This window comes from Babylonia areolata, chromosome 35 (genome assembly GCF_041734735.1).
Source record: "Babylonia areolata isolate BAREFJ2019XMU chromosome 35, ASM4173473v1, whole genome shotgun sequence".
In the NCBI taxonomy this organism is placed as follows: domain Eukaryota; kingdom Metazoa; phylum Mollusca; class Gastropoda; order Neogastropoda; family Buccinidae; genus Babylonia; species Babylonia areolata.
In genome coordinates this window covers 18,376,748-18,665,105 of record NC_134910.1, presented here as the reverse complement: position 1 = coordinate 18,665,105, position 288,358 = coordinate 18,376,748, and the positions used below count along the sequence as shown (strand labels likewise).

General features: G+C 42.1%; 4 protein-coding genes across 9 annotated transcripts in view; 3 read left to right on the top strand and 1 right to left on the bottom strand.

Annotated features, from left to right (window-relative positions):
* The window catches only part of LOC143277734 (protogenin A-like), a 208,257-nt gene extending 131,829 nt beyond the window's left edge, over positions 1–76,428 (top strand). Inside the window, exons 12-21 of one of the 2 annotated variants that reach the window (XR_013053779.1) lie at positions 6,633–6,818; positions 7,133–7,237; positions 28,419–28,647; positions 29,368–29,495; positions 36,429–36,620; positions 45,451–45,570; positions 61,061–61,172; positions 63,063–63,186; positions 69,160–75,668; positions 75,705–76,428. Coding sequence is in view for 1 of the 2 variants with exons in the window: in XM_076582632.1 (XP_076438747.1) it covers positions 6,633–6,818; positions 7,133–7,237; positions 28,419–28,647; positions 29,368–29,495; positions 36,429–36,620; positions 45,451–45,570; positions 61,061–61,172; positions 63,063–63,186; positions 69,160–69,435 (1,472 nt within the window). In the remaining variant the exon portion in view is untranslated. Of the gene's footprint in view, positions 1–6,632; positions 6,819–7,132; positions 7,238–28,418; positions 28,648–29,367; positions 29,496–36,428; positions 36,621–45,450; positions 45,571–61,060; positions 61,173–63,062; positions 63,187–69,159 lie in introns of both variants that reach the window. The other variant, XM_076582632.1, reaches the window with a different exon arrangement.
* Positions 76,429–94,648: 18,220 nt separating this feature from the next.
* On the bottom strand, positions 94,649–199,150 carry LOC143277735 (interleukin enhancer-binding factor 2 homolog). Of its 4 annotated transcripts, none has more exons than XM_076582636.1 (15): positions 199,088–199,150; positions 191,762–191,834; positions 188,535–188,577; positions 187,364–187,420; positions 186,682–186,810; positions 179,235–179,337; positions 174,697–174,762; positions 161,085–161,201; positions 144,465–144,543; positions 129,716–129,803; positions 124,983–125,044; positions 114,314–114,428; positions 104,726–104,813; positions 100,065–100,189; positions 94,649–95,046 (listed from the first exon to the last, which is right to left on the bottom strand). In XM_076582636.1, exons 2-14 carry the CDS (start codon positions 191,827–191,829, stop codon positions 100,068–100,070), a joined length of 1,137 nt encoding a protein of 378 aa, XP_076438751.1. In that variant the 5' UTR covers positions 191,830–191,834; positions 199,088–199,150; the 3' UTR covers positions 94,649–95,046; positions 100,065–100,067. The 4 variants fall into 4 exon arrangements, with proteins under 4 accessions (XP_076438751.1, XP_076438749.1, XP_076438748.1 ...); XM_076582634.1 differs by lacking the exon at positions 199,088–199,150 and adding an exon at positions 198,851–198,998 and having other exon boundaries at positions 100,021–100,189; XM_076582633.1 differs by lacking the exon at positions 199,088–199,150 and adding an exon at positions 198,851–198,997.
* Positions 199,151–215,223: 16,073 nt separating this feature from the next.
* LOC143278002 (glycoprotein 3-alpha-L-fucosyltransferase A-like) lies at positions 215,224–222,030 on the top strand. The gene is made up of 2 exons (XM_076583014.1): positions 215,224–215,326; positions 221,441–222,030. The coding sequence occupies exons 1-2, from the start codon at positions 215,230–215,232 to the stop codon at positions 222,028–222,030; spliced, it is 687 nt and encodes a 228-aa protein (XP_076439129.1). The 5' UTR covers positions 215,224–215,229.
* A 22,762-nt stretch (positions 222,031–244,792) lies between these two features.
* LOC143278058 (3-galactosyl-N-acetylglucosaminide 4-alpha-L-fucosyltransferase FUT3-like) lies at positions 244,793–270,071 on the top strand. Of its 2 annotated transcripts, none has more exons than XM_076583073.1 (3): positions 244,793–244,916; positions 247,068–247,739; positions 269,228–270,071. In XM_076583073.1, exons 2-3 carry the CDS (start codon positions 247,070–247,072, stop codon positions 269,860–269,862), a joined length of 1,305 nt encoding a protein of 434 aa, XP_076439188.1. In that variant the 5' UTR covers positions 244,793–244,916; positions 247,068–247,069; the 3' UTR covers positions 269,863–270,071. The 2 variants fall into 2 exon arrangements, with proteins under 2 accessions (XP_076439188.1, XP_076439189.1); XM_076583074.1 differs by having other exon boundaries at positions 244,826–244,912.
* Positions 270,072–288,358: the final 18,287 nt, after the last annotated feature.

Genomic DNA, 288,358 nt, shown 5'->3' with positions numbered 1-288,358 from the left:
ACAACATTACCCCACTTTTGATTGCGAGTTGCTGGCTATCTACAGTGCAATCCAACATTTTAGGTATATTTTGGAAGGCAGATCATTCTCTGTTTACACAGACCACAAGCCACTGACCCATGCTCTCACTAGTAAGACTGATAAATCCCCATGCCAAGAACGTCATCTTTCTTACATTGCTGAGTTTACAACAGATATCAGACACATCAGTGGGTCAGATAATATTGTACCCGATGCACTCTCCTAGGCCCCTGTTAAAAATTCAGAGCCATTAATTGTATGCACATCACCAGTTCCTGCAGTGGATCACGCACAACTGGCTACAGCTCAGCGCAATGATCCCAAGGTCATGGACTTGTGAGCCAAACCAGGGTCTCTACTTCTCCAGGATGTCTCTCTGGATGGCATTCAAATACTGTGATGCTTCTACAGGTCACCCTTGCCCAGTCGTCCCACCATCATGGACAAGAACTATCTTTGAGACATTACACAACCTTTGTCACCCTGGACCCAAACCTATACTCCATGCCATCTCAGCCTGTTACTTTCTGGCCTCAGCTCAAGAAGGACATGAAGAATATGGTCCAGACCTGCCGTTCATGCCAGGCAAGCAAAATTGGCTGCCACATCAAAACACCATTGTCCTCTTTTGAACCTCCAGACAGACGTTTTGGTGATCTACATGTAGATCTTGTCGTACCTCATCCTCTATCAGAAGGCTGCAACTATCTGCTTACCATAGTGGACAGATTTACAAGATGGCCTGAGGCCATTCCCCTCCCTAATGCAGAAGCTATCACCTGTGCCAAGGCCCTTTTACGCACTTGGATTGCATGTTTTGGGGTTCCAAATACTATTACCTCAGATCAAGGCTGCCAATTTGTCAGTGCATTGTGGCGTGAACTCCACATGGTACTTGGTGTCAGCCCCCAAAACACCACTGCCTACCATCCCCAGGTCAACGGAATGGTAGAAAGGTTCCACTGCAGTCTGAAAGCAGCTCTCAAAGCATGCCTCAATGGACGAGGCTGGATGGACGAACTGCCAGTTGTGTTACTCGGTATTCAGTCAACCTGGAAAGAGGACTTCGATGCAGCTCCTGCTCTTCTCACCTATGACACAAACATCAGAGTACCTGGTGATTTTCTCCCAACCCCATGCACAGACAAACTGGTTCCTACCAACGCCTTCATTCAGGAGCTCCAAGAGAACTTAAGGAAACTAGCTCCTTCCTCCTCCTGCACATCATGGCTCAACAATTCCATATGTTCCCCAACATTTGCAGTTTGCCACCCAAGTTTATGTTCGCCATGACCTTTGGTGAGGCCCTATGATGGACCCTTTTCTGTGCTTGTCCGCTCGGAGAAGGTATTTTGACATCTTGGAAAAATGGAAAGGTCAGTTTGAATTTCCAATGACAGACTCAAACCTGCCTACTCATCACATCTGAGACCCTCCCTTCAACCCCACCAGTTATGTCAGGACCACTCCTCAATGTTCTGGTATTCCCGAGCCAACAACAAAGCACAACGTTCCACAGACTGAGTGAAGCTCTCCAGCACAGACCAACAGGTACCAAAGACACCGCAAGAAATTTTTAGAAAGAAGTTTTGTGAAAAAGGGAGTTTTCCTTGCTGTCGCTTAAGGAAAACACCGATTAAAAACCCCCTCAGGAAGGATGGTGCAAAAACCCGAACCTAAATTTTAACAAAAAATTTACTGTTTTTTTTTTGGTTTTTGAATGCCGGTTTTAACCTTTTTTTTTTTTTTTTTTTTTTTTGGGAATCCCACATGAAACCTGATTTTGGTTTTTTTGGGGGTTTGCGGGGAAAAGGGGGTAATTAATCTAGAGGGGGTGTTTTGTCAGGGCTTCTTCTGGGACTTTGGTTCATCTCTTTTTGGTCCCCACCGGCCCCGGGGCTCTCACTTTGGGCCCGGAGGGCGTTGCTTTGCGGCAGCCCCCCAACCCCCGGGGCCAAGGTTTTTGCAGGCGGGCTAAAGTGGGGTGAGGGTAGGGGGACGGGTCTAAAATCCCTCGGTGAGTTAGGGTTTGGTCTCCCCCAAAAAATGTGAAGCGGGGAATTCCGGGGGTCTTTTGCGGAAAAAAACCCTTAAAGGGGTTCAACAAAAGAGGGAAGGGGGTGGTTGAAAGCAAGAGCATTTGTGGAGGGGCCGAGGGCCCGGAATGAGGGCCGGGGGGCTTTGGTCATCCACTGTTCCCCTTTTTCCTTTTTCCGTAATTCTTAAACCTCGTCTTGAACTGGTTTAAAATTTTCTCGGACAAGGGTGGGGGCGTTGGTGGGGCAAATCCCCCTCATTTTAAAAAACCCAAATTTCCATTGCCCCCAAGGGTTTTTCGTCTTTCCTTCATCCCTTTACCTTCTTTTCCCTAAAGGGCCCTTATGGGAAAGGGGGTGCGCCCAAATTGCCCGGTGTGGGTTCCCACTGGCGTCTTTGCCGCGGCCCTGCACACGGGGCGGCTCAGGGCCTTAGGGTCTTTTTTTTAAAGGGCTGGAGCAGGAGTGGAGATCGGCACCCCCCCGGGAACCCGGATGGAAAGGCCCTTTCTTCAGGGACAGCATGCCTCCTTTTTTGGGCATGGGGGGGAAAGGGGGTAGAAAAGGTTGCCCCTAAACTTTGGGTTTGTTTCCCCCCAAACCCTAGTAAGCATTACGCGGCGGAGGGGGGGCCCCTTCTCAACCCCGGTTTTAACCCCAAAGGAAAGAAGAAAAACCCAAGGGACCCCTTTGGGCCAAATTGCCACTTTGTTTTTTGGGCGTATTTTTTTGGGGAAGAGGAAAACCCCCAACACCCCCACAGAAAACAAAAACCCGGTTTTGGAACAAAAGGCCGGGGACAACATCAAAAATTCCTGCCGTTTTGGTGGACCAGGGGGCCCAAAAGAAGGCGAACTTTGTGAGCGGGGCCCAAGGCTACCCCTTCTTTTGGGGGGGTTTTGGGACCTGAAGAGAGACGTGAGGCTGGGGGGGGCTTTCCCAGGGGAAGGGCCCCCCCCTTTTCCTTTGGGCCCAAGCTGGCGGGCCCCCCCCAAACCCAAAAGGTTGGAAACAAATCCCCTAAAGGGACGATAAAAACTCCCGGTAGGGCAACGGGAAGGAAGTTTCCCCACCTTTGTCAGGGGGCCCTACGTTCCCAAATCCCCCAACCCCGGTTGGATCAAGGACAAGTTTACGGGGGGACCTAAATTTGTTAATTAACCACTTTTTCCAAAAACGAAGAAAACAAGCTTATCATTTTGGTGTTTTTAAAACGCGGGGGGAAGTTGGCTTTTGACAGCACCCCCCGGGGAAAGGGTCTGTAAAGGGGAAAGGGGGCATGGACGTTGGGCCCAAAACTGTAACCTTTGGGGCCCGGGTTTTTCTTCTCCAGCAGGTGCTGAGCCACAAACCTTTTTCTTATCCCCAAAAAACCCTTTCTTCTCCCTTTCCCTACCCGAAACAGGACGTCATGGATGCATCCCCTCTGGGCCTGGAATTCATGGGACTTTTTTTCAATGTAAACAAAGCTGGGTGGGCCCAAAAAAAGGGCAGTCCCTTTGTTTAAACCCCCTGGAGGGAACCCCTTGTGTCCACCTTTTCCCTGGGAACCTGGAATGTGGGGGGGCAGCTGGGGCCCCCAACTGCATGGACGGTGTCAAATTTGCCATGGAGGGGCGGGGGGGTTTCTCCCAGGAAGCAAAAAGGGAATGGTTTTTTTGGGAGAACTCCCAATGAGGATAAAGGGAAAGCTGCTGGAAAAACAAACACCAAAGGCCTACAAAAAAATTCAAATTGAAAACCCCCAAGCCCAAGTAAAAAGAAAATAAAATTTTAATGAAGCCCCGCCCGAAAGCCCCATCAGCTGAAGTTCGGCAGGTTGGGGGTTTCCCGGGTTTTGAGAAAACAAAGCTGGGGAGATCCGGGGTTTTGCAGCCGGGAAAACGACTTTAAAAAAAACTTTTTTAAAGGGCCCTTGAAAGAAGGTTCTACGGTCCCACAACCGCCAGATCTGCCCCCTTTCCTCAGTGCTGATGGTTATCCCCTTTTAAAGGGACAAGGACGGGATCCTTAAAGAGTTGGGCGGGAAAACACTTTGACAGCTTTACTAAAACCCCCCTTTTCCCCCATAAATGATAAAGGGCCATCGGACCGACCCCCCCAGGCGCCAGTCACTGATTTCATTGGAGCCATTCCAATTTTGGGGGGCCCCCGGGGAAGGCCCTATCCGCCCGGTATCCAAGGGAAAAAAGCCCCGGGGCTCGGACCCCCATTTCCGTGGGTTAAAAAAGAAGGTGGTTTGGGGGGGTCGAAAGCTTCTTACCCTTTTTCTGGCTCGGGGCGGGCTTTGAGGCATTTCCCAACAGGCCCTTAAAAAGGACGTTCCATATCCCACCTTTTAAAAAGCCCAAGGAATTTCGTCAGGCCTGTGCCCAACCCATTGGGGAAATTTTTCCCCTGTTTGTCCGTTGCAGGCAAAAATTGGCTAGGGTGCTACTAACCCGGGTCTCTTTAGTGCCCCCCTTGGGCAAGGTCTTCCTACCAGAGACCCAGTTTTTTTGGGGCTTGGGGAAAAGTTGGGGGGGAATTTTAAAACCAGGGGTGTTTGCGGGCCAAAGGCAGCCCCTGAAAAGTGGGGGGAAAACCAAAAACCCCCCGCCCTTTATTTCCCCCTATGTCGTTCTAAACCAAGGCCTTAAATTACTTTTTGCGGGGGAGGGCCCCTTTGGGGAATCTTTGGCGAAGTAGGGGTTTGCCCCGAAAGTTCTTCCCCTTCACGGAAAATTTACCAATGAGTTGGGGCCCCGGTTGTAAAAAGGACCAATGAGAGGACTTTAAAAAACCTTCCCGGGTCCCAGGGGAAAGTAAAGAAAGGGGTTGTTTCTTGCCCCCCCCCGGTTCAGTCTCATTTTTTCACCTTTGCTGACAGATGCTTCAGGGGCCGTTGAGGTAGGGGGGGAAATCGGGGTTCCCCCACAGATCGCTCACTTTTTCCCCCCCTCAGGAGGGTTTTTCATTTTAAAAAACCAAGGGGGACAAAACCCCCGTCAAAACTTCTGTTTGTGATAACTGGTTAAAAACCCGCTGCTCAAAAAGCTAAATTTGCCACTGGGGGCCCGGACAAGTTCTCGGCTCCCCTTGGTTGACAACTTTGGCCTCAAAACACCACCAAAAGGGGAATAGGGGTTTTTTTGGGGTTTTTGTTGGGGAAAGCCCAGGCCCCCGGGGAAAAAGGCCTTTACTTTAAAAAACCAAACATTTCATAAATTTTTTGGCAACGACTGAACGTGATGGACACAGTTCACATACCTGGGCAGTACACTCTCTCGCACAGTGTCATCGATGACGAGGTGAATGCCTAGACTCGCCAAAGCCAGCGCTGCCTTCGGCAGACTCCATAAGAACGTTTGGAACAGGAGAGGCATCACCCTGGAGATGAAGCTCAAAGTATATAAGGCCATAGTTCTCACCACACTGCTCTATGGATGTGAATCATGGACAGTCTACAAATGCCACGCCAAAAGCTGAACCACTCCACACCACTAGCCTCAGAAAACCTTCTCGGCATAAAGTGGCAAGAGAAGGTCCCTGACACAGAGGTGCTCACTCGTGCAAACTTGCCTAGCATCTACACCATCTTCATGCAGGCCCAGCTGTGCTGGGCAGGCCATGTAGTTCACTGCCACCCCAAGAAACTGCTGTACGGCGAACTCCAACATGGCAAGCGCTCCCATGGAGGCCAAAAGAAGCGCTTCAAAGACACTCTGAAAGCTCTCTGAAGGTCTTCAACATCAGCTACGACACATGGGAGCTGAATGCAATGGACAGACCAAAGTGGCGTTCAGCTGTCCACAAAGGCGCCATAATCCTGTGAGGTCAACAGAATCGCCTGCAGCAGAGAGCAATGCAACTAGGCCAGGAAAAGCAGTGCCAGCAAGTCCCCCGACAGCCGCCACCATCCCCTGTCCACACTGCGTCAGAACCTTCCGGGCGCGGATTGGCCTGACAGTCATCTGTGCACACACAGAGCCCAACCCACCCACCCCCAGGATGACTAGATGGTCCTCGTCGATCCCGACGGATGAACCACACCTGATGTGCTCATAGGCCTATTTTATTTTGACATTTCAGTGATTTTACCATTGCTCTTAGGCCTATTTTGATTTAAACAAACTGAACGTATTATAAGACATTGCTTAGAATTCTTGATCTTTCATTTTCTTCACACCACGACGTTCTGGGTGAGCCATGTAGCAATACAATTATTATGATATAACGTCGCATTCGTTTTGTTACTGTTTTCGATATTCAGTTTTGATGTTACTTTTGAACCGGAAGTTATTGATATAGATTTCAGTTGAGTTGACCCTGGACAATCAACAGTGGTTTGATTCTTAATAAAAGAATCTCAAATGTTACCTGTTTTCATGTGTTGCTTTACCCTGTTTCTGTCCCCAGTTACCCTGTTTCTGTCGTCAGGTTACCCCCGTCTCTGTCCCGAGGTTACCCGTCTCTGTCCCCAGGTTACCCCGTCTCTTCCCCAGGTTACCCCGTCTATGTCCTGAGGTTACCCCGTCTCTGTCCCCAGGTTACCCCGTCTCTGTCCCCCAGGTTTACCCCTGTCTCTGTCCCCAGGTTACCCCAGCCCTGTGCTGTCCTTTGCCAGCAACTCCTCCATCTTCCTCAACTGGTCAGACTTCCACACACGCCATCGCCGTAAGCTAGACATCTCGTCCTACCAGGTGTCTATGGTCTCAGTAAACTCCGGTCATGTGGATCAGATTGTACTGCATGCCAGTCAGGATACCCTGCTGCTCACAGGTGGGTCTGTCTGCTGTCTGTCTGTGTCATTCTTCTTCTTCAGAAAATGGAGTATGGCTGCCTAAATGATGGGGAAGCATGATCATGCATGTAAAAAGCCTCTTTGTAGATACTACACTAATAATGATACTGAAAATTTATTCAGCATTTTTCCCCCAAAAGAAATGAAAGTGCTTTACAAATCTTACTGTAAATGATGAAAATGATTTACACACAGTGAACATTTTGTGCCATGACATATTGGTGTCTGTTTATCAAAATGCAGTGTTACATTTCATGCTATGACATGTGGGCACCTGCTGTCCCTGTGACAGATCTTCAAGAGAACAGGGAGTACCGGGTACGAATGAAGGCCATATTCAAGGGAGATGATTCTGATGTTCATGACGAAAGCTGGCCCTGGGGATATGTTCGCACAGGTCAGTGTTTCACTGATTTTTTTTGGGGTGGGTGGGTGGGGTGGGGGGTGGGGGGGTTCTTTTAAATTTTTTATGTGTTTGATTTGAGATGTTTATTTGCATTTGATGATTGTTGTTACAGTGATGATTGATGCTGACACTAAGATGTATTAAGATGATGATAGTTACAGTGATTGTACAATATGATACAAGTAATAATAATAATATCATCAATAGTCAATAATAGTTACAGTGATTGTATGAAATGATGAAAGCAATAATGATATCCATAGACCATAAAAAAACATAAAAAACAGCCAAAAACAACAGTGAAAATAAGTCAGTCTGACAGTCCTTCCATTCTTTCCACATGCCATGTGGACATATCTGTAAAAAGGATAAATGGGCACGCATTTACACACATACATGCACATACATATGCTTGAGCGCGCGCGCGCACATGCACACACACACACACACACACACACACACACACACACACACACACATCTCACAACCCTATGAATATGTGTATATACAAAGACACAGGCACACCAATCCAGTGTTAATATACACCACACCACACCAAACTATACCACCTCCCTGGACACACTGAACCACACCACACAGCATTACACCACACCACACCATACAGCATCACACCACACCACACAGTATTACATCACACCACACAGCATCACAGCACACCACACAGCATCACACCACACCACACAGCATCACACCACACCACACAGCACCACACACCATAGCACCACACAGCATCACACCACACAGCATCACATCACTTCATACAGCATCACACCACACATAATCACACCACACCACACATAATCACACCACACCACACCACACATAATCACACCACACCACACAGTATGACACCACACCACACCACACATAATCACACCACACCACACAGTATGACACCACACCACACCACACATAATCACACCACACCACACAGTATGACACCACACCACACCACACAGTATGACACCACACCACACCACACATAATCACACCACACCACACAGTATGACACCACACCACACCACACAGTATGACACCACACCACACAGTATGACACCACACCACACCACACATAATCACACCACACCACACAGTATGACACCACACCACACCACACAGTATGACACCACACCACACCACACATAATCACACCACACCACACAGTATGACACCACACCACACCACACATAATCACACCACACCACACAGTATGACACCACACCACACCACACAGTATGACACCCACACAGTATGACACCACACCACACCACACAGCATCACACCACACCACACAGTATTACACCACACCACACCACACAGTATGACACCACACCACACCACACCACACAGCATCACACCACACCACACAGTATGACACCACACCACACCACACAGTATGACACCACACCACACAATATGACACCACACCACACCACACAGTATGACACCACACCACACCACACAGCATCACACCACACCACACAGTATTACACCACACCACACCACACAGCATCACACCACACCACACCACACAGCATCACACCACACCACACAGCATCACACCACACCACACACCACAGTATTACATCACACCACACCACACAGCATCACACCACCCACACAGCATCACACCACACGCACAGCATCACACCACATCACACAGCATCACACCACCCACACAGCATCACACCACCCACACAGCATCACACCACATCACACAGCATCACACCACACGCACAGCATCACACCACCCACACAGCATCACACCACCCACACAGCATCACACAGCATCACACCACATCACACAGCATCACACCACACGCACAGCATCACACCACCCACACAGCATCACACCACACCACACAGCATCACACCACACCACACACCACAGTATTACATCACACCACACCACACAGCATCACATCTCACACCACACAGCATCACACCACACAGCATCACACCACCCACACAGCATCACACCACACCACACACCACAGCATCACACCACACAGCATCACACCACACCACACACCGTCACACCACACAGCATCACACAACACCACACAACATCACACAACACCACACAGCATCACACCACACCACACAGCATCACACCACACAGCATCACACAACACCACACAATACCACACAGCATTACACCACACCGTCACACCACACAGCATCACACCACACCACACAGCATCACACCACTTCATGCAGCATCACACCACACCACACAGCATCACACCACACCACACCACACAGCATCACACCACACCACACCACACAGTCTTACACCACCACACCACACAGTATCACACCACACCACACCACACAGCATCACACCACATCACACCACACAACACAGCATCACACCACACAGTATTACACCACACCACACAGTATTACACCACACCGCACCACACAGCATCACTTCATACAGCATCACACCACACAGCATCACACCACACAGCATCACACCACACCACACAGCATCACACCACACAGCATCACACCATGCACCAGCACACCACACCATCACACCACACAGCATCACACCACACCACACCACACAGCATCACACCACCCACACAGCATCACACCACACCACACTACACAGCATCACACCACACCACACCACACAACACCACACAGCATCACACCACCCACACAGCATCACACCACACCACACTACACAGCATCACACCACACCACACTACACAGCATCACACCACACCACACAGCATCACACCACACCACACTCATACACCACACCACATCACACTCATACACCACACCACATCACACTCATACACCACACCACACTCATACACTGCACCACACTCATGCAGCACACCACACCATACTTACTCACCACACCACACCACACCATACTCATTCACCACACCACACCACATCACACCACACTCATGCAACACATCACACTCAAACACTACTCCACACCACCCGACACAACACCACACAAAACACACTCACACACCACACCACAGCTTGCAAATTGACACACCACACCATACTATAAAACCATCACAATAAATCAGCAATAGATTTTCCTCATCTTTTTATTCTTTTTCATTATTTTTAACTTGATTTCAATTTTACATGGACTGAAAGTTATAGGTGAATTTGTGTTATTTTCATTTTTTTTAGATTTTATATAGACTTAGCAAGACATGGGTGAAAAGTGGTCTTTTTGAATGTTATTTTTTAACTCATTGTACCCCTTGTGTGCACCTGGAGTTTCCTCCCCCTACCCAGCTGTGCAGCCAGGTGTGCATGTGAACACAAATAGTGATAACTGCTGGGGTGGGTTGCACGAGCGAACTTAAAGCACAGAGATTGGCTTAAATCTAAAAAGTTCATAACTATGAAATTTGGGTTGCACAAATGTGCTTATCCGCAAAATGATCATAAAAATCTGTCATAACTTTGAGACTGCTACCCCCTTGGCGTAAGTGTGATTGGAGCAACCAAAATGGCGAATCGTCTGGCGTTTCATCTTATGCTTCATCGGAATTCCAGGCGAGAACGTACATTCAGAGACGACACACGTCAGTTTGAAGTTTATGACGATGTTGGGTTGTACAGTCGCCTTCGTTTTTGCAGGGACAATATTTTGGAATTCTGTCATTCTATTGCAGACTATGTTGAGCAACTTTCAAGCCAACAGAGGTTAGGTTATTTTCATCTCTCTCTGTCTGAGTCTCTTACTCTCTTTTATATTTTTTGTTTTATTATTTTTTAATATATCTGAATGGAACTCAAGCAGTCACATAAACAATGTTGTCTTGGTGGTGCAGAGTTGTGTGTAGTGTGAGGTGTAGGCCTCAGTGCCACTTCTTTGTATAACAAAGTGGTTTACATATCTGTGTGTGTGTGTGTGTGTGTGCACTTGTTTTATGACCATCTGCAAATGTGATTTTAGATCTAGAACTAGATCTGTGTCTGTGTGTGAGCGCATACGCATGTGTGTTGTGTGTGTGCAGTTGTTTGAGGGGTATCAGCAAATGTGATTTTAGATTTAGATTGTGTGTGGTGTGTGTGTGCACACGCATGCACCTTATATCTGTCAGTCTATTTATCTGTCTACTTATATATATATATATATATATATATATATATATATTTCACACAGACAAATATGTTGCCACAGAAAGAGTTATACAATGTATTATGTCTCTCTCTATCTCTCTCTCTCTGTCTGTATGTATGTGTGTTTGTGTATGTGTACACACACACACACACACACACACACACACACACACACACTATTTCATCACTTCCAATGAAGCCATTGAATACATGATTTTAAGCATTCACTTTCTCTGTGTCAGCAGATACAAACCTGCTGAAGCCTGTAAAATCATGGTCATTATTCACAAGGACCGGGTCATTACCAGATCGTGACAATGAATGACTGATGACTCAGACTAGGATGGTGATGATGATGGTCTTGTACTTGGAGCTGGTAATGCCGGTGATATGCCAGGACAACTGGTTCATGACAGAATGGTTGAAAGTTATTTCCTTTGGTAAGTTGTTCCATGTTACTTGCTGTTCAACATGCCACAAGTACATATGACAAGCTCTTGTTCTGCATGTGTGAACCACAGGGTAATTGAGTATATGATTTCCAGAGTGTTATTCACAGTCAGGTGTGCATTTATGTGTTGTTAGGTGCACATAGATGCTGTGAGAGGGACAGGCATGACAGTGATGTGTAAAATGAGCTTGGAAATCAGCAGATGAACAGGTGCAACCAAGTGGTGTTAACCCCCACCCCCACACCCCCAACAGTTAATGTTTGATTTTATTATTCAGTTAGTGATGATAAATAAGTGTGATAACAAATACGATGTGACACATAAATGTGCCATGAGCGAGAAACAGAATCTGCATGAAACAATTTAAATTTCGAAGTAAATTTTAACAACTTTGACAGCAATTGTCAGATTATTTTTCAAAGTTGCTCCTAAGATTTTTTCTTTGTCATGAGCTTATGAAATTATTCCAGTTTTAATTCTGTAGTTCACTGGTATCCAACAAATGATAATCATCTTCTGTTTCTTCATGCCACATTTTCAGTTTTTTTGTTTTTGTCTTTGGGAATGCTTCCTACTTGCCTTTCTTTCAAAACAGAAACACACATATTATAGTTTATTTATTATCACTGTATACAAAATACCAGAGGTGAACATGCCACACACTGTCAAAAGACATTAAGTCACCATATTTTAAATGCATTACATACATGACATGTGTTTATATATAATGACACATGTAATAATTATGAGAATTTGGTAAAGGAAAGATAATGAATAGGAAAGGGAAGTGGACAGTATTTTTGAAGAAAAGGATTAGAGTGCATTGGATCATGTTAAAAAAAAAAAAAGGGAAAAAAGTGGGGGGGGGGGGGGGGATATACATATTTTTATAAAGTAAACTTGTAGTATACAAACCCATGTCTATATAACAGTCATACAAAGCGAAAGTAAAGTGTGTATTTTATTTCATTTATCAGTTCTCTCATCCATCCATTCCACAATTCCTGCATTTGTTCATGACATGTGAGAAAGAAAAATGAAAATTAAGTACTGTTTGTGTTTAAGAGGAAGGACATTATTGTCCAAAAAATGAGAATCTTTTATTTGTTCACAATTTCAGCAAAGTCTTTTATCTTGAGGGATGTTAGAATACCTAACCTTTTTAATTTCAGGTCATGACAAAAAATATATATCCTTAGTTTGTACATTGACTAGTTTTTATTGGAATTAAGATTTCTGCCAAGTAACATTCCTTTCACTATGCCCTTCAGACCTGCACGGATTCCTCTCCAGGAATTGACGAGATCCATTATAAACTTTTAAAACATCTTCCCGAAACCTGTCTGGACACCCTGCTCAAAGTTTACAACCACATCTGGATCACAGGCTTTTCTTCACCCTCCTGGTGTAAAGCCCTCATAATCCCGGTGCCAAAACCGGGATAAGACCCCTCGAACCCCTCCAACTACTGCCCAGTAGCACTGACCAGCTGCATCTGCAAACTGATGGAGAAGATGGTGAACGGTAGACTGATGTGGAAACTAGAGACCGACGGCCTTCTGGCGAAAGAACAGTGCGGTTTCCGCAAGCATCGATCTACCGTTGACCATCTGGTTCGTCTGGAAACCACTGTAAGGAATGCCTTTGTCAACAAACAGCATGTGGTGGCCATATTTTTTTACTCAGAGAAAGCTTACGATACCACCTGGAAATTTGGAATCCTCTCAGACCTGCTCAACCTTTAAAACACCTGAAGTCCGATTCGATCTGGCCTCGTACCGTAAAGACTCCACCAGTTCACTGGCCTACAGAACTTACTTTTCAGAACTCTGCCACAAATTTCCCACTTTCCAAAGAATCTTCACTGACGGTTCCAAGTCAGAGGACGGAGTCGCTGCATCTGCGTTCTGTCCTGCCTTTCCTGACAGGCCCTCAACAGAACACATCCTGTCTGACAGCTCAGTGTACACTGCGGAACTGACCGCACTGGTTCTGGCGGTAAAAATGGTTCTCTCTTCAAAACAAAAGAGATTCATGATCTTTTCTGACTCCTTGTCAGCCCTGGAGGTGATCGCCTGCAGGAATCTGACTCATCCCAAACTGCAGGAATTCTATGAAGCTTTTACTCTTGTAACGAAGAAAGGATACGAGGTTGTGTTGGCCTGGGTTTCTGGACATGTTGGCATTCGTGGTAACGAAAGGGCAGACCAGCTGGCCAAGAACGCTGTAAAGAAAGAATTATCAAGATCTTTCGTACCATGCACAGACATGAAGCAGAAGGTGAACACTTATGTTAAGGATCTTTGGCAAGAGGAGTGGAACACCCAGACGGACAACAAGCTGTTCCAAATCCGTCCAGACCTAAAAGAGACCCTCCCATCGGGGGTGAAGAACAGAAAGGAGGAGTCTGTGCTTTGCAGACAGCATGTGGGGCACACTTTTTTTTTTTTACTCATTCTTACTTGTTGAAGGGGGAAGAGGCCTCTCGATGTATTCCCTGTGATGAGCCTCTCACCGTGAAACACGTGCTCCTTGACTGTTGGGATCTACATGACGTTAGACACAGACGTTACATGGCGGTTTCTTTGAAGTCCTTGTTTCGTGATGTCCCTCCGTGGGCGCTGATGGACTTCTTGAAAGAAGTGAACATTTTTAATCAGATTTGAAGGTTTTAAACTATGGAAGGTTTTTTAAAACTTTGAGTGGAAAGCTTGAAGTGGTGACTTGTTTTTATTGTTTGTTCATTTACCCTTGTAGTAGGTATTAACGTGGTGATAGCCTTGAGATGGCCTTAGTGGTCGGCGAGGCTCTAAGCACCATAATTTCATTTCATTTCATTTCTGCCAAGTAAATTAGTGACTTTTTGATACTCTTTGCAAAAATTACATCTATAATGTAATTTGACAACTAAGCAGCGTTGGAAAGATTCATTTCCTGGCACTGTAAAATAGAAGAACACAATGCAGGAATACAATGCAATCTACAGGACTTTAAACCAAAGTTGCTGTCTTGCAACACGTCAGTTATAGATGTATGAATGTGGAATAGTAACAATATTAAATGTATGTCTCAAAGAGCTATTGATGCATGCTGTGTATTTAACCCTTTCGCTGCCAGGAAAATAAGATTTAAGTGAAATCTATTTGCCAGGGTTTTTTCACAAAAAACAGGTATAAATTTTCAAAAAATTCTGTGCTCTTTGTTATTGGAGAAAGACCCATAAAAGTATATATTTTCTGAAAGGTAAATGAATAAAGAATACAAAACACATGCTGTTTTCCCATTTTATATATTTTTAGTGACATGCTGTTGTTTTGAAATCAGTGTTTTGTTTTTTGTCACATTTTCAACTTGTTCATTACAAACATTAGTCAGGTAATTTGCACAAAAACATCATATTTTCTGGACAAATGGATATCTGCAAACACAAAATCATACTAGAACAACCACAATATATATATATATTTTTTTTTTAAGAGATAGATACACAATACATTGTGACTTCTCCAAGTGATAAGATGGATGTGAGGCCACGCCCCCTCAGTCTCCACCCCCCTCCTCCTCACCCCTCTCACACGGTAACTTGATTCAGTTCTCATCAGACCGCGTTGGCTGCGTGCCAAGACTATCGCTCTGCTGCTAATTCGGTCATCTGTCGTCTGCTAAGATCTGTACAGCCGGCATCACTCACTGACAGTCGCATCGTGGCCACTCTCTTCATTATTCATTTATTTTCTATCAGATCGTCCTATAAATGTTCATCTCTATCTTCTCCTTCGAATTTACGCTTCAATTCTTTCTGAGCATCAGCTAAAGAAAGAAATCATGGTTGATTTAGTTCGTCACGATCGCATGTCTTGAGCACGGCGTCAGTCCGACATTTTGTTGAGCGAGCGAGGAGAGAAGTCAGGCAAACACTTGGACAGTGACCCAACCAAAACGTTCAAATAAAGGACTGCTTCATGACGTAGATGGGGTTTCTAGCTATGAATAGAATCTAGAGAGATTCCCCAGGCTAAAGCTACCACTATTTTTGCCAAGGAAGTGAATGTAAACCAGGGAAAAGTCAGAATATTTCGATGACGAGTTATCTCGTCATGCAGGCAGCGAAGCATACATGCTTGCCATGACGAGTTATCTTGTCATGCAGGCAGCCTAGGGGTTAATCCATGCAAGTTTTGTTCTTTTCATGTTGAATAATCATAAAAGTAAAAACATTTATCTTTTTTTTGTGTGGTCTATTCATTTGTTTGGTTATTTCTTTCTTTATTTAGTTCATAATTGTTCATTGTTTCACTGGGGGTTTTTTTTCTTGATGTATTACAAAATAGAAATACTCTTGCAAGTCAGTTGTTGCTGTAGTACACTGCATTTGCTTGGCGTAATTCTCCTGATTGTCAGGCACAGGTGGCATACGCATTTGAAATCAGAAAATGAGTTCACACATTCCTAAATTAAGTGGCATATTTAAGTATCTTTGAAGCTCTGTGGCTTCATAAAACAGTTTTCATTTCCAGGCTCTTTTTTATTTTTATTTTTTAATTTAAAATTTTTTAATTTTATTTTATATATAGATGTGCCAGCAGTCCACAGCTCCATTCCTACAGCGTCTATGCCTTCAGTGGTGCTTGTGGTAGAAATTGGTCCAGTGGAACTGACAGCAGTCCGTCTTCCAAGACCAAGTGTTTACCCACAGATCTAAACAAGACAAGAAACACGTGATTTGTTAGTTTTCATCTCGTGTTTGGGCTTTAAAAAAAAATTTTTTTTAAATGTCAAATGGTTGTTATGTACTGTGAATGTATTCAAGACACTCTCTGCAACCAAGGAGTATTACATTAAACAGTGGAATGCTAGCAGAAGATCATATACATTCTAACATGACGAACTGTGTTGTTAAAACACACACATACACACACACTCACACACAAAGATAAAAATAAGGGATGGAGTGGTGGTTGTATGTTTTTTTAAATACCCATATTGTTCTATTGAAGCCAATATAATGTCAACTTGGAATGATGTGTGTGTGTGTGCGTGCGTGCACTGATGTGTATAGTGCGCGCATGCATGTTGTTAATTTGTTATATACCCACATGTTTTTTTATTTGTTCTGTTCACACTCTCACACACTGCACTCACAGTGTAGTACTGTAAGAATAGCAAAAATTTTTAACTAAATATGACAGAATTACCTTGACGGGGCACTTGATCTCCAAATGTCCCCCATCACCTTGGTATATCACCGTGGGACCAGAGCTGTTGGAGGCCAAGCAGGAGAGAAGGAGAGCTGAGAGGCACTGGCGTGCCACTAGTTTGACTGTCAATTAGGACAATTTTCAGACAGCCAGGAATAGTTACAAACATTGTTGACAGGACTAAGTCAAAAGTTCTACACTTCTAAAATCCTTGCATGCACCACAGCCAAACAGCTTTTCAACACTACGAACAATTTACTAGTTAATGAAAAACACTCCCTACAACATTTTCGGTGCAGGAACTGCCTGAAACGTTTTCTGACTTCTTCACCAGCAAAATAGCATGCATTCATGACAAACTTGACTCTGTTGTGTCTCCTTCTTCACCTGTTAAAGAACGCATGTACAGTGGTCCTGTTTTATATTGTTTCCAACTGGTTAATGAAGATTTTGTGAAGAAAGTCTGTCTGAGTGCTTGTCCGAAATCCTGTGAGCTTGACCCTGTCCGGTATTGATGTTCTGCTGCCCACATATTACACATGTCATCAATTCTTCCTTACTGTCTGGTTGTTGCCCAGAAAGTTTCAGATCTGCTGTTGTATGTCCACTCATCAAGAAACCATCTTTGGATCGTAATTGTTTGAAATATTATCAACCTGTCTCTGTCATTTTTATCAAAACTGCTAGAAAAGATCATATTGTCTCAGCTCTTAGCTCATCTGGAACAAAATGGTTTACTTAATTCTTATCAGTCAGCTTATAGATGTGGTCATAGTTGTGAAACGGCCCTTCTTAGAATAATGAATGATTTGCTTTCTGGATTTGATGAGGATAAGATTTCTTTGACAGTATCGACCACTCTATCCCCTTGAACAGACTTTGAACTTCCTTTGGTATTCGTGACACTGCACTAGGATGGATCATGTCTTACCTGTCAGATCGTACACAGAAAGTGTGTGTAAATGATAGATACTCCAGAGTATCTGCCTTAAAATATGGTGTCCCACAGGGGTCCGTCCTAGCTCCTGTTCTTTTCGTGTTGAATGCGGCTCCTGTGTCGGATGTCATCAGTCATCATGCGACATCGCATGAGAGCTTTGCTGATGACACTCAACTTTGTCAGTTGGCTTCCATAGCTGAAATTGATGCACAAGTGACTCAGACACAGGAGTGCATTGCTGGACCAAAGGACTGGATGACTCTCGACAAGCTGCAACTAAATGATGAAAAGACTGAATTTATGATAACCTTTCCAAAGAAGTTTCGTCAGCATCCTTCCATTTCTGACTCTGTTCTGATCAGTAGCACACCTGTTTCACTTTCTCCTTCTGTTCGCAGTCTTTGTGTAATCCAAAACCAGTCTCTTTCCTTCCAACAGCACATTTCAAATATCTGTAAAGTTGCCTATTTGGAACTGCGTAGAATCAGCTCTATCCGCCACTGTCTCTCAACCGATGCAACCAAGGCACTTGTATGCTCTCTGGTTCTCTCAAGATTGGATTACTGCAACTCTCTTTTGGCCGGCCTTCCCAAATATCTATTAGACAGACTCCAACGAATTCAGAATAATGCTGCCAGACTCATTTGCAGAGCTTCTAAATTTGATCGTGTTTCTCCTCTCATTCAGTCTCTCCACTGGTTTCCCGTTTCTGATCGAATGGACTATAAGCTATCCACTCTGACCTTTTCAGCAGTCAACGGATCTGGTTCCAAGTATCTTTCTGAACTCCTCCATATCTGTTCCCTGTCTCGCCAGCTCCATTCTTCCTCTGATACTCCACTTCTCAGGATACCTCACGTCAGAAGTAAGACCTATGGACACAGATTGTTTTCTTTTCAATTGCCAAAGACCCTGATAACCTCCGTCATTCTAATTCCCTTGCATCATTTAAATCTCGTCTCAGAACTCACCTTTTCCCTCAGCAATAAGTTCAATTGTGGCAGGTCCACTTCCTTTGCGTTAGTTGTGCTTGACTATGTGTGTATACATATGTATGTGTACATAATTACATGCGTGTATATGAATGTGTGTTGTCTGTGTGTATACATATATATGTGTACATAACTACTTGCATGTATATAAATGTGAATTGTCTGTGTGTATGTGTGCGTGCATGTGCGAGTGCACATGTGTTTATGTAAGTTTGTGCGTGCCTATGTGTGCATATGTGTTGAGGGTAGCTGTTAGGTACACATGTATGTGAAAATGTATGTATGCATTCTGTGTGTGTGTGTGTGTGTGTGTGTGTGTGTAGTCACATTTTGGTGTGATGTGTTATGTTAACAAAAGTGTTTTTGTAAAGCACCTTGAGCAGATTTTTGGATAGTGTGCTAATAAGTATCCATTATTATTATTATTATTATTATTATTATTACCTTCTGCAGAACTAATGTAGACATACCCATCTTATTCATTTGTTTCCAAACACAGAGGGCAAAATAACTGTCCATATAATCTTACAACCAGAGATAATAAAAATAAAATAAATCTCACTAACCAACACAAACTTATCCACAAACCCCTGAAACATTTAAGTTAAATAATTTATTCAACATCATGTATCAGTGTAATAATTATAAAAGAAACCTCACACAGCAGCACAAACACATGCATACACAAAGCCAAACCTATGTAAACTGAATCAGCATCGTGTTTCAGTGAATTAACAACTTCCAACCATTTTTTTCTTTTAAAACAAAACCAGTGTGTAGATGCAGTAGAATAATTAACAACAGCAATTGAAATCTGTGTAAAATAATACAATAAATGAAATAAATTTAATACAATATATACATATATGTATATATACATATATGTCTCCATATGTATATTTATATATGTAGATTTTTTTGTTTTGTTTTTGTTAATGCCAGTGACATTATTCACTGATCACTGCAGCTGGAATTTCTTGCTACTGCTTCTCTTTCTACTCTGCTGTCACTGTTAATTGATCTCATCATCACTCGTGCTTGCTGGAACTCGAACTCGAACGTTTTAATGTACATCGGCCTTGGGCCACAATACAAGGGGAGCCATATCAATGGGGTGGGGGCGGGGAGGGGGTGTCGCTGACAACATGGTAAAGTTGCAATTCACTTTTCAAAAGCATTTCAAGCAATATTGTTGTTACATTAATTGACATTATAATGTAATCCATATGCAAAAATTACTTAATTTAATACTTAGATTAATGCTGATTTTTGTCTTCCATACAAAAAAATGTTATATACAACACGTAAATTGTTTCACTTCTATAAAGTAGGTTGACCACATTTTATTATGCTTATAAATGGTTAGTTACATGAGACTTCATATGACTTATTCTTAGATAATGAGAGATCCATATTATAATTACACTGGGCTGAGATTTTTCTTTCTTCTGTTGATTGAATGGAATACATATCTGGACAACCTGCATCTGGTGGACATTTGCTACCTGGAGCAATGAACGTAAGGGAGTTCTGACTGTGTTCTTTAGAAATTTGGTTCTAAGGTCTCCATATATGGGGCAGTCAAATAGAAAATGGCTTTCGTCTTCAGTTGCCAATATGCAAAAAGGGCAATTTCTATCTCAATTAGAATCACTATATCGATGTATATTACTATTGAGTGGGAGTACATTAAATCTTATTTGCGAAACAGCAACTCAAAAGCAATATGTGTCTGTATCATTGATATATTTTTCTCTTTCGAAAGTTGTTTTGAATGATCTATAAATTTCATATCTGTCACGATTTCTAAGCGTATCAGACGATTCCTGGATAAAGAAATCAATAAGTCTCTGCTTAAATAAACTTAAGAAGATTTTAATATCTCCAACACCTTGTTGCAACCAAGCAAAATTAAATCCTGTTTCACATAACACTTCTCTAACTTTGGATGCCCAACACGTTTTCCCACTTCTAATTCAAGTAACATTTGATAGGTCTTATACGGTAGTCTTTCATTATCCATTTGTGACAGTTTTAACCAGTATCTTAAAACAGAAACATAAGCATTTACATAGAGTGGATACCTTCCCAAATCACCATAAACCATTTTGTTAGGGGTTCTGATTGGTACACCTAAAAATCTTTTGCATGCTAACATATGAACTTTTTCTAAATGATCTAACTTGTTAAATCGCCAAACTTCAGATGAATACAGTAAAATAGGTTGTATCTTAGCATCAAATATTTTGAAGAAAGAGTTGGCAGTCATTTCTTTGTATTTTTGAAAAACCCTGTTGTACAACGGCTTTCTTTCCCTTGGTTGCTAGACATTCAGTACCTCTTTTCATACTTAGCATAGTTGTAAAGTTGAAACCTAAATAGCAGTAACTGTTCACCACATCCAGTTTCTGGCCATCGAAGAACCACTGTTCATTCTTACCTAGATAGCCTCCTTTTCTGAAAACCATGATTTTAGTTTTTTCAGTGTTCACATTTAACTTCATGTCATTACAACACATCCGTAGAACATTCAATTGATTTTGTAACCCACTTACAGATGTTGAAAGTAAAGCCACATCCATCAGCAAAAAGCAAAATGAAAAGCTCCATAATACCTGGCATCAATTGTATACCGTGTTTTCCTTCAGCATCCATGTGGTCAGCTAGCTGGTTTATGAAGATAGAAAATAATGTGGGACTCAGAACACATCCTTGTCTTACTCCGACAGGACATTAGAAAAACTCTGTAAACTCACAATTTACATGCACACATGAAATTAATGACTGATACATTGATTTCAGAGATGCCAAAAATTTTCCCTTTATACCTTGATTTTTCAAACAATAAAGAAACCTGTCGTGACGAACAGAATCAAATGCTTTCCTGAAGTCGACAGAAGCAACATATAATTTTCTGCCTTTCTTTAGCATATATTTCTGGACAATTGCATACAAGTTAAATATCTGATCAACAGTGGAATACCCTCTACGGAATCCTGCCTGATTTTCAGAAATCATATTGTTATCTTCCAGCCAGTTATGTAGTCTAGTATTCAGTATTGTTGTATAGCATTTAGACGCAACATTCAACAGTGATACTCCTCTATAGTTATCTACATTTTCTGGATTCACCCTTTTGTGTATTGGAACAATAATTGCATTGAACCATTCTTTTGGATATATACCTGAGGTAAAGATAGTATTAAACAATGTAGTCAAGAAGGGCAGTATATCTTTAGCTACACTTTTTAACATTTCAGCTGACACATCATCTATTCCACTTGCCTTTCCTATTTTAAGTTTTGCTATTGCATCTGTAATTTCTCCTTCTGCTATATCTTTATTAAGTATGTGATCAACTTCTTCGAGCAAATCAACATTGATATCATAATGATCGTTAGCATCTCCGTTACCTTGGTAGACATTTTTGAAGTGGTTAAACCAGTCATCATTACTGATATTGTTAGTACATTTGTCACCCTTACCACAACACATTATTCTTACTTCCTTCCAAAACTGTGATGAATTAGTAGCTTTGGACTCAACTTTCTGTTTCCTATATCCTTGTAGCTTAATCTTTAGTATGTGTTTATAGATTTTCTTTTTCTCAGCATATACTAATCTGTCTTCTTCCTTTCTAGTTGCTCTAAAGTGATTTAATGCCATTCTGCTTTCTTATTTTGCTATCTTACATTCATCATCAAACCATCGGAATTTTTGTTTTCACGCAATGAACATGCAAGCACTGGAATCTTTTAAACAATTCACAAATAAATTCAATGCACTTTCCATGTTATCCTCTAATGCGTTTGTGGCAGTTGTAAGTCTGTTCTGCATGTCATGGCTTTTCAACATGTTAAGAAATTCATCTTCTTTATCCTCGTTCCATACAAATTTACAGGACCACGTTTCTTTCTTTTCATGTTCATCGTGACCAATATCAAGCAGATGTGTTTTGTTATCTGTCCTCATAGTGAGTGGCAAGTGTTATGCTCTTGACATTCAGTGAGACTTTGTCTGCAGATGTAAATAAATCTAATGATGTAATGAAATAGTCCACAGTACTTGATCCAGAATGTGATATTTATGTGCAGCTGTCGTCAAAGCCTGTCTTGGACATGCCATTTAAAATCATGCAGTCAAACATGTGGCATAATTCAATCAATTGGTTACCAATTGGGTACTGCAAAGGCGGCCGTCTATCATGAATGTGCAGCTTTCTATGGTGGAAATACGCGATTTTCCCTTGTCCACGGTGAAACTCTACCGTTACCCTCTGGTGGGTCGTAAGATCTGAGGACACTTTGATTCCACTCTCTCTGAGAGTATCCCTGAGCCTCTTGTCACCCAGCACAGCCATCTTGTCCGACCAGTGACAAAAGTAGACGATGATGGGGCGTGGTTTGCTTCTCCATGACCCTGGTTTTCCAACACGGTGGGCCCATGAAACATCTTCTGGTCACCAGTCAGGGGAGGGGGTGTGAGCGTTGAGAATGTCGATTATGTAGCTGGTAGTCATGAATTCATCTTCCCACTCCAGCTCTTCAACGTTCATGAACTTGACGTTGCAGGCCTTTGTGCTTTTTTCTGTGGAGAGAGAGAGTAAATTTTGAGAGCTGTACGTCGTGGGTGTGAAGCCACTCATACTTGCAAAGAACAAGGCTTTCGCGCCGTACGTTGTTTGTGTGACGTCACTCGTGCTTGCTGGAGAGAGAGAGGCATTGGTATGAAAATGCTTCATGCCCACCGTTCGGATTTGATGCCACCGAGATCAGGCCAGACTCAGTTCCGTCTGCTGCTACTATTTATTTTGTCTGTTGTGCTTCATATCCTGGTTCAAGTTTGCGGTTTTACTCTGAAGTTTAACTCATTTCAAAAATGGATATTTATTGTTCTGGATGAAAGAACTGGTTTAAATACAGTTTTGAACGAGTTGTTTTTCTTGTAAAAACAAAAAAAAAAAAGAAAGAAAGAAAATCCTCAGAACTGATTGGTACTGGCTATTTTTATCCAGTTGGAAAAAAATTTTTCTACTGAGATATTGTATGTCTGAAATCCATTGATCTGAATCAAGTTGATAAAGAATTTTTTTTCCTTATTCCTTTCAGTTCGAAACAAAGGTAGCCCACCTATGAAAAAAAAAGAAAAGAAAAAAGAAAAAGCGCCAGGAATGTCGACATTTCGGTCAAGGGAAAGGGGATTGGTATGGTACCAGTGCCACAGGCGTCTGTTGAACTCCATACAGTAAACACACTGTGCTCGTGTTTGTCATTGCAACATGCAATAAGGGAGGAGGGGAGGGGGGAAAGAAGGGGAAGGGCAAGAAAGAATCACTTACACTTGTGTCGGCACTTTCACAGTCCTTTCTGAAGGCATATGGAATGGATGCGTGTGTCTATCTGTGTGTGTGTGTGTGTGTGTGCGTAGAGGATGGGGTGTGTGTGTATACACATAAACACACACAAAAAGAAAGAAGTGTATCTTATAACCCTAAAAATCTGATAAAAAAAAACAAACAAACAAAGAAATGTTTCTGATCGTAATGGAGATGCATCTATTGTACTTCGTCTATAGATCCTTGATCTAAACAGTAGTAACATCTACAAGCTGCAGCCACTAAATGTATCACTGCATCGACACTTGAGGTAATTTCATCACTCACACACACACACACACACACACACAGCATTAGTCAAATGTTGCAGGTTTCGTTCCACAAAGTGTGGCTTGACAAGGGACAGAGATCGCGTGCGCCAGTTTGTGTGTGTGTGTGTGCATCAGTGTATGCGAGTGCGAGTGTGTGTGCACTGGCAGCGTGTGTCTGTGCCTGTGTGGGGTGGGGGTGTCTGTGTAGACACGTATATCAGTGTGTGTGTGTGTGTGTTGCCGGGCCATGAAAACATCGGTACGCTCCAAAGGGCGGGAGTGAATTATTATTTGTTTTTTCATTTTTGATATAAAGCTCATTTGCTTTGTTTGTTGTTTTTAATTCAAAGCGTGCTAGATTTTATCAAAACGACTCAGAATTGACTCTCAATCAGATCTAAGTAATACAAACTGTTTGGCACAAGAGAGCTGCCATCAACATGTACAGAACAGATTAGACCGAAACGGGCCTGTCATTGTTGTCAGTCGTGGGGACAGATGAAAATAGTGTGGCTTTTTTCTTACTCTCATTTTACCGTCAAATAAATTGGCAGTAGTGTTGCAACACCTTGGTGTCTGGGCGACATCATACGCCATACCCCCTCCCCCATTTTCTCTCCGGATTTGCACTTATCTCAGGTTTTCTGTGGCAGTCACACCAGACTAAATGGAAAAGCCCATTTATGCGAAGCTCTCACATCCCTGCACATGGTCAATCGCTTGAGTAAATGCATGCATGCAGTATCAATCCAGACTCACTAAAGAATTACAGACCCGTTTCTTATTTTCCCCTTTTCTCAAAAGTAACTGAGAAAGTTGTCCTTGCTCAACTTCTCGACCACCTCAGTACCAATAACATAAATTACCCATTTCAGTCTGCTTACTGCACCGGTCATAGGACTGAGACAGCCCTTCTCAGAATTGCGAACGATTTGTTAACTTCTCTTGTCAACAACGAAATCTCTATTCTCTCCCTCCTTGATGTTTCAGCCGCCTTTGATACTGTTTATCATCAGATTTTTCTCAACCATCTGAATCACATTTTGGAATCTGTGATCTTGCTCTCTTATGGTTCCGCTCTTATCTGTCTGACCAGTCCAATTCGTTCGTTTATTTATTTATAGTCTGTTCATCTAAGATGATGATATTAGACTGAAAATAAATGATATTATTATTTGGATTATTATCATTTCTATCATAATGACCAGTCCAATGTTGTTTCTGTTTGCAGTCTTTCATCCTCCCCGTCCGAAGTACAGTTTGGTGTGCCACAAGGCTCTGTGTTTGGGACCATTCTGTTTGTTCTTTATACGCAGCCAATTTCCACCATTATGAATCATTGTTGTCCCACCATAGCTTTTCTGATGACAACCAGCTGTATCTGTCGGGACCTCTGTCTCTCCTTCTCTCTCTCATTGACTCTACTCATGCCTGCATCTCCGATCTGAAGACATGGATAACTGAAAACAAGCTTAAATTAAATGAGGATAAAACTGAAATCATGATTATCACCCCACAAAGACTTTGCCACTCAATCTCTCTTCCTTCCTCAGTCTCCCTCAGTGGCACCGACATTCCTCTTTCCTCTTCTGTCCGCAATCTTCGTGTTATACTCTACCAGTCTCTTTCCTGTCACCAGCATGTTGCAAATATATGCAAACTGTTTAACTTTGAAATTCGCAGAATTGCATCCATTCATCATCTCCTGACTGAAGATGCAACCAAAACTCTTCTGTGTCTTTGTGCTGTCCTGCCTGGATTGTAGTAATTCCCTACTTGTTGGTTCACCCAGCTACTTTATTACTAGGCTTCAGAAAGTCCAGAACTATGCTGCTCATCTTGTCTTTTGTTCCTGTAAATTTGATCACGTCTCTCTTCTCCTTCATACTTTATACTGGCTCCCATTACACGAAAGAATTATTTACAAAGTCGTCTCTTTGTTTCAAGTCCATTGAGGCTTCTGGTCCACAATATCTTTCTGATCTCATTCATCCTTACGTACCCTCATGCCAACTCTGCTCTTCTTCTGACACCCGTATGCTTAGGATCCCCCCTGCTCGAACCAAAATGTATGGCCAACACAGTTTTTCATACCAAGCCCCATTTGGAATCAACTTCCTGAGCCTCTCTGTCACTCATTTTCGCTGCAATCTTTCAAATCGAGTCTGAAGACCCACCTTTTCCCCTCCTGATTAACTCTCAACAGCTCATCCGTTTCCAGTATGAACTAAAATGACTATTTGTGAGTGAGTGAGTTTTGATAGTTCCAGGATTTGTTGGTGGTATTTTTGAATGTGTACTATTTACAATTGTGTGCTATGACTTGTGTGTGTGCGTGCAACTGTCTTTGTGTGTATTGTGTGTGGGGTGGGGGGGGTTAGGTGGGGGAGGTGGGGTGGATGAATAGTTTTCAATGATGTTTGGTATCTTGTGTTCAATATTTCCTTATTGATATTTACATATGTGCTCTATTTGTAAACACCTAGGGCTTATTTTCAAGATTAGGCGTAAATGCTTATAATAATAATAATAATGCAACTGGAAACCAGACATGCATGTTTACTGAACTGAGGAAATGTCAAATTTGCTTTACAGACATGTGTGGGTTATTGACGGTACACCCACGATGTACTGCTTGGTCTTGTTTCTTCAAAGAAACCCTGGGTTACTGTACACCCATGACGTACGGCAACGGATTAGTTCTATACAGAAACCCTGGGTTACTGTACACCCATGACGTACAGCAACAGATTAGTTCTATACAGAAACCATGGGTTACTGTACACCCATGACGTACGGCAACGGATTAGTTCTATACAGAAACCATGGGTTACTGTACACCCATGACGTACGGCAACGGATTAGTTCTATACAGAAACCATGGGTTACTGTACACCCATGACGTACGGCGAGAAGTCTTTCCTTCATAGTGTCTGTACACCCACGAAGTACGGCGCGCAAAATTTTTGGCAACGTATGGGAAAGGTTAAGGAACGTTCGTGCAACCCACCCCTGAACTACTTATTGGATTGCTTTCAAATTTCAGAATGCTCATGTCATGTGCAGAAACTACTTGTCTGCTATTTTTTGTGATTATTGAAACCAAATAATTACACAATTTGCTAACAAACAACCCATGCAGCCGATGTTGACATAACAGCTTCATCTTCACTTCCACTATCACTCTGCTCGCTAATACTAGCATCAACAGAGATTTCTTTTCTGTCAGAGTTCATAACCCACTCATGAACCCTGTAGGATACTTGTTCAGCTGAGAGACATTGTGGGTGTTTATCCATGATGTTGGGAAGTTGATTGATTAGCTAGAAGCCAGAGGAAAATAGTGTCAAGGTGGCATGTAAGCAAACCATTTGAGAACGGGTTTAAGACACCAAACTGAATAAGTACTGGAAATACCCAAAGGAGAATGCTCTATTCTTGGTCGGTGCTCTGTTACGAGTATACTTGTAAACGGTTGGAAACGGATGGCTTGACATTACGAATATACTTGTAAACGGGCAGAATGAGTTTACACTATTTTGGGTTCTCTTCAAATGATTTTAAGAACTGACAGGTTTATCAGCCTTGAAATGGCCCTTTGTGGTGAGCTGGGTTGTTAACAACATAATTTTCCATTCTTAAGGCAATGCATCCCTCCACACCACACCGCATCACACCACACCACACCACACCACACTACAACACACTGCAACGCAATGCATTGCAACACATCACACCACACCACACCACAGCACAGCACAAGCCATCATCACAAATCACCATATAACCAGCAGACTTTCCATTCCCCAGGTAACGCATCCCTCCCTACCCTCCACACCCATCTTGCTGCCCCTTTCAACCTGCGAGGAATTCCTCTGGAGCCCAATGCCATCTCTCTGTCGTGGACCTACTCCAGTGAGAACCTGGAGGCGTCGCTGCCGGTGACGCACTACACTGTGCGCTGTCAGCGCCTGGAGACACACTTCCTGGGCATTGGCTGTCAGGACACTGCTGCTCAGTCCGTCATCATGAAGGTCAGGTCAGTTCTGGCTTTACAGCAACACAATCCGCTGTTCTGAAGGTCAGGTCAGTTCTGGCTTTACAGCAACACAATCCGCTGTTCTGAAGGTCAGGTCAGTTCTGGCTTTACAGCAACACAATCCGCTGTTCTGAAGGTCAGGTCAGTTCTGGCTTTACAGCAACACAATCCGCTGTTCTGAAGGTCAGGTCAGTTCTGGCTTTACAGCAACACAATCCGCTGTTCTTAAGGTCAGGTCAGTTCTGGCTTTACAGCAGCACAGTCCGCTATTCTGTAGGACAGGTCAGTTCTGGCCTGTCAGATTGTGTCAATAGAGATCTGTACAAACTACAATGTTTATTTTTAATCAGTAATTTTTTGTTGTTTGGGTGTGGTTTGAAGATGCCTTTATTTTGTATTGTTTTGTATCAGAGTGTGATCAGGGACGCATTTGGACTCCAGATCTAGTGCTCACCAAGGATCAGGATTCCATCCCCCATTTCTGCATGATGCTGTGTCCTTGGGGGAAAAACACTTTACTCTGGTTTTCCCTCACTTCACCCCAGTGTGAATGGGTACCTGACTTCTGTTGGGGTCAATCTTCCTATGCCAAGCCCTAGACCTAGGTGATATGAATTTATTGCCCGGGTAGCCATGAAATGCTATGGGACCTTTAACTTTGACATGATGAGTAGGTCAAAGGCTGTGGGTGATGGTGATGAGAGAGTGTTGTGTGTGCAGTCACAGCAACTTGGCTACATTGAACAACCTGAAGGCGTTCACACTGTACAACATTTCAGTGTCGGCACACAGTGACAACTTGCAGGGCCCCTACAGCCACTCCATCCTGGTGCAGACCAAGGAGGATGGTAGGAGCATAGTGTGTGTGTCTGTCTAAATCTATTCATCTATACATAGATAGATGACCTCAGTCCCACCGCATCTGTGTTTGTTTATGATTTTCAATTCATGTTTGTAATTTTTTTGTACTGTACCTCTCAATGTTCCTTGTGACCCCAGTACTTTTGGGAATAAAGACATGTTATATTTTATTCTGTTCAGTCGCATGTGGGACAGTTGGAGGGAGGTAGGGACAGACTATAGCTCACAGTGATCTCCTCCCTCCTGCCTTCACACTGCACCCTGCACCTGTGTTATCAGGTACACACACACATGCACACAATGACACACACATAGGCACAAACATACAGACACAGACACATACGAAGAAAGTACAGACACACACACACATGTATACACACACACACACACACACACACACACACACACACACACACACACACACTGTTACTTTCCGCCTATATATCAAAAGGTGGATACCAATGAGAAAATCTGCTATATACGTCCGAGAAGGGGTCAAGTACACTCCATGCCCCAGCTCTGTTTCACAAGATACACCAAATATTCCTTCTTGTGCTGTAAAAGTCCCGTTTAATTCTTCACTCTGAACGGTTTTGTCTGTATACCTACCTCAAGGTCCAAATGACTTTAATACTTTCAGCCCTTTAATGTCTTCTGCCTTTGCAGCCTTCCCAGCCTGGCATGTGTTGGCCTGGCTGCATCAACGGGAAGGGGTGCTTCACTTCATGCACATATTTATAGCAGCCACTCAACCAATGGCTACCGAACATCACATTACGAGTTAAATATGATTTTGACAGAAATTGAAGTCTCAAGACGAGGGATGCAATAGTTTACTTGTAACTTTGAATTAAAAACAGAAATAGTAAAATATCAACATCTGTCGATGTTGAAGGTTGTGGACTATCTTCTTGATTGAAATGCCCGCCACTTTGTCCAGACCAGTTGCTAATTTCATCTCCTTCACTTTCCCAAGAAATATCAAATGAATTATAAGACAAATGGTCATTATATGGGTCGAATTCCCAGAAAGAGTCCATCATAATTTCACTGAGCACATACTGCGCAGTAAATCTTTGACGTTTTACCATATCGGTGCAGAAAACCGGATGAAAAACACATTAATCGTTTGATTTTCGGAGCAAAACTTAGCTTGCAAGTGAGGAAGGAAGTTAAGTTGGAGTTACTTCCCTTGCATAGTACTTTAATACATAATAATAACCTGACGAACTGGTTTTTGATAAACGGGTTTCTTTGCTTGCCTGTCAGGCGGGTTCAGGCGGAGAACAGTGATCAACGGCACACATCTCTCAGGCAGGCGCAGGGTTGAATGAGTTAACACAGAGTGGATTCGAACCTTACAGACAGACCACGACAAAAAAGTTCTCATCACGGGAGACTTCAATGCACACTCGCCATTTTGGGAGAAAGACTGCCAGTTGTTCACTAACAATCACTTTATCGAAAACATTGTAGATGCTTCTGTCGACTTACTTAATGATGGTAGAATAACACGATTCCCGGACAGTCCAAGTTATAGAGCAACTGCCATAGATCTCACTCTCTAATCTCACCAGATCTCTCCCATTTGGAAAATTAATGTTCAAATTATCTAAAAATATACACGATGGATCTGTTCTTGAAAATGGTAACTCAGGAGCGGCTTTTGCAATTCCTTCATTTAAAACAGAAAAAATATACCCTATTTGTAGACAATATTCCATTTTCACAGCTGAACTTATAGCCATTCTTATGGCCTTAAATTATATTTCACACCTTCCAAAAACTGTATGTGAGGTTTTATTGTGTGTAGACTCGTACTACAAGCTATTAAATCTCCAAATTTAAATAAGCGAATTGAGGTGACAGTGGAAATAAAACATATTATTCATCAATTCACAAAACAGGCCATAAATATAACCTTCTGCTGGGTACCTTTGCACTGTGGAATATCTTCAAATGCATGGGTAGATCAAGCCGCTGTAAGAGCAGCACGTAATTTCGAAGGCGCAATAGAACTAGACGTCCAATTAGATATACATGAATGAATAGAAAATGTATCCAGAAATTGATTTAATAAACTGCTAATAGATTCAAATGATCATTACCAATATTGTGTAAACACAAAAAATGCGGCTAATCCCAATTATTTTCTTAATTTGATACCTACAGCACATTCGAGACAAATTACAAGTCTTATGTATAAAATTCGTTTAAATGCCTTTTGTTCAAAATTTTCTAAGAATATAAAATGTATATGCACTAATCAAATAACTGTAAGCCATTTACTCATCCATTGTCCAAGCATAAGACAGTTAACCCCTAGGCTGCCTATATGACGAGATAACTTGTCATGGAAAGCATGTACGCTTCGCTGCCGCAATGACGAGATAAACTCGTCATCGAAATATTCTGACTTTTCCCTGCTTTGCATTCAGTTCGGTGACAAAAATGCTGGTAGCTTTAGCTTGGGGAATCTTTCTAGATTCTATTCATATCTAGAAACACCATCTGCGTCATAAGGCAGTCCTTTATTTGAACGTTTTGGTTGGGTTACTGGCCGCAGTCTTTGCCTGGCTCCTCTCCTCGCTCAACAAAATGTCGGACTGACTCCGTGCTCAAGACATGCAATCGTGGCGAACTAAATCAACCAAGATTACTTTCTTTAGCTGATGCTCAGAAAGAATTGAAGCATAAATTCGAAGGAGAAGACAGTGGTGAACATTTATAGGACGATTTGATAGAAAATAAAGGGAGTAATCAAGAGAGTGGCCAAGATACGACTATCAGTGAGTGATGCCGGCTGTTCAGCTCCAGCAGACGACAGAAGTCACCAAATTTTTTAGCAGGACACAGTGTGAGCTATTTTCTTGGCACTCAGCCAGTGCGGTCTGATGAGAATTGGATAAAGTGACCGTGTGAGAGGGGTGAAGAGGAAGGGGGTGGAGACTGAGGGGGTGTGGCCTCACATCCATATTATCACTTGCAGAAGTCACAACTGATGCATTATGTATCTATTTCTTTTTCAGTTTTTTTTATATTGTGGTTGTTCTAGTATGATTTCGTGTGTGCAGATATCCATTTGTCCAGAAAATATGATATTTTAGTGCAAATTACCTGACTAATGTTTGCAATGAACAAGTTGAAAATGTGACAAAAACAAAACACTGATTTCAAAACAACAGCATGTCACTAAAAATATATAAAATGGGAAAACATCATGTGTTATGTATTCTTTATTCATTTCCCTTTCAGAAAATATATACTTTTATGGGTCTTTCTCCAATAACAAAGAGCACGGAATTTTTTTAAACTTTATACCCGTTTTTTGTGAAAAAACCCTGGCAAATAGATTTCACTTAAATCTTATTTTCCTGGCAGCGAAAGGGTTAATACCAAAAGGTGTAGTTGATCACTTTTCTACCAGTGTTCCACTTGCCACTGAAAAGATTTTGAATTATTATTCATTGCTTGGAATGTTTTCAGAAATTTTAAACTCCAGTCCAGTTGGTATCCTCCTTTGATGTATTTTAATTAATGTCATTATTTATATTTACATCTTGTAAGTTAATGCTTGTTGATGTTGTAAGTTGAACCTTGTTGATATGCATACACCTAATTTCCCTCTTATAACACCTCAATTGTTACACACCACACTCTTTTTAAACTTCTTATTTCTTATGATAGACTATTTTCATTTCCTTTAAAACATACATTAACACTTTCCTACACTAATATTCACAAGCATTCCCTCTCTTTCATCCTGCTTCTCTTCTTTCCATATGATAACACTTCTAGTTAATAGACATTAACCTGAAGATCTCACATGCACATATACACATGCACTGATGGACACACATACACACACACTGATGCGCACACACACACACACTCTCTCTCTCACATGTGCAGACACACATAAACGCAGATAGTCACACACACACACACACACACACACACACACACACACACACATGTTACTCATGCATGTTTTGGTAGTTTTCTACCTTTTCTGTTTTCCTCTTCCCTCCCCCCACCCCCACTTTTTTGACTCACTTGTGTAAACAAAGTGAGTCTATGTTTTAACCCGGTGTTCGGTTGTGTGTGTGTGTGTGTGTGTGTCTGTGGTAAACTTTAACATTGACATTTTCTCTGCAAATACTTTGTCAGTTGACACCAAATTAGGCATAAAAATAGGAAAAATTCAGTTCTTTCCAGTCATTTTGTTTAAAACAATATTGCACCCCTGGGATGGGCACCAAAAAAAAAAAAAAAAAAAAAAAAAAAAAAAAAAAAAAATGAAGCCTAATTATATGCAAACTGCATTTACTGTTATATTTATATTTTTTGTATTCTCTAAACTTGGCACTTTGATCTGATATTCTGACACAACAACAAGAGCAGTCATTATTATCATTTTTTGTTCAAACAGGAACTTCTTTTGCTAAGCGTGGAAGTTTTATTTATTTTGCAAATGTTTTGGTGCAGATAGTAAAAAAGGGAAATTACTCTGTAATTAATGCTAGGGGACTTAATTTGCTTTAAACTGATCTTTCTCATCTTAAACATTACATTTTTTCTTTTCTTTTCTTTTTTCTTCTCCCAAGCTTATCCATCATATTTAATACAGAGCACTTTTCAACCATTTTAAAAATCTCTTCTTTTTTTTCCTCCTAATGATTCCTTTACAGGATAAAGGGTGAAGCACAAGTAAGTCTTGAAGGCTTTGCCTCTTGTTTTTCTTTTTTTTTTGAAATTTTTTTCATAATCATCTAATATCACTGATAGTAAAAAGACGCTAAACTAAAGAACGAACGAACACACACACACACACACACACACACACACACACGCACACACATACACACAGATACACACACATGTAGGCAGGGAAAACTCGCACAGATACTCTGACACACAGACACAGTCTCACGCACACAGACAAATATACAGACATACCTTCACATACACAAGCAGACTTACTTGCACACACACACACACACACACACACACACACACACACAATTTTGCACTTTAATTCTGAGCACAGGCCAAGAGAGAGAGAGGGGGGGGGGCAGTTGGGTTTTTTGAGAGGTGTGTGTGAGTGAAAGAATGCAGCGAAAGATACCTGCTCTTTTTTTTTTCTTTCTTTTCTTTTTAACAATGTTTCTGCTTTAGCATACATGTATGGAAAGGTATTTTTGATAGTCTTTTGTCCTGTATGCAGAGATGCCAGCTGTTACGATTTCACCGTATTTTGTTATGATTGATTGCAGTTTGTTCTGACGTTATGCCGACATTAAAATTGTTCTGACAAGTTCATTTTCAACTAGATAGCACAGTCACATGCTTTCCTGTCTTAACATTACCCAGATGTTCTAGACCTATCGATCACGAGGCCAGGGCAGTCACTGCTAACCTTGTTCTCACATGATGATGCTCAGCTAATCGTGTGTGTTAACATTGAAACAGCATTGAGTTTTAGATAAGTCAGCTTAATCATTTGCCTGAACAAGAGAGAATGTGGCTAAATTAAGATGCATTTAGCTCACACAGCATTTGTGCCCGGTGGATTAAGCTGTGGAGTGCAAGGAAGGAACAAGCACCTCAAAACACAGAAAGTCAGCCATGGATTCCATTTGTGAGAAACAAGGCGAACAAAGACCAGGGAAGCGGCACAGTGCCACAGATGTGTCAGCTGTAAAGAAGCAGCAGAGGGAACAGCAGTTTCACCAAACATACACATAAAAATATCTGTGCGTCGTGCCCTCCAATTTGGGGAACTCCCATGCTTGTTGTATGCCTTGCAGATGTTTGCTGATGTGGTTTGGAGTCTGAATGTTCCTACTAAATTCAAAATGTTCCCACCAAATTTCCTGATTGTTCTTACAAACACTCGACAGGTGTTGGCATCACACTGTATGTATGGAAAGAATGATGTATCTGTATTGCTTGAATCTCTGTTTGTCTCCAGTACTATTTATTGTCTCAATTCTTGAATGAAATTTATCCTTCTATTGAGCAAGATAAATAAATATGCTCTGAACTTTTGGAAGAAAAGGACTTTCGTTGCAAGGGGGAAAGAAAAAGAGAGAGAGAAGATTTTACACTTTCCCCAGTACACTAAAAACCCACTGTGTATCTTTACAGTTCCTTCACTTTACACAACACACTGAAAACCCATGGGTTATCTTTTTAGTTCCATCACTTTCCACAACACGCTGAAAACCCTTGGACTATATTTACACTTCCTTCACTTTCCACAACACACTAAAAACTCTCAGTGTATATTTACAGTTCCTTCACTTTCCACAACACACTAAAAACTCTCAGTGTATATTTACAGTTCCTTCACTTTCCACAACACACTAAAAACTCTCAGTGTATCTTTACAGTTCCTTCACTTTCCACAATGCACTAAAAACTCCCAGTGTATATTTACAGTTTCTTCACTTTCCACAACACACTAAAAACACAATCTTTACAGTTCCTTCACTTTCCACAACACACTAAAAACTCTCAGTGTATCTTTACAGTTCCTTCACTTTCCACAACACACTAAAAACTCTCACTATCTTTACAGTTCCTTCACTTTCCACAACACACTAAAAACTCTCACTATCTTTACAGTTCCTTCACTTTCCACAACACACTAAAAACTCTCACTATTTTTACAGTTCCTTCACTTTCCACAACACACTAAAAACTCTCACTATCTTTACAGTTCCTTCACTTTCCACAGCACACTAAAAACTCTCAGTGTATCTTTACAGTTCCTTCACTTCCCACAACACAATAAAAACTCTCAGTGTATCTTTACAGTTCCTTCACTTCCCACAACACACTAAAAACTCTCAGTGTATCTTTACAGTTCCTTCACTTCCCACAACACACTAAAAACTCTCAGTGTATCTTTACAGTTCCTTCACGGCCAGAGGACTTGGAAGCCGAAGTGGTGTCAGAAGGTCAAGTTCATCTCCGATGGCAACCACCCACGTTACCCAATGGCCTGATTCAAGGTCACTACATTAAGTACGTGAACCAGAAGTACCATGTCATGGCCTCAACCAGCGACATCACCAACACCACATGGGAACAGATCTTTCAGCATGGTGAGTCCTGGCAGTGGGTTGGAAACATTGCATTGTCCTAGCTATTTATCTGATTTGTACTGCCATTGTTCCATTTCCTTTCACTGAAAGCAACATTAGGAGAAAACAGGATGAGATTGTATGTTCATGTGCTCTTGCTTGTTCATGTGTGTGTGTGTGATTTTGCTTGTTTATTTGCTTGTTTGTGTGCTCTTGCTTGTTCATGTGTGTGCGTGTGCAGTCGCTTGTTTATGTATGTTCTTGTTTGTGTGTTTGTGCGCTCTTGCTAGTTCATGTGTGTGTGTGCACTTATGTTTGTTCATGTGTATGTGTGTGTGCTATTGCTTGTTCATGTGTGTTTGCTTGTTCTTGTTATGTGCATGTGTGTTTGTGCGCTCTGGTTTGTTCATGTGTGTGTTTGTGCGCTCTTGTTTGTTCATGTGTGTGTTTGTGTGATCTTGCACGCTTATGTTTGTGTGTGCGTTTGTGCAATTTTGCACGTTAATACATGTGTGTTTGTGCGTTCTTGCTTGTTCTTTGTGTATGTGTGTGTGCGCTCTTGCTTTTTCATGTATGTGTTTGTGAACGCTTTCTTCTTCATGTGTGTGTGTGCACTCTTGCTTATTCATGTATGTGTGTGATCTTGAATCATCATGTGTGTTTGTTTGCTCTTATTTGTTCTCTTGTGTGTGTGTGTTCTTGTGTGCTCTTGCATGTTCCTGTGTGTGTGTGCTCTTGCTTAATCATGTGTGTTTGTGCTTTCTTGCTTGTTATATGTTCATGTGTTTGTGCACTCTTGCTTGTTATATGTGTTTCTTATCTTTAAAAAAGAACTTGTCACTCCCGATGTGAGCAACTGCATGCTGGTTTTTGTTTCTGGATATGTCGCTGGGCTTTTGTGAAAGGGGGATGGGGCTGGGGAGCATTGTATACTGTGAATTAGTGGGGCATTGTGTGCTGTGAGTTAGTGGGGCATTGTGTACTGTGAAGATGTCAGGTCAGGGGCATAGCCCTTGCTACTGGTACCATGTAACCCAGTACTACCTGCCGCATGTGAGGTCTCTCAACGACGGACCAGGCGGAGGAGGAAACCATTGCCAACGGCTGTGAATGTGGAAGAGGATGACCAAAGGTTAGGGGAAGGTCTTATCCTTGGCAGGAAGTCCTCCTAGGAGACAGAGCTCCGAAGAAAAAACCTGCACCTGCCGAGGCCATCCTATACGTGGCAGTATCTGCACCTGTGGGACTGTGAGTGTCGGTAGGCGAGAGAGTGGGGAAGGGACTGCACAACTCCTCCTCATTATAAAAAGTCACCTGTGCTGGTCAGGCAACCAGGCTAATGTCGGAACGACGAGCTAGCCCTTCAACACCCAGCTTTCCCAAGCTCTGCGGCGATGGAGAAGTGGTAACAGGGACAGGCAGAGGATACTGCTGGCAGTTCCTAGTCACGACTCTGCATGCAGTCAGCTGTGGGGTGATGGTCATCTGTCGTAGACTGGGGCAGATGCGGCGCCGTATCCTCCCACAGCGTCAGAGCAGCCCTTGTTAGGGACAACACTGCTCTCCCCACATGGGGAAGGGGAGATAAAAAGATCCCTAAACAAAGCCTGCCTTGTCTAGTACCTAGTAGGAAACCGCACCTACTTGGACATCCAACACTAGCGGTCGAAAACAACAGAAGAAAAGAGCCAGGAGTCATGCCCTGACTCTGGGTGCCTGGAATGTTCACACCCTTTTAGACAGAGACAACAGGCCAGAAAGGCACACAGCGCTCGTTGCTAGAATGCTTGATCGCTACCAGGTGGACATAGCAGCCCTGAGCGAAACCAGGTTTGCCAGTGAAACCCAGCTGGAGGAAGTTGGAGGGGGCTACACCTACTGCATTGGGAAGCCAGATGGCACCCCAAGAACCTCAGGCATGGGCCATACGAACCAAACTTGCACGACAGCTTGACAGCCTTCCACGTGGGATAAACGATAAGCTGATGACCCTGCGTCTGAAGCTGTCCAAGGATCGCTTCTCCACAGTCATTAGCTGCTATGCCCCGATGATGACCAATCCTGATGACATCAAAGAAGCTTTCTACGAGGAGCTCAGCCACACCATTTCAGCAGTAGACAGAAAGGACAGGCTGATCAACCTTGGGGATTTCAATGCCCGTGTCAACGTGGACTTCTACACATGGCCAAAAGTCCTAGGACAGCACGGCACTGGTAAGTGCAACTCCAATGGACTGCTTTTGCTCTCACTCTGCGTGCAGCATGGACTGACCATCACCAACACCCTCTTCCAACAAGCGGACAAGTACAAGAACGCATGGATGCACCCCCGCTCCAAGCAATGGACTATGTGATTGTCCAGCAGAGGGACAGAGGTGATGTTTCCATTATACACTGCATGAGAGGAACAGTCTGTTGGTCGGACCATCGCCTGGTACGCAGCAAGATGAACATCAGACTTGCATGCAAGCTCCAACCAGCCAGGCAGAAACCCCCTATGAAGCTGAATATCCACTGCCTCCTTATCACCAAGGATGTGCTGCAGCAGCAAATCCAGGCAGCTCTCCAAGAAATTCCTGCATCGACTGATGTAGAAGAGGTATGGAGCACCTTCAGAGATGCTGTGTACACAGCAGCAGCTGACACACTCAGCTTTGTACAGAGGAGCCACAAAGACTGGTTTGACGAGAATGACTCTGGAATCTCCAAGCTCCTGAACACACTGCATATACAGCATCAGGATCACATTTCCGATAAAGACTGCCAGGGGAAGGAGAACTAGTTCTTGCAAACCAAGCAACTCGTACAAAAGAGGCTGTGTGAGATGAAGAACACCTGGTGGGAGAGAAAGTCCGAAGAGCTTCAGTTCGCTGCTGATGCACATGACACGAAGACCTTCCATGATGGTCTCTGAGCTGTGTATGGGCCGAGAGTCACAGGATCAACCCCTGTCCAAGCCTTGGACCAGACCACCCTCCTGACAGACAAGAAAGACATCCTTGCCTGCTGGGAAGAGCACTTCAACACCCTCCTCAACAGGGACTCGTCCATATCTGACGAGGTAATTGCAGCCCTCCCACAGCTACCAGTTAATGACTGGCTAGCTGCCCCTCCCACCAAGGCTGAGACCTGGAAGGCCCTGAAGCTGACAATGTCCGGAAAAGCACCAGGAGCAGATGGAATCCAGGCTGACATCTACAAGTATGGAGGCGAGGTGCTGACAGACAAGCTGACTGCCCTGTTCCAGTCTATCTGGGAGAAAGGGAGGTCCCCCAGGATTTCAAGATGCTTCAATTGTCCACATTTACGAATGGAAGGGAGACAAAACATCCTGCGATAACCACCTTGGAATCTCTCTCCTCTGCGTCGCCGGCAAGATCTTTGCCCACATCATACTGAACAAACTGGTTGACCATGTCATCCCTGAAGCACAGTGTGAACATGTGACATGGTGTTTGCCGTATGCCAGATGCAAGAGAAGTGCAGTGAGCAGAACAAAGAGCTCCACATGGTCTTTGTAGACCTGAGTAAGGCCTTCGACACAGTGAACCGCCATGGTCTGTGGAAGATCCTCCTAAAGTTCAGCTGCCCAGAGAGCCTAATCCAGCTGATTGCGTCATTTCACGTTGGCATGCAGGCGAGAGTACAGGAAAATACTGACATGTCGGATCCATTCCCTGTGGTAAATAGATGAAGCAGGGCTGCGTCCTGGCACCCACACTGTTCTCCATTCTCTTCTCTGCCATGCTGATTGACACCTTCCAAGACTGTGACAAGGGCATCTACGTTCAGTTTCGCACAGATGGCAGACTTTTCAACTTGCGGCGACTCCATGCCAGGTCCAGGGTGTTTGAGGCACTGTTGAGAGAGTTCCTCTTCGCTGATGACTGCGCGCTTGCTGCACACACCCATGAGGACATGCAGTTCATTATGGACAGGTTCTCAACCTCCTGCAGGTGCTTTGGACTCACCATCAGCCTCAGCAAGACGGAGTCCATGTACCAACCAGCTAGCTCACAGAACGCCAGTGCCTCCCCCCCACCTGCAATCAAGATTGATGACACAGAGATCAAGTCAGTCGACAAGTTTTGCTACCTGGGCAGCACCCTATGCAGCAACAGAGCCCTTGATGCAGAAGTGACGCAGCATATCACCAAGGCCAGCTCCGCCTTTGGCAGACTCAACAACAGGCTGTGGAACAACAAAGGCATCAGGCTCAGCACCAAAATCAAAACCTACAGAGCTGTTGTGCTGACCACCTTGTTGTACTGCTGTGAAACATGGACGACGTATCGCCGTCACATTCAACAACTTGAGCAGTTTCACCAGAGATGCCTACAAAATATCCTCGGCATAAAGTGGCAAGACAGGGTCTCCAACCTCCTCCAGGTCCTAGAAAGGAGTGGCCTGCTCAGCATCAAAAGCCTGCTGATCCAGTGCCAGCTATGCTGGACAGGACACGTTGTCCACATGACAGACAGCAGGATCCCGAAGATGCTTTTGTATGGCCAGCTGAAGGAAGGTCACTGTGAACTTGGAAGACCCTGCAAGCGCTTCAAGGACACCTTGAAGACAAACCTCAAAGTCTGTGACATAGACATCGCTTCCTGGGAAACTGATGCCCTTGACCGCTCTCGCTGGAGGATGCTGTGCTCTTGTGGCATAAAGACATTTGAAAACAAGAGAACGCTGGCCATTAAGGAGAAGCGTGAGCTAAGGAAGCAGGGCTCAACTTCTGGAGACATTTTCCCTTGCAACAACTGTGGGAAGTGCTGCGCATCCAGAATCGGCCTCTTCTCCCATATGAGGACACACCGTCAGATAAGCCTGCCTGCCTACTCATCCGTCGGTCCAACGGGAGATTCCATCACAGTATACTGTGAATTAGTGGGGCATTGTGTACTGTAAATCTGTGGGGCATGGTGTACTGTAAATCAGTGTGGCATTGTGTACTGTGAATTAGTGGGTCATTGTGTACTGTGAATTAGTGGGGGCATTGTGTACTGTAAATCAGTGTGGCATTGTGTACTGTAAATCAGTGTGGCATTGTGTACTGTGAATTAGTGGGGCACTGTGTTCTGTAAATCAGTGGGGGCATTGTGTACTGTAAATCAGTGTGGCATTGTGTATTGTGAATCAGTGTGGCATTGTGTTCTGTAAATCAGTGTGGCATTGTGTACTGTGAATCAGTGTGGCATTGTGTACTGTAAATCAGTGGGACAGGACATTGTGTACTGTAAATCAGTGGGGCATTGTGTTCTGTAAATCAGTGTGGCATTGTGTTCTGATTTTGGCATTGTGTTCTGTAAATCAGTGGGGGCATTGTGTACTGTAAATCAGTGGGACGGGACATTGTGTTCTGTGAATCAGTGGGGCATTGTGTTCTGTAAATCAGTGTGGCATTGTGTACTGTGAATCAGTGGGGCATCGTGTTCTGTAAATCAGTGTGGCATTGTGTACTGTGAATTAGTGGGGGCATTGTGTACTGTAAATCAGTGGGACGGGACATTGTGTTCTGTGAATCAGTGGGGCATTGTGTTCTGTAAATCAGTGTGGCATTGTGTACTGTGAATCAGTGGGGCATCGTGTTCTGTAAATCAGTGTGGCATTGTGTACTGTGAATCAGTGGGGCATCGTGTTCTGTAAATCAGTGTGGCATTGTGTACTGTGAATTAGTGGGGCATTGTGTTCTGTAAATCAGTGGGGGCATTGTGTACTGTAAATCAGTGGGGCATTGTGATGTATGTGACTGGTTTTAAGTATTGTGGTTCTTTTAAAGTGCTGTGCTCGGTTTGAAGTGTCATGTGTATGTTGTTGAAGAAGTACTATCTGGTGAGGGGGTGGGAGGTGGGGGCAGATATGTTTTGAATATTTCTGATTTTTTATGTCATGTGATGTATGTGATCAGTTTTAATTAAATTGTGATTTGTTTTTCAGTATCGTGATATGGTTTTAAGCATTGTGGTAGTGTTCAGTATCATGATATGGAATGTGCATTATTCACAGATTATGTTATGTTGTATATAACAATTTTTGTATTTGCCTGTGCACATTTGAATGTTTTGTTGGATGCTTGTACAGGGTTATGGGTGTACATTTTTTTCATTTTAGTGTTTAAATGCATGTGCACATTTTAGCATGTTTTACATTGCAAGGTGCTCTATAAATTGGATTATTGCTAGCATTATTATACATTCATGTGTGTATGTTTGTGCTCTTGCTTGTTCATGTTTGTGTTTGTGCACTCTTCCTAGTTCACGAGTGTGTGTTTGTGTACTCTTGCTCGTTCGTATGTTTATGCTCTCTTAGTTGTTCATGTGTGTGTGCTCTCTTGCTTGTTTATGTGTGTGTGTGTGAACTCTTGCTTGTTCATATGTATGTGCGCTGTTGCTCATTCGTGTGTATGTGTGCTCATGTGTGTGTGTGTGCGCTCTTGCTCATTCATGTGTGTGCGCTCTTGCTTATTTGTGTGTGTGTGCTCTCGCTCATTTGTGTGTGTGTGCTCTTGCTCATTCATGTGTGTGTGCTCTTGCTCATTCATGTGTGTGCGCTCTTGCTCATTTGTGTGTGTGCGCTCTTGCTTATTCATGTGTGTCTGTGTCTGCTCTTGCTCATTCACGTGTGTGTGTGTGTGTGTGTGTGTGTGTGTGTGTGCTCTTGCTTATTCATGTGTGTGTGTGCTCTTGCTTATTCATGTGTGTGTGTGCTCTTGCTTATTCATGTGTGCGTGCTCTTGCTCATTCTTGTGTGTGTGTATATGTGCTCTTGCTTATTCATGTATGTGTGTGTGCTCTTGCTCATTTGTGTGTGTGTGTGTGTGTGTGTGTGCTTTTGCTCATTCATGTGTGTGTGTGTGCTCTTGCTTATTCATGTGTGTGTGTTCTTGCTCATTTGTGTGTGTGTGTGTGTGCTTTTGCTCATTCATGTTTGTGTATGTCTGCTCTTGCTCATTTATGTGTGTTTGTGCTCTTGCTCATTCATGTGTGTGTGTGTGCTGTTGCTTATTCATGTGTGTGCGTGTGCTGTTGCTCATTCATGTGTGTGTGTGTGCGTGCTCTTGCTCATTCATGTGTGTGTGTGTGTGTGTGTGTGTGTGTGTGTGTGTGTGTGTGCTGTTGCTCATTTATGTGTGTGTGTGTGTGTTTGTGTGTGTACTCTTGCTCATTCATGTGCATGTGTGTGTGTGTTCTTGCGCATTCATGTGTGTGTGTGCTCTTGCGCATTCATGTGTGTGTGTGTGTGTGTGCTCTTGCTCATTCATGTGTATGTGTGCTCTTGCTCATTTATGTGTGTGTGCACTCTTGCTCATTCATGTGTGTGTGTGTGTGTGTTTTCTCTTGCTCATTCATGTGTGTGTGTTCTTGCTTATTCATTCATTGTATGTGCGCTCTTGCCTATTCATGTGTGTGTGCGCTCTTGCTTATTCATGTGTGTGTACTTGCTCAATCATGTGTGTGTGTGTATGTGTGCTCTTGCTTATGTGTGTGTGTGTGTGCTCTTGCTCATTCATGTGTGTGTACGTGTGCTCTTGCTCATTGGTGTGTGTGTGTGCTCTTGCTTATTCATGTGTGTGTGTGTGCTCTTGCTCATTCATGTGCATGTGTTCTTGCTTATTCATGTGTGTGTGTATGCTCTCTTGCTTATTCATGTGTGTGTGTGCACTCTTGCTCATTCGTATGTGTGTGTGTTCTTGCTTTTTCATGTGTGTGTGTGTGCTCTTGCCTATTTATGTGTGTATGTGCGCTCTTGCTTATTTATGTGTGTGAGTGTGTGTGTGTGTGTGTGTGCTCTTGCCTATTCATGTGTGTATGTGCGCTCTTGCCTATTCATGTGTGTGTGTGTGCTCTTGCTTATTCATTCATGTGTGTGTGTGCTCTTGCTTATTCATTTGTGTATGTGCGCTCTTGCTTATTCATGTGTGTGTGTGTGTGTGCGTGCTCTTGCTTATTCATGTGTGTATGTGCGTTCTTGCTTATTCATGTGTGTGTGTGTGTGTGTGTGTGCTCTTGCTCAGTCGTGTGTGTGTGCTCTTGCTTATTCATGTGTGTGTGTGTGTGCTCTTGCTTATTCATGTGTGTGTGTGTGTGTGTGCTCTTGCTCAATCGTGTGTGTGTGCTCTTGCTTATTCATGTGTGTGTGTGTGTGCTCTTGCTTATTCATGTGTGTGTGTGTGTGCTCTTGCTCATTCATGTGTGTGTGTGTGCTCTTGTTCATTCATGTGTGTGCGTGTGTGTTTTTGCTTATGTGTGTGTGTACGTGCTCTTGCTCATTCATGTGTCTGTATGTGTGCTCTTGCTTATTCATGTGTGTATGCTCTTGCTGGTTCATATGTGTGCGCTCTTGCTTATTTGTGTGTGTGTGTGTGTGTGCTCTTGCTTATTTATGTGTGTGCCAGTTCATGCGCTTTTGCTCATTCACATGTGTGTGTGTGTGTGCACTCTTGCTCATTCATGTGTGTATGCGCTCTTAATCGTTATGTGTGTGCACTCTTGCTTGTTTATGTTGTGTGTGTGTGTGTGTGTGTGTGTGAGCTCTTGCTTGTTCATGTGTGTGTGTGTGTTTGTGTGTATGTGCACTCTTGCTCGTTGATGTTGGTTTGTGCTCTTGCGCATTCATATATGTGTGTGTGTGTGTGTGCTCTCTTGGTAGTTCGTGTGTGTGTGTGTGCCCTCTTCCTAGTTCATTCTACAATTTAATGTCTTAGTCAATATCTCCATGTGAATGTATGTGAATGTGTGGACATGTTTGAATAAACATATATGTAAGTGAAAATGTGTGTATTGTGAGAGCAGCGATGTGTGTATCTTTTGTGCAAACACCTGTGGACATACCTGTGAATGTGTGTTTGCAGGCAACAAGACTCAGGCAACAGTGAACAACCTGAAAAAACGGTTCTACATTTTCCAGGTGCAGGCCTGCACCAATGCTGGGCGAGGAGAGCCCTCAATGTTGGTCTTTGTGCACATGGGAGGTAAGCCGGGAACCAAGTAAAAAAACAAAACAAAAAACCCCATTATTGCAGTCATTAATCCATGAGCTAAAATTATGTGAGTGAGTAAAAGTGTGTGCCTGCCGTGTGTGTGTGTGTGTGTGTGCGCTTGCACTCCAAAATCTGTGAAAGTGGTTGTAAATCTGTACTGCGTGTAATCACACACACCAGTGTACAGTCATACTTGTGCACATACCTGCCTGTGTGTATGAATGTGCATTCATGTTTGTGTTTGTTCAGGTGTTTGTAATACAAATAATAATGAATACTTTTTCTTTTTTCTTTTCTTTTTTTTTTTTTTTGCTGCCCCATCATCTGCACCATTTCAGTGGCATTACTTCAATTACTCCGCTCATTTAGATTCCCCTATACACGGCCACACCCAGGTTTGTCCATCACAGGTCCAGCGTCGGCAGTCTGCAGAGAACCATCGATATTAGGTCGCCAGGAGGCTACACACCAGAGGAGACCCTGCACTGCTGCTGAGTCACTTCGGTGGTGTTCAGTGGTGCCTGTTCTGATTTAACATACTTAGGACACCATTTACTAAGCCCCCTACTAACAACAATAATGGCTTAGAGTCAGAATGAGTGAGCATCCTGCCCAGAGTGTAGACCACCACCATGTCCCTCCAACAACAGCCCCCCATGAATCTGCCAACACTGAAGACATTGACAGGACTCACCCCAAGCACAGAAGCCAAGGAGTATTGAAACAGATCACCATGAGAACAGGGGATGAAAGGCCACAGACTTTGAGACAGTCTTGTTTATATTGATGATGATGAAGGAGGAGGAAGATGACGATGTTGCTATGGAGGTCCATTTTGGTTTGAGACTGCGTGACAAGGCTGTACTCTACACTTCCTGTCATAATGATATCCTGGCGTTAACCAGGCCTGAGAGATACAGACACTTGCAGTGCTGGTCAGGTAATTAGAGCAACACACCCAAAGACGAAGTGAATGACACTCGACTGTGTGGTCCCAGTCTCCCCATTTAAGCCCACAGCACACTCAGCTGTGGGTAGGAGCTGGCCACGGGCCGAAAAACCCACCTCCGCTGGGATTCAAACCTTTGTCCTCCAAGCCGTCAGTCCACGACGCTAACCACTTCACCACAGTGGCTGGTAATAATAATGAATATTAATTCAACATTTTTATCAAAAAGAGCTAAAAGCGCTTTACATGTACAAAGTTTCACTTTCAGGAAGGTCAAATATAGTTAAAAGCGCTTTACTTGTACAAAGTTTCATTTTCAGGGAGGTCAAATAGAGTTAAAAGTGCTTTACATGTACAAAGTTTCACTTTCAGGGAGGTCAGATAGAGTTAAAAGTGCTTTACATGTACAAAGTTTCACTTTCAGGGAGGTCAAATATAGTTAAAAGTGCTTTACATGTACAAAGTTTCACTTTCAGGGAGGTCAAATAGAGTTAAAGTGCTTTACATGTACAAAGTTTCACTTTCAGGGAGGTCAAATAGAGTTAAAAGTGCTTTACATGTACAAGGTTTCACTTTCAGGAAGGTCAAATAGAGTTAAAAGTACTTTACATGTACAAAGTTTCACTTTGAGGGAGGTCAAATAGAGTTAAAAGTGCTTTTCATGTACAAAGTTTCACTTTCAGGAAGGTCAAATAGAGTTAAAAGTGCTTTACATGTACAAAGTTTCACTTTGAGGGAGGTCAAATAGAGTTAAAAGTGCTTTACATGTACAAAGTTTCACTTTCAGGGAGGTCAAATAGAGTTAAAAGTGCTTTACATGTACAAGGTTTCACTTTGAGGGAGGTCAAATAGAGTTAAAAGTGCTTTACATGTACAAGGTTTCACTTTGAGGGAGGTCAAATAGAGTTTAAAGTGTTTTACATGTACAAGGCTTCACTTTCAGGAAGGTCAAATAGAGTTAAAAGTGCTTTACATGTACAAAGTTTCACTTTGAGGGAGGTCAAATAGAGTTAAAAGTGCTTTACATGTACAAGGCTTCACTTTCAGGAAGGTCAAATAGAGTTAAAAGTGCTTTACATGTACAAAGTTTCACTTTGAGGGAGGTCAAATAGAGTTAAAAGTGCTTTACATGTACAAGGTTTCACTTTGAGGGAGGAGGGAGCTGTCAGAGCATACGGACAGACACGTACACACTACACCACATCTGCTGGAAAAAAAAAGAAGAAGAAAAAAAGATGCCTGATCTTTTGTATAATCCAATCAGGCCTTGAGACCCTATCCTAGTTCTTACAAAAGAAAAAAAAATGCAGATTCAAATATGGTGAAGGGAAAGACTGCAATAAAAACTTAGAGCAAATGGCCCAGGCTCAGACAACAACCTGTGTGCATGAACACACACATACCCACACAAACATGCAAATGCACAGGGGTGGGGGTGGGGGGGTTGGTCTTTTTTAACTCACTTGTGTAAACAAAGTCAATCTGTGTTTTAACTTGGTGTTCGGTTGTCTGTGTGTCCATGTTAAACTTTAACATTACCATTTTCTCTGCAAATACTTTGTCACTTGACACCAAATTTGGCATAAAAATAGGAAAAATTAAGTTCTTTCCAGTCATCTTGTTTAAAAAAAATATTGCACCTCTGGGATGGGCACAAACAAAATAAAAAAAGAAGCCAAATTATATGCAAACTGAACTTACTGTTATATTTATATATATATATTTTTTATTCTCTAAACTTGGTTAATTTGCTTTAAACTGATCTTGTCATCTTAAGATGTTTGGTGCAGATAGTAAAAAAAGGAAATTAGTCTGTAATTAATGCCGGGGGGGTTAATTTGCTTTAAACTGATCTTTCTCATCTTAAATATTACATTTTGAAATTATGCTCAGTACATAAAAAGCTTGTGTGTTTTACTCTCAGTGTACAGGGCTTTCACTACATTCATTCGCCCAAGTGGTCTTTTTCGGAAATACTAAAATCAATACTATGAGTGGACTTTATAGATCTATTGGCTGAGCCCTGAAGGTCATGGGCAAAAATCAATTGCGTACACATATTTATACATATTCAAAGCACGTGCTCATATTCCTCGCGAACGCGAAGAACGCCATTTTGTTTCAAGTTGTTGACCTGCCCATTCAGTCCTATATTCAATCGACAATTCACGATAACATGTGATGGAAAGTTGCAGAAGGAGACCGTTAAATATTTATTCAGAGAAAGATTTGTGAACGCCTCATCACTTACTGGATTGTGCCCCAAACTGCCATAAAAATATCAACTTCTTCTTCTTCTTCTTCTTTGCGTTCGACAGCTACGCAGTCAGGGTCGAAGTCCGAGGGATGCCACAAACTCGGACGTCCAGTGAAGATCGGCTGCCGTCCCCCAGAGCTTGGTGTTGAGGTCAGCACCCCCAGGCCAGGACTGCTGCCGCATCTTCTCATACAGGGGGCAGTCTTGGAGAATATGGGATGGGGTCTGGTCAGCCTGGCCGCAATCACATAGGGATGTGGCTGCCATTCCAATCCTCTTCGGTGTGCTCGGAGGCCACAGTGTCCTGTGCGAAGGCGGTAGATGGTAGTCTGGTGTCTTCTCTCCAGTGTCCTGATGGGATCTTGGTGTGCCTGGTAGCCTCTGTTCAGGGTGACCCAGCCTCTTCGGAATCTGCTGTGGAGTAGAGTTTTTGCTTCCTCATACGTGGCAGAAATGGTTGGCTGTGTGAGCTGGCTTCCTTCCTTAGCGAGGTGGTCTGCACGCTCGTTGCCTGGGAGGCCTACATGTGCAGGCACCCACTGGAGGGTCGTTGGGGCTGTTTGGGTAAGGGTTGTGAGGGAGGCCTTAAGGGACTGGATCAGTGGACCAGGATCAGGGGAGTCAAGGGCCTGGAGTGTGGACATGGAGTCAGTGAAGATGGAGATGCTGCCAAGGGGCTTTCCACAGGAGGAGAGGAATTCTGCTGCTGTTTTGATGGCCAGGACTTCAGCTCTGAAATTGGAACAGAGCTTTCCTCCAGGGAGTGCGATGCTGCTGTGCTCTCCATCGGGAAATCTGACGTAGACACCACTGCCTCCGTTGTGTGTGGCTTCCTCCGCTGATCCGTCCGTGTATACATGGGTCCAGGAGCTGGCTGGGTAGGACTCCTCTATCATGGCCAGAGTCAGGATCTTGAGAGTAGCTGGTTGCTGGTCTTTGGTGGTGATGCCAGGAACTCTGAGGCTGATGGTGGCCTCTACCTCTTGGTCAAGCCTCCAGTCAGGCAAGGCAAGGTCAGTGCAAGACTCCCCTTTTGCTGCCAGAACATCGCTGTGCTGTGCTCTAAGTGCTTTATACTGGTGGTTGAGGCTCTGACGTTTGAGACAGTTCTTGGTGGGCTGCTCCAGTCTGTGGTGTAGGTGATGTGAGGGCAGTCTTCTGAGCTTCTCTCCCTGCATCAGGACTTTCAGGTCGCGTCTTCTCTCCAGGGGCTCAACGTTAGCAGTTTTCTCCATGTCATGGATCGGCGTGGACCTCATGGCTCCAAGTATGAGGCGTAGTCCCATGTTCTGGACTTTGTCGAGCCAGCTCTTGTTGGTCTTGGAGGCTGTGCCCCACGAGGTTGAGGCGTACTCCATGGTGGGTCTGACCGCTCCCATGTAGACCCTGGCGAGAAGCCTGCTGTCTGCTCCCCAAGTCGTCCCGGCCAGCTTCTTCAGCAGGGCTACCTTGTGGATGCCTCTCCTCTCCATCTCCTCAATCTGGGGCCTCTAGGTCAGGCGGGTGTCCAACCTGACACCAAGGCATGTTGATATATTCGTCTGGGGTAAGACCTGTCCCTGGAGCTTCAGCTTGACTTGCTCGTTGGCGGTGGAGAGAGAGAAGAGTGTTGGGTTGGTTTTTGTGGTGTTGAGCTCAAGACCCCAGTCTTCTGTCCATGTAGCGATATTGCTGACGACTTCCTGAAGCCGGTAGGAGGCCGTGCTGGTGTGTTCAGCGGATGTCCATACTGCCAGGTCGTCTGCGTGCAGACTGTTGGAGACGTGCTTCGTGATGTTGTCTTTGATGTTGATATACAACAGAAACAATGTTGGGGAAAGCACTCCTCCCTGGGGGACACCCTCACGTAGCTTGACCTTTCTGCTGTGGAAGCCGTCTAGTTTGACCCTTGCGGTCCTGCCGAAGAGGTAGTGTTGGATCCACATGTACATCTTGCTACGTACGCCGGCTTGGAGAAGTTTCAGGATGAGGCCCTCCTTCCACACTTTGTCAAACGCTCTCGACAGGTCAAAAAACACGGCCAGTGTCTTCTTCTTCTCCTGAAAAGAGTTTTCGATGTCCTGGACAAGGAGGGCTAGCTGATCTGTGTTTCGGAATTTTCTGTAGCCGGTCTGGGTAGGTGAAAGGATGTTCTGTGTTTCCAGGAGGAAGGTGAGGCGGTGGTTGACCATCCTTTCCAGCAGCTTGCCGACACAGCTCAGAAGGCTGATTGGTCTGTAGCTGTGGGGGTCCTTCTTGTTCTTTCCCTTCTTTGGGATCGGGATGATCTCTGCCTCTTTCCAGATGGAAGGCACAACTCCTGCTGTCCAGCTGTAATTGAAGATCTGAAGCAGCATTGTTCTGGATGCTGGTCCCAGGTGCTTCAGCATGTCGCCAGTGACACCATCAGGCCCCGGAGCTTTCTTGGGCTTCAGCTTGCGGATGCCTTGTTTCAGCTCCTTCATGGTTAGTGGTTTGCTCGTACAGCTGTCATCTATGCCACGTGGGTCTGATGTCATAAGTTTTGTGGTTTCCTCTCGTACCTGCTTGATGCGCTGTCTGGACATGTGGATCGCACTCTCCTCTCGGTATAGTTCCGCAAAGGTGTTGGCTGCGGCCTTTTCTGTTTTCAGCTGGTTGTCCTGCTCGATGACGGTTTTGCCTCTGCTGGGGTTGTCATCATTCAGTCCTGCATGTCTGTCTCCATGTTCAGGGAGGATGTCTTGTCTTGCCAACTCTTGCATGTTGCTTGCAGCTTTTCCTTTATGAACGCAGCTTTCGCTCTGTTGTGTGTCTCTACATTTTCGTCAGTGGGGGAGCTCTCCATCGTGTCCCTGGCTTCACTGAGGGTCTTGTGCAGGGTGTCGAGCCCAAGTGTCCAGTAGGGACAGTAGTTCCTGCGTTTGCCTCGTGGAATAGCTGCCTGCGCCGCATCTAATACTGCCTTATTAAAATTCTTGGCATTTTCGTTGATGTCTTGGTGCGACAGTGTCAGCGCAGAAGTCCTCTTGTCTACCTCGTGCTTGAAAAGGTCCCAGTTTGCCTTCTTATAATTCCAGCTTGCTGGGAGCCTGGTGGGATGGGTTACAAAATGTCTCTGTACTGTAATGATCACTGGCCTGTGGTCGCTGCCTCCAAGCTGGGGCGACACCTCCCTTTGGGCAATGCTGTGGATGTCGTCTGTCGCGAAGGCCAGGTCAGGAGTGCTTGTGGTCCTCCATGCTCGTGAGTAGCACGTAGGTGGATCTTTTGGACTGTTGATGAGGATCAGCTGGTTACTGATTGCCCAGTTTTCCACATCTTCTCCCTTCTTATTAAGATCTTGGTAGCCCCAGCTGGGTGAGTGGCTGTTAAAGTCTCCTGTGATGATCCAGCTGTGGGAGTCAACGAGGTTAGAGTCAAGCTGTATTTGGTTTGTAGGTGAGTAGACGTTGAGGACTGTCACTGACGTGCCTGGCAACACCAACTTGACTCCCAGAAATTCTGTGTCGAAATCAGCTTGACCAGAACTCTGGGTCTCTGCCGCTGGGATGTTGTTTCTTACCAGGGTGATGAGGCCTCCCTTTGGTCTGTTCTCTCGGTCTTGTCTGAACAACTCGTAACCTCTTATGAAAAAGCGGTGAGTGTTCTTGAGGTGGGTCTCTTGGATGCAACATACATCGATCGCATTTTCACGCAGAAACCGTTGGAGCTCAACCTTCTTGCGCTGTACTCCTTCCGCATTCCAGTGGACGATACGAAGTGCTGCTTGCCCATGTGCTCCATTTTGTTCTCCCCAAAGAGTCTGGGAAGGATCGCGTCCATGGTCGGTAGTAGTGGATGGGCCCCTTTGAGGCTGAGGGCCCGGCACCGTCTCCCCCTGGCCATGGTCCACGAAGACGACACCACATCGGTCCAACGTCGTCTGCGTAGCCATGTGTCGTAGAGTGCGTGCACAGCCGGTTTTGACTAGATCACGCCCCTTAGAGAGGCCACTGTGGCACCGTCTTCGGTGATCTCCTGTTCTGGTAACGGTTTACAGTTGGCCGGGTTTTCTCTTGGGAGTTTTCCTTCTCTTGGAAGAACTGCCTGCTGAGGCTAACGGACTCCATCTGCCCGGATTTTTCCTCAGGGTTGACTCCCGAAGCCTTTCCTATGAGTGGGTATGGCCGCAAGGCAGCGGAGGTTTGAAATCAGAGTTTTCCTTCTCTTAGATGAGCTGTCTTCCCAGACTGCTGAGCCCCATCTACCCAAAGCACTGGTTTTCAGGCGCCAGGTGACCCGCCTTCGCCCCTTCTCCTATCAGTAGTAGCAGTTCCGCCGGGCTTATATCTAAGCCACACGAGCAGGCTAGGAGCTGGACTTAGTTGTCAGAGGCTGTTGGAGACGCGCGCCGTGAGGGGCATTTTATAGACAATGGGAGCTTGTCCCCATTGCCACCCCTTGGCTATGACAACCTTGGGACCAAAAATATCAACAAAATCAGTCACAATTCACAGTTGAAAATGATAAACCATGAGAGTTAATACCCTTGATGAAATGTAAAAATTTCCAGTCTTGATTTTTCTCAAAATGAAGTCCTTTTCACTTCATACGATGTTTAGAAGTACTTGTACTTGGCTCTACATGTTATTAGTTTAACAAAATACTCAATTTTCTTATCAACTTAGTTATAAAACTAGAATGAACATAAAAGAGAAATTGAATTGACCATGTTGTCATTTCCTGACGGGTGTAACTAAACTTGTACATTTATCTAGATCCAGAGAAAATGGCTAAATGTTGAGGTGTGATTGCCGTGATGGCCACATCTCCTTTACCATGGACTTAAAAGGAATTTTTTAATTGCCCTTAAAGATTTTTTGAATGCCCAAGATACGCCAGAATAATATGGTTTAAACAGCGTTCTCACTGCAAATACCGCAATCGATTTATCGCCCTTAAAAAAGCATGTTTAAATGGTAAATTTTTGAATGTCAGTTAAGGAGCCACGATAGTGTAATGGGTAAGACAGTTTCTTCTCACCTGAACATGTGGGGTTCGAATCTGCTGTCAGAACTTTTTTTTAATTTTTTTTTTTAACCCGAATCTTTATAATAACAAATACAGAACACATTTTTGTTTTAATTAGTTGTGGATGCTTTGCTGCCTTCTCACTCACTTCATAAAAGTGTACTTGTGTGTCTGAATATGTGTTATCTGTTTATGCACTTTGCTTTTCTTGTTTTTCTTTTTCACTGAGCTTGTCTCACAGTGGCTGATTAAAATGATTGTCACTCAATGATGGGATTTTATAACACATTATACTTTTCTGTCACAACCTGCCTCCAGAACTGGGGAGAGGCGATGACGAGCAAAAACAAGATGGGTGCTCACGCTGCACTTATGTCAAGAGAGAACTCGGCACACAAAATGAAGGATTAAAAACAAATTTTTATTTGAAAAAAACACAAAAAACATACACACCCATACAGATGACAAGCGGAATTTAACCCCCCTCACCCTTTCCCTTCTTAACCCACTAACAAAAATTAATTGTAAAATGTATTATCTCCCCCCTACTTAGATAGTAAATAAGATGGGGTTCATACTCATACACTCAATCTCACTCACTTTCAGATGGACAAAAGAATTTCAGTCTTAACTGGAGTCCATTTTAACTGTCCATTTGGGGTCTTGGGATGACACAGGGAGTTATCGGGCTGTAGGCTGTAGTGATGGTGTTGGAGGGTGAAGGGTTCAGAACTTGCACCAACAAGTCCCCTCCTTGGTCGTAGTCCAGAATGCTACCTTACGTCAGGAACGCTATAGCATTCCATCGTCCAGAGTGAGTTAATGACTGAAATATAATTTTGACACAAGTTGCTGGTCTCAAGGCAAGGGATGCACTAGTTTACTTGTTACTTAACATTAAAAACAGTAATAGTAAAATGTCAGCTTCTGTTGATGTTGACGGTTGTGGGCTATCTTCTTGATTTAAAAGTCCGCCACTTTGTGTAGACTGGTTGCTAATTTCATCTCCTTCACTTTCCCAAGAAATATCAGATGAATTATTAGACGAATTGTCATTATATATAAGTACTCTCAGCTTCCTTTTCTCCAACACCACCCATGTCAGCTCGCTTTGGATGTATGTGGAGTGGGAAAGGGAGAGTGTGAGTGGGGGGAGGGATTTTTTGAGAATGTTTTATGTTACTTGTAATATTTTTCTTTCATGTAAAGCGCCCTGAGCTCTTAGTGAGAAAGGGCGCTATATAAATGTACATTGTTATTATTATTATTTATTATTATATGGGGCGAATTCACTGCAAGAGTCCATCATAATTTCACTGAGCACTTACTGCGCAGTAAGCCTTTGACGTTTTACCATATCAATGCGAAAAACCGGATAAAAGAACACACTAATCGTTCGATTTTCGGAGCGAAACTTTGTGTGCTTGTGAGGAAGGAAGTTAAGTTGGAGTTACTTCCCATACATAATAGTTGTATGCATAGTAATCAGCTGACGAACCGTTTTAGATAAACAGGTTTTATTGCCCGCCTATCAGGTGGGCTCTGGCGGAGAACGGTGCAGGCCTCAAAGGTGGGCGCAGGGTTGAATGAGTTAACGAAGATTAGGTCAAGAACAATCTTACATGCCACAATGAAAATATGTAAGAGAAGGAACAACTGCTAGAAACCCAAGAAAGTTGGAATGTTGGAAGATTTCAAGAAAATGAAAAATCAGAAGAAAAGTCCAAACATGTAGACATTAGAAAAAAGAAAATGGGAGAAGTGCTCATGTTTTCAAGGGTCAGATGGATAGAAAAAGGAGAACAAGAGAGGCAAGGCCTTCAACACTCACTTGTGATACACTTAAAAAAACAAAACAAAAAAAACTAATCATTAAAATGTGTTCTGTATGTGTTATTATAAAGCTTCGGATTAAAAAAAAAAAGAAAAAAAGAAAAAAGAAAAAGCCCTGACGGCAGATTTGAACCCCGTGTGTTTGGGTGAGAAGAAACTGTCTTACCCAATACGCTATCGTGGCTCCTTAACCTACATTCAAAAATTTAACATTTAAACATGCTTTTTTAAAGGGTGATGAATCGATTGTGGTATTTGCAGTGAGAACGCTATTTAAATCATATTATTCTGGGGTATATTAGGCATTCAAAAAATCTTTAAGGGCAATTAAAACTGATTTTGTTGATATTTTTATGGCAATTTGGGGCATAATAAATATTTAACAGTCTCCTTCTCCAACTTTCCATCACATGTTATCGTGTATTGTCGATTGAATATAGGATTGAACAGGCAGGTCAACAACTTGAAACAAAATGGCACCCTTTGCGTTTGCGAGGAATATGAGCACGCGCTTTGAATATGTATAACTATGTGTATGCATTTGATTTTTGCCCATGACCTTCAGGGCTCAGCCAATAAATATATCAATAAAGTTCACTCGTAGTATTGATTTTAGTATTTTCCGAAAAAGACCACTTGGGCAAATGAACATAGTGAAAGCCCTGTACTCAGAGAGTAAAATGCACAAGCTTTTTATGTATTTAATATAATTTCAAAAAGTAATGTTTAAGATGAGAAAGATCAGTTTAAAGCAAATTAAGTCCCGTAGCATTAATTACAGATTAATTTCCCTTTTTTACTATCTGCAGCCGAGACATGCACCGGAAATTTTACTTCCATGCTTAGCAAAAGAAGTTCCTGTTTGAACAAAAAAAATGATAAAAATGACTGCTCTTGTTGTTGTGTCAGAATATCAGATCAAAGTGCCAAGTTTAGAGAATAAAAAAATATAAATATATCAGTAAGTTAAGTTTGCATATAATTTGGCTTTCTTTTTTTTATTTTTTCGTGTTCAGCCCATAGGTGCAATATTGTTTTAAACAAGAATACTGGAAAGAACTGAATTTTTCCTATTTTTATGCCAAATCCGGTGTCAAGTGACAAAGTATTTGCAGAGAAAATGGCAATGTTAAAGTTTACCATGGGCACACACACACACACACACACACACACACACACACACACACACACACACACACACACACACACACACACACACACACACACACAGAGAGAGAGAGAGAGAGAGAGAGAACCGAACACCGGGTTAAAACATAGACTCACTTTGTTTACACAAGTGAGTCAAAAAGTGGTGAAATACTATTGTGATCTTGAAAAAAGACACTTTGTAAATATGGGTATGAAGAAACTTGTTTCAGACAAAGGAGAAGAACTTAATGGGCATAGTGCAGAACTGCAGGAGGTAACTGATTTCTACAAACATTTATATGAAAAGAGGACTATCCAAAATATGAAATATCAGATGTTGAAAGGTAAATACCTTCACTTCACTTCACTACAGAAATAGAAAACCTTAAGGGTGAAATTACACATGAAGAAGCCACTCAGGCACTTAAATGCATACACAACAATAAGTGTCCAGGTACTAATGGCTTTTCCACCAAATTTTAAACATTTCATTTCAAAGGATCTTGGTTATCCAATTATCAGGTCATTAAATGAAGGTTTGAAGAAAGGTGAACTTTCACAAACACAGAAAGAAGACATAATAATTTGCAAACTGAAGGGTAACAAACCACGAGAATATAAATATTATAAAGAACTGGAGACCAATATCTGTATTGAACATTGTTCATAAAGTTGGATCTGTTTGATTAGCAAATAAGAGTTAAGTTTGTTCTCTCTAATTTTTTTTATAGCTAAACAGGCTTTATGTCCAATAGATTTATTGGTGATAACACTAAATTTCATGTATATGATTCACTATTTGAATTAAAAGCGGTTGCCTGATTTATTGATTTGTATAGATTTTGAAAAAGCATTTGACACTGTTGACTTTACCTTTAAGATCAAAGTGATAAAAGCATTTTGGTTTGGACCTGTCTTGTGCAGATGGAAAAGTGCCTTTTACCAAAATATTAAATCAACAATAGTTATAAACATAGCAATACCTTCTTGGTTTTCAGTAGAGAGAGGATGTTGCCAAGGTGGTGCTATTTTACCCTCCTTATTTCTTTTATGTGTTGAAATTCCTGGCTTAATGATAAGAGAAATGAACTGATTAAAGGAATTATTAGTAACTAGTTGAGTGCCTAAAAGATGTCAGCTGACATCCTACAAAAACTGTTGCCATAGTGCCTGTAAGGCATCTACTGATATCCTGCATATGTTCTGATTTTTCCTTCATTGGAGTGTGGTTCAGTGGACATAAACAGACTCTTAATGTTAGTTTGATGTGTCAGGATTATAAAAATACTATTTAAATGAGCATACATCAGGTAGAAGACCCTTATCTACTCAACAATGATTTTCTAACTGGACCACACAGAATGCGCCTGGAAAGGTGGTTGCATCATGTGTGTGTGTGTGTGTGTGTACGTACGTGCCTGCATGTGTGTGTGTATGTTCATGTGTTGTTGTTTTGTTTTTTTAAATTCTTGTGGATCAGATATTCATTTAATTATAACAAAAGATTTTTTTTTCTGTATTGTCCATTCATTCTCCTTTCATAAAATGTATACCTTTACCTGTGTCACATGAGAAATTAATCAATTTTTTTTTTTTTTTTTTACACCTACCTTTTTTGAGAAATCCCCACCAAATAGGATTCAGTTATTTGCCACATCCTTTGGCTTGCTAAGGGTTGTTAACTGGTTCTGTGTCTGGCCTGCATTAAAGGAAGGTCAAGCAGGTATTGCATGGTCTCAGTGGGAGTGTCTTTTGTTGTTCCGAAATTATTCTTTTAGCTTCATTTTGAATTATTTCTAACTTTATGAGGCTGCTTTGAAAGAGTAGTTACACTGAGAACAAGTGATTGATATAGCTGGAAGAGGTGGCGTTGTATGCCTTTGACAGCCTTTGCCTTTAAGATTGAAAGACCCTTTTTGCATTCCAGGACATTGCTTTCAGTATGTTTTCTGAAGGTCAGCATCCTGTTAAAATGCGATCATAGGTAGCATAGACTATCAGTTTTCTTGATTTGAATTCTATAAAATGAGATAGCTGGTGGTGATTTGCTCGTAGTGTTGTTGAGAGTACATAGCAATGTATGGGCTTTTGCTGGATTGATGGAAGATTATATGTCTTTGCACCACTGTGTGATATTGTTCAGTTGTTTCTGGACAGATGCAGTTCTTTCATGAGCATCTTACAAAGTTTTGAAGACATCATCCGCTGGAGGAAGCACATTAGCAACTCCATTGTTGTTCAGATCTGCAATCCCTTTGTGTAGAGATTGTGGGATACAGGAGAGAGTAGAGATCCTTGTGGTAGTCACATGGAAAGTTTATAAGGAGCAGACATCTGATCTCCAAGACAATGGTTCTTCCCTGAAGGGCTGCTATCCATCTTGTTAACATCAGACTTACTCCATACTTTAATTGAAGCTCCATGAGATGTGCAAAGTAGACTTTATTGTGTGCATCTTCGAAGTCAGTTGCTACTCCCTATGTTTATTCTTTTCTTTGAAATCCTCCGTATACCTCACATGCGAAAGCAGCCACATTTTTCCATGTACACTTGGCTGTTCTGTAACCACCTTGATTTGGAGGGAGAATGTGCCTCTGTTCAAGATCCCTTGTGATCCTGGCTGTTATGTGTTCCACGAGCTTTACAACAGTATTGTGCATAATTAGATGCAGTAGCCACTTACACCTGACAGTGATCCTTCCTTGGTCTTGTATGGGCATTAAAAAGCTGTGTGTGTCTAATCATCAGGCACATTTCCATTGTGGAAACTAACAGAGATTGAATAGTTTGCTTCTGTCTTCTTCTGATAGCTCCTTAATATTGGAGTAGCGAACTTTGGGTGAGGAGCAGTATCTTTTTGCATTTTCCTATTTTATTCAGATCTTTTATTGTGATGTCATTATCAGGTCCAGTCTTCTAAAACTTTTGGTTTAATTCATCCACATGTTTCTTCTTTTCATCTTTTGGTCACACTGTATGAACTATTTGAGCATAGCGGATCCTTTTTGACTCACTTGTGTAAACAAAGTGAGTCTATGTTTTAACCCGGTGTTTGGTTGGCTGTGTGTGTGTCTGTGTGTCCGTGGTAAACTTTAACATTGCCATTTTCTCTGCAAATACTTTGTCAGTTGACACCAAATTAGGCATAACAATAGGAAAAATACAGTTCTTTTTAGTCATCTTGTTTAAAACAATATTGCACCTCTGGGATGGGCACAAAAAAATAAAGAATGAAGCCTAATTATATGCAAACTGCATTACCTGTTATATTTATAATTTATATTTTTTGTATTCTCTAAACTTGGCACTTTGATCTGATATTCGACCCAACAACAAGAGCAGTCATTATTATCATTTTTTGTTCAAACAGGAACTTCTTTTGCTAAGCATGGAAGTTTTATTTATTTTGCAAACGTTTTGGTGCAGATAGTAAAAAAGGGAAATTACTCTAATTAATGCTAGGGGACTTAGTTTGCTTTAAACTGATCTTTCTCATCTTAAACATTACATTTTGAAACAAGAGAGGCAAGGCCTTCAAGACTCACTTGTGATGCACTTTTTTAAAAAAAATCCATGCTTTTTATGTATTGAGTATAATTTCAAAATGTAATGTTTAAGATGAGAAAGATCAGTTTAAAGCAAACTAAGTCCCCCAGCATTAATTACAGAGTAATTTCCCTTATTTTACTGTCTGCACCAAAACGTTTGCAATAAACAAAACTTCCATGCTTAGCAAAAGAAGTTCCTGTTTGAACAAAAAATGATAATAATGACAGATCTTTTGTTGGGTCGAATATCAGATCAAAGTGCCAAGTTTAGAGAATACAAAAAATATAAATATAACAGTAAATGCATTATACTCAATACATAAAAAGCTTGGATTTTTTTTTAAAGTGTATCACAAGTAAGTCTTGAAGGCCTTGCCTCTCTTGTTTTTTTTGCATTTGTCTTTGCTTAGTTCCATCAGTATCGGACATATCTAGGGTTGTGCTAGTTTTTCCTTGTGATGGTAGCATTGCCAGAATTATGTTAATGTTGTGTCATAGTTAAGTGCATTGCAGAATTGTTTCCACTTGTTTTTTGCTTTTTATGCTATGACATCTTACACAAACAAAACTCGCTGACTTTTAATGACTAGATAGTAGAATAAATCAGTTTACACACCCATTGCAAACAGACATTATGACACCAGTCTTCCAGCTCACATGAGTAGTGTTTGTGCGCTATAAAACATGCCATTTACCACAGTTTGTGAGTGAAGGTCTGTAGCTGCATGATAGCAAAGTGGTAACGTGGTGATGATACAATAAACCCATGGGCAGACAACCCCTCCAGGAGTGGCCTGAGTGATCAACACCTGGGGATCCTTGGTGGCTCTGTCATCGGTCTGACCAGCATTGTCATCACCGTCATCGTCATCATCTGCAAGCAGAGGTATGGCCACCGTCAGTGCCTTTGCCCTCCACACTCCTGTCATGAGCACACAGCCAAACACTGTACACCTTCACATTTTGTGATGCAAAAAGCAGCTGACCGACTTCCTGACCAAGATCCCTTCAGGTTTACAAGATGGGGTCTGGGGGGGATAGTCTCTGAAGATGATATTCTCAAACAGTTAAAAAGAGTAAAAAGTAAACAAAGCAGTTGGTCCAGATGGCATTAAAATGATCACCCCCAGTCACTGTGCAGAACAACTTCATAAAATTTTAACCATCATTTTTTATCAATCTCTGACCCAGTTAAAGATTCCCTCCCTTTGGAAAACCTCTTGTGTTGTCCCTGTCCCCAAGAAAACATCAGTGAAGTGCTTGAATGACCTCCACCCTGTGGTTCTAACATCTGTCATTGTGAACATATTTGAGAGAGTGGTACTGATTCACTTGCAGGGATTTATGAAGGATTTTTTTTTAGACCCATTATAGTTTGCTTACAGGAGAAACAGAAATGTTGATGATGTCTCGTTGTTTGTTCTGAATAAGGTGTATGAGCATTTAGACAAGCATGGCACATATAAACATTTGATGTTGGTTTTTTTTTTTCACTTTTCAGGTGCTTTTAATACTTTAGAGTCCCACCTTTTAGCTAAGAAACTTTTACAGATGAAAGTAAATTCTCTGTTTTATGGATTTTAGACGACTTTAAGTAACAGACCCTAATTTGTTAAAATCCGAGACTCAGTCTCCAGTATTTTATACACTAATACCGGTGCACCCCAGGGTACTGTGCTGTCACCCTTTCTTTTTACTCTGTATACAGCTTGATATACGTCATTTTATAAGCACTGTGTCTGTGTGTCTGTGTCAGTGTTTTAGATAAAATGGTGCATTTGTATAAAAGTGGAAATCTTAGTTATAGAATACCTCTTAAAATGTTTTTACTAGCAGTTGCGAGTCACCATTTTACAATACGGATGTTTTAGATAATTTGTTCAAGATCATGATTTAACTATCATGTTATTTTTTGTTAATGTATTTGCTATTTGAGAACTTTTTTGTGGATAATTAACCTGCCATTTGGCAAGTTATTATGTTTTTATAGAAGCATAACTATCTTATTCTGAAAATGTGCTTTTTCATATACAGGTTATTTTGTAAACACTCTGTGTGTGTGTGTGTGTGTGTGTGTGGAGGGGGGTTATGGGTAATGAAGCTGCTGTCATGTATTACTTGCTTTATATATGTAGTCTTTTGATTTTTCAGTCCAACCTTTTGTCATGTTGTGTGTGTTTGTGTGTGTGTGTGTGTGTGTGTGTGTGTGTGTGTGTGTGTGTGTGTGTGTGTGTGTGTGTGCCGGACTCAGCTATGGGCTGAGATATTGTGTTGTTTTAGTGACATATGGATGCACAATTAATTTCCAAATGGATAAAGATTTATTGAATAGATCTGTGAACATGTTTATATTGCTTTACATTTCTAATTTTTCTAATCTGATGTGAAAGTGTATGTTTATAGTTTGTGCCAATACAGTAGTGAACATTGATTTGGTATAATTGAAATATTTCGACACTTTTATGATGAAATATTTTTGGTGCCAAGAAAGTTGCCTGCTGGCAGTTTTCAGCTGTGTGAGCATTTTTATATGTATTTGCTGTACTTTGCAGTTTATGTATTTCTTTTCAATGTCTTGTTTCTTTATTCCTTGGTAAGAAATGCAGCGGAATTGAGCAAGCCACAGGCACATTGTAGGGAATATATTTTGACTGTATTGTACGTAGTTTCCTCTCTTTGAGCTGGGCTCAAAGCTGAAATGCTGACAGATAAAAGTAAGAGATAAATGAGATGACACAGGATGGATGTCAATCTCTATGGGGTGTCTGTTGTCCAGACAGCTGAAGAAGCAGCTGGAGAGCCAATACCTGATGGAGCAACGACGACACATGTCAGCTTTGGCTCACGACCTTCAGAGTCCCATGTCCTTGACCTTGCAGTTGACCCCTTCAACAATACATGTGAGTTGACTGTCCTTGTAGAGGTGTGTGTGTCATGTGTACATCGTTCTGCAAATGGCCATCAATGTGAAATTTGATTTCAGGCCAACTGATGAAGTATTAGCAATCAGTGATGAGAAATGGTGTTACTTGCCTTCTATATTTTGTATCATGTAAACCAGTGACAAAGAGGACACTGGTTTAACCTATAGCATTTGCATGTGTTACTGAGAAACTCTTCCCATTATTCAAAGCTTTTCACATATTTTAAAAGAAAATATGGTTCCCAAAGTAAACACAGCACCATAGACTTACTATCCATTGCCGAGCGGTCCTATTTGGCCAAAGTGTTCACAATTTAATGAGCTTTGTTCTGTACACTGAAATATGTTTCCTACCTACATGTGTCATGCTGTTGTTGTCTCTGTTGTCACCAAATAAAGGTAAAATCACAGTGACATCATGAAGTTATTGTACAACTACCCTCTACCATACGTAGTATGTATTTCTGAGTCAGAAGTACTTCCCGAACGTGTTCCCCACCAAACCACCATCATGGTAATCCAATCGAATATGTACACTTGTCACAAAATTATTGTCACCAAGTCTGTTGTTTTCAGAGTGTAAAATACCCAAACACACTGAATTAAACACTGACTGTTGTACTCAGTATACATTATTTACAAATATGCACACAGCCTACTGTTTACATGAACACTGGACGTCTCATTCACCAACAGTCAGCCAGATGACTGTCACAATGCAGGTGTCACAGCCCAGTGTCACAGTTGTGTCATTTGTCACCATACACCGTGTCACTGATTGGCGTATTTGTTGGTTTCATTTGCCGCATTTGAAAAAAAAATCTAATGGCTTTGCGTTCAGCGGAAGAGTATGAAGGGGACCAGTTGGCAGCACAGATTCTTTGACAGGTGTTTGTGCTGCTGCACTTCACCATGTGTTTTGCAGCAGTGCCAGTGGAATGGTACTTTCCGTTTCACTATCTCCTATTTCATCTTCATCTACATTTATTCCACAGTCATATGTGTTTTTTCTCTTTCAGACTCCTCCAGTTGATGCACAATAACCTTAACTTCTTCCTTTGTGTAATCCTCCTTCATTTCATTTTCAGTGCTGGCCACCATTTTCAGTGTTGCGAAAGTGTGTGAATGAAACGGCTAGCTGAGGGCCAAATTCTAATGAATGGGGGTCTGTTCAGTGCCAAAAGTAACACCATTCTTTCTTTCTTTCCTTAACCTGACTTTCACAGGAATCTTCAGTCATGGTGTGTGTGAACAAGGCCATTGCCAGTGTGTGATGGAAATTCCCCTTCATGCCTGACTTCCAGCTGGCGGGCTGCAGCAGCATTAAACAAATGGCAGGGGTTTCCAGTCAGGGGGCTGTGGTGCCATAAAATGTCAGGGTTAAAACCCATCAGAAGACCTTTTTGGGATTCTTTGGCCCATGGCTGGTTCCTAACATCACTTAACAGTGTGTAGAAAAAAATAGACAGGGACCACACAGTTGAGCATCATCCTATCAAAGTTGTGTCCTTAGGAAACTAATCAGATCAGATCAAATCAAATACAAAATACTTTATTAATCAACATGGAAATTGTGGATTGATAAAGTTTTTTTGATTTGATTAGTTTCCAGCAAAGAATGACCCTGGGGGTAAAATGCAACTGAAAGAGGGGAGATTAGGAAGGGGGGGGGGGCAGTTTGAGGCTGTTACACTGGGATTTGGTTTTGAAGGGAGCACAGAAAATGGTTCTTTAAAGAACCTGCAATCACTTCTTTTTACACTCTACAAAATTGATAAACAAGAGAGGCAAGGCCTTCAAGACTTACTTGTGATACACTTTTTAAAAAAATCCAAGCTTTTTATGTATTGAGTACAATGCATTTACTGTTATATTTATATTTTTTGTATTCTCTAAACTTGGCACTTTGATCTGATATTCGACCCAACAAAAGATCTGTCATTATTATCATTTTTTGTTCAAACAGGAACTTCTTTTGCTAAGCATGGAAGTTTTGTTTATTGCAAACGTTTTGGTGCAGACAGTAAAATAAGGGAAATTACTCTGTAATTAATGCTGGGGGACTTAGTTTGCTTTAAACTGATCTTTCTCATCTTAAACATTATATTTTGAAATTATACTCAATACATAAAAAGCTTGGATTTTTTTTTTAAGTGCATCACAAGTGAGTCTTGAAGGCCTTGCCTCTCTTGTTTCAAAATGTAATGTTTAAGATGAGAAAGATCAGTTTAAAGCAAACTAAGTCCCCTAGCATTAATTAGAGTAATTTCCCTTTTTTACTATCTGCACCAAAACGTTTGCAAAATAAATAAAAGTTCCATGCTTAGCAAAAGAATTTCCTGTTTGAACAAAAAATGATAATAATGACTGCTCTTGTTGTTGGGTCGAATATCAGATCAAAGTGCCAAGTTTAGAGAATACAAAAAATATAAATTATAAATATAACAGTAAATGCAGTTTGCATATAATTAGGCTTCATTCTTTATTTTTTTGTGCCCATCCCAGAGGTGCAATATTGTTTTAAACAAGATGACTAAAAAGAACTGAATTTTTCCTATTGTTATGCCTAATTTGGTGTCAACTGACCAATTATTTGTAGAGCAAATGGCAATGTTAAAGTTTACCACGGACACACAGACACACACACAGCCAACCAAACACCGGGTTAAAACATAGACTCACTTTGTTTACACAAGTGAGTCAAAAATGACATTGTGACTGCTGAAAGTTAAAGTGATAATTTGACTGTTCCTTTTCCCATGTGTGACCCAAATCTTGTGGTTTCTGTGTGTGTGTGTGCATGTGATTTTGTGTGTTTTATTTTATTTTATTCATTTATGTATTCATTTATTTTATTTTTTAGCTCACATGTGTGTTGACATAATTTGAGTCAATGTAATAACATGGTGTCTTTGCTGTGTGTGTGTGCAAGTGTGCGTGTACAAGTCTGTGGTTAACGTTAACTTTTTCAGTTTATCTGGAAATGCTTTTCTTTGTTGATACTAAATTTGGATACAACAGATAAATAAGAATTCTTTCCACTGATACCAGTTATATTTATCATTTTATGTCATCCAGGTTAATCAGTGTTTCTGGATTGTGAAACTTTAATTTTGTTTAGTGTCCACTTTATTTGATTTTGCATCTGGATCAATAAAATGTGATTAGGTCTCTATGCTTCATTGCCTGAATGTGTGCTGGAAAGATAGCTTGACATTCTATTTCTTGTCTGCAGTTACAAAAAAAAAGAAAAAAAAAAGAAAAAGAAATTTTGGACAAAATACACAGAATAGCGTTTACAGCTTATCAGTATTTTAAAGAAGGTACTGATTAAATTAGAATAGACAAAGTGAATTTTTCAGCTGCTGTTGAAGACAGACATGTTGGCTGACAGTCCATCACTGTTGTAATGTTCTGGATACATTAGGCCTTTGATATAGATCTACAGTGGGTCAGGCTTTCTTGTTCCTCTTGTGTGGATTGTTCAGTGTGTCTCTCTCTTGTGTTTGTATGGGGGCATGCACCAGTGAATGTGTGTGTGTCAGCATGCCTCCATGTGTGTTTAAGTGTGAGTGTGTGTGTGTATTCGTGTGTTTGAACAAGTGTGTGTGAATGTGTATGGGCATGTGGGTGTGATTGTGTGTTTGTGTGCATGTGTGTGCATCAGTGTCAGTATGACAGGTTTGTGTATAATTTCAGTACAATGAATGCAAATCATGATTATAGCATCCTTCTCATTTGTAATTTCCATTTAAAGAAAAACAAATTGTGTAACAAAGTGGTTCATTCAATTGGCAGTCAAAGGTGAGGGGAAGGGGTAAATCAAAGTGTTTCTGATTTATTTCTTCAGGCCTACATTTTTTGCTTCAGTACTTTCTTTTTCTCCTTCATTTTCCCCCATTACACTTGAGCCATTACTTAAGTGAATATTTTCTTTTCTTTTTATTTTTTCATCAGCTTGTTAGCAATTGATTTTGCAGGCTTTATTTTCTGTAGCTATAGAAGTCAGAGTGGGCTAGGTGTTGGACATCTGATCCAGTGTTCACCAGTGACCATGGTTCAATGCCCCATTTCCATATGGTGTTGTGTCCTTGGGAAAGGCACTTTACTCGGATTTTCCTCCACCCTCACTTCAGTTGGGGCAGGTGAGAGTGGGGGAAGGAAAGGATTGGGCCCTGATTTTATACGTCGAGCCCTAGACAGTGGATGTAACGTCACTACTCCCTAGACAGTGGATGTAACGTCACTACCCCCCAGACAGTGGATGTAACGTCACTACCCCCCAGACAGTGGATGTAACGTCACTACTCCCTAGACAGTGGATGTAAAGTCACTACCCCCTAGACAGTGGATGTAACGTCACTACCCACCAGACACAGGATATAAAGTCACTACCCCCTAGACAGTGGATGTAAAGTCACTACCCCCTAGAGAGTGGATGTAAAGTCACTACCCCCTAGACAGTGGATGTAAAGTCACTACTCCCCAGACAGTGGATGTAAAGTCACTACCCCAGTGAAAGTAAAGTCACTACCCCCCAGACAGTGGATGTAAAGTCACTACTCCCCAGACAGTGGATGTAAAGTCACTACCCCAGTGAAAGTAAAGTCACTACTCCCTAGACAGTGGATGTAAAGTCACTACCCCCCAGACAGTGGATGTAACGTCACTACTCCCCAGACAGTGGATGTAAAGTCACTACCCCCCAGACAGTGGATGTAAAGTCACTACCCCCTAGACAGTGGATGTAAAGTCACTACCCCAGTGGATGTAAAGTCACTACTCCCCAGACAGTGGATGTAAAGTCACTACCCCCCAGACAGTGGATGTAACGTCACTACTCCCTAGACAGTGGATGTAAAGTCACTACCCCAGTGGATGTAAAGTCACTACCCCAGTGGATGTAAAGTCACTACTCCCCAGACAGTGGATGTAAAGTCACTACCCCCCAGACAGTGGATGTAAAGTCACTACCCCCTAGACAGTGGATGTAAAGTCACTACCCCAGTGGATGTAAAGTCACTACTCCCCAGACAGTGGATATAAAGTCACTACCCCAGTGAAAGTAAAGTCACTACCCCCCAGACAGTGGATGTAAAGTCACTACTCCCCAGACAGTGGATGTAAAGTCACTACCCCAGTGAAAGTAAAGTCACTACTCCCTAGACAGTGGATGTAAAGTCACTACCCCAGTGGATGTAAAGTCACTACTCCCCAGACAGTGGATGTAAAGTCACTACCCCCCAGACAGTGGATGTAAAGTCACTACCCCCTAGACAGTGGATGTAAAGTCACTACCCCAGTGAAAGTAAAGTCACTACCCCCCAGACAGTGGATGTAAAGTCACTACCCCCCAGACAGTGGATGTAAAGTCACTACCCCCCAGACAGTGGATGTAAAGTCACTACCCCAGTGGATGTAAAGTCACTACCCCCCAGACAGTGGATGTAAAGTCATTACCCCAGTGGATGTAAAGTCACTACCCCCCAGACAGTGGATGTAAAGTCACTACCCCAGTGGATGTAAAGTCACTACCCCCTAGACAGTGGATATAAAGTCACTACCCCCCAGACAGTGGATATAAAGTCACTACCCCCTAGACAGTGGATATAAAGTCACTACCCCCTAGACAGTGGATATAAAGTCACTACCCCCCAGACAGTGGATATAAAGTCACTACCCCCTAGACAGTGGATATAAAGTCACTACCCCCCAGACAGTGGATATAAAGTCACTACCCCCTAGACAGTGGATATAAAGTCACTACCCCCCAGACAGTGGATATAAAGTCACTACCCCCTAGACAGTGGATATAAAGTCACTACCCCCCAGACAGTGGATATAAAGTCACTACCCTGATGGCTGTAAAAAGCTAAGGGACCTTTAACCTTTAACCTTTCTGTGGCAGTGTAACGTTTCAACAGCTGGCATTGGTGAATTATGATTTCAGAGTGAAGAGCTGGAGAAACTGCTGAGTGGCTCCACCCCCTTCACCACCTCCTCTTCCATCAACGCAGTGACAGCGGTGGCCGACACAGACAGCAGGGACAGCGGCTGTTCCTCAACACCCCCCAACCACACTGAGGAAAGTTCCAGTGACAACATCATCCAGGTTGCCGACGATGACGATGGTGTGATGGAGATGGACGGAAAGGTCACCATGATAACTGCCACAAGCAACAAGATGTTAGACAGTGTCATTGAGCAGAGAGAGACCACCTGCTGATTTACCCCCCTTTGATGGATTCATGCTTTCTCTCCACTTCTAGTGGGTGCTGTCTGTGCCCCTGCAGGAGGTTTTTGTTGCTTCAGGCACAGGGCACCCTCTGGCAGCAGCATAGAATCTTTATGCTGGTGGAATGGCTGTGACTGCTGGGCAAAACACTACAGACTGCCTTCTGCTTTTGTCATGTGATAAAATCAAGAAAGGAAAGAAAACATCACACAAAAAAGCATGGAAAAGAGTGAAAAAGTCCAGAAAAGTGAACAGTGTTGGGAGGACTTCGTTGTAAAATTATGATTTACACAGCGACAAACCAAAAAACAAAACAAAACATGAAAATTTTGCAGAATTTGAATGTTGACATATATGTGTATTGCTGTTGTTGCTCTTGCTTTTTTTCTTTTCCTGTCTTGTCATTGTGTTTGTAATATTAAACACACACACACATACACTCACACATGCACACGCACGCACACACACACACACACACTCTCTCTCTCTCTCTCTCTCTCTCTCTCTCACAATTTATTGTAGCGTTTAAATTATGCATATTTTCAGATTATGCTGAGTTTGAAAGAGGGTTTGTGGTGGGGGGTGGAGGATTGTGTGTGTGTGGACATGTATGTGTGTTTTTGGTCAAGGGAGAAAGAAGAGAGAAACAGTGGATGAAGCACCCCCTTTATGTTCTTTCTTCTTCTTCTTGCTCCCCTGCACTGTCTTGTGATCAAATTGTGGGCATTTCTCTCTACTGTGGAGCCTCTCAGTTTGCACAGTTTCAAACGTGTCTCTGGGATGGGGTCTTTTTCAAATCTTTACTATTTCAAAGATTGAAATAAGCATGATTTCTCCTTATGATGTTTTCAAACTTCATTATTGTGGTGATTAATTGATGTATGATAGATACAGGAGTACCTGTGTCAGGGTGTTGTGTATGGGCTTGTGTTTATGTTTTGGCCCCGTGTGGGGATGCTGGGGCTCTTTCAGTATAATCAGCATCCCCTCCTGGAAATTCTGTGCAAGAAGTTTCCTCTTTTCTATCACTCTCTCTGTTTCTGCCTTTTTTCTTTCTTCATTGTTGGCTCCTTTTTCTGCCTTCCCAGTCTATTCCCCTTTCTTTTTTCAAGCGAGCCTTGACATTTTTTCTTTTCTTTCTTTCCTACAGTCTATGATGTACTATTTGTACTGTTTTGCTCCGGTGATTAGGTAATGAGATATAAACATTGGGATGGGCACTAGCTGCCCATTCTGTGTGTTATTTGCCTATATGGCCTTTTTATGTTTTTTTGTGTGTTTGTTTGGCTTTGAAGTATTGTTTTTTCCTTTTTTACGATTTTTTGTTGTTGTAATCTGGGGATGGTAAATTAAGCAGAATGGCTGGCATCCTCAGCATGGCCTTGTCTTATTTGCCATGAGGAGCTAAATGGTTACGATACTGTATCATGAACTGTGTTTTGTGGGTTTGTCCTAGTGTTTTTTGGTAGATGTGACAGTTTTGTCTTGACGCGGTTGAACATTTGTATGGTTTGACAGTCCTGATATGGCCCTGTGCGGTCGGATGGATTATAAGCAAAAAGAATAAGAATTCAGCAGTCCCATAGTCAGAGAAGCTCATTGGCACTTGCAAGTGTAACAGCAACGGCCTTCTGCTCCTCAAGATGTGTGCCGGTCACATGACACACATTATAGACAACGTCATCACCAGGAAGAGGGACAGGCTGGACATCAGAGTGACGAGAGCCATGTGTTTTGCCGACTGCTAGACTGACCACCTCCTCATTGTGTCCAAGTTCAGGTTTCGCATTCTACCAATCAGAAGACCCCAAGATCAGAAGACTGCAAAGAGGCTGAATGTCTCCAAACTGAAAAGCAGCAAGGTTGCAGAAGAACTCACCGACGATCTTGAAAGCAGACTGCCAGACACACCACAGGAAGACGGGACCAGTGTTGAGGAACAGCGGATGGCCTTCAGAGACACTGTCTACACACTACTGCCCTTGAACATCTCGGACCAGCAACCCAAGAAACCAAGGCTGGTTCGATGAGAATGATGAAGAAATACATGCACTGATAACAGAGAAAAATCAGCTGTCCTGATATGGCCCTGTGAGGTCGGCTGGACTTTAAGCAACAAGAACAAGAACAAGTATGTTTTGGAGGCATAGGTGTTACATGCTTGTGTGTTTGTGGATGCATGCCTGGTTGTGAATGTTTGATGAATGATGTTCTGGTGACAAATTTGAGAGAGGATGATGCTAATATGAATGTTTAGTATTCATTTTCTTGCTTCTGAAAGTTTTCTTTTTTCTGTTTGAATGTTTTTTGTAAACATTATTAAAACATGCTGTCAGAAGTTTTTGATGTATGTAAAACATTATTGCAGTTACTTGATGGTTGCAATGAATAGGGACTGCAACATGGTTGCAGTTTTGAGTACTGTTAGGAAGAATTGTGATGAGGTCATTGTGAGTTGTTGATTGTTGCGATAACAATGCATGACAGCCATATGCCTGATGGTGGCTGTGTGAACTGTGAACCGCTGTATCCTCAAGTCTCCAGCTCTTCTACCTCCAGTCGCTTACTGTTACTACTCCCTGCAACCTCAGCACATGTTTTCACTGACACTTTTTCAGTCATGAGAAATGTAGAAAACATAAGGAACTCTTATAGTCACACTTTTTTCTTTTTTTTTTTGCTGTTGGTAGTGTTGACAGAGCTGATTGTATGGGTGTGTGCGCGCGCGTGTTTGTGTGTGTGTGTGTGTGTGTGTGTGTGCTAAAGTTATGTTTCAGTGAACTGGCATCCAATCTGGGAAAACACAATTACTGTTCTATTATTCTGTTAACCAAGCCCCCTTGAGTCATATTAACTCTTTCTCACAATTATGTAAAGGAGAAGACAGGCCACATGTACAAAATAGAATGGAAAAGAAAAGGCTTTGTATGAAAATAAGTACATAACCTGACCATGTTATGACAGAAAAAAACATCCCCACTACACACTTTGATGTCTACCTCACTGTACTGAATGTTGTTTCAGGAAAACACACACACACACACACACACACACACACTCACTCACATTAATCGCCTGTAGATACTTCGATATCTACCTCATGAACCCTACAGCCTCAGATGTGAATTGTTTCAAGAACTCCCAGGATAAAGCTGACACATTGTATAACATTGTGTCATGTTTTGCTGCAGTGTACTGTGCTGTATGATTTCCCTGTCACTGAAGACCATCATCCCTGTGTGAAACCACTGACCTAAGGGAGAGCATTGTTGCTAAAATGCACCTCCACCCATTTCATTTCTGTGTGTGTAGAAGGGGGCTTGTGTGTGTGAGTGGAGGGTGTGTGTGAATGTTAGTGGAAGGGATTGTTTGCCCATGCTTTCTCTCGCTTTACAAAAAAGCTTTCTCAGAAATTCAAAGGCTGGTTGGACTCTAAGACATGTTGTGTTTTCATGGAATAATGTGTAAACCTGTATGTATTCAGGAGGGCAGCTTGGCTGCAGTTGAGCATAGTGGTTGAGGTTACAAAGAGAGCAGCAACACTCATCATCCTGATGCCTGTAAAACTAGGGAGGCAAATAGTTCTGTCTTTGATAAGCTGAAGCTCCATTGGTGGGTCTTTTTTTACTGTCTTTTTCGTTCATGGACTGTAGCTGTGAATGGGTTTCTGTATTCATGACCATATTTACAGCACTATGTAGGCAGCCATTCTCCATTTTGGGGGGTACCTGGCATATTGCCAGTTCATGCTGTTCAGTTGTGTGGGTCAGCAGTTAGCATTCTGTGTTTCCTGGTCTTGTTCTTTGTCTGAGGATCACACCATATAGTCAGGTCAGGTGCCAGTTCATTTTGATAGATGATATTGAATAATAAATGTATTTATATAGCATTGAATGTTGTGCAGAAACAAATGAAAGCACTTTCACACCCAATGTTCACATGCATGCACAACTCTGAACCTAAAGCATGCGGACACAACGCCAGAGAGACCATGGACAGAAAAAAACGGTTTGTGGAGGAGCTGATTTGGAAAGGTGGCTTTCAAGGTTGGATGTGGCAGATCATAGTGCAGGGATTTGATAAAATTATTTTGAGCTAATCTGTCTGTCGTTCTGATGTGGTTATTTACAGAAGCTTTCTGTCATTAGTTGCCCCATGTTGTGTGCTGTGTCAGTGGCTTCACCACCCAACTCCCACCTCCCACACACACACACCCACCTCTGACTGCTTCCGTCTCAATCCAGTGCTAGCAGTTCACAGAGAGCAGTCTGTGAGGTGATGTACTCTGTGACCCATATTCTGTGTGGATGTATCTGCATCAGAATCTTATTCACATACATCCACTTTTGCCTGTTCACACCAGCCACTGGCTGCCTGAAAGTGAATTCCAGAGATTTTAGCACTACCCTCATAGAATGTTATCGGCATCAGACTACATCGTGAGGTTGTCTGGGTTCAGTTCATTTTGGATGTGTGGGGGTTGGAGGATAGGGTGAATGCATCAGTTCGCACAAGACTTGAACAGACCCGAATTATTTTTCCAAGTGCAGGTTGTCTCCATGTCAGGGGCTGATGAGCAGAGTCGGTGGTGGGATTTTCTGTCTACCTGACATTGTGCTTCACACCAGTGTTCCAAAATTGGCGTAGACTTGAATTTAACGACCCTTATGCCTGTAAGGTGAAGTTGCTCAGGGCTGTGGTCTTGGTTGGGTGATGATTGTGTTGTTTGAGGGGGTGAGTCCTGGATGTCCATTTGGGTGGGATGGTCCATCTGGCGTTCCAAGGGGGATTCCTGCCTGTCTGCAGAGGTGTGGAGTCTTGGACACCAAAGTTACCTTTTTCTGTTTCAAAGATGACTGTAAGATGGAGTTGATGAAGTGGGCGTGGCAAAGAGAAAGGTCCCAGCATCTTTCTGGAGATGTTCATATCCTCCATTTGGGAGGTGTGATGTGTCAACACATGTCAAAGATTGAGCAATAGTTGACCAGTGATGTAGTGAATGGCACACACATTGGCTGCCCTGTCATAGCACTCATCTAAAGACCAAACAGAGGAAATTAAAAGGAATAAAACCCAAAGCTTTCATGTGAAAACTTACACTGTCCAAATACTAGGTAGCCGCATGTATTATGTAAAATTATATGTAAAATAAATATATCTTAAATGTAAACTTGAGCTGTTTGTGAGAGAAGGACTGGAATATCTGAACTTTTAAATTGAATGCAGATACCTGTTTCCCTCAAAAAGGAATTTTAAAATCCTTTAATCTGTGTTTGTGGTACAGAACCTGTAAGGTGCAGTTAGCATTGATAGATTTTCAATGATCATGGATCTGCTTTTTTTTTTCTTTTCTTTTTTTTTTAAGCAACTTAAGGTATTCCAGTTGTAGTTTTCCTATTTATTTCATTGGTAAACATGTGCATCATTTGTATCGTTGTTTGCGTTTTATACCTTAAAAGGAAAATTGGCACAACAAGCAGTTGAGTTTGATGCATCACATTTTTATTTGTTTATTATTGGTTCATCTGTGTTTCTAACAGAAGATTAGTGAATAAGAGTTGTCGACATGTTTTTATTATTGCTGGGGTCTTCCCCACTCAGTTTTCAGATATATGCTTGGATAGTGTTGGGATGATGGGGAATGAACAGCATGAAAGATGTGACCACGTAGTGTTGGTGTCCATTCTGCTGTCTTTCTGCATTGTATAACTCAACAGAAAGCCAGCCTAGTGTTCCAGTATATTCACCCAACACCCCTCTTAGGATGTGATTGTAAACACTTGGATGTGAAACACTGGCTGGTGGAGTTTATGCTGTTTCATATTTGAAGGTTTCCAGCAGATTAGTTCTGCGTGCATGTTGTTTTCTTTGCTAAAAAAAAAAAAGAAAAAAAGATAGATAATATATATATAATGAATACTTGTTGAGCACTTTCCTTCCTTAAAGGGAGCTCAAAGCACTTTGCAAGAAACATTATTAAACACACACACACTCACGCAACAGCTTTCCCCAAAAAAGAAACAAACAAAATCTCTCTCTCACACACACACACACACACACACACACACACTAACACACATATAGAAACATTTAGGAAGGGGGATGTCCATGTGCTGTAGGTCACCATGTTGAGGTCTGTTGGTGACAGGTAGGTCATCATGTTGAGGAGGTCTGGTGGGGACAGGCAGGTCACCATGTTGAGGAGGTCTGGTGGGGACAGGCAGGTCACCATGTTGAGGAGGTCTGGTGGGGACAGGCAGGTCCATGTGCTGCAGGTCACCGGTGCTGAGGAAGTCAGTCTGGGGTTGGTTGCTGTGATGTCACAGGTTTTCCTCCTGTTCCTGTTTTCCTCTTGGCAGGATCTGTGTGTGTCCTAGTACACACACACATACACACACCTTTAACAGGTACATGGAAAAGCTGCATTGCAGTGTAGGGACAGTGCCTATATAGCAGCATTGTCATGTGATGTTTACATGTTTTTCATGTACTATTGCATTGCAGCATTGATTGTATTTAAGGTAGTTTGACCAGATGGTGGTTTTCTTAATGTCATAGCTTCTGTTTTATAGTAGCTTTTTATATTGTTGACATCACTGTAACACTGGTTGAGGGAGGTACTGTCATATGACCTGAAAGTTTTGACTGTCCAAATTGATATTTTTCTTGAAATTGTCATTTGTTCAGTTACATGTACTATATGTTAGATGCAGATCCGCAATAACATGTAGACACCCTTTTTTTTTTATTAAAAAAACCTCTGTCTTTGGAATGGTAATATTTATTGATTTACACCATGATCAAGAGAGGCAGAGTGCAGCTGTATCCATCCAGATAATTTAAGAGGAGTAAAACAAATTGGTTGTAAAATGTCAGGTATTTGTTGGCAGACACAAACTCTCTCTTGATTGCTGTCTCTGTGGACAGCCAGGTATGACTGTTGCTCCTCAGAAGAGAGTGGTGACACATTCCGCAAGGAAGGTAGTGAAAGGTGGAGGGGTGGGGTTTTGGGAGGTGGAGGGGAGGGGTGTAAGAGGGTGGTGGGGTGGGGAGTAAGCGGGTGGAGGGGTGGGGAGGTGATAAGAGGTTCTTACATGAGAGAAAACACTTTGAAAATCTGCAGTCTCTGTGGGAAAATCTGATAAAACAAAAGTTGAACATGTTTAATCAACAAAAACGGTCTTCACTTTTTTGGGTGCATGACCACCAAAACTCTCAAATAACTGAAACTTTATATGAATAGGGTTCATGTACTTTTCCCCTCAAACAAATGAAAGTAAATCAAAACCTGCTTCATGTACTTTTCCCTCAAACAGTTGAAGGATGGAGGTGTTGAGTTGCTCTGTTGTAAGTCAGCACCACCCATAAACATCACATGACCTGCTGTACATTGCTGTCATGAAGATAAGACCTATGTCTATCTTCACCTTGCGTCTTTCACAAGTCCACACTCCATAAACATGACATGACCTGCTGTACATTGCTGTCAGGAAGATAAGACCCATGTCTATCTTCACCTAGTGTCTTTCACAAGTCCACACTCCTTTTGCTGTTCTGATCTTTCTCTTTTTTGTTTGTTTGTTTTTGTTGTTTATTTGGTTTGTTTTTCTCCACCTGTCACTCAGTCAACTTCAGGGGCACCTGTGGCAGTGAGGGAGTGAAGCCATGAAGCTGTTCTCTCCTTCCACAGGGCTAACAGTGCAGCTATGACTATTGAGCCTTATTGTTTATTTATGGATGCAGCTTTTGGGGGCATTTCATCATCCGCTGGAAAGCGCAGGGAACTGTACTGTTTGACCTCTGTACACTGCCAGTATAAACTTTTACCTGTTGATGTTGACGTCTGCACACTGTCAGTATGAACTTTGACCTGTTGGTATCGACTTCTTTTCACCATCAGTAAGAACTTCGAGCTGTCAGTGCTGACCTCTGTTCACCATCAGTGTGAACTTTTGACCTGTTAGTGTTGACATCAGTTTGAACCATCATCCTGATGAATTCTGGGATTGTTCCTGGTCAGGTGAAAGTGTAGGGTGGTGAGGTAGGGGTGAGGGGGGCGTCAGGTGTTATACAACTTGTCTTTGTTGTGTTGTGAATGGCTGACTTTTTTTTATGTGTGTGCATATTTCTGCATCAGGGAGTGTGAGGAAAGAGAAAGTGGAGTCAAGGTGTGAATGTTCATTTCCATGCACTGTAACCGACACGTGTGCATGTGCAGGAGAGAGTTTAGCAATAGGATTTGTTGGGGTTTGTAGTTAAGTGACCTGTTGACCTCACTGTATCCTGTCTTCATGCCACCTGTCGTCATGGCAACTTGAGGATAAACACACTGACTGGAGGAGTGGTGATGAAGGAGGGGTGAGGATGGAGGGGGCATCACCACCACAAGGGACCAGAACTGGACCATGCTGCAGAGACAGTCAGGTCTGTCCTGTCAGCTTTGGTGCTTTGGTGTTTTTCTCAGGCATTTGTCTGTGTTGTTTAGTATTTTCCTTCTCAGTTTTCTCAGGTTTCTTTATATTCTAATCATCAAAAAACAAATGCACCTGTAAGCGGAAAAAAAAAAAAAAATTAATGGTGCTCTCATTTTAGCGACATGCTGTCCCTGGTAGAGCAGCGTAAATTTCAGACAGAGAAATCAATACAAGAACAATACAATACAATACAATACAGCACAATATAGATAGATAGTTGAAAATATATAGATTTTTGTTTTTGTGGGAGTGGTGAGTTCCTGGTGAGGTGTGGAAGGACATCCTACACCCTTCTTCCCACTCAGGTTATTTACACTCTATGCAAAAAGATGCACAGCAAATGCGTACACATGCATATGTTCACATACATGATCTCACACATTGTCATTGCAGAGATGTGCATAGGCATGCAGGACAACAGACACAGGACACACACACACACACACACACACACATACACATAGAGGCAGATACACATGCATATTAGGTCACAAACACAAACATTTACACAGTACAATAGAATCTTCTGTACACGCTTTTCTCTTTTTCCTTTTCAGTATTATTCTGAATTGTTAGTAGATTGCTGAGGACACATGACTCCTGCTGATAAGGTTGATTCAGGCATTATTCACAGTGTTGTAAGTGAAAAAGCACCTTACCATGTGGAGTACACACTGATTGTCACTGTGGGAACTGTACAGCTGTGGTGGTGCTCTCCTCACTTATCTCCTTTCTGACTGCCTCTGTGTGTGTGTGTGTGTGTGTGTGTGTGTGACCTGTGACATTGCAGTGAAATTGGCACATGAATGTTAATTTTTTTCCTTATCAGATCAGGGAATAGCTAGATAAAATTGGGAAATTTCAGAATAAAACATAGGGGATATTTGGATAGGGGTTGTCCAGATGAAATGTGCAGAATCTCAGGGAAAAACAGGGCATCAAAGAAAAGTAAGGGAATCTCAGGGCAGAAGATAAAAAACCTCATGGTAAGATAGAAAATAGAAAATCTCGTGGTAAGATAAAAAATCTCAGGATTTCACCCCTGTCTCCCGTTCGTTGACCACATAGGGAAGTGGCACAGCTTTTATCATGTCAGATAAACTGAGATCATACATCAAATTTTCTTCTGATTTTTGTTTTGACCACTCTTCTTTTGAACTTTCTCAGCTGTAACTTACTTTCTAACAATTCTGTCTCTGCATCTTTTGTTTGTACTGCCGCCCCCCCTCACCCCCCTCCCCTTCCCCCCAGCAGTTTCTCATTCTCTTAGAATATGCCAATAACCTGACAGGATCCTTGTTCATTGTGGGTGATTTCAGCTTTCACTGCAACTCTGACCAAAGTTCTTGTCATGCTCAACACTTTAAACCTTAGTCAGTCTGTCTCTGATTTGACCCATAGCATGACAATAGCATAGAATATAGGGACAAGGCAAAGACAGAGTATCTCAGGGTAAAATGCTGGGAATCTCAATAATGCAGAACACAGAAATCTCAGGACAGAAGGTGGAGGGGTTTATAGGTGGAGCGTGATATCATCAAGGAAAGGAAGGGACCTCCCTCCCTCCCCCACACACACACGGTTGGGAAGCTACTAGGGTGTGTTTCATTTTACCAGGTATGAAACTGTCAGTTTAATTTACTACGTATGATACAGTGTGGTAATTGTCCCTTGATTTTACTGTTCGTGTTTTGAATCTCTGTCACACACATGCACACACACACACACACACACACACAGAGTTCAGTGCAACACACAACCTACGTTTCCTCATGGGGATTCCAGGGGTTCTTTCAGTATAAATGGTATCCCCATCTTCTGGAAATTCTATTCTGCAATTTTCCTCTTTTCTATTGCTTTTTTTCTGCCGTTGTTTCCTTTTCTTTCTGTCATCTCTTCCCATCACATTTTCTGCCACCCACCTTTATTTCTTCATCAGTGTCCTGTGCTTTTTGTTTTCACACCTGGTTATATTTTTTAACATGGATTTTTTTTAATTTACTTAGGGTATGTGGATTGCCAGTTTATGATTTTTTAATTGTATGTGCCTGACATTATGTGTTTCTTTTCTGTCATTGATAATCATTTGTCGTATTTAGTACTGTGGAGTTTGTAGTGTTTTTGTTTATTTTATTTCTTTTTACTGGATATTTCTTTTTAGCTTTGATACAGTCTGTACAGTAGGCTGGGCTTTGAACTACATAAAACACACACCAGTGTGCTTACGCATGCACACACATACACACACACACACAACCTTTTTTTTTCTTTTTTTTTTTTTCTTTTTTTTTTTTTTACTGAAAACATGCATTGTGTTCCCTGTCTCATATGTTGTTAGAAAAAAAAATCATTTTCCAGCAAGTCGCAAAACATGATAGATGTACACAGGTGACCTGTTCTGGTTTGTGCTATGCCACTTAGATTGTGTCAGTGTGAATGACTGTGACAACATTTAGTATTTTCAGTTTTATTATTATTGTTGGTAGCAGGAGTCCCTGGTGAGCCATGAAGGCTTTGCCTCTTGTTGTTTTGCTTTTCTTTCTCTCTAATGTTCCTGGTTGAGAGGAGGGAATCACACCGCTCACATGGCCTGTTTCCAGACAGTGGTTTGATTCATGGCTGTGATTTCCTGTCATGTTTTATTTATTTCATATTTTATTTTTTGGGGTGTGGGGTAATAGAGGGGGAGGAAGGGTGAAAGAGGAAGGAGGGGTGGGGAACATGTCACACGTCATACCCCAAGTGCATGTAGCATCTCTGGAGCAGTTTGGACATCTGTCACTTGAGATAGGTGTTTTTATGACTCATTGCCTCAACAGATGACTGGATGTAAAGTGAAGAATTAAATCCATTTATCTTTGTGCTATGTTTTTGCATTTGTTGATGCTTTTAGCTTTGAGCAGCTGTGTAGATAAGTATTAGATATGGTAGATATGGGTTTCACTTTATATTGTGAGACTGTGACGATTGTGTGTGTGTGTTAACCAACAGCAGTATTTTGTAGTGTTGGGCAGTGTCCGTGACAAGTGTCAGTGAACAAATAGACAGTTTGTGTGACGCACACTGATGGTGATGCACTGTTGAAAACAAAACACCTCACAAAACTTGGCAAAATCTGATGGCACTATTCTCCTGTTAACAGCAGAACAAAGGCAAACTTTTTCTTCAAAATTGCCGGTCTTATGCAAACATACAAGGACTGTACAAGATGATTTACAGTGAGTTTGTTCAAGTGCACAAACATTTATCCAGCAGTTGTTAATGTTCGCTAATGTTGTGGACACTGTCATGGAATTGAAAACAGGTCAGATCAGCTTTTGGGTCCGGTGTAACTCTGTGATGCCATTGTGAGGCAGGCGACCAGAACTGATAGAGCAGCCGTCTGTGTTCTGTGCTGTTTGTTCTCATTAATCAGTTCATCAGTTCTCACATTTTTTATCTGAGTGTTTTGTTGCGAGACAGAGAGAGTGAAATGATCACATACACATAGGAAAGCTATGAAAACTTCAGGAAGCAGGTTTTCAAACAAATATAAATGATGCAATAAAGATACACACAGAGAAGAGATAGTGGATTTTTTTTGCACAGATTTCTTACAGATATTTATGCCATCCACTCCCCCCCCCCACCCCCCCACCCCCCCTCCCCCCTCTGTTTCTTAAATGTCTTCTTTGATTGTTTCTGTTTACAGTTCTGGTGTCTGCTCATGTACAACTCGGCTTTGAGCTTTTTGTTTCCTGTGCCATGCTGTTTACATTGTTTGCCTGCCATTTGGTTCTGTATGATGTAGCAGTGCCTGCCATTTGGTTCTGTATGATGTAGTAATGCCTGTCATTTGGTTCTGTATGATGTAGTAATGCCTGTCATTTGGTTCTGTATGATGTAGCAGTGCCTGCCATTTGGTTCTGTATGATGTAGCAGTGCCTGCCATTTGGTTCTGTATGATGTAGTAATGCCTGTCATTTGGTTCTGTATGATGTAGTAATGCCTGTCATTTGGTTCTGTATGATGTAGTAATGCCTGTCATTTGGTTCTGTATGATGTAGCAGTGCCTGCCATTTGGTTCTGTATGATGTAGTAATGCCTGTCATTTGGTTCTGTATGATGTAGCAATGCCTGCCATTTGGTTCTGTATGATGTAGCAGTGCCTGCCATTTGGTTCTGTATGATGTAGTAATGCCTGTCATTTGGTTCTGTATGATGTAGTAATGCCTGTCATTTGGTTCTGTATGATGTAGCAGTGCCTGCCATTTGGTTCTGTATGATGTAGCAGTGCCTGTCATTTGGTTCTGTATGATGTAGTAATGCCTGTCATTTGGTTCTGTATGATGTAGTAATGCCTGTCATTTGGTTCTGTATGATGTAGCAGTGCCTGCCATTTGGTTCTGTATGATGTAGTAATGCCTGTCATTTGGTTCTGTATGATGTAGCAATGCCTGCCATTTGGTTCTGTATGATGTAGCAGTGCCTGCCATTTGGTTCTGTATGATGTAGTAATGCCTGTCATTTGGTTCTGTATGATGTAGTAATGCCTGCCATTTGGTTCTGTATGATGTAGTAATGCCTGCCATTTGGTTCTGTATGATGTAGTAATGCCTGTCATTTGGTTCTGTATGATGTAGTAATGCCTGCCATTTGGTTCTGTATGATGTAGTAATGCCTGTCATTTGGTTCTGTATGATGTAGTAATGCCTGCCATTTGGTTCTGTATGATGTAGCAGTGCCTGCCATTTGATTCTGTATGATTTAGTATTAGGCACAAAAAGTGTGTGGAAGTATGATGTATGTGTGTATAAGTACATGACTTAGTGTGTTTATGTGCAAGTACATGACTTAGTGTGTTTATGTGCAAGTACATGACTTAGTGTGTCTTGTGTACAAGTACATGACTTAGTGTGTCTTGTGTGCAAGTACATGACTTAGTGTGTATGTATTGTGCAGTGCAGTGCATTAGCTTTTATTAACACATGTGTATGTGTGTGTGTGTGTGTGTGTGGTCTGTTGGTGTGCACTGAGTGGAGGGAAAGGCAGGAGGGGAGGGGGGCTCATGCTGTCTTCCATGCGTTTTTACATGTGTGTGTATGCAGGCTTCTGCTCAGTATCTGTGTATGCTTGAATTTATTTAGGAAATGTCCATACCTTTTTAACGAACTTCTAAATCTATACTGCATCTGAAAAGCTTTTAACAACAAAAAATGTTGAAAACATGTCAGTTTGTGTTTTCCAATAGTGATGTATGTAAACATGGTCCAGGGCTGTGGTAGTCAGAGGTCTGTGTTGAAACAGTGGTTGTGCCATTCATGGGCTGAGAAGGGTTTTGCTTCAAACCTGTTGTGCACACAGTGTGTGATGATGATATCAGGGTGCTGTGCTGGGCTGTACATGGTTAGAGGCTTGTTGCCTGCAGCACTGCACTGTGTGTTGGCTTTCACTCTGTGTTAGTGGGTGGTGGGAGTGTGGACATGATCTGTTTGGTGATGGTTGCCCTGTGCACAACTTTGTTGTATGTTCATGAGTGGAGGGAGGCAGGAATGTCTTTTTGGATGAAGGGGAGGGGGAGGGACCACTGGAATCATTAAGTGTTGTCCTATGAGTAGGTGTGAAAGATTTCTGGACTGTCATGATCAGAGCCTGTTGATTTATTCTGTAAGAGAGAGAGGAGTGGTAGAAGGGAGATTGATTGAACACAGAAAGCAAATGTGCTGCACCTCTTCCTTCCCTGCCCTTTCTGAAAACAGCCCTGAGTTTTGTCCTGGATGCTCTTGTCCACTGCTCAGCTGTGTTGAAGGTCTGTGCATGTTTCATCACTTGTTTTGCTTTCTGGTGTGTTACAATTCTTTGTAAGTCTTTGCCCCACCATTGTACAATTTCATTTGAAGCTTTTTATTTATTCATTTTTTCCCAGGGCAGTGCTTTTTTGTTCTGGAATATGTTGCCTTTTTATCCCATCTCATGTTGCATACATTATGTGTTTTTTGGGGGTTTTTTTTAATGTGTTCACTTTGGCATGTACCTTCTTGTGTACTTTTCCTTTATTGCAGTGTCACTGACTTTGGAATGTGTTGACTTGTTCATCCATTGCTGTCTGGCAGGTCGTGTTCCAAGCTTTTGTTGAATCACTGTCCTGCCAATATGTATTGCTTGTGCCCATGTGTGTGTGTGTGTGTGTGGGGGGGGGGGGTGTCTGTATGTGTGTATTTGTGAATTGGAGTGCACATGGGTGACTATATATGCATGCAGTCGCTTGAGAGAGAGAGAGAGAGAAGTGGTGTGTTCATCAGCATTCCCAAGCTGTGCCATCCTTGGCATGTGTACACTGTATTTATGTGGCCCAGTAGAGACAAGCTACATGTGTACACTGTATTTATGTGGCCCGGAAGAGACAAGCTACATGTGTACACTGTATTTATGTGGCCCAGAAGAGACAAGCTACATGTGTACACTGTATTTATGTGGCCCAGTAGAGACAAGCTACATGTGTACACTGTATTTATGTGGCCCAGAAGAGACAAGCTACATGTGTACACTGTATTTATGTGGCCCAGAAGAGACAAGCTACATGTGTACACTGTATTTATGTGGCCCAGAAGAGACAAGCTACATGTGTACACTGTATTTATGTGGCCCAGTAGAGACAAGCTACATGTGTACACTGTATTTATGTGGCCCAGAAGAGACAAGCTACATGTGTACACTGTATTTATGTGGCCCAGAAGAGACAAGCTACATGTGTACACTGTATTTATGTGGCTCAGTAGAGACAAGCTACATGTGTACACTGTATTTATGTGGCCCAGTAGAGACAAGCTACATGTGTACACTGTATTTATGTGGCCCAGTAGAGACAAGCTACATGTGTACACTGTATTTATGTGGCCCAGTAGAGACAAGCTACATGTGTACATTGTGCATTGTATGTTTGAGAGAGTGGAGAGAAAGATTTGTTCATTGTCTGTATGTTTGTGAGAGAGTGGAAAGAAAGATTTGTGCATTGTCAGTATGTTTGTGAGAGAGTGGAAAGAAAGATTTGTGCATTGTCAGTATGTTTGTGAGAGAGCTTTTTCCCGGTGTAGATTTTTTCATCCTCTTTTTGTTTTATTTTTCTAAGCACCTATGAGTGCAGGATATGTTCCATTAAGAGATGGGTGTGTGACGTTTGTGATGTTGGTGTGTGTGCGAAGCAGATGTGTGTGACAGGTGTGTGTAACAGATGTTTGTGATTATGACCTGTGTTCATGACAGGGTGTGTGTGACAGGTGTGTGTAACATTTGTAACAGGTGTATGTGACATGTGTGTGTGACAGGTGTGTGTGATATTTGTGAAAGGTGTTTGTGACATTTATGACAGGTGTGTGTGTCATTTGTGACATGCGGACAGGTATGTATGACATTTTTTTTTCATTGCAAGTGTATGTGACCTTTGTTTATGACAAGTGTGTGTAACATTTGTGGCAGGTGTTTGTGACAGGTGTGTTACAGATGTGTGTAATGTTTGTTACAGGGGTGTGTGACAAGTGTGTATGTGATGTTTTGACAGTGTATGTGGGACAGGTGTTTGACATTTGTGACAGGTGTTTGTGATGTTTGTGACAGGTTTGTGTAACAGGTATTTATGAGGTTTGTTACAGTTTTGTGACATGCGTTTGTGACAGGTATGTTTGACTCTTGTGACAGGTGTGGGTTACGTTTGTAACAGGTATTTGTGAGGCGGGTGAATGTAAAAACCGGTGACTTTAGTTTCCACCAGGCTGGTTGGAAACATGCTGTCACATGACATTGGTTCAGTCATCACCACATACTTGATATCCTCTTCCACCTCATACAATTGTGCGTTTACAGCATTAGTGCACACAGATTATATTGTATGTACCATCAAGCAGCATGCTTACACCCATTATCTTGTACATATACATCTCCAGTGACAGGTGCAATGTTGCATATTGAATACAGTGCCATGTAATTGCCCACCCCCTAATTTTTGCCATTTGCCTGCAGTAATTTCAACCTTTGTTGATTGAAAGAGACAGATAATGTTGATAGTAATATTGATGAATTTGTTTAATGAGGGAAGTTGAATCAACATCTATGCTTCTTTTCCTCCAGCCCTCAGGACAAAAGATGAATACAAAGTGATCAGAAAATTTATGGGAAAAGATCATACAAAAGAAAAAGATAGAGACAGAGAGGGAAAGAGTGCAGTGGATGGTTGTGAAGATGACCAGATGGGGGAGTGATTCCTGGGGATGTTCCTGGCCTGTGGCCACAAGCTGCTGCAGTGTCAGGGCTTGGCTTCACCAGCAGTCAGGAAGGGGGTTGTCCATGCCTGCTGCAGATTGGCTGGTGGCTGACGAGGCCAGTTCTGGACAGGTGGTGATGTAAAGAATCAGCAAGGAAAAGCTGAGGGAGCTGACGGTGAAGCAATCTGATTCAAATGACAGACACAAATCAACACTATCCCTTTCTTGGACAACAGTCATAGAGCCTGTACTTTCTCACTTGAAAACAGAATCTTTAACAGAGATGCTTCATTCTAATTTCATTCCAGACCATAGTTCTAAGGTATGGATAGACCAGATTATGAACCAGGTGATTTGGGTTGTTCCCCTTTTAAAATATCAAATACCCTCCATCCCCACTTTTACTTGAGCTTCATGTACCAAGGTATGGGTGTATACATGGCACTTTACAGCATGTATAGTCATGCTTATATAGAGAGAGATGTTTGGTTTTACCCTCCTTGGTCTCTATGGGTTGTTGTTTTTTTAAATGAAACATCATTTAAAGATTAGTGCACCTCATTAGTATTGATGTCTGTATTCCAACTCAGTTTGCAGATTCACAAATTATGCTGTGATTTCTTTTAGGGGTCGTTCACTTTAGTGATAAAGACTGTTACTTTCCCACACTGGGGGTCTGACCATTACACAGGTTACATTGTGTTTCATTGTGAGGAAGAAAATAAGATGAGCATTCTATAATTTCAAATAGAGAAAACTCATACATGTTTACTCAAATTGAAATGGACAGTTCCTGCCAAACAGTTGGACAAGAAAAAAATCCACAGGGAATTGATATGCTGGCTATGGATTATTTTCTCATCCACTTTTTGCAGCAAATGGAAATAAATAAAATAAAGGAGACCGCATGCCATGGGTCATTTCAGTTTTAGATAAATCACTACCAACATGCTTGTAGTGTCATACCTGCCTGATATTTTGATGTAATCTGGGTTTTGTAGATTTATTTTTCTTTTCCTTTCTTTTGTTTTTGTAATGATGACCTGCAGCATTCTCTTAGCTATTTTGAATTCTGGAAAATCAGTTTTCAGAAGTAGAGTTACATAATGTTTTTGGATACTGGAAAATCAGTTTTCTACAGTACAGTTACGTGATGTTCTTGGATCAACTTTTTGGGTGAATGTTGAAAACCTCTGGCAATCACAAATGAAATGACAGGTATATGATCTCCAATAGCCAGAATTAACAAAACACCAAAGTCTGCTTGCTATGGAGGAGCAGAATATTCTGTGGAAAACAAACACTTGAAAAAAAAGAAAAGCTTTTATTGAATTATTTATTGCAAACAACTATATTATTAGTGATAGTATTGAAAGCTTTTAATGAATTATTTATTGCTAACAACTATATTATTAGTATTGAAAGCTTTTAATGAATTATTTATTGCAAACAACTATATTATTAGTGATAGTATTGAAAGAAGAGCACCTTTTTCTGTATTAAAAAAAAAAAAAAATTACTCATCTCTGCCATATGAAATATGAGTGTTAAAATGTATGGATTGTATGCTTTTGTTTTACTTTATTGTTCTCACCGTTATCATTTTTACTATTATTATTACCATAATTATTGTATTGCCTTCATGTTATGAAGAAAAGGATAGAGTTGTCAGGTGTGGTTTGGATTTATTACTGTGTGTGTGTGTGTACTTAGGATCCATATCATGGATAGTATATGCTTTCTTAATTAACACCGTGATACAATTATGTTTGTGCATGATGAGCTGCAAGCAATTACTACATGTGAAATCATTTAAGAGAGCTGTTGTTTGTTTTGTTCTGTTCATTTATTTTACTATAATAATTGTCTTTGTTGTTAGTGGTGGTGTGTAGTTTTTAGTATTTCTTATTATTGGTATTTTATTATTGCCTTTCTGTCCTTAGCATTATATAAACAGGGATGAGTGCATTTGATCCGTGGTGGTCCTGCGATTCTGTTTTGTGGTAATTTTATGTGGAAGGTGTGTGAAGGTGGTGGTGCAAGGCAGAAGAGAGCATAAGTGAGCTGCCACTATTTTCTATGATTTTTTAGATGTTGAGTGGCAGATGACTGAATGTCATTTTAATACCCCCTGCACATTCAAAATATTCTTCTATTTTAACCAATAAAGAGTCTTGAAGTCCTGGAAAGGCTTTAAATTTCATCCTTTGTTGGGTTTAGTGCCAGTGAACTGTAACAGAGGGGGAAAAAACAGGTCATTTCTGCAGTTGCGTAGTGGTTAATGTATGGAGATTTTTCTATCTCCCAGGTCAATATGTGCAGACCTGCTTATGCCTGAACCCCCTTTGCGTGTATATGTATGTAGAAGATCAAGTATTCTGTAATCTATGTCAGCCTTTGGTGGGTTATGGTAACAAGAACATACCAGCGTGCACACCGCCGAACAGAGTATAGGTGCCTATATGGAGGGGTAAACAAACAAAACAGTCATATACGTAAAATATTATATGTTTGTCTGAGAGTGTATGTGTGCCTGAAATCTGATTGAATGACACAGGAAACAAATGAGTGCCTATGGCAGCCATCAGTTAGCTCTTGAGGTAGGCAGCCTGTTGTGCAAATGACTTGTGTTTGTAAATGGCTTAGAGCTTGGTCTCCAACAAGGACAGGCACTCTGTAAGTATCCATATCATTCATTCATGTGTGTGTGAAAGGGTACTGGAAACAGTGAATGTCATTAGAGATTGTAATTTTACAAGCAAGTCTGATTACTAAAGCACCAGATGGAATTCATCATTTCCCTCCCCTCTACCAAGGACATTTCTGACTGACCAACACAAGAAACTGGAAACTCTTCTCCCCATGGATACTTATACCTATCTTCAGTCAGAGACCAAGCTTTCAGCGCTTTACAAACGCAGAGTCATTTGCACAAGAGGCAGTATATCTGGGTAGAACCCACTGACAGCTGCCTTAGGAGCTCATCATTTGTTTTCTGTGTCATTCGTCAGGTTTCAGTCAAACACACACACACAGATTCTCACCACCTGTCAACCCTTTCAGTCTTAACAACCAGCTCAGAAGGAGGAGTGAAAGGGAACATGGTGGCAAGGTTTGATGTGAACAAAGTGAAGTGTAAAGAGGGCCAGCACAGCACAGAAATAACAGGTCAGCTGCCCACTGGGTCACAGGTTACCACAGGTCCCTGAGGTCACCATAACCACTTTGTCCCTTCATAGCATGGTACTGTGTGCTACCACTTCCACTTCAGCTTTTTAAACAATATATATATATAATATTTATCCTGCAAAGGCAAGGGAGGAATGAGACTGGGATGGGTTAGGGCTCATACCTCACTGACGGTTACTGCAGGAAGAGATTTCAATCTGTTTATCAAGATATATAAGTGGGGCAAAATCTATATCTGGGAATCAAGATTTTGATGTCAAAAGTTCAGATCTGGTAATCAAGATAAGATCATAGATCTGGTAATTGAGATTTAGATCAGAAAAGTGGACATATATTTGTGAATCAGCTGAAGATTATGGATCTCAGTTGGATAGAACAACATAGAGGGAAGGAAGGACAGGTAATTTCATGCAGGTTACATTCAACAAAACACACCAAGAAGACAGTGGAAATCTTATTGCTTCTTTGTGAACTGTTCACTAACGGTGATCAGATCAAACTATTACATTTCACCATCAACTGTTGTTAGGATGTTTGTGCAGGAATGACAGATGGAACAGTTTATTGCAGAGAAAATGGCAGCATGTGTAAAAAAAAAATGTAAAAAGAACAAAAAACATAAATAATTTTTAAAAACCAAAGAAACGGGGAGGGAGGGAGGGTAGTGCTGGTGAATCTATGACTTTGTTCATCACATGTGAGGTTATGTAATACAGTTTCATGAGGGAAAGGGGGATTGTCTGAAATGCTTCATGTGTTGAACATGTTTGTTGTGATCTGTGTGTGTGTAAAAGGAGGATGTCTCTAAAATGTTGCATTCTTACTTTGTGTGTGTGTGTGTGTGTGAAGTGTATTTATCAAACAGTATGTGTGCTGGTGGGGGTTGCTTTGTTTCATGTGAATGCACAAATAATGTGGTGTGAGGCAAGAGATAATTTGTCCCATGTACACATTTGTTTAACAAACAGTATGCATGTGTGTAGAAGAGAGTGACATTTTATCAAATGCTTGTTTCCCGAGACACATCTGCTTTCCATGCTGTGTACGGAAAGTGATCAAAGATCCAAACACAACACTTCACTGCGTTAAGTCATAAGTGTCTGCTTTCTTTCCACCTGCCTGACCCATACTTTCATTGGATTTCAAATTGGTGACACCTATGTTTGTATCTCTGCAATGCTGATGCTTTTTTTTCTCTACAGTTTAGTGGAAAATCAATTGGCATTATCTTGTGTATAGTTAATAAAGTCTGAAATGTTAATGCACACCTCAAACATCTTCCTGGAAGTGTAACCTGTGTTTGGTGTTTTTGTTTTGTTCCTTTTTTCTTTTCTTTTTTCTTTTTTTTTGGTATGCATTCATGAAAAATAGAATAAACAATGAGCATTTGGAAAATAATGTAAACCATTTTCCACTGTCAGAAACTGAATAAAGACACTTTTTCTCCTTTTTTTCCAGCTTTATCCTGTACAGTGCCAGAGAATTATGTGAAAGGGTGCTCCCCTTGCCAGGGAATTGAGGAATCAGGGATAATCATTTCTCAAAGAATTTGAGCACAAAAACTATGACATACTGAAATTAAGTCAGTGTATTTTGTATAGGAAAATGAAAGATGATTCTCATTCTGCACTTTTTTTTCTTTCCAAAATTACTTTGATTGCAGATAACCATTCAGGCATTCAAAAGTGAAGATTAAACATTTTTGTGCATGAAAAAGTCTATTTCCACTAACACAGGATGACATCCAAAGGGAAAACAATCAAAATACAGCTGGAAATAGCATGCTTGTTGCCTGTTTATACACTCATTTGAAAGTAAAACAGATGTTAAGATTGTGATAACAATTATAATTCTTCCAGACATATACATGAACAAGGACAGCAATGACAAACAATATAAAGGGTCAATCATATACTTAGTGATAAAAGTATCAGTTTCTCTAAGAGGCATCACTGCATTTGGACAGATCCATATACTCTACATCACATCTGCCAGGCAGATGCCTGACCAGCAGTATAACCCAATCAGGCCTGGAGTGCATGCATATATATTTCTGTACCAATCAGAGTGGATTTCTTCTACAAAATTTTACCAGAGGACAACACTCCTGTTGCCATGCGTTCTTTGTCAGTGCATCAAGTGCGTGTTGCACAAGGGACCTGGTTTATTGTCTCATCCAAAGGACTAGACGTTCAGATTTTCTGGTCAAACTTGGGAGAAATGGTGAGAGCGGGATTTGAACCCAGACCCTAATGTAGTCTGTGTTGGCAGATGAGTGTCTTAACCATTTTGCCTCCTTCCTCCTCAGTGGTAAAAAGTATAAGAAAATAAAGCACGCCTTTTCCCATCTGTTACGCTTTCAACCCAGGATTTCATGAATCTCATGGATTGTGACTGTTGTCCAAACCACAGCAGTAATCAGTGACACAAGTTTTCTGATGCCAACAGCCCATGCCCTCTGACGAGCCTGGGACCTGTCATCTTACACCACTCCTTTCCCTCACCTCCACCCACTCTGAAACTGCACCACATACCTGCCCCCCACCCCCACCCCTCCCCCCGTCACTGTCACATGCTTAAAAATGATGCTGCCACGACAGATGTAACTTGGCCAGTCATCAAATGTCAGTTTTGTCACTCTTGTCAAAACCTTCATGTTCATACGATTCATCATACAAGAGAGATCCATCTCTATTGTTATACCTATCCATTATCATTTGCACAGCCTGCATAACTGTGTTAATCCGCTGACTGGAACCACTGTCTTTGCAAGACAGCTTCTGGGTGTCTTTTTTGGTGTCCACGCTTGCCCCAGGTAGTCAAGTTAGCAAATCATTATTCCACTTCACAAATTTTTATTTCAACAGTATTCATATAATGAAGACACATCAAACTAACTGTTCAGTGTATTTTTATGTTCATTGAACAAAACTCAGATAAAGGAAAAACCAGAAAAATGCTGGTTGTCAGCTGACATCTTACAGGCACTGAATGGGTTAAATAGCCACTGAATATGCATTCATAATCTTTCCCGTTCGTCGCCTAAAATTTTGCATGCCATACGTCATGGGCGTACAAAAATCCAATGATTTGTTTGCATCAGAACTAATCCCTTGCTGTACATCATGGGTGTACAGTAACCCACACCTGTCTGGAAAGGATGCATGTGTGCAATGGCACTTGTGTGCATTTACTCAAACGCTTGACCAACTGCAGGGGTGTGTGAGCTACATGTAAATGTGATTTTCCATTTCATAAAAAACACAAAAAAAGCTGTCAACAGGGCATGACTGCCGCAGAAACCCCCAGTCAGAGGCCATTCCTGAGATATGTGCACATCTGGATGGAAAATGGGGGAGGGGGAAGGTGATGAAACTTAGGTATGTTGCCTACACTACGGCTGTTGCAACGCTACTGCGTTGTATTTGATGACAAGAAGAAAAAAAAGCCACACTCTTTTTGTCTGTCCCTGCAATAAAATGAACAGCCGGTTTTGGTCTAACCTGTTCTGTGTTGACGGAAGCACTCTTGTGCCAAACATTATGCATTACTTAGATCTGACTGAGAGTCAATTCTAAACTGTTTTGATGAGATCTAGTACGCTGTGAATTAAAAACAACAAACAAACAAATGTGCTTGAAATCGACAACGAACAAACAAATAATGATTAATTCCCACCCTTGGAAGTGTACAGATGGTCCCATGGCCCAGCAAAACACACACGTACACTGATACACATGTGTACATGGACACTCCCATCCCACACAGACACGGACGCACACACACGCATGCATGCATGCTCATGCATACACACACACACACTGACGCACACAAACGCGTGCATACGGTTTTTGTCCCTTTCGTGCCACAAGAGCCATTCCTCACTTCACTGAATAAAAACTGCAACATCTGATTTTTTGTGTGTGCGGGATCTATAGACGAAGTACAAAAGATTCATCTCTAATATGAACAGAATTTTTTGTTCCTTCTTTTGTGTGTCAAGTAATATGCAATTAAAAAAATAAAAAAAGAGTAATACTGACCCATACAGAACATTGTTGATTCCTGTACAACTAGATCTAGTTACTGGGGTTTGCAACTTTTTTTTTTTTTTTTTTTTGTGGTCAGCTTTTTTTGTGGTCAGCCTCTGCCCCCCAGACCCTTTCCATCACTCCAGGAGCTTTCGCAGATCACCCCCTCCCCCCTTCCCCCCAAAATCATCTGAATATCAAACAACACACACACAACATCCACAGATACACACACAAACATACATAAAAACATGCGTGCACACATGTCCATTCCATATTCTGTCAGAAAGGATTGTACAAGTGCCCGCACAAGTTTAATAAGTTCTGTCTAGCCCTTCCCCTTCTTTTCCCCCTCTCCTCATCCCTAATTGCATGATGCAATAACAGAAACAAGCACGGTGTGTTTACTGTAAGGAGTGCAACAGACCCCAGCACTGGTACCAGTCCCCTTTTCCTTGACTGAGATCTTGGCTTTTTTTTTTCTTTCTTTCTTCCTCATAGGCAGGTTTTCTTTGTTTAGAAGTGAATGGGTAAGAATAAATTTCTATATGAACTAGATATAGATCAATGGATTTCAGACATACAATACTATCTAGTTCTCAGAAAAGTCATTTCTAACTAGATGAAAATCACCGGTACCAAATAATTCTCCAGATGATTCTCTTTTCTGCATGAAAAACAAATCATTCAAAATTGTGCATAAGTCAGTTCTTTTATCTAGTGCAATAAATATAGATTTTTGAAGTAAGTTATACTGATTAAAACCACAGACTTAACCAGGATATGAAGCACAACAGACAGGTAGCGGCAGATGGAACCAAATCTGGTCTGGTCTGGTCTTGGTGGCACCAAATCCATATTGTGGGCAAGAAGCATTTTCGTACCAACGCCTCTCTCTCTCTCTCTAGCAGACACAGGTGACGTCAAATCCACAACGTATGGCGCGCAAGGCTTGTTCTTTCCAAGTATGGGTGGCCACACACCCACGACCTACGGCGCATAAGGTTTATTCTTTGAGAGTATGGGTGTGCTCACACCCATGACGTACTGGGATGTCCATTGTTTATCTATTTCTTTGTTTATGTATAAAACAATATAATTTTCAATTGATATGTAGCATGCTACATCATGGACAGAGTCGTGAAATGTAATGTAAGTGGCTTCAAAATTATTTGAGTTACTGGGCAAAAAACGTGTGTGGGTGATTTCACACCCAGGACATACAGGAAAGATTAAATTTGTAGAACACAGATAACATATACAGCCAATAATGTCCAACATTCAGTACTTTATTGTGACATTTGATTTCTTTCTTCTGACAATGGAACACACCAGGCTCTTTTTTCCCTAAAAGAAACTATCCAGAAAAATACACATAAAAAACAACAACCTAAAAAACAATGACATCAAAAACAACAACAAACAGTGACATCAAAAACAACAACAAACAGTGACATCAAAAACAACAACAAACAGTGACACTGAAACCCTGTTTGTTGCTGACCCCACCCTTTCCAAACACACTATCTGAAAACGATTTTTTTTAAAAGCTAAATAATAGCTAAATAATGCACAATTAGAATACTAAAAGCAAAGTGACAACAACACTGACAGCAAACTGAGTGATCTGACTCCTCCATGTGGCAGTGATGAACACCTCTGTATCATCCCCTGAAACACAAAACAGCAAGTTTGATTCTCACCTTCATGGTTTATTCGGACATTCAGCACACACACATACACACATCACAAATGATGAACATGCACACACACCTAAACATGCACAATATACACCACACATGAACATGCACACATATAACATGAACATGCAACCTTGGCAATAGTTGGCCTTTTGGGAACCACCCCAACGCCGACTGCCCTGAAAACCTCTTGGCTGTGAGAGTAGGGATGTAACTTGGGCAAGGCACTCTTTGCTGTTCTGATGGTAATAGTCGGACACGACTGACTATCATATATGAACATACACATGCATACCACACACATGAACATGCACACACCACATCTGAACATAAATACACTAAACATGAATATAACACATTGCACACAAAGACATACACCATATGAACATTCACACACACAAACATGCGCACACACACCACACAATAACACATACATGAACATGCACGAACAATGCACATAAACAAGCTTCAGACATGAACATGCACACACACCACAAATGTGCGTGCACACATACACACACATGAACACACCACATGAGCATGCACACACACACACAGACACATATGAATATGTATACACACATACACATGAACAAGCACACATGAATGCACACACCACTGTTGTCACATGGATGGTTAATGTATTTCTTTGCACAAGCTGATGCTTTCCTAATCTAAAATAATAAACCTACAATCTTCATCATACATACAACAAATATCACAGAAAAATCAAAATGTGAAAAAGAAAATGATAAAATTTAAAAACAAACCAACCCAAAAAAAGGAGAAAAAAAGCAACAGAACGATGTGCTCATGCTACAGAATAAAACAATCAGCCAGTTCCAAAACCACCAACATCCGACACCCAACAAAGCAGGTGCTGTTTTTCATTCCTACAATTGCTTCACTCTGATTATCTTATTTTGGCTGTGAAGACATCCATCACCCATCACATACTTAACCAGTTGAGTGCCTGGTGGAGTGTTGGCCTGCTGGTAACGCGTCCACCTAGGAAGCGAGAGAATCTGAGCACACTGGCTCGAATCACACCGGCAGTCGCCAGTATTTTCTCCCCCTCCACCTTGAGTGGTAATCTGGACACTTGTCATTCAGATGAGATGTTAAACGGAGGTCCTGTGTGCAGCATGCACTCAGCGCATGTAAAAGAACCCACGGCAACAAAAGGGTTGTCTCTGGTAAAATTCTGCAGAAAAATCAACTTCGATAGGAAATAAATAAAATTGCAGGCAGAAAAATTGTTTTTAAATGGGTGGTGCTGTTAGCGTAGCAATGCACTCTCCCTGGGGAGAGCAGCCTGGATTTCACACAGAGAAATCTGTTGTGACAAAAACAGTAATACAAATACAAAATACAAATATAAGACATCAGCTGACATCCTACAAAAAGTGTAGCCACAGTGCCTGTAAGAAGTCCACTGAAATCCTGCAAGTATTACAAATTTTCCTTCATCGGAGTGTGGTACAATGAGCATAAACAGATTCTGAATGCTTACTTTAATGTGTCTGGATTACAGACATACTGTTTAAGTAAGTATTCATGAGGTGGAAGACCCATTTTTTCTCAATAATGATGAGCAAATTGGACAACTTGGAGTGCATGTATATAGAGGGTATGCCTCACATGCCAAAAAGGCATCTGACACTTCCTCAAGGAAGACGTGGTCCCAGTCAGCAGATTTACATAATTTTGCAAGCTGTGCTGATGATTATGTATGAATATAATGATGAGAGATGGACCTGTCTTGTCTAATGATTGGTTTCAACTCTGAAGTTACAATGGCAGTGGCAAAACTGACAACATCCTATTCTTTCTTCAGTCCATCTATCCAATCAGACATTATTTCTGAGCGAGTGATCATGACTGACAGTGAAGGCAAGTACGAGGGTCATTCAATAAATAAGGTGAATTTTTCGGTATAAGGACTTCTAATACAGATAGAAGCTTACTTTTTTTTTTCTTTTTTTTTTTTGTTTTACTTCTTTTTCACATGGATTTAATTTGTTTTGCAGATTAAAAAAAACTTTGAGAGTTTTGGCGATTAACAAAGATGGCCGACCAAGAAGCATGCTCCAGGATTGAACAGCGGTCAGTTATCAAGTTTTTGGTTGCTGAAGGGTGCAAACCAGCTGAAATTCATAGGAGAATGTCAACTGTGTATGGTGCCACATGTTTCAGCCGAAAAAATGTCTACAAGTGGGCTAAATTGTTTAAAGAAGGACGGAGCAGTGTTGAGGATGAAGACAGGCCTGGAAGGCCTACAGAAGTGAGGTCTCCTGAGGTGATCGAATCAGTCAATGACCTCATTCAGTCTGACAGAAGGGTGACAGTGGATGACATTGCAAGGACTTTGAGCTTATCTGTTGGGACAGCACACAAAATTGTCCATGATGACCTTGGCTACTCGAAGGTCAGCTGCCGGTGGGTGCCAAAGATGCTTACTCCAGAGCACAAACAGAGGAGGGTCGAGTTGTCCCAGCAGTGTCTCTGCCGCTATGAGAAGGATGGTGATGAGTTTCTGAAGAAGGTGGTCACATGTGACGAGACATGGGTTTGGCACTATGAGCCTGAGTCCAAACGGCAGTCCATGGAGTGGAAGCACGTAGGCTCTCCAGTGAAGAAGAAGTTCAAGTCCCAGCGGTCCACGAGGAACGTGATGCTCACCGTTTTTGGGGATATGCAAGGCCCAATCACCATTTCATTCCTTGAGAAAGGAAGCACTGTGAACAGTGCCAACTACTGTGAACTGCTGAGGCAGGTCAAGAAAGACATAAAGAACAAACGCAGGGGTCATCAGTCAGAAGGAGTCATCTTGCATCATGACAACGCAAGGCCTCACACAGCAGCCCGAACGGTGCAGACCATCAACGAGCTGGGCTGGGAACTGCTCCCTCATCCCCCATACAGCCCAGACCTTGCCCCTTCAGACTTTCACCTGTTTGGTCCCTTGAAAGCGTTCACGAGAGGCACGAAGTTTGAAAATGACGATGAAGTCAAAAGTGTTGTCAGCGACTGGCTGAGACATCAGTCCAAAGATTTTTTACGCTGAGGGAATATGGAAGCTTGTGCACAGATGGGAAAAGTGTGTGACAGTGCTGGGAGACTACGTTGAAAAAAAAAAAAAGTAAGCTTCTATCTGTATTAGAAGTCCTTATACCGAAAAATTCACCTTATTTATTGAATGACCCTCGTACTTTCACATAATTTGAGAAAGGGGGAGGGGGGGGGGGGGACGGAGGAGTGGTGTAAGACATTAGGTTGAGGGCCAGACAAAGTAAGTGGGCGTTGCCCAGCTGTCATTTTACTGTCTTTTCACAGTGATAACTGCCGGGAATGGCAACAGCCAATCATCCAAGATTTTCTTGAAATATTGGGCTGACTGACTATAGACAGGAATCATGTGCTTTTTACTTTTTCACGCTTTTTGTCACTGATCAGTTGACTGATATATCTATACAGGAGACAAATCAGATGCACAGCAGACACTGTCGGATCAGTCAGAACCAAGTGGAAAGAAATATCATCTCTCTCCTCTAAAGGAGGTGGAAGAAAAGCTTGAAGGCTCACTCTCTTAGAACATGTTTGACTTTTTATCTTGACTGTACCCACTGATGTTGATGCTGGGACAGTTATTCACTTACATGACTACAAGTGTGACTGTTTATCTTGACTGTACCCACTCATGTCGATGCTGGGACAGTTATTCACTTACATGACTACAAGTGTTCTTATTGTTCTCATGAACTTGTCAGCCATTTTATTTTCATTTCCAGGTATAATCTGACACTAAGCATGCTATTTCTAGCTGTATTTTGTTTGCTTTCTTTCTGGGTTTCATTCTATGAAGATGCAATAAAAGACTTTTTTAATGCATAAAAATCATTGTCTTCACTTTGAAATGCCTGAAAAGTTAACTAGATTCAAAATAATTGGGAAAAATGCTGGGATTATGAATCCACAATCGTTTTCCTTCCCAGAAACATTTACTTTTGTTCTGTATCTCTTATAGCTTTTGTGTTAGATTTTTGTTATATAATTCATTACCCTCAAATCCTTAAAATCCCCTGGCAAGGGGAGAGCACTTTTTTTTTCCAAACAAAATTCTCTGGCACTTAACTGATTAAGATGTACTTATATCATGACTGGACTTTATATCAGATTTTCTTTTTGTCCTGTAAACTATAAGTGTGTTCTGACATGTCTGAAATAAAACTCTTTAAAATCAACACAGTAGATGACAATGACATCGATCTCCCACCCCACACCATCTCCCTCTCCTCACCCTCTAGTTATCATCACCGTCCTCCTCCATCTCCCTCTCCTCACTAGTTATCATCACCGTCCTCCTCCATCTCCCTCTCCTCACCCTCTAGTTATCGTCACCATCCTTCTCCATCTCCCTCTCCTCACCCTCTAGTTATCATCACCGTCCTCCTCCATCTCCCTCTCCTCACTAGTTATCATCACCGTCCTCCTCTATCTCCCTCTCCTCACTAGTTATCATCACCATCCTCCTCCATCTCCCTCTCCTCACCCTCTAGTTATCATCACCGTCCTCCTCCATCTCCCTCTCCTCACCCTCTAGTTATCGTCACCGTCCTCCTCCATCTCCCTCTCCTCACCCTCTAGTTATCATCACCGTCCTCCTCCATCTCCCTCTCCTCACCCTCTAGTTATCACCGTCCTCCTCCATCTCCCTCTCCTCACCCTCTAGTTATCATCACCGTCCTCCTCCATCTCCCTCTCCTCACCCTCTAGTTATCATCACCGTCCTCCTCCATCTCCCTCTCCTCACCCTCTAGTTATCGTCACCGTCCTCCTCCATCTCCTCCTCCTCACCCTCTAGTTATCGTCACCATCCTCCTCCTTCTCCCTCTCCTCACCCTCTAGTTATCGTCACCGTCCTCCTCCATCTCCTCCTCCTCACCCTCTAGTTATCATCACCGTCCTCCTCCATCTCCTCCTCCTCACCCTCTAGTTATCATCACCGTCGTCCTCCATCTCCTCCTCCTCCTCCTTCTTCTCCACCTTTTCAAAGGCCTTGTCTGAAGGAGTCACCACCACCCCTTCCCACACACTCATCTCCGTAGCAATGCCTGCAGTCAGACACACAGTGGATGGGTGTCAGTTGGCTTGGTGGCATACAGTGGAAAGAAAAACAAGATTTTGTAATAGCAATACATGTGTGTGCATGTATGTGGTGTGGTGTGGTGTGTGTGTGTGTGTGTTACATGTGTGTATGTGTGTGTGTGAGTGTGTGTGTGTGTGTGTGTGTGTGTGTGTGTGTGTGTTGTGTGCTTATCTGTATACATACAACAAAAACAAAACATAAATCAAATCTTAATAATTTTTTTTAAAGAGGCAAAGCCTTCACTGCTCATGTGTGGTTTCTGCTGAACAACAGCAAAACACAAAATGCTGGAGCTCACCATCAGGAACAAAGGTCTGTCAAACCCAAAGTTGTTTTCTGGAAACCATATGTTAAACAGCCCAAATCAATTTACATAAAAATTTTCACTATTTCATGATCAAAATATAGGTGCATCAAAGTTCTAAAACTTTCCCTGTCTACAACATGATGTTCTGATTTCAAAAGATCGTAAAAAAAAAAAATAATAATAATAATAATCGCCAAACACACCTTCAGCGTAATTTCCATGATAATCACTCCGGCCCAGATGTTTCCTTTCATCAAATAATGTTGGGCAGATCAGACATAAATTTCAATCAGGAAGTCTTTTCTGTGACTGAAGTCAGAGTGACCTGAGGTCTGTACACTGCTAAAGTTACCGACAAATATCAAAGCTTATTCAAATCTTCAGGTAATGTTGTATTTTAGTATCCTAAAATTTGGGACCTATTCAAATGAAAAATATGGTGAATTTTGCAACGCAAGCATATTAAAAATGGCATGTTGTATGTAATCGACACTTCCAATCATGAATCACACATGATACAACAAAAAATGATCCATATATATATATATATTCAAGATGGTGCCGACCAATGGCGACACGGGGATGGCTGTCCTGTTTATTTTGTGTTTAATTCTGTTTATGTGTGTTCGGGAAACAGCTGCGATCTTACAATATGATCATGACACGCTGCTGCGTGTTAGGGAACAGGTAGGTGAGTCCAGTGTGCTGAGATCTCACTTCAACTCACTCCATCATGATTTACAACCGTCAACAATGAACACTGACCGGTCAGCACACAAGGCTCAGTCTGCGAGGAAACACGGAAAGCAAGGTGGGGCCCTTTCAAGGTTACCCCAATGAAGTTTTCGCCCACCTGTACCAAGTATGTTCCTGTCCAACGTTAGATCTCTACCCGACAAAATTGACGAACATGTAATGTTCAGACGAGGAGAGACTACAAAGAGTGCTCTGTGTTTTGTTTTACTGAAACATGGCTCAACCTGGACACCCCTGACAGCGCCGTTCAACCACCAGACTTCACTGTACACAGAGCTGACCACACTGCTGACTCAGGCAAGCAAAGGGGCAGCGGTGTGTGTTTCTTCGTCAAGACATGCTGGTGCTCCATGTCAAAGTGCTATCACGTGCCTGTTTCCCTGACGTGGAGTTCCTAACCATCGGTGCTGACCCTTCTACCTCCCACGCGAAATTCCCTCAGTGACGCTAATCGCTGTGTACATCCATCCCACAGCGAACCTCTCCGCTGCACTTGGTCTGCCAGCAGATGAAATTAGTAAGTGCGAAAACAGTTGGCCTGACTCCACCGTCATCGTTGCTTGTGATTTTAACAAAGCCAGCCTCAAGCAAGAAATGCTGAAGCTGTACCAGCAAGTGGACTGTCCAACACGTGGTGACAAGACCCTCGACCACTGCTACACCTCCATCAAGAAGGCGTACCACTCGATCCACCGTGCACCTTTGGGACAGTCCAATCACAGCATGATGTATCTGGTGCCGGTCTACAAACAACAACTGAAAGCTGAAAAACCAGTCGTGAAAACTGTGAAACAATGGTTGGCCCCTGCCTTAGAGACATTGTAGGACTGTTTCGAATGTACAGACTGGAATGTTTTTAAAGACTGTGCCAGGGACTTAAATGAATATACCGACACAGTGTGTGATTATATTTCTTTCTGTGAAAGAGTGTGCATTCCATCCAAAAATATCAAAATATTTTCAAATGACAAAATTTGGTTAACGGGGCTGTTAAGCAAAAACTAAAGGAAAAACAGAGAGCTTTTCGTGAAACTGATGATAGAATAGTCCACAATAAGGCAAAAAGAAGTGCTGAAAAATGCATTAAGAAGGCAAAGTTTTTATATAGGAAAAAAATAGAAGAAAACCTGTCTGCAAAGAACTCTAGGAATGTATGGACCGGACTGCAGAACATCACTGATTATAAAATGACCCACCAGACAGTCGACAGCACTGACAGAACTCTTCCAGACAAACTTAACACATTCTACTACAGATTCAACAAACCACTGTCTGCTTTTGACGTGGCTGCACCCAAAATCACCCCCACTCCCCCTTTCATAGTCCAAGAGAATGAAGTCAGATGCCACTTCAGTCGTCTGAAAAGGAGAAAAGCCTCTGGCCCTGACATCTCACAAGGCCTTTTGAGGAAGTGTGCAGTCCAACTATCTAGTGTCTTCACTGACATATTTAACATGTCCCTTCAGTCTTGTGTGGTGCCAAACTGCTTTAACCCTTCGAGCCCTGACCACCGCTTTACTGGTGGTGGGGAGGGGTTGCATAATGCCTGGCCACCGGTTGAGCAGTGCGTAAATACTTGTGTCGTGTTTTGCTATTGGTTGACTTATATTGAAGAGCCAATCAGAAAAACCATAATATTCTGACGTCAGCGAACGTAGTACCAACATTGCCACGCCTTTTCACTGTGGTTTGTGCATGTGCTTTGGATAAAAAAGATCGATTTCTACCATGAAGCGCGCAGAGTCAACCTGACATGCCTCCTTTGATCAACTGATTCTGCATGCTCAGATTCATTTTCAACATCACTATCAGTAACAAAATTATCCGATTCGAATTCCACCTCACTATCAGAGTAATCATTGTCATACTCTACTTCCAATAAATCATCAAGCATATCAATTACTTGCTGCGTTGTGTACAGTTGTTTTCTCGCACGTTTTGTCCCTGATTTCTGCCCTGACGGGCCAGGTTGAGACTCTGCACGCTTCAAGTGTTTACGCACCGCTCAACCCGTGGCTGGACATTATGTCATTTTTCTCTGCCACCTGTAAAGCGGTGGTCAGGGCTCAAAGGGTTTAATACCAATTATTTGCACATTTTGGCTCAGGAGCAGAAGGGCTCAGGAACTCAGGGCTCAAAGGGTTAAGAAATCAAAAATCATTCCTGTTAAAAAAAAAAAGAAAAAAAAAAGCACAGCCTAGTTGTCTTAATGATTATCGTCCCATAGCCTTAACATCAGTCATCATGAAAATATTTGAACGCTTGATTCTACAATTCTTAAAAACCTGCATTCCTCCATCTTTTGATCCCTTTCAGTTCGCCTATAGAGCTAACAGATCAGTTGAAGATGCCATTAGCATAGGTCTCTACCATGTCCTCAGACATCTCGAAAATCCTAACAGCTATGCCAAAATCCTTTTCATTGACTACAGATCTGCGTTCAACACAATAGTACCATCAAAACTATATTTTAAACTTAAAGACCTCTCGCTGCCTGAATCTATTTGTGCACGGATCCTAAATTTTCTAAAATGCAAACCACAAGTTGTTACAGTTGGTGACCTCACCTCCTCCACTGTATTCTCAACATAGGCACCCTACAGGGATGTATTCTATCCCCACTGTTGTACTCACTATTCACACATGACTGTGCAACTCAAAATGAATGTAATGCCATGGTCAAGTTTGCCGACGATACTACTCTAGAAGGGCTGATTACGAACAGTATGATAAATAGAATTGTGCAATCAACAACCATCTACCTGAAGATCTAGTCATCAGCCCCATCTACATGTAATATGCGGCTTCTGTTCAAACATGTGTGTGTGTGTGTGTGTGTGTGTGTGTGTTGCATTTCTCAAAAAGACCACTTCAGTGAATGTAGATTGTGTGAAACCTCACTGCGGGTAAAACAACAGAAGCCTTTCTGTCTTGAGTCATAATGCTTTAAATGAGAGAGTTGTTTTCAGAAAAACATTAATCATTTCCCCTAGTATATTGAGATTAATGTCCCATTACATGGCACAATTTTGCTCAGCAATGCAAATGAATGCATCTATGTAACTTCCAAACTAAGCAGATGTTTCTTTTGAACAAAAATGATGAAAACAACTGCTATTAATCAGTGTCAGTATATCAGATAAAAGTGCCAAGTTTTGTGAATATTAAATAAGAATGTAATACTGTCTGTGGAAATATTTTGGCTTCTTTACATAAAATCTTTTATGCCCTTACCAGAAGTGCACTGTCATAAAAACGATTGAAAGAACTGATTTTTTTGCCTTTCTTAAGCCAAACTTGGTATTTCCAGAGAGAATTAATAAGTTTACCACACACACACACAAGCACCACATGGATACACAGACACTGAAACGCTGTGTTATTACATAAACACACTGTGTGTAAACAGACACATAAGCCAAAAAGAGAGCTACTGACTGGCGTTTCCTTCCAGTCCCAGGATCTGTTTGAATCCCCCATGACTCAGCACTCGTAGCAACGTCTGGGCCGTAAAACACACCTGGTCCTGAAAGACAGAAAAACACCACACCACATCAGCCAGATGACAGGAAAACTCTTTATTTTCCTACGGCATTTCACAGACTAAGCAAGCAAGCTTTCAAATTCAGATGTCTAAATTTTACAAGAGAAAGGGAAAATGGTTGCCTTTGTACATTTGTACAATTTCCTAAGCTTCTTGGATTTTTCCCAGTGTGTTTGAAGATTTCCACACATCTGAGGTCCAGTTCATGGGGACTGACTTGCATATACTGGCTGTACAGCAAAACATCTGGACTTTGAACTCCAATACTTTTGCTGCTGCAAAATCAGGTGGGAAGATTTGACAACAAATGACTGGACTTCCTGCAAACAGTTCTTGACAAAACCTTAATTCTTATGTTCCTATTTAAGAAATATATTTTCCTGATTAAGTTTCTCTGTGCTCATGCAGACTTTTGTCAGCTGCTGTAGAGAGTGAGATGTGCTCTTGGTTTGTTCAGCCTGATGCTATGTCGCCATGAAGATCCACTGGTCAAATGTGTCAGGCACGCATCACCAACATGTGCAATTGTGTGACATGCGCTTGGTTGACAAATGCCAAACAAGTCATAATGTTTTAAAAAGCATCAGTGGCAAACTATTGTAATGTCAGCAGAAGTTTGTCACACAAGGGGCAAAGCACCTCATCTGTCCTGCACATACTCAAGTTAACCTCTGACTGAATCTCTCTGATCAAGAATGGCCTGTCGAGTGAAAATTGGGTTTTGGTTAAGTTTTGCCAAAGTTTTCAATTTTTGATGGTGCAAGATGAGTTTCATGACTGAAGAAAGCTTTAGGGTATGCTGAACAATGATTCTATGACAACTGTTTGAATGAGTCCTGCATGAGAAGCTTGTAGAAGTTGATCATAATCAGTGACATACTGACTTCATGCCAGACACTCGGGTGAAAAACCTAACAAAATTTTTTTTTCATGATTTATGGTTTTTGGCAGAAAATGACTTGGGAAGATGTGTTCTTTAACTCTTTCATTCCTAGTTTTCTATGAACCATTACTTCCCCTTGTTCCTAGATTCCTTTTACGCATGTATACCCTTCATTCCTGGATTTAGAGAAGAGAAAGAAAGTACGAAGCAGGGTACTTATTTCGGAGACTTACGGCAACGCGGTTCATAACAGTATACTAAGATTGTTATATACCGTTGTGTACAGAATTGATGTGAGAAGGTGTCTGTGACCGTGTTGACTCTATACGGTGACATCTCTGGTGACACTCAGGTGCAAAACAGGTGAGTTTAGGGTAAAACACAACGCATGCAAGTACGTACCATACGCAGGACAGTGTTTTGCTTGCACAGTGTTCACATCATGCAGGTACTCACCGAGTATGCCTCACATGTATCCCAGTGCCACACTGCTGGTCATATCCACAGAAAACTCACAATTGTCACTGCAGTTGTCCCAACCACATCATTGATTTGAAGTTTGTTTGCTGTCTAGAAGGGGATGTCTTTCACTACAAAAGCAGCTGATGAGCCAGAATAAGAGCATTATTTACACAGTTATATGCACATACACTATTCACAAACAAAACGTTCTCTGTATACATGTGTCATTGTCACAATCACCATGTCACATGTCACACAAAGGTGACACGCGTGTGGTACACCTTGAAGCAGTCGCGCTGGTTGCTGCATAAATACACACCACACTTTTCACATTTGATTGTTGTCTTGCATTTTTTGAATGGGTTGTTGGCATAGCTGACACCAGGGTGTGTGTGGTTGTATTTGTTGTGTCGTGCTGTGCACACCACACAGGTGTGGTTGTCACCTTCTCCGCGAACAGGCCAGTGATCTGTGCGGTCAAGACGGGGGTCTGCTGCACTGGTTTCCGTTCTGGGTCGGCCAGGATGGGATTTTTCGACAAAATAATTGCCGATCAGTTGGTGGGCCAGGTCCAGCTTGAAGGAGAGCAGGTCTCGCTTGCTTTGTCCCTGAGGTCTGTGGTCTGTCACCTCCCCCTCAATGACAAAAGCGTTGTATATTGCTGTTTCCATCAGCTTTGTTTCCACCCGTCGATACCACTTCATGGACTTTTTTGACTTGTTTTGACGGGTGTTCTGGTCCAGTCTGTCCACACCATTCATGTTGACGGCGTAGGCAGCCACTGATGGGGGGCAAGTAAACTCAGCGACGGTCCCGTCTTTCTGGCGTCGTCTGGCAGTGGCACCTGAGTTGTCATGAGGTGGGTGTGCTGTGGAAAGGTAGTACACCATTCTGTTGTCTTTCCATGATGTTGCTATCATGTCACCACACTGTCGCCATTCAGAAGTGCCACGGGGAATCCGACGTGTTTCCGCCTTGGTCTTGACCAGATCACTTGGGTAGCCAAGACGGTTGGGTCGCATTGTGCCGCACAGGTACGTCCCCTTGCCCAACAGGTACTTTGCCAGCACAGGTGAGGTGTAAAAATTGTCTGTGAAGACAACGTGACCAAAGTCTTGAACTGGTTTGGTCAGACCAATCACAACACGGGCACTGAGCCCCATCAGTTTGTTCACTTGTTGTCCGTGTTTTCCTGTATACACCTCCATATTGTAGCAGTATGCTGTCTTGGCGTCAGCAAGTACCCACAGCTTGATACCAAACTTCACAGGTTTGTCCCTCATATACTGTTTGAAGCTTAAACGGCCCTTGAATGGTACCATCGCTTCATCAACTGTCACATTTTGGTAAGGAACAAACTCATTTCTGAAACTGTCCCTGACTTTGTCCAGAATGAAACGAAGTTTGTGGAGTTTGTCACTTCGATCAACAGGTGAAGTAGGATCCACAAAATACACGTATCTCCGAATCTGAAAGAATCGGTCACGACTCATCACACTGCCAAACGGAGTACGGAGAAGAAAGTTTTTTGCACTTGTGCTCCAATAGTGTGTGTCTCTGTCAAGTCGCATAATGTCCTTCATTATCAGCAGCCCATAATATACCTTCATTTCTTCCAGTGTAATGGGTTTCCACTCACCTTTGTTTTTTTCTGGCTCCTCAGTCCGTTTCTTTGTGGCATTGTTGTTCGTGAAGTTGACAATAGAACGAAACACTTCATCGGAATAAAACAGCTGAAAGTAATCCAGTGCTGTCATCGATGTATCCAGCACGCGAACAGGTCCTGATCGGCGATTGAACGACGTTCTGGTGCTAGGGTCAGGTGCAACGTAATTACCGCTCACCCACTCAAACCGTGGCCGCGTGTAAAACAAAGGCAGGTTTTCATCATCCAGCTCCTCTCCACTTTCATCACCCGCTATTTGTGCTTCTATTGCAGCAGCTAACTGTGCTCTCTCCTCTTCATTTAGTTGCAACAGATCGAAATCATCATCTGGTAAAGCATTGTAAAATTCATCATCAGAAAACTGGTCTGAATCCTAATTTTCTACACCTTCCATCTTCCGTGTTCGTGTGTTCACTCAGAAATGCCACGTCTGCAGTTGCACACTGGCAGGAATGAAGCAGTGGCCACTTTCCCACGGCCCAGGGAGGGAGAGGGGGGTGTCTGGCATCCATTCCATTCATAAACACTGCCCCACAAGTGCCCCGGTCAAGGATAGATGACGCGCGCTGATGACGCGACTCGCGCGAAGTTCAAAGCGCTTACCGCGAGAACCGATTTTCCGGGCGGCAGGAAGGAAAGGAGGAATTTTCTGCTGCACGGTTTACCGGCCTCCAGGAATGAAGGGTATGATTCTAGCAAACCGGAAAACCGTGCTGCCGGAATGAAAGAGTTAATGTTCTAAACATACTTTTGCAGGAATTTTTTTTTTTAAGAAAGAAGAAGAAATACACAATAATTTAACATCAAAGAAGACAAATCAATCATCTAAATCTGTGATTTTTGTCCAGTTTACTCAAAAATGCAACTGTGTTGACCCTAGCAATAAAGCAAAAGCAAAGGAAAGTTCACACATGTGACACACCAGCAGAAAACTGTTTGGAAACTGCTGAGTCACAGGCACAAGATTGACCAAATTAGGTGAATCAACTGATTTCAAACTCAACAGTTGACGGGTGCAATAGCCAAGTGGTTAAAGCGCTGGACTTTCAAACTGAGGGTCCCAGGTTCGAATCATCGTGACGGTGGCTGGTGGGTAAAGGGTGGAGATTTTTACGATTTCCCAGGTCAACATATGTGCAGACCTGCAAGTGCCTGAACCCCCGTCATGTATATACGCAAGCAGAAGATCAAATATGCACATTAAAGATCCTGTAATCCATGTCAGCGTTCAGTGGGTTATGGAAACAAGAATATACCCAGCATGCACACCCTGAAAGCGGAGTATGGCTGCCTACATGGTGAGGTAAAGACGGTCAAATACGTAAAAGACCACTCGTGTACATGCGAGTGAATGTGGGAGTTGCAGCCCACAAACCAGAAAAAGAAAAGAAGAAAAACTCAACAGCTGATTGAAAACTGCTGAAAATAGTAACAATATCATCACATGGTTTGATGTGACCAACCAACAACTGCCATCTGCAAGACATAAATCTCACAATCTTCTCTAAAACAATGGTCAGCATGTAAACAAAGCCACTTGATTCAAGTACCAGTGGCAGAATTCACTGGATTTACATCTTTTTCTGACCATTATACTCTTTATCATCAATCATGATGCCTCAAGCAGGGAAGACGAGAAAGTCTCAGCAACCTGCCTACGCTTGTAGCATGAAGAAGAATGTGATCAAATCTGGTGAAATGGAGAAACCTGAACACTTTCCTGCTGTGACATGTGCATTGCCAATGTGTACTGGCTCAAGGCAAAATTGTAATGATCAGCAAAACTGTGCATTAACTCATGTATTTCAGATCTCGAGACTCATATGTAATGTGCTATGTCCTGACTGCGGAGAAACTGTGTTGTCATTGACTGTTAGAAACGAAAGATGGTTTTCACTTCAAAACTGTAACTTAAGTGCTCTGTCTGTGAATATGAAAATTGAGTTTTTCTCATCCTGCCTTGACAACAGAGACCAAAAAAAAGTACCTCTTGAAATAAAAATCTAATGGTTATATTTCACCACAAGTTTTTTTCAAAAGACACACCGATCCGAAATTCTTTGGATCAGTTGACCAGTTATTGCGCAGCCAGCAACACATCTGAGTATGACCAGAATGTCACAAGTGAGTCTTTTTTTTCCCCCATCTGTCAGAGTGTGTGTTTATGATAGTGTGTGAGTGTGTGTGTGCGTGCGTGCGTGTGCACGTGCGTGCGTGTGTGTGTGTGTGTGCGTGTGTGCCACTGATGTCATATTTATTCATATGTGTGAGGATGTATCTTTTCATTGAGAATGATATTGTACAAGTATGCATGTGTGGGCGCTGTAAGTGTGTACACCCCTATATGTGTACCAAGACATCTTTCATGGGCATGCGCAGGTTACGAGACAGTGTGCTCAGAGTTGTGTGTACCTTCAGTGAAGGAGCTATTAACAGAGATGTAAAGCATCATAAACAAACACTTTGTGGATGTTTCTCACATCACACTACAACTCCCAACCAAGAGAGACCAATGACAGATGAGCCAGGCTGCTGCTGTCAACACTGCTGAGGCACTTGAGCGTTGCAGGAACTATGCTGTACAATGTCGCCGCAGTGCCCGCCAAGGAGGGATGGTGGTGTGCATGGTACTGGTGCTCATTGATCTTGAAGTAGGTGTGGACATTATTAGCATTCTGCTGATTCTATAAATTAATCAAGCAATAAGAAGGAAACAGGACTCAGTATAATAATATAGTTGGTATACTAACTGATGCATAGACAAGAAATTGTGGATGGGATATTGATTATGACATATATTTGCCAATTTGGCCTATTGAATGATGTACACTAATAATGGGATGCTAAATCACAGCTCAGCAATTGTGTGTTTTGATGAGGTACGATGCATGTTTGTTTTTCATTCCTCTCTCTCTTTTCCTTGATATAAAAACAACAGGTGAAATACTTTAAACTATCAAAACTGGGCGTGTCATTTGTTTATAAATATATTAAATAGATCTCAAACTTTCTTCAGAAGAATTTCTTAAAATCTGATTTGTGAGTTATGACCATCAAAACCTCCTCAGTTACAAAAACAAAACAAAACAAAAAAATCTGCTTAAATTTTCATTTAAATACTTTAAACTTTCACAGAAAATCACACACTGCTTCCACACAAGAACACCCTTATAAGCCCACGATTTCTCGCAATCCCACGATTTCTCTCAAAGGGATGCCCCCCACAACTTCTCTCAATCCCATGATTTCTCTCAAAGGGACGCCCCCCCCCATAATTTCGTGGGATTGCAAGAAAGTGTGGCTGCTCCCCTCCCACATTTTCTCTCAATTGCAAGAAATCTTGAGGGGCACCCCCATGCTTTTACACATCATAAGAAAGTGTGGAAAGTACCCCTTATTTTCATAAAAAATATTCCATTTATCATCAGAGTTGATTTCCTGTCTTTTCCCAATGCAAATCTTAGAGAAAAATGACAGAGAGAGAAAAGGAAAAGAGAAAGAGGGGGGCGACAACAACTATGATCATACTCACAGTGGCGTTAGCGAAAACATCAACAGTAATGACATTGAAACTGACATCTATACATTGCATTTCACATAAGATGGATCACTGCAATGCACTGACCTCAAATTCAACATTGGAATCAGTAGCAAACAACGAAATTAAACTCAGTTTCAGTTTCAGTAGCTCAAGGAGGCATCACTGCGTTCGGACAAATCCATATACGCTACACCACATCTGCCAAGCAGATGCCTGACCAGCAGCGTAACCCAACGCGCTTAGTCAGGCCTTGAGGAAAAAAAAAAAGAAAAAAAAAAGGTGAATCAATGATAGATAAGCTTACACAAATAAATAAATAAATAATAAATAATAACTATAATGTAAAAAAAAAAAAAAAAAAAAAAAAGCAAATAGATGTAAAACATTAAGACACACATTCACATATACACCCACACATGCATAACAGATATGCACCGAACACGCAGTTTCACAGATATGAAAGCACAGTCAAATACATTAAACTCAGACATATAATATATCAAGACTTGAACCGAATCTTACCAGAGAGATGTTGGGAATAACATCAAAATGATTAAACCGTCTACAAAAATGTGACACAAAAAAGTATTTCACAATGCTTTACCCTCACGTAGGGAGCATGAAAACAGGACCAAACAGTTTTCATCTTTGTTGTGATGCAACCTTTTCTGTCACATTTATATAGAATATAAAATATTTATAGAATTTATACAGAATATTTCATGCTTGTTCACCTCTTTGTGTTAGCATCCTTTGCATGCAAGGCTGCACTGAAAATACATTCGAAGTTTAACAGAAGACACTCAGAACACGAAATATATGTTTAAAACAGAGTGAAAGAGGAAAAACAAATCAACCAGCCAAGTAAAAAGACAAAAGGAAACACACACACACACACACACACACACTCTCACACACTCACTCACTCTCACAGTCACGCTAACACAGACATACAAGCACACATATTTTTTAAACCAGCACTGTGCCATCACCTTCACCACCTTCACGCGCGTCACCATCATAATCATGATTGCCATTGTTCCCCTCTTTCTCTTTTCCCTCTCTCAGTTTTCTCAAAGATTTGTGTTGGTAAAAGACAAGAGACCAACTCCAATGACAAAAGAAATGTTTTTGATAAAAAAATAAGGGGGACTTCCCATGGTTTCTCACACATTTTCTCATGTTGAGAGGAAATGTGGGAGGGGAACAACAACACTTTCGTGCAATCCCATGATTTCTCTCAAAGTGAGGCAAATCGTTGGATTGCGAGAAACTGTGGGCTAACAACCCTTGAGCAATTTTAGAAAGCTTTTTTGTAACTTTTCTAAGCAAACAGAATCAAAGTATTTCCAACAGTTTTGAAGTTTTGTCCTTTTGAAATTTTTTGTCGGCTATTTTGAATGGTTTCCATAGCATCGGCAAGTCAGATTACAAAACCAAGAATATTATTGTGCTTCCAAAGACACACATGATGCATTCTGACTATCACAATATATCAAAACAAACAATATTTTTTTAACAATATTAGAATGTGATAGTGAGAGAGAACATGGTTCACGCATGAACTGATAGCCAAATATCCCAACTGAAACTGGCAATGTGTCAGTCATTAATTTCACTGAAAATTGTGCATTATAAAAATTGGCATTGTGTTTGATCTTTCTATTTGCACTAGTTCCATGGATTGTTTTCTCTTTTCTTTACCGAAAAGATGACGATGATGATGATGATGATGCATACTTATACAGTGCCTATTATTGGTCAGAGACCATGTTTTAAGTGCTTTACAAACACTGAGTCTGTTGCACAACAGGCTGCCTGCCTGGATAAAGCCGAATGACAGCTGCCTTTGGGCACTCATCATTCATTTCCTGTGTCATTCAGTCAGATTTCAGTCATGCGTACACACACATTCACACAGACATGTAACTTTTTACATGTATGACCATTTTTTTGTTACCATGCCAATGTAGGCAACCATACTGTTTCCAGGGGTATGCATGCTGGGTTGTGCATGCTGGGTATATTCTTTCCATAACCCACTGAACACTGACATGGATTACAGGATTTTTAACAAGCGAACTTGATCTTCTGCATGCAAAGGGGGTTCTGCACTAGCAGGTCTGCAAATATGCTGACCTGGGAGATGGGAAAAATCTCCACCCTTACCCCATCAAACTCAGGGATCAAACTCAGGAAACTCAATGTTAGGTTTGGGTAGGGTCCCCCCACCTCCCCACTACCACCACCAAGGGAAAATATAGCATCCCACATAGCAGCAAACAAAATAAGCATGTCGATTGTGACTGCTCATGCTGAAGAAGTGTTTGAAGATGTGGCAGACCAGACAAATTTATTTTGAAACACCATACCATAAATATATACGTACAAATGCCTTTTATAACTTTATTATGTGCAGAATGTGTGAAAAATAACTCAGTGCAACAAAAGAAGATGATTTTAATATATATTTTTAAACAATATCTATAATTACCTACTAACATAAACTACAAGACTTGTTTCCTTGACATGGGATTTCACAGGTGATTAGTGCTGGGTGAAGTTGCCTGCCATGAATTCCCATTTCCGATGAATGGTCTCAGATGACACATCTAGACTGGACTTTCCCAAGAATTGGATGCCTGGACAACACAGCATGTGCTGTGATCCCTGTGGACTGCCAGCACTGAGACTGTGACAGAAAACGGGGCAGTGTAGCTGAAGTGGGGGACTGGAGAAGGGTGTCTGTGTGTGCTTGTGGTGGAACTCAGGATGAACAGCATGGGTTTATGCCACAGAAAGAAACAGCAGAAAATGGGACAACCAGAAAAAACCCCAAAAAACAAAACAACAACAAAAAAACGAGGAAAAGAAAAAAGAGAGAAAAAGATTCCAATACAGTGTGGAGAGAGCTATGTGTGTACCCTGACCTGTTGCTCAAGGGTCATGACAACATGGACCCGCACAGTGCCCTGCTCACAGGGGTCGGCAATGCCCACAGAGCCTGGCAAGAACAGTCCTGCTGACAGTAACTGTAGAGATCGCCTGCACACACAGTCCACACACAGACTATACACATCTCTCAAATGTTCTAATTCAATATCAGTGCTAGCAATGCTTCTTTATGTGAAAACATATGCTTTAACTGAAATTATATGCTTTCAACTGAATTTCTGCTTATAAATTGCAATGACATCTCTTTTATTGGTGTCATGTTCCAGATTTATTGCACAAAACAGTAGCAGTGTTACCATCATACTACTGATCACCTTACAGAAAGAAAGATATAGAGAGAGAGTAGGCGTAAGTAAAACATAAAAGGTAGAACACGATCCTTTGCAAATCAAACAAATATTGTTATCATTTCAAAACCAACACTGAGCAAATTTCTTTAAAACAGAACAGTCTCTCTTGACTTTCCAAAATACTGCCGAGGACTGAGCAACATGCTAGAAACCATGTTCACTGTATCAGAAATCTTTTCCCACCCCTCTTGTGGCAAATTGGTGAGTGAGTGAGTGAGTGAGTGTGCGTGCGCGCATGCGTGCGTTGTGTGTGTGTGTGTGTGTGTGAGTAATGTGGGAAATGAGGAATGTAGATGTGTGTGTGTGTGTGTCACTGTGTGTAACCAGTCCAAAAAATAATGCATAAAAATGTGTTTCAGTTTTGTGGACCGTAACCATCTGGGTAAGTAGTTTAAAAAAATTCTATAGCTGCACCTGGAAAGTTTTAACACTGAAAAAGTACACCTATTTTGCAGATGAAGCATCTGTCAGGGAATGATAAGCATTTTTTCAGGGCCTTTGTATGTTCACCTGTTTAATCCGGGTAATGAGTTACTTACATTAGAGACATAACATTCTGGGTTGCGAGCAAGCAGTGTATCTCTTAGTAAGGTAAATTTTAGTTTTGAATAATCAGTAATATGGAAAGTTATATTGTTAGATGTAAAATGTATTCACAAAACTGCCCCTTCCTATATCTGTGGCTGCCTTCACCTCTACACTCCATCTCGCTCACTACGATCGGCTTTGGATCCACTCTGTTTACGCATTCCCAGATTCAAACACTCAACAGTTGGCCGCCGTTCTTTCTCTGTCTCTGGACCTTGCAATTGGAATGAACTTCCTCTTTCGCTTCGTCAAGTCTCCACTCTCAGCTCTTTCAAGTCTGGCCTTAAAACCCACCTCTTACCAAAATAGCCTCCCTTGCCTGCCCTTCCTTTAGTTTCTACAGTTTTAGAGTAATGCATGCGTGTGAATGACTGGTGCGAAAGCGCTTTGATTTGTCTCTGCACAAGATTCAGTGCTATATAAATACCATTATCATCATTATTATTATTATTCTTATTATTAAAATGATAAGAACAAAGATCGCCGTTCATCAGAAATTAAAATATATCTATGCATGATCTATGCAATTCATAATTATTGTATTACATTTCTAATTTTTGTCACAACAGATTTCTCTGTGTGAAATTCAGGCTGCTCTCCCCATGGAGAGCATGTTGCTATACTGAGAGTATCACCCTTTTTTCTTTCTTTTTTTTTCTTCCTGCATGGAAATTTTTTTTGTATTCGTTTTCCTATCGAAATAGATTTTTATATAGAATTTTGCCAGGGACAACCATTTTGTTGCCATGGGTTCTTTTACGTGTCCTAAGTGCATGCTGCACACAGGACCTCGGTTTATCATCTCATCTGAATGACTAGTGTCCTGACCACCACTCAAGGTCTAGTGGAGGGGGAGAAAATACTGGCGACTGTGCCATGATTCGAACCAGTGTGCTCAGGTTCTCTCGCTTCCTAGGCAGACGCATTACCTCTAGGCCATCACTCCACTCTATTGTTTCCGAGTTTCATAAATAGGAACAAGCCATGACACAGCCAAAAAATATCAACATGAGTATAGTTGGTGGCAAAGCATTTATATGTAATGTGTTGTATAACTCGGTCAGGTCAGGGGCATAGCCCTTGCTACTGGTACCATGTAACCCAGTACTACCTGCCACATGTGAAGTCTCCCAATGACGGACCAGGCAGAGGAGGAAACCTTTCCCAACGGCTGTGAAGGCGGAAGAGGATGACCAAAGGGCAGGGGGAGCTCTTATCCTTGGCTGGAAGTCCTCCAAGGAGACGGAGCTCCAAAGAAAAAACCTGCACCTGGCGAGGCCGTCCTACACGTGGCAGTATCTGCACCTGTGGGACTGTGAGCGTCGGTAGGCGAGAGAGTGGGGAAGGGACTGTACAACTCCTCCTCACTAAAAAAAAAAGTCACCTGTGCTGGTCAGGCAACCAGGCTAATGTCGGAACAACGAGCTAGCCCTTCAACACCCAGCCTTCCCAAGCCCTGTGGCGATGGAGAAGTGGTATCGGGGAAAGGCAGAGGATGCTGCTGGCAGTTCCTAGTCACGACTGCACGCAGGTGGCTGTGGGGTGATGGTAGTCCGCCGTAGACTGGGGCAGATGTGGCGGCCGTATCCTCCCACAGTGTCAGAGCAGCCCTTTTTAGGGACAGCACTGCTCTCCCCACATGGGGAAGGGGAAATAAAAGGATCCCTAAACAAAGCCTACCTCACCTAGTACCTAGTAGGAAACCGCACCTACTTGGACATCCAACAATAGCGGTCGAAAACAACAGAAGAAAAGAACCAGGAGTCATGCCCTGACTCTGGGTGCCTGGAATGTTTGCACCCTACTAGACAGAGACGACAGATCAGAAAGATGCACAGCACTCATTGCTAGAATGCTTGATCGCTACCAGGTGGATATAGCAGCCCTGAGCGAAACCAGGTATGCGGGTGAAACCCAGCTGGAGGAAGTTGGAGGGGGCTACACCTTCTACTGCATTGGGAAGCCAGATGGCACCCCAAGAACCTCAGGCGTGGGCTTTGCCATACGAACCAAACTTGCACAACAACTTCACAGCCTTCCACGTGGGATAAACGATAGGCTGATGACCCTGCGTCTGAAGCTGTCCAAGGATCGCTTCTCCACAGTCACTAGCTGCTATGCCCTGACGATGACCAACCCTGATGACATCAAAGAAGCTTTCTACAAGGAGCTCAGCTGCACCATTTCAGCGGTAGACAGAAAGGACAGGCTGATCATCTTTGGGGATTTCAATGCCTGCGTCAGCGTAGACTTCTCCTCGTGGCCAAAAGTCCTAGGACAGCACAGCACTGGCAAGTGCAACTCCAACGGACTGCTTTTGCTCTCGCTCTGCGCGCAGCATGGACTGACCATCACCAACACCCTCTTCCAACAAGCAGACAAGTACAAGAACACATGGATGCACCCCCGCTCCAAGCAATGGCACATGCTGGACTATGTGATTGTCCAGCAGAGGGACAGAGGTGATGTTTCCATTATACGCTGCATGAGAGGAGCAGTCTGTTGGTCGGACCATCGCCTGGTACGCAGCAAGATGAACATCAGACTTGCACGCAAGCTCCAACCAACCAGGCAGAAAACCCCAAGGAAGCTGAACATCCACCGCCTCCCTATCACCAAGGATGTGCTGCAGCAGCAAATCCAATCAGCTCTCCAAGAAATTCCTGCATCTACTGATGTAGAAGAGTTATGGAGCACCTTTAGAGATGCTGTGTACACATCAGCAGCTGACACACTCGGCTTTATACAGAGGAGCCACAAAGACTGGTTTGACGAGAACGACTCTGGAATCTCCAAGCTCCTGAACACGGCATCAGGATCACATTTCCGATAAAGACTGCCAGAGGAAGGAGAACCAGTTCTTGCAAACCAAACAACTCCTACAGAAGAGGCTGCTTGAGATGAAGAACACCTGGTGGGAGAGTGAGTCCGAAGAGCTTCAGTCCGCTGCTGATGCTCATGACATGAAGACCTTCCATGATGGTCTCTGAGCTGTGTATGGGCCGAGTCACAGGATCAACCCCTGTCTGAGTCTTGGACCAGACCACCCTCCTGACAGACAAGAAAGACATCCTTGCTTGCTGGGCAGAGCACTTCAACACCCTCCTCAACAGGGACTTGTCTGTATCTGATGAGGCAACTGCAGCTCTCCCACAGCTACCAGTCAATGACTCGCTAGCTGCCCTTCCCACCAAGGCCAAGACCCAGAAGGCCCTGAAGCTGACAACATCAGGAAAAGCACCAGGAGCGGATGGAATCCAGGCTGACATCTACAAGTATGGAGGCGAGGTGCTGACAGACAAGCTGACTGCCCTGTTCCAGTCTATCTGGGAGAGAGGGGAGGTCCCCCATAACATCCTGCGATAACCACCATGGAATCTCTCTCCTCTGCATCACAGGCAAGATCTTCACCCGCATCATACTGAACAGACTGGTTGACCATGTCTCCAACTCAGTCATCCCTGAAGCACAGTGCAGCTTCCACTCAGGCAGGGAACATGTGACATGGTGTTTGCCGTACACCAGATGCAAGAGAAGTGCCGTGAGCAGAACAAGGAGCTCCACATGGTCTTTGTAGACCTGACTAAGGCCTTCGACACGGTGAACTGCCGTGGTCTGTGGAAGATCCTCCTAAAGTTTGGCTGCCCAGAGAGCCTAATCCAACTGATTGCGTCATTCCACAATGGCATGCAGGCGTGAGTACAGGAAAATACTGACATGTCAGATCCGTTCCCTGTGGTAAATGGAGTGAAGCAGGGCTGCGTCCTGGTACCCACACTGTTCTCCATTCTCTTCTCTGCCATGCTGATTGACGCCTTCCAAGACTGTGACTGGGGCATCTACATTCAGTTTCGCACAGATGGCAAACTTTTCAACTTGCGGCGACTCCATGCCAGGTCCAGAGTGTTTGAGGCACTGTTGAGAGAGTTCCTCTTCACTGATGACTACGTGCTTGCTGCACACACCCATGAGGACATGCAGTTCATTATGGACAGGTTCTCAACCTCCTGCAGGAGGACTCACCATCAGCCTCAGCAAGACTGAGTCCATGTACCAACCAGCTAGCTCACAGAACGCCAATGCCTCCCCCCCACCTGCAGTCAAGATCGATGACACAGAGATCAAGTCAGTTGACAAGTTTTGCTACCTAGGCAGCACCCTATGCAGCAACGGAGCCCTTGATGCAGAAGTGACGCTGCGCATCGCCAAGGCCAGCTCCGCCTTTGGCAGACTCAACAACAGGCTGTGGAACAACAAAGGCATCAGGCTCAGCACCAAAACCAAAACCTACAGAGCTTTTGTGCTGACCACCTTGTTGTACTGCTGTGAAACATGGACAACATATCACCGTCACATTCAACAACTTGAGTAGTTTCACCAGACATGCCTATGAAAGATCCTAGGCATAAAGTGGCAAGACAGGGTCTCCAACCTCCAGGTCCTAGAGAGGAGCGGCCTGCCCAGCATCAAAAGCCTGCTGATCCAATGTTGTCCACATGACAGACAGCAGGATCCTGAAGATGCTCTTGTATGGCCAGCTGAAGGAAGGCCACCATGAACTTGGAAGATCCTGCAAGCGCTTCAAGGATACCCTGAAGACAAACCTCAAAGCCTGTGACACAGACATTGCTTCCTGGGAAACTGATGCCCTTGACTTCTCTCGCTGGAGGATGCTGTGCTCTAGTGGCATAAAGACGTTTGAAAACAAGAGAACGCTGGCCATTAAGAAGCGTGAGTGAAGGAAGCAGGGCTCAACTTCTGGAGAAAGTGTGTGTTTGTGTGTTTGTGCGTGTGTATGTGTGCATGCGCTCGCACACTCAATTTAGCTCTGTGTAAGTGTGTACGTACATATGTGTGCGCGCATGTGCTTGTGTGTGTGTGTGAGAAAGTATGTACAATGGAGTATTCTTTCTTATGCAACTCTGTGATAAGTGTGTGCGTGTGGGCTGGGGGTGGTGGTGGGCAGGTTTCAATTCGACTGTGAGAGTGCACACCAACATGTGTATGTGTCAGAGAGACAGAGTTTATGTGTGTGCATGCATGCATGTGTGTATGTATATTTGTGTGCGTTTATAATTCAACTCTGTGTGAGAGTGAGCACTTACATGTGCATGTGTGTGGCAGACAGAGAGAGACACTTTGACTCATTGACACTGTAATGTCACTGGTCATGAAGTCCTTATGACATGGGTGAATACATCAACATACTTTCTTTCTTTTCTTTTTTCTTTTTTTTTCTTTTTCTTTTTTTTTGCTGCCCTATCATCTGCGCCGTTTCAGTGGCATTACTCCCACCCGCTCATTTGGATTCCCCCATACACGGCCACACCCGGGTTCGTCTGTCGCAGTTCCAGCGTCGGCAGTCCACAGGGAACCATCGATGTTAGGTCGCCTGGAGGCCACACACCAGAGGAGACCCTGCACTGCTGCTGAGTCACTTCGGTGGTGTTCAGTGGTGCCTGTTCTGTTTTAACGTACTTAGGACACCACCTACTAAGCCCCCGACTAACGACAATAATGGCTTAGTCGCGGAGCCAGACTGAGTGAACGTCTCTCCCAGAGTGGAGACCGCCACCACGTCCCTCAAACAACAGCCCCCCATGAACCCGCCGACGCTGACAACATTGACAGGACTCACCCCAAGCACGGAAGTGGAGGGGTATCGAAACTGAGGTCACCATGAGAGCAGGGCATGAAAGGCCATAGACTTTGAGACTATTTTGTTTATATTGATGACGATGAAGGAGGAGGAGGATGACGATGATGATGACGATGTTGCTATGGAAGTCCATTTTGGTTTGGGACTGCGTGACAAGGCTGTACTCTACGCTTCCTGTCATAATGATATCCCGGCGTTAACCAGGCCCAAGAGATACGGACACTTGCAGTGTTGGTCATACTTTCAATTTATAACAAACCATTATCATAAAAAAAATGAAATGGTGAAAGCAAAATTAATAATCAAACAAAACTAAGCTCCTTCTCTGAAGAAAAAAAAAGATACTAACCAACAGGCCACCCAACACATAATAACTCCATTCATTCATCTATCAATGCACCATGCAACATATTCCAACACTGGCTACAGAAGAAAATTGTTAACCAGTAGAGTGCCTACAAAAAGTATTGCCATAGTGCTTATAGGACGTCACTGACGTCCTGCATATGTTCTGATTTTTCCTTCACTGGAGTTTGGTTCAATTCACATAAACAGACTCTGAACACTTAGTCTGATGTGTCTGGATTATAAAAATACTATTTAAATGAACTTACATCAGGTAGAAGACCTCTTTCTACTCAATTTGCTAACTGACCACGTGATACGCGCATGGAAAAGGGGGTTGCATCATGTGCAAACAAATGCATTGAAAACTGTGTCCAGTAAAGCAAATAGTCACAGTCAGCAGATTTACACAATTCTGAAAGCTCTGTGTGATTATGGACAGCCTTCGTGATGGAGAAGGATCTCCCTTGTCTGATGATTGGTTTGAAAATGAAGGTGATTGACAATGACAGTTATGAAACTGACTGCCCATTTTATGGTAATTCAGACCGTCCATCCAATCAGACAGTGTTTTTGAACTACTGGCTATGACTGACAGAATACGTGCAGCCAGTGTTGGAAGAAGAGAAGGAGAGGGCGAGGAGTGATGTAAGAAGATAGGTCAAATGCCAGCCAGAGGTCATCAAGGGGGCGTGGCTTTTGGGAAGAGTGAACTTACATTTCAAAACAGACAGAAGGCAATCAACAACCGCCAATGCCCCACAATTTTCACGAAATGCAGCACTGAACCTGCACTAGCCGTGAAACACATGCTTTTTTGCTTTTAATGCTTTATTTTTTTTTTTTTTTTTACTGAATCAGAGGGATGACTTGTTTAAAGAGGTGGTGAGCCAGATGCACAGCAGACACTTTGATCGGCCCACGTGCAACTTGAAAGGAGTGAACGTCATCAAAGAACTTCACCCTCTCACTCCCAAACGCTCTTTGTTGTCAAAAAGCTTGCCAGTTCAGTTTCTGGGACTGTGACTGACCTTTTACATTGACTTTACTCACTTTTGTCATTGTTGGGACGGACAGTGATTTACTTACATGTCTGCAAGAGCTGTGATTTGTTTTCATAAACTTATAGCCTGTTTTAATTTCTTCAACAGGTATAATCTGACAATAGGCTTGCTATTTCTAGCTGCATTTTGTTTCTTTTCTTTATGGATGTCATGATGTAGAGGTGGAAATAGACTTTTTTGTTGCACAAAAATTATCATCTTGACTTTACATGCCTGAACAGTTACCTACAATCAACCTAATTGGGAAAAAATCCCAGAAGCAGTATCTACACTCATTTTCCTTCACAAAAACGTTTACTTTCTTTCTGTATCGCCCATAGTTTTTGTGCTAAAAATTTTTGTGATTTATTACCCCCAAATCCTCAAAAGTCCCTGGCAAGGGGAGAGCACTTTTTTTTAATCTTTTTTTTTACAAAGTTCTTTGGCACTGAACTGGTTAAACCTATCTGACCACGTAGTTATGCTTGTTGTGCTTTTAGCCTTATCTTCATAGCTTCTGACATAACTTTTGCTAATGAGATTAACACCTCATGATCTTCATCTGTTAACATTCTAAAGACATCCTTTCTTTTTGCAAATTCTTTTTCAAAAACCACACATTTACTTCTCAAATCATCATGATTTTTACAATCAAACATAAAATGAAATTCATTATCAACTGTGGAGTTACACAAAGGACATGGAGAATCTGTGGACTTACCTGGCATAAACCATTTTTTGTTGGCATTAAAGCCAAGAGTTCTTGATCTAAATTGGGCATGCATTTTACGATGCCATTTATTCGTAATAACAGCTAGAATTTTTAAGCTTGAAATATACCTTTAAATGGATGGAACCAGCTGTACTTATCTTTACTTTCCATGTTTAAATGCCAATTTTGTTTAAACATATCATGCTGTCTGGATTTAAATTCTGAAATAAAAGTTTGCTCATACGTGATACCCCACACCTTGACACATCGACACAATTGCAAAACCATTTTCTGATAAAACATTTCTTACACAAGAAGCCCAATTTTCTTTTCCTTTCTCTGTCTGGAAAAACATCATATCACATGCCTGTTTACAAAGTCTACTCTGGGGCAATTTCAACAGCTGAAACCAATACTCAATACACTTTACATATTTTTTCACATACAAAAGATACCTCCCAGTTTCACCATAAAGAACTTTATTTGAGGCATGTACTGCAACACCTAAAAAACGTTTACTGCAAAAGTATGTACTCTCTCCATCTGCTCATTTTTGTATAATCCCGAAATTTCAGCTGAATATGTAAGTATTGGTTCAATTTGGATACCAAACATTCTCCAGAATACACTAACATCGATACAGTTTAACTTTCTCATTGTCTTGAGTATTTCCAATTTCTTACCTTTATGACAAATTTCATCCCATGCCAAGTTAAGGCTTAATTTGGTTGCAACAGTAATCCTAAGTTCCTGTAAGAATCGACAACTTTCAGTTCTACATTATCATAATTCCATTTCTCATAGGTAGATAAGTGACCTCCCTTACAAAAAAATATAACATTTGTTTTATCAATGATCACAGTTAAGCACAAACGATCCGCTTCTTTTAACACATTCAACTAATTTTGAAATCCCCAGATTGTTGCAAACAAAAGATTCACATCACCAGCAAATAACAAGAAAAATATTTTGACAGCATTTGTAATCATTTGAATACCATGTCTACTTTTCCTTGATAACTCAACTGTTAATTCATTAGCACATTAATTACAGATGTTTCTTAATAGTAAATGTAGAGAAGTAAAAATATCAAACATGTATCAAATTACTATCCAAGTTTGTGATGTATATGATACCAGTGATGTTTTTTCTTTCTTTCTTTTTTGTTCTGTCTATGGTGGACAATCATTCAGATTTAAACATCTATAAGATATGGTTGTTGATTTTTGTTTTGGTTGTTCTGTCCATTAAAAAAAATTTTTTTTTTTTTTTTTTACTTATTTAATCAGGGTTCAATTTTTTCACATTTCTTAATTTAAAAAAAAAAATTGTTTATCTATTATGTTATGAAATAGAAACACTCTTGCAAATTAAATGTCACTCTAGTACTCTGCAACAGCTTATTGTGTTAATGGAATATTTCTTCTACAGCGATATGTATGAACTGTGCAAAATACTGATAATGATGATGATGATGATGATTCAATATGAGAAATATAACCTTCAATGCAAGGGACCAATAATAAAAAAAATAAAATTAAAAAAAGTCTTTTGAGATGGTGAGACAGCTATTTAGTCTTTTGTCTTGACTGGCAGCACTTTTTGTGAAAAGTAGTTCAGGAGTGAACTTTATTTTCAAATGAAAAATTGTGACTTGATTGTCACTCCTTACTGAGCTGCGGGCCCATACAGTAGGGGGGGTCTTCTGCCTCTTGTTGGCATCAAAGATCTGGTCCAGGTACTGGTGGTCGTGTTAAGTACTTTTATAGTTCGTGTTGTTGTCAATGTCACTTTTATTGTCACTGTTACTGTCACTGTTTTTGTTACTGTTATTATTACTGTTATAGTTAGTGCTACTGTCATTGTCGCTATTGTTGTCACTGTAACTATTGCTGTTAGTGTTGCAATAGCAGCTGCAGTCAGTGAGCTGACAGAGGAAGGACTAACCTGAAGGCAGCATTGATGGGCATGGGCTGTCTGGAAGGGTGGTTCACCACAGAGAAGTGAGACTGCACACAGTCACTGTGCTGTCACTACACCTTTCTCTTTCATCACTCACATCACACACACCACTTACATCATTCACACTCACATCATGTACACAGAAGTATTCAATCACATCACATACACACACACCACATAATTGACATATGACACACACCACAGTTACATCACTCACATCACAAGCACACACACACACACATCACAGTCATATCATTCACATCACTAATATCTCACACCTCACATCACACACCTCACTCACATCACCAGTTGTGCAAATGACACTATGTTTGTAAAGTGCTTAACGGGTTCAGTGCCTATGTCAGCTGATGTCCTACCAAAAATGTTGCCATACTGCCTATAAAAGTCCACTGATGTCCTGCATCTACTCCAATTTTTCCTTCAACAGAGTTTGTTTCAATGAACACAAACAGAATCTGAACGGTTAGTTTAATGTGTCTGGATTATAAACATACTAATTAAATGAGCATATGTCACATGGAGGACCACCTTCTTCTCAATAATGTTTCACTAACTGGACTTCATTGAGCGCACCTGAAAAGTGGGTTTGTGTCACATGCAAAAATAATGTCAGGAACTTTGTCCAACTAAGACAGTGGTCTAAGTCAATGGATTTGTGACCAAGCGCACTATGCTTGCTCCAACACTATTCACGCACAAGCCAGAGCAGACGACGTTTTCCGTCCTAACCCTTGCACAGAATATGTGACGTCACTCTGCTTACATCATTTTGTCCTGGCCAGACCACCTGCTGACTGCTCGACCAGTGTCGTGTCGCGATACGTCATTGGCTGAGAGCAAACTTGTGTTTCTGTTCCACCGTAATTAATTAATAACTCTTTTGTCGGATCAGTAAACTACTAGTATTATATACTGGCAGAATCGTCTTAATTCCATCTTTAAATCTATTCCATTTATGTTCGCCTACGTGAAACTGATTTAACGCAGTTTGTAATTTTCAGCGACGAGCTCGTTAAAACTGACCCTGTTCAGGTGACTTAAATTAAGATTATAAATTCATCTTAAATAATCAACACTTCATTTTACACTCATTATAAAGTAGGCGTTGAGCTCTTTCTTTTGCAACTTATCCGATGCAAATCGGTTCAGGAATCATTTAGAAATCTGTTACTGAACACCTTGTAACAAGCACAGTTCTCATCAGATTTCTTCAGATTAGTGACGATCTGGTTTGCAGCCCACGTGACTGTCTTTGTAGTTCGCCTAATTTGTATAAATTGGCCGAGCGGGTGATGAGTGGTCACTTCCACACCCGAGCCAGCCGCGGCCAGCACCTGCTCTCTTTGTCTCTTGCTGTGTCGCGGGCAGTGTGTCGGGTGTGTTCTCACAACAGTGACACCTCGCTACGTATGGCTGCACTGTCTTCTTCTTCTTAGTTCTTCTCCTAGTTGTCTTCTTCTCATTATTTCTTCTTCTTAGTCTCCTTCTTTTAGAATATTGTAAATAAACCAACAGAAAACCCCATTTGTGACTGGCCTCTATATGTTCCTGGCCTGTGCGTGGGATCTAGCCTATCCTTTAATTCATTCAATCATATTTAGTTAAGTCTTTTGTGCCGTACCCCCTTCAGTAACCACTCGGTACACGGCTACAGATTTACACAACTCTGCAGATGATTATAATTATGTATGGTAATAACGATGAGAGATGCATCTATCTTGTCTGATGACTGGTTTGAATTTGAAGGTGATGGCTACGACAGTGGTGAAACTGACAGCAATGATCGATGCTTTGTCCAGTCCATCTATCCAATCAGACATCAATTTTGAGCAGGTGATAATGACTGACAGTATGGGTGCAGTACTTTTGCGTAATTTGAGAACAGGGAGAGGAGAGAGAGTGGAGTGGTGTAAGACAATAGGTTGAAGACCTAACAGAAGGCATGGTAAAGTGGGTGTGGCATAACTTCAATGAACTGTCTTTCACAGTGTTCATCTGGCAGGCATTCATTGGCCAACAGCCAATCATCCATGATTTTCATGAAAACCAGGGTTGATAGATGGTGGACGGCAATCTTGTGATTCTATTTTTTCAGGCTTTTTATCACTGATCAATTGACTGACTCCTTTGTAGAGCAGGCAAACTGGATGCACAGCACACACTTCATCAGCTTAATTCCAACCAGATCAGATGTTTACTTCTGTATCTTGTACAGTTTTTGTACTTAATAATAATAATAATGGATACTTATGGATATAGCACACTATCCAGAAATCTGCTCTAGGTGCTTTACAAAAACGCTTTTGTTAACATAAAACATTACATCAATGTTACATACACACACCAAAATGTGACTACACACACACACACACACACACACACACACACACACACAATGCATAATACATTTCAACATACATGTGTATCTGACAGCTACCCTAACACATACGCACACATAGGCAGGCACAAACTTACATAAACACATGCACACACTATACGCATTCATATACAAGCATGTAGTTATGTACACATACATATGTATACACATATAGTCAAGCACAGCTAACACAAAGGAAGTGGACCTGCCGCAACTGAACTTATTGCTGAGGAAAAAGGTGAGTTTTGAGACGAGATTTAAAAGATGTGAGGGAATCAGAATGACGGAGGTTATCAGGGAGCTTGTTCCATGTCTTTGGCGATTGAAAAGAAAATGATCTGTGTCCATAGGTCTTACTTCTGACGTGAGGTATCCTGAGAGGTCGAGTATCAGAGGAAGAACAGAGCTGGTGAGACGGGGTATAGATATGGAGGAGTTCAGAAAGATACTTGGGGCCAGATCCGTTGACTGCAGAAAAGGTCAGAGTGGATAGCTTATAGTCTGTTCGATCAGAAATGGGCAACCAGTGGAGAGACTGAAGGAGAGGAGAAACACGGTCAAATTTAGAAGCTCTGCAAATGAGTCTGACAGCGTTATTCTGAATTCGTTGGAGTCTGTCTAATAGATATTTGGGAAGGCCGTCCAAAAGAGAGTTGCAGTAATCCAATCTTGAGAGAACCAGAGAACATACAAGTGTCTTGGTTGCATCGGTTGAGAGATAGTGGCGGATAGAGCTGATTCTACACAGTTCCAAATAGGCAACTTTACAGATATTCGAAATGTGCTGTTGGTCTAGGACTACACCAAGACTGCGAACAGAAGGAGAAAGTGAAACAGGTGTGCTATTGATCAGAACAGAGTCAGGAAAGGAAGGATGTTGACGAAACTTCTTTGGACAGGTTATCATAAATTCAGTCTTATCATCATTTAGTTGCAGCTTGTTGAGAGTCATCCAGTCCTTTAGGCCAGCAATGCACTCCCATGTTTGAGTCACCATTGCATCAAATTCAGATATGGAAGCCGACTGATAGAGTTGTGTGTCATCAGCAAAGCTCTCATGTGACATCGCATGATGACTGATGACATCCGACACAGAAGCTGCATACAGCACAAACAGAACAGGACCTAGGACGGACCCCTGTGGGACACCATATTTTAAGGCAGATACTCTGGAGTATCTATCATTTACACACACTTTCTGTGTACGATCTGACAGGTTAAGACGTGATCCATGCTAGTGCAGTGTCACAAATACCAAAGGAAGTTTTAAGTCTGTTCAAGAGTGGTCGATAGTGTCAAAAGCTGCTGAAAAGTCTAAGAGAGCGAGAACAGATATCTTATCCTCATCAAATCCCGAAACCAAATCATTCACGATTCTAAGAAGGGCTGTTTCACAACTATGACCACGTATATAAGCTGACTGGTAGGAATTAAGTAAACCATTTTGTTCCAGATGAGCTAAGAGCTGTGACAGTATGATCTTTTCTAGCAGTTTTGATAAAAACGACAGATTTGAGACAGGTCGATAATTTTTCAAACAATTATGATCCAAAGATGGTTTCTTGATGACTGGATGTACAACAGCAGATTTGAAGCTTTCAAGGAAACAACCAGACAGTAAGGAAGAATTGATGACATGAGTAATATGTGGCAGCAGAACATAATACATTCAAACAACAAAGAAGACAGGACAGGGTCAAGCTCACAGGATTTCGGACAAACGCTCAGACACACTTTCTTCACAAAATCTTCAGTAACCGGTTGGAAACAATGTAAAACAGGACCACTGTACACGCGTTCTTTAATGGGTGAAGAACGAGACACAACAGAGTCAAGCTTCTCACGAATGCATGATATTTCACCAGTGAAGAGGTCAGAAAACTTTTGAGGGAGTTCCTGCACCGAAAATGTTGTAGGGAGAGGAGTGTTTTTCATTTTACCTAGTAGACTGTTCGTAGGGTTGAAAAGCTGTTTGGCTGTGGTGCATGCAAGGATTTTAGAAGAGCAGAACTTTGACTTTGCCCCGTCAACAATGTTTGTAACTATTCCTGGCTGTCTGAAAAATGTCCTAACTGACAGTCAGACTAGTGGCATGCCAGTGCCTCTCAGCTCTCCTTCTCTCCTGCTTGGCCTCCAACAGCTCTAGTCCCACGGTGTTGTACCAAGGCGACGGGGGATGACTGGAGATCAGACTTTAAAAAAAAAAGCCTTTGATTCCTCAAAATTCCCTGGCTAGGGGAAAGCACTTATTAGAAATCCCCTGGCATTGAACCAGTTAAAGCCTGATCTCTGACCAAAGATGAAAATATTAATCACTGACCAACAATTCAATAATCCAGGGTGTCAGGGGCTGCAGACCTTCAAAGCGATTCCTCAAGTCCTTCAGCAGTCGGATCAGCACCTTGATGCTGAAAACAGTTTCAGCAGATTACGTTCAGCACTATTCACAACAGAGCGCTGTGTGTTCACAACCTACCTGACAGGCTGTATCAGGGCTAGGAACATTCCCAAAAATAAAACATACCTTACAACTGACACACCTAACACCACACACCTAAATTCATCAATCTCAACAACATCTATAAACTGTGGAAAGAAAACGAAGAATTGCTATAATAATACCACACAGTACATAATACACAGGTATACCTCTGACGCTTACCATTCTGTCCAATTCATTGCCAGAAAATTACAAGTAAACCATCATCATCATGGAAGTCCACTATGAATTATGAACACGTCAGTGACTCAAAAGATGAATATGCAGCCCAAAGGCTGACAAACAAAAACATACACCTCAATGTTAACAGAGTTATGTAAATAATACACATACACACAAATAAAAACAGACATGCACAGTGAAAACCTACCATCAAGCAACTCACAGTCATATTCTAAAAATTCATCAGGCACTAAAATTAAATAAATGGATAAATAAATACAATCCACCAATCACAATGGCATCATGGTTAGCACTAAAAACTGGTAACTGGTTCGAGGAGAATTTGAACCCCATCAGACATAATTATCATTTGGGGGATTAGCAGTGGGAGAACACTACTCAGGACAGATCTCCCTTCTCACTCTTCTCGACTTGTCAGCTGCCTTTAACACGACAGACCATTCAATCCTTCTTTCCCGTCTTCATTTTACATTTGGTATCAACGGCACTGTTCTAAACTGGTTCAAATCTTATCTCACTGATCGATTCCAGTCTGTCATTGTTGATAATTTCCAGTCTGAACCCGTTAAAATTGAACATGGAGTCCCACAGGGATCTGTTTTAGGCCCAGTGCTCTTCACACTGTACACTGCTCCTCTCGCTGAAATTATCAACCGCCATAATGTCAGTCATCATTCTTATGCTGATGACACTCAACTCCAGAAGAGTGATACACCTGAAAAAATGTTGTCGCTCTTGCAAGAAACATCTAACTGCTTCCTGGATATTCAAAATTGGATGACTCTAAATAAGTTACAATTGAACGCAGACAAAACTGAAGCAATGATCATAGGAACTAAACAAAAACTCTCTTCCATTACAACTAATACAATCAAACTTGGCAGTACATCCCTCCCTCTGTCCAGTTCAGTCAGGAACCTCGGCGTTGTCCTTGACAACACACTGTCCATGCAAACATTTATCAATCAGACATGTCAATCCTGCTACTGTCAACTGTGGTGCATCAGTTCCATCCGGAAATATCTGTCCCCTGACGCAACATCTAGACTTGTCGTTTCTCTCATTCTCTCTCGCCTTGACTACTGTAACTCTCTATTGTCTGGTTTGCCTGCTTCGTCCATTCAGTCCCTTCAGCGCATACAAAATTCTGCTGCCCGACTCATCCTCAGAAAGAAAAGATCTGAGCACATCACTCCTCTTTTGCAACATCTCCACTGGCTCCCTGTCTCACACCGAATAAAGTACAAGATCAGCACTTTATGCGACAAATGTATTCACAAATCAGCCCCTTCCTATCTCTGTGGCTGCCTTCACCTCTACACTCCATCTCGCTCACTACGATCAGCTTCGGATCCACTCCACTTACGCATACCCAGATTCAAACTCTCGACTGTTGGCCGCTGTTCTTTCTCTGTCTCTGGACCTTGCAATTGGAATGAACTTCCTCTTTCGCTTCGTCAAGTCTCCACACTCAGCTCTTTCAAGTCTGGCCTTAAAACCCACCTCTTCCCAAAATAGCCTCCCTTCCCTGCCTCTTCCTTGTCTTTAGTTTCTCCAGTTTTAGAGTTATGCGTGCGTGAGAATGACTGGTGCGAAAGCGCTTAGATTTGTCTCTGCACAAGATTCAGCGCTATATAAGTACCATTATTATTGACTCACTTGTGTAAACAAGTGAGTCTATGTTTTAACCCGGTGTTCGGTTGTCTGTGTGTGTGTGTGTGTGTGTGTGTGTCTGTGTGTCCGTGGTAAACTTTAACATTGACATTTTCTCTGCAACTACTTTGTCAGTTGACACCAAATTTGGCATAAAAATAGGAAAAATTCAGTTCTTTCCAGTCATCTTGTTTAAAACAATATTGCGCCTCTGGGATGGGCACAAAAAAATAAAGAATGAAGCTTAATTATATGCAAACTGCATTTACTGTTATATTTATATTTTTTGTATTCTCTAAACTTGGCACTTTGATCTGATATTCTGACCCAACAGCTAGAGCAGTCATTATTATAATTTTTTGTTCAAACAGGAACTTCTTTTCCTAAGCATGGAAGTTTTATTTATTTTGCAAACGTTTTGATGCAGACAGTAAAAAAGGGAAATTACTCTGTAATGCTAGTGGAGTTAATTTGCTTTAAACTGATCTTTCTCATCTTAAACATAACATTTTGAAACAAGAGAGGCAAGGCTTTCAAGACTCACTTGTGATGCACTTTTTAAAAAAAAATCCAAGCTTTTTATGTATTGAGTATAATTTCAAAATGTAATGTTTAAGATGAGAAAGATCAGTTTAAAGCAAACTAAGTTCCCAGCAGAGTAATTTCCCTTGTTTTAATGTCTGCACCAAAACGTTTGCAATAAATAAAACTTCCATGCTTAGCAAAGGAAGTTCCTGTTTGAACAAAAAATGATAATAATGACAGATCTTTTGTTGGGTCGAATATCAGATCAAAGTGCCAAGTTTAGAGAATACAAAAAATATAAATATAACAGTAAATGCATTATACTCAATACATAAAAAGCTTGGATTTTTTAAAAAGTGTATCACAAGTGAGTCTTGAAGGCCTTGCCTTTCTTGTTATTATTATTACTACAACAGAATTTGGCAGAACAAATCAAGGAAAACAGTCACCCAAGGGTCTATCAGCTCTTAGCACTTTTCTGCATGGCAGAGAGGTGTAGACAACCTACTGTAGACACTGCTGTATGACAGAGAGATGTGAACAACCTACTGTAGACACTGCTGTATGACAGAGAGGTGTGAACAACTTACTGTAGACACTGCTGTATGACAGAGAGATGTGAACAACCTACTGTAGACACTGCTGTATGACAGAGAGGTGTGCACAACCTACTGTAGACACTGCTGTATGGTGTGAACAACCTACTGTAGACACTGCCATATGTGAACAACCTGGTGTAGACACTGCTGTATGGTGTGAACAACCTACTGTAAACACTGCTGTATGACAGAGAGGTGTGAACAACCTACTGTAGACACTGCTGTATAGTGTGAACAACCTACTGTAGACACTGTTGTATGGTGTGAACAACCTACTCTAGACACTGCTGTATGACAGAGAGGTGTAAACAACCTACTGTAGACACTGCTGTATGACAGAGAGGTGTAAACAACCTACTGTAGACACTGCTGTATGACAGAGAGGTGTAAACAACCTACTGTAGACACTGTTGTGTGGTGTGAACAACCTACTGTAAACACTGCCGTATGGTGCAAACAACCTAATGTAGACAATGCTGTATGGTGTGAACAACCTACTGTAGACAATGTTGTATGGTGTGAACAACCTACTCTAGACACTGCTGTATGACAGAGAGGTGTAAACAACCTACTGCAGACACTGCTGTATGACAGAGAGATGTGAACAACCTACTGTAGACACTGTTGTGTGGTGTGAACAACCTACTGTAGACACTGCCGTATGGTGCAAACAACCTAATGTAGACAATGCTGTATGGTGTGAACAACCTACTGTAGACAATGCCGTATGGTGTGAACACCCTACTGTAGACACTGCTGTATGGTGTGAACAACCTACTGTAGACACTGCTGTATGGTGCGAACCTACTGCAGACACTGCTGTATAGTGTGAACAACCTACTGTAGACACTGCTGTATGGTGTGAACACCCTACTGTAGACACTGCTGTATGGTGTGAACAACCTACTGTAGACACTGCTGTATGGTGCGAACCTACTGTAGACACTGCTGTATGGTGTGAACAACCTACTGTAAACACTGCCGTATGGTGCAAACAACCTAATGTAGACAATGCTGTATGGTGTGAACAACCTACTGTAGACAATGCCGTATGGTGTGAACACCCTACTGTAGACACTGCTGTATGGTGTGAACAACCTACTGTAGACAATGCCGTATGGTGTGAACAACCTACTGTAGACACTGCTGTATGGTGCGAACCTACTGCAGACACTGCTGTATAGTGTGAACAACCTACTGTAGACACTGCTGTATGGTGTGAACACCCTACTGTAGACACTGCTGTATGGTGTGAACAACCTACTGTAGACACTGCTGTATGGTGCGAACCTACTGTAGACACTGCTGTATGGTGCGAACCTACTGTAGACACTGCTGTATGGTGTGAACAACCTACTGTAGACAATGCCGTATGGTGTGAACACCCTACTGTAGACACTGCTGTATGGTGTGAACAACCTACTGTAGACACTGCTGTATAGTGTGAACAACCTACTGTAGACACTGCTGTATAGTGTGAATAACCTACTGTAGACACTGCTGTATGGTGTGAACCTACTGTAGACACTGCTGTATGGTGTGAACAACCTACTGTAGACACAGCTGTATAGTGTGAATAACCTACAGTAGACAATGTTGTATGGTGTGAACACCCTACTGTAGACACTGCTGTATGATGTGAACAACCTACTGTAGACAATGCCGTATGGTGTGAACAACCTACTGTAGACACTGCTGTATGACAGAGAGGTGTGAACAACCTACTGTAGACACTGCTGTATAGTGTGAACAACCTACTGTAGACACTGTTGTATGGTGTGAACAACCTACTCTAGACACTGCTGTATGACAGAGAGGTGTAAACAACCTACTGCAGACACTGCTGTATGACAGAGAGATATGAACAACCTACTGTAGACACTGTTGTATGGTGTGAACAACCTACTGTAAACACTGCCGTATGGTGCAAACAACCTAATGCAGACACTGCTGTATGGTGTGAACAACCTACTGTAGACAATGCCGTATGGTGTGAACACCCTACTGTAGACACTGCTGTATGGTGTGAACAACCTACTGTAGACACTGCTGTATGGTGCGAACCTACTGTAGACACTGCTGTATAGTGTAAACAACCTACTGTAGACACTGCTGTATGGTGTGAACACCCTACTGTAGACACTGCTGTATTGTGTGAACAACCTACTGTAGACACTGCTGTATGGTGCGAACCTACTGTAGACACTGCTGTATGGTGTGAACAACCTACTGTAGACAATGCCGTATGGTGTGAACACCCTACTGTAGACACTGCTGTATGGTGTGAACAACCTACTGTAGACACTGCTGTATAGTGTGAACAACCTACTGTAGACACTGCTGTATGGTGCGAACCTACTGTAGACACTGCTGTATAGTGTAAACAACCTACTGTAGACACTGCTGTATAGTGTGAATAACCTACTGTAGACACTGCTGTATGGTGTGAACCTACTGTAGACACTGCTGTATGGTGTGAACAACCTACTGTAGACACTGCTGTACAGTGTGAATAACCTACAGTAGACAATGTTGTATGGTGTGAACACCCTACAGTAGACACTGCTGTATGGTGTGAACAACCTACTGTAGACAATGCTGTATGGTGTGAACAACCTACTGTAGACAATGCCGTATGGTGTGAACAACCTACTGTAGACACTGCCATATGATGTGAACAACCTGCTGTAGACACTGTTGTATGGTGTGAACAACCTTCTGTAGACACTGCTGTATGAGAGAGAGGTGTGAACAACCTACTGTAGACACTGCTGTATAGTGTGAACCACCTACTGTAAACACTGCTGTATGGTGTGAACAACCTACTGTAGACACTGCTGTATGACAGAGAGATGTGAACAACCTACTGCAGACACTGCTGTATGACAGAGATGTGAACAACCTACTGTAGACACTGCTGTATGACAGAGAGATATGAACAACCTACTGTAGTCACTGCTGTATGACAGAGATGTGAACAACCTACTGTAGACACTGCTGTATGACAGAGAGGTGCAGACAACTAGGAGAAGGAAACTCTTAAGCTTAAACTTCTGCTGCCTCACTGCTTCTTCAGGAAAAGGCTAAGAGAGTAAACCGTGACAGAAAATCCAGAGTGAGTCCCTGAGGCAGTCTTGAGTTGTAACCTACTCATTTCCGGCAGCTCCTGTGTTGCACCTGGTGCCAGGCGTGTTGGCTTCTGCTTTTCCCCTGGGGTCAACTAGAGGCGGGAAGAAGGGGGTGGGGGAATAGGGTGTGTGTGTGGGGGTGGGGGGTGGGGGTGGGGTGCTGCATGGGCAACAGCTTGTCCTCCATATCAATCTATCCAGGCCTGCACCTGGAGAGGTCACTCCAGGTTCACTAAGTCAGCGTGGACACAACATGGAGAGCAGCAGTTACCGGTCATAAGCCTTGGCTCGTTTGGCGAAGAGCCAGGCACCAGGGGTTGCTCTCATCTGTGGGAGGAATCTCAGATTCCATTGGGTAGTTATTTCCCGCCTCAAGCTGGTAATCAGGTACTACCCTACCACAACCTGCTTGCTCCATTGGGCGCTTGGAGCTTAGAGAAATCAACAGGTGGGTTGTAAATTTCAGTACCAGACAAAAGAAAAATCAAGAGGAAGATGCTAGCTCTTCAGATTGCAAGCTGGAATTTAAGGACAATGTGTCCAGGTTTCAACAAGCGATCTGCAGTCAATGGACGACCTATGAAAGACTGCCATAACTGACAGAGAACTTAGCTGTCTTAACATCGACGTTGCTGCACTGCAAGAGACAAGGCTGCCAAAAGATGGATCTCTGCATGAAAAGAACTACACATTCTTCTGGCAGAGAAAGACCTTAGAGGAGGCACGCATACACAGCGTGGGTTTTGCGGTGAGGAACTCGTCAGCTATCCAACCGTCTATTGGAGGTTCTGAGAGGCTCCTGACCATGAAGATGACAAGAATGGGCACAGCCAACTTTCTCTGTGCTTATAGTCCAACCCAAAGCTCAACCACAGACGAGAAGGACCAGTTCTATTATGCTCTTCATTCAATTGTCAGAATTAGAAATCTGCCCAACAAAGGTCTTTACATCTGGGGAGATCTCAACGCATGGGTGGGAGCTCACTTTAAAGCCTGGCCTTCTATAATCAGGAATCATGGAGTTGGCAAAATGTCAGAGACAAACACCTTCTTCAAAAACAAGGTATGGCACAAAGTCTCATGGCATCACTCCAGATCCAACCACTGGCATCAGCTGGATCTGACCTTGTCCAGGGAGCAAGATCTCAACGGTGTGTTCAACACAAGAAGCTTCCATAGCGCTGATTGTGACACTGACTACATCCTTGTCCGCTTCAAGATATGACTCATCCCACGCTGAATGCATCATTCCCAATCCAAAAGCTGTCTGCATATCAACGCTTGCCCATCATAAGAACTAGCCTAAGTTGAGGAGTTTTGGAGAATCCTCCATGCATCATTGGTGATTGGCCGTACAGAAACTTTGAGTGCAAACACAAAATGGAGACATGTGCACGATGCTGTCTTCCAGTCAGGGATGGCAGCGTTTGGGAGAAAGGAGCAGTGAAATGAGGACTGGTTTGAGGTAAGCTAGCAGAAAATGGAACCAGTGGTGGAGACCAAGCGTACAGAATGCCCAGCAAAAGAAAACAATCCCCTCCAAGCTACAAGGGACACATGAAGGTCTTTGTGCAACAAGTACCAGCAGACAGCTCGACGTTGTGCCAACGATTAACTGGTTGAATCTGAGTCAGAGCATACAGTCTGCAGCAAACTCTGGAAACACAGGCAGCATGTATGCAGGGATCAAGAAGGCAACCAGTCCACACAAAATGCTGTATCAGAAGCAGCTCTGAGCGCTGTTCAGGAGCTCTCTGTCATGGAAGAGCTGGATGCAGAGCCAACTGAAGAAGAGCTGAGCAGGGCCACAGACTGTCTGATTGTTGGAAAGGCCCCAGGAGAGGACAGGATAACCCCTGAGGTGATCAAACGCTGGAAAGCAGCACTGCTTCAGGATCTGCACAAATTACTCTGCATGTGCTGGAGGGAGGGCTCTGTACCACAGGACATGTGAGCTGCAAAGATCGTGACCCTGTACAAGAACAGGGGTGACTGCAGCGACTGTAACAGCTACCGGGGCATCTCTCTACTCAGCATTTGTTTGCAAAGCGTTTGCAAGAGTCATCCTGGCCTGATTGCTACACACAAGATCTGACAGAAAGCTCTTCAACCTGGCCACTCAGAACCAAGACCAAAGTCAGGCATGTCACCATCAGAGAGGCTATCTTCACCGATGACACTGCACTGGTGACACACACAGAGGAGGCCCTTCAGAGACTCACAGAGCACGTGCAATGAATTTGGCCTCAGCCTGAAGAAAACGGAAGTGATGGGACAGGGCACTAACTATCCTCCAATCATCCACATTGGGAGCCACAAGCTGAACTCTGCTGACCGCTTTCAGTATCTGGGGTTGACAATAACCTTGAATCTTTCTCTCGAGCGGGAGGGAGATCGATTCAAGAATTGAAATGGCCTCCAGGATCATGTCCAAACTTCACAAGAGGGTGTGATCAAACAAAAACTTGATGGAGAACACCAAGATGTAGGTGTACAGAGCTTGTGTTCTAAGCACACTTCTCTACTCCAGTGAAACATGGACCACACATCAGTAAAGACTGATTCAGTGGTTGATTTAATCATTCTCCTTGGTAAGATCCATTTACAAGTGTAAATTGGATAAATGCTTGCCAACCATTCAATCTTTTAAAAGTTATATTGCTGTAGATATAATATGCAGGAATATAATGCAAAAGTAAACTGCACACAGTGTGAATTTTAAACAAAGTGTTTGCCTTATAATCTCTGATAAAATGTGAAACACAGGTCTAAATTCTGTAGAAAATATATTCCCAAGTTACAGAAAGATACACATTTCATACTACTTTGATATGTTTATTAAATCAATTATTATCAGGTAATACCTACCATTTCAGTTGTTACAAACGTGTACACCTCTAGTGTATTGATATTGTATCGACCCACAGTGTGGGGCATTTGCAAACCAGGCAAAATCCTTCTCATGAAGTACCCTCTCTCTGCAACATGAGCTGTTGTTTGTGTCCCCTATATAATATTTACAGACTTTCTCTGTGTGTGTGTGGTGGGGGGCCAGAGGAGGGGGGGGGGGCAGGGGTGCGGGGGGAAAGGTTGTTTTTTTCTTCTTGTTGTTTCCTTTCCAAAGTATCTATGTACATGTCTGTATGTATCTATGCACCTTTATACATATATCAACACTGTTAAAAAAACAAAAAAACCAACAAAAGTATGTATGTCTGTTATATAAAAAAAAAAACTGAAAAATTTGAATAAAAATGTTGTTTTGTTTTTTTTAAATATGACTTGTATTTATGGGGAGAAGGAGAAGACAGTGATGAACATTTATAGGATGATAGAAAATAAAGGGAGCAATCAAGAGAGTGACCAAAATACGACTATCAGTAAGTGATGCCGGCTGTACAGCTCTAGCAGGTGACAAAAAGTGACCAAATTATTAGCAGGACACAGTGAAAGTGATTTTCTTAGCACTCAGCCAACGCAGTCTGATGAGAACTGGTTAAAGTGACCATGTGAGAGGGGTGCAGAGGAGGGGGGTGGAGACTGAGGGGGTATGGCATCACATCCATATTATCACTTGGAGAAGTCACAATGCACTGTGTACCTGTCTCTTTTTTTAACATTTTTTTTTTTATTGTGGTTGTTCTAGTATGATTTTGTGTGTGCAGATATCCATTTGTCCAGAAAATATACTTTAGTGCAAATTACCAGACAAATGTTTGAAATGAACAAGTTGAAAATGTGACAAAAAACAAAACACTGATTTCAAAACAACAGCATGTCACTGAAAATATATAAAATGGGAAAACATCATGTGTTTTGTATTCTTTATTCATTTACCTTTTAGAAAATATATACTTTTATGGGTCTTTCTCCAATAACAAAAAGCACAGAATTTTTTGAAAATTCATACCCATTTAAACCCTGGCAAATAGATTTCACTTAAATCTTATTTTCCTGGCAGTGAAACGGTTAACTGTTGCTACAGAAGCACAGACAGTAGGTGATAAAAAGTTCAAAAGGTGCAAGTGTAAAAAGTGTGGTTTATATTTGTGCAGTTACTGGCGTGACTGCTTCAAGGTATATCACATACGTGTCACCTGTGTGTGGCATATTACATGATGAGTGTGACATGGATATGTACATGTGTATTGAGAGAAAGTTTCATTTCTGAATTGTTTTTGTTCAAAAACTGTGTAAATAATGTGATTCTGGCTCAGTGACTACTTGTGTAGTGAAAGGCATATATATCCTCTTTGAGACAAAGTTGAAATTATTCATGTGATAAGCACCATGGCAGTGACAACTGTGACAGTGTTTTGTGGATATAACTGGCAGTGTGGCACTGAGATACATGTGAGGCACTACTTGGTAAGTACCTGCATGATGTGCATACACTGCAAGCAAAACACCATTTTGCATGTGGTACGTACTTGTATGCATTATTTTTTACACCTAAGTGTCACCAGAGATGTCACCCTATAGTATCAACAGGGCCACAGACAACTTCTGACATCAATTCTGTACACATCAGTGTATGACAATCTTAGCGTATTGTAATGAGCCGTATTGCTGAAGTCTCCAAAATAAGTAACCTGTTTCATACTTTCTTTCTCTTAAATAAATCCAGGAATGAAGGGAATATATGTATCATAAGAATCTGGGAACAAGGGAGAGTAATGGTTCATAGGAAAATTGGATTTGGAATGAAACAGTTAAGGGGACTCCACTCCTGGAGAGACGGCACAGTCTGGCGCTGTGACAAAGTGATTACTGTCATCAGTATATATATAATAATAGCAAAAATGTACATTTATATAGCACCCTTTCTTTCTAAGAGCTCATGGCGCTTTACATGAAAAAAAACATTACAAATTACAAATTATTAATGACCACTCTTTCTCAAAACCCCTCCCCTCCACTCTCCCTTTCCCATTCTTCATGCATCCAAAGTGAGCTGACATGGGGTGGTGTTGGAGAACAAGGAAGCTGACAGCGCTTGTAGATAGGTTTTACAAAGGCGAGTTTTTAGTGATGAGCTAAAAGCAAAGATAGAATCATATGTGCGGATATGATTTGTATTTGTATTTCTTTTTATCTCCTCATTAAACACTGCAAGACTACTCTTCTGCATCCTCAGCACACAGTCCTCTATCAGTGCTGGAATGAGGGAGCTGTACCGCAGGACATGAGGGATGCCAAGATTATCACCCTCTACAAAAACAAGGGTGAAAGGAGCGACTGCAACAGCTACAGAGGCATCTCACTTCTCAGCATTGTAGGCAAAGTCTACGCTCGGGTCCTCCCAATTCGCCTGCAGAAACTGGCCGAACGCATTTACCTGGAATCACAGAGTGGTTTTCGAGCAGAGATCCACGGTAGACATGATCTTCTCCCTTCACCAAATCCAGGGGAAGTGCAGAGAGCAGAGGATGCCCCTGTATGTCGCATTCACTGACCTCACCAAGGCCTTTGACCTAGTCAGCAGAGACGGCCTTTTCAGGGCTCTTCAAAAGATCGTCTGCCCCCCTAAACTGCACAGCTTGATTGAGTCCTTCCACTCCAACATGAAAGGGATGGTGCAGTTTAATGGTAACCTCTCCAAGCCCTTCAACGTACGCAGCAGTTTCAAACAAGACTGTGTCCTCGCCCACACCCTATTTGGAATCTTCTTTGCTCTTCTCCTGAGACATGCGTTCAGCACAGCGCAAGAAGGGATCTACCTGCTGACCAGATCTGATGGCAGGCTCTTCAATCTCAGAGCAAGGACAAAAGTCCACAAAGCCCTCATCAGAGACATGCTCTTTGCTGACGATGCCGCAGTTGTGACCCACACCCAGCGGGACTTGCAGTCACTAATGGACCACTTCTCCCAGGCCTGCAAAGATTTCGGTCTGACCATCAGTCTCAAGAAGACAAATGTCCTAGGCCAAGACACGCCATCTCCACCAGCCACCACCATTGATGACTACGAGCTTGAAGCCATCCATCAATTCACTTACCTTGGGTCCACCATCACCGACAACCTCTCCCTTGACACCGAGACTGACAAGATGATCAGGAAGGCAGCCACAACGCTAGCCCGCCTTACACAAAGAGTGTGGACAAAGGATGGCTGTATACAACGTCTGCGTCCTCAACACCTTGCTGTATGGCAGTGAGGCGTGGACCACACATGCTCGTCAGGAGAAAAGGCTCAATACCTTCCACCTGAGAAGCCTACGGCGCATACTCAGCATCTCCTGGCAAGACAAGGTGACAAACACCGAAGTCCTGACTCGTGCTGGCCTCCCGACCATGTATACCATGCTGAGACAGTGTCGGCTGCGCTGGCTGGGCCACATTCGCTGCATGGAAGATGGTCACATCCCAAAAGACATCCTTTATGGAGAGCTCGCCACCGGGCAGAGAAGCATCGGCCGCCCACAGCTGAGATACAAAGACGTTTGCAAACGTGACATGAAGGCACTTGAGATCAACACTGAGTCCTGGGAGGGCCTTGCAGATGACCGCAATAGATGGAGAAGCACTCTCAAGAATCAGCTATGGATTGGTGAGGACAAACTGTCAGCTGCTGCAGCAGAAAAGCGAGCTCGCAGAAAAGGGACGGCAGCCAACAGACCAGCATCAGCTTACACATGTAATCGCTGCGACAGAGACTGTCTCTCTCGCATCGGTTTCTACAGTCACAGGCGACGCTGCTTGGTCCAAGCAGACAGCCCAATTAGACATTAGGTCAGATATACTCTATCCATGGTCAGCCATGACCGAAGGAGGCCTACTATCACAACAGATTTCTCTGTGTGAAATTTGGGCTGCTCTCCCCAGGGTGAGCGCGTCACTATATTACAGTGTCACCCTTTTTTTTTTTTTGTACTTTTTCCTGCATGCTGTTTTATTTGTTTTTCCTATCAAAGTGTATTTTTCTACAGAATTTTGCTAGGAACAACCCTTCTGTTGCCGTGGGCGCTAAGTGCATGCTGCACACGGGAGCTGGGTTTATCGTCTCATCCAAATGACTAGCGTCCAGACCACTACTGAAGGTCTAGTGGAGGGGGAGAAAATATCGGCGGCTGAGCCGTGATTCGAACCAGCACGCTCGGATTCTCTTGCTTCCTAGGCGGACGCGTTACCTCTAGGCCATCACTCCAACAGATGAGGACGGTTGTTCCAGATGTGAGGAGCAGCAAAGAAGAAAGAACATTCACCAAAGGTTCTTGTATTGACACGAAGACGTTTCAAAAGGTTGTAACAGTCAGTGGAAGAGCGGAGATGTCTTGAGGGAGTGTAAACACTGATAAGGCCAGAAAGAAATGTGATCAGTAGGTGGGCTCTGAGAGTCAGACAGGCAGCACTGTTTTGAAGTTTTTGAATTCACTGAAGGCTATGTGGACAGCCTATGAGAAGAGAATTACAGTAGTCGGTTTGTGACAGCATAAAAGCAGAAATAAGAGTTTTAGTAGCTTCAATAGAAAGGTACTTAATGAATAGAGTTGATGCAACAAAGTTCACAACTGACTATGCATATCAGATTTACTACCTGAGCATGCATGCTAAGGTTTGAGTCAAGAATGACTCCAAGGTTACTTGCTGATTTAGAAACTGAACTGTGGCATCACCAACCACAACAGAGCCAGGAAAAGAAGTAGATGTGGACATTCTTGCAGACGAAATGATGACAGCTTCACTTTTGTCATCATTTAACTTTAGTTTGTTGAATGTCATCAACATTGAGAATGCAATCCTGCATTGACAGAATCAGACTGTGTACTTGGTTTGGTTCTGCAGACTTTTGTAGCTGAGTATCATCAGCTAAAGAGTGGTGAAGAACAGAATGGCCAGAAATGACATCAGAAAGAGGAGCGGTGTACAGAACAAACAGAACAGGGCCCAGGACAGAGCCTTGTGCCACACCATAGGAGATCAGGATTGGATCAGACAAAGTTGTTAACACAGACAATCTGGAAGCCGTTGGATAGGTATGAAGAAAACCAATTCAGAACTGTTAAGTGAATCCAAAAAACGTTTTCAAGTCTGGAAAGGAGTATACTGTGGTCTATTGTGTCAAACACAGCCCACAGATCAAGCAAAGTTAACACAGTGTACCTTCATCAACAGACAACAGGTCATTAACTACTTTCAACAATATGCATATATTGAATCAAAACAGACACTACTAAACACAATCAAAGTGACTCAGTAGCAGTGCAGGGTCTCCTCTGGTGTGTGACCTCCTGATGATGTAACACTGACAGAGGTTCTTCTTGTGGACTTCTGACACTAGGACTGTGGCAGACACTAGTGGGAAAGCTGTGTATGAAGTTATCAGAATGACTCACTGGAGGGCTTTGCTACTGCAGTAGTTCCAAAGGTAGGACAGCAAAAATAAATTGCAAAAATAAATAAATAATCCTTTTTTAATTTCATCCTCAAAACAAAACAAAAACAACAAAAAAAAAATGACAAGCAAAGATAAAATAATACCTCGAGTGTTGTGCATTCTCTTCAAACCAGCGAGCATGTCGAATGGCTGCCAGGTGGCTCTGCATGATCTTACCATCCACTGAAAACATCGGCAATTTACTGAATCTTTTTTTCAGAATTAAATTTTTTTTTAAACCAAAAAACATATACACACATACACACTTACAACGACAAAAACAGATGGCCTATTTGTATGGGTAAGAAATAAAATCACCAAAACCAAACATTAGAATTAGTAGCTGAAAACTTAAAAACTGATCCATAAGATAACAAGTTAGCTCGGGACAAAATATAAAACTTCCTCCCTTCTTACGCTATATACAGTGAGGTGATATGATGAAGGTATCCAATTTTTTTGTTTGAAAATTGCACACACTGATGACTTGTAAACGAATCCAAGAAAGCATAAAGAGTTTGAAACAGATTAAATTCATAACATTATATAGCCACCATACAGCATTTTTGTTTAATTTTGTTGTCTGTTTTGTGACTGAGATGAAACTGGGTCAGACGCCATTGTTGATACGCACTGTTCACGTGAACCAGTCACCCTGAAAATAACTCCTGCTCGCGAGCACAGCAAACATACTGCATTTATTGGTCACAGTGGAGAATGAAAAGATCAGTTAAGATATTCTTAGTTCATAAAATCATTATGGAAATTAGGTGCCACTCTAAAAATTCTAAACTATCTAAGGCCCTGATTGGGGTCTTTCATCTGAAATGGTTGTAAACAGTAGGGCCCTGAACAGGGCCATTTGTCCGGAGTGCGTTAAGTTGCTCTGTTGATCTCTCTTACTCCTGTTTTTCTTTTATCCCCCACCCCTTCAATCCCCCTCTCTTATTATTTCTCAAACCTTTTCTGATGCCTTACCTGACCAAACTACCAGCATCTGTTACTCACTTCAATGCACTATCAATGTGCAAACTTATCCCTTCCACTGGTAACACAGTTTGCTATAGTCAGAGATGCCAACCTGTGCCAATCTGAGTCCCCCAAACACAGCCACACCCAGGTTCGTCTGTCACACTCCCAAAGTCGGCAGTCTGCAGGGAACCATCGAAGTTAGGTCACCAGGAGGCCACACACCAGAGGAGACCCTGCACTGCTGCTGAGTCACTTCGGTGGTGTTCAGTGGTGCCTGTTCTGATTTAACGTACTTGGGACACCACTTACTAAGCCCCCTACTGATAACAACAATGGCTTAGTCGCGGAGCCAGACTGAGTGAGCGTCCCCTCCAGAGTGGAGACCGCCACCATGTCCCTCCAACAACAGCCCCCCATGAATCTGCCAACACCGAAGACATTCACAGGACTCGCCCCAAGCACGGAAGTGGAGGGGTATCAAAACTGAGGTCACCATAACAGCAGGGCATGAAGGGCCACTGACTTTGGGACATTTTTGTTTATATTGGTAATGATGGAGGAGGAGGAGGAGGACGTTGATGATGACGATGCTGCTATGGAGGTCCATTCTGGTTTGGGACTTCGTGACAAGGCTGTACTCTCCACTTCCTTTCATAATGATATCCCAGTGTCAACCAGGCCCGAGAGATACAGACACTTGCAGTGTTGGTCAGGTAATTAGAGTAACACACCCGAAGACACATCCGTGAAGTGGATGACACTCAACTGTGTGGTCCCAGTCTCCCCATTTAAGCCAATAGCACACTCAACTCTGTGTAGGAGCTGGCTGCGGGCCGTAAAAAACCAAATCCACTGGGATTCAAACCCACGTCCTCCCAGCCATCAGTCCGCAATGCTAACCACTTCACCACGGCGGCTGGTACATTTTGAATTTGGTAGAAACACTCAGACTCCAAGCCACATCAGAAAATGTACATTTTATCTACAACTTGTAATCCACGAGGCACAAACGCTATTTGACTGAGACGGAACTTGATTTAGCCACATTCTCTCTTGTTCGGGCAAATGATTAACCCTTTGAGCCCTAACCACCGCTTTACCGGTGGTAGAGAAAAATGACATAATGCCTAGCCACCGGCTGAGCGGTGCGTAAACACTTGTGTTGTGTTTTGCTGTTGGTTGACTTATACTGAAGAGCCAATCAGAAAAAACATAATATTCTGACGTCAGCGAACGTAGTACCAACATGGCCGGGCCTTTTGCACTGTGTTTTGTGCATGTGCTTTGGATAAAAAAGATCGATTTCAATATAAGTCAACCAATAGCAAAACACAAGCTCAATCGGTGGCTAGGCATTATGTCATTTTTCTCTACTAACGGTAAAGTGGTGGTCAGGGCACTCTTTTTATATCTGCCATGACACGTTAAATACCAATTATTTGCAAATTTTGGCTCAGGAGCTCAGGCAGAAGGGTTAAAATTGCTCAGGAACTCAGGGCTCAAAGGGTTATTTTTTTAAGCTGATTGGTCCACCTGATGCTGTTTCAATGTAAACATGCACACAATTAGCTGAACATCATCATGTGAGACCAAAGTTAGTAGTGACATGATCAATAGGTCTAGAGCATCTGGGTAATGTTACAAGTGGAAAGCATGTGACTATGCTATGTATTTAAAAAATGAACTCGTTGGAACAATTTTGACGTTGGCGTAACGTCAGAAAAAACTGCAATCATGGATTACAAAATTTGGCAAAATCATAACAGCTGGCATCTCTGTATAGTGTATGCCAACAAGAAATTGCAGAAAAATGTAAAAAAAACATGCTTGCAACTTAGTTTAACTATATCTCCAAAACTACTGAAGATAATGATATTAACAGTATTTATAACCATCCCATATTCCTGAAAATTTTGAAAAAGAAAGTATCTTTTACATTATTCTCTGCTTTGTTAAATAGACTTTTTATGCTATCAGCACTTTCAGAAATGACAATCAGTATACTGTGTAACTTACAAATACCCTCAGATCTGATCATAACATACTCCTATTAATTTATCCTCAACACACACACACACACACACACACACACACACACACACAGGAAACAGGTCACAGTGCCCCTTGGTCCTTTCACACACTGTCACATGAGAACAATTTTTCTTCTTTAGCTGACAACTTTTCTGCTGTGCTGTGCACAACAGATAATGTGTGGTATTTGGACATCTCTGTCTTTTAATCTCTCAATCTATCTTCTTTCAATCTATCTGGTTTTGTCTCTTTCCTATCCAAATGAACTCAGTCTCTCTATTATTATGTCTCAAACTACCTGATTTTGTTTTTCCAATCCAAACTATCAGCGCTGCTGATCATTTGTCAGATTCTTCGTAAAACCCTTTTTGGTCCTGTGGATCTTCATGCCATGCTCAGTGGAGAATTGCTGCCCACAGACACATGGGAATTCCATCAGTTGTGAAATGGTAGTCCATTTACCATTTCCAGTCGTGATTGTGTTGGCACCAATGGATTCATCATTCTCTCCCCCTTTCGGTGAATCCTGGGAGCATTTCTTCTCTGAACAACTCATGGCAATTTGATTAAGGGTAAGGTGAGCTGCAAACCCATGGAACCCGAGAGTCTAGTCTTTCCCAGTGTCACTTGGTCTTTCCCGAATGTCATTCAGACTTCCTGAAAGTCAATGGCTTACCCATGTCTCAGTGAGAAGAAACTCAAGGGAGAGCTGGACAGTACAAGGTCTTCAGAGAAGAAACCCCCCTCAGTCAAGTGTTTCGGCCCTTAACTCCTTACACTCCGGGGTGCACTCAGGTCATGACACCTGGATACCCTTGTGTTGCCGCCGTTTTTTGGTTGTTTTTTTCCCTGGTCCTCAGCAGGTTCGAACCTGTGCCTCGCGGGTGGTTGCCACTTCAAGACTGAGTCACTGTCGCCGGACAGGAAATGCAAGTATACCTACTCATTGCATTACGTTTTTATGTGACGAAAAGTTTCCAAAACATCACTGATAGAGGACACAGTGAACAAGTCAAATGAATCAAGCACTGTGTGATGGATGTGTCGTGCACAAGAGGAGGAGGAGGAATTTTTGTTTAATGTCCCGTCACACATATCGGTGATTGAAGACATTTTGTTAAAGTATTTATGAATACATTTGAGTATTATCGGTTAGAAGGGGTGGGAGATGTGAATGAATGGAGGGTTGGGGGAAACTGGGCAAATGAGGGTGAAATGAGGGTGAAATCTGATACAAAATTCTAAATACAATTACTGGAAATTACTTAAAGGACTTCGTAAAAGAGAAGTCGTTAAACTGACAAGCGAAACAACTGATAATGAATGCAAAAAGTCAAAAACATCAACGTTCTCATTCACTTGTGAAGACACACTTTCATGTACATAAGGCTTCATCAAGCTACAGTCAAAAATTATATGCTTAATTGTCAGGTATATGCACTTGACATTAAAACAATATTGGTCCGTAATGAATTTGATAATAGTCTGAGAGCTAAACTCAGAATTGGTCTGCAAATCGGACCAAAGTCTGAGAGAGTCAACTGACAAGGTTTTAGACTTGAATTCCAGCACCTATAAAAGTCTCTTTCTAGTATATTGCTTATTTCCTTGTATGACAATGGGCAATATATTTTTATACTATCTATTTGATTCTTTGCTCCCCTTTTTGCTGCCCTGTCTGTGTGGTCGTTATAAAGGAATCCAGTGTGGGATGGTATCCAACAAAAATCAACATTTATACCCTTCACAAATAGTGAGTGCAATAAATACCTCATTTCAAACAATAAATCTTCTCTTTGATTATTCTCAAAATGGAGCAAACTTTTTAAAACAGACTGAAAATCAACACAAAATAGGATATTACTTACTATGATTGGTATATCAACATGATGATTTAAAGCCATAAGGATGGCCACCAATTCAGCTGTAAAAATTGAATGTCCCTTACCTAAATAATATTTCTCTGTTTTTAGGTCAGGAATGAAAAAAGCAGATCCTGCACTGCTATCATCCAGGACCGAGCCATCAGTGTAAACTTTTAAATACATTGTAATAATCAAAATTTTCTTCTAATTCAATTCTGACAGATGCTGCTATTATATGTGGAGATTCTCCTTTTGTTGTGTCAGAAGCACATATGTTGACGTTTGCTTTTGTTAACTCCCAGGGAGGGACAGGTGGCACCAGAACACGAGGTGCCATATCATGTAAATCAATGTCTGAAGAATTTAAAATATCTGACACATATGTGCAAATGGTTTGTAGATTTGAATTATTTTGTGCATTTTTTGGAAAACCAATATCAGACCTAATATTTAATTCCTCAAAATCATCCACTGCTGTACATCTCACAATGTATTTAGCAGAACTTAATTTTCTGATTTCATCTAGTGGTAGAATACCCATAAGCTTATAGGCTTCTGAGGTCTTAGTATGCACAGGTACCCCTAAAGCCAGTTTCACAGCTTTACTGTCAATCATTCACAGCTTCTTCAGAAACATTGGTGAAGCAGAAAAGAAGATTTCTTGACCGTAGGTCACTCTTGATCTTACGAGAGATGTCACTAAATGTAAAAGAATTCTGGATTCTTGTCCCCAAGGAGAGTGACTTACAATTTTAAAAAAATTTAAACTTTTAACTGCTTTAGTCACTATTGAATCAATGTGTTTCTTCCAGTTTTCAGTTTCAGTTTCAGTTGCTCAAGGAGGCGTCACTGCGTTCGGACAAACCATATACGCTACACCACATCTGCCAAGCGTAACCCAACGCGCTTAGTCAGGCCTTGAGGAAAAAAAACAAAAACAAAAAAAACCGGGGTAATAAATAACAGATAAGCTTACATAAATAAATAAATAAATGAATAATAATTATAATATAGAAAAAGGTAGTAGTAATAATAATAGTAATACTAATAAAATGATTTTAAAAAAAATAATAATCATAAATAAATAAATAAATAAATAAATAAGACAACAATGGTGATAAATAAGCGAATAAATGTAAAACATGAAGACACACATTCACACACACCCACAGTAAACCCTCAAAACCCACTGCATGACGCAGTCAAAGAACCAAAAGGCAGCCGTCTAGGACGAGGAAGATCATGGATGGGACAAGCAGAAGACACAATCCAGCTAGTATGCCGACTACAAGACCTGAAAGAAACAAAAGAATGGGAGAAAAACCCCAAAAACCTCAACCATCTATTCAACAGTCATTTCACCCACTCTAGGAAGACATTGTCGGGAATGGCCAGAGGGCAAAACTGATGCGGAAGTGAAGCTACTCATAGAAGAAAACAGTAAAGAAGAGGACATCATCATATACACAGATGGCTCAGTCACCAAAGACCAGTCTGGTTGGGGATTCACTGCGAAACAAAATGGGAAAACAATTTGGGAAGAGAATGCTGCCTACAAAGTCACAACCTCCAGCCTAACGATGGAAGTTGAAGCTGCAACACATGCCCTCCAGTGGCTATCGTCCATCCATACGCCCGGAAACCAACATGCCATGATTCTAACCGATTCAATGAACCTCATACAGAAAATTGAAAACGGAATGGGAAGCCCAGAGTGGCATAAGGCAATGCGCAACTTTCAGATTAAAAAACTCACATGGTCATACTGCCCGGGACATGCAGGTGTTAAGGGAAATGAGCGAGCTGACAGACTTGCTGGTAACGCAACACCAACGAGCGGCCTACATCTAGGAAAATCGGAAATCCTCAGAAAAATCAAAGAATACCAAAAAGAACAGGTACAAGGCCATCACACCATCGATCGCCTCAAAGAAATAAAAGCAGAGAGAGGGAGCGGCCGCAAGTCTAACATGAAAGGTAGAGCACGATGCTTTGCAAATCAAACAAATATCGGCATCATTTCCAAACCAACATTGCGCAAATTTCTTCAAAACGGAACAGAGTCTCTGTGGGCCTTTCCAAATACAATAGACTGAGCAACACACTAGACGCCACGTTTTTGGCATCAGAGATCTTTTCCCATCCCTCTTGCGGCCAGTCAGTGGCAGCCTCTGTGCGTGTGTGTATGTGTGTTTGTGTGGATGTGTGGGTCTGTGCTTTTGAGTGCGTTTGTGAATGCGCGAGAGTGTAAGTGTACACAAGTGTTTCTTCCAGTTTAGTTTTGAAGTAAATAGGATCCCAAGAAATTTTATTTCCAACTTGAAAAATATTTCACGTCCTCCCCCCAAAAATCGAGGTAGTTTGCTGGGATTATAACCATTATTAAAGAGGATTAAATGTGTTTTTTCTACTGAAAACTCAAAACCATTAGAGTGCATATAGCTACTCTGTCTATCGAGTTCACCCTGAAAGTGTTTCTGTACATAACTGATGTAATGTAGGCTTGTCCTTTTCCTCAAGGATATCTGAATCCATATAGCAATATCATCCGCATATTGAGCCAACTTGGTAGATGATGAAAAACATGTGTGTAAATCATAAAGCATCATGTTGAACAACAATGGAGAAATAATGGAACCCTGTGGGATTCCCATGTTTATAGGCCTAGAGGTTGATAAAGTTACTCCCACTTTTGCCACTATATATCTCCCACTTTAAAGGATTTAACATAGTCATAAACATGACCCGACAAAACAATTTGTTTCAGCTTAAATAACGTCTGCTATGCCATACTCGGTCATAAGCTTCAGTAAGATCGAAGAAGGACGCAAGGATACTTTTTCGCTTTGAAAACTTAATTTGGGTAGTGAAATGGGTCAGATGATCAGTTGTAGATCTTCCTTTCCGGAATCCAGTTTGAGCTGATGGAATTATGTTATTTTTGTCACAGTGATATACCATTCTAATATTTACAATTTTCTCCATGACTTTCCCAACATGGGAGGTAACCAAAATAGGTCTACAGCTCGAAGTTTCTGTTCAAGGTTTACTCTGTTACAATGGAAGTTTTCCATACCTCAGGGATTTGTCCACATTCCCAGCACTTTTGAAATAATGTATGTAATATAATTATCCAGTTTTCTGGCACATGGTTTAACATGGTGTAAGATACTACATCCTTACCAACTGTAGCTCAGTGTGCTCATATAGTGGTGATCTCCCTGGGGCAATATAACTAGCAATTAACACAATATTTTTATCAACACCAAACACATTTTTGTATATTTCAGCAGCTACTGTATTCTTGCAGTCTATCTTAACCTCTTTTATATGATGTTCAATAAATTTCCTAACCATCAATAAAACTCCTCCAGAATTTCTTCCTTGATGGGATAACTTAGTTGCAGGAGCAACAAATTTTACATGTTCTGTGAAAATGCCGCTAAAATCAAATTTTGAGTCAGTAAATGTTTCCGTTAAACAGATAAAATCAAACGAACAATCTTCAATCTTCAACTCCAGCTGGAAGATGGGATCAGTCCCACAGTGTTGGAGGGAAGCAGACATGATCCCCATTCACAAAAAGAGAAAGGACAAGTCGAAGGCTGACAGCTACAGACCCATCAGCCTTACAAGTTGCTTAGGAAAGCTGATAGAGAGACTTGTCAACACTAGGCTTGTCTGGCACCTTGAGAAGTATCAACTGCTGAGCCCTGAACAGGCAGGCTTCTGCCAACACAGATCAACAGAAGACCAGATCACATTCATCGCTCAAAACACTGAGGACGCATTCCAAGAAAAGAAGAATACGTTTGTTGTCTGGATTGCCATGGAGAAGGCATTCGACAAAGTCTGGAAGAACAGACTCAGGCTCAAACTACGACGATGTGGTGTGTCTGGGAGGATGTACACCTGGATCAGCCAGTACCTACACAACTGCCAAGCCTGAGTCAAGATTCAGGGCCAGAAGAGCAAGAAGAAGGTGCTGAGACAGGGAGTACCACAAGGAGGAGCCCTTTCGCCAATGCTGTTCCTCATCTTCATAGATGACATCGTCAGAGAACTGCCAAGAGGGGTCAGAGGAGCGATCTACGCAGATGACCTGGTACTCTGGTGCTCTGAAGAGTACACCACTACAGCACAGGTATGCCTCCAGACTGCGCTCAACAAGATCAGCAACTGGACCAAGGAATGGCTTGTCTCTGTCAACTCAAGCAAAACAACCTACAGTCTTCAGCCTATCCAGCAAGAAGCAAGAGGTGAAATTGACACTGAACAACCAAAGGCTTGCAGAGGAACCCACACCTACCTACCTGGGAGTGACCTTTGACCACAGGCTCACTTGGAAACAGCAGATCACAAGATGCTGTAGCAGGGCTAAGCTGAGACTGGCGATCATGAAGAAACTTGCAGGGACGGACTGGGGGGCTGATGAACGTATCCTAAAGAGACTCTATATGGGGAGAGTCCGACCTGTAGTTGAGTACGGGGCATCAGCATGGGCATCAGCTGCAAAGTCTAACCTCGACCATCTCAACAAGATATAGAACCAAGCTCAGCGTGTCATAACTGGCGCCATGAGATCCACCCCAATCCTGAAGATGGAGGAGACCACTGGGCTACAGTCATTGGAGGACAGAAGGGACACAAAGATCCTCATCCAGGCAGAAAAATTCAAACGCCTTGAAAACCATCCAATGAACAACAGAATGAGCAGACCCACCAAGAGCCGGCTGAAAAGAGGCAGCTTCATCCACCAGTCAAGACGCCTTGAAAGACAAACCCCAGTCTTGATGGAACACGAAGCCAAGCCTATCCCGGCAAATGTCACCCACCCATCTTGGAAGAGGCAAGTGTTCCCAACAGCCGTCACCAGCATTCCTGGAGTGGAGAAGACAGGAACACAGTCAGACAACCAAAGGAAGGCCCTGGCCATGGAGAACATCTGCAACCAGTACCCCCAGGAAGACTGGACCCATGTCTTTACAGATGGCTCCGCCACAAAAGCAACGAGGGATGGTGGAGCTGGAATCTTCCTCCAATACAGAGATAAAGAAATTGCAATCCCAACAGGAAAACACTCCACCAACTTCCGAGCTGAGCGAGAAGCCCTCTGTGAGGCAGCCACAACAGTCTCGCAGAACTCCACAACAACAACAGGGCAGGTGGTGGTGTTCTCAGATGCTCTCTCCGTGCTCCAAGCCCTCAAGAACTCCCGCTGCAAAGAACAGAACCATCTCACTTCAGCCCTTGTCGCCCTGAGTGCCAGAGTGGAGAAAGTGGTGATACAATGGGTACCAGCACACTGTGGCATCAGAGGCAACGAAAAAGCAGACATTGTGGCAAAAGACGGTGCACAGAAGGAGCAGGCCAACAAACTGGTGTCATACGATGAAATCAAGACAATCATCAAGGCACAGCAAGGAATAAAGTGGCGCCTCCAGCACCCCAAATACAACCCAGAAGACAGATACCATTTGCTGGAACGACGGGAACAGGTCAAGATCTTCCGCCTGAGGACTGGACACAACTGCCTGCTCCACCACATGCACACAAAATTTGGCATTGGACAGAGTGGAGAGTGCCCTTGTGGTGAAGGACCAAATGACAACTGACCACATCCTTCAAGACTGTAGGACGCATGCAGCATCCATGAGGAAGTACTGGCCAACACCGACAGCAGTGGAAGCCAAACTGTACGGCACCCTGGAGGAGCTGCGACGGACGGCAGCCTTCATCGAGGACACCGGGCTGCTCATCTAATGGGAGACGAATGAGGAAGAAGAAGAAGAAGAAAACGAACTAATGTAATTAATAAAGGATACATCATGTAACTTGCTAAGCAGGTTTTCTACATTATAGTTCAGATAGGTCCATTCATCTGGGTGATCAGCCCTGTCCTATTTTTTCTTGTCCTGCCTCAGTGACCTGCTGCTGTCGCCGACACCAGCTGGGGATTTACTGTGAGACCCTGTCTTTCTGCTCGCTGTGAGAGCAGTGTGTGTTGTCCGTGTGCTTTTGGCCTGGGTGGCTGTGCTGCTTTGAGCACGGGTCAGATCGTTGCCACTCTGACACATTTCATGGCCAGCTCATTATGGAAGTACTTGTTGGTGATTTTTGCCATCTTGTCTTTCCGTTGGCTAAATCTGACAAGCATGGGTCTTGGTTGCCTGTCCCAGCTCTGTCCAATGCGGTGTGCTCGTTCTAAGTTGTCTATGGTCCATGTTTTAATCCCTCCCTCCACGCTATTTAGTGTGTCCAACACCGCCCTGACGCATGTATCGTTGTTTTGTTTCTGGTCATGCTGGGGGATCCTGAACATGCGCAGATTTTCTCTTCTGGAGAATTCTTCCAGCCTATCCATGTGACTTTATCTGGCTTACTTCTTGTTTCATGTCACGCACAGATGTTGTCAGTTTATTAGTCTCTTCTCTTCCGTCTGCAGTCATGCTATGGATGTTCTGTATCTCTGTTTCTATGTCCGTCACCGCCTTTGTCAGTCCCTCATAGTCCCATTCCATTCTATCACAGCATGCATGTATTTTTTCACACTGCTGCTTGACTTTGTCCAGGTCTGCCCTGATTCCTCCTAGGTCCCCTCTGATCAAGATTTTTCAGCACTGGCATTTACTTCTGTTGGGGTCGGTGTTTTTACATTTTCGTGTCTGTCCTGGTCTTGGTGTGTGGGGCCTGGGTTCATCTCCACTGAGTAATAATCTCTGAACCGAGTGCAGTGCGTACACAGCACACACCAAATCCACTGGTTCAGCCACAACAGGATAACCCTGACTGCTGTCCACTTGCATGCTAATGACTCCCGACACAGCATATGTGCCTGTCATAATTCTTTCTTCACTTCCTAGCCACCCTTCACACAATGAGATGTTCATTATGACAGCCACACTGCCACAGGTGTCCAGCGTTAATACTGCCGCGGCAAGGCAGATGAAGAAACACACGTCACCAGTCATCACACCGCTGGCCGTCTCCTCACTGACTGATTTCTGTCTGACTTCTCAGCCTTGAGTACGTGGCACTGTCAAAACAGCCAATTCTCGCTCTCCAGCATGCCACATTGATCATCTTGATTCTTTTTCTTTTTCGTCACTGTTTCCTGGATGAACTTTTGTCACAGTTGATACACATATGTTTCAGTAGCTGCTTAGATTGGAAATTATATGTGGAGCCTTTCACTCATGCCACCATCTTGTCAGAAGCCCCTGTGAGAGAGAGAGAGAGAGAGAGAGAGAGTATGGGAATAGTGGATCATCCAAGTATAAAATTCGTAATTACTTGAATCAAGATCAAATTGTAGAAAGCTGGGGGAATGTGGATAAGAGAAACAAAAATATCTATAAATTTCTCGTCATTCTTCTTTCTTTCCTTGCGGCACATGTGTGATTGTGTGGAGCGATAAGGGGTGGGATGGTGTGGTTACTTCATCTCTCTATCACTTGTTTCCCTCTTCTCCCATTCCCTCCAACCCACCCCCAACCCCACTGTGTGAGCCTGACACTGTGCATGAAAATAAAGTATGATGATTGCTACCCTCCACCCATCATCCCCATTCAGAACTCTCCATAAACAACTGTCCGGCCTAATGCCACAACACACTGACACTGAAGGCGTGGGAGGGCTGTCAGGCTCAAGAGCCAGAGAGAAAGAAAGAGAGTAGAGTAGAATTCAATTTAGATCCCTCTATAGATTAAAGTCTCCAAAACAGATTCTTTCCAAAATAGAAGATCGTGCACCCATGTTTACACGACATGTATTTTCCTGAGCCTGTTGGTGGGGATTGGCTTGCTCATAGCTGTGTTCTGGCAGCGGCAGATGCAAATTTGAACCATTTTTCTTTTACAATTGTGACTGAACATACAACAGGGTCTGCAGCATTCACAGCTGCTGTCACCTCTGGCCACACCTTCTGCTTTTCTTTGTTGGTCAGCGTGCCAGTTTTGACTGTACAATGTAAAATGTCTTTCCATAATAAACCTAAAATATCTGCTGATGTGACATTTCTTTTCCGAACATGCTTGGAATCACTTGTTGAGGCCATGATCATAATGTGTGAACAAGCAGAACAGTTTCAGAAACTGTCATTGCACGTCTGTTCCAATGAATAAGGTGGGGAGTAAAAGGGAATGTCTGAATCTATTTATTTATATCTAATGACTTTGCTGCCTGCTAACAGCACTACCTTGAAAGTAACTAGCTGCCAGCTGATTTCAAGATGAGCAACACAGTTAATGGCGCGCTTCAGCTGACAGCTAACTACTGGCAGTTACGCTGCACTATCTGACTGCCTGTTGTGCAACCGGCCCCTGATAGCGAGTATCTCAGCGGACACGGGAGGATTTGACTCCGGGAACACATCTGGGTACGTTTCTCTCTCTCTTTTTTTTATTTTTTTATTTTTTTTATAAATCTTATATGCTAAAAATATGTCAATGTCATATAAACATGCGTGCATGATCTCCTATTTTGAAAGGAATTTGTTTTTTGAGACTTTTGGCCATAGACAGATCTGCAATGATCTTTTTTTTAATTCTCTCTCTCTCTCTCTCTCTCTCTCTGGCTCTTGACCCAAGCAGTTCTCCAACGCCTGTCAGTGTGTTATGGCATTACTGATTAAGCCGGACAGTTGTTTATGGAGAGTTCAAGGCCACTTGCACCTGGTGAGAGGGATGAATGGTGGGTGGTTGGTAGTGTGGATGGGTCTTCACTTCCAGAGTGATCATTGCATACATACACAGTGTCAGGTTCACACCGTGGGGGTATGGGTGGGTTCGAGGGGGTGGGAGAAGAGTGAGACTGGTTGAGGAGGAGGTGACAGCGATGAAGTAAATACACCATCCCACCCTCATAGCTCCACACAGTCACACACACACCACATTGGAAGAGAGGATAACTAGGAATTAATATTAGTTTGTATTTTACTCCCAGTTTGGTTAACCCTTTCACTGCCAGGGAAATAAGATTTAAGTGAAATATATTTGCCAGTTTTTTTCCACAAAAACAGGTATATATTTTAAAAAAATTATGTGTTCTTTGTTAAAGGAGAAAGACCCATTAAAGTATATATTTTCTGAAAGGTAATGAACAAAGAATACAAAACACATGATGTTTTCCAATTTTATGAATTTTCAGTGACTTGCTGTTGTTTTGAAATCCGTGTTTTGTTTTTTGTCACATTTTCAACTTGTTAATTACAAACATTAGTCAGGTAATTTGCACTAAAATATCGTATTTTCTGGACAAATGGATAATACATGTACACACAAATTATGCTACAACAACTACAATAAAAAATTTTTTTTAAAAGAGAGATACACAATGCATTGTGACTGCTCCAAGTGATAACATGGATGTGACGCGAAGCCTACCCTGTCTCCACGGCCCTCCTCTTCACCACCCTCACACGGTCACTTTATCCAGTTCTCATCAGACCGTGTTGGCTGAGTACCAAGAAAATTGCTCACACTGTGTCCTGCTAATAATTCAGTCACTTTCTGTCATCTGCTACAGCTGTACAGCCAGCATCACTCACTGATCTTGGCCAGTCCCTTCACTGCTCCCTTCATTTTCTATCAAATTGTCTGATAAATGTTCATCACTGTCTTCCCCTTTGAATCTATGCTTCAATTCATTCTGAGCATCAGCTAAAGAAAGTAATCTTGGTTGATTCAGTGCACCACAATCGCATGTCTTGAGCACGGTGTCTGACATTTTGTTGAGCGAGTGAGGAGAGGAGCAGGCAAACGTTCAAATAAAGGACTGCCTCATGACACAGATGGGCTAGCTATGAATAGAATCTAGAAAGATTCCCCACGCTAAAGCTACCAGTATTTTTGTCAACAAATTCAATGCAAACCAGGAAAAAGTCAGAATATTTTGATGACGAGTTATCTCGTCATTGTGGCAGCGAAGCGTACACGCTTGCGCTGACGAGTTATATCGTAATATAGGCAGCCTAGGGGTTAAATATACTTACATTATCAAACTGATGCAAACCAGGCCTATCTGTTTGCTCCTCTTGGCCAAAATTTTGCACCAACTCAGTTATAAGACGTTTCGCTAATAGTGATGACATCTCGCTAATGGTCCACCGTCTGTTAGCCAATCAAATGTCATTTCCAGATGGAGCTAATTACTCATTTAATATTACCACCAATTGTAAGTGCATTAACGTCCTGCTCTATCTTTGCCAACTTTTTATGCGCTAGAAATGTTTTTTTCTTGCATGTTCGTTATTTGTTGCGGCTTTGTGGGACTTTTTCGTCTCATATTTCATATAATTTTTGTCTTGCTCTTTGTTCCTTTCCTGATCTCAGGGCCTCACTGCAATACTTGGGAATGACTTGCCCCCGTCCTTGACCATCACTGACCATTCCTGTGATTGCCGGACCCGTAAGGTTGGGATATTGCTCTCTCGGGAGACTATCTCAGGTCCCGGGACCCACAGGTTCTCCTGTTTGCGATTGGGCCAATGTGTCTTTGTAGACGCTTTGAGGCAGGATAGCTCGACCTCCTAACAGTCAGGAAGGGAACTGTGGGGGAGTTGTGTTCAGGCCTGACCCAAGTTATCCCAAGTGGATGGTGGTTTTGTTGAGGGTGCACCTCTACTGTGCCTAGTGTAGATGTCAAAAAAAAAGAAGAAGAAAAAAGAAAAATTGTTCACCAGACATGCCCTTATAAGGGGATTTGGTTCAGCCCTTTATCCTCCATTCACAGAGAGGCTCTCAGTGGTGGCCTGTGCCTTTGAATGGTTTGTTTTAGTACAGTGAGTCTATTCTTATCTTCAACTTTGTTTTTTTTGGGGGGGGTTTGGTAAATTTGGTGATGATGTGATGGTTAGTCACTAATTACAAATAGCATGAAAGAGTATTAATACCTTTGATTAAATGTTTCATTTCAGTCTTGAGTCAGAGACTATGTGGTGTGTGTGTGTGTGTGTGTGTGTGTGTGTGTGTGTGTGTGTGTGTGTGATAGAACTCCCCTTCATTCATTCAGAAATGGTTGACAATATCCAGTTGAACAACCCGTGTTCACTGTGAGACAGTGCCTGAATCCGTGTTTGCGTTCCATCTACACATCCCAACACATTCAGCAAACTGGGAGGTGACCCACATTCATGAATGCATGCTTCTATCGTGTCCCTTACTAGCGACTTGGAATACATAAACATGTTGTCTTGCTCTTGTGCACAACACGTCTGTCACATGGAGAACTGCTGTTCTTGATATAGTTAAATTGTCCGCTGTGTCCCTACGATGTTTTAGAAACTTTCTGTCACACAAACACTTAATCCAATGAATAATTGCATCTTCAGCGACATGGAGCCCTTTCTGTTGTAGCTGATTGCCAAATTGTCTCTCTCAAACTTCACAGTATCTGATCATCAAGAATGGAAACGTTGATGAAGTCCAACATCATCACAATTGTCAAAAAGATCGAAACATTCTCTATTCAAACGCTCTTTCCTTAGACATCATAGTTGGAAAATTTCAAGTGATGAATCGACACCGGCACCATTTTGTCTTGCTTTGACTGTTAGCTAAGAGATTTAGAGCTGTTCCGAGCACCACTAAACAACCTAACGTCTAGTAAAAACTGAGCTTGTGCAACTTGCTAGATGCTGAACAATAGCCGATAGGGATTTACCTGACAGCTAACCTGACACCGTAACTATCTCCAAATCATAAACATTATCTCTCAATCTATCTGCTTTGTCACTTTTCTATCATAACTATCTCTTTTCTATCCAACAGCTGTTGCTTTCAGGATTTGCATAATTATCTCCCTTGGTTAAAAACAAAACAAAAAAACAAACACACAAAATTTGCAGTGTATACTCACAATGCAACTCTGGGTCCAGCTTCTTGAGGTTTGGGGGTATTGTGGTGATTAGACACTTGACGCTGGCTTCCGCAGAGCTGATCTCAAACCCAGAGTCATTTGTCAGCATGGTCAACACTGTAAACAGCAGTGGAGGTTGGTCACTTGGTGGATGATGTTACACATATATGGGTCATTTTTCAGTACTGGTCATCAGTGGGGGTCACTCACTTTAGTGAACAAATTCAGTTCAGGTGTGTTTATTGTCTGTATGTGTGGTGCATATTTTGAATAATGTGTACATGATGAACATTTGTTAAATAGAAAAAAAAAGAAAAAGGGAAAAAACACTGCAAAATAAAATGCAAAATGTTATGCAACATTGGTGACTGGAAATGAGAAAACAAACCCTGCTGCCCCTGTGCCTCATTCAAAACACTAAAAGTTTCAATAAAGTTCACTTCAAGCATCTGCATAGACTAACAAAAAGCTAAACGTCACCTTAACATCTTTAAAACGCAGTCACAATCATTAATTCAATCACACAGGACTTTGATTGAAGTTTATTCTTCTACATCACTGGTGTCGTGTTTGATGCATGCATTCAACAGTTTTACTCAATGAAGAAGCCACAAACAAGAGTTGGTTAGGTTGCAAGTTTATCACTATTATTCCCACTGTTACATTTTTCAAGCAAATTTGCTTCAAATATCAATCAAAAAGAATGGGCGTTCACTTAAATTCTGTGAGGCATATTTGTCGCATACAAAACAGTAAACAATAAAATCAACGGAGCCACAAAAACAATCAAAGCCCCTGGAAAATTCCTTCCCAAAAATAGATTTGAGATGCTATCAACCAGTGTGACTGTGTTGCTCCTCACAGATAATGAAAGTAGACAAATCAAGCTCTCTGACTGGTAGTGACTCATCAACTGTAAAAATGTAACTGAAAATTTCTACAATGACACAGATGTAGGGGTAAATTACAATGGATTTTTGCTGACACCAAGGGGCACTGAAGAGGTTAAATGATCAACTTCAGCCATTTTGTTAATTCTGTAAATTATGGTCATGCTCGTACAATCTAATGCTAGCATTTGAATTTTGAAAAAATTCCTTCTCACTCTTCTCGACTTGTCAGCTGCCTTTTACACAACAGACCATTTAATCCTTTACTGTCTTCATTTTATATTTGATATCAACAGCACTGCTCTCAGCTGGTTCAAATCATATCTCACCAAGCTACTCCAGTCTGTCATAGTTGATAACTGTCTGTCTGAACCCATTAAAGTTGAACACGGAGTCCCACAGGGATCTGTTTTAGGCCCTGTGGTCTTAACACTGTACACTGCTCCTCTCGCTGAAATTATCAACTGCCACATTGCCAGTCATTATTCTTATGCTGATGACACTCAAATTCAGAAAAGTGTTACCCCTGAAAATTTGTCCTTGCTCTTGCAAGAACCATCTGACCACTTCCTGGACATTCAAAACTGGATGACTAAATAAATTACAACTGAACACGGACAAGACCAAAGCAATCATCATAGGAACTAAACAAAAACTCCCTTCCATCACAACAGACACAAACAAACTTGGCAGTACATCCAGCTCAGTCAGGAGCCTTGGCACTGTCCTAGACACACACTGACCATGCAAAAATCTATCAGCCAGACCTGTCAATCCTGCTATTGTCAACTGCGGTGCATCAGTTCCATTCAGAAATATCTGTCCACTGACGCAACATCTAGACTTGTCATTTCTCTCATTCTCTCTCGCCTTGACTACTGTAACTACTGTCTGGTTTGCCTGCTTCATCCATTCAGTCCCTTCAGCACATACAAAACTCTACTGCCCGACTTGTCCTAAAAAAAAGTCTGAGCACATCACTCCTCTTTTGCAACATCTCCATTGGCTCCCTGTCACACAGAATAGAGTGCAAGATAAGCACTCTATGTTATAAATGTATTCACAAATCTGCCACTTCCTATTTCTGTGGCTGCCTTTACCTCTTTAACCCATCTCGTTCTCTACGATCGGCTTCAGACCCACTCTATTTACACATACCCAGATTCAAACACTCCACTGTCGACCGCCGCTCATTCTGTGTCTATGGACCTTGTTTTTGGAATAAACTTCCCCTTCAACTACATCAGGTCTCCACACTCAGCTCTTTCAAGTCTGGCCTTAAAACCCACCTTTTTCCAACATAGCCTCCTTCCCCTGCCTCCTTTACAAGTCTTCAGTTTCTCAAATTTAGAATGCATCTGAATAACTGGTTTGAAAGTATTTTGATTTGTCTCTGCACAAAATTCAACACTATATAAATATTAATTATTATTATCATTATTACTGTGAGACTCCACTTAAAAAGTGTCTTTTTGGGGACAACAACATTTTTTAATGAAAAAGGCAAAAAGAATTAAATCAGACATTTTGAATATGTGAAAATCAGCCTTAAAAGAGAAGAATAAAGATCTGAATGCATACAACCTGTTAAGTGTTTAATTTAACATTCCTTTTTGCAATAAGTGTCAAGTCACAAGCTTTATCCCTTTACATTTATTGCCCATTAACTCTGAAATATCAGTTTTTTTTATATATGCTGATGATCACTGTTTCTTTTATTTTCAGGAGATGCATAGCATTATTTCATTTCAACAAAGATCTGTTTAACTGTTGGGAAAAAAAATCTACAACAGTTGAAAAGCTTGTGACATGTACCACATTTAATTTTCATGAATACTAAAAATGTGTGCATGAAAACTAGGCATTGATATTTTTCCCACTTGCCCAGTCAGGCAAGTCACTGGAAAATTCACTTGCCTTGACAGATTTTGCACTTGCTCTGCTTTCAGAAACTTGCACATGCGCATGCACACACACACACATGCACAGAAAGCAGCAGTCAAACCCTTTTGTTTAACTGATGTTTGTCTTACTGTGTTTCACAAAAAATAAATGTTGTTTTAAACAGCTAAAACAGGTTTCCTCTCTCACTAGATAAAACACTGCCTTTAGCATGTTTTCGCAGTTGACTGTCAGCCATGGAACTTCTTTAAGCAAAAAACTGTGTTCTCTCTCCTCTTTGTAGAGTCTTCTGCTGTTTGTGACATTTCAATTTTGGCCCTTCATGTTCATCCACAGAGATCCAGTCTCACAGACACTTTTTTTGTTCTTGTTTTTAAAGTGGAATGATATTTGAGTCCGTTGCATTGTGATTTTGAGTTATGTGATGCGGACGGAAGATGAACTATTACCATTGGTTTTGCAACCAAATAGGCTTAGCAACCAATGGCAAACCACCGTTTAGAGCTGCATGATATTTCTCATTTTTCGGTGATCACTTGTCCAAGTTGACTCAAAACATTGTCCGCAAGGCAAAGACAGTCTGACAAACAGTATCACAGCATGACAAATATTTTTTAAAACACAACATGTTAGTCTTGAAAAATATATCTTGCCTGGTCAGGCAAGTTCGTTAAGGACATTACTTGCCTGACACCATGATCTGCTTGCCCCAGGCTGTTGGGCAACCACTAATATCGAGCCCCGACTTCTGTCTGATTTTTGTGTCTGGTATAAAGCACTTTCAGTCACAGTGCTACAAGCATAATTGACATGCACATCCCCACATCATCCATACACAACATGGAAGTAAGTAACTTTTGTTGTTTCTTCAAATTGTACCTGAAAATATATGGATTTAGACTACTGAACAACCAGTTTCAACTGTATCCCCTAAAAAACTGAGTATGGCTGAGTGTAGGCCGGGGTTAAAATGGTCATAAAAGCCCACTCATGTATACACATGAACATGCATGTCACAGCCAACAAAGATGATTAACTCACTCCATGCCAAGAGTTTTTGCCCTTGCGAATCCCTGAAAACCCAGGGTTTGTACAGGATGGGAAAAAAATTCTCAAAAAAACAAATAAACACCCAGAAAACTGAAATTTAGTATGTGTATTCATTTAATGTTGTTCCATATTTGTGCAAAAAATTAAATTATTTACTCACCATCTTGTTGTTGATTGCGGTATCCATTTTTTGTGTATTTTGTAGCATTTTTGCACCTATCAGAAAGGTATACCAAGTGTCCTTGAACAGCTTACAAATGTTCCACACACTATTTCAGGAACTGAAAACCTAGTACATGCAATGAAGTATGAACAGGTGGTCGAGAAAGTTGAAATTCACACACACACAAAAATACTGTCTCTACATAAAAAACAAGAGAGGCAAGGCCTTCAAGACTCACTTGTGATACACTTTAAAAAAAAAATCTAATCGTTAAAATGTGTTCTGTATTTGTTATTATAAAGCTTCGGGTTAAAAAAAAAAAAAGAAGAAAAAAAAAAAAGTCCTGATGACAGATTCGAACCCTGTGTGTTTGGGTGAGAAGAAACTGTCTTACCCAATATACTATCGTGGCTCCTTAACTGACGTTCAAAAATTTAACATTTAAACATGCTTTTTTAAAGGGCGATAAATCGATTGCGGTATTCACAGTGAGAACGCTGTTTAATTCATATTATTTTGGTGTATCTTGGGCATTCAAAAAGTCTTTCAGGCCAATTAAAAATTCTTTTTAAGTCCGCGGTAAAGGAGACGTGGCTATCACCGCAATCACACTGCAACATTTAGCCGTTTTCTCTGGATCTAGATAGATGTACAAGTTTAGTTACACCCGCCGGGAATGTATGGCACGGTCGATTCAATTTCTCTTTTGTGTTCATTCTAGTTTTATAGTTTTAACTCACTCGGGACGACAAGTTTTCTCCCTTGTTTTTCCCCACAGACGGCCCATTTGTAAGGGTTTGGAAAAAATTTACAAAAAATACAAAATACAGAGTAAGAAAATGAAACTTTCAGAACTGGTTTACTACGTGTTAAGCTATTACATATAAAAAAAATTTCTCATCTTATTTTTACAGTTTTGCCATACGTAGAAAATAATGCCAATTTTTCACCATACCCATGCTCGCTTTCTGCATTAAATTCACTTTCTTCTTCGTCATCATCCACCTCTTCAATGTCCGACCCTTCAGTTTGTAGCATTTCAAGTACTTCGGCAATACTAAAACATTGCTGTCACTGCCTTGTTCGCTCCACAACATTTGAGAAGAGCCCGTTTTGCTAACAGGCTGGCACGCGAGCAGACGACCGGTCAGTGACTGTCAGCGTGTGTGCGAGACGGGCCACACATCGCAGGCTGGCCAATCATACCATTCGGTTGTAGAGTGACCCAGAATAGCGCACTCTGCTTGGCTAATCACAAAATCACGTGTACAGCGCGTGATGGATTTTTATTTCTTGAAAATGCTATTCCATTCCGTCGTCTGAAACTGAATACATTTTATGTAGGAATGCTCATGCATTCCTTCATCCGGAGAGAGTTAAAGTTGATATGAAAAGTGAGTATTCTGTTAAACTAATAACATGTAGAGCCAAGTACAAGTACTTCTAAACGTCGTGTGAAGTGAAAAGTCAAGACTGGAAATTTTTACATTTCATCAAGGGTATTAACTCTCATGGTTTATTATTTTTAACTGTGAATTCCAGCTGATTTTGTTGATATTTTTATGGCAGTTTGGGGCATAATCCAGTAAGTGATGAGGCGTTCACAAATCTTTCTCTGAATGAATATTTAACGGTCTCCTTCTCCAACTTTCCATCACATGTTACCGTGTATTGTTGATTGAATATAGGATTGAATGGGCAGGTCAACAACTTGAAACAAAATGGCGTCCTTCGCATTCATGAAGAATATGAGCACAGGCTTTGAATATGTATAAATATGTGCACCACTCGTAGTACTGATTTTAGTATTTTCCGAAAAAGACCACCTGGGCGAATGAACATAGTGAAAGCCCTGTACAATAAGAGTAAAACACACAAGCTTTTTTGTATTGAGTATAATTTCAAAATGTAATGTTTAAGATGAGAAAGATCAGTTTAAAGCAAATTAACCCCCCTAGCATTAATTACAGATTAATTTCCCTTTTTTACTATCTGCAGCAAAGACATGCACCAGAAATATAACTTCCATGCTTAGCAAAAGAAGTTCCTGTTTCAACAAAAAAAACGATAAAAATGACTGATCTTGTTGTTGTGTCAGAATGTCAGATCAAAGTGCCAAGCTTAGAGAATAAGAAAATATAAATATAACAGTAAATTCGGTTTGCATATAATTTGGCTTCTTTTTTTTATTTTTTGTGCCCATCCCAATATTGTTTTAAACAAGATGACTGGAAAGAACTGAATTTTTCCTATTTTTATGCCAAATTTGGTGTCAACTGACAAAGTATCTGCTGAGAAAATGGCAATGTTAAAGTTTACCACAGACACACACACAGACAACCAAACACCAGGTTAAAACAGAGACTCACTTTGTTTACACAAGTGAGTCAAAAAAAAGGAATTCACTGTACACAAAAACCTGATGTATTATCACTGAAAATAGTCTTGTTTGGGGTGAAAAAGCTCATGGCAGATGATGTTGAGTCCTGGGCACAGCTTCACACACAGTGGAACTCCACATTTTGGACACCAGCTGGCAGTTTGGCGTCTTGGTGCGTTGTGGCTCTTGGTGCGTTGTGGTGCTTGAACAGGTCTTCACAGACCTTGCACCTGCGGTAGCTGGTCACTCATATCCACTCCAGCCATGTTGGTGATGTAATCTTGTACTGCAGCTGGCTTCTGTCTTTCAGGGTGGTGCCATGTTGTGACACTGACCATGGCGGCTGGCAGCATGACTGTCGTCAGCACGTGAACTGGCTTTTTGTTCTGCCACTTCAGCACAACATGACCTGCGACCGTACACACACACAAATGATCATGCAGGTGTAACTTTCTTCTTGTTGTTGTTTAAATTATTTATTTGTTTGCTTATTCCCTTGTTTATTCTAAATATTTATGTGAATGGAAGCATAATGTGATAAGTTTTTACATGTAGTCAAAGTAAAACCACCTTAGATTTTTTTTTCTTTTACAATATTACAAACAATAATGACAGTATCATCAGTATTAGTACTATTATTGTCATTTCTATAGGACCTTGTTCTACAAATAAACTCCATGTTATTGTAAAATAGAAAATAAGTAAACATATGCATGCAATCACACACACACACACACACACACACACACACACAGTTGTACAACTGAACATGTAGCACTGTTTTCTTTCTTACACACACACACACACACATACATATAATACACACTCATCATTGTCAGTCCATTCCGTTTCCTCAGTGATTTCGTTGTCAGTGTCAGACTCATCAGTTGGCACGTGTTCCTCACTTTCCTCTCCACTGTCAAAACCCTCTTCAGCGGCTGAATCTATTTCTAGTTTACCGGGATCTGGTTCAAAATCACTGTCTGATGAATCAACATTATCTCCTTCAACATCGGAGCCATCAGTTTGGATCATTTCCAAAGCAGCTTCAATGCTGAGTAGCATTTGACCTCTCCTACCATGTCAAACACTTCACTGCGACGCCATCTTGTCAAACAATCTGCAGAGCTGACCAAGGGTATGCTTCTTTGTCGACTGCTAATGAGCGTGTCACTACACACACTTAGCGTGTGTGAATGAAAAGTTGGCCGGAGATAACTTAAGAATCACCTCTGCTTTTGAGTTTCGTATCCGACATGTCACTCCATCAGCGCAAATTTTCAAAATCCAAATCCGTATATGCGGACGTTGGCATCTTTCGCTTCGTCCAACGGCATCTGTATATATGGACAATGGCAACGAGTGAGTTGAAAAGAAGAACTGCATTTAACCAGTTTTAATTTTCGCCTCCAATTTCCACTTTGTGTGACCAGCATTGGAGAATCTGAATGACCCATATATAAACACACAGTATGCAGGCACAGACATATATAATCACTGTTTCAAAGTAAATACACACTTTCCTCTTCGGTTATACTCAACGAAACACACACACCAAACCAATATTTCCCTACAAAGATTTTTGTTTTCCATGTGCAGCTCAGTTTACACAGACACACAACACCAAGTTTTCCACACATGTATTTCAGTGTCTCCATATTTCACAGTATGCCATCTTCTCATTCCTGTACCTCTGTTCCCCATCCCTAAACCAGTCATACCTACATCAACCCCATACCTAAACCAGTCATACTTACATCAACCCCATCCCTAAACCAGTCATACCTACATCAACCCCATCCCTAAACCAGTCATACCTACATCAACCCCATCCCTAAACCAGTCATACCTACATCAACCCCATCCCTAAAACACTGTCATACCTATATTCCCCCAATCCCCTAAAACAGTCATACCTATATTCCCCCAATCCCCTAAAACACTGTCATACCTATACCCCCCCATCCCCTAACACACTGTCATACCTATATCTCCCCCACCCCTAAAACACTGTCATACCTATATTCCCCCAATCCCCTAAAACACTGTCATACCTTTATCAACCCCATCCCCTAAAACACAGTCATACCTATATCTCCCCCACCCCTAAAACGCTGTCATACCTATATTCCCCCAATCCAATGAAATACTGTCATACCTATATCAACCCCATCCCCTAAAACACAGTCATACCTATATCTCCCCCACCCCTAAAACACTGTCATACCTATATCTCCCCCACCCCTAAAACACTGTCATACCTATATTCCCCCAATCCAATAAAACACTGCCATACCTATATCAACCCCATCCCTAAAACACTGTCATACCTATATCTCCCCCACCCCTAAAACACTGTCATACCTATATCAACCCCATCCCCTAAAACACTGTCATACCTATACCTCCCCCACCCCTAAAACACTGTCATACCTATATCAACCCCATCCCCTAAAACACTGTCATACCTATATCTCCCCCACCCCTAAAACACTGTCATACCTATATTCCCCCAATCCCCTAAAATATTGTCATACCTATATCCCCCCCCACCCCTAAAACACTGTCATACCTACATCAACCCCATCCCCTAAACACTGTCATACCTATCTCAACCCCACCCCTAAAACACTGTCATACCTATATTCCCCCAATCCCCTAAAATACTGTCATACCTGTATCTCCCCCACCCCTAAAACACTGTCATACCTACATCAACCCCATCCCCTAAACACTGTCATACCTATACCTCCCCCACCCCTAAAACACTGTCACACCTATATCAACCCCATCCTCTAAACACTGTCATTTCTATATCAACCCAATCCCCTAAAACACTGTCATACCTATATCTCCCCCACCCATAACACACTGTCACAACTATATCAACCCCATCCCCTAAACACTGTCATACCTATATCAATAGGTACCAGCAGTCCAAATTTTAAAATAGAAAAAAGATTTGTGATACATTTTATAAAAAACTACTTTACAAAATAGACAAAACACAAAACGAATGAAGTCTCTACCTTTCTTAGTTTCTGAGATATGGCCATTTTAAGATGACATGTCATGACGAACTTCGTAAATTTAGATTTTCCTCAAGTTCAGTGATACCTGAACAGCATAATCATTACCACAGCAGACCCATCTTATTATTTTTCAAGAGTACATAACATATAAAACAAATAAAAAGAAAAAACAAATCCATTACACAGAAAGTTTCTATTTTACAGAGCCTCAAATTTGACAAAAATGCCAGTTTCATATGTCCAAAATACCCTGATAAGGCATTTTTGGAGGGCAGCGACACAAAAACTATACATTGGAAACAACTGAAATCTATGATTTGGACCCCATACAACATAGTGATTTTGCTTATTTTTTTCTGTACAGTTAACTTGATTTACAAATGAATAATTGGCCTTTAAAAATGGGGTTTTCCTTAATTTCTGCGATGGAAAAAGTGATGTCACAAGCTGTCGAACTTAAAACAGCTCTAACTCAAAAACTATTTGACGGATTTGCTTCAAATTTTGCATGAGTGTTAAGAATGTTACAAGAAACAATTCTATTCAAAACAGTAATATACAAACATCAAACCAGCAATTTTGGTTTATCCATATGATGAAAATGAATATGTCTTGAGGTACAAAAAATCTTAAATCAGTGAATAGAAAAAAAAAGTCTAACATATTTCTTTTAATCTTAACAACTTGTCAATACATGTACTACTTTATGTTTGTAGACTGTTTCCATAACATGAAAAAATGACACAAAAGAGAAAAAAAAGGGGGGGAAGGGGGGAGGGGTTGGTGGTGTGGGAGGGAGGTTGGTGGCATTGTCACTGACTGTCAACAAGATTTATGCATATCTCTGTACAAGTATGTCTTCCTCAGTTTGTCATGTTCAGGAACAGACCACACTCTGCCATTCTGCACTGTAACTTCAAAACCAGAAGAAAACACAAACATTGCAGAAATACTCCCATCTTCTGGCTTATGTGGCCACACATGTGTTGTTGGCAACTGTACATTTGTGTGGAAAGTTCACCTTAGCCTGGTCTGGTCTAAAAATTTCAGACACTTTCCGACATGAAAATCAATGTCATTGAAGACGGCAATATTTTCTCCAATCCTGGTGAAAACAAAATCCTTAAAAGTGTTTTCCTCATTAGCTGTGTAGCTGGATTCTGAAGACAGGTCATGGTCTGTATCAACATCCACTGGCTCTGAAAAAAAAATCATTTGATCTGATACAGATGGTTTACAAGTTCACAAAACACAATGCAGGCTAAATCACTAAATGTTTAAATATTGGTTAATGATATGATGTACCCAAAGATGGTTCAATGTGTAGTGCCCGGAATGCATGCATGTACACATATACTGAATGCATCTGCAAGTGCATCAATTCATTGATTCATGCTGTGCGTATGTGTGTGTGTGTGTGTGCGTGTGTGTGTGTGTGCATAATTATAAGCTTTGCATTGTTTGTACTTTTTGTGTTTTTTCTCATGTAGCTTTGGTATTTGCATATGAGAACAGGTTTATATAATATTGCTGCAGACCATATAAGAAAAAAAAGGGGCTAAAACCTGTCAAGGCTCTTCTCTATGGACAGTTACATTAATATTTGCAATTGTCGCTAAAACGGGAATTTTTTCCCTCCTATTAATGAAAGCTAGTTTCTATTACTTACTTATTTCTTATTCAACATTTGTTACATGTGTTAATGTTTGTTATCAAAAGGTATTGCATTAAATCAGCAGTGGTGTGAAACCTGCATGTACAGCAAAGACACTGGGTATGAAATGCTTTGCACAATATTCATCATTCTGTCCATCAGTGTTAGCACAAAAGCACACTTCATGTGTGTGTGTGTGTGTGTGTGTGTGTGTGTGCTAAAACTACGAGAGAGGAAGGAGAGAGAGAGTGTATTGACAAATGTAAACAAAGAGCTTGATGATGTGAAACAATTATGTACAATGGCCTTGATCCCACCTCTCTATGCTTAAATTGTGAGATAGATAATTATATTCCATTAATGTTGGTATTTATTTCTGAACTAAGTTAACAATAAGTAATAACAAACCAATCTCAATAACTAGGTTAACTTAGTTAACTAGGTCACAAGAGGCCTATGAGATGGTTGTTTCTGGTTTATGTCATGAACAATTGTCTTGATTTAAATTGGCGATCCTTTCTTTTAGAATCCCAAACTGTATATAACAATATAACAAAATGTAAAATAATGCATTTACGTTTCATTACAAGAGTTTTCATACAATATTTCAGTCTAGAATAAATTAGTACTGACACGAAACACAACTGGTGGAAACATGCGTCGATCACTTCATCAAGCAGTCAAAGCTTACTCCATTTATCACGAAATCAGAGCGATCCTATGAATTAATAAGCTCTAAAAATTACGTGGATCAATTAATTATGAATCAATCTATAAAACTCGTAACACTTACCGAGATGATTTTTGATCTGGACGACGAAAACGCTTGAAATATTAGCGTCATCGCTTGTCGATTTCATCGGAGCTGCCATCGCCGAGTCAAGTCAATGTGTGAATGTGTGTCGCGGTTGCAAGCGTGCTTTTCATTGGCTGCGGTATAACTGAGCGCGTATGAATACATTGACCTTTGGTACCATTCGAATCAGCGAAAAATAAGCTTTCTATCGCATAATGTTACACTGTATTTAAAAGCTTTACTTTGGTGGAAAAAGCCTTCAAATATGTCCTTTTAACTGATCGGTGTGCTGGCTTTTTGTTATGAAACAAATTAATAAAATAACTGATGGTGGAACTTGTTTAGGCTTCGACCTTGCAGTTTGACCTCATTTGAATACTGGGGATGGAAAATTCCACAACCTATAAACAAAGCAAAACAAGTGACCCTCGGACAACGCGAATGTCCGCCATAGCGGAAGCGCGACACGGGTTGAGTTTCACCGATTATGGTAGGCAGTTCTCGGAACGAATACACACTCACACTTGCACACAAGAATATAAACAAACAATCGACTGAAAGATTAATGGCTCATCTTTACTTTCATTATGTTTTAAACACGATTTATACACAATTTCACACAAAAATCATCAAGTGAAAAGTGACAATTTTCGACTGGCTGCCGGCTTTCCCGCAGCCTGTGTTAGCGGGTGCCGGTACCTAATATCAACCCAATCCCCTAAAACACTGTCATACCTATATCAACCCCATCCCCTAAACACTGTCATACCTATATCAACCCCATCCCCTAAACACTGTCATACCTACATCTCCCCCACCCCTAAAACACTGTCATACTTATATCTCCCCCACCCCTAAAACACTGTCATACATATATCTCCCCCACCTCTAAAACACTGTCATACCTATATCAACCCCATCCCCTAAACACTGTCATACCTATATCAACCCCATCCCTTAAACACTGTCATACCTATATCAACCCCACCCCTAAAACAATGTCATACCTGTATCTCCCCCACCCCTAAAACACTGTCATACCTGTATCTCCCCCACCCCTAAAACACTGTCATACCTATATCTTCCCCACCCCTAAAACACTGTCATACCTATATCAACCCCATCCCCTAAACACTGTCATACCTATATCTCCCCCACCCCTAACACACTGTCATACCTATATCTCCCCCACCCCTAAAACACTGTCATTAAACCTATATCTCCCCCACCCTTAAAACACTGTCATACCTATATCAACCCCATCCCCTAAACACTGTCATACCTATATCTCCCCCACCCCTAACACACTGTCATACCTATATCAACCCCACCCCTAAAACACTGTCATACCTATATCAACCCCACCCCTAAAACACTGTCATACCTATATCTCCCCCACCCCTAAAACACTGTCATACCTATATCTCCCCCACCCCTAAAACACGGTCATACCTATATTCCCCCATCCCCTAAAACACTGTCATACCTATATCTCCCCCACCCCTAAAACAGTCATACCTATATCAACCCCATCCCCTAAACACTGTCATACCTATATCAACCCCATCCCCTAAACACTGTCATACCTATATCCCCCCCATCCCGTAAAACACTGTCATACCTATATCCCCCGCATCCCGTAAAACACTGTCATACCTATATCTCCCCCATCCTGTTAAACACTGTCATACCTATATCTCCCCCACTCCTAAAGCACGGTCATACCTATATCAAAATGTAACTACCTTCCACTGGTTCCATGACTTTGAGTTCCTCTTGTACCTTGCAACCAAGAGCTGACACTGCTTCCTCTGCAAAAACCCAAGAATGTCATTGAATATGAAGGATTAAAGAAAAAGTTATACAAATAAGAGTAAAACATACCATAAAATGTTACAAACTGTAGAAAACATATGGCTGACATCCCATGTGAGTGATGTGTCACAGACTTCTCCAACAGCCAGATGTTGTTGTCCATTAGGTGGCAGAACTGGTGAAGAACAGAAATTGTACGCACAGCACTGTATTACATTGTTTTATTACTTGTTTGTCATAGATTTCTCTGCGTGAAATTTGGTTTGCTCTCCCCAGGAGAATTAGGTGCTACAGTCTAGCACATACTTTTTTTCTTCTTATCTGCATATGCTTTTGTATCAAAGAGGATTTTTTTTTTTTTTTTTTCAAACAGAACTCTGTCAGGGACTTGAGCCCAAGGACACTGAGAGCAAGTTGATGCAGAAAGTTAACCTCTTGCCTGCCTTGGGACATGAGACTTACGTCCCTTCTCTTGCACTGCTATACACCTATAGGATGGGACTCTCAAGTCCAATTTTCATCAGCAATTCACAGTTGACTGTTAAAGGGAAACAACCTACTTTGTTTCTCCCTATCTTCTAGAATGTTTGAAGATTTACATCCCCTGGACTCGTATGGTCTGAACTGTAGGAAACCCCAAAGTCATGTGCAGACATGGTTGGTCAACATGGTGTTTAGCAAAGATCAATCTGGGCTCATTTTTCGATGGTTGACAGTTTTAGAAGTGGCTCAGGAATTACTGAAAGATATTATATGGACAGTGGGGAAGAAAGCCTGTGAAGTGAGGGTGATAATTCAGGTGAAGATTTAGATTATGATGATAACAGTCACCACCCACTTCATGACACAAGAGTGAAATTAACAGATTCTGAATTTTAAGTTTTGTGTTTAAGACTAATTACTCTGAGTCTATAGCAGGCCAGGAGTAAAGTGACCAGCTGCCAAACAAGCACTGTCATTCTATATTATGTGTATGGAAAGAGGATGAGGGGAGGGGTGGTGGTGAGTCTAAATGGCTACCAGTTTTTGCTCAGCACATGGAAATGATAAAATTGTTAGCATGGTCAGCAGGCAAAGGGTTAAAAATAATTTTCAAAAATGACAAGATGCTGATCCATACATCTGTAAACAGGACACTGCAGCAGATAACAGACAACATAAAGAAAGCTAGTAAGAGAGCTCTTTTGGATCAAAAGGAAACAAATATTTTCTATTTCATGTGTTTTATACTAAATTGGTAGACAACGCAAATTTGCTTATATGAATGTTTTCCAGTTTCTTACCAGTCATGACATTCCATAAAAAATGAAATCAGTATTAACTATTAAACCAACTGCAAAGGTGAATTTACAAAGGTAGCATGGGATCATTTAGTTCGCAAGGACAATTTTATTGACAATTTATGCTGTGGCAATGCACAAGAAATACTTCATGCTCTGTTTATTAATGTGTAGAATATAAACATATAAGTATGTGTTAACCAGGTTTGTTTGGATGAACCTTGTCGGAGCACCGTCCAGACAATTAATTCAGAAAGTATGGAAGGCAGATGATGTCAAAATTGACCAACATCAAGTCTTGATGTGAAAAGAATGGTATGATATACATATATTTCTTTGGAAATGAACTGGTATTTGCAAATGAGACTCATGAACCCTGGTGCAGTAGACATCAGTTTAGTGTTGGAGACATAATGCAGCTGGCTGGAGTGTGAAGGTGGCAAAATGAAGGGCATCAAATAGTCAAAAGCAGACTGCCTTTAAGATGAAAATGGCTTAGTCTCCAGAACTCACAGGAAATGGGGGTCTCTCCGTCTCATTCAATATATATACATGTGTTTACAATGATCATTCAAATGTTTTGCGTTTTATAAGGATTGCAAATGCAACAATTTTGTGTGAATCTGTTTTGTTCTTGTGTCTTAAATGTGTTGAAAATTACTAAAAACATCCAAAATTTCTGCGCCATTTTGTGACATGGTAATGTGTCTTAAAATGAAGTGGTCAGAAACAAATAACCTTATCAAATTTCAGTCCATATAGATCTGATCTATATTTATTTAAACAAAGTCAAACATAATTATGATCTCATCAGTGAAGACAAACTTCTTTTCTTCTCAAGTTCTTGATGCCGCATCCACCAAATCTCTTTACTCCATCATGTGAAATCTTCTTGGTACTGCAAAAAGGACTCTTCCTTCTGCCTACACTTTATCTGAAGTCCCCAATGCCTTCTCTTTCTTTTTCAATAAAGTCCAAAATATCCGTACCAGCTTGAACCAAATGCCTTTCCAATTTGCTCATCCTGATCCTCAATTCAATGGCACTCCCCTCCATTCCTTCAATCACTTGACTGAAACAGAAGTCCATGAAATCCTGAAAGAAATGACAATAAAATCCTGTGAGCTTGGTCTTATACCAGCCTCTGTCTTTTCCCAGTGTGTCTCACAGCTCTTCTCCCAACAACCACCAACACTGCTAGCTCATCCCTTCTCACTGGAACTTTTCCATCCTCTTTCAAAACTGCAACTGTCCGGCCTCAACTAAGAAAACCAACCTTGACTAACATTTTGAAAAACTACTGACCAGTTTCTAACCTTCCTTTCCTGTCCAAACTTCTTGAAAATGCTGTCCTGAAGCAGCTCAACAACCACCTTTGTTTCAACAATCTCCTCCACCCTTTCCAGTCTGCCTACCTTGCTGATCACAGCACCGAAACCGCTCTCCTCCACATTCTGCTAGCATCCGACTCAGGAAAAATTTCCCTTCTCTCGCTTCTCGACTTGTCAGCTGCCTTTAACACAATGGACCATTCAATCCTTCTTTCCTGTCTTCATTTTACGTTTTGTATCAACGGCACTGCTCACAGCTGGTTCAAATCATATCTCATCTACTGATTCCAGTCTGTCATAGTTGATAATTGTCTGTCTGAACCCTTTAAAATCGAACACAGAGTCCCACAGGGATCTGTTTTGGGCCCTGTGCTCTTCACACTGCTCCTCTCACTGAAATTATCAACTGCCACAATGTTAGTCATCTTCTTACGCTGATGACACTCACTTCAGAAAAGTAATACCCCTGAAAATTTGTCCTTGCTCTTGCAAGAAACATCTGATGGCTTCCTGGACATTCCAAAGTGGATGACTCTAAAAAGATTATGACTGAACACCGATATGACCGAAGCAATCATCACAGGAACTAAACAAAAACTCCCTTCCATCACAACAGACAATCAAACTTGGCAGTACATCCAGGAACCTTGGCATTGTCCTCGACAACACACTGTCCATGCAAAAATTTATCAGACTGTCAAACCTGCTATCCTGCACATCAGTTCCATTCAGAAATATCTGTCCACCAACACTACATCTAGACTTGTCATTTCTCTCATGCTCTCTCGCCTTGACTACTGTAACTACTGTCTGTTTGCCTGCTTCATCCATTCAGTCCCTTCAGCACATACAAAACTCTGCTGCTCGACTTGTCCTCAGAAAGAAAAGATCTGAGCACACCATTCCTCTTTTGCAACATCTCCATTGGTTCCCTGTCACACAGAATAGAGTACAAGATAAGCACTCTATGTTATAAATGTATTCACAAATCTGCCACTTCCTATCTCTGTGGCTGCCTTTACTTCTATAACCCATCTCGCTCTCTACGATCGGCTTCAGACCCGCTCTATTTACACATACCCAGATTCAAACACTCCACTGTCGGCTGCCATTCTTTCTCTATGGACCTTGCTTTTGGAATGAGCTTCCTCTTTTGCAACTTCATGTCTCGTCACTCAGCTCTTTCAAGTCTGGCCTTAAAGCCCACCTTTTTCAAACATAGCCTCCTTCCCCTGCCTCTTCTTTGTCTTCATTTTCTTAAGTTTAGAGTTATGCATGTGTGTGAATGACTGGTTTGAAAATGCTTTGATTTGTCTCTGCACAAGATTCAACACTATATAAACACTAATTATTATTATCATTATTATCAAGTCAGAAATATATAGAAAGGGGTAGAACTAGAAGAAAGCACACACATAAAAGAAGAGGATAAGAGAAAAGGAAGAAGAAAGTACACACACACAAGCAACAACACGCAAGAGCACACACCAAAACAACACTCACACAAACACAAGAACACACACACACACACACACAAAAAAAAAGATGATGCACAACTATACACGCACAAGAACAAAAACACACATGAGAACAGAGAGAAAGAAGCAAGCAAACACACACACACACACAAGAACACACATGTACACAGGAACACACACAAGAAGATGAAAAGAGAGGAGATATAAAAAAAGAACACACATACGAGAACATACACAAGAACGCACACACCTACACCCACACACTAGAACTAGAAGAGGAAAAGAGAAGGGAAGGAGAAAGAACACTCACACAAGAATACCCCCCAATCCCCCCTACACACAAGAAGTCAAAAAGAGGGGGAAGAAGAAAGAAACTGACTTGTGGGCAGTGTTTTCAGCAAAACCACAATGTCAGCAACATTGTGTCCTGTCATCATTGTCCCCTTCTTGAAGGACCCCACTTGCCGCACTTCCTCAATTTGCTGTAACAGGTTGCAGTGAACAGAAAAAGTTTGAGATTATTACCACTTTGAGACTATTTCCACTGTAACAGATTACAGTGGAAGGACATAAATGATACTAATAAAGCAAAAGCAATAAAACACACATCATTTTCCTAATTATTTATTGGTAGTGTACAGGGGTGAAATATATGTTTTGCCATAAATTTGAAAATATAATGTGGTACAAATAATAATAACAATAATAATAATGATAATAATAATAATAATTATCATCATCATAATAACATATAAAAAAAAAAATAATAATAATAATGATGTACATTTGAACAGCACCCTTTCTCTCTAAGAGATCAGGGTGGTTTACATGAAAGAAAAAAAATTACAAGTTACATTAATCATTCATGACCACTTTCTCAAAACCCCTGCCCCCCGCCCCACCCACCTCCCACACTCTCCCTTTCCCACTCTTCATACATCCAAAGTAAGCTGACATGGATGGCACTGGAGAAAAAGGAAGCTGAGAGTACTTTTAGATAGGTTTTATAAAGATGAGTTTTCAGTGATGAGCGAAAAGCAGATATAGAATCAGATTCATGGATATGATAAGGAAGATAGTTCCAGATATGAGGAGCAGCAAAGAAGAAAGAACGTTCACTATACGTTCTTGTATTGACATGAGGAAGTTTCAAAAGGTAACAATCAGAGAAACAGTGGAGATTTTTTGAGGGAGTGTAAATACTGATTAGGTCAGAAAGATATGTAGGTCCTAAGGAAGTGGAAGGCAGAATAGCAGAGACACGCAGTTTTGAATCTAATTCTCGCTTTAACCCTTTCCTTCTGATAACGGTAGGAGCCGGCACTGCTCGCGCGCGCAGCGCCTCAATGCGTCCGGCGCCGGCAGCGTGTGTGTGGTACTTTTCCATCATGTGCTGACGCCGTGACTATGCTCAACAGGCACTAAAAGTTGGTGGAAAGTTCCCTACTATAGTCCAATAATCTGGCATCGCTATTTTTGGATGCTAGCACCACTTCCATTCACAAAGAAAGGAGGGAAACTGCGTGTGGAGAGTTGTGAATGAAACTCACTGGTTTTCACAATGGCGTCGTCTGCATGCACCAGTGAGTTCGAGGATTATTCAGCGGAGGAATTAGGTCTTATATTAGAAGAAGTGTTGAAATATGATGCGAATGAAGAGTGTGAAGAATTAGAAGAAGATTCTGATGTGCATTTAGGTTCCGATCAAGGAGAAGAAAGTGGTGAAAGTGATCCCGAGGACAATGTGCCACTCGCCGCTCTGCAAACCACGTGGCGACCGGCTACTCAGCCTACCAACGTGGCCACATTCCAGCAGCCAACAGGCCCTGCGCATTCACTGCCAAGCACTGCCACCCCTCTGGATTATTTTTGTTTTTGTTTATACCCATCACATTTTTTGAAGTTGCAGCAGAAGAGACCAACAGGTATGCCCGACAAAAACAAGCAGCCCAGGGCACACCTGACCCTCTTTGGTTCGAAACAACACCTGACGAAATGCGGGCCTATCTCTCTATGCTGATCATGATGGGGATCAATTGTCTGCCACGTTTGTGGTGCTACTGGTCAACCGACCCTCACTTCAGGAATAACTGGATCAGCAGTGTCATGCCCAAAACACGGTTTTTCAAAATCAACCAGTACTTTCATCTGCGTGACACATCTAACACACCTGCACGTGATCACCCCGACTATGACCCCTTGTACAAGGTGAGAAATTTCATCAACATGATTCTTCCTTTGTTCCGGACCAACTACCATCCAGGTCGTGAACTAAGCATTGATGAGGCAATGATCGGGTACAAGGGTCGGATATTTTTCAAGCAATACATGCCAGCCAAGCCAACCAAATGGGGCATCAAGGTGTGGGAGATGTGTGATGCCAGGACAGGGTACTGCGTTGCATTTGATATTTACACTGGCCGTGCAAGTCGCAGAGACACCACCATCAGTTTGGGCATGAAGTCGTTCACATGTTGGCATCACCTTTCTACCATCAAAACAGGCACCTGTATTCTGATCGTTTTTTCACCAGTGTCCCCTTGATGACACACCTGGCCCGAAATGGGACATATGCCTGTGCCACTGTCAACGTCAACCGCAAAGGGTTACCAGAGGAGGTCAAGACTGCCAAATTGAAAGAGAAGGGAAAATTGCTGCAGATGCAGAAGGGCTCGCTGATGGCCAGTCTACAAAGACAACCGTCAGATCTACCTTCTCAGCACCAACCAGCCACCAGGTATGACGACAGTGGAGGACAAAGTGACGCTGACAGTCATCGCCAGCTACAACAAGTACATGGGTGGCGTTCACAAGTCAGACCAGTATCACACCTACTACCCTGTTGGTCATCAGAACAAGAAATGGTGGCGCTACATTTTCCATTCTCTGGTCAACTTGTGCACTGTCCAGGCTTACGTCACCTGGGAAGTGGCACCTCATGCCCCAGTGAACAAGACCTATGACCACTTGATGTTTCGCGCTGACATTGCAGAACAACTTCGCGCAGGATTCACCTCCAGGAAGCGCAAAGCAGGGCGCTGCAAAGCAGTGCCAGATGCCCCCATTGCCTTGGCCAGCATCGACCATCACAAGTTAGAAAAGATCAAAGGGAGACGTAGGGTCTGTCGGCAGTGCATCAAAGACCGTCGCAGGACAGCAAAGGGACGAGGGGTAGAAACATCGTATATGTGTTCTTTCTGCCAGGTACCTCTCTGTTTCCACAGGAATGACTGTTTCCATGATTACCATGGACAGAACGTGCCTCAACATTAGGACAAGCTAGCTTGTTTTTGTTTATGTGTGTGTGTGTGCTTACCTGTAGTTTTGGTGACTCTGTGACACTTAGCAGTGACACTCTACTCACTATCCTTACTGTACAGTAACACATTGTGTGCATATATAAACAGATCTGTACAAAAAGCTTAGAACAGTGACATAGGAGCAACATGGAACTGTGCTTGAAATTATCTCCAGTAACTCTTCAGTTGTGACAACTGACACTAGTTGTGTGACATTCTTGGATTACCTGTGGGGACTGTACTGGCAGACAGGCGACAGATCATCTCAGGTAGGCCGCAGCTTCATTTCACAACACTAACGTGCATATGCATGGAATAACTGCATGTTGGTGTGCTGTATTAGAATTGTCACCATCGCATGTGACATATTTGGTGACATTTTCGTGACAGAGACACGACCTTTCACATCTAGACACACAGAATCTCGCTCACATGACAGAACAAAGCCTCATGACCATACCTGCCGAATTTCATGACTCTAGAGGTTTATTCTTGGTTGTGGTGAAGTGTGAACTATACATACCCATTTTGAGGCTAAACTCACCAAAAGAATCCGAAATCTAGGGTAGTTTGGCCTCAGAGAATCTGAATACAAGAGGGTTAATGGGAAACCAATGTGGAGTGTGGTGATGGGGAGAAGTGTGATCAGTATGTGGGACTCTGAGAGTCAGACAGGCAACATTGTTTTGAAGTTTTTGAATTCGCTGAAGATGATTATGTGGACAGCCTTTGAGAAGAGAACTGCAGCAGTTGATTCGTGACAGCACAAAAACAGAAATAAAAGTTATGTAGTTTCAACAGAAAGGTACTGACGGATAGAGTTGATGTGAAGAAGTTCACAATTTACTATGCGTATCAGATTTACTACTTGAATGTGCATACTGAGGCTTGAGTCAATAATGACACCAAGGTTCCTTGCTAATTTAGAAAACTAAACTGTGGCATCACCAACCACAAAAGAGGCAGGAAAAGAAGTAGATGTGGACATTTTTATAGAGGAAATTATCACTGCTTCAGTTTTGTCATCATTTAACTTTAGTTTGTTGAATGTCATCCAGGATCTAACATCTAAAATGCAATCTGCATTGACAGAATCAGACTGTGTACTTGATTTGGTTTTGCAGACTTTTGTAGCTGAGTACCATCAGCTAAAAAGTGGTGAAGAACAGAATAACCAGAAATGACATCAGAAAGAGGAGCAGTATACAGAACAAACAGAACAGGATCTAGGACAGAGCCTTGTGGCACACCATAGGAGATCAGGGTTGGATCAGACTTAAAGTTGTTAACAGAGACAATCTAGAAGCAGCTGGATAGGTATGAAAAAAAAACAATTCAGAACTGTTGAATGAATCCCAAGTCTGGAAAGGAGTATACTGTGGTCTATCGTGTCAAACGCAGCCAACAGATCGAGCAAAGTTAACACAGACAGTTTACCTTCATCAACAGATAATAACAGGTCATTAACTACATTCAACAAAGCAGTTTCAGTGCTATGGGCAGATCTATATGCTGACTGAAAAGAAGAAAACATGTTGTTTGATGATAAATGTTCTTAAAGTTGGGAGAGAACAATGTTTTAAATAATCTTGGACACAAAAGCAAGGTTGGATACAGGGCGAAAACTTCTGAGGTCATTGTGATCCTGAGTGGCTTTCTGTAGCAGGGGCTTAACAAGTGCAGTTTTTATACAACAGGGAAGGCATCAGAAATTAAACTCTATGAACAAAACTTTCACACTGACTAGTTTAGTGAACTGAAATCAGCTTCACATACCATAATTCTATTACAGATGTGATAATAAGTCACTGTTACACTTCAAGAAGTTTCCTTAGTTCGCTCCTCAGTTTCAGCGCACCTGGTGGGTTAAGGGTGAAGATTTTTCCTATCTCCCTGGGCAATGTATGTGCCTGAACCCCCTTCATGTGTATGTGACCAAGCGCGCCATGCTTGCTCCAACACTATTCACGCACAAGCTACAGCAGTCAACGTTTTCCCTCCTAACCCCTGCACAGAATGTGTGACGTCACTCCGCTTACATCATTTTGTCCTCTCCAGACAGCCTACTCAAGGCTCGACCAGTGTCGCGTCGCGGTACGCTATTGGCTGAGCTGGAATCTGTGTTTCTGCTCCAAAGTATTTAATTAATATGTCTTTTGTCAGATCAGTAAACTACAAGTATTATATACTGGCAGAATCGTCACAATTCCATCTTTAAATCTATTCCATTTATGTTTGCCTATGTTAAACTGATTTAACGCAGTAATTTTCAGCGATGAGCTCGTTAAAACTGACCCTGTTCAGGTGACTTAAATTAAGATTATAAATTCATCTTAAATAATCAACACTTCATTTTATACTCATTATAAAGTAGGCGTTGAGCTCTTTCTTTTGCAACTTATCCGACGTAAATCGGTTCAGGAATCATTTAGAAATCTGTCACTGAACACCTTGAAACAAGCACAGTTCTCATCGGATTTGGGCTGATTAGTGACGATCTGCTCGCAGCACACGTGACGGCCTTTGCGGTCCGCTAAACTTGCATAAATTGGCACAGTGAGTGATGAGTGGTCATTTCATACCTGGTCAGTCATCTGACCAGAGCCTGCTCTCTCTCTTGCTGTGTCGCGAGCAGTGTGTTGTGTCGTGTGTGTCCCCACAACGGCTGACACCTCGCTACGTATCGCTGTAAGTACTAGAGAGTAGAATGTGTTGATTTGTAAATTGTATTGTTCGACACAGTACTTGTGTTCATATGAATATGTTCAGTTATTGCTTTGTTCAGTTAATTCTTTGTTCAGTTATTGCTTTGACATATTAGTCACAGCTCGGCTATGATTGATCTAGAAAATTGCCATGTCGTCTTATGCTCGTAGCAGTATTCCATTTGATTCTTCTTAACATCACAGTCAGTGACGTCTCTGGACACAGACACTTTGTTCCAGAATGTTCTAGTGAGTGCATAAAGTTCATTCACCACTTAATGGTTAAGCCATGATGGTTCTTCACTTACTATCTGGTCTATCAGTTCGCCAGTATTATATCTAAGCCACTGATTCTCTATCTTGGTTGTTATTCAGGTATTATCTTTCATGCTAATATCAGTTGTACTGCTACAGTGTGCTCAGTACTCTAAGATGTGTGTAGTATTCTGCTGTTGTGATTACAAGAAAGTGGATTAATATCAGTTATTGGTTAAAACCACCTGATATGTATCAGTCTGTTAATTGTAATTTAGTTGTCATGCTCTCTCCTATACGGCTTACTCCAGTATAGTGCAACATGATAAACTGATTCATTTGAGTCACTTTGACACAGTATAAGCTTTACCTAATCTATACTGTCAGTGTACTTTCACCAAGTCAGCATCACTTCAATCACTTTAACTGCGCTATTTAAATGTATTAGAAATGTCATTTGATGTCAGCGTTTGGTCTTCACACATATGTATTATGTTGTTGCGTATCCCAAACCCGAGTGATAGTCTTTCCATGTAATATGTATACATGTGCTTTACTTTTCACTTGTGGCGACATGTTGTGCTTATGACATTTGTTGCACTGTCTTCTTCTTTTAGTTCTTCTCTTAGTCTTCTCTTCTTGGTTTTCTCATTTTATGTTCTTATAACTATTGTAAATAAAACAATAGAAAAACCCCATTTGTGACTGGCCTCTATATGTTCCTGACCTGTGCGTGGGAATTCTCATCTATCCTTTCAATCAATGTTTAGTTAAGTCTTTTGTGCCGTACCCTTGAATAACCACTCGGTACACGGCTACATGTATATGCATGCAGAAGATCAAACATGCATGTTAAAGATCCTGTAATCCATGTCAGCACTCCGTGGGTTATGGAAACAAGAACATACCCACCATGCACACCTCAGAAAACAGAGTATGGCTGCCTACATGGCAGAGTAGAAAATATAGTCATACAAGTAAAAGGTTACATACGTGTGTGTTTGTGCGTGCACACGTGTGCTTGCATGACTGAAACCTAACTGAATGACACAGGAAATGAACGATGAGTGCCCAAAGAAGGCAACTCTCAGTTGACTCTACCCATGCAGACAGCCTGTTATGCGAATGACTCTGTAAAGCACTTAGAGATTGTCTCTTAGCCTTACTGAGGATAACCGCTACGTAAGTATCAATATCATAAGCAGTCTCCTTAAAAGCTGATAACTAATTAAACCTTTTTAACAGTATGCATGCACTCCAGTTAGAATGCAGGAGCAGGCTTTAACAGAAAAAATTCCAAAATCTTTAACTGCATGTGTGGTCCTCAGTAAACAAGGTGGGGGGCAAAGGGGAAAAGAGAAAAAACAATGTACTGAAAACATTGCAGAATAGACAGGAAACCATTTGCAGAGATCCAGGCCTATTCACAAAACCAGCAGACCTGGAATAATCTGGTAAACAATTATTCTATGAATAGCCTCGGTGACTCTTCACAGAGCTGAAGGAAAATAAAGTAGTAGTTGAAGTAGTAGTAGTTAAGAAAGAGTTAAAGGAAAAGAGTACTTACTGCAGCCTCAAAGGCCCCTGGTGTCACCACCAGATTGTCCAGAATGGTCTGAATCTTGCTGACCAGAGCCAGCACTGATGCTTGCTCCTGGGACGTGGGAGTCAAGTCTGCATTACGTTTCAGCAGTGCCTGTTACCAGTGACACCATGTTCATGTACACAGAGAGAAAAAAAGGCAAGAAAAAGTCACAAGTTGTCTTATAATAAAGGCATGAGATAACATTTTCTGTAATCATCTAACACTGTGTAAGTGAATTTTAAGATTCTCCACACTGGCATCGGTACAAATAGAAAACTTTGATGCAGACACTGACATCACACACAATGTCTATGTTTCTCTTATCTTTCTCACATTAAAGATTACCCAAACATATAAAGCAATCTCATTTCTTTTGTCAGTTTCACTGAATGAATTAACAGTAAAAATCCTTATTGATTGTGGTTTAGTTAGTACAGGCAAGACTTGACATAACATCCAATTACATGAGTAGACAAAGTCATTTCACTTCTACTGTGGGAATCTTTAGTGTAAAGACATTCACACCACCATGAACACTGGCAGATTGACAGAATCCTAACACACAAAAGAAATCAAACTGTACCATGTAAAAGTATCTTTCACTGCACAAATCATTACTTCACTGGATCTAAAGCCTTCTGATGATTCAGAAAGAAATCTGTACCTCTGTGAAGGGTCTGTCGTCGATTGCCACTTTGGCCCGCGGAAAAGTTGGCTCGCACTAAAATAAAAGCAGAATTCATTCGGTCAGTGTCAGGTTCCCACTAAACACACACAAATGTACCTTTCTGATGAACACCCTTCATTTTATGCATTAGGTTCACTGATTGAAAGTGAATTTTGCTAGTTCAGTTAACTACCCCTGAAAATACCTGCACTATCACTGTGCATTCAGACTTACCATTTTTCTAATGAACTGCCCTCCTTCCCACTCCTCCTCCCCAAAGCTGTCAGTAATCCTCTTGTTCTACTGACTGAACCAGACATCAGTGAGTCAACCACTGTGGCACCACCGTGTTCATGTCACATATTACATTGCAGAATCAGACCACAGTTACCACAATATCAGTTACTACAGGGTACAGGTGGGAAGAATTTAAGCCATTTGACTGCACAGTGTAAATTAGTTTCCGTTCAAGAATGTTAGGAGTGCCCATTCCCGTATGAGTTTTAAAATCAACTAGACATGCCCCAGAAAAAGACACCAAAAAGGTGAATCACCAAGCCTTTGATTGAATTTGGGAGTCAGGCAGTGGGCAGCTTTTCTGCTTCATGGTTGCTATGCATGTCTTAGCATTTAAAAATTATAGACATGACAGTCATATATACAGGTCTATTTGTTGAATATTGGTTAATATTATAATGGCTGTTTCATTGGTGTGCTTTTTATAATGCCCAAGTTATTCAACAAAACGAAGGGATTCTTTAAAAGCTTCGCAGCTTGTTTTGTTCATGGATGCACTAATATGACTATTTGAATTTTTTAAACGTTAAGGTCATTTTCTTTTTTGTAATCCAACAACTTGTTTTTCATTAATATATTTTGTGCTAGTGTTCATTGTGCTGGTGTTAAACTGTTATACAGTATAATACACCCTTCCACACATGCAGACACACCACACAATCCAATTACTAGAAACAGCAATAATTACTCACATTTCAGAATCACTTAATCAGGAAAAGGCAAAGACAGGAAAGAATGAGAAAGACGAGAGAGAGAAAGAGAAAAGAGAGACAGAAGCGGAAGGAGGGAGACACAGGGGATAGATTATTTTTTTAAACACATGTATACAAAATAAGAACTGTATGTGGACAGACAAACATAAATATCATACCTGAACCAAGTCAAAGGGAATATGTGGAATAAATGCACGAAATCTGAAAAATACAAATATTGTTATTATTCAGTTCATATGAGTTTAACTTCCTTTCTTTTTTTCGTAAATGAAAGAAAGGCAAGAAACAGACAAATAATAAAAAAAAAAAGACATATATTACCAATTAACCAATACCAATACAATATAAATTCTCTGAATATGTAAGCCACAGACAAGCAGACACACACACTCATATCCTTGTAAACACACAAAGAGTAAAGACTCCAAAACTGTGACTGTGTAATATGCATACACATACACTGAAACAGGCACACACACACACGAAGATTCAAAGAAATCTAATCCTTTTGGAGTTTTGACACTTTTGGGTTGTGAAAGATACAATTACAATACATACTCATTGAATCACAATTTCAGTTCAACAATGTCTCCAAAACACACAAAAACGCCCACACGCATACACACACAAACATGTGCGATAACAATAATGATATGCAACAAAACAAATCAAACCTAAACATTCTGACATGTATGTTTTAGATGTAACTTAAGTTACATACCCTTTCCAAGTTTTATGAATTTACTTAATTTCAAGTTGTGTTTTCTTCCCAGCATTGAATAAATTGCATAAATCGAACATTCGCATATGTAATTTATTTACATGGCATCAATTTACTTTGAATTACAATAATTTTTGGACATTCTAAAACGAAATTAAATTCATCCCCAACAGTTCATTTGTCACATTCCTTACAAATTTTGCTTTCTCTGCTTTTGCCTTCACACACACACACAAACTTAAGCGTAATGACATGAAGACAAAAGCCATACTTATACGAGGTTCTAACTTTAAGTCTGCACTTTGTCACATTTCATTCCAGACTGTCTGCAACACTGATGCCAACTTTCAAAATTCTGTCAGAAAACTGGGTGCATTTTTTTAAATTCTCTGTCAGTAATTTATGTAAAATTGCAAACTTCCAACTGAGAAAAACCTGTACCATTTGACGGTATCTAACAAATGAAGCAACCACTCAGCTTGTTTGTTCCTTGATCCTTAATCACATTGACAACTGCAATTCACTACTTGCTCGTCTGCCCTCTGATTTGTTGTCAAGCCTTCAGATGATTTCGAACAATGTTGCAAGAGAGAATCATTTTCAGAAAGTCAACATTACCCAACTCTTATGTCAACTTTACTGGTTACCCATCCAGTAAAACTGCCATATTGGCTTATCACCACTTCAAAGGATCTCTCCCATCTTACTTATCTTCTGTCCATTGTATTTACACCCCTTCCCGTTCTCTCAGGTTTTCTACTGAAAACTTCCTTCAAGTCCCCAAGACCTTTAAAGACATATGGCTACAGGGCCTTTCAGTATCAAGCATCTTCTGTCTGGAATTCTCTTCCTCTGGATCTCCACTTACCAACGCTGTCCTCTTCTGAAACAAACTTGAAAACCACCTCTTCAAACAGGCCTTTGGGTGTGAAGAAGCATAGCAAATTGCGTTTTTCCTCCTCCTACCCCCACACTTTACCCTCTACTGAAATTATCATGTAATGTGTGCCTGTGGGTGGGTGTTTGTGTGTGTGTGTGAGTGTGTGTGTGCCGAGCGTATGTGTGCGTGTGTTGGGCATTTTTTGTCTTGAGTCTTGTGTGTGTGTGTGTCTGTGTGTGTGTGAGTGAGTCAGTGTGTGTGTGTGTGTGTGAATGTTCATATCTGCAATTTGTAGCACTGTCTTGGTGTATACAAACTTCATATATTGTTTTCTCAAGTGTAGAGGTGTGTTATTATGCACTATTGTATATTTGTATCATTTTGTGTGAGGTGCTTAGAGCCCATCATATGGGGAGTTTGCGTGATATAAGCACTATTTATTATATACACACACATGGGCACAATAGCCGAAAGGACTTTCAATCTGGGGGTCTGAGGGTCCCAGGTTCGAATCTCGGTAGTGGCACCTGGTGGGTAAAAGTTGGAGATTTTTCCAATCTCCCAGGTCAACACATGTGCAGACCAGCTAGTGCCTGAACCCCCTTCATGTGTATACACAAGCAGAAGATCAAATACGCACGATAAAGATCCTGTAATCCATGTCAGTGCTCTGTGGTTTATGGAAACAAGAACATACCCACCATGCACACCACCAAAAATGTAGTATGGCCGCCTACATGGCGGGGTAAATAAACAAAAGGGTCATACACGTGAAATATTACATGTCTGTCTCAGTGTACAAGTGTGTGTGCCTGAAATCTGACTGAATGACACAGAAAACGAACACCGTCAGTTGGCTCTACCCAGGAAGGCAGCCTGTTGTACAAATGACCTCACGTTTGTAAAGCGCTTAGAGCTTATGTCTCCAACCAAGGACAGGCGCTATATGAGTATCAATATCAATCAATCAATCAAAACACACACACACATACGAATATTTTATACACATACGCGCTAACACCATCTGCATGCACACACAGTGCGTGCACACAGACACAATACTGTAATACTCGTAACAGACACCCACTAATAAATAAACTCTAGATTACCCCCACCAAAAAATAAAAAATAAAAAAATAAATAAAGTACAACTTTATCAAAAGTTTATGGAAGTACTTCTATGTTGTTTTTGTGTGTATATCACATGTGTGTGTGCGTGTGTGCGTGTGTGTGTGTGTGTGTCCACCAGTATACAACTTCTCAAATATAATTCCATACACAGTGTATCTAAACACACACACATTTGAGAATTTGTGTACTGGTGGACACACACACACACACATTTCACAAACTGAACACACAAGATTACAAATTATAAAACATGTGAACGTGCATACATATATATGTACTATTTTGCACCACTGTCATATACATGCACAGTCACATGTATATATACTCACTCATACAATGTGCAGATCTACCTATAGTTTATATTATGTTTGTATAATGTGTAGACACGCATACACACACAAATACTCCCCACCCCCCCACCCCCCACAAACAGCCATAGTTTCAGAATTCACATGCATATCTGCACTTACAAATGGTCACACACAGAGAATCTCTCATGCACATGCGTGCGCACACACACACACACTCACACACACACATGTACACCAACATACACACGTATGATTACAAACATGTACACACACACACACTCACACACATAATCACACACTTTTACACAACACACACACACACAAAAACACACACACACTCACGGTGGTCCAGGTCTGAAGCTGGGGCGCATCATTCCCCTCCCCATTGGTGGACCACCACGCCCTCTCATTGTGTCTGTGACAGATCTACACAACATCACTACATGTAGTGATGTACAATACTTTGCATCCACCTCTTACTGTGTCTGTGACATATCTGCATATTACTACATGTCCTGATGTACAATACTCTGCATCCACCTCTTACTGTGACTGTGACAGATCTACATAACATCACTGCATGTCGTGATGTACAATACTCTGCATCCACCTCTTACTGTGTCTGTGACATATCTGCATATTACTGCATGTCGTGATGTACAATACTCTGCATCCACCTCTTACTGTATCTGTGACATATCTGCACATCACTACATGTAGTGATGTACAATACTCGGCATCCACCTCTTACACTGTCTATGACAGATCTACATGACATCACTACATGTGGTGATGTACAATACTCTTCATCCACCTCTTACTGTGTCTGTGACAGATCTACATAACATCACTGCATGTAGTGATGTACAATACTTTGCATCCACCTCTTACAGACCATGTCTGTGACAGATCTACACATTACTACATGTAGTAATGTACAATACTTTGCATCCACCTCTTACTGTGTCTGTGACATATCTGCATATTATTACAACATGTATAATATTCTGCATCCACCTCTTATTGTGACGGTGACAGATCTGCACATCATTACATGTACAATAATCTTAATCTGCCTCTTGCTTGTCTGTGACAGATCTGCACAACACCAGTATAACACTACATCTGCCTCTTGTGTCTGTGACAGATCTGCACTACACTACAATAACACTGCATCTGCCTCTCATCATGTCTGATACAGTGATAGATCACACATCACTATAACACTCTGCATCTGCTTAAAACAATTTACGTTATTTCTCTCTCTTTTTTTTTCTTTTTTTTTTGGTTAATATTTCATTTCCTGGTTTGCTTATCATGTGTTTATACCATTTTCATCATCATTATCATCATCATTAACATGTGTTGAGGTAGAAATGCCTTGATAGAAAGTATAGGACTTAGATGAAAGGAGGATATAATTATGGGAATTCTACTCAATGTATGTTTTTGCGACAGACTACTTTCTGGTTTTCGCCCATTAAGGGACAGCCTATACCATCCTAAGGATGAGCCAGTTCACAACAAAGCCAGCAGCTCTTCGATGGACAGCCTCGATCTTATTGATTGTTTTTGGTGTTGGGATCCCATACTCATGTCATCATGATACTCATACTGTAAAGCCTATTCCAGTATGAATTGGACCAAGGATTTGTAGGTGGTCTCCTTCAAGTGGATTATGCTGATCTTGATATTTCATTGTAAGAAGCAAAGTGTCGTATAGGCTTTTGCAAATAATCAAAATGTTGATGTACATGTCCCAGCTAAGGTGTAGGGTTATGTTAATTCCAAGCTACTTGGCAGAGGTAATTGTTGATAAGGTGTGAAGTTGGTAGTGCGGCACGGCTATGATCTTTTTCAGGTGACAGAGTGGACTGTGCATTTCCCCAAGATGGAAGACCATGTACCAGCTCTGCTTCCAATCTTCAATACGCATAAGAAACATCTGCAGCTTGTCCTGGTCTGGTGGTGAGGCCAACAGACAGGAAAGGTCCTATGTAAACTTTAAAAAAATGGAAAAATATTCAAAGTAGACACTGATGCTGATGTGGTCTTTAATTCTAACAGAGAAATGAGAAGGAAAATAACAGACTAACACCCTGAAATTAAATGACAGATGTACACACACAAACGTGCACATATGTGCACACATGGACATTTTCTCACTTGTATACTATTCACTGAATAAACATCATTCTCATTCTGGTATTTAATGGTGTTTCATAAAATATTCCTATATTTTTTTCTTGTTTCAATTTATTTTTTTCCCTTTCATAATTTATTTCTGCAACAGTTTGGATTGAGGGACTTCATTTCTGCACACCACCTCATCTCTTCTGCCTTCTCACAGTGGAATTAAACAGATCTGACGAATGGACTTCATGTTGATACTGTTCCTGGTTTGTCTGTTGACAGAAACGTGACAATTTTGTTGTTTTTATTTTGCCAAACCTGCAGGACAGTGTTACAAATGGACATCTGTGTGGGTGGTGTTGTGGTGGAGGTGAAGGTTTTTTTTTATGTTTTCAAAACAAGGTTGCATTTCGTGCATGTTGTTGTTATAGTGTGTGTGTGTATGTGTATGATTATGATGTGCTTGCTTTTATAGCCTGTATTCAGCTTGGGTGTGTTCTGTATCCCCATGTTGGAGTGTTGCTAAACTTGTTGGGTCAATAGAATGATGCACCCTTTGTCTTACTGCTGCTGGGTCTGTTAGACTTGTGTTATGTCCATGTCTGCCATTCCTGCTGCTGTGCCTGCACATCCACCTCTGGTAGTTATGGCTGTGGTTAACGGTGGAAGAACAATCAACAGTGAATGAGTGATTATTGCTTTATCTGTTTATATATCAATTAATTTGCTTATCTATATTTAGCTCTTACAGACTGATAATCAGTATGTTAATCACACTTAATGTGCAGCATTCAGACATACTTGTTACATTTCTACCATTCAGCATTGTCATTTGAGAAAAACTACTAAGCTTCCACCCCTCATCCATCCCCTTTCCCCCCCCTCTGTTCCTATATTCATGTATATCATGACACCAAGTTTGGTTGTCATAATGTACTTATTGTAAAGGGAAGATTTCCTGTATGGTGTGGCTGTGTTACTGTATTCATTTGAACTCAGTTTGAGGAGAAAGGTTTGTGATGCACTTATTTTTAGGTGCTGAGGTGAATATGTGTTGACGAGTTGTGCTGTGAAGTGCACCAAAATTCTTGCCACTCCCCTCTCTGCGCACAGCTGAACTGGTCACAGGAGTGACCCAGGAAAAAATAAACCTTGGAGTCTGAGAGTGTTGTCGGACAAACACCGTTGCCATTCTGAGAGAGAATGTGAGTCAGTCTTATTAAGATTGTGGAGCTTCAAGGAAGATAATTTGAAGTAGTGGATCCTCAGCGCCTGTTATTGGATGAAGGTGTTTGAAATGTCAGCCACCGAAAGATGTGTCATGTGAACTTGAGTGAATGACAATGTACATATATAATTTGGCATCAGTGTTTTACTGTTTTTGTAAAAGTCTTTTTGTCACCTTCTCAGTAATGTTACCATGCGAAACAATGCTGGATGTAAGCACCCAATGTTTAATGCCATTTGATTATGTGTCAGTTTGATTGCATTTTAAGTTGTAAAAAAACAAAACAAACTTGTAACCAACACTCTAAAGATTTTTGTTTTTTTACCCTGTGCTCTCCATTGGAATGTGATTCTCAGACAATTCTTTTTTTTTTTTTTCTATTTTATGGTATCATTTATCTGTTTCCTTAAGTCTTCTAATATCAACTTCATGTTTCTTTTCTCTTGCTTGTTTCTCTTTTCACATTTGTTTTTTTGTTTAGTTTTTAATCCTTATATATTCATGACTTTTTCAAGAGCTTTTCTTTATCTTGAGCAGCTGGCTGGTATACAGTCACAGATCAATTGACTACCATGCTCAGTGAAAGCACTCGATATAGTAAATGTTTATGTTAATAATTGATATCATTTGTTTTTCTTTAATGCTCTGGTCATTGATGCTATGTGTATTCCACTGATTCGGTTGTATGTTCTGTCATATAATGGTTACCATCCAGGCTTAAACCAGCTGAGCTGCCGTAGTGCCTGAAGACGTCCACTGGCATCCTGCGTGTATACATCTGGATTTTTCCTTCATCGGAGTTTGGCACAGAATATAAACAGGCTGTGAATGGTTAGTTTAATGTGTTTCGATTATAAACATACTATTTAAATTAACATGGATATAAATTGTCATGTGGCAGACCCCTCTTTCCTCAATGATTTGCTAGCTGGATCACCAGAAGAGCGCATGAAAAGAGGCAACATGCCAAAAAGGCATCATACACTTCATCAAGTGAAGACAGTGATCCCAGTAAGTGGATTTACACAAGTCTGCAAGTTCTACTGATAATTATGAGTATAACAATGAGAGGGGGATTCATTTGAACTTGAAGGTCATGACAATGACAGTGATGGAATTGATAACATCCGACTCTTTCATCAGTCCATCTATCCAATCAGACATCATTTCTGAGTGAATAAACATAACTGACAGTGAAGGCATGTACTTTCACATAATTTCAGAAGAGTGGGAGAAGAGATAGAGGAGTGCTGTGAGTCAAATGATTAAAGAGCAGACAGAGGGCATGGCTCAACTATCAATGAATTGTCTTTTCAGTGATCAACTGCCAGAAATGACAAAAGCCAATCATCCACAATTTTCTTGAAACCCATGGTAACAGAGGATAGCTCTATAGGAATCACACACACACACACACACACACACACACACACACACACACATATATATATATATATATATATAAACATTTTCATGCTTTTTTGGTCACTGATCAGTTGATGATGTATTTATAGAGGAAATAAACCAGATGCACAGCAGACACTTTGTAGGGTCAGTGACAACCAGGAGGAAAGGAATAACATCAAAGCACTCCCTCTTCTAAAGGGAACATGCTTTGGTGAGAACGTAAATTACTTTTATCTTGACAGAACCCATGCAAGTTGTTCCCAGCTGGGACACTTATTCACTTACATTACTACAAGTGTTGTGATTGTTATCATAAACTTCAAAGCTGTTTTATTTTATTTTACATATATATATATATATATCAGACAATAAGCATGCTATTTCTAGCTGTATTTAGTTTGTTTTCTTTCTGGGTGTTATTCTGTGGAGGTTGAAATACATTTTTTTAATGCATAAACATTATCTTCAGTTTGAAATGCCTAAATAGTTTTCTAGATTCAAAATAATTATGGAAAAAAGACTGGATTTAGCATAAACATTCATTTTCCTTCACAAAACCTTTACTTTCATTCTGTATCTGCTATGTTTTTTGTGCTAGAATTTGTTTTAATTTCTTCACCTTCACCTTCATCTATCCCATAACCCAGTGATGGGTTGTCAGGGCACCACTGATGATTTCCAAGTCGGCCCACTCTTTGAAGTTGTTCTGCCATGTTTTCTTTTGCCTCCCTCTCTTCCTACTGCCTGATATGGTGCCCTGCAGAAATGGTCTTTGAGAGCCTGTCGGATCTTGTGACATGTCCGAACCATTTGAGCTTCCTCCACATGATGACAGTTAGGAAATCATCGTGGGGTCCAATGGCTTGGGTGATCTTCTGTCGGACCTCAGTGTTCATGATGGGCTCAGTGCAGGAGATGCCTAGTAGTAGTAGTTTTCAGAAGCCTCTCATTTCTTCTGGAGGTCAGCAGTGAGAGTCCATGTTTCACATGCATAGGAGAAACATTGACTGAACCAGTGAGCGCATAAGTTTCACTTTCGATCCGTGATGTTTTTGTCTCTCCAAATGGGCTTCAGTTGAGTGAACGCTGCTGGTCATGACTTTTGGTTTGGAGCCTTCATATGTGACAACTGCACCCAGGTACTTGAACCCAGATGCAAATTCCAAAGACAACCCGTTGACTTCAATATCAGTGCTAACGCCATTGGTGTTATTTGTTGTGCCTTGTCTTTTCTGCACTGTTTTCCATTCTGTATGCCTTGAAGGTGATGTCAAGTCTTTCTACCTGGTCGGAGAGTTCGATCTCATTCCTGCCAAGCCATCAATGTCATCGGCAAACCGAAGACTTGTAACAGTTCTGCCTCTGATTGTGACAGTGCCCTCATGGTCTTCGAGTGCATCCAACATATGTTCCATGAATATGTTGTCCTGAATCAGTTTCCAATGGAATCGTTGTGGAGGACTGCACTGGTTGCCTTGTCATATACTTGTTGGATAACTCAAATGATATTGGGGCTGATGATGTATTTTCTAATAGCTGCCCACAAAGCCTCATGCCACACTGTATCAAATGTTTTCCTGAAATCTACGAAGACATGGTATAGAGGTTACTAGTGTTGATATTTCTCGCATATTATTCTCAGATTGAAAATCTGTTCTGTGATGCTACATCCAGTTCGGAAGCCCCTTGCTCTTCAGAGATTATTTTTTTCAGCTTGAGCTTTCAGTCTGTTCAAGATGACTTTCAGTGGTACCTTGCTCAGGCTTACTCAACTGTGCGGCAGTTTTGGCACAATTGGGGGTTTCCTTTCTTTGGGAGTGTGATAACTAGAGATTGTGAGCACAGGTCAGTGTGTACTGTGACTGTACGGGTGACTGGCACAATGCTCTGTTCTCTGTACAGCTGACTGGCACAGCACTCTGTTCTCTGTACAGCTGACTGGGACAGCACTCTGTTCACTGTACAGCTGTCACAGCACTCTGTACAACTGACTGGCACAGCACTCTGTTCTCTGTACAGCTGACTGGCACAGCACTTTGTTCTCAGTCAACCATTCGGAACCAATGCCAAGCACCAGCCAATTTTCTTTTTGCTAACAATCAACTTTTTGTGTAAATATTGTTTTGAATTTTTATGTCTGCTAAAAAAGAAAAAAGCTGAGGCCCAAGAAACTATCAGAATTCATGATTCTTGAATACCCACATGCCACCATGAGGTATTTGTTAACAAATTTTGATGGGCACAGGCAGAAACGAGAAAACCAGAAAGCTCTGCGATACATGTGCAATCCTTTCATTAGAAAGTTTCAATCCTTCAGTTCGTGGACTTGGGTCGTGGTGTCCAGATAGATTTATCGCTGACATAAATAAACAATAATGCCCTAAATGTGTCAATCTCGAGAGAATCACCAGCAAACCAGTGTTCTTCTTATAAAAGAAAAAAAAGAATGATGGGGAATTTGTTCATTTCCTCGCGATCCTGGTCATACTTACTTTTTGTTTAACTTCCAACCGTCAGTCACAGTCAACAGCCTTACTGTACCTTCGGTTTCATAAAATACACGGGGCGTTTTTGCTTTTTTTTTAAACAATAATTCTCCTTGAACTGCTGGGGGGGGGGTGGGGGGGGGGAACAAACACGCACACCAACGACAAACTACTTACCAAAAACTAGTTATTTTTCAGAACACGAATCTGCCGGCAAGTGCCCAAGAAAACGGAAGTTAAAGAGTTACCAGCCCCTGTAACGTCGATGCAAGAAATACTGGCCCAGAAATACTTCCCCTCCCGTGTTTCACCTCGGACATTTTTTGCATATCAAAATATGCATCTTGCAATTCAATGAGGTTAAAAATTCAAACTATTTCACTTCGTCTATCCAACTCCGACACAGTTCCTCACTTGCTTGACTTGCTGCCAAAACAGAGTCCGCCGGTGAGGGTGTGGGTTCGAATCCTGCTCTCCCCAGATAACATGCAAACGTTTTTAAAACGTTTTATTTTGGTTCACTTGGTTTTAAGTGGTTCACTGGTTTTAGGTAAATGTTTTATAAAAAAAACAAACAAACAAAAAACCAACCGTTTTTAAAACGTTTTCGTCACAACCATAGCAAGGGAAACTAATCTCCCCTTCTCGTAGAAACTTTTCACAGGATATGCTTTCAACTTAACGTTTTTAAAACGTTCACGCTGATTTATATATATATATATATATATATATATATATATATATATATATATATATATATATATATATAAATTTAAAAACATGCAGTTGAATTTTTTTCTTCGAAGATATGAATCTTTTTGTCCCCTTTTTAACCTTACAACAGCAACAACACGAAAACAATGCAAAACAATGAAACACAGCATTGCAAACAACGAACACATATTATTGTACTTTGATTATGTCAAGCTGCCTGTGAAATAACGATATCTGCAGTAAAAAAAAAAAAAAAAAAAAAAAAATTAAAGCTATCAAAGAAAATAAGACTGTTGCTGGTTAACAGCAAATATTTTACAGAAAATATGTGATTTATCGATGAAATCATTGTAGCTGGAGATTGAGTAGTATTAATACACAAAAAAGGGACACGGAAACGTTTTAGAAACGTTTTGGGTTTTTTCGAAAATGTATTAAAAAAACAACAACAACAACAAACAAACAAAACAAAAAAAACAACAACAAAAAACACGTTTACCGAAATGCGCAAAAGTACATTTAAAAAAAACGTCCTCCATAAACGTTTTTTAAACGTCTACGTTTTGAATGGCATTTTATAAACGTTTCTAAAATGTTTGCAGTCTATCTGGGCATCAGTTGAAATCCCTACACTGACGAACGATTAAACTGAACTGAAATATGCTTCTAACTGATCATGTGTGTGTGTGTGTGTGTGAGCACAACATATATAATCTGGTGGTGAATTATACATAGATTTCATTTAATAAATGTTCTGAGCATTTACTTAGAATGGGTTTAGCATCATAGTTCAAATTTGGTATGGCTTCACGCATTATGCGCGAGGTTTTTTTTTTTTTTTTTTGGTTTTTTGTTGTTGTTGTTGTTTGTTGGTGTTTTTAGCATGTCAGTTTTCCATTTATACACTGTTTGTAATGTATTCAAAGCAGTATTTTTAAATCTACATATAGAAAATTCTTTGTCTGACTGTTCTGTTTTCATTGACAATTTTAGTTAATATTGTATAAGTGTTTGGAGTTTTCTGAGATTTAGGTTGCTCTGAAGTGAGTATATGCGAGTTCCATGCGTGGGATAAGCAATGAAATCATCTTAGGAATTATAATACATATGCATCGAAGACATACAATTCTTCACTTCATGAGGCAGTGGACAGATGTCATTCTGCGCGGCAAACAGACAACCCCGCCCTCAACGAGTCTCCTGCTGTCTTCATGTAGGTCAGGGTTGGGTCAACCGAAGGCTATAATCATAGGGTGTTGTTGACTCGGCACCGGATCGGTCGTCGCCCAGGTCATCAAGGGCGCGGCCGCGCCTTCCACTGTTTATATGTTGCAAATCACATCAAGTTACATGATATTGCTTATCAGTGCTTAATCATACCGATCAGTTCAAATCTTTAATTGTTGATTAGTCAAGTTTGCTTACTGTTTTCATTAGCATTTCGTTCTAAGGATGTTATATTGTAATCTCATTTTTTTACACTGACAAAATTTCACCAATTACAAGTTCTCTCTCTCTCTCTCTCTCTATCTCTCTCGCTCTCTCTCTCTCTCACTGCGTGAACAGTTACTTTTCCCTCACCAGTAGCCGTCTTTTCCCCCCTATCTTTATCGTTAAAAGACGCTAAACTGGAGAAGAAGAAGAAGACAACAACAGCAGCAACAACACCACACACACACACACACACACACACACACACATGGCGGAGTATCGACACGGGGGAGTATCGACACCGTCCCACCATGTGAGGTGGGGTACCAAGGTCAACGGCTGTCCAGCGAGTGTATAGTTATGGAACCTCACTAAGAAGCTTTCTATTCAACCCATGACACGTTCGCAATGGCCGGTGTTGCTGCGATTTTTATGCTACCCCATGAGGAAAACGTGGAAAAAAAATTAATTGTCGAAACCACTGTCGCGTTCCGTCGTCCGGAGTGAGTTTTTAACGAGAACACCGTGAACACAGTCATGGGTTGCCGTCAAATTTCCAGTAGGCTCATCACCATCCGCCTCAGGGCAACCCCGTTTAACATCACCACTGTGTAGGCCTATGCTCCACTTAACAACAGACCATGATGATGATGAAGACTTATATGAACAACTCAAGGAAGTTGAAGATCAGACCCCCAATAAAGACATTCTGATAGTGCAAGGCGATTGGAATGCCAGAGTAAGAGGATGCATGCAAGAACTGGAAGAACACTTGCAGTTGATACCGTGGCTGCAACAACAAGACTAACGACATACAATTAAATCAACATTAATCATTTCAATTATTAAAACACACACACACACACACACACACACACACACACACACACACACACACACACACACACACACACAAACGGAGGAAACTACGCATGGACAGGAGGCAGGGTCCTTCATGGATGACACAACAGTCTTTTCAACAAAAGTGGATGACACCCGTGAAATATTGAAGTGGTTGGACGAGCTAGTTGCCTCAGATATCACGAAGCCTCTCACTGCTTAAAAGAAATGTGGCTGAAACGGTCACATTCACTATAACCAGCCAAGGCATTCCAACGGTGTCAGATGAACCAGTCAAGAGCCTTATTGTTGACTCAAAGTCAGTCTTACATGCATAAAAATCGTTTGATATAAAATCTCGACCAGATCTTATTTTTGAAATACATATTTATTGCACATTCTATCAGCCAAAGGCACAGCTGAATTTTGCTGGGTACTCTCTCATATTGGTATAAAAGGAAAGGAAATGGCCGACAGAGCACAAAGAATAGAGAATACTTTTGAAATAGTTATCAAACAATCAGTTTCAGAATGTTGCAGACTTCTCGAGTCTTCTGGAGCAGATGTCAAGCTGGTGCTGACGACAGGATTACATACCCAAAATAAAAGGGGTTTACAACTGAAATTACACGATACAAAAACATATTCCGATCCGCAGAGCAAGAAACCACTAGATCTCAAGGGTTTGGTTCATCCCAGGAAACCAGAGAAGAAGTTTAGCAATAAACCACCAAACCTTGAGGAAGTACAGAAAGTGGTCAAGAAAGCCAGGGCCAAATCGTCACAAGGGCCAAACGGAATACCGTGCCTGCTGTACAACAAATGTCCAAAAGTCCTTGAGTGGCTCCACAGAGTGATAAGATCAGCATGGAGGAACCTGAAGATAAGCGACCAGTTGATGATAGCTGATGGCGTGTACATCCTGAAAGAGCAGAATTCAAGCATCTGCATACAGCCTCATGAAAGAACTGTCTATTTCTGGCAGAGAGAGGACAGTTTCAGTTTCACTTTCTCAAGGAGGCGTCACTGCGTTCGGACAAATCCATACACGCTACACCACATCTGCCGAGCAGATGCCCGACCAGCAGCATAACCCAACGCGCTTGGTCAGGCCTTGAGTGCATGCTTACATATTTGTGTACCTATGAAAGTGGATTTCATTTTACGTAATTTCGCCAGAGGACAACACTCTCGTTGCCATGGGTTCTTTTTCAGTGCGCCAAGTGCGTGCTGCACACGGGACCTCGGTTTATCGTCTCATCCAAAAGACTAGACGCTCAGTTTGATTTTCCAGTCAAACTTAGGAGAAAGGGCGAGAGCGGGATTCGAACCCACACCCTCACGGACTCTCTGTATTGGCAGCTGAGCGTCTTAACCATTCTGCCACCTTCCTCCTAGAGAGAGGACAATGGCTCTCAAAGCAATTACTCGGTGAGGAGAAATGGTCCACCTTTCAGCCCCCCCCCCCCCCCCCCCCCCCAATAAATTTGTCACATGTATTTTTTGGTGCTTTAGAGTGTATAGATCACCATGGGCCTATTTTGTTGTCCTCTGTCGCCGGTTTATCTCCCCTACCCCCTATTTGGCTACAACGCAAATTTAATTCTTTAATGTGTGTGTGTGTGTGTGCTATCGGGAAAGCTTTGGAAGAAGCCTCAAACGTGCTCAGCACACAGATCGCAGTAAATCTGACAACGCCATCTGTATTCCACTCTGAGTTTGACAACTTTGACCAACTGCTGAGTGTAGTCCACGACCTAAGTTCCGTTCACACAGCACACAGCATCATGCTGCAAAAATTGAAGGAACTGACCATGGTGGGACGTACCGCGTGTTGCCATCCATTCTAAGAACCGGTGAGCAATCTCTGCATTTGACACAAGAGGATTTACCAGAGTGCTTCGTAACACAGTGGAAATGCCCACCTTTTGCAATTAGGCACTGGACAGTTGATGGAGGTGAAGATGCTCTCAACAAAGTTCAAAGTTCAAACCTCCAATGCATTCTTCTCCGGAAATACAGCATCATGTCAGATCAGGAAATACCAGCGTGGGCTGGCTTCATTTCACAGTGTGGGCAGAACCCAGTAAAGAAGACGATATTGGACTACTACCCTGTGATCCATGACCCCATCACCAGTACAAGACAGTCCAGGAGTGCTTGAGACTTGCAGAGGAGGCCACGAGAGAGGTTGGACAAGAGTACGTTATCACTACATTTGATCTTGGGGTTTGTATGAAAGACTACCCGATCGTCTGGAACCAACCTGACCGGTACAAGAAGCATATCATTCTGATCGGTACATTCTACTTTGCCTGTGTGTACCTCAAGATGCTTGGGAAAAAGCTGGATGGTTCTGGGTTCAGAGATATCCTTCTGGAGGCAGGCCTGATCTCTTCTGGTTCTCTGCAAGGGGTGCCGTCTGGCAAACATTATGAACGAGCATTGTTCTGCCATAAGACACAGCACGATCAAACTCCAGACAACCTCTTGTTTCTTCTCAAAAGAGACATTGACAGAGCTTCAGCAAGATGAAGCTATCGCCAGTTTCATGGCAGAGTACGAACAGTTCAGAGACAGAGTCAGAGAAGGAACCTTTGGACCAACTGCACAATTTTGGTTGTCGTACATCGATCATGTATGGCTTGGCCTTGTGCTCCATGAGGCTGTCAAAATTAACGACTTCCTGCTCTACGCACAAACGATGTCCCAAATGCCAGACCTCTTCTTCAGTTTCGATGGACAAAACTGTGCACGCTACGTGACCTTCTTCTCAGTCTTCTTGGTAAACATTGACCTGTCACATCCTGGAGCCAAGGAGATGCTGCAGAGCGGTGCTTTCAGCGTGGCAAGGTCCTTCATTCCTGGCAATCGCTGTGCAGTGGACAAAACCATGGAAGAAACGTTCATGAAGCACGCCAAAAGCCAAGGAGGAGCTGGCAGAGGTGGCGCTGGTCTCACGGGACTGCTGTCCAACCAGGAGGCCTACCTCAGATGGGTCAGGACAACCCATGAGAGGTCAAAGTATCTTCATGCAACTCTCAACATGGCTGGCATGGCACAAGGTGATGAGGTTGGCAGCAGACATCGTGACTTGCGTCCTTCTGAAATACTGAAGAGTGAAAGCAACGTCATGAGGACTCAGGATGCAATCAGAAGTTTCATCAACCCTTTCTGTGAGGAAGCCTTGGTCAAACTCATCGCCCTGTCATCTGGAGCATCTGTCTCAGCCAGCATTCAGCATGATGTGCTGAGGGTACAAAAAAAACTGGTGAAGCCGCGAAGGAGGCGTTCATCACACAGAGACTGATGGCAAATGACCATTTCTTTGAACCAGTCAAGCGGCTGAACCTCAGAACGATGGCATCGATGAACAAAACCGTCCACATGAAGACTACCAAGAAGAAGGTTGTGGAATACAAACAACAAGGGAACATTGCCTTTCAAATCCTTCTGAAGGCACAGGAAGCAGGTGCTCAACTCGATCTGAAACAGTTGATGACATACCAACTTAGTCCTGTACCTTGCAGTATTGTGACTGCTGACAATTTCCTTGCCAAGACCAACAAAGCAAAAGGGTTCAACTACCTCACCAAAGATATGGAAGATGCTGCTCTACCTCCCCATGATGCGATGCTGGTTGTGATCAATATCAATGCAGTGTTTCACTGCTTGCAACAGCTTCCTTCCAATTTCATGGAGATCAGCCAGAAGATATTTGACATGCTGCCAAAGGGAACGGACGTGGTGTTCAGTACAGACATGTACAAAACGTACTCAATCAAAGCGATGGAAAGGAAAAGGAGAGGTACTGGCGATAAGATCATCGTGAAAGGAGAAAGCACCAAGCGTCCTGCAGACTGGAAGACGTTTCTGTCAAACAACGAAAATAAGAAGCAGCTCACCCAAGTCACCCAAGTATTACTCGACGTTTGGAGCAAAGATGAGAATGCGCCAAAATTCAAGGACAGAAAAGTCATGCTGATATGTGAGGGAGAAGCCTTCCTGCTTGAATCGGCAGATGAGCTGAAGACAACAAGGACGCCAATCGCAACGCTTAAATCCACACAAGAAGAGACGGATTCCAGAGTTGCCCTCTACTGTGCGTACGCTGAACGGAATGGCTACAGGTTCGTCTGCGTCAAGAGTCCCGACTTGGACATTTTCTTCATTCTCCTGCACTTCGCTCTGCAGCTGAAGGACATGGTGATTCTGTTCGACACAGGAATGAGGAACAAACAGCGGCTCATCAACGTCACTGACATCGCAAAAAGCATACAGGCAACAGCACTACACCACCTTCCTGGCTCTTCATATTTATACCAGCTGCAACAGAACAAGTGCGTTCAAGGGCATTGAGAAAATTAAACCCATCAAAGTTCTTCAGCAGAATCCAAGATTTGTGGAAACAATTGCCCGCCTTGTGGATATATGGGCCATCACTGAAGAAGTCAAAGCTGATCTTGAGACCTTCACCTGTGTCATGTACGGCAGACATCGTTTCACCAGTGCCAATGACCTCCGACACCAGCTACTCAAGGGGAGATGTGGAGATGAGCCATTGAATGCAAACAACATTGACATGGCAAGCATGCCTCCATGCAAACAAACTCTTCAAGAGCACATCAAACGGAGCAACTATCAAGTTGCCATTTGGAAAAGGGCTCTCGAACCCACGCCTGATGTTCCAGCAGCAAGCAATGGACATGGATGGATCGACGTTGATGGCACCTTGGAACCAATGTGGTCTGCAGAAGACGTCATCCTGCCCGCAGATATGGTTGACTTCCCTATGGACTTTCCAGACTCGACGACGAAGAAGAAGAAGCTGCCTTATCCTACGTATCAGAAGAGTCGCTTTCTACTTGTGCCGAGGGAAGCGACTCAGAATAATGAGATAGGAGGTAGGGGAGATAAGCCGGCGACAGAGGACAGCAGAATAGACTCATGGTGGTGTGGCATAGCTCAAAGGAAACACAAGAAACTATTCTTTGAAATTGTGGTGTACTTTATTTCTAATAAGTTGCACAGTTTTTGAGAGAGACAGTTTATTGCAAACACTTTGGCAAATTCACAGTTCGCAACGTGTGACAGACGGTGGGTACACACGTAGCTTCACTGAGGTCACCTTATTGCATATATTGTCGTTCTGATTATTGCATATCGTGCAGAAGGCATCACTGTCAACAAAAACTAAAGGAAATTCTTGTAGCTCAAATAACAAAGACACAGGTGATCACCAAACTCATGGAATGTTTTGGAGTGACGAAAAGCAGCCACGGCACCTGAGATGAGTACCCTTCAAAATTAAGCCAGAAGGGACAGTGAGACCCAAGATTTTTTATGTTAACATGATTTTTCGTGATCTATACACTCTAAAGCACAAAAAAATACATATGAAAAAAATATTAGGGGAGGGGGGGGGCGGGTTGCGGGGGGGGGGGGGGGGGCGGTGGTGGTGAAAGGTAGACCGTTTCTCCTGACAGACTAAATGGCAGAAGCAGCAGAAAAAAGAGTTCCAGCTGGATCTGGTCGAGGAGGAATGAAAGTAAACTTCATAAGCATTAAATTTCCCTACTCAAACTCTGCATACGATGGCTCTTTGGTTAAAACGTCTGCCAGAATGGTGACTCAGTCCTGAATTTGCGACCACCCTTGAGGCGCGGGTTCGAACCTGCCGAGAACCAGGAAAAAAAGAAAGAAAAAAGGCTGCAATACAAGGGCATCAAGGAGTCATGACCTGGGTGCAGCCCAGCCCCCTTAGAGTGTAGAGTTAAGCGCCGAAACACTTGACTGAGGGAGGCTTCTTCTCTGAAGACCTAGAGTTTCTTATCACTAGCTAATGGCATTGATTAAAGACAATTATTGAAGAGATTTCGTAGTCAGCAGTGGTCAACAGTGGTCAGTGTTTCTCAGTAAGGGTCAGTAGTCAGCAGCGGTCAGCGCTCAGTAGTTGTCAGGGGTGGTCAGTGGCGGTCAGCAGTGATCAGCGGTCTGTCATGGCCAGTGGCAAAAAGTGGTCAGTGGTTGACTCCACAAAGCTATTGTACACAAACATGCATCATCTTTCTTACTATCATGTTCTTTCTTTCTTTCGTTAATTCATTCATTTCTTCTTTCCCCTCATTTCGTTTTCAACTCTTCTTTCTCTGTAATTTTGCTTTTCATTGTTTTAACTCCCTTTATTTACTCTTTCTTTCCTTACTTTCTCCCATAATTTCTTCTTTCATTGCTTTCTTTTTGACTCACTTGTGTAAACAAAGTGAGTCTATGTTTTAACCCGGTGTTCAGTTGTCTGTGGGTGTGTGTGTGTGTGTGTGTGTGTGTGTGTGTGTGTTCGTGGTAAACTTTAACATTGACATTTTCTCTGCAAATTCTTTGTCAGTTGACACCAAATTTGGCATAAAAATAGGAAAAATTCAGTTCTTTCCAGTCATCTTGTTTAAAACAATATTGCACCTCTGAGATGGGCATGAAAATTTTTTTTTAAAAAGAAGCCAAATTATATGCAAACTGAATTTACTCTTCTATTTATTTTTTATTTATTCTCTAAACTCGGCACTTTGATCTGATATTCTGACACAACAACAAGAGCAGTGATTTTTATCATTGTTTGTTCAAACAGGTACTTCTTTTGCTAAGCATGGAAGTTATATTTCTGGTGCATGTCTTTGCTGCAGATAGTAAAAAGGGAAATTAATCCGTAATTAATGCTAAATACTAAATACTAAAATACTAAATTCAATACTATGAGTGGACTTTATAGATCTATTGGCTGAGCCCTGAAGGTCATGGGCAAAAATCAGTTGCATACACATATTTATACATATTCAAAGTGCGTGCTCATATTCTTCGCGAACGCGAAGGACGCCATTTTGTTTCAAGTTGTTGACCTGCCCGTTCAATCCTATATTCAATCGACAGTATACGATAACATGTGATGGAAAGTTGGAGAAGGAGACCAGTTGAATATTTATTCAGAGAAAGGTTTGTGAACGCCTCATCACTTACCAGATTATGCACCAAACTGCCATAAAAATATCAACAAAATCAGTTGGAATTCACAGTTAAAAATAATAAACCATGAGAGTTAATACCCTTGATGAAACGTAAAAATTTCGTCTTGGCTTTTCTCAAAATGAAGTCCTTTTCACTTCATACGATGTTTAGAAGTACTTGTACTTGGCTCTACATGCTATTAGTTTAACAAAATACTCAATTTTCATGTCAACTTTAAAACTATAAAACTAGAATGAACATGTTATAGCATGCCAGCAGTGTCACCTCTCCACCACCCACACTCTGTCCCCCTTCCCTCCCCATCCCTTCGCCCCACCCCACCCCCCCTGTCCCCCTCCTTCTTATCTCCCTTTCCGCTCAGTCCAAAGTCCAGTCTTTGAGGTTGCGCCGACACTGCACCACTCTCCCTCCTTCCACCCTCCCACACTCCCACTCCCTAGTCGGCGTCTTTGGTCAGCGAGTCTGTGCTCACCCGCCCCAGCTGTAGGAACACATGTGGTTATGTGATATCTGCCGCAATCCCCATGCTGAAATAGGTGTCGGCGTGTTCAAAACATGCTAGTGTCGGCATGTCGGAACATCCCAGTAGGGCGGTCTGTCTTTCAAGTTGCCCCCCCCCCCCCCTCCCCTTCTCCTTCCCTCTCCCTTCTCTTTGTGACGTAAACGGGTGAACTTGTCACAGAATGTGTGTAGAAACAAGTGGGCTGAATTGTAGCAAATCAGACCAATCTTTTGAATTGGACGAATTGGGATTAAGCAGTGAATCTGTCAGTCACTCACTTAGGGTCACTAGGAAAAGTCAAGACTGATTATTTCAGTTCAGCTAGTTGAAAAGAAATGAAATTATGGTGCTTAGAGCCTCGCCGACCACTAAGGCCATCTCAAGGCTATCGCCGCGTTAATAACTACTACAAGGATAAAAAAAACCCAACCAATTAAAACGAGTCACCACCTCAAACCCCCCACTCCAAAGCCAAAAAAAACTTCCATAGTTTAAAACCTTCAAATCTGGTTAAAAACGTTCACTTCCTCCAAGAAGTCCATCAGCGCCCACAGAGGGACATCACGAAACAAAGTCTTCAAAGAAACTGCCGTGTAATGTCCAGTTCAGCTAGTTGGGGGAGTGAGTGTTGTGGCTTGCATAAGTATGCACAGTATGTTATGGGAAGGGATAAAACCAGTCAGCACAGCCAGTTCTTAACTGTCTCCCACAAAAAAACTGACTGACACAGGGTGACTGACTGATCAGTGATGTGAGGAACAAGGAAATCCTTATTGGGCTGTACTAGCTGTGAGTACATGACTTGAAATGGTTTCATATCATGTTGATATCTTAGTTGTGTTGGGAAACTATGTTTTGTGTTAGTGAACAGCCAGTTTAAGTTGATCTTATGGCTTGTGGAAAGTAAAGGGGTTAACGTGTGGAGGGAAGTACTGGCCTATATCTTTTGAGTCCCCCCCCCTCCCCTTCTGTTTTGTTGCAGATATCTTGTCCTGTATTTTTGATGTATTACTTACTTGTTTTGTATATTGTAGGTGGTGTTTGTTCAGTGTGAACTGAACAGATCTATAGGTTAACACACTGTCAGTGTGTGTTGAGGGTTTTTCATGTGTGTGTGTGTGTGTGTGTGTGTGTGTATGCACTGGGGGTAACAGCAAGTGTTGTGGAACACATGTTTGATTTGTTGGTTGTTGTGGTAACATGTGTAGGAGTTGTGCTATGTGTCAGTGGTTTACTTTGTTCAGACAAAGTGGGAAAGCACATTTTAATGTGATTAATGAATTGGTTAACAATGAGAGCACTGAGGGTCAGTGCTATGTTGTTGCATATTGCTGTTTACCAGAGGTATGTTGGAAGTAATGATTTCCCCACATGTACTTGTGTCAGTGGGACACTTTGTGACGTCAAAGAGATTTGTTTGAAAATGGTAACACAGTTTAATTGAATGATGGGTAACATGTGTTGAACACAGGGTTGTATTGGTCAGTGATATGTTTTGTACACAGTATGGAATGTCACTGTTGGTGGCAGGTAAGCTTGATGAAGCTTGTATTACCTCACCTAGATTTATGTGTGAGAGGAGTGCATACTGGTGGACATGTGATGAAAGGTGCTGAGAGGGTATAGGCCTTTCATGTCAGTGATGTCAGGATATTTTGAGATTTTATATGACCTGGGTTTTGGTTGTGTGTTTGTGTTCCAGGTGTGCTGCTTGTAGATGCTGCTTGTAGGTGCTGCTTTAGGTGTAGGGTGAACTTTTTACTGTGTGCTGCTTGTAGGAAGTACTTGAAGTAGGCAGTGTGTGCTGCCTTAGTGTGTGTTGCTTTTGCTAAGTAGGGTGAACTGCTTAGTGTGTGTGCTGTATTGTAAAGTAAACACTCTATAAAACCCACTCCATGTGGCCCTGCTACTGGTGTGAGGAGAGCAAGTGAGTGTGTGCATCATCAGTCGATCCTATATCCCCTGTCTGCCCCCCTCTCCCTTGGAATAGAATCGAACACAACACTTTCGAAAACAGCATTTTCTTTTTACAAACATAAAAGAGAAATTGAATCGACCGTGCCGTACATTCCCGGCGGGTGTAACTAAACTTGTACATCTAGCTAGATCCAGAGAAAACGGCTAAATGTTGCAGTGTGATTGCAGCGATAGCCACGTCTCCTTTACCGCGGACTTATAAAAATTTTTTAACTGCCCTTAAAGATTTTTTGAATGCCCAAGATACACCAGAATAATATGATTTAAACAGCGTTCCCACTGCGAATACCGCAATCAATTTATCGCCCTTTAAAAAAGCATGTTTAAATGTTAAATTTTTGAACGTCAGTTAAGGAGCCACCATAATGTATTGGGTAAAACAGTTTCTTCTCACCCGAACACGCGGGGTTCGAATCTGCCGTCAGGCCTTTTTTTAAATTTTTTATATAGCCCGAAGCTTTATAATAACAAATACAGAACACATTTTAACGATTAGATTTTTTTTTAAAGTGTATCACAGGTGAGTCTTGAAGGCCTTGCCTCTCTTGTTCTTTCTTTTATTCCCTGCTTCTTCATTACTTTCTTTCTTAATCTTTCTTGACTTCCTTTCGTTTTCAACATCATCAGTACAAGACAAAAGAAACGGCGACATTTGGCGTTTACTAAGTAGCGGCTGCTTAGTTGCCGAGCTCCGCCAAATTGTCGCTGGCAACAAATTCAGCGGAAGCGACAATTCAGGGGTTAACAACATGCTATGACTGACATCATTTCAGCTCAGCCTTGACTTCCCTCTCCCCCACAGCTTCCTCTTCCTCTTAGTCATTATCATCATCAAAGTCATTTACACTGCGTTCATATGTTTATGTTTGTGCGCGCGCGTATATCGCGTACGTGTGAACATGCGTATTCATGCACATGTGCATGCTTATCATTTCGACACAATTGGGTAGAAAATGGAGGAAAGGGGGAGTACTTCTGACTAAAGACATAACTCCCAGAACTACTCCGCTGGCAGTGGTTCGGTCTGAAGAACAATTGTCATTTTACTGCTACTGAGAGTTATTCTGTGCATGTGAAATATCTACTCCCCATCACACATCTGTCTTTGCTGCTGTGTGCACATGTCAAATGATTGGTATAAGGACAGGCCCGGCGCTTCCTTTTTTGAGGAAGTGTCTGGGTTTGTTCCAATGTACCTTTTATTTACCTGTGTGCTAGCTGAATCGGTAGCGTAAGCATCACTGACTTGAAGTTGTGTACCAAGTGTAATGGAGAGAGTTACCACCCTTTACTATTTGTTAATCATATCGTTTCCTGGCCTCATTATTTGATAATTTCCAGTGGATAAACTACCGAGGCAACCATGTATTTGTTCTGTATTGTCCACGTGTTCTGTGTAGCTTATTCAGGATTAAAGAGGCTATGCCAGTCTTGAATAAAAGCTAATTTGTGTTTGCACATTTCTTCTGTCTTTGCTGCTGTGTGCACATGTCAAATGATTGGTATAAGGACAGGCCCGGCGCTCCCTTTTACGAGGAAGTGTCTGGGTTTGTTCCAATGTACCTTTTTTTTTTTATTTACCTGTGTGCTAGCTGAATCGGTAGAGTAAGCATCACTGACTTGGAGTTGTGTACCTTGTGTAATGGAGAGAGTTACCACCCTTTACTATTTGTTAATCATATCGTTTCCTGGCATTATTTGTATAATTTCCAGTGGATAAACTACCGAGGCAACCATGTATTTGTTCTGTATTGTCCACGTGTTCTGTGTAGCTTATTCAGGATTAAAGAGGCTATGCCAGTCTTGAATAAAAGCTAATTTGTGTTTGCACATTTTTTCTGTCTTTGCTGCTGTGTGCACATGTCAAATGATAAGTATAAGGACAGGCTTGGCGCTTTATTCTTCTTTTTTTTTTTTTTTTTTTTTTTTTTTTTGGAAGTGTCTGGGTTTGTTCCAATGTACCTTTTATTTACCTGTGTGCTAGCTGAATCGGTAGCGTAAGCATCACTGACTTGAAGTTGTATGCCTTGTGTAATGGAGAGAGTTACCACCTTTTACTGTTTGTTAATCACGCGGGGAGTAGTTTTGCAACAATTAAGATGTACCCCTAGAAGTAGTTTGGGGCATGTCTCATAAGTACTTCCCGGAGCAGATCTGTTACATATGGGGAGTAGGTATGGTCTGAATAAAATAACTCCCATCTAAAATCTAAGTAAGAATTCAAAGGTAAGTACTTTTTTTTTAAAACCCTATCAACTTTGTGAGTTTAATTGCGGGGTGGGGAGTGTATCTTTATCACGTGGGGAGTACACTCAGCAGTATGCGTACTTTTGTAGAGGGAGTCAGTCAGCTACGTTACAGGTGTTCGCAATCATCACACCGGTCGTTAGCTAAAGTTTGTCTGCCGACTTTAACAGCAGGACAATAACGGTAACTCGCCGATGCAACGCGTTTCGTCACGTCTTGTGCACCAGATTACAATATATTTTGTTTGAGTTTATTAACGGTATCAATATCTGTTAAAATGTGCATTATAAATGTGAATAGCACGTGAGTACGTGTCCATCACTTCCATCAGTTTATTAAGTCATCTTTGATCCTTTTCAGGCGTTCTTTTTGTCTGAATGGTTGTTCTGGTGCTCTTCGTGTTCACCAACAGATTCACAGTTCAGATTACTAAATGCAGATTTAGTTTCAATCCAAATTGTCTTATCAATAATGTCCAGATAGTAGTATGCTCAGTAGCAGTATGTTCAGTTGTAACTGATTTCCAGTCGGATGAATAAATATGTACTGTATCCGTGCAAAATGCAAGGTCAGCTTCTGTTTTAGAAGTTTAAGTTGAAAAAATGTTTCTAACATGAAACGTGAGCATGACTTCATTTGTTGTCAAAACCGAAGTGGGTGCGCAGGTGGAATGAACATCGGTGCGTAGGAAACGACCCTGCTGACATGATGACGAAAAAGGAGCGGGCCGGTTTTGGTGAACATAGCGTTTGCGAAACGTGTGGCACCATAACTCGCCACTCCTGAAGTGTATACAACTGAAAGATTTATGGCCACTTGGTTTGGGCAGTACCTCATGATGCACGCAACTGAGTGATGCACGTGAAAGGTTTACGAACTGTACAGCTGCGTCAGGTGCGTCCATTATGTGAAAAAAGTTTTGTTGTTTTTTTTCCTTCAACCTATTCACGCTTCTTTGTTGTCTTTCGTGTTTCCTCGCACAGTCCCCGATACCTAACTCCACATGCACTGCATAGTCGGTTTCACAGACATGGAGCTGAAGGTTCAACGTGCCCGTCTTTGGTGTTTCCTACTTCTGTGTCTTTACCTAGCTGTGTGCTACCTGATGGTCTGGTTCTTTCTGTCTGTGGACAATGCAGGTAGAATATCTCCTCTGGGAGACATGACAGGTGCTGACCGTGAATCATCTGCATATGTGACATCGGATCTACCCGCAAAGAGTGTGGGCAGTAAATCGAATAAGGGAGCAATACAATCCTCACCCTTGAAAAGCGTGTACAACTCAACTTTGTTTTCAAAAGCTGTGAAATCGTCACTATCCCCGAGAGATATGGGAACATTACCATCTCTGTCCGTGCAAACCGCTAAAATGAATACACAACTGACAGGTGCTGACAAGAAAACCTATTTGATGCAGAGAAAAAGGTGGTGGGAGTCTTTTGATCAGAAGCAGAGATCGTCCGCGCCAAGGGATAACAAGTCTGCGACCGTGCTTATCTCTTCTCCCTTTATGATAGGAACAGATGCGTATGAGAAAAAAATGCTCGTGCGAGGACAAGCAAACTCCCACGTACAACAAAACAGAAGCAAATTGATTCTCTTATATAACTTGCCGAATTGGTTCACTGCCAACATCAAGACAGTTTTCAAGGGTTGCTCTGTGACCGCCTGTACAATGACTAGAAACCTAAGTCTTTTCTACCAGGCGGACGCTGTCATCTTCCATGTTTTCTTCTTTGGTGAGAAATTTCCGCCAAAAAACAGACCTCATGGGCAGATTTGGGTGGCGTTTGGCATTGAATCACCGTATGTACTGGGCTCCAACATGCTGACGCCAGAATGGTCACGTTCTTTTAACTGGACAATGACATACAGACTCGACTCCACTGTCTTTTCACCATACCACGTTCTGGTATACAGAGGTGAGAACATTTTGAATTAATTTCATAATTCAGGGTGACTTAAAAAGAGAGGAGTGTGCGTCAAGATATAGCTGTGATACATACTCCTCTCTTTTTAAGTATGAGGCCACCCCTCTCTCTCTGTTTCATTTGACTCATGTTGTAGGAGTATCCCAATACAGACACAACACAAAAACAAATATGCAACTAATGTAACCCCCAAATGTACACAATATTGTGCATTTCATCAATTTGTATTACATGCTGATTTTGTTTTTATGGGTGATGGTGGTGTGGTTGTATCGGAGAAAGTTCTTGACAAACGAAGAGAAAGGGTAGGCTGTCTTGATGTGGCCCCTCTGTGCTTTCAAAAATATCGTTGGCAGGCTCCAACAGAGAAGGAAGACAAACACGAATCTGCAAGTTAATGGACAAAAAAGTTTACAATCTCAAATAAAATAGTGTAGATTTAGATTTTAAATAATCTAGGAGTGCTTAAGCAGTTCTAAGTGACTTACAACACGCAAGACACACACCATCACTATATAAAGATGTGATTTTTCTGTGAATTTGATTAATAATTTGTCATCGCGTTATTGTTTAATGTTTGAATTATTAGTAAATTATTGAGAGGGCTCAAAGATAGATTGTCCGTCAAATGCACGGAAAAATCGCCTATCTTTGTTGTGGACAGAGTGATTTTTCTGTATAATTGACTGATAATTTGTCATCGCATTCTTGTTTAATTATTCAATTATTAGTGAATGACAGAGAGGGCCCAGAATCAGTATAGTGCTGGGCGAAACCACACGCAAGTTGACCGTTGTAGTTATGCAGCACTTAGCGGACCCATCACGAGAGAGGACTGTGTAGGCAGCATTTGAAATTGTGTAGTGTAGCTGAAACTACCAGGTGTTAAAATCACACTGGTCAGTGTAACAGACAGCCTACAAGCTTCAGAACAAAGATAAGTGATTTTTCTGTGAATTTGATTAATAATTTGTCATCGCGTTATTGTTTAATGTTTGAATTATTAGTAAATTATTGAGAGGGCTCAAAATGCCCCTCGCTCGCTCCACTTGCTCGGGGAATATTACAGAAGGACCTGAATTTTTCTGCAAAATAAAATCTGCTACGCAACAATACCCAGATGCACCCTTCCACTGGCTAAGAGGAGACAACCTGACAAAAATCCCCAATCCCACGGCTTTCAGACAGTACCAATGGGATGAATGGCTGTTGGGTTAAACAGTCACTAACTGTATGCAGTCTGGCCTTAGGGCGACACCAGGCTGACGGACTCCACACAGATGGACATCCATTGCCCTTCCCCGATAAGAGGCTCTGTCAGGGCGACCGAATATTTTCCCTCACCACATAGAACACCCTTCTATGGATACTAACAAAACCCTGTCTTGCGTGCACCTCGGGGATCAGCTGCATAGCACGAGACATAAATTCAGATCCCCAAAACCCCAAAACAGGCATGGCAAAAGAGGTGGGAAAAGATTGTGCTTAGGTAGCAGAATGAAAAAAGCAGAGCAGCTGTCAAAGAAATTCTTTAGAATCGGCAGTTGGAACTGTTCCAGCACGAGGATGAGAATCTCAACAATTGAGAAATTGGCATATGATTTTGACATTTTAAGTCTCCAAGAGACCAGGACAAGTGCAGACAGACCAATACATTTTGAGAATTTCAGTCTTTCAAAGGAATGAAGGAAGAGGAGTAGAAATCATACTGAACAAAAACCTAAAAAACAAAGTTTCCACCATAAATCTAGAGAAATGGTGTAGCAACTCATGTGAACTAGTGGGGGTGTGTCTTGAAAAACCTGATGGAATTCACAAAAGCATCATGCTCATCAATGCCTATGTTCACCTAGGAACCTGCACAACAAAAGAGGATTGGGCCTTTTTAGAGAAAATAGAGAACGAACTTGGAGACTCAGTCATTATCTGTGGAGACCTCAATGCAAGATTGAAACTATGGGACCAGCAGAACACCAACCCAGAAGAACTCGCACTTGAACGAATGATAGGGGAAATTCTTCTTAGCCCATTAACAACCACATCCCCAACTCGCCTTGGAACAAGACAAGGGGACAGTGACAGTGTGATCGACATCGCTCCAAGATTCAGAGCAGAAATGAATGCAGAGACGCTTCCACACCAAGGCAGTGACCACCTCCCGGTTGTTTTCAGTCTACAGAAACTGTCAGATAAACCCTGTATGAAACCGTGTGATCCATTTCAGTATGAAACCAAAGAGACAACCGTCATCGAAAAATTAAGACACAGAAGAAACAAAAGAACGGCACCAAACAGGATGCAAACTATTCAGCCCCCATGGTGGAATACCGACACAGAGAGAGCCTGGATAGAAAAACATGCGGCTGTCAAACTTTGGCAAAAAGAAAGAACAAAACCATCTCTGGACAAAGATATTGAAACAAAAATGAAAGAAAAAACTAAACAGTTTGAAATCATTGCTCAAGAGGCCAAAAATGACAAGTGGAAACAGTTTTGCGAGGCACTCAGTTATGACTCAAGAGTTCTGGCAATTTTACCGTCGCATGGAAGGGAAAACGTGCACAACAACAACCCCAGACATGGTAGACACTGACGGAACCAAGCTTAAGACAAACGAAGAAAAAGGAACCGCCCTGCTCAAACGTTTCATACAACAGAGCGATCAAAGAAACTTAGATGAGAAAAAGAACTATGTTGAGGAGTTAAACCAAACCCTTATGCAGACTGGACCTGATGATAACTTGGCAATAGATGATCTAAACGAAGCAATAGCTAAATGCAAGAAAGAATCAGCTCCTGGCCCAGACAAAGTTTGCTACTCGAACATCAAGGAACTATCGGAAGAAGACAGAGGCAAACTTTCAATCTATATCAAAACAGTTTCCACAATGGACATGTGCTGGAGGACTGGACACACAGCTTCTTAAAACCCATACCAAAACCAGGAAAGGAACATCATCAGGTAAGCGGATACCGGATCCTAACCATGCAAAACATTGCTGAAAAGCTCATGGAACGCACGATAGCCAGGAAACTTGCAAGGGATCTTGAACACAGGCACATTCTCCCTTCAAATCAAGGTGGTTACAGAACAGGCAAGTCCACATGGGAAAATGCAGCTGCTTTTGCATATGAGGTGTATGAAGGATTTCAAAGAAAAGAAGAAACACTAGCAGTAGCAATCGACCTTGAAGATGCCTACAATAAAGTCTAGTTTGCGCACCTCATGGAGCTGCTACTAAGGTATGGAGTAAGTTTGACACTGACAAGATAGATAGCAGCAGCGCTTCAGGAAAGAACCGTCGTCCTACGCCTCGGAGACTGGATATCTGCACCTTCTAAACCATCCATGGGACTGACAAGGGTCTCCGCTCTCTCCTGTCCTCTACAATGTCTACACGAAGGGCCTTGCAGACTTAAACAATGGAATAGCTCGGGTGCTTACTCTTGCGGATGATGGCCTGGTCTTCAAAACTTCAAAAGATGCTCAGGAAAGAACTAAAGCCGTCCAGAAACAACTAAACAATATTGCTCAATGGTGCAAAGACACAGGATCTTCCATCAATCCAGCGAAAGCCCAAACGTTGCTGTGCACCCTCAACAACAGAACCGCGAGCAAATCACCACCTTTTGTGTCATTCGATGGGATTCAGATCAAGAAAACTGAATGCCTATGCTACCTAGGAATACACTTCAACAGGATGCTGACCTTCAGAAAACATACGGAAAATACTGTTCTCAAATGCAAAAAGGGCCTTTCAGTCTTAAAAGCAATGGCAACCAAAGGTATTGAACAACGCCACCTCTTCCTGCTATACCAATCACCCGTCCTCAGTGTGATTGACTACGGACTTGGGCTAACAACACCGTCTCAAAGCAACCTCCTAAAATTAGAGTTCAAAATGAAGCTATGAAGCTGATCCTTGGAACAACAAAAGACACGCCCACAGAAACCATGCGGTACCTGCTTGACCTTCCTTCAGTTCAGGCCAGAAACAAGTTAGAACAGGTCAAGACCTACTTCAAAGCATTAGAAAACCCTCAAAACCCACTGCATGACGCAGTCAAAGAACCAAAAGGCAGCTGTCTAGGACGAGGAAGATCATGGATGGGGCAAGCAGAAGACACAATCCAGCCAGTATGCCGACTACAAGACCTGAAAGAAACAAAAGAATGGGAGAAAACCCCCGAAAACCTCAACCATCTATTTAACATAGCCATTTCACCCACTCTAGGAAGACATTGTCGGGAATGGCCAGAGGGCAAAACTGATGCGGAAGTGAAGCTACTCATAGAAGAAAACAGTAAAGAAGAGGACATCATCATATACACAGATGGCTCAGTCACCAAAGACCAATCCGGTTGGGGATTCACTGTGAAACAAAATGGAAAAACAGTTAGGGAAGAGAATGCTGCCTACAAAGTCACAACCTCCAGCCTAACGATGGAAGTTGAAGCTGTGACACATGCCCTCCAGTGGCTATCGTCCATCCATACGCCCGGAAACCAACATGCCATGATTCTAACAGACTCAATGAACCTCATACAGAAAATTGAAAACGGAATGGGAAGCCCAGAGTGGCATAAGGCAATGCGCAACTTTCAGATTAAAAAACTCACATGGTCATACTGGCCGGGACATGCAGGTGTTAAGGGAAATGAGCGAGCTGACAGACTTGCTGGTAACGCAACACCAACGAGCGGCCTACATCTAGGAAAATCGGAAATCCTCAGAAAATTCAAAGAATATCAAAAAGAACAGGTACAAGGCCATCACACCATCGGTCGCCTCAAAGAAATAAAAGCAGAGAGACGGAGCGGCCGTAAGTCTAACATGAAAGGTAGAGCACAATGCTTTGCAAATCAAACAAATATCGGCATCATTTCCAAACCAACGTTGTGCAGATTTCTTCAAAACGGAACAGAGTCTCCGTGGGCTTTTCCAAATACAATAGACTGAGCAACACACTAGACGCCACGTTCTTGGCATCAGAGATCTTTTCCCATCCCTCTTGCGGCCAATCAGTGGCAGCCTCTGTGCGTGTGTGTATGTGTGTGTTTGTGTGCATGTGTGGGTCTGTGTTTTTGAGTGCGTTTGTGCATGCGCGAGAGTGTAAGTGTACACAAGTGTCAGGAGAATTCTGTGCACGTGCGTGCGTGCGTGCGTGTGTGAGGGGGAGGTAGGGGTGCGGGGGGGAGGTGGGGTAGAGGATGAGGTATGTGAGTGTATGCATGCCTACACTGTGGGAGCAACAGGATATTGGAACGTATCTATATATATCTTTGTATATATGTGTGGGGGGTTGGGGGTGGGAGATATGGGCGTATGTGTGTGTGCTTGTACAAGTAAGTGTTCATCTCTGTGTGTGTGTGTGTGTGCCGTGGAAGCTGCGATACGTAGACTAGAAATGAGTGTGTGGAGGAGGAGGGTAGAGGAGGTGCAGGGTAATGTGTGTGGTGTGTGTGTGTGTGTGTGTTGGAGCTCATGTACGTTTATATGTATTTGACTGTGCTTTCATATCTGTGAAACTGCATGTTTGGTGCATATCTGTTATGCATGTGTGGGTGTATGTGTGAATGTGTGTCTTCATGTTTTACATTTATTTGCTTATTTATCATCATTGTTGTCTTATTTATTTATTATTTTATTATTATTATTATTACTACTACCTTTCTTTTTATATTATAATTATTATTTATTTATGTAAGCTTATCTATTATTTATTCACCTTTTTTTTTTCTCAAGGCCTGACTAAGTGCGTTGGGTTATGCTGCTGGTCAGGCATCTGCTTGGCAGATGTGGTGTAGCGTATATGGATTTGTCCGAACGCAGTGACGCCTCCTTGAGCTACTGAAACTGAAACTGAAACTGCATACATTTGTACACCAAATTGCGCAAACATTTTAACTGATCGTTGTTTGTTAGAATGCCTGTGTTTCCCAGTTACTTTCATTGTTTTGGTAGTTCTGGGATCACACCATCTTGGGCACATATTGATGCAGTAAGATCCTTACTTGCGAAAACGTATTCAATGTTGGATGAATAGGCTCCAACAGCATGTATTTCTGTTTTAATTTTTCCATCTTCATTGTTTTGCTGACCAGGTGAACAGAAGAATACGAACTACACTCAGGTGGCTGTTAACAAAGAGAAGTCAGCAGCTTGGTTTGTCTCCAATTGTCACACACCCAGTAAGCGCCTGGCCTACGTCCAGGAACTCCAGAAACATTACCCTGTAGACATTTTTGGCCGCTGTGGACCTCTGCACTGCCCCAGAATTCACGATTCCTCTTGTTTGTCTCTGCTGAACTCTACCTACAGGTTTTACCTGTCCTTTGAGAACGCGTTGTGTCGTGATTACGTGACGGAGAAGTTCTTCAAGCTGTTCAAAGCGGACATGCATGTCATCCCAGTCGTCCGCGGTGGAATCAGCTACAGAAAGTTTTTCCCTTCTGGAACGTTCGTGGACACCTCGGAGTTCACTTCCCCCCTGGCTCTGGCTCGTTACCTGAAGAACCTGGAGAGGGACACGGAGACCTATGCGGCAATGCTAAGAGAGAAGGACAAGTATCACGCTGTTTCAGCCAGGAAAACAGCCATGTGTGCACTGTGTAAGAAACTGCATTTGGATTCAAGTCCCCAGGCATACCCCAGTTTTCCTGGCTGGCTGAGTAAAGGCATTTGTTGGTCTTGAATGTTCGTTAGAATGGTAGTCATTCTGAGTAAACGATTATGCTGTTTACAGTTAACTGCTAGCGACTGTAGCTAAACTATCTTTATACTTATTTTTCAAATTCTCTCCATATTGTTTCAAGATTAAGAAAAAAATACAATACAGTGTGAACTACACATGGGGTCTGGAACGTATGTCAGTGTGTGTGTGTGTGTGTGTGTGTGTGTGTGTGTGATTAATATTTGCTTGTTATTGGTGGTGACCAATCTTAGTTTAACAAGATGCAAAGGGTGTGATTTCCGCTTCACAACAATATAGAACACACCAGAGTGGAAACGAGTGTTTGGCGAAATAAAAGTTGTGTGTTGGAAACAGAACATTTCTGTGTTAAGTAGCCCACATCGATCTGCATTTGACCATTGTATCATTATAATATTGATCAGTCAAAAGTTTTAAAAATTTTCGGTCTACATCTCGATTTTCTGACTTCGACAAATTGCTCAAAGGTAACACATCTTTCAGCGTAATGTACACGATTATCATTGCAGACGGGTCAAATTTTTCCAACAAATTATGTTCGGTGGACATGACATGAATTTCCATCATGTCTTCTTCTCCATGACTTAGATAAGAGTGACATCATTTGTGTACACTAGTGAAGTCACTGACTAAAATATCTAAGCCAGTTCTAACCTCTTGAGCGCGAACGCCAACTCAATGTCGGGAAATACATGCTGCTTTCATATACAGTGACCGCGGGGTTTTAGCACCAAATTGAAATTAACCCCCCAAAAAAACCACACCCAAACTCATGCACCATGTACCAACGAACATCAGGGAAAAGCCGAAGTAGTACTTCCATTGCTTTTCAATGCAGTTCACCACCAATAGTGGGGGCTGTAGAGGACATGGTGGGGACCGACTGGACAAAAGTACTACATTTTGTGGAGCAGTTCTCTACACTATTTTGAACATTTTTAAGACCGGTGCCACGAATTTTGATCGTGTGGTTCGTGTCAGGTGATGATTTACCTTTACATATGTACCGTGCATTTACAGTCAGGTCCTCTGCTCTAATTTCCAGCAATTTTTGTGATTCTGCATTCATTACTTATATTACTTGACTCAGTTTGATCGTGTGTGTGTGTGGGTGTGTGTACCTGACTGTGTCTGTGTCTGTGTGTGCGTCCATGTGAGTGTGCATATGCACGCATTTGCGTGCTTATGCGTACGTGAATGCTATCATACGAAATCATACTAAAGAGAAGCAAGAATTTAAGGTTTGTAAGATTCGTGTTTTAAAATATAATAGTCTGCTCTTCAGACACAAACAGAACAAATTGTAAGAAGCTGATTTCAAGAGAATTAAAAAAACAAACAAAATTCAATCTGATTGGACAGATTAAATGTATGTAATTGTCCCTTCAGAATCCTTATAAAAGTATTCATTCCTAGTGTGTGCCAAACATGTTCATTTGTCACAGTTGCATGTGCACAGATATGTGCACTTCCACTGTGTTTTTTTGCAAACACATCTTCCACTGCAACCTTTCTCACTTTGACAGCCACATTTCACTGCAGGCTTTTGATACCATTGGCATTGTTGTCCACACTGGAATCAAATATTGGCTCTCTTTCTTCATTGTCCACCCCAGCCCTCTGGAGACGGGGCATGCTGCAGTGGAATGTCACTGGTGATAGATTCCAGTCTGGTTAGCAGCACACTTTGAGTGCTCCAAAAGTGCACTCTGTGTAGGTGGAATAGCTTCCATGGATTTGCTTCTTTGGCAAAATAGTTCCTTCCGTGCCATGTTGACTGAGGTCAGTTGGCAAGTTTTGTCGTACAAAACCACAGTGTAACTTTCAAGTAATTTGAAATGTATATCTTCTAGGTCCAGCTGACAAATGGATTCTCCACCATTTGTTTGAAAGCATCTGTCACCTCTGGATAGCACTTCCATGCCTCCCATGCAAACCGTCTTCCCCTCCCAAAGAAGGAAGATACTGTGTCACAGCCTGTAAAACTATGAACATCTGGTAAGGCAACTGATTTGTTTTTTCCAAGATCCTTGGTGAGTGCATTGATGTGGATGTAATTGAATTTCCTTCCTACACCAAATACAACGCAAATATCAGCTGCTGGGCAAACAGTGCAAAGTTGGTAATACTCTCCGATGAGTATGACAATGACATTGGCGTCTACAGCACGTACCAAACATGTCTTGTGTCCATCCTTCATGGCGTCTTGCAGATGAAAAACGATTTTCGTATCAGCCTCCTCATGATCACATTGGGGATCTAGTGGTCTGATGACAAAGCTGCATCACCTGGCGTGACGTCCTTGTCAGTAGGGAACTTGCATTGCTCAATCTCATTTGTGAAGAATGCAAATAACTCTTTCTTAGTGTCAGGATCGCACAGAAAGTATTGCCACTTGCCAGGAATTTTGTTCAGTGGCTTATTCCTCTTGATTCCGTGGGGAACATAGGGCCGCAACAACACTCCTCCAACGCACCCGGCTCTGGCTGGTCCTCTTCAGTTCGGCCCACGTCATTCCGGCCGCCCTTGTCTCTGCCTCAATGCTTCTCCGCCAGGTCTGCTTCGGACGGCCAACTTTCCTTTTCCCCTGTGGGTTCCAATCAAGAGCCTGTCTTGTGATGTTTGTTGCAGGCTTGCGTAGTGTATGGCCTATCCATCCCCATTTCCGTTTCTTGATTTCCGTCTCCAGTGGGGCCTGTTTTGTTATGTTCCAAAGTTCTTCATTGGAGACAACCTCTGGCCATCTGATGTTCAGGATGCTTCTTAGACATCTGTTGGTGAATGTCTGAAGCTTGTGGGTGCTGGTCTTTGTCACTCTCCACGTCTCTGAGCCATAGAGTAGAACCGACTTCACGTTGGTGTTAAAAATCCGGATCTTGTTGCGGATTGAGAGGGCTGTCGATCTCCAGATTGGTTGAAGGGTGTTGAAGGCGTGTCTTGCTTTGTTGATACGGCTCTTGATGTCTTCGTCCGTCCCCCCGTCTTTGCTGACAACACTGCCTAAGTAGACAAACTTGTCAACCTCCTTGATGTTCTCTTGGTGTAGTTGCACTGGATCTTGCTTCTTGTTGTTGACCCTCATGACCTCTGTTTTCCCAATGTTGATTTGGAGTCCAGTCTTCTCAGCTTCTTCTGCCACACGACATAGTTTCTCCTGCGCATCTTGCTGCCTGTGGGAGAGGAGACTTATGTCATCTGCGAAGTCTAGGTCCTCCAGCTGTTTAGTAAAAGTCCACTGGATGCCTGTCCTCCGATCTGCTGTAGACTGCCTCATGACCCAGTCAACCACCATCAGGAAAATGGTCGGTGAGAGCAAACAACCCTGACGGACGCCGGTTTGCACACTGAAAGGTTCCGTCAGTTTCCCATCGTGGATCACTTGACAGGTGGCGTCTTCGTACATCTGCTGGATGATGGTTACAAACTTTGGTGGAAATCCATAGTGGTACATCAGTCTCCAGATGACATCTCGGTCGACCCTGTCAAAAGCTTTTTGAAAGTCGACGAAGACTGTGTACAGGGGGGTCTGCCACTCCAGGGACTGCTCGATGATGATGCGCATGGTTGCGATGTGATCCGTGCACGAGCGATCTTGTCGGAAGCCTGCTTGTTCGTCCCGAAGTGTCTTGTCCAAAGCGTTCTTCAGTCTCTCAAGGATGATTCTGCTCAGTACCTTGCCCGGAATAGACAACAGCATGATTCCCCGCCAGCTGTTGCAGGATGAAAGGTCCCCTTTCTTTGGCAGCTTTACAAGATGTCCTCTTTTCCAGTCTTTTGGCACTCGCTCCTGTTCCCAGATCTTGCAAAGGAGAGGGTGCAGCATCTCAGTTGAAGTCTGGATGTCGGCCTTCAGAGCTTCAGGTGGAATTCCATCTGGGCCAGCTGCCTTTCCTGACTTGAGGGACTTGATGGCCTTGACGATCTCGGTCTTGCTGGGAGGGTTGGTGTTGATGTCGAGGAGCTTGGTAGGTGGCGGGATGTCTGGTGGGGCGGGTGGTGCTGGTCGGTTGAGCGTTTCTTTGAAATGCTCCGCCCATCTTGCTCTCTGCTGTTCTTCGCCAAGGATGGTGTTTCCGTCTTTGTCCTTGACGGGCCGGCTTGGGTTGCTGTTTTTCCCGGAGAGTGTCCTGGTGATCTCATACAGGCGCTTCATGTTCCGCTGACCTGCTGCACTCTCAGCTTCTGCTGTCAGTTCCTCAATGTAGGTTCTTTTATCTTTTCTCGCACTTCGCTTTACTTGTCGGTTCATCTCCCAGTACTGTGCTTGTAGCTCATGTCTCTCGGCTTGATCTTGCGTGCAGTTGATCTGGTCTTTCAAATGCTTCCTCTCAGTGATGAGTGTCCAGGTGTCTGTTGATAGCCACTCTTTGTGCTTCCTCGTTTTCTTGCCCAGGACTGTTTTGCAAGTTGTTGTCCAGGTCTCTCGAAGGCTATGCCAATGTTCTTCTATTGAGTCCTCTGGGAGTTGGGAAAGCACACTGAACTTGTTCCTCAATTCAATCTTGAACTCTTCTGCTTTGGGTTTCTCCTTCAAGCTGTGCACGTTGTACTTGTGCGATGGTCTTGCAGCCTTGTTCAGTGCCTCAACCTTTCTGCGTATTCCTTCCCCTCTCTATTCTCTTGCTATTTCTTTGATGCTATCTTTCTTGTGAGAGCCCCACACCACATCAAGATGTGTTGCACCTTCTGTTCGGCTTCTTAGGAATGGAAGAAAAACCTTCTTAGAAAATTTTCCGAATGTAGCATTCCCTGTGGTTTGGAGAAAGTGAAGTACAGCAGTTCCGTCTAGATCTTTTATGTCAAATGTGCTTGGAGGTTCCGTCTCGTTAGCTGTTTCCAGTAAAGTGAGAACATCTAGCTGTACATCAGCGACCTCTGCCACCTCATCTGCTTCCTTCAAGCAGCAGGCAAGCAAATCCAGGTCATCCAATTCTTGGTATCATTTATCTTTGTTTAAAGCATGTCAGATCACTTTTTGAACCCAGCCGCTGTCTTCCTCTGTCAGAAATTGATGGAGGGGAGAGATGATTTTCTTGCCTGAGAAAAGTGCTGATGTCTGGATCTCTTTGCTGCACAATCGTGGAGAAAAGATCGACATCTGCTTTCTGTGTCTTGATCTTGTTGGCTTGTCTTGACTTTCGTTTGGGTGCTTGAGACCGAAAGTGTAGAAAACTGCTCTTGATTGACTCATGAATGGACCTAGTGCGTTCCACAAGCACTGACTGTCCGTAGTGATTGTACTGATTATTGCCATCGATTTCAAAACTGTGGACAGTGATGGCAACAGAATCATCAAGAGCATCATGTGTGTCTAAAGTTAAACGTTCCGGAGTATCACTGAGAAAGATTCCCCAAATCCTTGATACCATTCACATGGCTCAAAGCCTGTTGTTGGAAGTTTTTTTGTGTGTGCGGCCAAACCTTCTTCATGGTGCAGATGTTTCTGGGTTTCCCCACACATACCTTCTGTCTCAAACTCCTGCAAGAGTCTTGCTTGCTCGGGCCCTGTCAGCATCCACTTTTGGAAGGCTGGTTTTCAATAAGTCCTACAGCCCCATCTGCTCCATTGACAGTTTCATTATTTTGTTCATGAGCCTTTTCAGCTGGCACTGATGTGAAGCGGTTGGTTGTCTTGGGTATGACCCAATGACTCTCCTGTGTGAACTCATATAAAATAGGTAGGGGAAGACTCTATGTCTCAGATATGTACGGGAATCCAGCAAGAGTAGTTTGGATGGTCCAAAGCAAAGAACCATGGCACCAGAGCTTTGGTGGATTCAACTTAAAGTGAGAAGTTCTTAAGTAATTACTATTAGGAATATGAACTTTATGAACTGGCCACAATAAAAATGTTACAGCCAGTGGCTCTTCCTCAGGTAACGTTATCAGCAGGATTTGTAAAATAATGTACGTTTGTGGTAAATATACAGCAATTATACATAAGTAAAAAATTGGTGTTTCACTGGATAGATTTCATGGCACCAGTCTCAGATCAGAAGTATGGGGGCTAAAGATTACATGGACAAAAGATTATACTTTTGTCCAGTCAGTCCCCATCCCATCCAAATATTCCTTTACAGCCCCCACAAGGAATACATGACAGATTGGATCAATTTGGAAGTGGGCATAGCCATGAGCTGTCCAATGTCTCCAATCCTGTTCGTGCTGGCAATGGAAGTGATCTTGAAGGCCTCAATGAAGGGAACGGATCGATCCGACCTCAGCGACGGATACCGGATACCTTCTTTGAAAGCCTTCATGGATGACAAAACAGTCCTTTCAACAAAACAGGATGACACCCATGAAATATTGAAGTGGTTGGACGAGCTAGTTGCCTCAGCCAGGACGAACGTCAAACCAAATAATCACGGAGCCTCTCACTGCGAAAAGGAAAGGTAGTTGAAACGGTCACAATCACTGTAGCCAACCAAGCCATTCCAATGGTTTCAGATTAACCAGTCAAGAGCCTTGGAAGACGGTATGATGAGTCCCTAAAAGATACGAAAAGAGGAAAGGAAACCAAGCAGACAGCAGAAGAAGGCCTGCATATCATAGACCAGTGGGGCCTCCCTGGCAAATACAAAGTATGGTGCCTACAGTCTATGCTGATACCAAAGCCCCTGTGGCCTCTCCTGATATATGATATCAACCGTAGCACAGTCGAGTCGGTTGAGGCAAAGATCAACAAGTGCGCAGGCAAATGGCTTGGTTTCCCACCTGGTCTCAATGACGTGACACTCTACTATCGCCAAGCAAAGCTCAGGCTACCTCTGAAATCCCTTGTCGAATAATACGAGGTAGGGAAGGCACTCAGCTTATATCACAGATTGACATAAGTTTACATTTGGGCCAACAGCAAAGTGAGAGCGAGCTGTATTATCAATGCTTTCTCCAGTCAATGGGAAATCATTTACAGCTTAGTCTTTTGTGAAGGACTATGACTCTCAAACTAGGAGGCAAAATTGCACTGGCTCTTAGTGCTGCAGCCTTGTGGGCTAGTTGGCCTTTGGGAACCATCCCAATGCTGACTGTCCTGAAACCCGCTTGGCTGAGAGAGTGGGGATGTAACTTGGGCAAGACACTCTCCACTATAATCAAATTCTAGCCCAAATAGTCGGAACAGCAGTTGCCTCCTCTGCTGTTCTGATGGTCATAGTCAGACACGACTGACTATCATATAAAAAAAAGGGAAGGCAAGACTTTCAGCATGCTCGAAGACTCGGGAGACAGTATTGTGAGATCCAACCAACCCAAGCTGAAGACTGGCAGAAAATGGAAAGTCATGGAGGCAGTCAGTGCAGCAAAAGAAAGTCTCAAGACGAAGGAAATAATAAGACACACCCATCCCAACAGACAGGGCCTGGGATCGACAAAGATGGAATGGTGGTCCAAGGCAAAGGGGGAAGCAAAAGGAGACATGATCATACAAGAGATCAAGAAGGAAGAGGATGATAAGAGTCCAGAAGGCAGTCCAGCGAGGCCAGCAGGGGCAGTGGACAACATGGGAAAATGCACTCCAAAGAAGCCTCAGCTGGAGCGACGTGTGGAACATGGCCCCTCTGAGGATCAGCTTCATCCTAAGATCTGTGTACGACCTCCTTCCCTCGAATACAAACTTGGTGAAATGGGGGAAAGCAGATGACCCTGCGTGCCCACTCTGCCACGGAAAACAAACAGTGGAACATGTCCTCAGCTCATGCAAAGCGGCGTTGAGCCAAGGACGGTACACATGGAGGCACAACCAAGTGCTAAAAGAAATTGCACACATGGTGAGCACTGTCCAAGGATCATCCACACCACCAGAAGTTCCCGTAGAATTCCCCTCTGCAAAAGGCAGTAAAGTCTAGCCAGAAACATCTGTAACATCCAAAGCATGGAAACGCGGGCTGCTTGATGGTGCCAAAGATTGGGAATGCACAGTTGACCTACCAGAGGGAAAGAAACACCCGGAAATCATCAGCAAGAGTGGTATGAGACCTGACATAGTACTCCACTTCAAGGCAACGAAACAAGCGATTCTGACTGAGCTCACTGTGCCATACAAAAGCAGAAGGAAGGAAGCCCACATCTACAAAGACCAAGAAGTATGCTAGTCTTGGCAGCAGCCTGAGAGAATCTGGCTTCCAAGCGAAAGTCCTCGCCTTAGAGATTAGTGCAAGAGGGTTTGTGAGCGCATCTGCCTATAGCCTCTCTCTTCCTTTCTTAGTCCCCTCCCCCATGGCCCCCTCTCCCCTCCACCGCCCCCATTTTCATTCGAATATACAGAAATGTCGATTTCTAATTAATAATAACAATCATCATTATGATAGAAATGATAATAACCCAAATAATAATAATGATAATATCATTTATTTTCAGTCTAATATCATCATCTTAGATGAACAGACTATAAATAAATAAACGAACGAATAAACGAATGCCTACAGCCGCATGAAACGGCTGTTGATTTCTGGCAGAGAGAGGACACAGGCTCTCAAGGCAATGGCAGAAGCAACAGAAGAGAGTTCCAGCTGGATCTGGTCGAGGATTCATTAGGATTAAATTTACCTACTGAAAAGTAAGCATACGATGCCTCAGTGGTTTTGAATGTCTGCCAGAAATGGTGACTCGGTCCTGAAGTGGCGACCACCCTGGAGGCGCGGGTTCGAACCTGTCGAGAACCAGGGGGTGGGGGGGGGGGAGGGGAAAAAAAGGCTGCAATGCAAGGGCAGCCAGGAGTCATGGCCTGGGTGCGGCCCGGCCCCCTTAGAGTGTCATGAGTTGAAACACTTGACTGAGGGGGACTTCTTCTCTGAAGACCTTGTACTGTCCAGCTCTCCCTCGAGTTTCTTATCGCTACTGTGACTGCGGGGTTTTAGCATGAACTTGAAATTGACCCCGGAAAAAAACCTCTTAAAAAACATGCATAGTTCTAGCAAAGTGTAACTGTCGCAGTCCTTCGAAGCCAACGTTCTTGGCAAAATGACAACTCTGCTGATTTTGATGGTCGTATCGTGGACTTGATGCAGAAAGTGATGAGACCAATGCACACATCATTCTCTGAATAAAATCTAACGGACTCCCTCGCTTTCTTTCAATAATATGTTATCGCAAATAGTCAAACGTGCTAGCTAATGAATATTCATTGCATTATGTTGGATTTTGTATTTTCCGAAAAAGACCACTTGAGTGAATATAGGAAGTGTAAGACTTTCACACTGAGTTTAAAATAGAATGTTTTAAATGAGTGAGATCCGTTTTAAGTATAAGACTTTCCCATAATATTTAGACTAATTAATCAGCGTGTCAGTATGTCACATAAAAGTGCTAAGCTCTGTGAATAAGAAATAAAAGTGTAACAGTAACCTGACAGTGAAAATGTTAAAATGTTTGAGCCTTTGTGTCTTTCCCTGGAGTGTGTTGTCATCATAATCAGAATGTATAAAAAGATATTATTTTCTCCCATTTTTTAACCCAAGGAAGGTGCTACAAGATTACATATGTCCAGTATTAAAGGTTACCACACACACACACACACACACACACGAGCAAAAACTGACGAGACGGCTGGAATATATATGGTTTGGATTATGTCATTGCTCACCTGGTTTTGAAATCAGTCGCTCAAAATCATGACCGTGCTTGCACAATTCTTATTGGGATTTTTGTCATTTGGATGAGCATGTTTTATGTACATGTATGCACAGGCATGTGTGAATATGTAGGTATGCATATATGTCAGTTGTGGAGGGACATGTGGGTGAGGCTTATGCGACATTTTCTGTAAACACGATTTTTTGTCAAGCACCTGGTAAATACGACAGCGTGATGAACCTGAAGAATAACAGTTCGTATGGGTATGAATACGACAGCGTGATGAACCTGAAGAATAACAGTTCGTATGGGTATGAATAGTTTATGGTGTTGCTTGTTGGATAACATTGGTGTTACTGGTTGATATATTAGTTGTCCCTGGATGTAAAAAAAAATGCATGCAAATATTTAATCCACGATAACTGCTGCTCTGTAGCATTGTGCATGGGGGTGTGATGAACTGGTGAACTGATGCACAACTTTCACATGTAGCTACGCTCGAGAATTACTTCCTCCCTTTGTACATGTACCTCACCACCCTCCCACTAACACACATGATACACAAACACAATACAGAATAAAGAAATAAACAAGTTCATTTTCAAAATTACTATTGAAACAAAGAAATAAAGGAACAAACATCCACGATTAAAATAACTGAAATACAGAATAATGAAATTAACGGGCTCATTTTTCAAAATTATTATTGAAACAAAGAGATAAAGGAACAAAAATCCTCGATTAGAATAACTGAAATCCTGATGGTATCTGTCTAAACATTTTTGACACAGTGCATACACTGGTCACGCTAATTTTTGGTTGGCTTTGAACAAAGTGTGGAGATAAAATCAACGCTGTTGCAGATCCCGAAGCACTGCATCCCCCATACACACTCCAACCCTGTGACGCACTGTCACTGACAACAGCAGAAACATTGACATAGAAAGGGGCAATCAGCAAGCTAGACAAGCATAAAATCAAATAAAATCACTGTTCTCACAGCCCGTACGCCGATGATGGTCAAGTGAAAGATGCGCCCAGTGTACATTGTTGAAAGTCTGCTTGTGGCGCAAATTGATTATGGCCTGTTTTCATCATGTGCTCAGCCAGTAGAGTATTGGACCTGGCTTTTCCCATCACATAAAGAGTAAAAAGGACATAAGCCTGTTGTATGAAATATGATTGTGAAACGCTAGCTTGGATATTTTTCTTTTTCTTTTTTTTCGCAGGAACTCCACATGGCATTCATGTTTTTCTTTAAAATGCCAACGTTAACTTGCTTGTAGTCACTGTCAAAACATGGTGACCAAAGAATACATCTTGAACGTTTTATTTTCAAGCCATGTCAATATGATACTTTGAAAAAACATATAAATTATCACCTGACACCGTCACACGCACCCAGAATGAGATGTCAGACATATACCCATTGAGAGTCGACTTATCAGATACCGGAAGATAAACCACGTTAGTTTGCACACTTGACAAACTTTTGCAGAGTACTATGTAAAGATATTATAACCAAAATGAGTTGGAAGCGTAAGAGCGACATTATTGTCTGGTGTGTGTGTGTGTGTGTGTGCGTGCGCGCGCGCGCGCGCGCACCACGTTCGAGAAGAGCGGACTAGAACTCCCACCAACCCAGTACTAACACTGTGATTTTTGTGAATCTGTATTTGCGTTGTCAGAGTGTCCACACTTTCAAAGTCAGGCACAAAAGTGGACTTTCACAACAGAAGGACTTAAATATAAATCAACAACAACTATAATCCCAGCAGTAATAATGAATATATCATAAAAATGAGTGAACTGATAAACAGAAACGCAGACACAGAATCTGAAGACAGTCCATTATGAAAAGCTGTATTGTATGTATGTGTGAACATTCGGAGCTTGGTGGATTTGCACCGAGATAGCAGCCAAAGCAAATGTGAAAAGCGAAGACTCGAGTCATGTGAAACAGGCTGAAGAGAGGACGACGATGACAGTGAAACCAGGGAAATAAAAGCAAACTGACAATGAGAGCGGGACGGAAAGGGAACAGCAGACAATCCACATGACAATGAAGTCACGTCAACCCTGGCTAAAGGACAATGGCCACAGAAGGCGGACACAGCAAAACAGCATAAAATTCATTACCCTTCTGGTAGGATCACCCCTTGTCAGCCTCAATGAACACACAAGACAAGTAACAAAAAAAAAGTTTAACAAAGTTAAAGCAAAATATAAAAATCTTAAATAAAATCCCGTTCGACGTCCCCCCGTCCCGCACTTACCAGTGAACGCAGCACAAGCCAGATTTACTGAACAAAAACAAACAAACAAGATTTATCACAACCAACTGACAAGCCAAGGCCTGCGGACCAGACTGCATACCAAAGCTTGTCATAAAAACTGTACGTAGACCATCGCCCTAGCCCTACGGAACATCTCCCAGTGGTCAATAGTTGGAAGACAAATGTACTCTTGGAGGGGGAGGAGTTAGTTGAAGACAGATTTGCACAAAACATAATTAAAAAGAAGTATGTTGACGGTACAATCACACAAACTATTTCACACAGTTCAGTGTTTGTGCTCACAGTCCTTATAAAGAAACACACAGTATGATTTATGCTGGGGTGAAGAAAGAAAGCAACACAACCCATGAAAATTGACAATTTTCGCAAAACCCCTTCGGGCTTGCCCGTCATCTTTTTTTTTTTCATCTTATTTTTCCGTCTTTTTCTTCCTCGCCCCCTAACAAATCCCCCAGACTCACCTCTATCCGTCTTTATTATATTTTTTCTCCAAGTGCGTGCTTGTTTTATTTGGTTATTCTTCTTTTCACATAATATACACATTAACGCACGCAAGCAAACACACACACTCGTATCATCCTCACCCCCTCTTTCCTTTCCCTTCGTCTCCCCTTACCTTCCCTTTCCCTTTCTTCATTTGTTTCTGTTGTCTCCAATTTTTTTCGTTCTCTTTCCCCCTTGTTTATTCCTTCTTTCTCTCTCTTTCCTCTCCCCTCCCTCTCCTCTGTTCTATTTCCCCTTATCCAGCTATTTTCCTTAGACACTAGATTTACTCCTGCTGCCAGGAGGATTTCTACATCGTTTTTGTTTTCAAGAAAAGTGTATTATCCATTCAAGAACTAATCTAACAAACAAATGAAATATTCAGTGATTATCAAATATATTATGAAAACATTCCAACAACCAAACTTTACACAAGAAAATAAACCTTGAAAATTCAAACTGACTGAGCGATCATATCATACTCTTTGTGAAGACATTGTCAATGTCAGTGTTCATGTCAATTTTTATGGTTTGGCCCTTTTTAAGTTTTGCCAGTATCTTTTTTTTTCATTTCTTTTAAATCACAACAGATTTCTCTGTTTGAAATTCGGGCTGCTGTCCCCAGGGAAAGCGCGTCGCTACACTACAGCGCCACCCCCCCCCCCCCCCCCTAACCCCCCCCACCCCCCCCTTTTTTTTTTTTTTTTTTTGCGTGCAGTTTTATTTGTTTTTCCTATCGAAGTGGATTTTCTACAGAATTTTGCCAGGAACAACCCTTTTGTTGCCGTGGTTTCTTTTACGTGCGCGAAGTGCATGCTGCATACGGGACCTCGGTTTATCGTCTCATCTGAATGACTAATGTCTCCCATTGGAAGATCAAAACGAGAGCGTGGCGGAGTGTCTGTTTGCCTTCATCAGCGGATAATAACTGGCTTTTGTAAGTTCCTCGCCCATAGAAACAGCAGTTTGTTTTAGTCTCCGTCTATGTCCTAACACACTGGATTTTTTCTGTCTGGAGAAGACCCTCACCAGTATAGGTCGCGGCTTACCGGTGCCTGGCCTGCCGGAACGATGGGTGATCTCCATGTCGTCAGGCTTGATTGGCACGCCGACCTGCTTGGTGAAGATTTCCCTGCACTTTTGCACACCGTCAGCGACGGACTCCACCTTTCCCTGCTGTTCCTCCTTCACACCGTACACCCGGAGGTTCCAGAGTCGTACATGCTGCTCAAGGTCATTCTCCGCAAACTTAAGTCATTTCGTCTCTTTGTGCTTTTGACTGAGCTGGTTTTTCAGGTCCACATTCTCTTTCTTCATAGTTTTGATTTCACAGTTCAATTTGTCTCTTTCTGTTTGAAGTTCAAACACATCACTCTCTAGTTTATCTATTTTTTCCATTAAATTTTTGTTCCGTTTGTCCAGTTCAGCCCTTATTTATTTAATGTCTACCTGAGTAGTCGCTAAACTTTCAAGTTTTTTGTTTGTCTCCTCCAGTTTCTCTTCAACAGGCATTGCTTCAATTTCCGACTCCCACTTCAGTATTTTTCTACTTTTTCTTTTCTTGTTTGGGTTTTGAGGTTTTGGGACTGACACAAGAATCGTTTGTTGAAGAAGAACTGGGTTCTTTTCTTTCAGCATTTTGTTTCGCAAAATATTTCGAGACTGAAGTACTCATACTGCACAGTAACGAAAACTACGAACACTTGCACCACAACATGTTACATCTATTTGAATTGCAACTCCATTGTCATATGCACAGTAAACAACAACGGTACCCTTTTGCTCGCCTACCTGGTCCGTCATTTTAAATATCTGTAAACAGATTATCACATAAGTTGCACTCCGCTCTTCGTCAGTTTTCCTGTCATGAGTGGAAGGTTCTTGATATTCGAAGATTCTCAGAAAATCTCACAAAATAAACGCTGATACTTTCAAATAGAATGAACCCGCCGAGGAAATAAGATGTCAAACTGAGAGAAAAAAAGAAGGAAGTAACAACTATCCTGCAAGGTTCCTAGGTGAGAGTTCGAACACACAATTAACAATGTTTGTGTTGGTCACAGTTTTCGCAACTTCCTAAGAGGGGAATCAGTTGGGTTTGTGTGTGTGTGTGTGTGTGTGTGTGTGTGTGTGTGTGTGTTAACATTCGATTCTGAAACCGCCAAGTGGTGTTATGTGAGACAGGTAATTATGGACAGGTACGTATGGATAGAAAAAAACAGACCAAACTACAAAATAGATATTGTGACTCGGAGCTCATGTTAAATGAGCACATTACAACAAAAACATAACAAAACAAAAAGAAATGTTAAAACGAGTATACGATGGAAAGACGTGTTAAAATGATCTTAAGTTTAAGATAAATGAAAGCAACAATTAACGCTGTAGAAAAGAATTACACATGAACATATACACATTATAGCATTATCAAACCAGATGAAAAGTGGTGTTGCTGTCGTTGCTGTTCACCCCCACCTTCCTCACCACAACCCCGCCCCCCTCCCACCACCCACTCCAGCTCTCCGAATACATGAAAAGGTTTGATTTTTATATGAACCAGAAACGTACAAACAAAAAAGCGCCTTCTGGTACAGTGGTTCGTCACAAGTGGCACTGTGTAATGTACCTAATTGCCTGGTATGTAATACATCTCAAAGTGGTGTGGGTGCTACGATATGTCACCTGAATTCATGCTGATCATGGCCAGGTAGCACACTTGAGACATTCATACAGGTCACCGCTATACGGAGCTTGCGTCATCCCCTTCCAGGCAGGCCGAAGAGACTCAGTGGCCAAGAGATATCCCACTGTGTTTCATAGTCGCTGGTTCGATCTTTTTACAGGTATCTCTAGTCGGTAGCAGGTCTGAATATCAGTGCTGAGGAAATCTTCCACTCTAAACTGTAAAAGTAGATTCCTATACCTCCAGTGGCAACGATGTCTTCCGTCTTGACGGATCGTTTGGGATCTCTATTTTCACCTGAATCCCTGGTGTCACAACAGCTGTAATTCACATGCTGTGAATGGTGTTTAGACCGTCCAGAACAACACTGTTATAATGACAGGGAATTTTGAGGATTCGGGGGTAATAAATCACAAAAAATTCTAGCATAAAAGCTATGGGCGATACAGAAAGAAAGTAAACGTTTTTGTGAAGGAAAATGAGTGTAGATTCTGCTTCTGGGCTTTTTCCCCCAATTAGGTTGATTGTAGATAACTATTCTGGCATGTACAATCAAGATAATAATTTTTGTGTAACAAAAAAGTCTATTTCCACCTCTACATAATGACATCCATAAAGAAAAACAAAACCAGCTAGAAAGAGTAAGCCTATTGTCAGATTATACCTGTAGAAGCAATTAAAATGGGCTATAAGCTTATGAAAATTCACAGCTCCTGCAGACATGTAAGTAAATCACTGTCCATCCCAACAATGACAAAAGTGAGTAAAGTCAATGTAAAGGGTCAATCACAGTCCCAGAAACTGAACTGGCAAGCTTTTTGACAACAAAGAGCGTTTGGGAGTGAGAGGGTGAAGTTCTCTGATGACATTCACTCCTTTCAAGTTGCACGTGGGCTGATTAAAGTGTCTGCTGTGCATCCGGCTTGCCAACGCTTCAAACAAGTCATCCCGCTGATTCAGCGGAAAAAAAAGCGTTAAAAAGAAGAAGCACGTGTTTCACGGCCAGTGCAGGTTCAGCACTGCGTTTCGTGAAAATCGTGGGGCATTGGCGGTTGTCTATTGCTTTCTGTCTGCTTTGAAATGTGAGGACACGCTTCCCAAAAGCCACGCCCCCTTGATGACCTCTGGCTGGCATTTGACCTATCGTCTTACATCACTTCTCTCCCTCTCCTTCTCTTCTTCTAACACTGGCTGCACGTATTCTGTCAGTCATAACCAGTTGTTTAAAAACGCTGTCTGATTGGATGGACGGACTGAATTACCATAAAATGGGCTGTTAGTTTCTGTCGTTGTCAATCACCTTCGTTTTCAAACCAATCATCAGACAAGATCGAGAGATTCTTCTCCATCGCAAAGCTGTCCATAATCACAAGCAGAGCTTTCAGAATTGTGTAAATCTGCTGAATGTGACTATTTGCTTTACTGGACACAGTTTTCAATGCATTTGTTTGCACATGATGCAACCCCCTTTTCCACGCGCGTATCACGTGGTCAGCAAATTATTATCGAGTAGAAAGAGGTCTTTTACCTGGTGTAAGTTCATTTAAATAGTATTTTTATAATCCAGACACATCAAACTAAGTGTTCAGAGTCTGTTTATGTGAATTGAACCAAACTCCAATGAAGGAAAAATCGGAACATATGCAGGATAGGCACTATGGCAATACATTTTGTAGGACGTCAGCTGACGTCTTATAGGCACCCTACTGATTAATGACATCTCTCCAAAAACTGACACCTAAAACGCCAGTGGGCTTACAAAAACTGACACCCGAAACGCCAGTGGGCTTACAAAAACTGACACCCGAAACGCCAGTGGGCTTACAAAAAAGCAGAATCAGCAGCCATCATAACATCTCCACCGTACAAAGCAAACATTCTCGAGGAACAGGTAAACGACTTTGTGAGGCCTTTCATCTCTTCTGGAGTACAGGCTGTCAACAACAGACCTCCACAATCCCCTATCCTAGCTGCGTCTTTGCCTCTGTCTGGCTCCAGGTAAGGCCCATCTTTGTGGTGTCTGCTTGGAGGTGTCTTCGTCACGTGTTTCTCGGTCAGTATCTATTTCTTCCTTTGACGGCAAGCCAGGGCCTGTCTGGTGATGCTTGACGATTATTTTCGCAGCGTTTGCTTGATCCATCCTCAGTTTCTTCTTCCAATTCCTTTCAGCTGTTGTGTCTTCTTCCATAGGTAGATGCTGCTGATCTTGTGTGGCCAGTGGGTCTAGAGGATTCTTCTCAAACAGCTGTTGATGAATATCGACGCTTTGTTGAGTGTGGTCTTTTTCATCCTCCATCGCTCCGTACAACACAGCAGCACTTACCTCACGTTGAAACTGAAGAACCGAATTTCAGTTTATTTTTACCGCACTGTGACGCTCCAGATGTTCATGAGCTGTATTAAGGCTGCTCTGGCCTTGACAATCCTTACCTTGACATCTGCATCTGCGCCGGCATGCTTGTCAATGGTGCTTCCAAAAGTAATTGAATGATTTCACTTCATCCAGTACCATACCTTCGAGTGTGACTGGCTCAGCACCAGTTGCATTTGTTCTCATGATCGTCGTCTTGTCTCTGTGGATGTTGAGGCCTACTTCTGATGAGTTGTCCGCTAGTATTGTGGTCTTACACTGAATCTCCTCCTGGTTATGGGGCAGCATGGAAAGATCATCGGCAAAGTCCAGGTAATCCATCCGCTTCCATAGTAGGCCAGGGAATTTAGATTAAAATTTGCGTTTGGTCAAAATGTCTGCAGCAAAACCGTTCTTTTTACGATAAAATAGAATAAATCATACTGATCACACTGATATAAAGTTGACCACTATAGGGGGGCGGGAACATCAGTAGATTTTGATTTTTAATGTCCAGAATCGAATATTTTTATTACTTCTGCCTGTGTGAGAACGCCTTACAAAGAGTCGCAAGGCAAGCACAGGCGAAGGTTACGCAAGCGCGGTATAAGGGGTCGCCAGAGGAAAGCGTTTAGCGCGGTACAGTACATGTGATTGACAGCTGCCGCGCTGATGCTGGTCTGTGAGCAGGTCACTGCGGCAGACAACTAATTCTGAACAGTAAGCTAGGAACAGAGCTCTTTGGGGTCAGAAGGAAAGAAACATTTTCAGTTTCATGTATTTTATACTTAAGTGGTAGAAGACGCAAATCCGCTTTTATGAATGTTTTCCAGTTGACTACCATTCATGACATATCATAAAGAATGAAATCGGTATTATACCGACTGCAAAGGTGAATTTACGAAGGCAGCACGGGATCATTTAGTTCGTAAGTACAATTTTGTTGATACTTTACGCAATACACAACTTGGACCGGATATACTCCATGCTCCACTTATTAACGTGTAGAATATAAATATCTAAATATGTGTTAACCTGGTTCGGTTTCAATGAACATTATCGGCGCTCTGTCCAGACAATAAATTGGGAAAGTATAGAGGGCAGATGATGGCAAAATTGAACATCATGTCTTGATGTGAAAAGAACGGTATGAAATACATATTTTTCTTTGGAAATGAAGCGGTATTTGCAAATGTGACTCACGAACCCTGACGCAGTAGACGTCGATTTAGCGTGGGATATAAATAATAATCATAATGATAACAATGGATCATAAATTTTATTAATAAAACTTTCTTTGTTGTAACACGTGTAACATTGAATCCAAGTTACCTAAACTAACTTTCCCGACGCAGATGTTTGAATTACTGGATTTATAATAATGATAGTAATGAATCTATCATGCGATCCTTAGCCAATGCAGTGCATTCAAACAAAGCATGTGCAAAATTATGTATTTTATTAATGATTACCTAAAACCTTATGACATATGTAACATGGAACCCAAAATACCTAAACTAACTCCCCCACCCTGGATGATTTTATTTTTCAGAAACACTGCAAGCACTCCATTTTCACATCAATTCTCCCCTGTGTTTAACTGTTTAAAGTAGTACCGTTCATCTTATTATGAAATGGGAATTGTATTATTTATATTACTTGACAAGAGTTTTCCTCTTTATCTGAAGAATTGTGATCAAAACACCGAATTCTTTGTATCTTTCTATCCGGTCAATCAACAGAAAACTGATTAGCGTTATCCTCACAGTGAACAAATATGCAGGATTGCAGAAAAGCAAAATGTAATTAAAGTAAGACTTTGAGAAAAAACAAAACCAAACAACAACAACAATCACAACAACAAACAACAACTAAAAATAAGGAATTTTATTATCTGTGTAAAGCAGAACCAAAGAACATGTGTTCCGTGTCCGAATGTGACACCTGACTTCATCTCAAGCACAACTAAACGTGAAATGCTTCAAACTTAATTAATTTTAAGAAATTCACTCACAGTCAATGTATACTTTGGTTTTCCAGAACTTGTGTTATGTAAAATGTGGCTGTTCTAATCAAATTTTGCAAAACAATAAGCGTGTAGGGACTGACATTTTTCGGATACAACAATTTTTTTCGTTCCACACTTCGTCTGTCTTGTGAACTGATAAACTACATCATTTCGTGATAAAACTTCACCAGACAGCAAAAGCCAAAATCAAGGTAATTTAAGGGGGTGATTTTCTACTTTGAACTTTGTTGTTTGGAACTTTTGATGCAACAAGTCTTCAACTGAAAACTGTCTTACTGAACTACATGCGTTGACTTGGTTCGAAATCTTACGCCAGTATCCGTATATTACCGCATCTCGCCACGTGTCAGAAACAGTGATTGTGTCTAAACTTAATCGGATCAGAGATAAATGTACAAACAAACCATAACAACGACGAAATTAACATACACAGTTGGTTTTTTGTTTGTTTGTTTTTTTAAATATAGCAACCACGGGGTGCGAATGAACACATCGGAGATTTCCGTGTAACATAGGTACATCTCACACGCTGTCGGAAACAACACATTCTCTGAATATGTGTTCAAACACACACGATTGAAGGGTGTTTGTCAAACCGATTTACACTTTCCCACGATGAATCCGCATGATTTATGTGGAAACAGTTCTAATTTTGTTTACATGTATATTTTTATTGGGTCGTTTACATGCACAGAAGTAACACAGAAAAGCAGAACTGAAAATTAATATACGACGTCGATTGCATTTAAATAGTTGAATAGACTTTTTTTTCTTCAGAAAATGAGTGTATGTGCTGCAGAAGATAAATGTGTTGACCACCTGTTGCAAGTAAAGAACGTGTAGTGTATTCATGAATGTGCTTGCCTTTGAATGAATAAAAATACGTCAAGAGGAACGGGTTGTTTACGTCTGTCACGCGGGTTTTTTGCGTAATATTTCAAACTTAATGTACCATTTTTACTGATGATCAAAGTTTTATTATCGCAACGAATGAATATAGATCAGGTCTGTATGTACTGGATTTTAATTAGGTTTGTACTTATTTGTTTCTGACCACTTCATGTTCAGACACATTGCCATGTCACAAAATGGCGCCGAAATTTTGGATGTTTTTAATAATTTTCAACACAATTAAGACACAAGAACAAACCATATTCTCACAAAATTGTTGCAGACACTTCTCTAATGAATTGCAATCCTAATAACATGTGAAACATTTGAATAATCATTGTAAACATGTTTTTTTCTGAATCAGACTGAGAGACCCCCATTTCCAACAAAGGTCTGGAGACTGACCCATTTTCATTTTCCAGGCAGTCTTTGCTCTTCATGACTATCTGACGCACTTCATTTTGCCACCTTCATACTCCAGCCAGATACATTTTCTTTCCCACGCTAAACTGACGTGTCTCCTGCGCCAGGGTTCGTGAGTCACATTTGCAAATACCGCTTCATTTCCAAAGAAAAATATATATTTCATACCGTTCATTTTACATCAAGACATGGTGTTGGTCGATTTTTGCATCATCTGCCTTCCATGCTTTCTGAATTAATTGTCTGGACAGTGCTCGGACAATGTTCATTGAAACAAACCTGGTTAACAGGTATTGAGATATTCATATACTACACATTAATAAGCAGAGCATGAAGTATTTCCAAGTTGTCCATTGCGTAAAATGTCAACATGATTGTTCTTACGAACTAAATGATCCCGTGCTGCCTTCGTAAATTCACCTTTGCAGTCAGTATAATACCGATTTCATTCTTTATGAAATGTCAGGACTGGTAAGAAACTGTAAAACATTCATAAAAGGAAATTTGCGTTTTCTACCAATTTAGTATATAGTAGATGAAATTAAAAATTTTTGTTTCCTTTTGACCCCAAAGAGTTCTCCTATTTTCTGTACGGTATCTGTCATCAGCCGCAGTGACCTACTAACGGAGGTATAGGACAGCATCAGCGCGGCAGCTGTCAGCCACAAGTACTGTACCGCGCTAAACACTTTCCTCTGGCGACCCTTATACCGCGCTTGCGTAACTCTGGCTTGCTCTTGCCTTGCGGATCTTTGTAAGGCGCTCTCTCATGGCCAGAAGTGTGACAAATAATTATTAAAAACTAAAATCTAATTATGTTCCCACCCACATACAGCGGTCAAGTTTTTATCAGCGTGATCAGTATGATTTATTCTATTTTATTGTGAAAAGAACGGTTTTGTTACAGACATTTTGACCATTTTTGTATCTGTCCTGGACTATAGCGTCCATTGGACTCGGATCGTTTCTTATCTATCAATGACAAGTCGGAAGAAAAACATAAACAGGCAGTTTTGCCGAACACCAGCCTTGACGTGACCTGAAACTGGTGAAACTGGCAGAGAGGTTTGCAACCAGTTTTGTTGATCATTTTCATTGTAGGATTTGCTTTTCATGTGACTATAATAGAATTGTCTAAGAGAGAGCGTGCTTATGTGTTAACTGGAGGTAGAGTGATAAGCTAAAAGAATAAAGGCTGTGAATGACAGTGAATGAGAGAGAGAGAGAGTAACAAATAAATGGCGGACGCAATAGCCGAGTGGGGCAAATATATGTAATCCATGTCGGTGCTCGGTGGGTTATGGAAACAAGAACATATCCAGCACGCGATTTATATCCTACTGAGTATCAAGTTAGTAATTAGATCAAGGGGTAAAACGCCCACACTTGGCGCTTTGCCCCTCGCTCGAGGGCGTTTTGCCCCACGTTTGGGGCAAGAAGGCAAATTTTTTTTTCAGTTGATCACCTCTTACGTATAACTGCTTGTTTCAATCTACGATTGCTTGGGATATGTTGTAGTGTGGTTACGCCGCTATCGTTTACACTTAGTTAAGATGTGGCATCAACGACAAGAGAATTCGGATTTCTTGCTTAAGGGGGGCCTCATGCCCCGAATTACTTTTCCAAGCATAAAGTTTTACCACCTACAAGAAAAAAAATTTGACCGTAGTGGCTGACCGTACAATACCAAGTCAGCCATCCACAGGTGGACTGTAGGCGTGGCACAAACACGCCGCTCGCACAGCGGATCAGACACACTGGGCGCGGGATATGGTTACCTCCGCTGAACAAAGTGTGAAAACATAGAGCTGTTTTTTTTTCTTTAATTTGTTTCTACTGAACCCGGCAGTACATCCTTCTATGTTTTAAATATGTGAATTCACATGAATAAATGTACTGAACTTGTGCAACAGAAATTTAAAATCATAATCTGATCAGACGAGGAAGGAAAAGACGGGGTCGATAGTGCCGCTCTGTTCACAGATCATTCGCTGTCACTGAGTTCACAGCTGTGGCCAGGAGTGGGCACAGGAAGGGACGGGGCGTACAATTAGTAAAGCAGTGCTTACGAAGTTGAAAAGCATTTTTGCAGTTATTGTTCTTGAGATGTGAGCTGAGGCCTCCGAGATTGACACGTAAGTAAGTAAAACCATCTGAAACCACTCAACTAGAACATCTGAAACTACTAAAAAAAACAACAACAAAAAACAAACAAACAAAAAAACCCACTACAACGTCAAAAGTAACGTTCCAGACAACACGTTGCGAACAAATACATTTTCTAATAAACAAACAAACAAGAAAAAAAGAGAGAGAGACAGAGAGAGAGAGAGAGAGAGAGATATTTCCCCGGAAAATCAAATCACAGCAAACACACACACACACAATCAGTGTGTGGTCATGTACATACTAACCACAAAGTGTTTTCCTTTCTGTGTCATACGATTAAAAATATTTTAACCTAAAATCCTTCCTTCGATGATATGTGTGTTTTACGTAATGTGCTTCACACCAGTCGTTCAGCTGTTTTATATTTCTTCTTTTTTATATCTGGTTTCATTGTGCTATTATGTGTATATTTTGTGTAGAATTTTTTTCCACAACTTTGTTACTTTGATATATTTTTTACTCTAGTCATTTTAACATGGCTTTTTTTGAAGTCTTCGGATGTTTAGGGTATATAGAATTCGTTATTACTATCATTATTATCATCTGTAGCCATTTAAGTAACGGTAGTGTGAAGAAATGTTACTCGTTGTAGCAGCAGTAGTATCCACAATATTAGCAGTATATAAAAATGGTAATCAGAACAGCAAACGTAGAAATGTAGTTTTGGAGATAGCAGTCGTGATAACGTCAGTACCATAGTCCATTAAGATAGTAGTTGTGACAGCAGCAGAAGTTCGCTTGAACAGTTTTCGTTGCAGCGGTAGTAAAATATAAAACGTCTATTGGGATAGTAATTGTGGTAATACATACAGTAGCGACAACTGATTTAACAGCAATATAGCAGACAGACGAAAAATGGTATTAACAGCATCAGTGCCGTGCAGTGTTGCATGATAAAATGTGGTACAATGTGCTGCTATTTACGCAACGCAGAGTTGCATTAACACAATACAACACAAAGCAATGCTTCAGTAATACAACACAATGTAACACAAGTCAGCATAAGACAACACCGTAAATGCTGTATAAAAACAAACACAAAAGAAGAGACATAATTAGCAGATTCAAACCAAGCATGTTCAGTTCGAGAGTAAGTAGACTTGCTCACAGCGCTAAAAAGCGCGTCTACCGATGGAATTCAGTCTAAAGTGAGATCACCATGAGAGCAGGGCATGAAAGGCCACATAATCTGGGACTTTTCACAAATTTATTGACAATGAAGAAGGCGGAGGACAACGATTATGATGATGACGATGCTGCTTTGGAGGTCCATTTTGGTTTGGTATTTCGCGACGTGACAAGGTTGTTCTCTATGCTTCCTGCCATGATTTCCCGGCGTCAACCAGACCCGAGAGATACAGACACTTGTAGTGTTGGTCAGGAAATTACAGCAATACACCCTAAGACGGATCCGTGGAATGGATGATACTCGACAGTGTAGTCCTTTCTTCCCCTTTAAGCCCACAAGCGCACTCAGCTCTGTGTGGGAGCCGGCCGCAAGCACACTTAACTCCGCGGGTTGAAAAATACCACCTCGACTGGGATTCGAACACGCGTCCTCCCAGCCGTCAGTCCGTGACGCTAACCACGGCGGCTGGTTTAGAATTTGTATTTCTTTTTTTTCAGTTGCGAACATGAAAAAATGATGTCATGTCGTCTTCAAAGCCAAGCATTTTTTTCCCTCTCAAGGCCTGACTAAGCGCGTTGGGTTACGCTGCTGGTCAGGCATCTGCTTGGCAGATGTAGTGTAGCGTATATGGATTTGTCCGAACGCAGTGACGCCTCCTTGAGCTACTGAAACTGAAACTGAATCTGGATCTGGATCCTCATCGAAATAAATCGTTCATGATCCAGAAATACAGCTTAATCCGGAAGACTTAAAACCTATCATTGGTATGACTGAAGATTTTTTCCAATTCAAATTTGAAATCAGCGAACACAGTATTTCCAGAAAAAATAACAATATTAAAGTTTACCATGGACACACACACACACACACACACACACACACACACACGAACAACGGATTATTACATAGACTTATATTGTTTACACAAGTGATTCAATGATACAGCCCAAAACACCAGCACACAACACCCACCTGTTACATTCTGTTCACAGACATGGAGCTGAAGGTTCAACGTGCCCGTCTTTGGTGTTTCCTACTTCTGTGTCTTTACCTAGCTGTGTGCTGCCTGATGGTCTGGTTCTTTCTGTCTGTGGACAATGCAGGTAGAATATCTCCTGTGGGAGACATGACAGGTGCTGACCGTGAATCATCTACATCTCTGAGAAGGTGGGCGTCGTTTCGTCAGAAACAGAGATTGACCACGCCAAGAAGTAAAAATTCTACGGCTTTGCTTCTCACTTCTCCCTTCATACTGGGAACACACGCATACGAGGAAAAAATGCAAGTTCATCAAGGCCAAACAAACTCTAATGTACAACAATATAAGAACAAATTGGTTCTCTTCTATAACTTTCCGGACTGGTTCCACATAAACATCAAGACAGTTTTCAAGGGTTGCTCTTTGACCTCCTGTACAATGACAAGAAATCGAAGTCTTTTCCACCAGGCGGACGCTGTCATATTCCATGTCTTCTTCTTTGGTGAGAAATTTCCGCCAAAAAGCAGACCTCATGGGCAGGTTTGGGTGGCGTTTGGTTTTGAATCACCATATCGGTTGGGACATAACATGCGGACGCCAGAATGGTCACGTTCTTTCAACTGGACAATGACACAAAGAATCGACTCTGATTTGTTTTCGCCATATGGGGTACTGGTGTACAGAGGTAAGTACTCTGAAGTAATACTATTTCCACGATTTTTTAAAATTTTGTTTTGTTTGTTTGTTTTTGTTTTTAATAAACACAAATTGAGAATACAGGACATTGCAACACATAACATCAAGAGTGCACAGATACCATGATCACACGGATGCCATCAATTACAAAACAGACTTACATAATCATCTACTAATATGTTTTGTTAGACATCCTGCGGAATTAAAGTCACAAGTGGAAGTGTATGCTTTTGTTTCTAATTGGCTGAATCTTGCTGTGTATTATACCTACAAATAAAGCATATTCATTATGATACAAATCGCTCTCTACGACAGGCTTCGGATCCCATCTGTTTACGCATACCCAGATTCAAACACTCCACTGTTGGATGCCGTTCTTTCTCTGTCTCTGGACCCTGCATTGGAATGAACTTCCTCTTTCGCTTCGTCAGGTCTCCGCACTCTGCTCTTTAAGTCTGGCCTTAAAACCCACCTCTTCACAAGATAGCCTCCCTCCCCTGCCTCTTCCTTGTCTTCAGTTTCTTCAGTTTTACAGTTATGCATGCGTGTAAATGACTGCTGTGAAAGCGCTTAGATTTGTCTCTGCACAAGATTCAGCGCTATATAAATACTATCATGATTACTATCATTGTCATATATGGTACTACGTGTTGGATTGCATAGACATGGACTATACTATTCTGTTCCCAATCACTAAATTAACTAACTGATTATTTAAGTAATCAAGGGCAAATATATATACCTGCCATGCTGAACAGAATTGTTCGTATTTCCCAAGAGTGGAGAACAAATATTTTTCTAACCTGAATCTTATTTTCAAATAGTTAATAAAATGGTCTAGTGTAGGTGTTGTTCCTTGTACATTACACTTATGGATGAAGAATTTTGCAGTTAATATTATTAAGTATAAGCTTTTATCTGTCTTTACATTTTTTGAACAACCAAACAAAATGAGCTGTTCTCTTAGTGTTAATCTTGCACAATGGCAACATCTGTTGTGCAACAAGGATACAAAATCCATCCAAAACTGTTGTACAATCTGACAGTTCCAAAAGAGTTGCTGAATTGTTTGTATTCCTAGACTGCAAAAATGACAAAGTGGGGAGTTGGCATGCTTATATATATGAAGGAATGTTTGAGTAGGTAGAATAATTATGATGAAGTAATCTGAACTGAAACCCTCTCAGTTGTGTGTCTGTTGTTGTTTTGATAGGGTAGAGAAAGATGTTTTCCCACTCAAGTTCCGTGTATAGGGTATTCCATTTTCTCACAGCTGTGGGAATGATATCAGATTTAATATGAACTTCACTGCCTTGTTACCCTTTCGGATATGACACCATGCTATATTTTCTTGATCACTCCCATTATCTGTATTTTGCATGTAAATAAATCTTTCTTGGTATTTTCTGACTGCTCTAATAATTCCAGTAAATGTTAAGAAGTGTGCCCTTGTGACAGTAGCATATTTTTGTTTAAACTCATCAAAAGAAAGAAGATTTCCATTTCCATCCATCAAATGGAAGATGTTAGTTATCCCTGCATCAATCCATTCCTTCATATTAACTATTTTGTTGTCTCTTGTAATGTTAGCAAAATAATGTATCTTTTGAGAAAAAAAAAATTCTTTCCAGTCCTCAGGTTTACACTTTGAACAGTGATACTTGTAGTATTTGATAACATCTCTCCAGAAGGGGTTATCCATTCTATTCATCAAATCATTGGCATATTCTCCCCCTAGAACATTCATTTGTTTCAAGTCTGGATACAAGTTATGCATGAAATCTGTGAAGTTCGAGTTGGACAATATGCACATCAACCAACTAATCTTTGACACTGCAAGAAAAGAAAATATTTCACACAGCTTTAAGCCACCTTTTTCATGTTCCTGGAACAGAACAGTCTTCTTAATCTTATTGGTTTTCCATTCCATAAAAACTGTAACATTTCTGACTCTGTCTGTTTCAATAACTGTTTTTGGAGGATCTGGCAGGTTTATAAATAAGTAAATCAACTGAGAAAACACGTGTTTTCATTATGGGTATTTTACCAAATGTTGTAGGATTTCTTCTTTTCCATTGTTTCAGTGTTTTGGTAACACTGAAAAGACAATTATCATAATTTGTGTCAACAATTCTATTAATGTCTGTCGAAAATATGATTCCAAGAACTTTACCTGGTCAAGGAAATCTTTGGCTCTAAAATATCGTATATGGCAATTTTGTCTACTCACTAACCAAACTAGCTGGGTTTTGCCATTGTTTACTTTCAAACCTGACATTTATGAGAAAACATCAAGAGTATTTACTGACTCTTTCAGTGATTGCTCAGAATCATCTAAAAACAATGAGGTATCATCAGCAAATTGGGATAGTAATTCTCCAAGCCCTCTTATCTTAATACTTTTTATAGGTGTTTGTTATTTCTAATCATGAGTGACAGTATCTCAGCACATATTAAATGTAAGTAAGGGGAAAGTGGATCACCCTGTCTGCACCCTCTTTCTAACTTAAAGCAGCTGGAATACTGACCATTGACTAAAACACATGAGGTGGCATTTTTGCACAAGGTTCTAAACCATTGTATAATACTGTGACCAAAGTGAAAAAACTTCAAACATTTTTCAACAAAATACCATGACACGCTATCAAAAGCGTTTTCAAAGTTAACAAGCATTAAAAAACCAGGAATACATATTTTTTTCAGTATGAGCAATAACATCACAAACCAATCGGATGCATTCACCTATGTAATGTCCTTTCAAAAAACCCTTATGACAATTGTTGATGATGCTTGGCAGTGCAGTTTGTAACCTTGCAGAAATACAAGATGAAGCTATTTTATAAGATACATTTAAAAGAAAAATTGGACGCCAATTTTTAATAACCTGTCTGCGCTTATTATCTTTTGGTTGGCAAATTATAATGCCTTGCCTCTGAGAGGTTGACAGTTGTTCACATTCGTAGCCAACATTAGCTGATCCAACCAAAAAATGCCCAAAATCTACAAAGAAAAATTTGTAAAATTCTACAGTAAAGCCATCAGGACCTGGACTCTTGTCATTTTGCATGTTCCTCAATGCATCTATTGCTTCAGTGTGAGTGATAGGGCCATTAATTCTGTCACTGTCTTCAGTCGAGATCACAGGGGCATCAAGCAGGAGTTGCTTAAGATCAATATCATTCACGTCTCTGCGACTGTACAGGTTTATATAGAATTTTATAGCTTCAGATAGGATTGCACATTGGTCTGAACTTACTTTCCCATTATACATTAATAAAAAAGCTCATAGACGTATCAACAAAGTTTCTTTTCTCCAGATCTCCAGATTACCTAGAGGTCAGGCAACCAGGCTAATGTCGGAACGACGAGCTAGCCCTTCAACGCCCAGATTTACCAAGCCCTGCGGGGATGGAGAAGTGGTAACGCGGACAGGCAGAGGATGCTGCTGGCAGTTCCTAGTGAAGAGTCTGCACTCAGGCGGCTGTGGGTTGATGGTCGTCCGCCGTAGACTGGGGCAGATGCGGCGCCCGCATCCTCCCACGGTGTCAGAGCAGCCCTTTTTAGGGACAGCACTGATCTCCACACATGGGGAAGGGGAGATAAAAGGATCCCTAATCAAAGCCTGCCTCGACTAGTACCTAGCAGGAAACCACACCTACTTGGACATAATAATAAATAATAATAGTGGAATTTATATAGCGCTGAATCTTGTGCATAGACAAATCAAAGCACTTTCGCACCAGTCATTCTCACGCCCGCATATAAACTAGAGAAACTGAAGACAAGGAAGAGGCAGGGAAGGGAGGCTATTTTGGGAAGAGGTGGGTTTTAAGGCCAGACTTGAAAGAGCTGAGTGTGGAGACTTGACGAAGCGAAAGAGGAAGTTCATTCCAATTGCAAGGTCCAGAGACAGAGAAAGAACGGCGGCCAACAGTCGAGAGTTTGAATCTGGGTATGCGTAAATAGAGTGGATCCGAAGCTGATCGCAGTGAGCGAGATGGAGTGCAGAGGTGAAGGCAGCCACAGAGATAGGAAGGGGCTGATTTGTGAATACATTTGTAGCATAGAGTGCTGATCTTGTACTTTATTCTGTGTGAGACAGGGAGCCAGAGGAGATGTTGCAAAAGAGGAGTGATGTGCTCAGATCTTTTCTTTCTGAGGACGAGTCGGGCAGCAGAGTTTTGTATGCGCTGAAGGGATTGAATGGATGAAGCAGGCAAACCAGACAATAGAGAGTTACAGTAGTCAAGGCAAGAGAGAATGAGAGAAACGACAAGTCTAGATGTTGCGTCAATGGACAGATATTTCCGGATGGAACTGATGCGCCGCAGTTGACAGTAGCAGGATTGACATGTCTGACTGATAAATTTTTGCATGGACAGTGTGTTGTCAAGGACAACGCCGAGGTTCCTGACTGAACTGGAGAGAGGGATGGATGTACTGCCAAGTTTGATTGTGTCAGTTGTCATGGAAGAGAGTTTTTGTTTAGTTCCTATGATCATTGCTTCAGTTTTGTCCGCATTCAATTGTAACTTATTTAGAGTCATCCAATTTTGAATATCCAGGAAGCAGTTGGATGTTTCTTGCAAGAGCGACGACAGTTTTTCAGGTGCATCACTCTTCTGGAGTTGAGTGTCATCAGCATAAGAATGATGACTGACATTATGGCGGTTGATAATTTCAGCGAGAGGAGCAGTGTATAGTGTGAAGAACACTTGGCCTAAAACAGATCCCTGTGGGACTCCATGTTCAGTTTTAACGGGTTCAGACTGGAAATTATCAACAATGACAGACTTACACTAACAGTCGAAAACAACAGAAAAAAACATCCAGGAGTCATGCCCTGACTCTGGGTGCCTGGAATGTTCGCACCCTTTTGGACAGAGACGACAGACCAGAAGGGCGTACAGAGCTCATTGCTAGAATGCCTGATCGCTACCAGGTGGACATAGCAGCCCTGAGCGAAACAAGGTTTGCTGGTGAAACCCAGCTGAGGAAGTTGGAGAGGGTTACACCTTCTACTGCATTGGGAAGCCAGATGGCACTCCAAGAACCTCAGGCGTGGGCTTTGCCATACGAACCAAACTTGCGCGACAGCGTGACAGCCTTCCACGTGAAATAAACAATAGGCTGATGACCCTGCGTCTGAAGCTGTCTGAGGATCGCTTCTCCACAGTCATCAGCTGCTATGCCCCAACGATGACCAACCCTGACGACATCGAAGAAGCTTTCTACGAGGAGCTCAGCCGCACCATTTCAACAGTAGCTGGGAGAGAAAGTCTGAAGAGCTTCAGTCCGCTGCTGATGCTCACAAGATGAAGACCTTCCATGATGGTCTCCGAGCTGTGTATGGGTCGAGAGTCACAGGATCACCAGACCACCCTCCTGAGAGACAAGAAAGACATCCTTGCCCACTGGGCAGAGCACTTCAACACCCTCCTCAACAGGGACTCGTCCGTATCTGATGCAAGGAGCTCCACATGGTCTTTGTAGACCTGACTAAGGCCTTTGACATGGTGAACTGCAGTGGTCTGTGGAAGATCCTCCAAAAGTTTGGTTGCCCAGAGAGCCTAATCCAGCTGATTGCGTCATTCCATGATGGCATGCAGGCGAGAGTACAGGAAAATACTGACATGTTGGATCCGTTCCCTGTGGTAAATGGAATGAAGCAGGGCTGCGTCCTGGCACTCACACTGTTCTCCATTCTCTTCTCTGCCATGCTGATTGACGCCTTCCAAGACTGTGACTAGGACATCTACATTCAGTTTCGCACAGATGGCAAACGTTTCAACTTGTGGCGACTCCACGCCAGGTCCAGGGTGTTTGAGGCACTGTTGAGAGAGTTCCTCTTCACTAATAACTGCACGATTGCTGCACACACCCATGAGGACATGCGGTTCATTATGGACAGGTTCTCAACCTCCTGCAGGCACTTTGGACTCACCATCAGCCTCAGCAAGACCGAGTCCATGTACCAACAAGCTAGCTCACAGAATGCCAGTGCCTCCCCCCCCCCCCCCCCCCCACACCTCTAATCAAGATCGATGACACAGAGATCAAGTCAGTCGACAAGTTTTGCTACCTGGGCAGCACCCTATGCAGCAATGGAGCCCTTGATGCAGAAGTGACGCTGTGCATCGCCAAGACCGGCTCTGCCTTTGGCACACTCAGCAACAGGCTGTGGAACAACAAAGGCATCAGGCTCAGCACCAAAATCAAAACCTACGGAGCTGTTGTGCTGACCACCTTGTACTGCTGTGAAACATGGACGACGTATCGCCGTCACATTCAACAACTTGAGCAGTTTCACCAGAGATGCCTTCGAAAGATCCTCAGCATAAAGTGGCAAGACAGGGTCTCCAACCTCCAGGTCCTAGAGAGGAGCGGCCTGCCCAGCATTGAAAGCCTGCTATCCAGTGTCAGCTGCGCTGACAGGACACGTTGTCCGCATGACAGACAGCAGGATCCCGAAGATGCTCTTGTATGGCCAGCTGAAGGAAGGCCACCGTGAACTTGGAAGACCCTGCAAGCGCTTCAAGGACACTTTGAAAACAAACCTCAGAGCCTGTGACATAGACATCGCTTCCTGGGAAACTGATGCCCTTGACCACTCACGTTGGAGGATGCTGTGCTCTAATGGCATAAAGACATTTGAAAACAAGAGAACGCTGGCCATTAAGGAGAAGCGTGAGCGAAGGAAGCAGGGCTCAACTTCTGGAGACGTTTTCACTTGCAAAACCTGTGGGAAGTGCTGCGCATCCAGAATCGGCCTCTTCTCCCATATGAGGACACACACCGACAGATAAGCCTGCCTGCCTACTCATCCGTCGGTCGGACGGGAGACTCCATCACCTAGAGTGTGAAGCCTTGGTTCGGCGGATTGCGCGGAAGAAACCATCATTTGTTCAACGGCGATTCTCATCAATGCGCCGTGGAGCGCTAAAAGGGCGCAGAAACATACAGAACACTGCTGGCCATCCACTGCATCCTGACCAGCCGTCTCGACCATGTCATGCCACTGGGTCCAAATAGGCCGGGACGAGAGAGTGAGGCTGACGACCTGCGCAACTCTCCTTCACTTTAATCGTCAAGCGCGTCATGACTTCAAACTACTCCGCACAACCCCTCAAGCCCTGTGGCGATGGGCGAGTGGCGAAGCAACAGGTGCGAATGGACTGGAAACAGTTTGGTTAGGTAGTGAAAAGAACTCAGAAACATAATACATTCAACACATGAATATAAGTTGCAATCCTGAAAAAGTTAAAAATAATAGGGGTATGATTAACAATCAATTTTAAACAACGTGAGCAAATCAACTATGCACAACAATTTTCAGAAGTGTGAACGTTGTTTAAGATTTGGATTAAAAGAAGTATTACCCCTCTTGGGAGGGTTGATGTGCTGAAGTTTATCTTATCCAATGGAATCCATCTATGGATTCTACTTCCTAACCCCCTCCTCCCCACCCCCTTATTTTTTTTTAATCCAAAATAGAAAAATATGGTCCTGATTTTTGCCATGTAAGAACTCCCTATATGATCTGTTTTGGGAGCATACGTTTAAGGCCAGTTTGGCAGTCGTGCAAAGCCACGTTCACAAACTGAGTTACTTTCTGAACCAATATTCTTCAATGAAAACATAGGAATTGAATGTAACATGATATATTATAAACAATAGATTCTTAAGAGGGTTTACTGTCTTGCACATGTTTTGGCAAGGAACGGAACTTTCCTCACACAAGATGAATGTAATAGGAAATGCGGAATGAATATACATTTTATAGCATTTAATAGCTGTAAAATATCAATCACAAAACATGTACAACAGACAAAGTTGAGCATGCCAAATAACTGTACACATGATACCCCCAGTATTTTAAAAATAATATAATTCAGTACCTTAAGGAACCAGATTATTCTATGACATTCTGGTATCAGATGACAAACTTCCAAAATTCTTGTCCGAAGTGGTCTGACAAATTGGAAACAGATATTTCATGGAAAGAAGCGTTTTACAAAATAAGCAAAATTCAAGACAAAAAGCAGAAATTGCTCCGGCTGCGCATACCACACAGGATCATTGGGACTAATATTGTCCTGTAAGAAATGGGGATAGCAAATAATCATCACTGTGATTTTGTAGCAATGAAAAGGACAAGATTGAGCACATATTCTGGAGATGCGATTATTCAAAACACTTTTGGCAGAATTTAGAAGAGTTACTGAGGGTGAAATGTGTAACATCTACCAACATTAAAATAGCTGAATACATGATACTGTTTGGCATTGCTCGGTGTATGCACTGATACAGTTTCTGACCTGTTAATACTTTTGGAAAAATATGCATGTATAAATGTAAATTTGACAAATGCAGACTCAACTTGACATGTTTTGAAAGACATTCCCTGGCGTTATAAAATGAAGAACACAATGAAAGAATTAAATCCAACATTCAGGACTTTAAAGCAAAGTGGCTGCCTTACAAAACATTAATTCCAAACGTTTCTTAAATGTGTAAATGGGTCGAATGTGTTTGATATATGCCAGTTTTTATCCTTTTTTTTCAAAATATCTTTTTCAACGTCATATAATCAGTCTTTTTGGCATTTCTTCTTTAATTTTTCTTTCTTTCTTTTTGTTCTTTGTGTATTACGAAATAGAAATACTCTTGCAAGTTGATTATCACTGAAGTATATTGCAATTGCTGAATGTGTTAATGATGGTTGTTTTGTTGTTATTGTTTTGTGTGTGTGTGTTGTTGTTGTTGTTACATATGTAAATTGTACACAATTCTGTCAAAGATGATGATGTTTCAATGAGAGAAATATAAACTTCAATGCAATGGGGGAAAATGTTTGAAAATATACCCCCCCCCCCCCGCCACCCGCCACTCCCCCCCCCACCCCCCCCCCCCCCCCCCCCCCCAAAAAAAAAAAATGAACGGGGGACTGCGCTCATGATTCTTGCTATGCGCCAACTCGAAGAAAAATGCCAGAAGCAAAACATCGACTTCTTCATGACTTTTGTCGATCTGACCAAGGCTTTCCATACGGTCAGCAGAGAAGGCTTGTGGAAGATCATGGAGAAGTTTGGCTGACCCAGCAAGTTCATCACAATTGTCCGGCAGTTCCACGACGGCATGATGGTGAAGGTTCTGGATGACGGATACGAGTTAGAGGCCTTCCCAGTGACAAAGGCGACAAACACACCAACATTTATTAGAAGCTCTCAGGTATTTGCCTCTTCTCCGCGGCTTAAGGTCTTCTTCTTCTTCTTCTTTGCGTTCGACAGCTACGCAGTCAGGGTCGAAGTCCGAGGGATGCCACAAACTCGGACGTCCGGTGAAGATCGGCTGCCGTCCCCCAGAGCTTGGTGTTGAGGTCAGCACCCCCAGGCCAGGACTGCTGCCGCATCTTCTCATACAGGGGGCAGTCTTGGAGAATATGGGATGGGGTCTGGTCAGCCTGGCCGCAATCACATAGGGATGTGGCTGCCACTCCAATCCTCTTCAGGTGTGCTCGGAGTCCGCAGTGTCCTGTGCGAAGGCGGTAGATGGTAGTCTGGTGTCTTCTCTCCAGTGTCCTGATGGGATCTTGGTGTGCCTGGTAGCCTCCGTTCAGGGTGACCCAGCCTCTTCGGAATCTGCTGCGGAGGAGAGTTTTTGCTTCCTCATACGTGGCAGGAATGGTTGGCTGTGTGAGCTGGCTTCCTTCCTTAGCGAGGTGGTCTGCACGCTCGTTGCCTGGGAGGCCTACATGTGCAGGCACCCACTGGAGGGTCGTTGGGGCTGTTTGGGTAAGGGTTGTGAGGGAGGCCTTAAGGGACTGGATCAGTGGACCAGGATCAGGGGAGTCAAGGGCCTGGAGTGTGGACATGGAGTCAGTGAAGATGGAGATGCTGCCAAGGGGCTTTCCACAGGAGGAGAGGAATTCTGCTGCTGTTTTGATGGCCAGGACTTCTGCTCTGAAATTGGAACAGAGCTTTTCTCCAGGGAGTGCGATGCTGCTGTGCTCTCCATCGGGAAATCTGACGTAGACACCACTGCCTCCGTTGTGTGTGGCTTCCTCCGCTGATCCGTCCGTGTATACATGGGTCCAGGAGCTGGCTGGGTAGGACTCCTCTATCATGGCCAGAGTCAGGATCTTGAGAGTAGCTGGTTGCTGGTCTTTGGTGGTGATGCCAGGAACTCTGAGGTTGATGGTGGCCTCTATCTCTTGGTCAAGCCTCCAGTCAGGCAAGGCAAGGTCAGTGCAAGACTCCCCTTTTGCCGCCAGAACATCGCTGTGCTGTGCTCTGTGTGCTTTATACTGGTGGTTGAGGCTCTGACGTTTGAGACGGTTCTTGGTGGGCTGCTCCAGTCTGTGGTGTAGGTGATGTGAGGGCAGTCTTCTGAGCTTCTCTCCCTGCATCAGGACTTTCAGGTCGCATCTTCTCTCCAGGGGCTCAACGTTAGCAGTTTTCTTCATGTCATGGATCGGCGTGGACCTCATGGCTCCAAGTATGAGGCGTAGTCCCATACTTTGGACTTTGTCGAGCTGGCTCTTGTTGGTCTTGGAGGCTGTGCCCCACGAGGTTGAGGCGTACTCCATGGTGGGTCTGACCGCTCCCATGTAGACCCTGGCGAGAAGCCTGCTGTCTGCTCCCCAAGTCGTCCCGGCCAGCTTCTTCAGCAGGGCTAGCTTGCGGATGCCTCTCCTCTCCATCTCCTCAATCTGGGGCCTCTAGGTCAGGCGGGTGTCCAACCTGACACCAAGGAATGTTGGTATATTCGTCTGGGGCAAGACCTGTCCCTGGAGCTTCAGCTTGACTTGCTCGTTGGCGGTGGAGAGAGAGAAAAGTGTTGCGTTGGTTTTTGTGGTGTTGAGCTCAAGACCCCAGTCTTCTGTCCATGTAGCGATATTGCTGACGACTTCCTGAAGCCGGTAGGAGGCCGTGCTGGTGTGTTCAGCGGATGTCCATACTGCCAGGTCGTCTGCGTGCAGACTGTTGGAGACGTGCTTCGTGATGTTGTCTCTGATGTTGATATACAACAGAAACAATGTTGGGGAAAGCACTCCTCCCTGGGGGACACCCTCACGTAGCTTGACCTTTCTGCTGTGGAAGCCGTCTAGTTTGACCCTTGCGGTCCTGCCGAAGAGGTAGTGTTGGATCCACATGTACATCTTGTTATGTACGCCGGCTTGGAGAAGTTTCAGGATGAGGCCCTCCTTCCACACTTTGTCAAACGCTCTCGACAGGTCCAAAAAAAACAACACGGCCAGTGTTTTCTTCTTCTCCTGAAAAGAGTTTTCGATGTCCTGGACAAGGAGGGCTAGTTGATCTTCTGTGTTTCGGAATTTTCTGTAGCCGGTCTGGGTAGGTGAAAGGATGTTCTGTGTTTCCAGGAGGAAGGTGAGGCGGCGGTTGACCATCCTTTCCAGCAGCTTGCCGACACAGCTCAGAAGGCTGATTGGTCTGTAGCTGAGGGGGTCCTTCTTGTTCTTTCCCTTCTTTGGGATCGGGATGATCTCTGCCTCTTTCCAGATGGAAGGCACAACTCCTGCTGTCCAGCTGTAATTGAAGATCTGAAGCAGCACTGTTCTGGATGCTGGTCCCAGGTGCTTCAACATGTCGCCAGTGACACCATCAGGCCCCGGAGCTTTCTTGGGCTTCAGCTTGCGGATGCCTTGTTTCAGCTCCTTCATGGTTAGTGGTTTGCTCGTACAGCTGTCATCTATGCCACGTGGGTCTGATGTCATAAGTTTTGTGGTTTCCTCTCGTACCTGCTTGATACGCTGTCTGGACATGTGGATCGCACTCTCCTCTCGGTATAGTTCCGCAAAGGTGTTGGCTGCGGCCTTTTCTGTTTTCAGCTGGTTGTCATGCTCGATGACGGTTTTGCCTCTGCTGGGGTTGTCATCATTCAGTTTCTTTGTCAGCTTCCAAAGCCCCTGCATGTCTGTCTCCATGTTCAGGGAGGATGTCTTGTCTTGCCAGCTCTTGCGTGTTGCTTGCAGCTTTTCCTTTGTGAACGCAGCTTTCGCTCTGTTGTGTGTCTCTATATTTTCGTCAGTGGGGGAGCTCTCCATCGTGTCCAAGGCTTCACTGAGGGTCTTGTGCAGGGTGTCGAGCTCAGGTGTCCAGTAGGGACGGTAGTTCCTGCGTTTGCCTCGTGGAATAGCTGCCTGCGCCGCGTGTAATACTGCCTTATTAAAATTATTGGCATTTTCGTTGATGTCTTGGTGCGACAGTGTCAGCGCAGAAGTCCTCTTGTCTACCTCGTGCTTGAAAAGGTCCCAGTTTGCCTTCTTATAATTCCAGCCTGCTTTATTTATGTAAGCTTATCTATATATATTTTTTTTTCCCTCAAGGCCTCACTAAGTGCGTTGGGTTACGCTGCTGGTCAGGCATCTGCTTGGCAGATGTGGTGTAGCGTATATGGATTTGTCCGAACGCAGTGACGCCTCCTTGAGCTACTGAAACTGAAACTGAAACTGGAAGCCTGGTGGGATGGGTTTCAAAATGTCTCTGTACTGTAATGATCACTGGCCTGTGGTCGCTGCCTCCAAGCTGGGGCGACACCTCCCTTTGGGCAATGCTATGATGTCGTCTGTCGCGAAGGCCAGGTCAGGAGTGCTTGTGGTCCTCCATGCTCGTGAGTAGCACGTAGGTGGATCTTTTGGACTGTTGATGAGGATCAGCTGGTTACTGATTGCCCAGTTTTCCACATCTTCTTCCTTCTTGTTAAGATCTTGGTAGCCCCAGCTGGGTGAGTGGCTGTTAAAGTCTCCTGTGATGATCCAGCTGTGGGAGTCAACGAGGTTAGAGTCAAGCTGTATTTGGTTTGTAGGTGAGTAGACATTGAGGACTGTCACTGACGTGCCTGGCAACACCAACTTGACTCCCAGAAATTCTGTGTCGAAATCAGCTTGACCAGAACTCTGGGTCTCTGCCGCTGGGATGTTGTTTCTTACCAGGGTGATGAGGCCTCCCTTTGGTCTGTTCTCTCGGTCTTGTCTGAACAACTCGTAACCTCTTATGAAAAAGCGGTGAGTGTTCTTGAGGTGGGTCTCTTGGATGCAACATACATCGATCGCATTTTCACGCAGAAACCGTTGGAGCTCAACCTTCTTGCGCTGTACTCCTTCCGCATTCCAGTGGACGATACGAAGTGCTGCTTGCCCATGTGCTCCATTCTGTTCTCCCCAAAGAGTCTGGGAAGGATCGCGTCCGTGGTCGGTAGTAGTTGAGGCTGAGGCTGAGGGCCCGGCACCGTCTCCCCCCGGCCATGGTCCAGGAAGACGACACCACATCGGTCTAACGTTGTCTGCGTAGCCATGTGTCGTAGAGTGCGTGCACAGCCGGTTTTGACTAGATCACGCCCCTTAGAGAGGCCACTGTGGCGCCGTCTTCGGTGATCTCCTGTTCTGGTAACGGTTTACAGTTGGCCGGGTTTTCTCTTGGGAGTTTTCCTTCTCTTGGAAGAACTGCCTGCTGAGGCTAACGGACTCCATCTGCCCGGATTTTTCCTCAGGATTGACTCCCGAAGCCTTTCCTATGAGTGGGTATGGCCGCAAGGCAGCGGAGGTTTGAAATCAGAGTTTTCCTTCTCTTAGGTGAGCTGTCTTCCCAGACTGATGAGCCCCATCTACCCAAAGCACTGGTTTTCAGGCGCCAGGTGACCCGCCTTCGCCCCTTCTCCTATCAGTAGTAGCAGTTCCGCCGGGCTTATATCTAAGCCACACGAGCAGGCTAGGAGCTGGACTTAGTTGTCAGAGGCTGTTTGAGACGCGCGCCGTGAGGGGCATTTTATAGACAATGGGAGCTTGTCCCCATTGCCACCCCTCGGCTATGACAACCTTGGGACCGCTTAAGGTCTATTCGTTCTAGATCTAAACATCTTCGACGTGGCGATGTTTGTTATTCTTAATTCAGAAAACAACGTGAAACATTACATAAATAACGCACACAGTTATTCACATTTTAAAGCAAAGAAAATTTATCTATAACTAGAAAGCAAACCATGTTCATGACAGAACTTGACAAGAACATGTGATCATACATTTTCATTCCTACACAGCATTATTGGAAGAGCATCTGTTTGTTTCACAAAGTGAGAGAAACCGTTGGATTGCGAGAAATCGTGGGGCGTTCCTCTCACTTTGTCTATTGTTGATGTCTTCACTATCGCCACTGTCATTATCACGACCGTCGTTGTCGTTTCTCCCATTTCCCGTTTCTCTGTACCCTACCCCCCCCCCCCACCCCCCCTCTCTCTCTCTCTTTCTTTCTCTCTCTCATTTTTCTCTTAAAAAAGACAAGAAACCAACTTCGATGATAAAGAAAATATTTTTGATAGAATTAAGGGACTTCCCACGATTTCTCACACATTCTGAGAAATCGGGGGGGTGTCCTATAAAGAAAATGAGAGTTGAAAATATGCATCAATTGTAGTCTTTCATCAACAGGAGCTCTTTTTATTCAAACTTACAATTGGTCTTGTAAATTAAATACCGGTGATGTGAATCGATATTCACTGCATCAAAATGACAGAAAGTAGTAAAGTTCTACATCTTTGATGTGATGAGCGCTTTTGACAACTTATTTTCTCAAAACAAACAAAATTTACTACATCACCAGCCGCCGTGGCGAAGTGGTTAGCGTCGCGGACTGACGGCTGGGAGGACGCGGGTTCGAATCCCAGCGGCGGCAGGTTTTTCTCAGAGTTGAGTGTGCTATGGGCTTAAATGGGGAGACTAGGACCGCACAGTCGAGTGTCATCCACTTAAAGGATGCGTCTTTGGGTGTGTTGCTCTAATTACTTGACCAACACTGCAAGTGTCTGTATCTCTCGGGCCTGGTTGACGCCAGGATATCATTATGACAGGAAGCGTAGAGTACAGCTTTGTCATGTAGTCCCAAACCAAAATGGACCTCCATAGCAACATCGTCATCCTCCTCCTCCTCCTCCTCCTCCATCATCATCAATATAAACAAAACAGTCCCAAATTTGTGGCCTTTCATGCCCTGCTCTCATGGTGACCTCAGTTTAGATACCCCTCCACTTCCGTGCTTGGGGTGAGTCCTGTCAATGTCTTCAGTGTGTGGCCTCCTGGCGACCTAACATCGACAGTTCCCTGCGGACTGCCGACGCTGGGAGCGTGACAGACGAACTCTGGGGTGGCTGTGTGTCGGGGACTCTGAATGAGCTGTGTGGGACCAATGCCACTGAAACGGTGCAGATGACGGGGCAGCAAAAAAGAGAAAAAAAAGTTACTTTATCCGCCCTTGTTTTATTGTCTTCATGGGAAAAAAGAGGATCACCGACTTACGTATTAACATGATGATGGTATAACAGTGTTGGCAGAACAGAAAAAAAATGGATGAGTGATCAGTTCTAAATCGATCATTGCGCATCTCACGGATGACTGTGAAGATGTCCATCTCGTTTTAAAAAAAAATTAAAATTAAATGTGTCTATACACCAGATGCTCTATCTTTCACTCAAAAGTGCAGTGAGATATTGCTTACATCCCCCGCTATTAGGTGACATGGAAATCATATATACGTATACTTGACTTGAAATAACAGTTTAAAAATAAACAAATGGCATACCACATCAATGAACTTTCAAGGGAGAAACAAGCGTATAGTATAACAAAAAATAACGTTTTCAATAAAACAATGAACATTTGGATTATATCCACGTCAAACCATTGCTTCGTCGAAGTAAATGTTTGAGTACAGCTGCTTTTCGGGCTTATGTTACCTCGGACCACTGCCACATCGGACCATCGATACGTCGGACAAATGAACGTCGGACTATTGACACGTCGGACCATTGACACGTCTAATATCACTTACAGTGAAAAGACGTTAACTCTATCCATACGAACGGCGAAAGAGACGACATTAACAGCGTTTCACCCCAATTACCATCATCAAAATATTGCAAGCGGAAGACTCTTATACTGAAGACGTGAATGTTGACAAAGAATACCACAATTCTGACGACGGAAGCTAAAGGTTGGGTCATTCAGACACCCACTGGACATCCGAGGGGTCTGTGTAGAGGAGAAGAGAGGACTGGCCGTACTGAGTGAGTTAAACTAAAGAACGAACGAACACGTAGGACTGTCGGACCTTAGCCATTGCCAGCTGTCTGTGTCGCCTGTGATTCAGGTGGCACTTGCAGACGTCCTCAAAGCGCAGTGCTGGGTGGCCAGCTCCCCGTACATGACGTCATGGTATGCAACTGTCTTCATTCGGTTCACATGTCCCGCAATCAAAGTCGACGCTGAGATAGGAGGTGGTGTATGTTTAGGAAATCAGCTTGCTCCAGCATGGTGGCGTTGATGACTTTGTCTCGCATTTGATGCCGAGGATTTGTCGTTGGTAAGGAGACTTCTTCTTCTTCTTCCTCGTTCGCCTCCCATCAGATGAGCAGCCCGGTGTCCTCGATGAAGGCTGCCGTCCGTCGCAGCTCCTCCAGGGTGCCGTACAGCTTGGCTTCCACTGCTGTCGGTGTTGGCCAGTACTTCCTCCTGGATGCTGTATGCGTTGTACAGTCTTGAAGGATGTGGTTGGTTGTCATTGGTCCCTCACCACAAGGGCACTCTCCACTCTGGCCAATGCCAAATTTTGTGTGCATGTGGTGGAGCAGGCGGTTGTGTCCAGTCCTCAGGCGGAAGATCTTGACCTGTTCCCGTCGTTCCAGCAAATGGTATCTGTCCTCTGGGTAATATTTGGGGTGCTGGGGGCGCCACTTTATTCCTTGCTGTGCCTTGATTGTCTTGATTTCATCGTATGACACCAGTTTGTTGGCCTGCTCCTTCTGTGCACCGTCTTTTGCCAGAATGTCTGCTTTTTCTTTGCCTCTGATGCCACAGTGTGCTGGTACCCATTGTATCACCACTTTCTCCACTCTGGCACTCAGGGCAACAAGGGCTGAAATGAGATGGTTCTGTTCTTTTCAGCGGGAGTTCTTGAGGGCTTGGAGCACGGAGAGAGCGTCTGAGAACACCACCACTTGCCCTGTTGTTCTTGTGGAGTTCTGCGAGACTGTTGTGGCTGCCTCACAGAGGGCTTCTCGCTCAGCTCGGAAGTTGGTGGAGTATTTTCATTTCTTCATCTTCGTCTTTGTATCGGAGGAAGATTCCAGCTCCACCATCCCTCGTTGCTTCTGTGGCGGAGCCATCTGTAAAGACATGGGTCGTCTTCCTGGGGGTACTGGTTGTAGATGTACTCTATGGCCAGGGCCTTCCTTTGGGTGTCTGACTGTGTTCCTCTCTTCTCCACTCCGGGAATGCTGGTGACGACTGTTGGGAACACCTGCCTCTTCCAAGATGGGTGGGTGACATTTGCCGGGATAGGCTTGGCTTCGTGTTCCATCAAGACTTGGGTTTGTCTTTCAAGGCGTCTTGACTGGTGGATGAAGCTGCCTCTTTTCAGACGGCTCTTGGTGGGTCTGCTCATTCTGTTGTTCATTGGATGGTTTTCAAGGCGTTTGAATTTTGCTGCCTGGATGAGAATCTTTGTGTCCCTTCTGTCCTCCAGTGACTGTAGCCCAGTGGTCTCCTCCATCTTCAGGATTGGGGTGGATCTCATGGCGCCAGTTATGACACGCTGAGCTTGGTTCTATATCTTGTTGAGATGGTCGAGGTTAGACCTTGCAGCTGATGCCCATGCTGATGTCCCGTACTCAACTACAGGTCGGACTCTCCCCGTATAGAGTCTGGTAAGGAGACGAAAGCTTTCCTGACAGTTCTCCTGCCTGGCTGAGTCGTCCAGGATCCGCTGCCATTCAGCAGATTACCAAGGACACACGGCCTGGTACATCTTCAGTTTGGTGTTCGAGACCAGCCAGTTCTTGCCCAACACTATCTTGTTCGATTTGGCCATCATGCCAGTTTCAGTTTCAGTTTCTCAAGGAGGCGTAACTGCGTTCGGACAAATCCATATTCACTGCACCACATCTGCTAGGCAGATGCCTGACCAGCAGCGTAACCCAACGCGCTTAGTCAGGCCTTGAGTGCATGTATATTGACCCGTTCTGAATGCCTGCAGTACAAACCAAAAGCCTAAAATGAGAGAGTGCCATTTGTAGTCACTCATCACCCCCACAACCACCTATTGCGAGAATGGCTTAAGGAACTGCACAGAGACATGCACAACACCAGTGAGCGCATGAAAAAGGCGGTCCCCACCCCTCCGGTTGTAGGAGAAAGGAACTGCCGCTCTATTTGACAGCTCCTCATGCCATGAACCCTTCCTACACCAAGAGATTATGAGGCTGGCTCATTCAAGTGCCAGAGCCTGCGCTGCGTCGTCTGCCAGTATCACCTTGTAGAAGACACGACATTCCACAGCCACCAAACTGGAGAATCATTTCACATCAGACACAGACTTTCATGCACAAGCCGCAACATCATCTACATTCTCTTCTGCAACACATGCAAGTTCACTAATATGCAGGCGAAACCAAAAACACTCTCAAAGTCCGTTTCTTCCTCCATCGCTCAGACATCAACACAAAGGAACATACGTCACACAACACTTCAACATCCCCAACCACTCACTAGAAGACCTAAGATGCATGCCCATAGAAAAAGAATACTCCGAGGACACTGGCAGACGACACAAACGGGAAGTCTTTTGGATGGCAAAGCTCAGGACCTTGAGTCCTTACGGTCTCAACAGCCAGGATTAGCTTCCCAACTTGCTGCTTTGACACCACACGAAGGACCCTTTTCTTACGCTCACTGGACATGCCTTTATAAGCAGGCAGTTTCTCCAGACTCAGTGTGTGTGGGCACATGTGTATATGTGTGTGTACGCATGTGTGTGTATGCGTATGTGTGGATATACGTGTGTATGTGCATACATGCATGCATGTGTATAAATGGAGGAGGTAGGGGTGGGGGAGAGGGTGGAGGAGTCGGAGGGGACCCCAGGGGGAGAGGAGAGGGGAGGGGAGAGAGGTAGGAGGGGTTGGGGTGTGGCAGGGGTGCGAAAGACGGGGAGTAGAAGATGAGTGAGAAAGGGGTAAAGGGAGGAAGAGAGGGACAGCAAGATAAGGAAGAGAGAGAGAAGGGGGGAAGAGATAGAGAGAAGAGGAGATGGGGGGTGGAGGATGTGGGTGGTGGGGCTGGGGGTGGGAGGACAATATGTCTAGTAAAAGAGGAAGCATAAAAAGAACTCGGACTGAACATTACGTCAAGTATGATGCAATAACATTTTGCGTCACGTGCTACTTTGACGTAGTTACACTAATTACGTCGCTGAGGAAGGTCCGAGACCGAAAATTTCCTTCTTGTGAAAAAGGCTTGTTGTTTGTTTTTCTTTTTAATTCTGGTTGTATATTCGTAATGAATATATATTTATAATGAATAAAACAAAGTTGAAAACCAACACCTATTTTGTTAAACAAAAAAATAAAAAATCTGAATTTTCGCTGCCACCCAGCAGCTTAGTCACTACACCTCTAACAGGTGACGTAATGTTATTTTCACGTCATCTTTGTTACCTTACATGATGTGTTCTACTGCGTAAAGATATCATGTTCTAAATATTTTCTTCAATTGTCTGTGTGCACATCTCTCTTTCTCACTCACTCTCTCTCTCTCTCTGAATCTCAGACAAACCAGACTTGTAACTCCGCGAATCAGAGTTCACAATGAAAACCCATGGATGTCGCTTCTCGTGTTCAGTGAAAAAAAAGACGGTTCCAAGGTTGCATATCCAGAGCAGTTCTCTTCTTTTCAGCTCCTCCACTTTGTTGACCTTCTCCAACGCTGTCACCTGTAAAAAGCTGAGGTTGTCGTCAGAAGGGTGAGGGGTGGAAGAAACATGGGCAGCGACCGAACACTTGGTGCCTTTCCTCAGTTTGCAGTCGCTTTGTGGTTTGCCCATCTCTAGCATCCCACATATTGTGCCTCTGGGTGCAGTCTGCACGTCAATAGATAGACCAAGTTTGGCGTGGTGCAGGAGTGGTGTTGGTTGATCTGCCAACACCTTCCATCCCAAGAAGAAATGACGTGGTCTGTGAAGTGGCCATGACTGCAGGTGTCTCGCTCATATTTGAAGAAGCATCGGATGTTGTTAGGGCCATGAACCACAAACCGCCTGGGGACAGTGGGTTTGTACATACTGCTCAGTTTTATGCGGCGTCTGTCTGCTGAAATTATCAGGTTTTGGGAGGGAAATTCTTTGTTTTGGGGGTCAGCATAGAGTAAATAGGTGTTACGTCTCATGATTTCTGATTTGAAAGGGAATCGTGGATCAAATGTAGTGACCCAAGCCAGTTTCTTTGGTTTCTTTTTTTCTGGTGGCAGTCAGCAGTTCTTTCCTGTCACTTATGGCACCTTTCACCAGAGCAGATTTTGCCTTGTCAAAATTCCAACCTGCCAATGCAAAGTAGCGGGCATATTCATCAATTCTATGCTCAAGCAGGTCGTCTTCACTGCATATCATGCGCAGTCTTGTCCCCACTCCTGTAATGAGGCCCTTGTACCTATGCACCTGTCGGAATGGATTTCTTCTACACTCTTGTTGCCATGGGTTCTTTTTCAGTGCGCTAAGTGCGTGCAGTACACGGGATCTTGGTTCATCTTCTCATCCGAATGACTAGACGCTCAGTTTGATTTTCCAGTCAAACTTGGGAAAAATGGCAAGGGCGGGATTCGAACCCAGACCCTTATGGACATTGTATTGGCAGATCAGCATCTTAGCCACTCTTCCACCTCTCGTGGGGAGAATGGCAAGTCACGCCAGCAGCTTTAAAATTGCATGCTCAGCGACAGCGTGAAATGTTCAGTGACTAGAAGTACGTCGTTGTGGATGCTGATGGTGGTACAATACCGTCCTGACGAATGACATGGGTTTTCTTGATGCTGACAGTCCATCCAAACTCCATGCAGGCTTGGACACATTCCTTGCAGGCTTAGACGCACTCCATGCTGATAAACTCCAAGCGGGCATGGGGCACACTCCCTGGTGGACACACTCCCTGGTGATTCACTCCCTGGTGACACACTCCCTGGTGATTCACTCCCTGGTGACACACTCCCTGGTGATTCACTCCCTGGTGGCACACTCCCTGGTGACACACTCCCTGGTGATTCACTCCCTGGTGATTCACTCCCTGGTGGCACACTCCCTGGTGATTCACTCCCTGGTGGCACACTCCCTGGTGATTCACTCCCTGGTGATTCACTCCCTGGTGACACACTCCCTGGTGACACACTCCCTGGTGATTCACTCCCTGGTGACACACTCCCTGCAGACATTTTTGTTTACAATACAATGCCCGTGTTTCTCAGTTTCTTCTGCTGATGTTGCTTTCACTGTCACGGTAGTTCCTGGACAGATGACAGTCTTGGGCGCGTATTGATGCAGTAAGATCCTTACTTGTCAAAACGTATTCAGTGTTGGATCAATAGGCTCCAACAGCATGTATTTCTGTTTTAATTTTTCACATCTTCATTGTTTTGCTGACCAGGTGAACAGAAGAATACGAACTACACTCAGGTGGCTGTTAACAAAGAAAAGTCAGCAGCTTGGTTTGTCTCCAATTGTCACACACCCAGTAAGCGCCTGGCCTACGTCCAGGAACTCCAGAAACATTACCCTGTAGACATTTTTGGCCGCTGTGGACCTCTGCACTGCCCCAGAATTCACGATTCCTCCTGTTTGTCTCTGCTGAACTCTACCTACAGGTTTTACCTGTCCTTTGAGAACGCGTTGTGTCGTGATTACGTGACGGAGAAGTTCTTCAAGCTGTTCAAAGCGGACATGCATGTCATCCCAGTCGTCCGCGGTGGAATCAGCTACAGAAAGTTTTTCCCTTCTGGAACGTTCGTGGACACCTCGGAGTTCACTTCCCCCCTGGCTCTGGCTCGTTACCTGAAGAACCTGGAGAGGGACACGGAGACCTATGCGGCAATGCTAAGAGAGAAGGACAAGTATCACGCTGTTTCAGCCAGGAAAACAGCCATGTGTGCACTGTGTAAGAAACTGCATTTGGATTCAAGTCCCCAGGCATACCCCAGTTTTCCTGACTGGCTGAGTAAAGGTGTGTGTCAGTCTCCAATGGCATCACTGTTATTTCGTCGGAATGACAGTGATTTTAAGTAAATGATTACGCTGTTTTTTATGGTGCAGTTCAGTTGCTGTGGACCGTTCTCAAACAAGCACATATCTTTTCGAAAATTATCATTACTGTTTAATGATTACTTAAAGAAAAAAGAGAAAAAAAAAAGAAAAAAGAAAAGAAAAGAAAGGTACAATAAATGTGAACAAAATAGATTCTGGGGTCTGTATCAAGGCTGGAAAAAGTGTGTGTGTGTGTGTGTGTGTGTGTGTGTGTGTGTGTGTGTGTGTGTGTTTACTGAACAGATGACTGGAAAACATATGCTTTAGATCATGTTATTTGTTCAATAGTTTTGAAATAAACTGTTCAAAGCATGACCGTGTTTGCACAAATATATTGAACTTTTGATGTTGTTCTTCATTTGGATCGCCACATGTGTTTCTGTATATGTATGTGTAAGCATGTGTGTGGAGGAGGGTTATGTGGGTGAGGTTTATGCGGAAATGTCTGTGAACGCAATTCTTTGTCTTGCACCAGATAAGGACGACAGCTTGATGAACCCAAGTACACTGTTGGTCTGAATTGTGGTTCTGATAAAGAATAACTGTTGTACGGATGTGAATAGCTTTATGTTTTGCTTGTTGAATGACATTGATGTTGTTTCTGGTTGATATCTTAGTTGTTCTTTGATATGAAATATCTTTGTATGTAAATATGTGACTGTTGCTTAGTGGCAATGTACATGGGGGTGTGGACTGATGGACAACTTTCACAAGTAGCTTGCTCAAGAATTACCCCGTCTCTCCGTACCCCACCACCCTCCCACGTATACACATGATGCACAAACACAACACAAAATAAAGAAATATTCAAACTAGTTTGATCTTCCAAATTTACATTTAAATAAATAAATTAACATATACACGAATAAACCAAAATAACTAAAATCCTGCTGGTACCTATCGATATTTTCCGCACAGTACATACACTGGTGGTTTATTTTCTATGGTTTTGACCAAACTGAGGAGATCTGCAGATACTGAAGCACTGCATGCCCCTCCCAGCAATCCCTCCCTCCCCCTGTCAAGCACACCAACAGTCACAAAACGACTGAAACAAAACGGACAATTAGCAAGCAAGGCTAGCATCAAATCCAATCACTATGTTCATAGTCCATACGCCCATGATGGTCATGTGGGAGATGTGCCTTGTGTACATTGGCTGCTTGAGGCGTGATACTGCCACAGCGTAAGTACATTTATCATCATGCGTTCTGCCCGTAGAGTATCGGAACTAACTTTCTCGATCACAGAAAAAGTAAATAGGATACTGCCTACAGTATGAGATACATTAATTGCGGAATGCTTGCTTTGCTATTTCTTTTTTTCACCAGAAGTCCACACAGTATTCATGTTTTTTTCTGTGTTAAAGTTAACTTGTCTGTATTCATTGTCAGAATGAGTGAGCAAAGAATAGATCCTGAACGTTTAATTTCCCAGCCATTTTACTCTTAAGTCTTTTTTTGATTATATGAATTATCACCGAACGCCGTTACACATACCAGAGTTAGATAGCGGAGCAGAATTACATTCATGAAGAATCGACTTATCCATCAAATACCAGAACAGCTTTATTTTGCGCACTTCACACCTATTTGAATGATAATGACGAAGATATTATGACGACAGAATGATTGTAGCAAAGCATTTCCGAGGTGACTAGGAAAATAGTGCATTATTGCCGAATGGTTCCGTCTCCCTCGGAGAGCAAAGCTGACAAAATACACCATTCAGGTGTGGCGACAGGGGACATAATCCAGGAAGCACTCACCCACCAACAAACTGGTTCTTTCCATGTGTTGAGGGGGGCACGTGTCGTTGGCTATCTCCTTCCCCCCTTTTCTTTTCCTCCCTCCCAGGGAATGCAGTGAGGAGGGTGCGTAGATAAGAATCAGATGATATCCACAAAAATGACCATTGGTTAACACAAACATTGTGTAGATACAGAATATTTGATAATTAATGAAAATAAAAGTCTTCGGTATAAGATATGTATTCGGCAACAATTTTGTTAAAAACTTAAAAAAACAAAAAAAAAAACAACACCAGATCCACAAAGTCGTCAACCAGTTACATTTTAGAAAAATAAGTTTTACATTCAGAATATTTTAACTTATGGATTTGAACTCAAATCCAGAATCGATTGCGCACATTTAAAAATGTATCCATAATTGGAAAAGAAAAAAACAACAACAAAAAACCACTCACACAGAACTGGAATCTAGAATTATTCCTTGAAGCTTTGCCTCTACAAGGAAAAACCAAAATACAGGATACAGCCTCCCTGTCGACAATCCGTTCTGACAAAAGAGGAAGGTGGTAGTATTGGTTAAGACGCTTATCTGCCAATGTGGAGTGATGGCTTAGAGGTAACGCGTCCACCCAGGAAGCGAGAGAATCCGAGCGCACTGGATCGAATCTGGGCACAGTCGCCAGTATTTCTCCCCCTCCACTAGACCTTGAGTTGTGGTCTGGACTACAGTCATTCGTATGAGACGATAAACCTAGGTCCCGTGTGCAGCATGCATTTAGCGCACGTAAAAGAACCCACGGCAACAAAAGGGTTGTCTCTGGCAAAATTCTGTAGAAACATCCACTTCGATAGGAAAAACAAATAAGAAACCTGCAGGCAGGAAAAAATACAATAAAATGGGTGGCGCTCTCAGTGTAGCGACGCGGTCTCCCTGGGGAGAGCAGCCTGAATTTCACAGAGAAATCTTTTGTGACAAAAAGAGTAAAACAATACAAAACAATACAATTGACCAATTCCTCCTGAAATCTTAACTTAAAAGAAGGTGTGTGTGTGTGTGTGGATCCTACAACAGTGAGTGGTGAGTTGACTGTTAACACTGACCTGCTGTGAGGAAGGTGGCAGAATGGTGAAGATGCTCATTGCCAACACAGTGTTCGTGGCGGTCTGGGTTTGAATTCCGCTCTCACCCTTTATCGCAACGTTGACTGCAAAATCAATCTGAGCTCTTTGGATGAGACGACAAATCGAGGTCCCGTGTACAGCACGCATCTGGCGCACTGAAAAAGAACCGAAGGCTACATACGTGTTGTCCCCGAGCAAAATTCTGCAGAAGAAATCCACTTTGTTAGGCCTGACTAAGCCCGTTAGGTTATGCTGCTGGTCGAGCATCTGCCTAACAATTGTGGTATAGCGTCTATGGATTTGTCCGAACGCAGTGACACCTTCTTGAGAAACAAACAAACTGACAGAAGAAGCCTGTACCCTGTTCGAGTCCCATCATACAAACAGCCAAGTTCTGAACATTTGTTGAAAGCGGCAAAGAAAGGCTTAAATAAACATTTACACAGTTTGGGCACCCTCTTGTTTGTTTCAAACTTTGGCATCATGGTGCAGCAAAAATGGTGGTGTGGACGTGCTCCGCGCAGCGATGCCTTGTAGAAATAGAAACTGGAATTGTTTTGAGTATTTGTGTGCAGTGCTTCTTTATGATATTGAATCCAGTTATCCTGTCTCCATTTACATTCAATGACCGTTGTTCACAACATGACAGTGCATTTCTCGCTGTACTGGCAAGGCCTTTACACCCAAAGGCGCTCGTAGAGAATGGATGCGGTGTTTTATATTGTTGCATGGTAACTAACATTTCAGTCGTGAGTTCACCTTGGGGGGAATCACAAATGGTCACAAGCGAAAACTCCAATGACTCCCGAGACTTTCACTCCCCCGTAGAAATTTTTTTCTTAACTCTCTCCATACGAACGGCGAAAGAGACGACGCTAACAGCGTTTCACCCCAGTTACCACCATCAAAATATTGCAAGCGGAAGGCTCTTATACTGAAGAGGTGAATATTGACAAAGAATACCACAATTCTGATGACGGAAGCTAAAGGTTGGGTCATTCAGACACCCACTGGACATCAGAGGGGTCTGTGTAGAGGAGAAGAGAGGACTGGCCGTACTGAGTGAGTTAAATCCTGGTGTTTTCAGTTGCAACCGTGGAGTTCATAGTGCTTCATATGGGCATTGCACCTAAACAGCCCTTCAGGTGACCATAATCTGCCCAAAACTCCAGCAAGGGTGATTTTTCATTATGTTTTCATAAAAAGTTTGATCAATTTGCCACCCAAAAATATTTCTCTGTCAAAAATGAATTACCATATGAATATACGGTAGGTATGGGTAATTGCGAACAGCTACTCGGTCAGGAGAAATGGTCCACCTTTCACTCCCCACCCCCCCACCCCCCTAATAAATTTTTCATATGTATTTTTTGGTGCTTTAGAGTGTATAGATCACGAAAAATCATGTTAACATAAAAAATCTTGGGACTCACTGTCCCTTCTGGCTTAATTTTGAAGGGTACCCATCTCAGGTGGCACGGCTGCTTTTCGTCGGTCCAAAACCTACCATAAGTTTGGTGATCACCCGTGTCTTTGTTATTTGAGCTACAAGAATTTCCTTTATGTTTTTGTTGACAGTAATGCCTTCTGCACCATATGCAATAATCAGAACGACAATTTTTGCAATAAAGTGACCGCAGTGAAGCTACGTGTGTACCCACCGTCTGTCACACGTTGCGAACTGTGAATTTGCCTAAATGTTTGCAATAAACTGTCTCTCTTGAAAACTGTGCAACTTATTAGAAACAAAGTACACCACAGTTTCAAAGAACAGTCTCTTGTGATTCTTTTGAGCTAAGCCACATCACCATGGGCCTATTCTGCTGTCCTCTGCCGCCGGTTTATCTCCCCTACCCCCTATTTGGCTTCAACGCCAATTTAATTCTTTACAAATTCATATTGGTCTATTTATTGAAAAAAAAAACGTTTATGTGCACTTTCCAAGTGTGAGCACATGTGTGTGTGTGTGTGTGTGTGTGTGTGTGTGTGTGTGTGTGTGTGTGTGTGTGTGTGTGTGTGCTGACCTCTGTCACCGGTTTATCTCCCCTACCCCATATCTCATCATTCTGAGTCGCTTCCCTCGGCATAAGTAGAATGCGACTCTTCTGATACGTAGGATATGACCGCTTCTTCTTCGTCTTCAGTCTGGAAAGTCCACAAGGAAGTCAACCATATCTGCGGGCAGGATGACGTTTTCTGCGGACCACATTGGTTCCCAGGTGCCATCGACGTCGATCCATCCATGTCCATTGCTTGCTGCTGGAACATCAGAAATGGGTTCGAGAGCCCTTTTCCAAATGGCAACTTGATAGTTGCTCCGTTTGATGTGCTCCTGAAGGGTTTGTTTGCACGGAGGCATGCTTGCCATGTCAACGTTGTGGTTTGCATTCAATGGCTCATCTCCACATCTCTCCTTGAGTAGCTGGTGTCGGAGGTCATTGACACTGGTGATACAATGTCTGCCGTACATAGGTGAAGGTCTCAAGATCGGCTTTGACTTCTTCAGCGATGGCCCATGTATCTCCAAGGTGGGCAATTGTTTCCACAAATCTTGGATTCTGCTGAAGAACTTTGATGGGTTTTATTTTCCCAATGCCCTTGAACGCACTTGTGTCGCAGCCGGTATAAGCATGAAGAGCCAGGAAGGCGGTGCAGTGCTGTTGCCTGTATGCTTTTGCGATGTCAGTGACGTTGATGAGCCGCTGTTTGTTCCCCATTCCTGTGTCGAACAGAATCACCATGTCCTTCAGCTGCAGAGCGAAGTGCAGGAGAATGAAGAACATGTCCGAGTAGGGACTCTTGACGCGGACGAACCTATAGCCATTCCGTTCAGCGTACGCACAGTAGAGGGCAACTCTAGAATCCATCTCTTCTTGTGTGGATTTGAGCGTTGCGATTGGCGTCCTTGATGTCTTCAGCTCATCTGCCGATTCAAGCAGGAAGGCTTCTCCCTCACATATCAACATGACTTTTCTGTCCTTGAATTTTGGCGCATTCTCATCTTTGCTGCAAACGTCGAGTAATACTTGGGTGAGCTGCTTCTTATTTTCGTTGTTTGACAGAAACGTCTTCCAGTCTGCAGGACGCTTGGTGCTTTCTCCTTTCACGATGATCTTATCGCCAGTACCTCTCCTTTTCCTTTCCATCGCTTTGATTGAGTACGTTTTGTACATGTCTGTACTGAACACCACGTCCGTTCCCTTTGGCAGCATGTCAAATATCTTCTGGCTGATCTCCATGAAATTGGAAGGAAGCTGTTGCAAGCAGTGAAACACTGCATTGCCATCAATCACAACCAGCGTCGCATCATGGGGAGGTAGAGCGGCATCTTCCACATCTTTGGTGAGGTAGTTGAACCCTTTTGCTTTGTCGGTCTTGGCAAGGAAATTGTCAGCAGTGGCAATACTGTAAGGTACAGGACTAAGTTGGTATGTCATCAACTGTTTCAGATCGAGTTGAACACCTGCTTCCTGTGCCTTCAGAAGGATTTGAAAGGCAATGTTCCCTTGTTGTTTGTATTCCACAACCTTCTTCTTGGTAGTCTTCATGTGGACGGTTTTGTTCATCGATGCCATCGTTTTCAGGTTTAGCCACTTGACTGGTTCAAAGAAATGGTCATTTGCCATCAGTCTCTGCGTAATGAACGCCTCCTTCGCGGCTTTACCAGTTTTTTTTCTACCCTCAGCACACCATGCTGAAGGCCAGCTGGGACAGATGCTCCAGATGACAAGGCGATGAGTTTGACCGAGGCTTCCTCGCAGAAAGGGTTGATGAAACTTTTGATTACATCCTGATTCTTCATGACGTTGCTTTCGCTCTTCAGTCTCTCAGAAGGACACAAGTCACGATGTCTACTGCCAACCTCATCACCTTGTGCCATGCCAAGCATGTTGAGAGTTGCATGGAGATACTTTGACCTCTCATGGGTTGTCCTGACCCATCTGTGGTAGGCCTCCTGGTTGGACAGCAGTCCCGTGAGACCAGCGCCACCTCCGCCAGCTCCTCCTTGGATTTTGGCGTGCTTCATGAACGTTTCTTCCATGGTCTTGTCCACTGCATAGTGATTGCCAGGAATGAAAGCGCCTCTCTGCAGCATCTCCTTAGCTCCAGGATGTGACAAGTCAATGTTTGCCAAGAAGACTGAGAAGAAGGTCAGGTAGCGTGTGTAGTTTTGTCCATCAAAACTGAAGAAGAGGTCTGGCATTTGGGACATCGTTTGTGCGTAGAGCAGGAAGTCGTTGATTTTGACAGCCTCAAGGTGCGCAAGGACAAGCCATACATGATCGATGTACGACAACCAAAATTGTGCAGTTGGTCCAAAGGCTCCTTCTCTGACTATCTCTGAACTGTTCGTACTCTACCATAAAACTGGCGATAGCTTCATCTTGCTGAAGCTCAGTCAACGTCTCTTTTGAGAAGAAACATGAGGCTGTCTGGAGTTTGATCATGCTGTCTTCTGACAGTGTCGGAAATGACGTGTCTTCATCTCTGATTTCAAGATATCTTTCCAGCACCGAGCGTTCTAGACTCTCAAGCATTGTCTTATGGCAGAACAATGCTCGTTCATAATGTTTGCCAGACGGCACCCCTTGCAGAGAACCAGAAGAGATCAGGCCTGCCTCCAGAAGGATATCTCCGAAACCAGAACCATCCAGCTTTTTCCCAAGCATCTTGAGGTATGCACAGGCAAGGTGGAATGTACCGATCAGAATGATATGCTTCTTGTACTGGTCAGGTTGGTTCCAGACGATCGGGCAGGCTTTCATACAAACCCCAAGATCAAACGTAGTGATAACGTACTCTTGTCCAACCTCTCTCCTGGACTGTCTTGTACTCGGTGACTGAGTGATGGATCACAGGGTAGTAGTCCAATGTCGTCTTCTTTGCCGGGTTAATGGTAATAATGTCAGAACGTTTATTCGACATGGCTCAAAAGTTACAATAATACTTTCATGCTTCACCCTCGTGGTTCCGCACCGCTTGAAACACTTTCCCCATGTAATTTTTCACTATAGTATAGAGTTTTTCGTTTCATAAAGTGAAAACACACACCGCACACACACACACACACACACACACACACACACACACACACACACACACACACACACACACACACACACACACCCACATGTGCTCACACTTGGAAAGTGCACATAAACGTTTTTTTCAATAAATAGACCAATATGAATTTGTAAAGAATTAAATTGGCGTTGAAGCCAAATAGGGGGTAGGGGAGATAAACCGGCGGCAGAGGACAGCAGAATAGGCCCATGGTGATGTGGCTTAGCTCAAAAGAATCACAAGAGACTGTTCTTTGAAACTGCGGTGTACTTTGTTTCTAATAAGTTGCACAGTTTTCTAGAGAGACAGTTTATTGCAAACATTTAGGCAAATCCACAGTTCGCAACTGCGGTCACTTTATTGCATATATTGTCGTTCTGATTATTGCATATGGTGCAGAAGGCATTACTGTCAACAAAAACATGAAGGAAATTCTCGTAGCTCAAATAACAATGACACAGGTGATCACCAAATTTATGGAAGGTTTTGGACCGACGAAAAGCAGCCGCGGCACCTGAGATGGGTACCCTTCAAAATTAAGCCAGAAGGGACAGTGAGTCCCAAGATTTTTTTATGTTAACATGATTTTTCGTGATCTATACACTCTAAAGCACCAAAAAATACATCTGAAAAATTTATTAGGGGGGTGGGGAGTGAAAGGTGGACCATTTCTCCTGAAAGACTAAGCGTTTAATTGCGAACGATTCGTATACCGCCCCACTTCGAAGCGTTCTCAACGGTTGCATTTCACAAAGCAACGTCTGCTTCGACCTTTTTCTAATCCTTTGACTATTATTCATTCCAAGAAACAGAAAGAAAAAAGCGCAACTGTTGTGACAATAGTGAAAACAGATTATGTTGTGTGTGATCATAACTGGGAAAATATGGAGGAAAGAAAGGATTGTGACAGTGGTGAAAACTCTCAAAGAGATAAAAGATAGTACTGAAGTCACAGATCATAAGGGAGGAAAAAAAAGAAGAAAAAAATGTGGAAAACGTGAAAATGCTTACAGAAATAAAAGACTGTGCTAAAGTTAATGATAATTATGGGTGAAAAGAAGGGGAAAAGAGAAAAATGATGGTGACAATAGTGAAAATACTGACATGGATAAAGACTATTACATGAACTATATATTTTTTGTTGTTGTGGGATTGTATTAGGTTAGTGGCACTGGCAGTGATGACAATGTTAATATTTGTGGTTGATGAATGAGTGATGATGTTGCTGATCTTGGTATTTGTATCATTATAACAATGTACGCACGCATACGCGTATGCGCACGCACACACGCGCATGCACACATGCACACAAGGATTCTTAATATTCAGTTATGTGTTACTTGGTTTTGGTGCAGTTCACTGAGTGACCTTTAGTTAAGAGGTGGCCAGTCTAGTAGTTGATTGGTGAATTGACTGATGATTTGAGCTATAAATATGCTGCAGACACTGACCAGACATAGATTTTCATTTCCCCTGAAGACAGTGGTAATGGCAGCAATTGAAAGGGGAAATAAGTGATGATGGATTTTCTTTTTCTTTTCTGTTTTTTGTGTGTGGCAGTGATAGCATGGTGCAATAACTGTTTCGTGACAATGGCGAAAATGTGGTCAGAAATCACAGATTGCGCTGATGTCAGTGATCATAATAATTTATTGGGAAGAGAAAAAAAAGATTGTGACAAGGATGAAAATCCTTAAAGAAATAAGACAGGGCTGAAGTCAGTGAGTACAAGGAAGAAAAAACTGATTGCTTCAAAAGTGAAAATGCTTGGAGAGATAAAAGACTGTGCTTCTGTAAGTGATCATTATGACTGAATGTGAAACATGTGAAAATAGAACAGAATTAAAAGATTGTGCTGATGTAAGTGATCATTATGGAAAAAGAAAGAAAGAGGAAAAGAAAAAAATGATGGTGACAAAAGTGCAAATACTGACAAGGATAATGACATGAAGTATATTATCTTTTTTGTCGAGATAGTGTTGTGCTGGTGGCACTGGCAGGGATGGCAAAAGTAATCTTTGGGGTCGAAAGAGTGATGATGTTGCTGAACTTGTATGTATCATTATAAAGTTGATTGTGACGTGTTCAGAAAATAAGTGCATGCAGCCACACACAGGTGTATGCTCACACACACACACACACACACACACACACACACACACACACACTCACTCACTCATGCATCGAATCACACACACATGCATGCGTGCATATGATACACATGCATACATGTACACACACACGCACTCACACATACAAGGATTCTGAATTATCAATATGTTCCTCAGTTTGAATTTTTGGATGTGATCTTTCTTTAAGAGGTGACCAATCCAGTTGTTGATTGGTGAATGGACTGATGCATTAATTGATATTGTGTTTTTTTTGGTGTTTTTTATATGATATTCTATTATTTCCTTTCTCCCCAATGGCTGTGTGAATACTATATTTGAAAACTTAAAAAAAAAATTAATTAGATATGCCCGTTATTTTTATTTTTATTTTTTCGCGCTTGTGTACACCCACCATATATGCCTCTGGACATGCTAAAGCGTGCACATCATCACACGCGCACACACACATACAAAGATTCCTAACTTTCAGTTAGGAGTTCCATAGGTTTCAGGGTCAGTATACTGAGTGTGATGTTTTTACACCAGTAGTTGATTCAGCCCTGAAGAATGTATATATATATATATATACATATGATTGCAGTAATGGTAATGGGTAAGACCGGAGGAAGGATGAAGGTGAAAATGCTGATACTGTGGCAGAGATGACAGTAAGAGTGCGTTGATGACACTGGCAGTGATTGTAAAGATAAAGGTCACTGTACCGTGTAATCTTTTTTATCATTAAATAAGTGATGTTGCTGAACTTAACATGTACCATCATATACTCAGATATGTGTAAAAGTGTGTGCAATACATGCATAGTTGCCTGTGCGTGTACATGTGTGTGTGTGTGTGTGTGTGTGTGTGTGTGTGTTGGAAATTGCAAGTCAGTATTGACTGATAATGATGTCCGTTCATTTAGTCTGATTCTAGTAAAGATGTAACTGTTTGGTATATCTGGAGAATACAGATGTACCAATATATATATATATATATATATATATTTATATATATATATATATATATATGTTAAAGAATTGTTTTAAAGAATTTTTTTTAATTAAGAAGAAAAGAAAAAGAAAGATTCTATTATTTATTTGATTGGGCATGGAAACATGGGCACACACTTGTTCGATTTGCAAATCTTGATTTTTTTTTTTTTTCCAGATTGCCAAGTGATGGCATAATGTAGTTAGTTACCATGATAATGATTTGTCCAGACTGCGGTCTTCCACTAATTAACTTTTGCTTCATGTTTCCCCCTCCGTATAATAAACATACATCTTCTCTTTAATAATGAATGCCCCCCCCCCCGTTTCTGGTATAGTTATTTAGTTTCTTTCAACGTGAAGTAATTGTGCATCCAAGGCTTGCTTGTGGTTGTCAAGCAGGTTTTTCTTTTTAACCTATTTGGTTTTCTGAATTTATTGCTTGTTAGTTTTGTGCGTATGTGTATGCTTTTGATACTATCGACCACTCTATCCTCTTGAACAGACTTAAAACTTCCTTTGGTATTCGTGACACTGCACTAGCATGGATCACGTCTTACCTCTCAGATCGTACACAGAAAGTGTGTGTAAATGGTAGATACTCTTGAGTATCTGCCTTAAAATATGGTGTCCCACAGGGGTCCGTCCTAGGTCCTGTACTTTTCGTGCTGTATGAGGCTCCTGTGTCGGATGTCATCAGTCATCATGCGATGTCGCATGAGAGCTTTGCTGATGACGCACAACTTTATCAGTCGGCTTCTATAGCTGAATTTGATGCACTGGTGACTCAAACACAGGAGTGCATTGTTGGCCTAAAGGACTGGATGACTCTCAACAAGCTGCAACTAAATGATGATAAGACTGAATTTATGATAATCTGTCCAAAGGAGTTTCGTCAACATCCTTCCTTTCCTGACGCTGTTCTGATCAATAGCACACCTGTTTCACTTTCTCCTTCTGTTCGCAGTCTTGGTGTAATCCTAGACCAGTCTCTTTCCTTCCAACAGCACATTTCGAATATCTGTAAAGTTGCCTGTTTGGAACTGCGTAGAATCAGCTCTATCCGCCACTATCTCTCAACCGATGCAACCAAGACATGTGTATGCTCTCTGGTTCTCTCAAGATTGGATTACTGCAACTCTCTTTTGGCCGGCCTTCCCAAATATATGATAGACAGACTCCAGCGAATTCAGAACAACGCTGCCAGACTCATTTGCAGAGCTTCTAAATTTGACCATGTTTCTCCTCTCCTTCAGTCTCTCCACTGGTTGCCCGTTTCTGATCGAATAGACTATAAGCTATCCACTCTGACCTTTTCTGCAGTCAACGGATCTGGCCCCAAGTATCTTTCTGAACCCCTCCATATATATACCCCGTCTCGCCAGCTCCGTTCTTCCTCTGATACTCGATTTCTCATGATACCTCACGTCATAAGTAAGACCTATGGACACAGATCGTTTTCTTTTCAATCGCCAAAGACGTGGAACAAGCTCCCTGATAACCTCCGTCATTCTGTTTCCCTCGCATTTTTTAAATCTCGTCTCAAAACTCACCTTTTCCCTCAGCAATAAGTTCAATTGTGGCAGGTCCACTTCCTTTGCTTGACTATGTGTGTATACATATATATGTGTACATAACTACATGCATTTGTATGAATGTGTATTGTGTGTGCGTGTGTTTATGTAAGTTTGTGCCTGACTATGTGTGCGTATGTGTTAGGGTAGCTGTTAGATACACATGTATGTTAAAATGTATGCATGCAGTGTGTGTGTGTGTGTGTGTGTGTGTGTGTGTGTGTGTGTGTGTGTGTGTGTGTGGTCACATTTTGGTGTGTGTGTGTGTATGTAACATTGATGTAATGTTTTATGTTAACAAAAGCGTTTTTGTAAAGCACCTAGAGCAGATTTCTGGATAGTGCACTATATAAGTATCCATTATTATTATTATTATCATTATTATTATTATTATTATGTGAGTGATTTTGCTTATTTAAAAAAAGTATTTCTTGTGTATTTTTCCAGTTTACATTATTTTAAGAGGTTGAACTGTCATTTTGTGTGTGTGTATTTATCCTGTTTTTCTTCTCTTTTTTTTGTCACCCTGGTTCTGAACTTTTTGCAGTGGGTTAGACATTGGAGCGTACAGTATAAGTTTGAAATATAACTATAATAATAACCATAGTGGTCACAGCCTTCTCAGATTTCAACTTACCCAACATGTTAATGGAGCACACAAGAAAAGAAAAGAAAGAAAAAAGAAAAAGACAAAAAGCTTTAAATGGACAGCAGTATAACTATTGTGTCTGCTAATTGTCAGGGTATGAATAATGTCGGTAAAAGGAGAGATGTCTTTCATTACCTCAGAAGTAAAACGTACTCCATTTACTTCCTCCAAGACACACACTTTGAACAATGATCTGAGAAGTTTATATCTGCAGAATGGGGATATGACTGGGTTTTGTTGTTGTTGTTGTTGTTGTTGTTGTTGTTGTTTTTGCGTCTAAGAATTCTAATTCTAGAGGTGTTGCAATCCTACTAAATAACAACTTTGAATTTAAAATTAAAAATGTACACAGAGATGAAGGGGGTAACTTCATCATTGTCACACTTGAGATTAAGAACAAGAATTTTGTACTATGCAATATTTATGGTCCAAATAGATAGTCCAGAGTTTTATCAAAAGATTGCTAAGCTTCTAGTACATTTAAAAGAACATTATGTAATTGTGGCAGGATCTTGTACTAGACTCTTCAAGAGATTACGGTAATTATAAGCATATCAATAATACCAAAGCAAGAGAGGCGGTGGAAGAAATTATTAATGACCTTGATCTCACTGACATTCGGAGGGATTTAAATCCAGACTGTAGCCGTTTTACTTGGCGTAGAACGAACCCTATCCAACTAAGATTAGATTTTTTTTCCTTATCTCTGATCATGTTGTATCATTAGTAGAAGACCCTGACATCTTAAGTGGATATAGATCAGATCATTCTATGATCCTCTTAAAATTAACCAACACGCAATACTTTTTGGAAAATGAATACATCCTTATTAAAAGATAGACGATATGTTGATGAAACTAATCAATTAATCGATAGTTTAATTGAAGAACGTGCTCTGTATCTGTATGATCGAAAATCAATTCTAGATATTCCCAGAAATGAGATCCAGTTTTTGATGACATATAACGTATTTTTAGATTTTCTGTTAATGAAATTCAGGTATAAAAAAAATAGCCTATCCATCAATGAAGAAAAATAAAGCAAATCGGGAAGAACAGGAACTTGATGCAGATATACACATCTTAGAGAAGAAAGAAAATAATACGCAGGAAGATTTTGAAAACATTAACTTAAGAAAAAGAAGCTCTTAGAATTCTACGTGAGAAAAGAATGGAAGGAGTATTCCTTCGTCCAAAGGCTAGATGGATAGCCGAAGTAGAGCAGATATCAAAATATTTTTATAATTTAGAGAAAAGACACTTTATTAGTAAATGTTTGACCAAACGTTTTGATGAGAATGATTCAGTTATTACTGAAATAAAGGATATATCAAATAATGTTAAAATGATTTTATGAACAACTTTACAGGGAAAGGGATGTTGAACAGTGTGAAATAGATCACATTATAAGCAACATGCCAAAATTAAACACTGAAGAAGCCAACAAATTAGAAGGGGAAATAAATCTAGAAGAAGCATGTGAGGCGTTAAGAAAAAAATGAAAAATTCAAGAAGCCCAGGAACAGATGAATTCTCTGCAGAATTTTTCAGTGTTTTGGGGCAGGATAGGACCCTTTGTTGTCAGAGCTCTAAATACAACATATTCAAAAGGTGAGCTCACTCCAACACAAAAATAAGGCATTATAATTTGTATTCCAAAAGGAGACAAATCAAGGGAAAACATAAGAAACTGGAGACCAATATCCCTCTTAAATACAGTATAGAAGATAGGATCAACATGTATAGCTAACAGAATAAAGACTGTATTGCCTACTCTGATTAATGATGGTCAAACTGCTTTTATTCATGGGCGGTATATAGGAGACAATATTTGATTGATTTATGATTTGATGGAGTATCTAAATGATAAAAACCTACCTGGCCTGCTGATCAATATAAATTTTGAAAAGGCGTTCCACTCTTTAGATTGGAATTTTATTTTTAAGGTATTGAAGGCTTTTGGTTTGGGGGGAAGCATAAACAAGTGGATTAGTACCTTTTACACTAATATTAAGTCTACTGTAATTACTATTGGATATGCATCCACATGGTTCTCTGTTAATAGAGGGTGACCCAATCTCTCCTTATATTTTTTTCCTGTTTGTAGAAATTATTGCAATAATGATTACAGAAAATGAACATATTAAAGGTATTGTAATGAACTATATTGAACATAAAATGTCCCAATATGCAGATGATACAAAGTTTACTTTAGTGGATGATGAAAAATCATTTGAAATGTGTATATCAGTAATAAGGAATTCTGGAGCAAAATCTGGATTATACATGAATGCTGGAAAAGCAAGTGTAGTGTGGTTAGGGTGCAAAAAGAGGTCAAAGACAAGATACATGCAACACCTTGGCATGGAATGGAATCCCCCTAGATTCAAAGTGCTTAGTATTTGGTTTACTAACGATCTAAAAGATTGCGAAAACATGAATTGCAATGAAAAATTAACAGAAATAGAATTACTGTTTAAGATATGGACGAGACGACAAATAACACCACTTGGCAGAGTTACAGTTCTTAAATCATTTATCCTGTCAAAATTAATATATTTATGGTTATTGCTTCCTAATCCCCCTGGTGATTTTGAAGATGATTTGCAAAAAAAGGTGCTATATTTTCTTATGAAACAATAAACAAGATAAAATAAACAGAAAAACGGTAACGAAAAATATAAGCATTGGCGGTTTAAATTTTCCTGAATTGGAAACATTTTTGCATTCTTTAAAACTGGCATGGCTTAAAGGAATAAAAGAGACAAACCATAAATGGAAAAATATGGCATTAGAGATTTTTTAAAAATTGATAATGTGGACAATTATGGACCAGAGATATTAGGAATGTATCAAACAAAAAATAAATTTTGGACAAAAGTTCTTAATGCATAAATTTATGATAAATTTTATCATAAAACGGAAAAAACAGAATCCTAGTCAGATGCTTGCTGAACCCATTCTCTTTAAGAAAAGAATTAGAGTTGGTCATAGTATGCTTTCTTACAAAAACTGGATTGAAAAAGGCATTTAAAAAGTTGATGACTTTATTGCAGAAAATGAACAGTTTTTATCTTTTACGGAATTCAGACAAAAATATGATTTAACAATTGATTTTGTGACCTTTACTGGAATAAATCAGTAAAAATTTTCATACGAAAGTGTAACATACCTATAAATGTTGATACCACAGCAGAGAAGAATTCTGCACTGCAAACACTGCATTCTGTTAAAAAAGGAACACTGAAAATTTTGGTGGACTACTATGTCCTATGAACTTTTCATTATAAATCAAATTGCCACTATGGCTTGGTCAAGTACTGACACTAGGCAACAACACCATGTTGCTCGAACACATCGTTTACAACCGCCATCATTAGTTTTTCCGTTACTTGTTTTGTTGACTTCAGAGCATCATGTAGAGACTTGCAGTCGGTCATACAGACTAGAGGTAAACCCTCCGTGGTTGCTTTTTCTGTTGTGATCTCCATGAACAATGTAGCAATAAATACTGCTTCATCAATTCCTTCTGCCATCTCCAGCGTCTCTCCAGCCAATGTGCTTCTGACCACTCTGTGAATCTTCTTTGAATTCCAGCAAATAGGAATCATGTTTCCTTCCTCGTTTGCTAAGAAGATGATGTATCCACCTTGAGTTCCTCCATCACTCAGATTTCCAAAGGAAGTATCAGTGTATACTATCAGTTTCAACGGTCCAGATCCCAAATGATGAAACTTCAACTCCTTATGTTGTGACTTGATCCTTTTGATGACTTTATTTGCTTCTATCAAATGTTCAACTTTTCCATCTTTGATGTTTGAAGCAAGCTGACAAGCACTGAATGACACATCAGGACGACTTTGTCAAGATGTCTATAGAATCTGCCCAACTTTTCATCTGTAAGCCTGTTTCTCATCTGCTGTCATGTCATTCTGTTTTTGTTGTGTTTTTTTTCTTTTCGATGGGGATTGGCTCCAAGGTGCCTCCATACCTGGTTTGCTGTAGAGAGACTGTGTTTCCATCAGATGACAGTTCCAAGCCAATGTACTGGAAAGCTCTGTTTTCTTCTTTTCCAACCTTGAATGTGTTTTTTTTCTGATTTAATCGACAACAGTCTTTTCAAAGTGCTTCGTTCCACTCCAGATGAAGTCGTCTACATGGCATGCTAAGATGCCTTCAACTTCATTTCCTTTCATCCAGAAGAAGACCGCTGGGTCGACTTTTGATACTCTTCCTCCGAGTTTTTGCAGGACATCTTTCACTCTTTTGTACCATTGCAAAGAAGCATCATTCAGTCCGTATACACATTTTTGCAGATGCCACAACTTTCCTCTGCTTCTTTTGGGGGTCTCACAAAAATGTCTCTGTCAATTTCTTTTCCTGGTAGAAAGGCAGTTTTGATGTCCATAGAACACGGAGTCCACTTTCTTTGTGCAAAGACAGAGAGGATCACTTTCAATGATTCACTTGTGCAAGTGGGTGAATCCTTCTGCATTTCTTCATTTCCAATTTCTTTAAATCCTCTTGCTACTAGCCTAACCTTTGGGATGACTCCTTCTTTCGACTTCTTGAGTGTACAAATCCATCGTGCTGAAGCACATTTTTGTCCAGTATCTTTCACTTCATTGTGGACATGATTTCTTTTCCAGCTCTCCAATTCTTTTTGTTTTGCTTCATCAAAACAAACCCCTTCTAACATCATCACATTGTCATTTTGACCCGAACACTCTACTGATTCGGGCTCTGTAGATGATACAACTAGTTTGTTTACTTTGGTGAAGTCAACTGACATCCTTTCTCCTTCATATTCTTCTGGTTCTGTGCACTGGATATTAAACCAGTTTTTGTTTCTCCCGCTCGATTTGCCAGCTTTGTTCAGTATTTTTGCAGAAATCCCTTTTCTGTCATCCATATGCTCATATGAAATCATTTGGCCAGGTTTGAGTTTACTCAAGTCAACATTGTTTTCCTTCATTTCAACTGTCTCAGTTTCTGATTCTGTATCAAAATCTGATGTTGTTTCAGCACAAGTGTTCTTTTTGCCTTTTTCTTCTTCACGACAAGATTTTGTATAGTGACTACTGTTCTTTGTCTGTTTTGATTCTTCTTGGTCACATGTAGTGGACTGAGAGTGAGAATCGTGTTCAACTACTGGAGCTGTTTTCTCTCGTTTTGTGTCTTCTTTCACTCTTCGCAGCCGACTATGATGAACACGGTCTA

Coding starts and splice junctions, on each gene's coding strand:
- LOC143277735 (XM_076582636.1), bottom strand. CDS start 191,829: ATGAGAGGGCGTGGTGGTCCACCAATGGGGAGGGGAATGATGCGCCCC. Junction 125,045..129,715: donor CCTGGATTATTGAATTGTTG/GTCAGTGATTAA, acceptor GACTGTGTGCAG/TCTCACTTCTCTGTGGTGAA. Junction 104,814..114,313: donor TCATGACCCTTGAGCAACAG/GTCAGGGTACAC, acceptor TCTGTCTTTCAG/GACCAGGTGTGTTTTACGGC.
- LOC143278058 (XM_076583073.1), top strand. CDS start 247,070: ATGGAGCTGAAGGTTCAACGTGCCCGTCTTTGGTGTTTCCTACTTCTG. Junction 247,740..269,227: donor TGGGGTACTGGTGTACAGAG/GTAAGTACTCTG, acceptor TTTGCTGACCAG/GTGAACAGAAGAATACGAAC.
- LOC143278002 (XM_076583014.1), top strand. CDS start 215,230: ATGCTGACGCCAGAATGGTCACGTTCTTTTAACTGGACAATGACATAC. Junction 215,327..221,440: donor CCACGTTCTGGTATACAGAG/GTGAGAACATTT, acceptor TTTGCTGACCAG/GTGAACAGAAGAATACGAAC.